The sequence below is a fragment of the Cherax quadricarinatus genome, chromosome 11, assembly GCF_038502225.1.
Source record: "Cherax quadricarinatus isolate ZL_2023a chromosome 11, ASM3850222v1, whole genome shotgun sequence".
Lineage (NCBI taxonomy): Eukaryota > Metazoa > Arthropoda > Malacostraca > Decapoda > Parastacidae > Cherax > Cherax quadricarinatus.
The window spans coordinates 40,144,923-40,433,280 of record NC_091302.1 but is presented as its reverse complement, the minus strand read 5'-3'; the positions used below and the strand labels follow the sequence as shown (position 1 = coordinate 40,433,280).

The 288,358-nt window shown below is 41.7% G+C and overlaps 2 protein-coding genes across 5 annotated transcripts; one reads left to right on the top strand and one right to left on the bottom strand.

Moving 5' to 3' along the window:
• Positions 1 to 8,446: 8,446 nt before the first annotated feature.
• hwt (heavyweight) lies at positions 8,447 to 49,558 on the bottom strand. 3 transcript variants are annotated; one of them, XR_008406864.2, is made up of 10 exons: positions 49,452 to 49,558; positions 37,583 to 37,817; positions 37,328 to 37,438; positions 33,741 to 33,950; positions 30,876 to 32,210; positions 23,548 to 23,656; positions 11,127 to 11,229; positions 10,588 to 10,666; positions 9,947 to 10,066; positions 9,290 to 9,430 (listed from the first exon to the last, which is right to left on the bottom strand). XR_008406864.2 is itself a non-coding variant. In XM_053775155.2 (9 exons), exons 2-9 carry the CDS (start codon positions 37,613 to 37,615, stop codon positions 9,241 to 9,243), a joined length of 2,211 nt encoding a protein of 736 aa, XP_053631130.1. In that variant the 5' UTR covers positions 37,616 to 37,817; positions 49,452 to 49,558; the 3' UTR covers positions 8,447 to 9,240. The 3 variants fall into 3 exon arrangements, 2 of the variants coding, with proteins under 2 accessions (XP_053631130.1, XP_053631131.1); XM_053775155.2 differs by lacking the exon at positions 10,588 to 10,666 and having other exon boundaries at positions 8,447 to 9,430; XM_053775156.2 differs by lacking the exon at positions 10,588 to 10,666 and having other exon boundaries at positions 8,447 to 9,430; positions 33,741 to 33,929.
• Positions 49,559 to 83,052: 33,494 nt separating this feature from the next.
• Positions 83,053 to 201,856, top strand: LOC128687611 (casein kinase I). Of its 2 annotated transcripts, none has more exons than XM_053775158.2 (7): positions 83,053 to 83,505; positions 91,032 to 91,138; positions 133,846 to 134,033; positions 166,631 to 166,808; positions 167,183 to 167,336; positions 173,602 to 173,865; positions 201,083 to 201,856. In XM_053775158.2, exons 1-6 carry the CDS (start codon positions 83,383 to 83,385, stop codon positions 173,839 to 173,841), a joined length of 990 nt encoding a protein of 329 aa, XP_053631133.1. In that variant the 5' UTR covers positions 83,053 to 83,382; the 3' UTR covers positions 173,842 to 173,865; positions 201,083 to 201,856. The 2 variants fall into 2 exon arrangements, with proteins under 2 accessions (XP_053631133.1, XP_053631134.1); XM_053775159.2 differs by having other exon boundaries at positions 83,236 to 83,505; positions 173,602 to 173,855; positions 201,083 to 201,150.
• Positions 201,857 to 288,358: the final 86,502 nt, after the last annotated feature.

The window sequence follows — 288,358 nt, the reverse complement described above, 5'->3', positions numbered from 1 at the left end:
AAATAGGCCATGATTGGCAATGATAAAGATACTTGAAATCCGCAGGTAAGGATTCCTACGGACTAGAGGGGTTAGAAAAGTCCTCATGCGGAGGCAGTGGAAAACGTTCAAGCAGCGAAGGAACGGTGCACTGTGAAGAAAGGAGTTGCGCAGATGGAGGAGAGGAGAGAGAAGGAACAGAGGGTGGATCAGTGTCCATTGATGGTTTGGTCTCTGCAACATATTCAGAGATTGCTTCAAGTGTTTCAGAATTCAGAGACGTCGTATGGGAGACAATATTGGAAATGGTAGGGGGAGGATGAGTAAAGATTGGAACTGTATTGGACTGTACCAAGGTAGGGGGGGCGAAAGGGTGGAGGGAACTGGAGAAGCATGGAAGGGGACAGAAGAGGCAGAAACCTGGGAGGTGGCAGAAGAGGAAGAAACCTGGGAGGGAACAGGGGAGGAAGGTACAGTACGAGGAGGAGGGTGAACCTCTACACTTGTAACAGAGCCAGTGAGAGGGGGAGAACCAGGGACAGAGACAGGGAGGGTAAAATGAGGAGGTGGAAGATGGGTAGGAGGTGTTAACGGACCTTTTTTTGACTTTTGAGAAGTAGAGGGACGATTGGGAGGAGGTGTCATACGAGATCTCGTCGTTACTGAGGCTTGTGAGAAAGAACACGAAGAAGCGAAATCAGACTGAGGCGTTGAAGTAGGGACGTCTGAGCCGAGGACAGCAAAAGGATTAGATACAGGAGTGACTATGGGAGAGGTAACCACAGAGGTGGGTGTAGAAGATGGGATACCAGAAGTGGGGGGACGTTTTGAAACACGGGAATAAGAAACACGTGGGAGTCTCCCTTGGAGGCGGAGATGAGAAACTGCCATGGCATAAGGGAGACCTTCTGTCTCTTTGAGGTAACGGATTTCCCGCTCGTTTAAATAGACTTGACAACGGCGAGAGTACGAAGGGTGAGCCTCATGACAGTTAAGGCAAGAGGGAGATCGATTGCAAGACATATGAGAATGGTCATCGGCACCACAGACTGGGCATTTGGCGATAGATCTGCAATATTTCGCTGGATGGCCAAATCGCCAGCAATTTCTACACTGTTGCGGTGTAGGGATCACCTTTCGGACTTGTAACCGATGTCCTGCTATATAAACTGAGGATGGGAGTTCTTGGCTGTCAAAAGTTAAACGAGCCACATTGCTAGGGTATCGTCTCCGCCCTCGGGCAGGAAGAACGTAAGTGTCTACCTTGAGGATTGGGAGATCTTGGAGTTCCAGCTGTTCAAGAATGTCAGTGCCACATGTCTGGAAATTTTGTTGAACTATGGTATGGGGCAGAATGACGGTACCACTACAAGAATTGAGGGAATGATGTTTTTCAAGAGTGACAGGAACAGTATCGATATGGGAAAGACGAGAGAGCTCATGAGCATGGGTGGCATTCTGTACGGTGATGATGCGCATACCGCTCTTAAGAGCATGAAAAGAAATATCTTTACCAACATGGCATAGGAGTGCCTTGCCAATACTGTGGTCAGAAAGATAGGCAGTAGAGGAAGTCGGTCGTAAAGTGAAGAATTTAGTCCATTGTTCAGTCTGAAACTGAGCGTGGAAAGGTAGTGAAGGACGTGTCGATCGTTTCTGAGAAGAACGAGAAGGTGGAGAAGTATCATCAGCAGGTAATTGTCGTTGGCGTTTAGGCGTGGGACCAGAGTTGGTCCGACGTGGAATGGGTCGGCAATTTGAAAATTGCCGCACCGTAGAGGGAGAGGCCGGAAGCATAGTCAGAGGAGAGCGAAGGTCCGATAAATCGAAGGAGTCAGTCGAGGCCTCAGTACCTGAAGCGGGTGAGGAAACAGCACCGGCAAGAGGTACAGAGGCATGAGGAGTGTCTGAAGAGTGGTCCAAAGACGAGGCGGGGTCAGAACGGGGTGCGGTATCAAGAAGGGGCCCGAGGGTAGGAGGTTCATGGACTAGGGCTGCCATGGTTAGGTTACTTCTTTCTTTTTGTTTTTAAGAAAAAAAAAGAAAGAAGAAAAGAAAATAAAAATAAAAAAAAGAATAAAATAAAGGGGGACCGGGGAGGGATAGTTCCTAGGAGGAATGAAAGGGCCAGAAATCTCCCTCCGCGCCCAAGAGGACCTCAGCACCGCAAGTAGCGCAGATGCAGCATGGAACCCGTGCCATATCCTACCCATCATGCTAGTAAACTAACAATCCGGGATAGCAACCTCACATCTGCCGAGCTACCTCGGTGGACAAAAGAGAGGGTGGCCGGATATCCACCACAAAGCATACCTCCTTCGGCCACCACCCCCGGAATCCGAAAGGTGGCTTCCAGAGATACACCTGTCGCCCGAAACACACCCAAAGCTACTCCGGGATACCGGAGAGGGATCGGGACATCCCCAGGCGATCCAGATTCCACGGCAAACTACCCCACCGCCAAGAACCTTAGCGGAATGGGATGGACCCCGGTATCCTTTCCCCTACCTAGGAACTAGCGCGCCTGTGGGAGAAATCCCAAAGGCCGAAAAGAGGAAGGGCAAAAGGGAGGGGTGGGGAGGAGGAGGAGGAAAGGAAAAAGGGGAGGATGGGATAGGGGAGGGGAGATTGGGGGGTAATTAGGTTCGGTCCGAGGAAGAAGACCGACAGGTCTAATTCCTCAGACCAAGAGCCTCTTCACCACGCCAAGGAGCCCCCCTTGAAGAGGTGCGAGAGCATAATTCCGTAAGTTTTCCATCAAATTTCATACTTTTGGTGTCATTATGATCGGGAAAAGATTCTCTATCTTTTCATAAGAAAAAATTTTTTTTTTTTTTTTTAAATTTGGCCGACCCTGAGAACAAGTCTCTGAGAGGGCCTGTTGACCCTGAAAGGGTTAAATGAGGAGAGGCTGTATTGTAAATTGTTTCCAAAGTAAAATACATATAAAAAAAATGCCTCTTCTGATAAATGTCAAACCCTAAATGCTGGTGTATTTTAAATGGAAGAATTTTTGTACTGATTTTGGGCTGTGGGGATGTCAATTTGCAATTTTATCAATCTTTTTAAAAAACGAAAATATATTATTTTTTTACAGGACTAGAATATTTTTAACAGCATGTAAATGAGAAAATAAACCTGAAAACAATAATCTATTTTTATGGCTCTTTAAAGTTTAACAAAGAGAGACTTATTTTTGGAGCATTTCTTACCAACATTTTTACCTTCTCACAAATTTTTGTTTACTATTACTCGAGAACCTTATTCAATTGGCTTCAAATTTTCAATGCTGGTTTAGTATACCTTGGGCAAGATTCATGGAATTATCTGTATGCATGGGTGCCCTATGTATGCTACAGTTATGCTAAGTTATCTGTGTGATATATATATATATATATATATATATATATATATATATATATATATATATATATATATATATATATATATATATATATATATATATATATATATTGGACTATGTACATGCCATTTTGCCACTTTTAATCTCAAAATGGTATAGCATTATTTTGCATTGTTGCATTATTTGCCTTTATGCTGGTGAGAGGCTCTTGACCCAAGGAACTGGACTTTTCTTCTTCCTGCTTAGACCGAATTTGAATCTCTCTCATTCCACAAGCACTATATGACTCCTACAGGTTTAGTGCTTTTCTCTGATTATAATAAATATATTATTATTACAATCATAGCTAAGCACTAAACCCAGTAATAAATATAACAATAACAATCATGAACAATATCAATCTACAATGGCTGATGCATTGTATGAAATGGATGCAATATTTCATTGGTTTAGGCTGTGTAGGTATGAATCTGGCTGCATTCTGTGCAATAACTGGAAAATGCATCTTCTGCCTAGCTTTAAACTTTTAATGCCAATGTGTTTCCCTCAATGGCAGCATCTCAATTATAATGTGCTAATTTTACTAATCAAATTAGTTTATGAAATGATTTGAGAATGTCTTTGCTGACCAGAAATAAGTCACAGTGTTTGACTATCTGGTTTTCCTAGGTTAAATCAAAATCATGTCCCTATAACATGTGTATGCCCTAACGATCATTGTTAAAATATTGTATGTTATATACACTAGGCTTACATAAAACTTATTTACTTTTCATACTTTCTTAAAAGTTGGTCTGTCTTAGAAATATGTTTGGGTTGATTTTGGCTTGTGTAGGTCCCAATTTTCTTTTCTCGTGTTAGAAATTCAAAAAATTAAGATAAGGTAATGCTTTCCATGTGATAATGTTTGAGTATCATACCCGATTAGCTTCAATCCTTCCATGCTGATAACTTGATAATGCAGCTTTCTGAGCAGCTTTAAACTTAAAGCACTTGTGTATTTAGAATATTCTTTTTGTTAAGTTGGAATTAGATTTTGACTGTATGTTCTAATTTGCCATTTTTATTGAAGAAATTTGGATATTTAGTCTCCATATGATGATTTGTGAATGCCTCTTCTGATTTCCTTCAAATCTTCAATGGTAATATTTAAATGCATTATCAACTTATGCTGAACTCTCCTCTAATCCAACTGAGTGTACTGAGGCACGGGGAAGTGGGGTTATGGAATATGGGCGATACCTTTCTTGGAACGAGCAACGACTGAAATACAGCTAGTTATATATCAGCATTTGACAGGTCTTAAAGACTAACAAAGATCAGTAAATTAAAATAAAATATTCCTCATTTATAAAAATATTACAAAAGTTCATGTCAAACCTATACTCTGGCACTTTGTTGCCTCTAGAAAGTATACCTTAGATCAGACTGGTTTTGAAATGAGCTGAGGTAGGACAACAGCTCTTATAGAAATTCAACAGGGCAGAAATAAAAAAAAAGACAGGGGTGACAATGAAGAAACATCAGACACAAACAGTTACACAAGCAGCTCCAAGTCATTGCAGTCAATAACCAAGCTCTGTTTAACCATGTGAGCCAGCTGCAGCAATCTGATAGGTGGCCTAATTTCCCAAAAATTAACCTAGTTAAGTGTCTCGTGAAATCGTAGTGGTCAGAGAATCGTAAAACTCCAGACCGACGCATTATCCACTGGGCCAGCTGGCTACAGTGGATAATGCATTGGTCTGGAGTTTTATAACTCTCTGACCATAGGTTCAAGCCCCACCCATGGTATGGTTTAGTTAAGTGTCCCCTGTATTTGGCTACTGACAACAATTACTAAGATGTAAACCTCTGAAATCAGAGGTTTATCCACTTAAAAAAAAAAAAAAAAAAAAAAAAAAAAAAAAATAGTAGTATCAATTCTGAAAAAATAATACAACCATTATACAGTATGAAATACAAGACTGCATAGATAAAGCATGTCATTTTTGTTCATTAACTTAAGTAAATGTAAACCTTGTAGCACAATACATCAGTCACCTTGATGAATTATTCCACTGACTAGTGAGCATTCATAACACCTTCGTCCTCCTGTGCAGTACATCAAAAGAGTGAAGGAATTACATTTCATATGTAAACCCTAATATGTACATGAGGTCCTCAGTTTACAAACCAGTCGTATTAGTGGTGCTTCAACTTACAAACGACTTAATTGGATAAACAACAATAATGCAAAAGATGGTTACATTTCACACAAGTTCTTAGTCCAACTCTAACCTTTGTAAAACTTGAATTGGTTTTTAAGCATTCCGTTTGTAAGCGTGGATATTTGTAACTTGTGGCATTTGTAAGTTGGGGGCCTCTTGGATTTCAACAGATTTTAAAAAAGTTACCTCTAATTCACACTAGGTATGGAATGGCATATTCATAATGCTGTACTTTTCCTTGGGCTCACAACTTTGGCACTGAGTTTGGAAGGGACTTCAAAAGTACTTGTATAGTATCCATCTCCATGGTTCACACAACAGACACCTGTTAATTCACCATATCCATGGCTCATAAGCTGGCTTAGCCACCATATAATAGTCTTAATTCTCCTTCAAATATACTACACATCTGTTAATGTAATTTCTACTTCTTTCTGCTTTTTTACTTCACATTTTATGTCCCTTCAAAGGAAAGGGTTCCTTGATGCTGTTAAAGGGCTCTTGATTCAAAAAGTTGGAGCAATCCTCTCTTTCTTGGATCAAAACTCTTTACCTAGTGGTTGAATTCTCCCTGTAAATATAATACTAACATTTTATATGAATTGTACTATTTTGAGCACCTTCTGAATTTAGAGCTTTATTCAGTCCTGTTTAATACAACTAAGATGAATGAAACCAGTCCAGTGCTGGTGATGGAAAGCGGAAATTCATGAAAAAAGGCGACAAAAAGGTGACAGCTCCTTCCCGTCTGAGCTGGTGAAATGAATGCTAGAACAGCATCAGATGGGCTTAAATAAAAATACCAAAATCAGGCTGAACAAGCAGTCACCAGGGAAGCCTCATCACAAGTTGGGCTGTGAGATCAGAAAACCTCTCAAAACTAGACATAGGTAAATTGCAGGTAAAATGAGGTAGCAATTAGAACTAAGAACAATGAATAAGACAAAGTGTTAGAAGAATGGACACTAATGATTCCAACTCAAAGCCAATGAATCTTGGTCTCCTGGAGCTGAAGATATCAAATGGCAAAAAATTAACTGAAACCTCTTAAGTATATGCACTATTAAAAAAATCAGTGCTGTTGAAAGTAGATTTAAGCAGGTAAATTATTAGTTTTCACAGGGAAATCATACAGCATCCAAGAAATGGGAGGTAATCAGGTTAGATCCGAGAAAAGGGACATTTACCTTTGATTTTTACCTGTGGCTACTTTCAAGGCCTCTATGCCCCTGCAACCCACTGACTGCTGGGCTAGCAGCCCATGGGCTGACATAGCCATCACAGATCAGCTGATCCAGTATATTTACAGAAGGAAGCTGTCCAGTTTCTCAAAAATTTCTATCTCATTCTGACAATATTTTTGATATCTTCTGGTAATATGCTGAAAAGTCTTGGGCCATGGGTGTTGACACAATTTTCTCTATTTGTGCCCATGGCCTCCCTGCTCTACACTGGCTTTATTCGTCACTTCCTCCTATAATTTTCATTGAAGTAAGATATTACAAATGTGAAGATTGGAGGTCAAATCCTCAAGTATTTTAAATGTACTGAGTTTCTCTCTCTTCTCCATTCCAAAGAGAACAATCCAAATGCTTTAAGGCATTCTCAATAGTCTAAATATTTCATTGATCTTATATGAACAATTCAGTATACCTCTGTACATTTTCCAGCTCTGCTATCTCTCCTACCTTGAAGGGTTAATCATCCGAATATAAAAATTTGTTTTAAGAAACAGCAGTAAAACCTTAATAGCAGATACCCTTACTTTTACATTCAATGCTTTGAAACTAGTTTTGAGTGTTAGCATTCTGAAGGATCATTTGAATGGTGATGTCCGTACACTTCTAGAAAAACAGTTATAGAATGAATGACGGTGAATGTGTTTATTTCTTTGAGTCACCCTATTTTGGTGAGACAACTGATGTGGTTAAAAGTAAAAATCACTGAAGCTACCAATAAGAGCAGCATAAGAAATGATTTAGTGTCACTGGGAAGGAAGTTGGTGGCTCCAGAAAATGATCTAATTTTTTCCTTATTCTTTTTACCAAATACAATTAACAAACAGCCCAGGAACCTTACACTGTGAAATAACAGGTGTCTACTGTATTATGAAAAAGACTTATTATCAAACACAGCAGAGTTCAGAAAATAGCCATAATCACTTAAAAAAGATACTGTACCTGATACTGATGAGGTTTATAAAACATTAACCTACAGCAAGAGTAAATTCTCCCTTTTTAGTGAGCACTCTCGAGAACTGAACTGTGTCATCTCCTCTCACATATCACTGAAAACTGGTAGATCATTTCATTTATATTGCATAAATTGCATGACAATTTTTATAAAAATACAGTACCAATTTCTGTAAAATACCTATACTTCAGTCAGCTATGCATGAACAATGATTACTAATGTCTAAGATTCTCTGACATTTTACATCCATTAAGTACTTTCTTCACACATTCTAATGAATAAACAATATTTTCAACTATTCTCAAATCATTATAAGATGATCTTCATCAAATTTTTTTCCCACAAATTTTTGTTACTTTTATAAAATCTTTACTATGCTTCTAGCTAGCATGCACAGTCTGACTAAGGTACAGTGTGTTCCTAAAGGCTAGGCCTATTTCAATCCATTTGTCACTACTTCGATAATCTCTAAATTTAAAATTAAGCGCATTTTTGACACTATTCATCCTGCAATTCAAATTTTTACATGGGTAGTGGAGTCGAATTTTTGCCTTTGTTGGCCCGAAGACTATCACTCCATCATACTGTTGGAAACCTGAGAAAACTTTTTGAACAAACATCACATATTATAAAACAAGAAGGGAAATTTTTTACATGCTTTTCCCCTTAATAAAAAAATTTATTATTTAAAAATCTGCAAAAATAATGGAGAAAAATGCAGCAGGCAGCAAAATTTTATGTAGCTTAAAATACATGGAATGTTTACAGGCAAAATACATAGTGTTCTGCAAGACCTTGAGCTACAAAATGTTAATTTAATTCCTAATGTTCACAAAATCCACCAGCTACATCTCCCCATGGCCAGTACTTCAAGAGTGTGCATTATCAGGAGCTCTTACCAGAGGTACTCTTCGGTAGACAATATCCTCACAATTTGTACTAGATTAAACCATACATACTGGCATTGGAATGTTCTTATCTATTAGATAGATGAAGGAATTTTCGATTCTACAGTAATTTTGGTTCTACAAAAAAAATTGGCCCAACCTAGAGCAAAAGCAAGAGTTGTGGTGCAGCAACTGCACAATCTCCTACAACATTTCTGTACAATGATAATGCACGGTATCTACTATAGGGCATTCTATAGAGAGTGAAGATTTGACTAGAAGGAGCCTGAAAACTACTGGAAAAGGTAGAAGTTATCATTGAGTACTTCACTTAAATATGCACTAGAAAGATTATTAAGAATTCTGGAAGATGCACAAGGTTTGGCAAAGGATTGGCAACTAGGTTTCACTGTGAACCCACAACACAATCAGTAACAATCAGACTTAGTTTTAAGCTCGCAACCCATTACCCTCTCATCCACAGATGAAATGTTGATCATAACCGGGAAGTATTCCAAGACTGATCACTGATTATGATGCAGATTCAAAACAAGAATTTCTACATGACTTCAGATGAACCTGACAACAAATTTTTCCTGTAGCTTGACTAAAGGGTTTCATGAATCACAGGTTGCAGCAGGACCATGTGTTCGGCACCCTTGATTGGTAGTCGAAAAATGCTATAGTGCTGGATCATGTGGGGCACCGAAGAAAACTGCTTGGTGCCCCTCCCTAGCATGTACTGGCCGGTCTTACAGTCAAACTGTATTCGAAGATGCATGTATCCACGAGCAGACCTAGGAAGAACAGATAAGTAAATAAATATTCTTTCTATGTGTTTAAATTATTATTATTATTACATTCATAGGGAGCACGAAACCTGTAAGGGTCATACAGTGCTTGCAAGAATGGGAGGCATTCAGGTTCAGTCCAAGAAAGAAGATCAAGAGCCCATCAACAGCATCAAGGAATCTCACTTGAGGGGCTTCATATGTTTAAAGCTTACATAAACACGTTTAAAGCTGCATCCCACTTCACTACTGGCGAGTCCTGCAAAAATCTTATATACGCACAAAGGGATGAACATCTCTCAATGTACATTTATACAAGGTACATATATCTGTACATACACACACAGATTACTTTAATCCTTATGTTAGGGATTAAAGCATTCTTAAAGCACCCTTAAAGCAGGATTAAAGCAGCCTTAATTAACCTCATACAATCAATATGCTGTAAACTTAACAAACCAACCAGTCAAGAATTTTTCAAAAATGTTTTGCTACTTGTACAACTCAATATTAAGAGCTTACTTTAACCCCAGAGAGTATTCATGGCGAGAGACATCAAGAGAGCGCACGAGATAGCTGCCTTCCGAGCATGATCTGAGTGTAGCCTCTGCTTCAGTTCTGCTCAATGCACCATGGTACCAGCTGCAAAACACAGGTTCAGTAATAAACATCTTTTTTAATACTTGCACTCTGATCAGTTCCCTCCATCTCTATTTCTCTTTCATCTATCTATAATTACATAGTTATCTAATCCTTATATGTTATTCCTTCCCAGGTGAATAGGGTAAAAATCACATTGAAAAGCTTCCAATCAATTTGAAGAGCATTAACAAAATTTCTATCAATGGGCTTTAAACACCCTGTACTGTAACGTATATATCTTACTAACATAGCTATCATTCTCCCTATCAAAGTTTATTCTTTAAAATCAACTGGAGGAAAAAATTTCCCATTGCTCCAATAACATAACTTCCAAAGAATGCAAAACTTACTTACTATATTTTCATATATCATTTGTGAAAGAATATGCAGAAGTGGTGAATGAGCTGTCAAGAGAAATTGGTGTTAAAGAAAAAAATTGCCAATAAAGTGCTTGTCGACTGTGTGCAGTGACAGTATATTTTGAGAGAAGAGTCGAGTCTGAATGGAGGCACAAGCCTCACCTGAGAGATCAGCTTAGTGAGCGCAGTGAATAGTGATGAAGGGATGGAGCAGTATGGAAGAGTCTGTTCCTTCCACTCACTGCAGGTGGAGGATACACAAACAGAGCAAAGGATTAAATTGCACCATCTACCTCGTTCCTTGTGGAAAAGGAGGTAGAGATAATAAATATAACAGAAAATGCATGTTAAACAATAAATCTAAATACTGTATATCCTTTGATGCTTTGTTCCTATTAAAAATATATGCTGAAGGGGAATATAATTTTCCTTCAAAATATATTTACACAATAATTATATTTGCCTTGGAAGTAACAAGAAGCAACCATTCATTTCCTCAGATCAAGTCTGATTACCTCCCATTCCCCAGATGCCATAACCCCCAATGGGTTTAGCACTTCCCCGTAAATATTTGATTACATTTACAGCACAAGCAACAAATTTTATAAATATATTACAGTACACCAAAGGAATAATGTGTCACCCTGAGTGAACAAATGAAGCAGAGATACATTACTGCAGACCAGCATGACTTTACTTACCCCTGCTTCATCAGTGGCAGCTTCACATCCACTTTCTCTCCTTTTATGGCCATTGCAGCACATCCCAGATCCAAGGCCAGTCCACTTTTAACTTGGCTACCATCTGCAAAAGCCAATGACACTTACCATCAAAAGTGCACTAACATATACAGTGGAACCCCAGTTTTTGTCTTTAATCTGTTCCAGAAGGTCAGCCGAAAACTGATTTGTACGAAAACTGAGTAATGTTTCCCACAAGAGATAATGTACAGTAGACAGTCATTTAGCACAAGTTTATTTGGCACGATTTGAGTATAGCACGATTGAAGAACTGCGACAAAATTTTATGTAACACGTCATATAATCAATTTAACACGATTCGCGGGAGGGGAAAAATTTTTGAGCGCGCTGTTGCCCGGTCATCCAGGGTGGGTTATACCATTGAGTCAATGGGGGAGGCCTACCGCCATCCCCTCGCCACCCACACCCACCCCCCACCACACTCCCAGCCTCCAGTTCGGTTCATACATGTGTAGGACGAAGATACAGTGGACCCCCGGTTAACGATTTTAATCCGTGCAAGAGGGCTCATCGTTATGCGAAATAATCGTTATGCGAATTAATTTTCCCCATAAGAAATAATGGAAATAAAATTAATCCGTGCAAGACGCCCAAAAGTATGAAAAAAAAATTTTTTTACCACATGAAATGTTAATTTTAATACACACAAACTGAAAAAGGCATGCACAATTACATGACACTTACTTTTATTGAAGATCTGGTGATGATTGATGGGATGGGAGGAGGGGAGAGCATTATCTTCTTACTGTTTAGAAGGGGAATCCCCTTCCATTAGGACTTGAGGTAGCAAGTCCTTTTCTGGGGTTACTTCCCTTCTTCTTTTAATGCCACTAGGACCAGCTTCAGAGTCACTGGACCTCTGTCGCACAACAAATCTGTCCATAGAGCTCTGTACCTCCCGTTTCTTCAAGACTTTCCTAAAATGGGCCATAACATTGTCATTGAAATAGTCACAAGCACGGCTTGCAACAGCTGTGTCAGGGTGATTTTCATCTATAAAGGTTTGCAGTTCAAACCACTCTGCACACATTTCCTTAATCTTTGAAGTAGGCACAATGGATTCCACAACTGGCATAGGCTTCTCAGGGTTAGCCCCAAACCCTTCAAAATCTTTCTTAATTTCCATACTAATTCTCACCCTTTTTACCACAGGGTTGGCACTAGAAGCTTTCTTGGGGCCCATGGTCACTTATTTTCCAGAAACACCACCGAAAACACTGTAATAATACGAAATATTCCGAGTGTATGCTTGGATGTTACCGCGGAGGCTGGCTGGTAAACAATGGGACGGCCGGCACATGTGAGGGCACATTGGACGCGTCTCGGACGAAAATCGGTATGCGGGTTTTTAATCGGTATGCGGGGCAAAAATTTTGCGATAAAAGTAATCGTTATGCGGAAAAATCGCTATGCGATGCCATCGTTATGCGGGGGTCCACTGTACTGGGGAACCTCGCTGTGTTTATTTACATTCATTGTACTACATATTTTCATTGCCATTCGTTAAATCTGCCAAGCAATCATGGCACCCAGTAAGCATACAAGTGTTGCTGAAAGTGACAAGAAAAGGTTTAAGCATTCAAGTCTAGGAATTGCGAAGAAAACTGAGATATCAGACAAGCTTAAGAGTGGATCACGTGTGGTGGATATAGTGAGGGCCTATGGCCTTAAAAAAGCGTCAGTTCGTACAATTAAAAAGAATGAAGCGAATATATGAGCTTGTGTAATGAATAACCCAAGGTGTCATCATCTCATGAAAAGAATGACATGTAGGTCCCAACAAGTAAATAAAACAGAAAACTTATTGCTTGAGTGGATTGAACAAGAGACAAAAAAAGGTGCACCACTTAATTTCATCTTAATTAGGGAAAAGGCCTTACAATTGTTTAAAACAGTGTGTGATAAGAAAGGAAGGTCTGAAAAAGGTGTGTATGTTTAGCACAGGCTGGTTCCACACCTTTAAGTTGCATAATAAGTTACATAATATTAAGTTTTCAGGTGAAAGTGCTTCAGCTAATCATACAGCAGCAAGTAAATTCCCTGCTGAATTGCAGGAAATTATTTCTGAGGGTGGCTATGAGCCACAGCAAGTGTTTAATGCTGATGAGACAAGTGTTTTTTGGAAAAAATGCCAACACGAACTTATATCAGTCAGCAAGAGAAGAGTGCACCAGGCTTCAAGACAGCAAAGGATCGCTTCACCTTGCTCCTTTGCGGTAATGCATCAGGTGATTTCAAGTGTAAACCCATGGTTATTTACTGTTCTAAGAATCCTCGTGCTTTGAAAGGTGTAGATAAAAACACCTTACCAGTAATTTGGAGGTCAAACCAGTCAGCATGGATGACAGAGGAAATATTTATTGACTGATTTAAGCATCACTTTATTCCTGAAGTCAAGTTTTACCTGCACAGCAAGAACCTTGCATTCAAGACTCTTCATTCTTGCTAACTCCTGTACTCATTCACAAGCTTTGCTGGATGTGACCTCACATGTAAAAGTTGTATTTTTACCTCCAAATACATCTTTAATACAACCACTGGATTGGGGAGTTATTAAGTCATTCAAGTGTAACTACACAAAAAAAGTTATGAAAAAACTAGTTGTATCATTGGACTCTGATTCCAACTTGGCAGTACCAAGCTTCTCGAATAAATTTAACATTGCAGATGCTATCAGCTATGCTAGAAGTACATGGAATGAAGTGCCCCAATCAATATTAAATGCAGGCTGGGGAAAGTTATGGCCTTCTGTGGTTAATTCTTTCACTGGTTTTCCCTTGTTTGAGAGTCAGGTTCAGGAAATTGTTCAGTTGGCAAGGAGATTACCAGTTATGTGAACAGTTCCATATTATTGGTAAAGTTGCAGACTTTTTCACTGAAGAGGACCCTGACAAATCTAGAAGCAGTGCTTTGAAACGGGGTCTAGACCAGCTGATGATGCCTTACCATCAGCTGTATAATGTATTGCAGGATAAAAGAGCCCAAAGATCCATTACAGAATTTATGCACACTCCAATACAACCATCGACTTCAGTACCAGAACCTCTACCATCCACCTCTGTTGACAACCAACAACCATCCACCTCAGCCCAGTAGGGCCAAACCATCTATATCCACTCTCTCCACAATCATCCACACACACCACTACCCATAATTTAAGGTAATAAATACTATTATTTCTATTGAATTTGTAGTCTTAAGCAGTAATATATCACGACAATGAACTACAATTACATACTCACTTTTATATTTGTAAGATCTATTGGCCTAAAAAAAAGTTGTTTGGCTTTTTGGGGGCTCCCAGGAATGTAACCCTATTTTTCCCACAAGTTTTTCAGTTCATTTAACATGATTTTACCAAACATGGCATTTTCAGGAATGTAACTACTGTGCTAAATGACAGTCTACTGTAAATCCAATTGATCCGTTCCAGACACCCAAAATTTTTTTTTTTTTTATCATCACACTGGCCGATTCCCACCAAGGCAGGGTGGCCCGAAAAAGAAAAACTTTCACCATCATTCACTCCATCACTGTCTTGCCAGAAGGGTGCTTTACACTACAGTTTTTAAACTGCAACATTAACACCCCTCCTTCAGAGTGCAGGCACTGTACTTCCCATCTCCAGGACTCAAGTCCAGCCTGCCGGTTTCCCTGAACCCCTTCATAAATGTTACTTTGCTCACACTCCAACAGCACGTCAAGTATTAAAAACCATTTGTCTCCATTCACTCCTATCAAACACGCTCACGCATGCCTGCTGGAAGTCAAAGTCCCTCGCTCACAAAACCTCCTTTACCCCCTCCCTCCAACCTTTCCTAGGCTGACCCCTACCCCGCCTTCCTTCCACTACAGACTGATACACTCTTGAAGTCACTCTGTTTCGCTCCATTCTCTCTACATGTCCGAACCACCTCAACAACCCTTCCTCAGCCCTCTGGACAACAGTTTTGGTAATCCTGCACCTCCTCCTAACTTCCAAACTACAAATTCTCTGCATTATATTCACACCACACATTGCCCTCAGACATGACATCTCCACTGCCTCCAGCCTTCTCCTCGCTGCAACATTCATCACCCATGCTTCACACCCATATAAGAACGTTGGTAAAACTATACTCTCATACATTCCTCTCTTTGCCTCCAAGGACAAAGTTCTTTGTCTCCACAGACTCCTAAGTGCACCACTCACTCTTTTCCCCTCATCAATTCTATGATTCACCTCATCTTTCATAGACCCATCCGCTGACACGTCCACTCCCAAATATCTGAATACATTCACCTCCTCCATACTCTCTCCCTCCAATCTGATATTCAATCTTTCATCACCTAATCTTTTTGTTATCCTCATAACCTTACTCTTTCCTGTATTCACCTTTAATTTTCTTCTTTTGCACACCCTACCAAATTCATCCACCAATCTCTGCAACTCCTCTTCAGAATCTCCCAAGAGCAGTGTCATCAGCAAAGAGCAGCTGTGACAACTCCCACTTTGTGTGTGATTCTTTATCTTTTAACTCCACACCTCTTGCCAAGACCCTCGCATTTACTTCTCTTACAACCCCATCTATAAATATATTAAACAACCACGGTGACATCACACATCCTTGTCTAAGGCCTACTTTTACTGGGAAAAAATTTCCCTCTTTCCTACATACTCTAACTTGAGCCTCACTATCCTCGTAAAAACTCTTCACTGCTTTCAGTAACCTACCTCCTACACCATACACTTGCAACATCTGCCACATTGCCCCCCTATCCACCCTGTCATACGCCTTTTCCAAATCCATAAATGCCACAAAGACCTCTTTAGCCTTATCTAAATACTGTTCACTTATATGTTTCACTGTAAACACCTGGTCCACACACCCCCTACCTTTCATAAAGCCTCCTTGTTCATCTGCTATCCTATTTTCCGTCTTACTTTTAATTCTTTCAATAATAACTCTACCATACACTTTACCAGGTATACTCAGCAGACTTATCCCCCTATAATTTTTGCACTCTCTTTTACCCCCTTTGCCTTTATACAAAGGAACTATGCATGCTCTCTGCCAATCCCTAGGTACCTTACCCTCTTCCATACATTTATTAAATAATTGCACCAACCACTCCAAAACTATATCCCCACCTGCTTTTAACATTTCTATCTTTATCCCATCAATCCTGGCTGCCTTACCCCCTTTCATTTTACCTACTGCCTCACGAACTTCCCCCACACTCACAACTGGCTCTTCCTCACTCCTACAAGATGTTATTCCTCCTTGTCCTATACACGAAATCACAGCTTCCCTATCTTCATCAACATTTAACAATTCCTCAAAATATTCCCTCCATCTTCCCAATACCTCTAACTCTCCATTTAATAACTCTCCTCTCCTATTTTTAACTGACAAATCCATTTGTTCTCTAGGCTTCCTTAACTTGTTAATCTCATTCCAAAACTTTTTCTTATTTTCAACAAAATTTGTTGATAACATCTCACCCACTCTCTCATTTGCTCTCTTTTTACATTGCTTCACCACTCTCTTAACCTCTCTCTTTTTCTCCATATACCCAAAAATATTAAAAAAAAAAAAAAATACATTTTATAGAGAATAACTATAGATTTACATACAGAAAACAATGAGAAATAAATATAAATGACTAATGAAATGGATAAATGAACATTTAACATCACTTTTACCTTTACTGAAGACTCTTGCTGTCATATAGAAGAACAAAAAGAGTTAGCCTATTCTTCATAGGCTTGTGTCCTAGCAGTACCTTTTCCTCCTGCACAATGTAGGTCCTCTTTGGTATTTTCTTCCAAAAGAGGCCTGTTTTGTCACAATTGAAGATTTGTTGGGGGAGGAATCCTTCAGCCTCTACGTACTCCTTGAATTCATCAATGAATTCTTCGGCCCCACGTTTGTCCAAACTCGTAGCCTCGCCATGCCTTACCGCACTGCGTATGCCACTTCGCTTCCTGAATCTGTCGAACCAGCCTTTGCTGGCCTTAAATTCACTAACAGCAGCACTCATTCCAGGCATTTTCTTTTCGCCTCCACAACACTATCTCCCACTAAATGTTTTTTGGGTGATCCACACCAACAACAACTCAACATCTTAAATTGTTGGCGATCTCTGTTTCACTAGCAAATTTGCCCCTTTCACAACATCAGCTTACTTGATTTCTATTTTCTCCACCAGGATGGAACTAATCTTTGATTTGGACTTCCCATACATCCTGGCAAGCTCGGCCAAACGTATGCCACTTTCACATTTTTCTATGCATTCTTTCTTGAATTCTATCATGTTTCTCACCTTCTTTACCAAAGGGCTGGCACTCAGAACTTTGGCCCCATGGTGGCTTATTTAGCAGTTGCAAGCACAAAAACAATGGATTATTTAGAAATGTTTCGGATGAACACGCAGAGTAATGCTCACTGAACGAGTAACAAAGGCAGACTGAGTCATGAACGTACGAGCAGCCACATCCCGTGGGCAGGCCAATGCATCTACTATGGACGATTTCCGAGCGGATGTACAAAAACTGGGAAAATTTCGCTGAAAAAAGTGGTTGAAAACTGAATTGTATGATAACCGGACCAGACGAAAACCAGGGTTCCACTGTACTGCACATATGGTACAGCATACATATGTATGAGGGAAACACTAAACCCAAAGGATTGTACAGTGCCTAGGAATGATGAAAGAAAGAAGGAAAAAATAGAGGAAAGGGGGAAAAATGAAAGGCAGGAAATAAGCCGTGATATTCGAATAGCATTTTGACCTGTGAGATCACTCAACTCTCTTGGCAATAAAAAATAACACAAAACATACATAAAAGCATCCAAGGTAAAACTATTAAACAAAAATACAGTAAAACTCACATTAATGAATTTTGTCAATTTTGGACAAAAAATAATTGACCAGACAAATGCTCTAATTATAAAACAAAATGGACAAAAGTCCATAATTTCACATTTTGTCCATAGCGATAATGAGTCCTGTTATCTTTTGAAGTATCAGGCCAAGTTTGCTAACTCTGATGTTTGTACAGTATGGGCCAAAGTAGCCTCATCCAGGGCCTGTATGTTTTCACTGTTCCCTGAGCTGTAGGTCACCCATACATGTTCATTGTTTGTGCTTGGCTCGGTACCAAGCATAATAGAAAACACGTGGTTCTCAGAAATTTACGTCTTCTCAGCCTTCTAAGCCATCTATGTCTTCTCAACCCTCTAAATCTTCTCAGCTATCTAAATTTTTTCACTGAAGTAAATGGCCAGTAAAACACACCCCCTAAAGCAGATATCAGGTAAAACAGACAAAAAAAAACTGGCTGGAAAAAGTCTCAATATTTATGTTTAATGGGATGTTCAATTAAAATAGCCAAGGAGACGACCAAATTTGCTATACTGAATGGCTGTCCAGTCCAGTCATAAGCTCGATAAAATGAACCAACTCTGCTTAGCAGCAAGTCTGTTTGGTCCAGGCTTCATCCAGAACCCATCCACTTTTATTGTGGCGGAAGAGATGAGTTAGGGTCCAACTGGAAATTATGTTCTCTGAGACACAGAGATTGCTTTCTATAAGTGGAGACAGGGCAGGCAGGGCAAGGAAGAACAGCTGGTCAGCCAGCCAGAACTGTTAAAGAATTGTACAGTGAAACCTCGGTTTTCGTGATTAATCCGTTCAAAAAAGTCTCACAAAAACCTAATCATAAGAAAACTGAAGCAATATTTCCCATAAGAAATAATATAAATCCAATTATTCTGTTCCAGATACCCAAAAATATTAACAAAAAATACATTTTATAGAGAATAACTATAGTTTTATATACAGAAAAAATTAGAAATAAATATAAATGACTAATGAAATGGATAAATGAACATTTAACATCATATTTACCTTTATTGCAGACTCTTGTTGGTGTATGGAAGATGGTAAGGAAGGGAGAGGGAGGAGGAGAGGTTATTGTTTGGAAGGGGAATCCCCGTCCATAAGGAATTCAGGTATCAAGGCCCTCTCCTGGGTTACTTCCCTTCTTTGTCTTTTACTGGCACTAGGACCAGCTTGAGAGTCACTGGACCCATTACACAAAAAATCTGTCCAGAAAGGTCTGTTTTTGGCATCTCTTTAAGATTTGTCTAAAATGGGAAAGGCATTGTCAATGAACATGTTGCAGACACGGCTTGCAACAGCTTTGTTAGGGTGACATTTCTCCACAAAACTTTGCAACTCATTCCACTTTACACACATGTCCTTAATCACTGAAGAAGGCACATTCTCCCCTCTCTCTTCATCCTCCTCCTCCTCCTCCTCCTCCTTTGGCCTCATGGTGGCTTATTTAGCAGTCGCACTCAATAAACAAGCACAAAAAACAATGGATTATTACGAAATATTTTGGATGAACGCACGGGGTGATGCTCACTCAACGAGAAACAAAGGCAGATTGAGTCACTAACGCATGGGATGCTTTCTGTGAGTGCTTGATTTTGGGAAATGAGTGGCCAAGTCATGGGCAGGCGAACAAGTTTGGTAAGGACCACTTTCAACTGTATGAAAACCGAGCAGGTGTATGAAAACTGGGACAAAATTTTGACGAAAAAAGTCGTCAAAAACCAAATCGTATGAAAACTAGGGCATACAAAAACCGAGGTTTGACTGTTGATTTAACCCTTTGACTGCCGCAACCCTAAATCCTGAGGTGTCTCCTGGTGTCGAGGGGAAAAAAAAAATAAAAAATTCTCGTGAAATGATAGAGAATCTTTTCCCGATGGTAATAACACCAAAAGAATGAAATTTGATGGAAAACTTACAGAATTACACTCTCGCAAATTTAGCGACCTTGGTGATGTTTACAAATCTGCGATTTCGCCCACTTTGAGCCCTATTTTCGGCTAATTCCATTGTCCCAGTTGACCAAACTCATAGCTATTTCTTTAGAACTCCATTTGTTCTATCGATTGAGTACAAGAAACTGCCCATTTACCAATTTCAACTACCCAATAATGTGGTCAGAAATTTGCAATTTGGCCAATTTCACGCAAATTAAAAAATATGCCAATTTCAAAATGGGGTCCCGAATGAACAATGCAGACATTCCTGGTACTAAAATAACATTTTCTTTGTTCATCAGTCACATCTCCAGGCCCCTCTGATATTACTCTTGCTTTCTATTTTGAATTTTTATTCAAACAAAAAATAGGAGATTTACTGTTATGCAGACTACTGCAATATTGTAATAATTGTATAAATAATGTCAACCCATTCATGACTGCATATTAGAATGGCTAGTTGGACGTTTATTGGACAATGACATTATTTGTTTACTTTTGAACATAGGCAAAAATAAAACATTTCCCCTACTTTGAGCTCCATTTCAAGTTCTTTTCATTGTAAAACCACTCAAAATCACCTCTATTTCTATAATAGGTTTTCTATTCTATCAAATGAGACCAAGAAAACAAGAATACAACCATAAATACTATACGAAAATACACCGCAAATTCGGCATTTTAATCCAAAAACACAGTCGGAGTTTTTTATTCATTATGCACTGCATGCTGCAGGATTTTTTTTATATGGTGCACACTGACCACACAGACCCATTCTCTCACATGTGGGCCTACCAGCTTTCTCCTGCTTGATATGAAGCCACTAGAATTTTTGAGTATATATATGAACATCAAACACTGTGGCTCATAAGACGTATAAATCCGCCATACGAAGCATTTGAACGCAAAAATTTTGCCTCGCCTCACGATAAAAAACTCGCCTTACGTGATTCGTCCGGGACGCGTTCCACATGTGGCCTCAGTGCCAGTGTTCACAAGCCAGCCAGTGTGGTTGCATCTACGCATACATTCGGTATATTTCACATTATCCCAGTGTTTTTAGTGTTTGTAACTGCAAAATAAGTCACAATGGACCCCAAGAAAGCTTCTAGTGGTAAAAAGGGCAAGAATTAGTATGGAATTGAAAAAAGAGATTAAGGAAATGTGTGAAAAGTGAGTTCAACTGCAAACCTTTATGGATGAAAATCACCCTGACACAGCTACTGCAAGCCGTGTTGGCAACCTGTACAATGACAATGTTATGGCCCATTTTAGGAAAGTCTTAAAGGAACGGGAGGTACAGAGCTCTATGGACAGATTTGTTGTACGACAGAGGTCCAGTGACTCTCAAGCTGGTCCTAGTGGCATTAAAAGAAGAAGGGAAGTAACCCCGGAAAAGGACTTGCTACCTAAAGCCCTAATGGAAGGGGATTCCCCTTCTAAACAATAACTTCCACACTCTCCCCTCCTCCCATCCCATCAATCATCACCAGATCTTCAATAAAGGTAAGTGTCATGTATTCTATTCTTAGTAGAGTAGTAATTGCGCATGTCTTCTTCAGTTTGTGTGTATTAAAATTAATATTTCACGTGGTAAAAAAAATTGTTTTTTTCATACTTTGGGGTGTCAGGAACGGATTAATTTGATTTCCATTATTTCTTATGGGGAAAATTAATTTGGCTAACGATAATTTCGGCTTACGATGAGCTCTCAGGACCGGATTAATATCGTAAGGTGGGGGTCCACTGTATATACATTCCTGTTGCAAGTCTTCCGCCGCCTGTATCTGGTACACGAACATTATTCCTCCCGCCTCGGCATGCCTTACCCCCTTCCACTCTCCCTCCCAACACACCCTCCACCATCACTCCATTTAAGATAGACAGACTTACAATATTTTTATTAAGAGAGGGAGGGAAAAAGTGAGGAAGAAAGAGGAATAAAGGGAGAGAGAGGGAGAAAGGGAGAAACAGAGGGAGGGAGGGAGATACATACAGTAGACCCTCATATTACATGGTAGTTATGTTCCTGAAAATGCCGAGTTAGATAAATCTGTGTTATATAAACTGAAGAACTTATGGGAAAAATAGGATTACATTCCAGGGGCCCCCAAAAAACCAAACAACTTTTTTTAAGACATCCAGATCTTACAAAAATAAAAATGATAATGTTTTTGTTGCTTAAGACTACAAATGGTGTATGCCAGTGATGGTGAAGAGAGTGGAAAAGCATAATGTGGCCCTATTGAGCTGAGGTGGATGATTGTTGGTTGTCGGCAGAAGTGGATGGATGAAGTTCTGGTACTAAAGTCAATGGTTGTACTGGAGTGTACATAAATTCTGTAATGGATCTCTGGCTTCTTTTACCCTGCAGTACATTATTCCATAAGTTTGGTACTGCCAGGTTGGAGTCTGGGTCCACTGATGCAACTAGTTTTTTCATTATTTTTGTGTAATTACACTTGAATAACTTAACTCCATGATCCATTAGTTGTATCAAAGATGTTGTATTTGGAGGTAAAAATACAACTTTTACATGTGGGATCACATCCATCAAAGCTTGTGGACGAGTATGGGAATTATCAAGAATGAAGAGAGCCTTGAATGCAAAGTTCTTGCTGTGCAGGTAAAACTTGACTTCAGGAATAAAGTGATGCATAAACCAATCAATAAATATTTCCTCTGTCATCCATGCTGACTGGTTTGACCTCCAAATTACTGGTAAGGTGTTTTTATCTACACCTTTCAAAGCAAGAGGATTCTTAGAGTAGTAAATAACCATGGGCGTACACTTGAAATCACCTAACGCATTACCGCAAAGGAACAAGGTGAAGCGATCCTTTGCTGCCTTGAAGCCCAGTGCAGCTCCATTGAGACGGTGGTCTCACTCACAGCCAGACAGTGGCCTGAGCTAGGGAAATATTCTGCATATGACGCTCCAAATTTTTTCCCCTCCCGCAAACTGAACTGTGTTAAGTTAGTTTTACAAAATGTTGTATAAAATTATGGCGCAATTTTTCAACAGTGTAATAACCAAAATGTGCCAAATAAATCCGTGTAATATGAGGGTTTACTGTACATACAAAAGTTTTCCCTCTTTTTACATTTAGTAATTTGTATAGAAGGGGTTACTAGTCCACTGCTCCTAGCATTTTAGTTGCCTCTTACGACATGCATGGTTTATGAAGGATTCTTCTCCACTTCCCTATGTGAGTGTGTTAGATATGAGTGAATGGAGACGAATGGCTTTTGGGACCTAATGAACTGTTGGAGTGTGAGCAGGGTAATATTTTGTGAAGGGATTTGGGGAAACCGGTTAGTCGGACTTGAGTTCTGGAAGTGGGAAGTACAATGCCTGCACTTTAAAGGAGGGGGTTTAAGATATTGACTGTTTGTATTGATATCTAAACTGTTGTATCTGGGCACCACTGCAAAGACACTGATCATGTGTGAATGACAATGAAAGTGTTTTTTTATTTTGGGTCACCCTGCCTCAGTGGGAGACGGCCAATGTATTGAAAAGAACAAATATCTCTTACCTTTGTTTCTGAGCTTTGGTGTGCCTTGTTCATCACTGCTCTCTGCTGACGACCGAGTGTCCCAGTCACTAGAGTTGGATGAGGAAGTGCCACTGCGAACCTCCAAAATCTGTTGAATCAGAGGTTGTTGCCATTAATATTACTTCAGAGCTACACAAGGTGGTACTCTCCCTTGTAAAAGTAGCAAAAAGATCTAACAGCTTAAAACAAAATAATATGCTATGCCCATGAAAAAGTTCTCTCTTTAAACTCTGTCTGCACATCAGAATATTTGGAAGTAGTTTAACCCATAACAGACCTTAGTCATACAAGACTTTTATAGCCCTTCTGAACATTCAAAAGTAATGTGACAACCTACAGCTGCTAAACCTGTAAGGGTCATACAACACTTGGGGAATGGGAGGTACCTGATCATCTTTGATTCAAGAAAAGGGAAAGGCATCTCCAATTTTTCAAGTCCTTCACCAGCATTAATTAATGCACCCACCCCTTCCCTCCCTTCCCCCTCCCACTACTTGAAGAAACACTCCTGAAAAGATACCAGCTTCATGAGTATGAGTGACAAAGAATACCATACACTGATGTAAACTGTACAGTCATCCCTCTAAATTCATTGGAAGGATATGATCCTAGAGGTCTTGCAAATGTAGAAAACACAAATAATACAAAATTATGTCTACCAAATAAATTCCACTTTAGATTAGGGTTCATTTTGTTTCAGAAACCATATCTCTGTATTTTATTACTCTTATATGGGCGTGAAGCATGGGTTGTAATTGCTGCAGTGAGGAGGCAGTGGAGATGTCCTGTCTAAGGGCAATGTGTGGTGTAAATATTATGCAGAGAATTTGTAGTGTGGAAATTAGGTGGTGTGGAGTTACTAAAAGTATTAGTCAGAGGGCTGAAGAGGGGCTGTTGAGGTGGTTTGATCCTTTAGAGAGAATGAAACAAAGTACAGGTACCATCCGACTTACGACCGAGCTTGGTTCCAACCAACCGGTTGTAAGTCAAAATGGACGTAAGTCAAACCTAGAAAATTGCCGATAGGGATACGTAAAAAATTAAAGCTTAATCTTAATTGGTTTTCACAAAATAGGGAAATAACTTACTTCCGAGATAATAGCCGAAAGCACGTGCATACCCGAGTACTCGGGAAAATTTTTTCTCGAAAAAAATCCCTTTTTTTTCAGTTATGAGCATCTATTACAGTTTGCCCTCGTGATAGATCTGTTTTCTCTCATAAGTGACGAAAGAAGGAATAATAAGTCTTATAGTTGGTCATGTCCACAAAGTATTTATAGGTCCCAGCAATGTTTTAGACATGTTAGAGTGACACTTGATGATCGTGCACTGCCTTGGGTTTGTTTATTTTCACTGTTACATATAAACATGTCTGTGTCTGTCTGTCCATCTGTTTGTGTATCTGTCTGTCTATTTGTCTATCTGTCTAGCTCTGTCTCTTTATCTGTTTCTGCTTATCTGTCTTTCTGTCTGCCTGTATGTCTGTCTGTATGTCTGTCTGTATGTCTGCTCGTCTCTCTTTCTGTCTCAGAACCAACAGAATCAGCGTCATCACGTCTGATTCCTGAACAAATGAAAATGCGTATTACTTGCCAGTCATGCTTATTATGCCTTATATCTACAAGCACAGTATAGCACTTTGTCTGGATTTTTGGGGTTATCCTAGGTAATTTACACTATGTATAATTATTTATTTATACATTTATTTATACACACTCATCTGAGTTTTCTTTTATTTTATCTTAATAGTTCTTGGTCTTATTAATTTTCCTTTTATATCCATGGGGAAGTGGAATAAGAATCTTTCCTCCGTAAGTCATGTGTGTTGTAAAAGTCAACTAAAATCCCGGGAACAATGGGCTAGTAACCCCTTTTCCTGTAAAGATTACTAAAAAGAATAAGAAGAAGAAAATTGTCAAAGTGGGAAGTCTGAATGTGCGTGGATGTTGTGCAGATGATAAGAAAGAGATGATTGTGGATGTTATGAATGAGAAGAAGCTGGATGTCCTGGCTTTAAGTGAAACAAAGCTGAAGGGGGTGGGAGAGTTTCAGTGGAGAGGAATAAATGGGATTAGGTCAGGGGTTTCAAATAGAGTTAGAGCTAAAGAAGGAGTAGCAATAATGTTGAAGGATAAGCTATGGCAGGAAAAGAGGGACTATAAATGTATTAATTCAAGGATTATGTGGAGTAAAATAAAGATTGGATGTGAAAAGTGGGTTATAATAAGCGTGTATGCACCTGGAGAAGAGAGAAGTGTAGAGGAGAGAGAGAGATTTTGGGAAATGTTGAGTGAATGCGTGGGGAGTTTTGAATCAAGTGTGAGAGTAATGGTGGTTGGGGATTTCAATGCTAAAGTGGGTAAAAATGTTATGGAGGGAGTAGTAGGTAAATTTGGGGTGCCAGGGGTAAATGTAAATGGGGAGCCTTTAATTGAGCTGTGTAGAAAGAAATTTGGTAATAAGTAATACATATTTTATGAAAAAGAGGATAAATAAATATACAAGGTATGATGTAGCACGTAATGAAAGTAGTTTATTAGATTATGTATTGGTGGATAAAAGGTTGATGGGTAGGCTCCAGGATGTACATGTTTATAGAGGAGCAACTGATATATCGGATCATTATTTAGTTGTAGCTACAGTTAGAGTAAGAGGTAGATGGGAAAAGAGGAAGGTGGCAACAACAAGTAAGAGGGAGGTGAAAGTGTATAAACTAAGGGAGGAGGAAGTTCGGGTGAGATATAAGCGACTATTGGCAGAAAGGTGGGCTTGTGCAAAGATGAGTAGTGGGGGGTTTGAAGAGGGTTGGAATAGTTTTAAAAATGCAGTATTAGAATGTGGGGCAGAAGTTTGTGGTTATAGGAGGGTGGGGGCAGGAGGAAAGAGGAGTGATTGGTGGAATGATGAAGTAAAGGGTGTGATAAAAGAGAAAAAGGTAGCTTATGAGAGGTTTTTACAAAGCAGAAGTGTTATAAGAAGAGCAGAGTATATGGAGAGTAAAAGAAAGGTAAAGAGAGTGGTGAGAGTGCAAAAGGAGAGCAGATGATAGAGTGGGAGAGGCACTGTCAAGAAATTTTAATGAAAATAAGAAAAAATTTTGGAGTGAGTTAAACAAGTTAAGAAAGCCAAGGGAAAATATGGATTTGTCAGTTAAAAACAGAGTAGGGGAGTTAGTAGATGGGGAGATGGAGGTATTAGGTAGATGTCGAGAATATTTTGAGGAACTTTTAAATGTTAAGGAAGAAACAGAGGCAGTAATTTCATGCACTGGTCAGGGAGGTATACCATCTTTTAGGAGTGAAGAAGAGAAGAATGTAAGTGTGGGGGAGGTATGTGAGGCATTACGTAAAATGAAAGGGGGTAAAGTAGCTGGAACTGATGGGATCATGACAGAAATGTTAAAAGCAGGGGGGATATAGTGTTGGAGTGGTTGGTACTTCTGTTTAATAAATGTATGAAAGAGGGGAAGGTACCTAGGGATTGGCAGAGAGCATGTATAGTCCCTTTATATAAAGGGAAAGGGGACAAAAGAGACTGTAAAAATTATAGAGGAATAAGCTTACTGAGTATACCAGGAAAAGTGTACGGTAGGGTTATAATTGAAAGAATTAGAGGTAAGACAGAATGGAGGATTGCGGATGAGCAAGGAGGTTTCAGAGTGGGTAGGGGATGTGTAGATCAAGTGTTTACATTGAAGCATATATGTGAACAGTATTTAGATAAAGGTAGGGAAGTTTTTATTGCATTTATGGATTTAGAAAAGGCATATGATAGAGTGGATAGAGGAGCAATGTGGCAGATGTTGCAAGTATATGGAATAGGTGGTAAGTTATTAAATGCTGTAAAGAGTTTTTATGAGGATAGTGAGGCTCAGGTTAGGGTGTGTAGAAGAGAGGGAGACTACTTCCCGGTAAAAGTAGGTCTTAGACAGGGATGTGTAATGTCACCATGGTTGTTTAATATATTTATAGATGGGGTTGTAAAGGAAGTAAATGCTAGGGTGTTCAGGAGAGGGGTGGGATTAAATTTTGGGGAATCAAATTCAAAATGGGAATTGACACAGTTACTTTTTGCTGATGATACTGTGCTTATGGGAGATTCTAAAGAAAAATTGCAAAGGTTAGTGGATGAGTTTGGGAATGTGTGTAAAGGTAGAAAGTTGAAAGTGAACATAGAAAAGAGTAAGGTGATGAGGGTGTCAAATGATTTAGATAAAGAAAAATTGGATATCAAATTGGGGAGGAGTAGTATGGAAGAAGTGAATGTTTTCAGATACTTGAGAGTTGACGTGTCGGCGGATGGATTTATGAAGGATGAGGTTAATCATAGAATTGATGAGGGAAAAAAGGTGAGTGGTGCGTTGAGGTATATGTGGAGTCAAAAAACGTTATCTATGGAGGCAAAGAAGGGAATGTATGAAAGTATAGTAGTACCAACACTCTTATATGGGTGTGAAGCTTGGATGGTAAATGCAGCAGCGAGGAGACGGTTGGAGGCAGTGGAGATGTCCTGTTTAAGGGCAATGTGTGGTGTAAATATTATGCAGAAAATTCGGAGTGTGGAAATTAGGAGAAGGTGTGGAGTTAATAAAAGTATTAGTCAGAGGGCAGAAGAGGGGTTGTTGAGGTGGTTTGGTCATTTAGAAAGAATGGATCAAAGTAGAATGACATGGAAAGTATATAAATCTATAGGGGAAGGAAGGCGGGGTAGGGGTTGTCCTCGAAAGGGTTGGAGAGAGGGGGTAAAGGAGGTTTTGTGGGCAAGGGGCTTGGACTTCCAGCAAGCGTGCATGAGCGTGTTAGATAGGAGTGCATGGAGACGAATGGTACTTGGGACCTGACGATCTGTTGGAGTGTGAGCAGGGTAATATTTAGTGAAGGGATTCAGGGAAAGTGGATGGGTCTATGAAAGATGAGGTGAATCATAGAATTGATGAGGGAAAAAGAGTGAGTGGTGCACTTAGGAGTCTGTGGAGACAAAGAACTTTGTCCTTGGAGGCAAAGAGGGGAATGTATGAGAGTATAGTTTTACCAACGCTCTTATATGGGTGTGAAGCGTGGGTGATGAATGTTGCAGCGAGGAGAAGGCTGGAGGCAGTGGAGATGTCATGTCTGAGGGCAATGTGTGGTGTGAATATAATGCAGAGAATTCGTAGTTTGGAAGTTAGGAGGAGGTGCGGGATTACCAAAACTGTTGTCCAGAGGGCTGAGGAAGGGTTGTTGAGGTGGTTCGGACATGTAGAGAGAATGGAGCGAAACAGAATGACTTCAAGAGTGTATCAGTCTGTAGTGGAAGGAAGGCGGGGTAGGGGTCGGCCTAGGAAAGGTTGGAGGGAGGGGGTAAAGGAGGTTTTGTGTGCGAGGGGCTTGGACTTCCAGGAGGCATGCATGAGCGTGTTTGATAGGAGTGAATGGAGACAAATGGTCTTTAATACTTGACGTGCTGTTGGAGTGTGAGCAAAGTAACATTTATGAAGGGATTCAGGGAAACCGGCAGGCCGGACTTGAGTCCTGGAGATGGGAAGTACAGTGCCTGCACTCTGAAGGAGGGGTGTTAATGTTGCAGTTTAAAAACTGTAGTGTAAAGCACCCTTCTGGCAAGACAGTGATGGAGTGAATGATGGTGAAAGTTTTTCTTTTTCGGGCCACCCTGCCTTGGTGGGAATCGGCCAGTGTGATAATAAAAAAAAAAATAATAAAAAATAATTCAGGGAAACCGGTTATTTTCATATAGTCGGACTTGAGTCCTGGAAATGGGAAGTACAATGCCTGCACTTTAAAGGAGGGGTTTGGGATATTGGCAGTTTGGAGGGATATGTTGTGTGTCTTTATATGTGTATGCTTCTGGACTGTTGTATTCTGAGCACCTCTGCAAAAACAGTGATAATGTGCGAGTGTGGTGAACGTGTTGAATGATGATGAAAGTATTTTCTTTTTGGGGATTTTCTTTCTTTTTTTTGGGTCACCCTGCCTCGGTGGGAAACGGCCGACTTGTTGAAAAAAAAAAAAAAAATAATTATTTATGTGTATCTGTGAGATAGAGACAGAGACAGAGATAGGCAGATACAGAGACACACAGATAGATACAGATGGAGATAGAGAAAACCAAAGTCAATCAGCCACCAGGCCAGCCAGCCACCCACCCAGCCTGCCAAAGCAATTATGTGATGGTAGGGTTTACTGTTTTCAGGAGGATTCTCACTAAGACTTCAGAGATGATGAAGCTGCCTTCCTTTTGTTTAATTGTGTTAGAAACAGCGATTAATGCTGAAGAAGAGTCCAATGACAAGCTACCTTTTCTAGAGGTCCTCATTCACAAAGTAGATAACAATCTAAGATTTCAAGTTTACCAAAAACCTACAAATAAAAATGATCTCACACACTTCTTCAGCATTAATCACCATTTCTAACACAAACAAAACGAAGCCATTTTCATCATCTCTGAAGTCTTAGGGAGAATCCTCCTGAAAACAGTAAACCCTGCCATCACATAATTGCTACTACATAAAGGACATACTCAGTTTGAGCCAACAGACCTGCTGCAGTGTTCCTCCTTTCATATGTAATATAGAAGGGACACTGAAACATGCCTTTTCAAATCCATCCATCCATATACACTTGCCCAACCTATTTTTTATGCTACCCAAGCCATAGCTTTTGTAACCTTTCTTTCTCATGTACCAGCTGACTTTTCCACCACATGTATAACTACTACAACTACTTCTACTTGTGTGGGTGAAACGTTGCCAATAAAGGATCTGCTGCTAGATGCACAGTGCTAAGTCGAGTGGTCGTATGTCGCACACGTCATAAGTCAGATGGCGAGTGTAGAATGACTTGGAGACTGTTTAAATCTGTAGGGGAAGGGAGGCAGGTTAAGGGTCGTTCCATATCCATCCCCATTGGCAGTTTGGAGGGACGTCTAAATTGTCATATCTGAGTGCCTCTGCAAAGATAGTGATTATGAGTGATGATGAAAGTGTTGAATGATGATGAAAGTTTTTCTTTCTTTTTGGGTCAGCCTGCCTTGGTGGGAAATGGCCAACGTGTTAAAAAAAATAAATCTGGTTAATACTATTAACATTTGTAGGAAATTATGGCCTCAATAAAGAAAGATTTGAGCATGGGAAAGCCATTCAGCAGCAAAATCATGGACTACTGAATCTATTCATTGATTGCTTTCAATTAAAACAATGGATAATTAAAATCTGCAAATACAAAGACCTACAAATTTGTAGGGACAACAGTACAGTATCTATAAATTTTAGAGGGGCTAATAAATCCATAATGTTATTAATGCACATATACTTGTAATCTGGAGACAGCAGGGTTGACTGTGGGTTGGAAGTTTGGAGGAAGACTTAGTCGTGGGTTTCCTTCGCTTGTGGCACCACTGGAAGAGATTGAAGAGTTGCTGCTCGACAAACTTGTCTTTCCAATCTTTGCTGCAGCCAATCGTCGACGAAGTTTTGGCATGTCAAAGGGTAAGTCACTATAAGGAGCTTCGTGCTTTCTGTTTATGTGAAGACCATACTCAATACTAATACCACTATCTGATCCCTGAACATCTCCTTCTCTGGGAGGGCCAGGAAGAATGTGGTGAAAGTTGCGGAAATCATCTTGGATATTCCTGGGTTGCAAAGGAGTCTTCTGACGTGACATAGCCGAGTGTAATTCTACCAAATCTTGCGGAGAACTTTTCTGGGAAAGGCATCCATTTTCAGATGATGGTTCCTGGGACTTATCAGAAATTGGCGAGAGAATCTGAAACTTTGCGGACTGGATAAGTGACCGGTGGGGAGCACTGAGGTTGAGGGCAGGACGGGATAGGAGGGAGGAATCACTCCCTAAGGACGAACTCTTGTAACTACTCATTGCCGACTCATTGCTCGCTGTGCTCTTGCTACCGTCACTCATGGAGCTACGTAAACTCTCAAGACTAGACATGGTACTTCCCGTCACGACACTTTCAATGCTGGAGTACTTCACGTTCACTCCAGGGGGCATAAAACATGATTTTATATCCCTCTGAGAAGAAATATCAAGAAGCACCTCCATGGAGGCATTGAGGCTGCTGTGACTCTCACAAGGTGGTGTATTTCTACTCAATCCCAGTAGTTCTTTACTTAGGCTTTTCTTTATAGGGAGGGTCAGATCCTTTTGTCTTGGGGGACTAAACCAACTGGAGGGACTTTTATCTGCAATGGGAGTTTTTTTGCAGAATTTAATGGGCAATGGTGCTGTGCCAGGAGGACTTCGCAAATCTAAGGGTCGTAAAGGCAGTTTAGCAGGGATGGCCTGAGATTTACTAAGCTCTGCTCGCTCTTTTAACTTGCTTTTCTTCTTTTTTGAACTTTTTTTCTCCTTCTCTGTTTCTTTAAAATAATCATCACTCTGCATATGAAGGGTATTCAAGTCTGCAGAGAGTTCCTTAGCATTCTGACCTTCTATGTAATCCTCAATGTAGTCATCTTCATCCAAGGAATCAGACCCACGATTAAGAATTTCATCATCACTCTTTGATAATCCAATAGGGCGGACACGGTGCTCGGTTATGTAATGAGTGGATACACTGCGTGCAGGGCGAGGTGCTATGCCACGACCTCGATCGCGACGACCACCTTTCGGAGTATACACACCAACCTGAAAAATATGTGAAATATTCAAGAGCCTTGTGTGCAGATAGAGATATTTTAAACACTCAAGTTAGCACAACTTTAGACTTACAAATCTTTTTTAAGTCAAGCAGTGACTAATACACTGCACTGTAACAAGTAACAATACTCTTATATAATCCAAAAATAAAGAGCGTCTCGTAAGTGATTAAGAAAACCAAAGTTAAGAAGAATACCCATAAGGTTGCACTAAACTTAGTTACGTTTTACCAATCACAGAAAGAAATACATTATACATATATGTCTTTAAAGCATAAAGATTACTGCACAATAAAATATGAAAGTCGCTTGTCAAAAGCCGTCCATTTCTAAACCGAAGCTTCCAAAATTGATTGAAGCCAAACAATATATCATTTCTGAAGTATTTTGAAAGTTATTTACTAGGACTTGCTAATGTGCCCTTCAATATATAAGTACGTACTACAAAACTAGTATACAGTGGACCCCCGCATAACGATGGCATCACATAGCGATTTTTCCGCATACCGATTACTTTTATCGCAAAATTTTTGCCGCGCATACCGATTAAAAACCCGCTTACCGATTTTCGTCCGAGACGCGTCCAATGTGCCCTCACATGTGCCGGCCGTCCCATTGTTTACCAGCCAGCCTCCGCGGTAACATCCAAGCATACACTCGGAATATTTCGTATTATTACAGTGTTTTCGGTGCTGTTTCTGGAAAATAAGTGACCATGGGCCCCAAGAAAGCTTCTAGTGCCAACCCTGTGGTAAAAAGGGTGAGAATTAGTATGGAAATTAAGAAAGATTTTGAAGGGTTTGGGGCTAACCCTGAGAAGCCTATGCCAGTTGTGGAATCCATTGTGCCTACTTCAAAGATTAAGGAAATGTGTGCACAGTGGGTTGAACTGCAAACCTTTATAGATGAAAATCACCCTGACACAGCTGTTGCAAGCCGTGCTGGTGACTATTTCAATGACAATGTTATGGCCCATTTTAGGAAAGTCTTGAAGGAACGGGAGGTACAGAGCTCTATGGACAGATTTGTTGTGCGACAGAGGTCCAGTGACTCTCAAGCTGGTCCTAGTGGCATTAAAAGAAGAAGGGAAGTAACCCCAGAAAAGGACTTGCTACCTCAAGTCCTAATGGAAGGGGATTCCCCTTCTAAACAGTAAGAAGATAATGCTCTCCCCTCCTCCCATCCCATCAATCATCACCAGATCTTCAATAAAAGTAAGTGTCATGTAATTGTGCATGCCTTTTTCAGTTTGTGTGTATTAAAATTAACATTTCATGTGGTAAAAAAAAATTTTTTTCATACTTTTGGGCGTCTTGCACGGATTAATTTTATTTCCATTATTTCTTATGGGGAAAATTCATTCGCATAACGATTATTTCGCATAACGATGAGCCCTCTTGCACGGATTAAAATCGTTAACCGGGGGTCCACTGTAATTATATGATATTGCCCATATTATTAATTCATCTACAAACTATTTCATTTTCCAAATGCTACTGCACAGACAACAAGACATTACCTGGAACTTAGGATCAGAAGAGGTAGAAGCCACAATAGCATTGCCTGGAAGAGTCCTGGCTCTGAAACAACCATTTCCACCACTGTTTCCACTTTGCCGTGAACGCCTCCGCAGATTCAAAAGCTGTAGGATAGGGTGGTTGGCGATGCGATCTATCAGGTCCCCTCCATCCTCGTTTTTCTTCTCCACCTGCCGGAAGCACGACGAAGGCTGAAGCAAGGTTAGTTATGTTTATCTCTTGATATTTAGTGATTGGGAACCTTAGACAACAAACTTAACTTAAAGCCACTGTTTGCTATGATTACCAAAAAATTAAAGCTCAATAAAGTTACAAGAAGCATGCCAAAAGTATTTAAGCACTTGTCCTATTAGTTGTGTTGCATTAATTATCTATCATAAAGATCTTTAACCCTTTTACTGTTGACATCCCCAAAAATTAAAAGCCTGTTGTGTTGCAATTTAAAACAAAAAATTATCTTTTAAAATGGTGAAGAATCTTGCTCTAAAGGTAAATGATACCAAAGATGCAAAATTTGATGTAATACTTATGGAATTACTGTATGTAGGCAAAAACCTGGAAATCAGAGGACTATTTTGCGCCACTTTGTGTTTAAACCACCCAAATTCCTGGTCAGTTTCCACAAAAATAACCAAAAATCGATCATTTCTGCCAATTTGGGGCCTATCTCAGGGCACTTCCATTCTGAAACTGACCAAAATCTTCTCAATGTTGTGGGATGAATATGTGGTGATACAGAGCGAGTCAAATACGGCGGGCTGGCAGCGCCCATGCGCTGCCTGTAGGTGAGGTGGAGAAACACGAGTGTAAATAAAGAGAGCGTGAGGCAGACAGCACACGTATTACCTCCCTAATATGTAAGTTAATAGTTACGTGTTATGCAGGGAGGGGCACTGCACGCCCACTATAAATTTCCGTCCGTACCGTGCACAGTTAATGATATATTAGGACTAGGAGGTACAATGCATATTTACAGTGTCATGTTGTGCATCCTAATTTGTGTATTTTATTTCTTTGCAGCTAGGAGCAATCATTATGTTGTATCTGAATAAAGGATTACCAGCACACACCCGAATGTCTCTTTGACCAAATGTCACTATTATTTTTTTGGGTTTACTCAGTGACATCAAGAAATAGCCAATAAAACCATTAAAATTTCCCTAGAAAATGCCCCAAAATAGCTATTTTATCCCAAACATATGGTCAAAGGCTACCAGTTTCCATTATGCACTGTGTAGGATAGGATTTCTTTTTTTTACTGCACAACTGCACACACCCACCACACTGTCCCATTCTTTAATGTTTAAGCCAAAATTTGCCACTCAGCAAATCTCATGGAACTTTGATTCTCATTTATCTATGTAAGTGACACTGACTCCAGCCACCTAGATCTGTATGAGTGACAGTGAAAGCATTAATATACAAGGTGTGGCATGTCACTTTTTCTATAAAATAAAAAATAAAATAGAAAAATAAAGTTATCACTGAACAGAATGGAGTTTTACTAAACTAGTTAACTCAATACTACACCCAGCATATCAAAAATACTTGTTGCCAAATCAGTGTAGTCATAAATAAAGATAATTCTTCTTTTTAAGGTGCCTTGTGCTGTATCCTATGTAATAATTATAAGATATTAGTAAAATATTGATAAATATATAAATTACATACACAAAATAAACAAATCATTATATAAATTAAGAAAACTCTCTTCAGGGTCATTTTCAATCATCCCAGCGAACAACCTTCACACCATTCCCATATGCAACATTTTGTCTTCACAGTCTGGCTGTATTAAACGCCAAAAACAAATAAACTAAAAATACAATGTGAACTCAAGCACGTTAGTTAGACAAATAGCATATAGACATGAACTATGAGTTAATAAAGTGCAAGCACATCATCCTTACAATGTATGAAGTACTCTCCAAGGATTTTATGATCTTTTAAACACTCAGGTTTATAACTAAATTATAATACACTGTATTTAGTTTCTAACCTACATAAAGCCATGCGAAAACACAGTTTTGTATTGTTAATTTTTTCATGGAGGGAAATGGCAAAGAAGATTCTGGGTGCCAGGGGCTGAAATATCCAATAGGCTTGTGTGAGCACATTAAAGTGAAGTGAATGAAGACAAATGGTTTTTATGGCTTGACGTGCTATAGGAGTGGGAGCAAAGAAACATGTATAAAGGGATTTAGGGAAACCAGTCATCTGGACTAAACTCCTAGAAGTCTGAAGTACCATGCCTGCATGGTACTTCACAAATGTTCACTGGGCATGATACTGGTAGTACTAGAAATTACTTTCTAGCTATACTTGATTAGCATGAAGGAACTATATCAATTTCAACAGTATCGGTTATTTAAGTATGAAATGTTTGACGAGTGATGACTTATTTATATGTTCATAAAATTCGGCAATTTTCCACTCACTTATAACCCTGTCTACTAGAAACATCACAGACTGTATTAAGCAACATAATCTTTTATAAATTGCTATTTGTACCATTTTTCTAATTATCAAAATACAATTGATTAAAGATGGTCAGGCATGGACTTTGCTTTAGATACAGTAGGTAGCATAAATATCAAATATATGTAGATACATTTTTCACTTTGGTTTTACAGACTGCCTGAAGATTTTTCCCCATCCTTCACCCAGTGTTCACCTGATGATTAACCCTACCAGCTTACTTCACCTATAGATTTGCCACCCATTAGATTTGGTTGATTAATTGCATTCCAAACCAAACCCAACCTAAACTGTAGATTACCAAACCTCGACACTACTGCAAAAGACCAGGAATCTTCAGGTGCTCTGGTCTAATATAGGATTTTATTAATTAGAGCCTTTACAAATACTGGAGAGCCATGACAAATTTATTATAAACTGTGATAGTCTAACACAGTATGATAAACATGTACAAAAAAGAATACTGAACAACAGAATAAAAACTGTAAGTGATAACAAAGAAGCAAACCATACCCCGCCCGTGATATGGTTTGTTTGCAATCGTGTCATTACGATTTTGTGAGTCATAACAAAGAAGATTTAATACAATAATAAAAAAAGTAAAATAAGCCAAATAAACAATGATTGGGACTGAGTTGTCTCCCACATCAACTGCAAGTTAAGAAATGATGCTATGGAACAATATGATACTGTACCACTAGACTTGCATACAAGTACGACCACTGAGTGAATAACATGAAGTTATAAATCCTAACAACTTTGCTTTAATAGAATATATGCATGTTACTTTCAATGTCCACAATAGTAAGAGTAACTTTTTTATAAGCTTAGAAATGGAAGATTTTAAAGCAATGAATTAAACTACTCAGAGAAAGATTATGGTGTGAAATGACACACAATAATGGCATCAAATGATTATGACAACACATAGTCTTCAGAGTATAAAAATTTGTATTCACTATGTAGAACAGGTCAAAAAGCAGCTAAGTTAGAATAGCAATCTTGCATACAGTAACTAAAAATATTATGGACATATAGTAATGAATAAAAATGATCCTCTGTAATGTATATTTCATTAACTACAACTTACCTTGCTGTCAAAGGCAGTTTCATATATTTGGCGACGACTCCTCTGCGCCATGGCATACTGGGCTCCAAGACTAAGGCTGGGAACTGGACGGTATGGCAACACAGCAAAAACCTGAAAATTCCCAATCTTTATTACATGGAGGTTTTAGGTACTACACATACAATACAGCAAAGCTACAATATCAAGACACTTTGTATACTATTCAACGAAGTCATATTTGTCACATAATAAATAATAAAACATTTTATCACTTACCAAAGAACTTGCTGCCACAATTTGTCTGGTCATAATGGGAACATCGCTGCTGTTGACCACAAACCCTGGACACAACTAAACAGCCTCGGGTCAACAAAGTTTACCCCAAACCTTGACATGAATCTTTCAAGGACCAGCAGGCATGGTCTCATACACAAACACTCAATATTTCATCAAGAGCACACAACTTGCCTTCAGAGGTCACAGGCCTTGAGTGAGCACTTCACACCTACACCTGTAAAAACAAAGATTATGCATATTTCTGATTATACAGTGCAGCTTGCATTGGTATATATTCAAAATGGACATTGTGATTGTGAATGAAAGTTGTTTTAATGACTACAGAAGCCCACTCTTAATAATCAGGAATGTTCATCTGAGATATAACACTCAGCTGGTTTAGCTATCCTTAATCCTTTCAGGGTCCAGAGTCCAAATTTCAAAGTGTGCACCAGCATCCAAGAATTTTCAAAAAATAATTTTGTTATTTTTTCTTATGAAATGGTAGAGAATCTTTTTCTGAAGGTAATACAGTAAAACAAAAAGTATGAAATTTGGTGGAAAACTGATGAAATTGTGCTCTTGCTAATTTTGATGTGTCAGCGATATTAATGCATCGGCAATTTTGCCGACTTTGACTCCCATTTTAGGCCAATTACATTATTCCAGTCGACCAAATTCTTAGTTATTTCAGCAGTATTATGTACTTCTATTCTATCGACTGAGCACAAGAAATCACCAAATCAACTGTTTCAACTACGAAATAATGTGATTGGAAATTGGTAATTTGGCCAATTTAGTGCAAGTTCAAAATATTCCAATTTCAAAATAGGGTGCAGAATAAACAATGCAGGCATTCCTGGCACTAAACTAACATTTCCTCTGTTCATTAGTTACGTTTTCGGGCTTTACAAATGAATTCCATTTTGATTTTTTATTCACATAGGTAGACATTGGTAGACAGCAACCACCCAGGGAAGTACTACCGTCCTGCCAGATGACTGTGAAACAGAAACCTGTAACTGTTTTGCATGATGGTAGGATTGCTGGTTTCTTTTTCTGTCTCATAAACACGCTAGATAACAGGGATATCTTACTACTCCTACTTACACTTTGGTCACACTTCACAGACACGCACGTGCATATATATATACATACATCTAGGTTTTTCTCCTTTTTCTAAATAGTCTTGTTCCTCTTTATTTCTTCTATTGTCCATGGGGAAGTGGAAAAGAATCTTTCCTCCGTAAACCATGCGTGTCGTATGAGGCGACTAAAATACCAGGAGCAATGGGCTAGTAACCCCTTCTCCTGTAGACATTTACTAAAAAAGAGAAGAAGAAAAACTTTATAAAACTGGGATGCTTAAATGTGCGTGGATGTAGTGCGGATGACAAGAAACAGATGATTGCTGATGTTATGAATGAAAAGAAGTTGGATGTCCTGGCCCTAAGCGAAACAAAGCTGAAGGGGGTAGGGGAGTTTCGGTGGGGGGAAATAAATGGGATTAAATCTGGAGTATCTGAGAGAGTTAGAGCAAAGGAAGGGATAGCAGTAATGTTGAATGATCAGTTATGGAAGGAGAAAAGAGAATATGAATGTGTAAATTCAAGAATTATGTGGATTAAAGTAAAGGTTGGATGCGAGAAGTGGGTCATAATAAGCGTGTATGCACCTGGAGAAGAGAGGAATGCAGAGGAGAGAGAGAGATTTTGGGAGATGTTAAGTGAATGTATAGGAGCCTTTGAACCAAGTGAGAGAGTAATTGTGGTAGGGGACCTGAATGCTAAAGTAGGAGAAACTTTTAGAGAGGGTGTGGTAGGTAAGTTTGGGGTGCCAGGTGTAAATGATAATGGGAGCCCTTTGATTGAACTTTGTATAGAAAGGGGTTTAGTTATAGGTAATACATATTTTAAGAAAAAGAGGATAAATAAGTATACAAGATATGATGTAGGGTGAAATGACAGTAGTTTGTTGGATTATGTATTGGTAGACAAAAGACTGTTGAGTAGACTTCAGGATGTACATGTTTATAGAGGGGCCACAGATATATCAGATCACTTTCTAGTTGTAGCTACACTGAGAGTAAAAGGTAGATGGGATACAAGGAGAATAGAAGCATCAGGGAAGAGAGAGGTGAAGGTTTATAAACTAAAAGAGGAGGCAGTTAGGGTAAGATATAAACAGCTATTGGAGGATAGATGGGCTAATAAGAGCATAGGCAATGGGATCGAAGAGGTATGGGGTAGGTTTAAAAATGTAGCGCTAGAGTGTTCAGCAGAAGTTTGTGGTTACAGGAAAGTGGGTGCGGGAGGGAAGAAGAGCGATTCGTGGAATGATGATGTGAAGAGAGTAGTAAGGGAGAAAAAGTTAGCATATGAGAAGTTTTTACAAAGTAGAAGCGATGCAAGGAGGGAAGAGTATATGGAGAAAAAGAGAGAGGTTAAGAGAGTGGTGAAGCAATGTAAAAAGAGAGCAAATGAGAGAGTGGGTGAGATGTTATCAACAAATTTTGTTGGAAATAAGAAAAAGTTTTGGAGTGAGATTAAGAAGTTAAGAAAGCCTAGAGAACAAATGGATTTGTCAGTTAAAAATAGGAGAGGAGAGTTATTAAATGGAAAGTTAGAGGTATTGGGAAGATGGAGGAATATTTTGAGGAATTGTTAAATGTTGATGAAGATAGAGAAGCTGTGATTTCGGGTATAGGGCAAGGAGGAACAACATCTTGTAGGAGTGAGGAAGAGCCAGTTGTGAGTGTGGGGGAAGTTCGTGAGGCAGTAGGTAAAATGAAAGGGGGTAAGGCAGCCGGGATTGATGGGATAAAGATAGAAATGTTAAAAGCAGGTGGGGATATAGTTTTGGAGTGGTTGGTGCAATTATTTAATAAATGTATGGAAGAGGGTAAGGTACCTAGGGATGGGCAGAGAGCATGCATAGTTCCTTTGTATAAAGGCAAAGGGGATAAAAGAGAGTGCAAAAATTATAGGGGGATAAGTCTGTTGAGTATACCTGGCAAAGTGTATGGTAGAGTTATTATTGAAAGAATTAAGAGTAAGACGGAGAATAGGATAGCAGATGAACAAGGAGGCTTTAGGAAAGGTAGGGGGTGTGTGGACCAGGTGTTTGCAGTGAAACATATAAGTGAACAGTATTTAGATAAGGCTAAAGAGGTTTTTGTGGCATTTATGGATTTGGAAAAGGCGTATGACAGGGTGGATAGGGGGGCAATGTGGCAGATGTTGCAGGTGTATGGTGTAGGAGGTAGGTTACTGAAAGCAGTGAAGAGTTTTTACGAGGATAGTGAGGCTCAAGTTAGAGTATGTAGGAAAGAGGGAAATTATTTCCCAGTAAAAGTAGGCCTTAGACAAGGATGTGTGATGTCACCGTGGTTGTTTAATATATTTATAGATGGGGTTGTAAGAGAAGTAAATGCGAGGGTCTTGACAAGAGGCGTGGAGTTAAAAGATAAAGAATCACACATAAAGTGGGAGTTGTCACAGTTGCTCTTTGCTGATGACACTGTGCTCTTGGGAGATTCTGAAGAGAAGTTGCAGAGATTGGTGGATGAATTTTGGTAGGGTGTGCAAAAGAAGAAAATTGAAAGTGAATACAGGAAAGAGTAAGGTTATGAGGATAACAAAAAGATTAGGTGATGAAAGTTTGGATATCAGATTGGAGGGAGAGAGTATGGAGGAGGTGAATGTATTCAGATATTTGGGAGTGGACGTGTCAGCGGATGGGTCTATGAAAGATGAGGTGAATCATAGAATTGATGAGGGGAAAAGGGTGAGTGGTGCACTTAGGAGTCTGTGGAGACAAAGAACTTTGTCCTTGGAGGCAAAGAGGGGAATGAGAGTATAGTTTTACCAACGCACTTATATGGGTGTGAAGCATGGGTGATGAATGTTGCAGCGAGGAGAAGGCTGGAGGCAGTGGAGATGTCATGTCTGAGAGCAATGTGTGGTGTGAATATAATGCAGAGAATTCGTAGTTTGGAAGTTAGGAGGAGGTGCAGGATTACCAAAACTGTTGTCCAGAGGGCTGAGGAAGGGTTGTTGAGGTGGTTCGGACATGTGGAGAGAATGGAGCGAAACAGAATAACTTCAAGAGTGTATCAGTCTGTAGTGGAAGGAAGGCGGGGTAGAGGTTGGCCTAGGAAGGGTTGGAGGGAGGGGGTAAAGGAGGTTTTGTGTGCGAGGGGCTTGGACTTCCAGCAGGCATGCGTGAGCGTGTTTGATAGGAGTGAATGGAGACAAATGGTTTTTAATACTTGACGTGCTGTTGGAGTGTGAGCAAAGTAACATTTATGAAGGGGTTCAGGGAAACCGGCAGGCCGGACTTGAGTCCTGGAGATGGGAAGTACAGTGCCTGCACTCTGAAGGAGGGGTGTTAATGTTGCAGTTTAAAAACTGTAGTGTAAAGCACCCTTCTGGCAAGACAGTGATGGAGTGAATGATGGTGAAAGTTTTTCTTTTTCGGGCTACCCTGCCTTGGTGGGAATCGGCCAGTGTGATAAAAAAAAAAAAAAAAAAAAAAAATAATAATAATAATGAATTTTTATTCAAACCAAAAAATAGAAGATTTACTGTTATGCAATATTGTAATAATTGTACAAATAATACCACCACATTTGTGAATGTATATCAGACCCACCAGCTGGCGTGTATTAGACATGTGAGGTCATTTGTTTACTCTTGAACATTGGCAAAACTTTAACATTTTTACTAATTTGAGCTCAATTTCAAACCATTTCCAATACTAAAACCAATCAAAGTCATGTCTATTTCTGTAATATATCTTCCATTCTATCAAATGAGACGAAGAAATCACAAATACAACCATAAAAAACATACAAAAAACAATGCAAAGTCGCTGTTTTAATCGAAAATTATGGTCTACGTTTTTTCTCTCATTTTGCACTGTGTGCTGCAGGATTTGTTTTATGTGGTGCACACATACCACATAGATGTATTCTCTCATATCTAGGCCCAAATTTACTTCTCACAGCTTTTCAGAGTGAGCTGAGCTCATGGCTTAGATCTACGGTTTGGACCCTCAATGTAAAGCCGTAGATCTACAGCATGGACCCTTTCAGGGTCCGTGCCATAGAGTTATACAATAGACTGGTTTTCTCCTTTGCTTTATTCCCTGATGGCATTTAGAGCGAAGCACTGCTTGTTGCTGTCATACATAATTAAAGCATCTAGCAGCCAAATTGTTTCAATACAAGACTTTAGTCTCCCATCAAACAGTGAATCAATGAATCATCAACCTCATTACAAGAACACTATAAACATCATAAAGCTAGACTCTTTATAATAATATTAATAATAATAATATCTTTATTTCTACAGGTACATGTACAAAGTATACAGGCCTAGCTGACATCAATGACATGCATGTCATTGACAAATTAGGTCAATTTTGTCCTGGGATATGACCCACACCAGTCGACTAATACTCAGGTACCCATTTTTACTGATGGGTGAACATGGACAACCAGTGTAAGGAAACATGCCTGATGTTTTCACCCTTGCCGGGAATTGAACCCGGACCCTCAGAGTGAAGTGAGAGCTTTGCTACCAGACCACTGGCCACCAATACAGGACTGTACTCTCCCTTCAAATACTATATCAGTGAATAATCAAAACACCATTACTGATGAGAGAATAATGTGAGTTCCAACAGAAAATTCCCTGTCATCTACTGTACTGTATTGTATTGTTGTGGTGCCTAGGCCAGTGTGTGAGTTGCTTTTACCATCTCATCTGGCTGCTAATCAGGAAGCCTCAGCAATTATCATTATAGTCATAGGGAAGCGCTAAACCTGTAAGGATCTCCTATCCTGAGGGGTAGGAGGCAATCAAATTTGATCTTGAGGAAGGGTGGCAAGCTCCAATTCCTTGGATTATGAACCTTTTCCCAGCCTTAAAGTTAGGGAAGTCCAGTGAAAAGAGACCTCAGCAAGACTGGCCTAGAGGGAGCAGTGACCCCATAACCAATGGATAATAATTCTTTCCATTATTTCAACTACAATGCATTTATGTAATATTAATGCAAAACTGTGAACATTTAAACAATGAACTATTTTGGGACATCTGTGAATGTTTTATTTGGGCAGCATGATATACTAACCAGTAATGTGGTTGTACTTAATCATGGAAATCACAATAAGACATGACTGCAAATATACAAAATACCACAGTGAAAAAAATAAACAGAATATCCTGAATGCTGTTATGTGCTTACATACAAATCTTTAGAGGCAGATATGTGTGTAAGCACATGGAAGCATACAGGTTTTCCCTGTTTATTTTTTCACTGTGGAATTTTGTTATATAGGGTATTAGTACTCAATTATACATGTGTATCTTCTGAGCACATCATACAATATACTGTATGTACATAAATTATACAAAATGAATACAACAATCTAAAAAAAAAAAAAGTGCATATAGGATCTGAAAGTAGTTCATTTCTTTTTACTTGCTTAATTCACTAAATGTCCATTCTGATTTTTAAAAGAGGCTCTTCAACAACTAGACAAATACTATATTAAGTAAGTTGTACTGCCTACTCACTGAAGCAAAATGAACATCCATTCAGTGATGAGTCATGCACAAAGTCACATTAAACACTAAAGATTTCTTGCTGCCTTGTACAAAATGAATCTGTACTAGATACAACTATTTACAAGATGTTTGTTTCTCTCCAAGACACAGTGACCAATAACAATAAAACAATATTTAATATGTACTAAAATAAAACTGATCACACCAGCCACCTGCCAATGTCACTTCACATTTGATGGACTGGATTATAATCCTACACTTCTATCCAACAAACTATATACTAGATCAATTGTAAAGCAATCTATAAATGCATTAAACAAATCCAGAGGCATCAGACAGTCTGTTTAAGGCATTATTCCCAAACTGAGCCTTACTCTCTGCAAAACACTTCTTTACAGTTTTTAATTATCTATCACTTATTCCATACACTTTTAACACCTGCTACATTGCTTCTTTCTTATCTCTTCTCTATCCACCTACAATATGCTTTTTTATTTATGGTATACAATACCTTAAATTGTATATCAATGCGTAATATTTGGGTATACTTATTTCTGAAGACATTTTGGTACTGTGACTTTTTCATTCCAATGCAGATATTATATACAGGAGGCAGTGGAGAGGTAATTCTGAGATGTTCAGTCCCTCACTGGAGCCTTTTATGCACACTAAGTTTTTACTCAATTTGAGTAGTATACAGTGGATATCAAGGAGGTACAGTGGACCCTCAGTTATCAGCCACCCCAGATATGGACCAACTTGGTTATTGCCTGGTCTTTTAGCCGAAATTTTATTCCAGTTATTGCCCGTCATTTCGCTTATCGGCCGTATCGGACATGTCCACCCACCGCCCACCAGCCACTCGCGCATTCATGAATCAGTGTGGATGCGTCTCTGGGCGAGTGAGGAAACTTCTGCTCATTCATCCAAACATTTCACTATAATCCATTGTTTTTTGCAGTTTTGGTTCCTTTGGTAAAGAAAGTGAGAAACATGATGGAATTTAAGAAAGAAGTTATTGAAAAATATGAGAGTGGTGTGCGGGTACTGGAACTTACCAGGATGTATGTGAAATCCAAATCAACAATCACTTTCATCCTGGCAAAGAAAGTAGAAATTAAGAAAGCTTATGTTGCGAAAGGAGTAAATGTTCTAACGAAACAAAGGCCACCAATAATGTAAGATATGGAGAAGTTATTGTTCTTGTGGATCACCAAAAAACAATTAGTGGGAGATAGTGTGTGGAGTCGATCATTTGTGAAAAGGCAAGGCAGCTGCATGCGGATCTCATAAAGAAAATGCCTGGAATGAGTGTTACTGTTAGTGAATTAAGACCAGCAAAGGCTGGTTTGAGAGATTTAAGAAGCATAGTGGCATACACAGTGTTGTAAGGCATGGCAAGGCTGCAAGTTCGAGTCAAGGCTGCAAGTTCTGACAAATGTGAAGCTGAAAAATTCGTGCATGAATTCAAGGAGTACATAGAGGCTAAAGGATTCCTCCCCCAACAAGTGTTCAATTGTGAAGAAACAGGCCTCCTTTGGAAGAAAATGCATTACACAGGAGGAAAAGTCGCTGCCAGGACACAAGCCTATGAAAGACAGGCTTACTATTTTGTTCTGTGGTAATGCTAGTGGGGATTTCAAAATGAAGCCTTTACTGATGTATCACTCTGAAAATCCCTAAATGTTCAAGAAAAACAATATTGTCAAGAGTAAATTGTGTGTGATGTGGAAAGCTAATAGTAAAGCATGGGTCACGAGGCAAATTTCCAAAGAATGAGTCCATGATGTGTTTGGCTTGAGTGTGAAAAAAATACCTCCTGGGAAAAAAATTGCCACTCGAGTGCCTCCTGGTACTGGACAATGCTCCTGCTCAACCTCCCAACTTGGAAGACCAACTGTTTAGGGACTTTAGTTTTATAGCAGAAGTTCTTGCCTCCTAACACCACTCCTCTCACCCAGCCCATAGACCAGCAGGTCATTTCTAGCCTCAAAAAAACTCTACATGAAAGCAGTAATTCAAAGGTGCTTTGAAGTGACCTCGGACACTAACTTGACCCTAAGGGAGTTCTGGAGGAATCACTTCAGTATCCTCCACTGCATAAGCCTTATAGGTAAGGCTTGGCAGGGAGTGACTTCCAGAACTTTGAACTCTGCTTGGAGAAATTTGTGGCCAGAATGCATCCTCGACAAGGATTTTGAAGGGTTTGGGGCTGACCATGAGGACCCTACTCCTGTTGTGGAATGTCTTGTGTCTTTGGGGAAGTCCATGGGATTGGAGGTTAGTGGCGAGGATGTGGAAAAGTTGGAGGAGGACCACAGGGAAGAGCTAACCACTGAAGAGCTGCAAGACCTTCATCTGGAACAGCAACAGACTACAGATGAGGAAATTGCTTCAGAGGAGGAGGAAGAGAGAGGGAAGAAGATGCCTTCTTCAGTGATTAAGGACATTTGTGCAAAGTGGAATGAGGTGCAAACTTTTGTGGAGAAATATCACCCTGACCTAGCTGAAACAGTTCATATCTGCAACATGTTCAGTGACAAAACCTTGTCCCACTTCAGGGAAATCTTAGAGATGCCAGAAACAGACCTCTCTGGACAGTTTTTTTGTGCGAGAGGTGTGCAGTGACTCTCAAGCTGGTCCTAGTGGCAGTAAAAGACAAAGAAGGGGCATAACCCCAGAGAGGTCTTTGATACCTAAAGTCCTTATGGAGGGGGATTCCCCTTCCAAACAATAATCAGTCCTCCTCTCTTCCTCCCTTTCTTCTATAAGCCAACAAGAGTCTTCAATAAAGGTATATAATAGTGATTTAAATGTTCCTTTATTTATTTTACTTAGTTCTCATTGTTTTGTGTATGTAAAACTATAATTAATCTTTAAAAAATGTATTTTTTTTTTTTAATATTTTTGGCTGTCTGGAAATATTATTTGGGTTTTCGGCCATTTTGGTTTTAGGTCGAGCTTCTGGAACAGATTACAGCCAATAACCGAGGGTCCACTGTATTTGTATCTTGTGTTATACAAGTAAGTCCAGTTGCAGCTTTCCAGGAAGACTTTCAGAGTTGGGATTACATCTGTATTGACTGCCCTCCATATACAGTATGCACAGCAGTATGAGTGTTTCATATGATGAGCAAGTTTAAATTTTTGAAGAGTGGGGGCATGTATTGACTAGCATATGCTTAAGTGATCATTTGTATGGCAGCTTTTTGTTGAATTACTATTAGCTTTAGGTGGTTTGCTGTAGTAGATCTGCAGGCACAAATACCTGGGTGAGGTAAGCATAAATTAGAATAAGTAATGTTGTTTAAAGCACATTGTAATGGTCTTAAATAGGATGCCTATTGTTTTGAAAACCTTATGTGCTGAATGTAAGCAATTTATTTTTAAATTGTTGTCAATGTACAGACCTAAGAAATTTTCCCTCATTCTGTTTTACAAAGGGTAAATCATTTATCATTTTACCGAGTTGCACATTTGAAACTGTTTCCAAATGTCGCATAATGGATTATACTTAAAGTGAAAAAGGACTTGAGAGTCATGGTAAACAGAAACCTGAAGCCAAGACAGCAGTGTCTCAGCATGTGTAATAAAGTTAACAGATTTCGTTGATTTATACCAAGAAGTCCATCATTAGAAAAGCTTCCTGTAGATTATGCAGCTCAGTTCTGGTCTCTATACTACAGAATAGATATAAATTCACTGGAGAACATACAGTGACTAACAAAATTTATCCACTGTACATGGAATATTTCATACAAAGACTGAGGGCCCTGGCATAGAACGATGGGAGACGTGATTAATGTGTACAAGTGGAAGATCTTCATAAATAAAGATACAAATAGGATACATACTAAGGATATCCACCCAAGAAAGAGCTTGACATAATGGATTCAGACTGGATAAGGCTGTAAGAAAGTAGTGGTTCAGCAATAGTGGTCAATCAGTGGAACAATCTATCAAGTACAGTACTGAAGCTAAAACATTAGGTAGCTACAAAAACACATTAGACAAGTACATGAACAAGAAGGGATGAGTTTTAATTAAACCTACAGGGTTAGGGTTGAAAAAGTAGACACAAATGCAGTATAATGCAGTCCTTTATTGACAATGTTTCAACAACATTGGGCTTTATCAAGTCACAAGCAGATCTACATGAGCAAAGAGTATGCGAGTACGTACGGAGAGCACAGTGACGTAAATGGTCAGGTGAGGAATGTTGACATTGACTACTGAGAAGAAACCCAGGGATGCAGGATCTTGGAATTATCACTCATCTGTATATCCAACAATTTCAACCAGAACAATGGCTTTTACAATATAGCTGAACCTCTCGACAGGAAACTTCATTATCCTACACAGCAACGATCCTACTGGCCCATGCCTGGCAGGTCCTTCTCAAATCACACCTCTTCTCAGCAGTTAACTTCAACATTCCTCACCTAACCCTTCATGTCACTATATATACACTCATGTACACTCAGCTCAGGTAGGTCTGTTTGTGACTTTATAAAGCTCACTGTGGGTGAAACAGTGTCAATAAAGGATTGCATTATACTGCATTTATGTCTAATTTTTCCATCATGCCAGTATTTTATCCCATTTATCTCTAAATGACAGAGGCTGGATAAGAGGAGGACCTTCAAATTATGGGCCTGTGCCTGAGCCAGTAGGCCTGCTACAGTGTTCCTCCATTCTAATGCTCTTATGTAAAATAAACCTAATTTATGTTGTAGAATAACTCATTTTACCAAGTCTGCCCCCCTGGGATATCTCGCTGACGTCGGTAACTTGGAAATTCAGCGACTTCACCGGATACCTTTCACATATTCTGCAAGTGGCAAATGTTTAGCACAAATGAATTTGAATACTCGCTTAATAACAGTTTCTGTAGTTTTCATATCTACCTCAACACCAGTAAACACATCGCCTCTTTTATGTTCTGAGGTAAAAAACTATCACTGTATATTGGGTTTTCAACAAGAACTGTGCAAGAGCTTCTTGATAACAAAGTCAATGAAGTCAGGCGTGGTGACAGCTCTAGGTACTGACCACATTTCAAGCAATCCTCGTATCATGTAAAAGTAAACTAAGGCAAGACTTTTAGATATTAATGCACACGGGGTGGTGAGAGGAAAAATATAATGAGTAATGAAGGTGATGCAGGCTGGCAGGCAGGAAGAGGACGAGGGATCAGCATCACAACACAATCTCCACTATCAAGTTATACTCTCTTATCATGGTTGCTAAGTAGCGTCCAGGTAGCGCTGGGTGCTCCGTGCACACATGTGACTTGCCTGATGCTCCACTGAGGCCTGCAGATCCCTGGTGTCCGTCAGGAACATCCCGTGTGCGTCATCTTCTCTCCGCTACTCACTGACAAATCCAGCGCGCATGTGCGTCGTCTGCTTGTTTACGCATTGATACCGCACGTGTCCTATTTCTCTTCTCTTGGCTTTCTGCAAACATTATCTCACTTTCCTCTCATCTCTATAAGCATTTTTTATAATGTCACACAAGACAAAGTTAAATTTTGTAAATACACCACATATATGTAAATTAGATATCAGTATATTGATTTTAAAATAGTTTAAACACTAACAATACATCACTGCTAAACACATTCGAACAGAATGGGGAAAAGAAAATGGAAAACTTTGGATGAGAAACTTGTTAATGAGAATATAAAAATTAATAATCCCTGGGTTATATTTTGACTTAATGTTACTTCTTATAAACTATTGACTAAAAAAATGTAGAAGATACTAATAAATCTGTAAATAACCATCATCTGCAATGTGATCAATTCTTCGTTCAAAAAATGGTAATAGGCAATTTATTTTGGTCGTACTCTATAACATATATCAAAGATTGCTCGGAATGAAACTCATTTGCTAGGCACTCTTCGCTTTATATGTACATTTCTCCTTGACTTAGAGAAAAATCAAGGATATTATTTTTAGGCCCACTTTGATATACTTTATTACTGCCAAAATTGGTAGACTATTCGGATTGTTAATCGGGAAGGTTAATAGCCCAGGTTAATCCAAACAACCCAATCAATGTGTCTTTTTCCCACACACCATCACAAGAGTAGTTTTGTTGTCATGCTTCATCACATATGGAATGGTTTTCTTGTCATACTCCATCACCCAGGATGATTTTTCCTGCTATACTCCATCATGTAGACTGTTGTTCCTGCCATACTCCTTCACAAAGGATGGCTTTCAGTCATATACAAAATCAAACAGAATATTTTTCCCTGCCCCACTTTATTATGTAGAACTTTTTTCCTGCCAAGGTCCATCACGAGGGGTGGTTTTCTTTTTATTCTCCATCACATAGAATGGGTTCTTAAAACTGGGAAAGAAATCTATGTCATCAAGAACTGGAAATCTTCAGTAACGCAATGGTAATATCACTAAGCATTCTACCATGGGACAAGTAACTCAACAGCTTTCCAGATGGCGCGATTCAGAGATATTCACTGAAGACAGCCATTACACTGCAGAGTTATATGCAGTTTTCGTCGCGGTTATCAGCATTAGCAACTACAAGATAAGATAAGAGTTGTTCGAATTTTAAACCTGGGGGGGGGGGTGAGGATACCTACCTAGGCCAGCCCAAGAAAGTCAGAGCTTCATCGGAGACTGTCTTATTTCCATTGGGGTCCTTTAATTTTGTTCCCCAGGATGAGACCCACAATCATCGTCTAACACCCAGGTATCTACTTGCTGCTAAGTGAAGAGGAACAGCAGGCGTGTGCAGGTTTCACAGCCATACATTCGAATGAATTTGTACAATGATTTTGAATCGTCTAGTACAGTACTATGCTACTAATGTATATTTCACCTAGGTTAACGCTGTTGTGCCTTATCTTCAGCACTCAGCACATTCCATTGCCCTTCCCTTCAGCGCTAGTTGTCTCGTCTTCATCAGACAATGAATCACAGATCCCTCTGTTCGTTCCATAATTGAATAAGAAGTATTTATCTCGATTATTAGCCCATGGAGGATCAATAATCCAGGATAATCCAAGAGAACCAGTGTGATTTATATCCGGTGGAATCTTAGCTCCTTCCCCATGATGTGATTTACAAGAGTCGGCAAACTTTCAGGTATTTATTTACTGTTAGATAATCTATGTGGATTTCTCACATACAGTATGCAACAAATTTCCCGGTTTAACCGTTTTAAGTTTACAGTTTTAAGCAAGAAGAGGTAGGTTATTGAAAACAGTGAAAAGTTTTTACGAGGATAGTAGGGCTCAGGTTAGAGAATGTAGGAGAAAGGGAGATTATTTCCATGTAAAAGTAGGCCTTATACAAGGATGTATAATGTCACCATGGTTGTTTAATATACTTATAGATGGGGTTGTGAGAGAAGTGAATGCGAGGGTCTTGGCAAGAGGTGTGGAGTTAAAAGATAAAAATTCAAACACAAAGTGGGAGTTGTCACAGTCGCTCTTTGCTGATGACACTGTGCTTTTGGGAGATTCTGAAGAGAAGTTGCAAAGGCTGGTGAATGAGTTTAGTAGAGTATGTAAAATAAGAAAATTAAAAGTGAATATAGGAAAGAGTAAGGTTTACCTGGAGAGGGTTTCGGGGGTCAACGCCCCCGCGGCCCGGTCTGAGACCAGGCCTCATGGTGGATCAGGTTCTGATCAACCAGGCTGTAACTGCTGGCCGCACGCAAGCTGACGTACGAACCACAGCCCGGTTGGACAGGTACTGACTTTAGGTGCCTGTCCAGTGCCTTCTTGAAGACAGCCAGGGGTCTATTGGTAATCCCCCTTATGTATGCTAGGAGGCAATTGAACAGTCTTGGGCCCCAGACGCTTACTGTGATGTCTCTCAGTGTACTCGTGGTGCCCCTGCTTTTCATCGGGGGAACGTTGCATCTCCTGCCGTGTCTTTTACTTTCATATGAAGTGATTTTCGTGTGCAGGTTTGGTACCAATCCCTCTAGGACCTTCCAAGTGTATATTATCATGTATCTCTAACGCCTGCATTCGAGGGAATACAGCTCAAGGACCTTCAATCGTTAACAGTAGTTTAGGTGCCTTATCGCACTTATGTGTGCCGTGAAAGTTTTTTGTACACTCTCCAGGTCTGCAATGTCGCCAGCCTTGAAGGGGGCCGTTAGTGTACAGCAGTATTCCAGCCTAGAGAACACAAGCGATTTGAAGAGAATCATCATGGTCTTGGCATCCCTAGTTTTGAAGGTTCTCATTATCCATCCTATCTTTTCCTAGCAGATGAGGTAGGTACATTGTTGTGGTCTTTGAAGGTGAGATCCTCTGACATTATCACTCCCAGGCCCTTCACATTACTTTTCCGCTCTGTTGTTTCGTTAGAATTTGTGGTATATTCTGACACATTTTTAATTTCTTAAATTTTTCCATATCTGAGTAGTTGGAAGGTGGATTATAAAAAGAAAATAGGTAATGCAAGACTGGATATCAGATTGGAGGGAGAGAGTATGGAGGAGGTGAATGTATTCAGATATTTAGGGGTGGACGTGTCAGCAGATGGTTCTATGAAAGATGAGGTGAATCATAGAACTGCCGAGGGAAAAAAGGTGAGTGGTGAACTGAGAAGTCTGCGGAGACAAAGAACTTTGTCCATGGAAGCAAAGAGGGGAATGCATGAGAGCATAATTATACCAATGGTTTTATATGGGTGTGAAGCATGGGTGGTGAATGTCACAACAAGGAAAAGGCTGGAGGCAGTGGAGATGTCGTGTCTGAGGGCAATGTGTGGTGTGAATATAATGCAGAGAATTCGTAGTTTGGAAATTAGGAGGAGGAGCGGGATTACCAAAACTATTATCCAGAGAGAGGGGGTTGAGGAGGGGTTGTTGAGGTGGTTCAGACATGTAGAGATGATGAAACAAAATAGAATGACATCGAGAGTGTATAAATCTGTAGTGGAGGGAAGGCAGGTTAGAGGTCTGCGTAGGAAAGGTTGGAGGGAGGGGGTAAAGGAGGTTTTGTGTGCGAGGGGCTTGGACTTCCAGCAAGCATGTGTGAGCGTGTTAGATAGGAGCGAATGGAGACAAATGATTTTTAGGGCTTGACGTGTTGTTAGAGTGTGAGCAAGGTAATGTTTAGGAAGGGATTCAGGGAAACTGGCAGGCCGGACTTGAGTCCTAGAGATGGGAAGTACAGTGTCTGCACACTGAAGGAGGGGTGTTAATGTTGCAGTTTTATAACTTTAGTGTAAGCGCACCTCTGACAAGACAGTGATGGAGCAAATGATGATGAAAGTTTTTCTTTTTCGGGCCACCCTGCCTTGGTGGGAAACGGCCGATGTGTTAATAAAATAAATAAAAATTATACATACGTACATACATACATACACACATATATATATATATATATATATATATATATATATATATATATATATATATATATATGTATGTATGTATGTATGTATGTATGTATGTATGTATGTATATAAGAGAATTGTATATTTCGGCCCAGTTCATATCTGGTGAAGAGCGTCGAGAAATATATAGATTTCTCTTACCTGTGCTTCAGATTTTTGTTCAAGTGATTTTTCACCTAACAAATCTTTAACACTGTAAATGACGTGCAAGGCCTATCATAGAGTACGCAGCACCAGCATGGAGTCCATGCTGGTTAATCATGGTTAATCATGGCCGGAAATTTGAGCTCTGGCGATTTGCAATAAAACTAGTTACGAAGCTGAGGGGACTGAACCACGAGGAGAGGCTAAAGGAACTAATCTTGACAGCCTCAGAAAAGAGAAGGACCGAGGAAGACATGACTACGACATATAAGATAATAATAATAAGATATAACAGGATGGATTAGAATAGACTGTCCCGTGGCCTGGTGGCTAAAGCTCTCGCTTCACACGGCGAGGAGCTGGGATCGATTCCCAGAGAGGGTAGAAACATTGGGCGTGTTTCTTTATACCAGTTGTCTATGTTCCCCATCAGTGAAGTGGGTACCTGGGAGTTAGTCGGCTGGCGTGGGTCGCATCCTGGGACAAAACTGACCTAATTTACCCGAAATGCTCAGCATGACAAGCGGCTTTCTATATAGTAGTATGTCATTGATGTCAGCTAGGACTGTATTCCATGTACATGTACTTGTAGAAATAAAAATATTATTTATTTATTATATATTTAATTGCAAGACACTGGCGCTAGGTGGCTTAGATTGAGGATAAAACAGATGATTTACAGGTACATTAGTAAATACTTCTTCAGTATCATGGGAGAGGGGGGTAAATAAGCTAGATGAGGAAGTGTGGCGAAAACATGTCACACACACACACACACACACATTCAACTGAGCAACCCAAATCACAACCCATTCACTGTTCCCTCTTCCAGCAACACCCACATCACAAACCTCATCTCAACAGCTGTCCCTTATGGGCATTCTGACCCCACCCCCATCATCACAAACCCCACCTACACCACAGCCCCCCATCGGCCCCCCACCAAGGCTCCCGCTCCCCCAACCCCAATATTCTTGCAGGACCACAGTGATAGAAAAGAAGCTGAAAGTTTGGTACACAAATGCGGACGGAATAACGAATAAACATGAGTGGCACGAAAGAATCAGTGAGAAATCCCCAGACATCATATCAGTCACAGAAACAAAACTCGCTGAGACAATAACAGACACAATTTTCCCACTGGGATAGATACTGAGAAAAGATAGAAGGAGGAGAGGGGGAGGAGGGGTTGCACTGCTCATAAGAAACCGATGGGGATTTGAGGAAATGGAAGGCATGGACGTGATTGGAGAAAGAGACTACATAGTAGGTACAATTCAGTCTGAAGAACATAAAGTAGCCATTGGAGTGATGTATAACCCACCACAGAACTGCAGGAGGCCAAGAGAGGAGTACGAAGAAAACAACAGGGCGATGGTGGACACACTGGCTGAGGCGGCAAGAAGAGCTCACTCGAGCAGAGCAAAGTTACTGGTAATGGGCGATTTCAACCACAAGGAGATCGACTGGGAAAACCTGGAGCCACATGGGGGTCCCGAAACATGGAGAGCCAAGATGATGGATGTGGTACTTGAAAACCTCATGCATCGACATGTCAGGGACACTACCAGAGAGAGAGGGGAGGATGAGACAGCAAGACTGGATCTTGTGTTCACCCTGAGCAGTTTGGACATTGAGGACATCACTTACGAGTGGCCCCTCGGAGCTAGCGATCACGTGGTTCTGAGTTTTGATTATATAGTAGAGTTACAAGTGGAGAAGGAAACAGGAACTGAATGGGAAAAGCCAAACTACAAAAGGGGGGACTACACAGGTATGAGGAACTTCCTGCAGGAGATTCAGTGGGACAGAGACCTGGTAGGAAAATCAGTAAACGAGATGATGGAATATGTAGCAACAAAGTGCAAGGAGGCAGAGGAAAGGTTTGTTCCCAAGGGAAACAGAAATAATAGGAAGACCAAAGCGAGTCCTTGGTTTACCCGAAGGTGTAGGGAGGCAAAAACTAAGTGCACCAGAGAATGGAAAAGGTACAGGAGGCAAAGGACCCAGGAAAATAAGGAGATTAGTAGAAGAGCCAGAAACGAGTACGCACAGATAAGGAGGGAGGCCCAGCGACAGTACAAAAACGACATAGCATCGAAAGTCAAGTCTGACCCGAAACTGCTGTATAGCCACATTAGGAGGAAGACAACAGTCAAAGACCAGGTGATAAGGCTGAGGAAAGAAGGTGGAGAACTCACAAGAAACGATCAAGAGGTATGTGAGGAGCTCAACATGAGATTTAAGGAAGTATTTACAGTGGAGACAGGAAGGCCTCGCATGGGCCAGTAGGCCTTCTGCAGTGTTCCTTCGTTCTTATGTTCTTATGTTCTTATCTCCCCGTGGGTCCTTGGAGAGGGAGCGGATGTGTTGTGTGTGCCACTTACCACAATCTTCAACACGTCCCTGGAAACTGGGCAACTACCTGAGGTATGGAAGACGGCAAATGAAGTTCCCATTTTTAAAAAAGGAGACAGAAAAGAGGCACTAAACTATAGACCTGTGTCACTGACGTGTATAGTATGCAAAGTTATGGAGAAGATTATCAGGAGAGTGGTGGAGCACCTGGAACGGAACAAGAGTATAAACGCCAACCAGCATGGATTCATGGAAGGCAAATCCTGTGTCACAAACCTTCTGGAGTTTTATGATAAAGTAACAGAAGTAAGACACGAGAGAGAGGGGTGGGTTGATTGCATCTTCTTGGACTGCAAGAAGGCCTTTGACACAGTTCCTCACAAGAGATTAGTGCAGAAGCTAGAGGATCAGGCTCATATAACAAGAAGGGCACTGCAATGGATCAGAGAATACCTGACAGGGAGGCAACAACGAGTAATGGTACGTAATGATGTATCACAATGGGCACCTGTGACGAGCGGGGTCCCACAGGGGTCGGTCCTAGGACCAGTGCTATTTTTGGTATATGTGAACGACATGATGGAAGAGTTAGACTCAGAAGTGTCCCTGTTCGCAGACGATGTGAAGTTAATGAGGAGAATTAAATCAGATGAGGACCGGGCAGGACTTCAAAGAGACCTGGACAGACTGGACACCTGGTCCAGCAACTGGCTTCTCGAATTTAATCCCGCCAAATGCAAAGTCATGAAGATAGGGGAAAGGCAAAGAAGACCGCAGACAGAGTATAGGCTAGGTGGCCAAAGACTGCAAACCTCGCTCAAGGAGAAAGATCTTGGAGTGAGTATAACACCGAGCATGTCTCCGGAAACACACATCAACCAGGTAACTGCTGCAGCATATGGGCGGCTGGCAAACCTGAGAACAGCGTTCCGATACCTTAATAAGGAATCGTTCAAGACACTGTACACCGTGTACGTCAGGCCCATACTGGAGTATGCAGCACCTGTTTGGAGCCCGCACTTGATAAAGCACGTCAAAAAAATAGAGAAAGTGCAAAGGTTTGCGACAAGGTTAGTTCCAAAGCTAAGGGGAATGTCTTATGAAGAAAGGCTAAGGGAAATCGGCCTGACGACACTAGAGGACAGGAGGGTCAGGGAAGACATGATAACGACATATAAAATACTGCGCAGAATAGACGAGGTGGACAAAGACGGGATGTTCCAGAGATGGGACACAGACACAAGAGGTCACAATTGGAAGTTGAAGACTCAGATGAATCAAAGGGATGTTAGGAAGTATTTCTTCAATCATAGAGTAGTCAGGCCATGGAATAGCCTAGAAAGTGATGTGGTGGAGGCAGGAACCATACATAGTTTTAAGGCGAGGTATGATAGAGCTCATGGGGCAGGGAGAGAGAGGACCTAGTAGCAATCAGCGAAGAGGCGGGGCCAGGAGCGGTGACTCGACCCCTGCAACCACAAATAGGTGAGTACACATACACACACACGTGGGTGTGGGATGTTTACATCAAGGGTAGAGGTGTCGAAGGTTAGTATAAGTGTGAAGTGGCATATGTACTCACCTATATGTGGTTGCAGGGGTCGATTCACAGCTCCTGGCCCCGCCTCTTTGCTGGTAGCTCATAGTTGGTGTAATACGTCAGGTTAAGTTTGAAAGTCACGAAGACAGCTTGCATTATAAATGTGACTTTCGGAGAGAATGCACGCAGAGTGAGTGAGTGTATCAAGGTGCTGAAGATGTTGAAAGAGATGTCAGTGTGCACTCTTTTATATCTGACATTCATTTAATAGCTTATTTTACTATCAGCACCACCTAGTTAGTTTAACATCTTTTTTATGTACCCGATACCCATCCTGTGGCGGATGGGGTAAATCAAAAGGTTACAGAGGCACGTAATGGGTCCAGGAACTGGATCGCCAAGTTTTGATAGCTAAACAAGTTACATAAACAATGAACTATTTACGTGTTTATATCCGGTCACAATCGCAGTGAGTTATTTATGTAGGCATTAATTAGGTCACACACACACAGGTCGAGGGACCTCGACCTGATAACACTGATAATGATAATGACATATAAAATATTGAGAGGAATCGACAAGGTGAATAGAGACAGGATGTTCCAGAGATGGAACACAGCAACAAGGGGTCACAATTAGAAGTTGAAGACTCAGATGAGTTACAGGGATGTTAGGAAGTATTTCTTCAGCCATAGAGTTGTCAGGAAGTGGAACAATCTGGAGAGTGATGTAGCGGAAGCAGGATCCATACATAGTTTCAAGAAGAGATACAATAAAGCTCATGGAGCAGGAAAGAGTGGACCTAGTAGCAACCAACAAATACGAAGGAGGGGAGATTACAAGAAACCACGAAAAAGTATATGAAGAGCTAAACACGAGATTCAAAGAAGTATTTTCTGTGGAGACAGACTACAGTAAACCGGACAAACTACATACAACAGATGAAGTAAAGAGGCTGCTAAGTAAACTAGATTCCTCAAAGGCGGTGGGACCGCACATCTCTCGATGGGTCCTAGAAGAGGGAGCAGAGGCGCTGTGTGTGCCACTAACAACAATCTTCAACACATCTATCGAAACAAGGCAATTACTGACGTGTGGAAAGAAGCAAATGCTGTCCCTTTCTTTAAGAAAGCAGACAGGCAGGTAGCATTAAACTACAGGCCAGTGTCACTGACATATACAGAATGCAAACTCATGAAAAAGCTTGTCAGGAAGAGACTGGTGGAGCGCCTAGAAAGGAATGAACTTATACACGATAACCAGCACGGCTTCAGAGAGGGAAAATCCTGTCACAAACCTACTGGAATTTTACTAGGTGACAGAAGTAAAACAGGAGAGAGAGAAGGGTGGGTAGACTGTAGTTTCTTGGACTGTAAGAAATGTTTCAGCTCAGTTCCTCACAAGAGGTTAGTGCAAAAGCTAGAGAAGGTAGGAATAACAAGAAAGGCACAGCAATGGATTAGAAATACCTGTCAGGAAGGAAACAACGAGCAATATTACGTGGCGAGGAGTCAGAGTGGGCGCCTGTGATGAGCGGGGTTCCACAAGGGTCAGTCCTAGGGCAGGTGATGTTTCTGGTAGGTGAATGACTTGATGGAAGGGATAGATTCAGAGTGTCCCTATTTGCAGACGACGTGAAGCTAATGCAGAGAATTCAAGTGGATGAGGATCAGGTAGAACTATAAAGGGATCTGGGCAGGCTGCACTCCTGGTCCAACAACTGGCTCCTGGAGTTTAACACCACCAAGTGCAAAGTCGTGAAGATTGGGGAAGGTCAAAGAAGACCACAGGCAGTATAGGCAAGGGGGGCCAAAGACTGCAAACCTCATTCAAGGAAAAGGAACTTAGGGTGAGTATAATACCGAGCACATCTCCTGAGGTGCACATCAACCAAATAACTGCTGCAGCATATGGGCGCCTGGCAAACCTAAGAATAACGTTTTGACACCTCAGTAAGGAATCGTTCAAGACTCTGTACACTATGTACATCAGATGCATATTGGAGCGTTCAGCACCAGTATGAAACCCACACAATCCTACAAGAAACCCATATAATCCTATAAGAATCAAGAACCCAGCAGAGCTAGGTGTTGTACCATGATCTGAGGATATACAATGGTGTGGGTGCTTCAAAGGGCTAAAACAACACAGGTTCGAATCCTCGGCTAGTTGCAGTGTTGTTACTGATTAAATACCACTTGTTCGTGGTTACAATACTATATATACTGCTCTTGGAGGCTAGTACACCAAATGGGGAGGAGGATGAAATTAGCTCTGAAGCACCCACACCACCGTATGTTCTCGGATCACGGTACAAAACCTAGCTCTGTTGGGTGTGTGATTCTTGTAGGATTGTATGATCCCGTGGGTTAGAGCGTCGTGGAATTTCGCTCATATGAGGCGGGCTAAAACAACACGGGTTCGAATCCTCGGCTAGTCGCAGTGTTGTTATTGATGAAATACCATTTTCTCGTGGTTACAATAATATATATAATATATATATATATATATATATATATATATATATATATATATATATATATATATATATATATATATATATATATATATATATATATATATATATATATTATATCACCATGTTTGTTTAGTATTAAATTATTGTAAACAAATCTAAAATGTATATAGTTGGGTTGGGCTAAAATAAATTGTTCTTGTTATAATAAGGTTAGGTAAGTTTTCTAAGATTCTTTTGCTGCAAAATTAAAAATTTTTACATTAACATTAATAAAAAATATATATCTTTAAACGTATAAGAGGAAATTTTAAAAAGGACTTAATTTTAAATGAGTTCTTGCTAATTGACCAGTTTTACATATTCGGCACGACATATATATATATATATATATATATATATATATATATATATATATATATATATATATATATATATATATATATATATATATATATATATATATCATCAAACGATTGTTTGACTTTGTATCAATCAGTGTTATTACACAATAAGCCAAACATTCTTTGTCAATGTTATTAAGGCACTTCTGAAGTAACTAACCTCTTATATACGGCCGAGGTTGTACGGTTTATATGTACAACCTTGTACATGACAAAGAAAACCTTGACAAGTTATTTTATTTATTATTATACGCAAATTTAATTCGTTATTTCTTTTTTAAGAATTTATTCCGATATTTTTGTAAATATTATATATAAATTTATTTAGCTCTTTCTACATTATTTCTTTCCATCTATTGTCTGATATAGATTTATTCAGTAATTTGTGGTAATGTTTTTATTTGGTGGTATTAATATATTAGTTGATGTGTATATATATAGCATGCATTAGAGTGGCACTATTCAGCGCACAGATATAGCTGTGTTTTCATTACGTCTAGCTTCTCTTATTCCGCTGACACCAGCAATTTGCATTTATATTGGACCGAAATGTTTCTCCCAGCATTTTGCTACGACAAACACTCTATGTGTGTGGTGGCTTGATGCTGCAAGTAGGTGAGAGCTCTATATGATAGATGATCAAACTCTATATGTGTGGTGTTGTGGTTTGATGCTGCAAGCAGGAGCTGAGAACTGCATAGCAGTTCGTTCATAAAGGTATTCCCGCACCTTCCTCGAGGTTCTGGAGAATATGAGGTCCATTGTAATGTTCTTACAACTCTGCTGACGTAATAAGGATTGCTTCAACATGAAACTCAGTGCGTCTTCGAGAACTGGTTAGAAACAAGGCATCGCTGGGTAAGTGACAAGGGGATGGACAAGGGACTTGAAAATCCAACAGGCATATGTGAGCATGTTTGATAGAAGTGGAGGCAAATGGTTTATGGGACCTAATGAGGCGTTGGGGTGTGAGCAAGGTAACATTTTGTGAAGGGATTTAGGAAAACTGGTTAGCCAGACTTGAGTCCTGGAGGTGGGAAGTACAGTTCCTGCACTGTTTACATTGAAGCATATAAGTGAACAATATTTAAATAAAGGTAGGAAAGTTTTCGTTACATTTATGGATTTAGAAAAGGCATATGATAGTGTGAATAGGGGAGCAACGTGTCAGAAGTTGCAAGTGTATGTATCATGTGGGAGTTCGAACACGTGGATTGGGTAAAGTAATACTCACGTAGGCTGGTAGTACGTATAATTACAGATAATGTGGGGAGCGCCCTTACAGCCGTACCTATCTCTCTGCTCTCTCTCGTATAACTGACTGGCCGCCCACAGTACCCATAAGTGAGGGGGTCTTTGAATACTGCTGTGGTCAGCACAATATGAATAGACAGTGACTCAGGCAGAGACGGTTGGTAGTGAGTCAACTACTGGTACACTGGTTACTGGTAACTGGTTACTACTACTGAGATATGGAATAGGTAGTAAGTTACTAAATACTGTAATCCCACCCATTTCCCAACACCCTAGCATTTACTTCTTTTACAATCCCATCTATGAATATGTTAAACAACCATAATGACAATACACATCCCTGTCTAAGGCCTACTTTTACTGAAAAGTAATCTCCCAGTCTCCTACATATCCTAACCTGAGCCTCACTATCCTTATAAAAAGTCTTTTTATAATAATAATAATAATAATAATAATAATAATAATAATAATAATAATAATATCTTTATTTCTACAAGTACACGTATAAGGTATGCAGGTCTAGCTGACAAAAGACTAGGCAGACGATGTAACATCCTCCAATGATGACATCGTGCTAGTTGCAGGGGCGCCACTAGCACGATAAGAGACAACATAAGTGTGAGGGAGCCCAAGACTGTTCAACTGCCTCCCAGCATATATAAGGGGGATTACCAATAGACCCCTGGCTGTCTTCAAGAAGGCGCTGGACAGGCACCTAAAGTCGGTACCTGACCAGCCGGGCTGTGTTCGTACGTCGGGTTGCGTGAGGCCAACAGTAACAGCCTGGTTGATCAGGCCCTGATCCACCATGAGGCCTGGTCACAGACCGGGCAGCGGGGGCTATGACCCACGAAGCCCTAGACCAGGTAAACATCAATGACATACTACTATATAGAAAGTCCCTTGTTATGCAAAGCATTTCGGCAAATTTGGTAAATTTTTGTCCCAGGATGCGACCCACACCAGTCGACTAACACCCAAGTACTCATTTTACTGATGGGTTAACTTGGAAAGTAGGTGCCTGAGGAAACACGTACGGCAGGAAACATTAGGGCGTGTTTCTTCAAGGCACCTAATGTCCATGTTAACCCGTCAGTAAAATGGATACCTGGGTGTTAGTCGACTAGTGTGGGTCGCATCCTGGGGTAAAAGTTGACCTAATTTGCCTGAAATGCTCTGCATAATAAGCGGCTTTCTATATAGTAGTATATTGTTGATGTAAGTTAGGACTGACTATCTTACCTGGAGTTTACCTGGAAAGGGTTTCGGGGGTCAACGCCCCCGCGGCCCGGTCTGAGACCAGGCCTCGTGGTGGATCAGGGTCTGATCTACCAGGTTGTTACTGCTGGCCGCACGCAAACTGACGTACGAACCACAGCCCGGTTGGTCAGGTACTGACTTTAGGTGCCTGTCCAGTGCCTTCTTGAAGACAGCCAGAGGTCTATTGGTAATCCCCCTTATGTATGCTGGGAGGCTGTTGAACAGTCTTGGGCCCCGGACACATATTGTGTTGTCTCTCAGTGTACTCGTGGCGCCCCTGCTTTTCATTGGGAGAATGTTGCATCTCCTGCCGAGTCTTTTGCTTTCACAGGGAGTGATTTTCGTGTGCAAGTTTGGTACTAATTCCTCTAGGGTTTTCCAAGTGTACATTATCATGCACACTTGGAAAATCTGTATTCCCTGCGCTCCAGGGAATACAGATCAAGGGTCTTCAACTGTTCCCAGTAATTTAGGTGCCTTATCGTATTTAAGTGTGCCGTGAAAGTTCTTTATACACTCTCCAGGTTAGCAATTTTGCCTGCCATGAAGGGGGCCGTTAGTGTACAGCAGTATTCCAGCCTAGAGAGAACAAGCGATTTGAAGACAATCATCATGGGCTTGGCATCCCTAGTTTTGAAGGTTCTCATTATCCATCGTATCATTTTCCTAGCAGATGTGATAGATACATTGTTGTGGTCTTTCAAAGCGAGATCCTCTGACATTTTCACTCTCAGGTCCTTCACATTACTTTTTCGCTCCATTGTATGGTTCAAATTTGTCGTACACCCTGATACAGTTTTAATTTCTTCAAGTTTTCCGTATCTGAGTAGTTGCCACTAGTGTAAGTAGGTCGTCGTCCAAAGGTTGGACAAGCGTTGAAGTCTTTGTACCAAGATCCCATGATGTTGCAGTGTCTGACAGATGTGATAAATGGTTTTGAAAACCGACAAGTTGAAGAATTGAGACACTTATGTCAGACACTGCAACATCATGAGATCTTGGTACCGGGTGGCCCGGTGGCCTGGTGGCTAAAGTCTCGCTTCACACACGGAGGGCCCGGGTTCGATTCCCGGCGGGTGGAAACATTCGACACGTTTCCTTACACCTGTTGTCCTGTTCACCTAGCAGCAAATAGGTACCTGGGTGTTAGTCGACTGGTGTGGGTCGCATCCTGGGGGACAAGATTAAGGACCCCAATGGAAATAAGTTAGACAGTCCTCGATGACGCACTGACTTTCTTGGGTTATCCTGGGTGGCTAACCCTCCGGGGTTAAAAATCCGAGCGAAATCTTATCTTATCTTACACTAGTGGCAGGTCCCACTGTGATCCCGCCTCCTCCTGCTTCGACTCATCTGACTGCAGTATATAAGCCACCTCTCTGGCCCTATGCTGCACTTCCTATAAGAGTGATGGACTGAGCACATCGAATCCAGGTTGAGGGACTGATTACCGCAAACTCCTCCTCTCCTTACCCATTTCTTCTTTGTACTGGACTGATGAAGCCACTGTGTGGTGAAACGTTTCTTCAATAAAGATTCCCATGTGTTGCATAAGTGTCTCAATTCTTCCTTGCTGACCATAAAACAAATCAGTCTCTCCCTTGCATCATGTTTGTCCATTAATTTCGCTTGTGTGATACTGGGAAGATTGTCATAGCTAGATGTAGCAGCCCAAGCACTGACTCATTCGCCCTATGTAAGGGATGAGGGTGCGCGATCTGACCAGTTCTGGTACCCTTAATTCTGTTTATGTCCCTCTATGCTGGGCTAAGTGGGGAGTGAGCATTGAGACCAATGACAATTTTTTCCCAGTCTGTTTGCCGAAGCTGTGATACGCTCTCTGGTAGCAGCAAGGGCGGTCTGAAAGAGCTTCAGCTTTACAGGGGTATGATATTTTCTATAGGCTAGGCCTAGTCTGCGAGCAGTACGTTTCAATGTTCGAAGTTTAGGATCATTGTAATAGGTATGGTTTTTATAGGAGGTATGATTATTATGGAAGTTAGTTGAGTTTAGAGTACCAGGAGGTTTCAGTGGCGGCTCTAAGTAGTTATAAATATTGCTCAAAAGGTCGTTGTTAAAGGTCTCAACAGAGGAACAGTCATAGGAATTATACCAGTCAGTCACATGTGCGAGAAAGTCATCATGCTGATTAGGGGGAGCATTAAAACGTTTCCGTTTGAATATCCCACCAGGGAGGATAGCACTACCAATATCTAGAGGTTAGCCTTGGGAAATGATCTGATGATATATCTGTTACAATGGAAGACTCGCAGCTGGCAAAAGTAATGTTTAAGCCCAGACTCAGATCAAGGACGCCTCCATAGATATGTGTGGGTTCAAGGTCACTTACAATTTGCACATTAGCATGACTATTTAAGAGTGACAACAGCTGTTTACCATTACGATTACCAAACTGTGAGTTTCCAGTGCTTTTGTGTCTTGCATTATAATCGCCAATAATAAGAGTAGGTTCAGACTGAGCACAAGTTGGGAACTCCAGGTAATTAAAATTATCAGCAGGAGCATACAAGTTAAATATGTTAAGAGCAGAGTTCCCAATATAAATCTTAACGCCATGGTATTGAGGCCCCTCTGTTTTATTTTGTGCAACAAACTGATGGGGAAGCGATTTTTTAATATATATAAAACACAAGAGTTTATAGATTTGATATTATATGTAACAAATGAAGGTAATTTAGGGGACGGGGATTTTTCAGGGACTCTGCAGTCTTGTAGACACACAATATCAATGGATTCAGTAGTTTATGATGAAGGTCAGGAAATCTTTTATTAAGTGACGCAATATTCCAACTTAAAATACATAGTTTATACGAGTTTGGTTCTATTATAAAAGTCTAAGGATAGAATTAAATTTATCAGCATAATGAAAGAACTTACAAAATAGCAAGCAAACATAATCAATATCATCAGTAAGCTATTTGCTCTTTGGAGTGACATTTAAATTGTCATATCTGCGTGCCTCTGCAAAGACAGTGATTATGTGTGAGTGAATGACGGTGAAAGTGTTTTTCTTTCTTGGGTCACCCTGCCTCGGTGGGAGACAGCCAGCGTGTGTTGAATAAAAGAAAAAGGTGGGAAACGGCTGATGTGTTATATATATATATATATATATATATATATATATATATATATATATATATATATATATATATATATATATATATATATATATATATATATATATATATATATATATATATATTATGCATGCATCAGCCTGATACATGCAGAGGATGAGATGAAAAGCTGTAAGCCTTCTCCCTGAAAGCTGGCTGCCTTGGATCAAAGTCTAGTGCAAGTTGGACTCCAATGTATTGTCCAGTGTGGGTAGATTGGTAAAGCACTGCGTACCTTGTTCCAAGGTTCGAGTCTCCTTCAACCAGAGATCAGTGTTTGTGTATATTTCGCCTGCTCTTGCGAATTCCTTGGAATTCCTTGGATATATATATATATATATATATATATATATATATATATATATATATATATATATATATATATATATATATATATATATATATAATACATCCATGAAGCACGTGGTTTTTAAGCAAATAACATATTGCAATCAGCCGGGGATTGAACCAAAGATATTTAACCACCTCCCGGGATGCTAAATTAATTTCTCGATGCCTTAACCCACTATGCCACCATGCAATATGTATAACATGTCATCTACCCTCCAACAACAAACATTCATTGATCCATCATGTATTACATGATTTGAGTTTTCATGATCTAGAAAATAATTTCATTGCAGTTTGTAAGTTAGCCCCACCTGATCAATATGTTTTCACATTTATGTTTTTCAATTGGATACCAAATTAATAAAAAACTGGAGCCAATCAAGCGAAACCGACGATATAAATCAGCACCACAAACTTACGCTAAAATCGGCATAATATCAATGGCCAGAAAATGAGTGTTGACCTGTGTTAGTCTTGTTCTTCACCGTACTCTGCTTAAAAAAAAAAAAAAGGCAGTACAAATCGCCCAGAACAAAATAGCGAGATTCATCCTGGACCTGGGTCTTAGAGAGCATGTAGACCAGCATATAACTGGATATGCTGAATGTTAAAGACAGTAAAGCAAAAGAAGTAAAATCATGCTTATAAAATTGCTCACAAGCAGTGTCCAGAATACCAAGTTTGAGAAGGTTAGGAACCAGAGCCAGTATGGGGAAGTGAACACAACTTTATAGTACCTCATACAGCTTTTATTGTACACCAGTGAAGGAGTATATGTCAGAGCCTATCCTAGTATGAGCCAGTTCAGGAAGAGAGTTAAAAGTTTTCTAATGAATTTAGCTACAGCTCTAAAGGGAGGAGAGTGATTTCTTGTCTAGTTAACATTCGTGTACCCATAATTGTAAGCTGAGCCCCTCTTTAATGTTTATGTGAATAATTCAGTTTACTTCTCTCTATTGCATGCCCATTTATCGTAATTGATTTTCACATAGTTAAGTTACTTTGCTGTTTTAACTTTAAAGGTTATAATTATGTAACTTGCCATTACTGTGGCCAGATCTACCTGGAGTTCATTACCTTTGTAACTAGTTCAGCTATCAAAACTTTGGGGTCCAGTTCCTGGACCCATTATGTGCCTCTGTAATCTTTTGACTACCACCCACATGATGGGAATGAGGTGCAAAATAAACTCATTAATCGTAACTAACTAACTAACTTACTGCTAGGCTTTAAATAATAAGAAATTACAATAATCCAAGTGGAAATAAGTAATTTTGACTGACTTTTGGGGGGGGTTATCCTAAGTAATTTACACATATGTTAAACTATGTATGATAATCGTACTGATGTGTACCTACACCTAAATAAACTTACCTAACTCAATTAGTTTCAGCAACTTGAAACCCTGGTCAAGTTTATTCTGCCCCGCTGTGTACTACACTAGCAGGTGACACATGTTCAGCCACCTGTAAGTAGGTAAGTATATTCAAGTACAGGTGCACATAAATGCAGTTAGATAAAATATCATACATAGTAGCGTATGTGTAGATAACCTAGGATACACACTGCACAAATAACCCACACCCAGGATAACTGAAAAAGTCAGTGATCTATTTCCATTGGAGTCCTTGAGTCCAACTATATAACTTTTTATTGTTGTTTTTTGTATTGGATAGAAAAAAAGCTGGTGGGCAAAACGTCTCCCAATTAATTATTGCAACTGTGTCGTCATTCCACGAAATAATGTGCCTGTCTATGGCCTACTTGCTCCAATTTATTTATTTAGCTTTCGGGCCGTGTGGTTGTGCTGCGCACACGCTCCTGGTAGAGAGGCCTTCCTGCGCAGTTTGATTTTCTCAAGATGGCGCAGAATACAAGAAGGCGTGTCAACACTGTGTGCTTTGATTTAATGCGGGGTGTCGTTACACCTCAGTCCGCACAGGTGATTCTACCTATGATTATTCACGACACATACGGCATTGCTGATCAGGATCTGTGCGGAGTATCGCTCAATGGGGCTCACTGGATATTTGTCAAGCTACGATCAACGGCAGTGTATGAACACCTGGTGAAGTATCAAGATGGCTGTGTGGACGTTAACTCGGCAATACGAGTTCGTCTCATTGATGTGTCGAGACACTACACCTGGGTGAAGGTACGTAATGTGCCTTTTGAAGCTGACGAGGCAGACCACCTGTAAATGGCCATAGTTCTTCTTGGAGCGAGGAGGTGGAGAGAGAGTTCCCGACGGTGGGGTCGAGCCCATCAATGCCTGTAGGCTCTATGGTCTCCGCTTTGGTAGAAGGGGAGACCAAGTTGAGTGAGGAGGAACAAGCGGAGGATGTGGCTTTAGTGCAGTTGACGGACAGGTTTTTGGAGATGAGGAGAGCTGGGGATGATGTACGGTCGGTGGAAGGACCAGAGGAGAGCGATGACGAGAGGAGAGGCAGTCAGCTGACTGCGGGTGCCGCTTCTATGGGAGTGGTGACAGTGGTCGAGGTGGCGGCGGAGGTACATTGTGAGGCATCTCCCGACCAGAACATGGATGCAGAGAGTGTTCGGCGAAAGAGGGCGGCAATGCACTCTGATTCCGATGATGTCTTGACCCTGGCGCAGAGACCGGGGAAGAAACCGTGGGCTGACATGGCGAGTGGAGGTGCCACAGGTGTGTCCGGTCAGGTGTTCGACCGGGGGGGGGGGATCGCGCTTACAGTGGAGAGCAAGGTGTGAAAAGTAGGAAGGCTGGTAATGCACCTATGAGAGGAGTTCCAGGGCAGTGTGTAAAACCCTTCACGAAGGTTTCAGGTGTATGACTGTAAATGTAAATGGGATGTGTACGAATGTGAAGCGTTTGCACCTCCAGGGGTTTTTGAGGCGTTATGCCATAGATATTGTGTTTGTGCAGGAGCATAATTTTAAGGTTGGTCGGGATTTGAATGTGGCTGGATATCATGTGTTTGTGGCACATTCGGAACGTTTGAAGGGTGGGGTTGGCATCCTGATTCAGGAGACGAGCCCGTTTGTTGTAATTAGATGTGAGGGAGGGGAGGAGGGTAGGGTACTCCGGGTAGATGGATGGTGGAGGGGTGAGCGACTGGCTGTGGTTTGTGTGTATGCACCGGCGGAGCATGATGTATGGGTGAAGAATGAGTTTGTGCGTGATGTTTTGATTTATTATTTGCGATCTCTTCCCTCGATAACAATCGTAGGCGGTGATTGGAATTGTGTAGTACGTAGAAAAGATGTAGAGCCACGGGGAGCAGGGTGTTTTTTGGTTAGCCTAAGGGATCTTTTGATGGGCGTGGGGTTAAGGGATGTTATTGGTGGTGGGGACCTGATGGTTGAGCATACGTTTCATAGACAGGGATACACGGCCAGGCTAGATAGGTTATATGTGACGAGAAGTGTGCGGGTGATGTGTGTGCGTATGGTAGATGCTGTATACACAGATCATAGAGCTGTTTATGCGGACTTGACTTGGACCAACTTGCCCAAGAGGTATCCAGGGTATTGGAAGTTAAATGTGAGACTTCTTGGGGTGGAGGAGACGGGGTTAGATTTTGGGACAACGTGGGAGGATTTGTGGGGAGAGGGTAGGGATGTGGGTGACTTACTGGGGTGGTGGGATGGGATAGCTAAGGAGAGGATCCGGCAGCTTTACGCGCGATGGGGAAAGTACCAGGGTTGGATGACATACAGGTTGCAGCAGTATTTCGAGGGTAGGTTGCAAGGTTGTTATGAGAGGGGCATGCAGGCAGGGCAGTATCCCATGGAGGAAATCGAGTTGTTAAAAGGGAGGATTCAAGATTTGCAGAATGACAGATTTGATGCGGTGAGAGTGCAGGGTGGATTTGAGGAGATGGTGTGGGGTGATCGCCCATCGGCCTGTGTGTTACGGGGACAGAGGCAGCGCCGTATGGCTATGGAAATTGATAGGCTGGTGGTACATGAGGACTTAGGTGGATATAAGGCGGGACAGGAGTTAAGAACAACGGAGGCGATGAGTGATTATGTGGATAGGTGGTTTGGAAGAAATTTACTGAGTGCAGGGGTGGATGTGAGGGCTTTCGGGGGGTTGGGGAGAATGTATCTTGTGTGCTAAGTGGCAGTGATTGCATGGCATTGGGGGGATATTGAAGAAGGGGAGGTGTGGAGGGCTTTACAGGGGATGGCACGAGGTAAGGCACCAGGTTTGGATGGCTTGCCCTGCGAGTTTTATGTGAACCATTGGAGTGTGTTGAAGTCCTTCTTAGTAGAACTAATGAATACGATGAAAAGGGAGAGGAGGATGGGCAGGTTGCAAGGAACTGCAGTTGTGGTTTTAGTGCCAAAAGGTGAGCGACAAGACACGGTGCGGGACTTTAGGATAATATCATTGTTGTGTGCTGATTATAAGATTTTTGCAAAATTTTTAGGAAATAGGTTGAAGTGTGTGGTGGATAGAGTGGTTGCGAGAGGACAGTATGGTGTGTCTGGGAGGACGATGTATGACGGGCATAGTATTATAAAGAATTTTGTGGAAGGGTCGGGAGGGGAGCAGGGGGGGTGTCTTAGTGTTAGATTGGCAGGCAGCGTATGATAGTGTAGAACGTGAGGTGTTGTGGTACATATTAAGGAGGCAGGGTTTTGGGGAGGAGGTGGTGCATTGGGCAGAGACATTGTATAAAGGTGTGGGAGTGTGTGTACAGGTAAATGGGAAGTTGGGGGAGTGGGTATCCATGGGTCGGGGTATTTGGCAGGGTTGTCCCCTGTCTCAATTGTTGTTTGCCTGTTTAACAGACCCTTTCTATAGAGCGGTGGGAGTGTATATGGAGGTGGATTGGGGAGTAGGAAGTGGAGAGCAGGGAATAATAGGGTACGTGGATGACACGACAATACTCGTGCGAACGCTGAGGAGTTTATGTGGGGTAGAAGATGTTATTGATAATTTCGCGGGGGTTACCAGTTTAAGAGTTAATGTGGAGAAATCATAATTACTGGTCTTAGGAGATTGGGTGGGAAGAGAGAGTTGGGATGGAATGTACGTTGGAATATGGTGGACAGGATAAAAGTGTGTGGGATAGTGTATATGGGTAGTGCGAGTGAGGCGAGGATGGTTAATTCTGGACTTGTTGTGGAATGAGTGGTGGGGCGCTTGGATGGGTTGAGACCAACTCATTTGACAGTACATCAGCGTGTGATTGTTGTGAATGTGTTGTTATACAGTAAAGTCTGGCACGTGGCAGCAGTATATCCATTAGCAGGTCCAGATGTTACAAGGCTGTTAAGGAGGGTTTTCCATTTTCTTTGGGGTTCCAGGTGTGAATGGTTGAGTAGGAGTGTGGTTACCCTACTAGTCAACAGAGGAGGATTGGGGTTGATTGATTTACGGTTAAGAGTCAAGTGTATTTATTTAAAGTGGGGGTTACGCCGTGTGTGGGGACAAGCGGGGAGGGGCGTGAATGACTTACCTGAAGAGGTGCAAATGTGGTGGGGAGGGTCGGAGATGAGGATGTGTGAAGATGTGTTGCGGGCATTGCTGCATGTCCGGGACCCTAATAAAGTTTGGGTGGGTGTTTTAGAGCGTGCTGTAGGGGCGAAGGTAGTCGCGAAGGCTGAGAGTATCTACCCTATGTATGCGTGGGAGGATATATGGGAGAGGTTATGGTTGATGCGCTGCGACCAATGTGCGAGAGGTATTTTTCCGTTTTCTCCATGGTATACTGCCGTCGGGTGCTGCACTTAAGGAAATAGGGTTGATGGTGGAGGGCGCGTGTTGGGTGTGCGGGGATGAGGAGACAGCATTTCATGTAGTGTATTTTTGTGATAATTTAGGGAGTATCAGGGAATGGATGGGTAAGGTTCTGAGGACAGTGGGAGGGGGTGGGATATCAGTATTGAGGGCATTAAGTTTGGCGATGCGAGGGGAATGGGGATTGGGAGGTGCGCAAAAGGGTGTTGGCGGCGACCATTTATAGAATGTTGTGTTGTAATCGGGGAATATATGGAAGTCGCTGGGACCAGGCTTTTTCAGCAGGGTATCGTAGTATGAGTGTGAGAGCATTGTTAGCGTTGTGAAAGGGGGGGGGAGTTGAAGTTCAGGGGATGGAACGGGCTCGTCTCTGGGGTTGGGTATGCACAAGGGCTGTGTTGCTGTGTGTATCAGTGTAATGTGTGGTTGTGGTGAATGTGGTTGTGTGAGAGGATGTGGTGGTGCAGTTATATAATGTGTTATAGCTGTCTTATGTCAGAGTCTGCTGCCTTCTTTCTTTGTTGACGTCCTTGATTTACCTTTAGGCTTGGCCCTGGCAAACGGGGTTTTATGTGTTTGTACCGAGTATTTTATTGCTATATTATATAATGTGTATAGCCTGTAGATGAGCGCGGAATGCTTATGGCTTTTCTAGTTTTGTGGCTGACTCGTAAGACTTGTGGTAAGGCGAGTATGTGTGACTGTAGGGAACTTATGTACTGGAGGGTTAGTTGAGTAAGAGTATATACATGTACTTTGTTTTATCATGAGATTGTGATGTAGGTCCTTTCATTTATTGATTATTTGTGCAAGTTGTGAGTAACCGATATATTTATCGTAATATTCTTCTTATTGTATTGTGCATTGACAATATGTCAATATCAGGCCAATATCAAACTTACCATTGCTATCCAAAATCTTTGAGAAACTCGTGCACAGGAGACTATATTCATTTATAACAGCACAAATCATACTCAACCCCTGCCAATTTGGATTTAGGAAAAATAAAAGCACTAATGATGCAATCATAAAAATGCTAGATCTGCTTTACACAGCATTGGAAAATAAGGAATATCCACTAGGAATTTTTATTGACCTAAGAAAAGCTTTTGACACAGTAGACCACGACATCCTACTCCACAAACTTGACCATTACGGTATAAGAGGCCATGCGCTTGCTTATTTCAAATCTTACCTTACTAATAGGTATCAGTATGTTACCATTAAAGACACAGCATCAACAACACGGCCACTTGATACTGGAGTTCCGCAGTGAAGTGTCCTTGGTCCCCTGCTCTTCCTCATATACATCAATGATCCTCCAAACGTATCCCAACACCTGAAACCCATTCTCTTTGCTGACGACACGACTTATGTCGTCTCTCACCCTAATCTTGCCACCCTCAACACCATTGTTAACGAGGAGTTGATCAAAATATCGACTTGGATGACAGCCAATAAACTTACGCTTAACACTGACAAAACCTACTATATTATGTTTGGTAGCAGAGCAGGAGATGCACAAATTAACATTAAGATCGACAACACTCTAATTACCAGACATAATGAGGGCAAATTCCTAGGCCTATACCTTAACAACAACCTGAATTTCAGCACCCATATCCAACACATAACCAAAAAAGTATCCAAAACAGTTGGGATCCTCTCCAAGATACGATACTACGTGCCGCAAAATGCCCTTCTCACACTATACCACTCACTTATTTATCCATACCTCACCTATGCTATTTGTGCTTGGGGATCAACTGCAGCAACACACCTAAAGCCAATAATAACCCAACAAAAAGCTGCAGTAAGAATAATCACTAAATCCCATCCCTGGCAACACACCCCCCCCACTCTTCATAGATCTAAACTTACTCCCTGTTCAGTACATCCACACTTACTACTGTGCAATCTACATCTACAGGACCTTAAACTCAAATATCAACCTTGACCTAAAACGCTTTCTTGATAGTTGTGACAGAACCCACAGGCATAACACCAGACACAAACATCTCTACGACATTCCCCATGTCCGACTAAACCTTTACAAAAATTCAATGTATGTCAAAGGCCCTAAAATCTGGAACACCCTACCTGAGAACTCTAGAACTGCAGACACATTCATCACCTCCAAAACTACCATTAGAAAACATCTTATCTCCCTGATAAACCCCATCAACTAACTACACGAATACCACCTGGTGGTTCACACTTACACTCACTCACCCATTTGACCATAAACAGAAATATTAATCTCAATCTTAAAATAATGAATCCTATGATACTCCAATACTGAAACTATGTACTGTGCCAAAACAAAAGCATTCACATTGCTAAACTCACAAAATAGTATTTAGTCACTTAGCCATAATACCAACTTACCTCCTATTTTGTAATATTTTAAAATAAAGAAATAAACTAAGTCTGCCCGAAATGCCTAGCCATGCTAGGCGTTCTAGTAGTACACTCTGTAATCGTTATTTAACTACATGTAAACCACACAACAACCAAATTCTGTAAATTCAACATTGTAATCTTTATAGAGTTAGTTAGTTAGTTAAAGATTAGCCGGTATTCTCCCGGCCCGGGCCTTGTCCAAGTGGTGGCCCGGCCTTGGCTCCCTCTTTAGGGAGTGTCTGAGACCTAAGTCTCCCATGGGAGGAGGCACAAGTACCTCCTCATCTTTGGGACCAACTGTCCCCAGGCCTAGCCACAAGCTAGGCCTCTCTGGTCTGCCATCCCCACCCCAAGGGGGCTAATGGGAATGACAGTCTTATGAGCTAAAGGCTCGGGCTCAGGCACCTACCCTACCCTAGAAGGGTTAGCCTAGAGTTTACCTGGAGAGAGTTCCGGGGGTCAACGCCCCCGCGGCCCGGTCTGTGACCAGGCCTCCTGGTGGATCAGAGCCTGATCAACCAGGCTGTTGCTGCTGGCTGCACGCAAACCAACGTACGAGCCACAGCCCGGCTGATCCGGAACTGACTTTAGGTGCTTGTCCAGTGCCAGCTTGAAGACTGCCAGGGGTCTGTTGGTAATCCCCCTTATGTGTGCTGGGAGGCAGTTGAACAGTCTCGGGCCCCTGACACTTATTGTATGGTCTCTTAACGTGCTAGTGACACCCCTGCTTTTCATTGGGGGGATGGTGCATCGTCTGCCAAGTCTTTTGCTTTCGTAGTGAGTGATTTTCGTGTGCAAGTTCGGTACTAGTCCCTCTAGGATTTTCCAGGTGTATATAATCATGTATCTCTCCCTCCTGCGTTCCAGGGAATACAGGTTTAGGAACCTCAAGCGCTCCCAATAATTGAGGTGTTTTATCTCCGTTATGCGCGCCGTGAAAGTTCTCTGTACATTTTCTAGGTCGGCAATTTCACCTGCCTTGAAAGGTGCTGTTAGTGTGCAGCAATATTCCAGCCTAGATAGAACAAGTGACCTGAAGAGTGTCATCATGGGCTTGGCCTCCCTAGTTTTGAAGGTTCTCATTATCCATCCTGTCATTTTTCTAGCAGATGCGATTGATACAATGTTATGGTCCTTGAAGGTGAGATCCTCCGACATGATCACTCCCAGGTCTTTGACGTTGGTGTTTCGCTCTATTTTGTGGCCAGAATTTGTTTTGTACTCTGATGAAGATTTAATTTCCTCATGTTTACCATATCTGAGTAATTGAAATTTCTCATCGTTGAACTTCATATTGTTTTCTGCAGCCCACTGAAAGATTTGGTTGATGTCCGCCTGGAGCTTTGCAGTGTCTGCAATGGAAGACACTGTCATGCAGATTCGGGTGTCATCTGCAAAGGAAGACACGGTGCTGTGGCATGGTGTCGATGCTTTATAGAGAATAAACTTTGAATTGAATTGAATTGAATGTCACAGTAATATTATGTAAATAGTGTATACCTGAAGGGATTATGGCTTTAATTGTGACAGGGGTCACCTACATGTTATGTCCTTGTTGTTGTTCTTTTGTACATAGGATTAAGATGACCCATCTTTCTTAATGTTCTGTTCTGTCATAAGCGATATTTTCTAGTGTATTTGTGTAACCTCTTTGTGTCTGTTAATATTGTGTTTGCTATTTTGCTATTGTACGTCCTGAGGGATTGTGATTCATAATGTATTTATATTAAATGTATATCAACCCTTGTTTAAGGGGTTTTATGATAAGCTATGTATTGTATTTTAAATAAAATATAAAAAAAATATTTATTTATTTATTTATTAATTTGAACATGATACATAGAAGCACAAAGAAATACAGTGGTTAAGTGTAACATGCCAAAGCCCCTTGTATGCAGAGCATTATGGGCAGGCTTAAAATTAACTTAAAATTAACTAAGCAATGATATATTCAGTGGTGTAGAAAGACACGTAAGCAAACACTATAACATATTTATTAGAAAACGTTTCGGTCCTGGGACCTTGATCACTTCTAACAGAGGTAGAAAGACATTATATATATAGGCGGAGAGTGAGATGTGACGCACGTGACCTGAGGAATGTCATAAGAACATAAGAATGGAGGAACACTGTAGAAGGCCTACTGGCCCATGCGAGGCAGGTCCTTATCAAAACAACCTCTGCCTATGATGAGGACGGGTAGACGATGAAATCATGTGACTCCTGTGTTGTTGGGTTGGTGCTGCTTAAGTATCATGTATGCCAATGTTTTTGAAATTTTGTAGTTTCCAGTGTTGCGTTCTATAGTGTCGGTGACGGTGATTAGTGAGGCTTCTAGGCACCGTCGGCGTCTGAGGTCTGGTTCGGTGAGAACGAGTTGTGCCTCGTTCCAGTTCATCAAATGCCCCGTGGAGTCTCTGTGGAGGACACAGGCGTACCTTACATCGTCTCTGTTAGAGGCATTTCGATGCTCATTCAGGCGGACTGCAAGATGTAAAGTAAAAGGACACAAGTGCAACTAATGTGACATTTATTGTGGCAACGTTTCGCTCTCCAGGAGCTTGATAAAGCTCCTGGAGAGCGAAACGTTGCCACAATAAATGTCACATTAGTTGCACTTGTGTCCTTTTACTTTACATATTGTCGGTAATTCTACCAACTTTATTACGGACTGCAAGATCTCTGCCTGTCTCGCCTACATATTGAGACGTCTCGGATAGAAAATCAATATATCATCAACGTATCTTAGCCAGGTAACGGTGTTGGGAATGAGGGTGCTGAATTTTCTATCCGAGACGTCTCAATATCCAGGCCCTTCTCAACAAGATCAATGCAGTTGAACCATCAATAAAGTTTACACTTGAACTCGAAAATGATGGCAAACTTCCTTTCCTCGATGTTCTACTGTGCAGATCTCCCGACAGTGACAAACTTCTCTTCAAAGTGTATAGAAAACCTACCAACAAGGACGATCTTATACACTTTTATTCACACCAAGATACCCGCACTAAGAGAGGAGTCCTCATTGGCTTCTTCTTGAGAGCTCTTCGCATCTCCAGCCCTTGTTTTCTAGAAGAAGAATGCACTTACATAACACAAGCCTTTACACGTCTTCAGTTCCCATCTTTCTTCATCCGAGATTGCAGACTCAAGGCACAAGCTATCCTCAACAAACCGCCCATGGAACAGCCCCCTAAACAGTTCATAGTACTCCCATGTGGCGATGTTGCCACGAATACTCGCCGGGCACTTGCTATGAGTAACATCAACGTTTCCACCATAAACACATCCTCTATCAAAGACCTCACTACTAAACGCAGCCCCACGCCTCTAACTTCTACAGCAGGCGTCTACACTATCCCCTGTGGGTTCTGTCCCAAGAAATATGTAGGCGAGACAGGCAGAGATCTTGCAGTCCGCCTGAATGAGCATCGAAATGCCTCTAACAGAGACGATGTAAGGTACGCCTGTGTCCTCCACAGAGACTCCACGGGGCATTTGATGAACTGGAACGAGGCACAACTCGTTCTCACCGAACCAGACCTCAGACGCCGACGGTGCCTAGAAGCCTCACTAATCACCGTCACCGACACTATAGAACGCAACACTGGAAACTACAAAATTTCAAAAACATTGGCATACATGATACTTAAGCAGCACCAACCCAACAACACAGGAGTCACATGATTTCATCGTCTACCCGTCCTCATCATAGGCAGAGGTTGTTTTGATAAGGACCTGCCTCGCATGGGCCAGTAGGCCTTCTACAGTGTTCCTCCATTCTTATGTTCTTATGACATTCCTCAGGTCACGTGCGTCACATCTCACTCTCCGCCTATATATATAATGTCTTTCTACCTCTGTATGTTAGAAGTGATCAAGGTCCAAGGACAGAAACGTTTTCTAATAAATATGTTATAGTGTTTGCTTACGTGTCTTTCTAAACCAACTTGTCGGTATTTATTACCAAGGTTTATACCATATTCAGTGGTAAACATTACTGTAAACAGATAACAATTAAGCACAAATGAGTATTTCAAAGACAGGTCATATGGTCATTTACTGTGTTAAGAACATAAGAACGAAGGAACACTGCAGAAGGCCTACTGGCCCATGCGAGGCAGGTCCAAGTCTCCTACCGGCTTAAGCCAATGCACCCAACCTAGTCAGGTCAGGTCACATTGACTTAAGGGAGGAACACGGCAACCGACCTGGTAGCACAAGCTATCAGGTCTAACTCACACCCACCCACATCTACTCATGTATTTATCCAACCTATTTTTAAAGCTACACAACGTTCTGGCCTCTATAACGGTACTTGGGAGTTTGTTCCACTCATCCACAACTCTATTACCAAACCAGTACTTTCCTATATCCTTCCTGAATCTGAATTTTTCCAACTTAAAACCATTGCTGCGAGTCCTGTCTAGGCTAGATATTTTCAGCACACTATTTACATCCCCTTTATTTATTCCTGTCTTCCATTTATACACCTCAATCATATCCCCCCTAATTCTACGTCTTTCTAGAGAGTGCAGTTTCAGGGCCTTCAGTCTATCCTCATAGGGAAGGTTTCTGATACATGGGATCAACTTTGTCATCCTCCTTTGTACATTTTCCAGAGAATTTATATCCATTCTGTAATACGGTGACCAAAACTGTGCAGCATAATCTAAATGAGGCCTAACCAAGGATGTATAGAGTTGAAGAACAACCTGAGGACTCCTATTATTTATGCTTCTTGATATGAAGCCAAGGATTCTATTAGCTTTATTGCGAACACTTATGCACTGTTGTCTTGGTTTCAGATTACTGCTAACCAGAACTCCTAAATCTTTTTCGCAATCCGTAATATTAAGATCTACATTATTTAGTTTATATGTGGCATGGTTATTGTCCTGTCCAACATTTAGAACTTTGCATTTGTCTATATTAAACTGCATCTGCCACTTCTCCGACCACTGCATCAGTCTATTCAAATCTTCCTGGAGTGCTCTAATGTCCTCGTCAGAATGAATTCGACGGCCTATTTTGGTGTCATCGGCAAACTTGCCGATGTCGCTCTTTATGCCCTCATCTATGTCGTTTATGTAGATTGTGAACAGCAGGGGGCCCAACACTGACCCCTGTGGAACACCGCTCGTGACGCTTCCCCACTCTGATTTCTCCCCATTTATGCAAACTCTCTGCTGCCTATTTGTCAACCATGCCTCTATCCAGGAAAAAATTTCTCCTCCTATTCCATGTGCTTTAATTTTCCTCAATAGTCTCTGATGTGGGACCCTGTCAAAAGCCTTACTGAAGTCCATATACACAATATCATATTCATTACCATGATCTACCTCCTCAAATACCTTAGTGAAAAAAGTTAATAAATTCGTAAGGCAGGAACGCCCCTTTGTAAAACCATGCTGAGATTCGTTGATTAATTTATGCTTTTCAAGGTGGCTACGAACTGCCTCGGCAATTATTGATTCCATAAATTTTCCCACTATGGAGGTTAGGCTTATTGGTCTATAGTTCGAAGCTAAGGACCTGTCACCTGTTTTGAAAATAGGTATCACATTTGCCATTTTCCACTTATCTGGCACCATGCCAGTTTGTAGTGATATGTTGAAAAGATTAGCCAAAGGTGTGCTAAGCTCCTCTTTACATTCCTTTAGAACCCTTGCATACAGTTCATCAGGGCCTGGGGATTTGTTAGGTTTTAATTTATCTATTTGCCTAAGGACCATGTCACTTGTGACCCTAATAGTGCACAGTTTATTATCGTCCTGTTCTACATAATTTATCATTACTGGAATATCGCTGGTATCCTCCTGTGTAAAAACTGAGAGGAAGTATGTGTTAAAAATTCTACACATTTCCTTATCACTGTCAGTGAGCTGACCCGAGGAACTTTTGAGTGGGCCTAGCTTGTCCCTGATCTTACTTCTGTATACCTGAAAGAATCCTTTTGGGTTAGTCTTCGATTCTCTTGCAACTTTAACCTCATAATCTCTTTTTGCTTTTCTAATTCCCTTTTTTATTTCTCTCTTTAACTGAATATATCGATTTCTCAATTGCCCCTCTCCTCTTTTGATTTGCCTATATATGCCTCTCTTTTGACCAATCATATATTTTAATCTATTGTTCATCCATTTAGGATCATTTTTGTTTGATCTGATTTCCCTATTTGGAACATAATTTGACTGAGCAGCTAGAATTATGCCCTGGAAAGCATCATATCGGCAACCATCACCACCTACCTGACCCTTAGTCAGGTCATTCCAGTTCAGCCCACCTAAGTAATTTTTCAGTCCTATGAAATCAGCCAAGCGAAAGTCAGGGACGGAGACTTGATTGCCATTATTAGGGGAATTCCATGATATATTAAAACTGAGTGATTTGTGATCACTTTCCCCAAGCTCATCATTAACCTCAAGATTATTAATTAGTGTTTCCCTACTGGCAAGAACCAAATCAAGGAGGTTATTTCCCCTAGTTGGCTCTGTCACAAACTGTTTTAAAAAACAATCCTGGATCGTATCAAGAAAGTCACCTGACTCTAAACTTCCTGTCAAATTGCTCCAGTCAATCTGTCTATAGTTGAAATCTCCCATTAGCACAACATTTTCGTATGTAGATGCCTTACGAATTTCGTCCCATAGAAGTTTACTGCACTCCTTATCAAGATTTGGGGCCCTGTAAATCACACCCAAAATTAGTTTTTCTCGGCCCTCGAGAAGCTGTAACCAAACAGATTCAGTGGCTGACGCTTCTAATTTAATATCTTGTCTAACACAACAATTTAAATTGTCTCTGACATACATCCCTACTCCACCACCTTTTCTGTTGACCCTGTCAGTGTGGAATAATTTATAGCCTTGTATGTGACATTCAGAGGGCATCACTCTATCTTTCAGATTGAGCCAGGTCTCTGTTATAACAATAATATCTATGTTTCCTGCACTTGCAATTAATCTTAGCTCATCTATCTTATTTCTTACACTCCTGCTATTAGTATAGTAAACCTTAAGGGAGCTAGTCCCTTGCTGCCCTCTGCTGTCCCCCTTTGTTTGCTGACCTGATCTATTGTCTTTATTTATAACTTCATGCTGAATGCCTTTTATACGTTTACTGTTTCCAACCCAAGTGTTGCAACCTGCTTGTTTCCCACACACACCCATACCTCTATCTTCCATCAGTTTAAAATCATAGGCATTTCACCAATGGCCTTCTCAATCGAGTCTGCAAGTGCTACCACCCCAGCCCCAGAGAGATGTACCCCATCCCTTGCATACATATCATGTTTGCCATAAAAGTTGTTCCAGTTGTCAATGAATGGGATTGCAAGTTCCTTGCAGTATCTGTTGCTGAGCATTCAGTAGAATGGAGTATTCATCATCGTATTTTATCATTGCTTAGTTAATCTTAAGTTAATTTTAAGCCAGCCCGTAATGCTATGCATATAAGTGGCTTTGGCATGCTACTCTTACCTGTATTTTTTTTGTACCTCTGTATGTATGCTCAAATTACTAAATAAATAAATAAATAAATTCTGTTAGGTAATGTAATTAAAAATAACAAAGTTTGATTGGGTCACAGGTTAAACATTTATGAGATACAATTATTCAGTATTTATTTAGTTGTGGGTAAGTGATTTTTAAGAAGAGACTTGAATTTATAAACAGACATTGTTTCTTTTATATTCACAGGTAATTAAAACCAGTTTGTTTAAAGAGGAGTCAGAACAGTATTTAACTTTATTAGCAAAGTGGCTGTCACAAATTAAACATTCTGAGGACACATTATACTCTGATTAGTCATGACATTCATATTTATACCATTATATGAAATGTTATGTTACGCCAGATGACTAAACTTGCTGACGTAATATGCACCATGTTGCGACACTTTTCAGTGAGCGGGCAAATAAACATCTAAAAGTGGTTTTTCAACATATATATGAGAGCTTGTGAAGTATATGTTAGGTACGGTGTGATGGAGAAGAGGTTGCTGGATGGAGGTGCTGAGGCAGTTACAGGGAGAGCAGCCATGCGCACACATTATGTCCAGAGAAATTCGCCGAACACTGCATTACACACTGCAAGGTGAGTCATTTAATAACCTTTTGCAGTGCCTTTTTGGCGTATCCCACACCTATTATATAGAGTTGATGAAAATAGAATATCAATTTCTTCTCTCCTGCATTTTCGTTTCTAGTAAATATGCGCGTGTGGAGGTATAAAATTAATTTATATATGCCCTACTAAATTTAAATGTGGCGCCTCTAGAGAAGAAAGCGAACACAGTAAGGCTTTGTGTTTTCATTGCGACTAAGGCATCAAGATCCTCTTAATGAAGGATCAGAATGTGTTAATGGCGCCACCGCCGCCACCAGCTGACGCTCAGGGAGTCTGATCCTCCTACACAAGGGCTGCCTCGCCGTTCGTCGCCATTTTCCTTATACTTTCGGAGAGAGAGAACCAGCACTTGTACCAACCAAATACAGCCATGTCTCATTGATTTCGCGCATTTCTCGGAGACACGATCCACCACAGAGCCCGCGCTGGCACACTCCGCGCGGGTAATACACAATAACGGCCAGATAAAGAGAGAAAAGTGGTGGGGAACAAAGTAAACAGTGAATATTTTGGTTGGGTTTGCTGGCCTGCGGAGAAACGATCAGTTCATCTTGGACGTGAAAGGAGTTGGTCTTCCCAATGAGAAACTACGGAGTTATTTAGCCTTCTAGCCTTGCAATTGGAAAAAAAAATTCCTTATCCTTAAGACACCATGTCGTCTGCGATTATAGGCTGCAGAGAGTTTGTGGTGGGTGGAAAGTACCGTCTGGTGCGGAAAATAGGGAGTGGAAGCTTCGGTGATATTTACCTGGGGATCAACATCACTAATGGAGAGGTATGTGTTTTCTGTAATGTTGGGGGTGGGGGGTGTTTGTGACCACCGCCCGTGCTGCAGGTGGGTGTCGTGGGTGGCGGTGGGCGTAGTGGGCGGACATATGGGGAACTTAGAAACGGAAGATGGAGGAAGAAATGGCCGTGTGTGGGGCGCGGACCTTGAAGCTTGTTTCATCACAAGGACCCTTTTTTCCCCTCACTCCTCCCAGGGCCCACAAGACTGCTTTTTCTGCCGGCCCTGAGACTGAGGCGACTCCTGTGCCCCCCCACAATGCCCATTGTCACCCGACATCTCCACTTTCCACTGCAGGAGACTTAATGGCATCCAAATGGACTCGATTCTTGCTTCATATTTTTCACTTTCTGCACAGTTGTACTAATTTTTATCTGTTTTGCATTATTTGTAAATATTAGTTGGAAGCAGTTAATCTTTCTAGCATTTATTGTTTTCCATTTTTTTTAAATGTATGCCTACAGTATTTCTATAGAACCATTATACAAATTTATGCTGCTGACTGAAGAATCATTTGTAAATTTTCTGAATAAACCTTATCTTAAATATATGCAGGTAGCGGTTTAGCTAAAATAAAACCTTTAGTACCAAATAAAACTCAACTTCGTGCACAGAAACATTGAAGCTTCATTCACACAATATTAAGTACACTTTATTTAGGTTATGTTCTTCAAGGTATTTACATAACCATTATGAATGTATAAATTATGTATTATGAATAAGTAGAAATGGCACTGATTTGGTGACAATTTTAGATGTAGTTGTCAAGTAATGTCATTGAATATAAAGCACTGCAGCAGGCCTACTGGTCCATGCTAGGCAGGTACAAGTCTCACCTAAAGAAAGGAAGGATGGATCACTGCTGCATGCCTACTAGTTCAAGCTAGTAAGGTTCAACTCTCACCCACTCATTTATTCATCTAACCTATTTTTAAAACCACTATTTTAGTTTGTGATGTTACTCAAGAGTTTGTTCCACTCATCCTCAACTCTTATTACCCAACCAGTGCTTTCCTATATCCTTTCCAACTTTAACCCATTGTTGCTAGTCCTGTCTTGGTTAGATATTTTTAGAACTTTATTTAATCCCCTTTATTCCTTTTTCCATTTGTACACCTTAATCATATCATCCCTAATTCTGTCTTTTTAGAGTGCAGATTCAATGCCCTCGGTCTGTTCACACAAGAAAGGTTTCTGATAAGTACATGGAATCAACTTGGTCATCTTTCTTTGTACATTTTTAGCATATTTATTTCCATTTTGTAATGTGGTGACCAAAACTGAGTCATAATGTAAAAGTTTATATATATTGAGTTGAAGAATAACCGAGGACTCCTGATTGAAGCTGTTGAATATACAGTATCTTGTTTGATGGCTTGGTGTCAGGTGAACACTTCAAAATTCACCATTGACAAGCTCTCCAGGCAGTAGGTTTGGTTACTTATCAAATTACTATATAACAACCACCAGTTTCAACATAATTGGAGTTGGTTAGTGCTTACCAATATTGTTAATGAATTTTTATGAGACGGCTTTATAAATAGGAAAATACTGGAGACTTCTGACCAATCATTGACTTGGGAACACTGGTGACATCTCTTGCATTCGTGACATGACATGCTGTCAAATATGGTAAACAAAGACATTGTGCATAGCAAACCACTAGATGTTTTTCTCCTAAGTAAAACTTTATCAAGTCAGTCATTGATTTAATAAATCATTTCATAGAATGAACTGTACTACAGTATAAGGGTTTGTTAAAACTGTATAGATCTTGCATATCAGTACCATAGGATAAAGAAATGGCTCCATGATACTGTATATTAATGTTCATAAACCTGAAACAGCATAGTGTTTAGTGTTTGTTATTGCTTTTTTCTCTCTGTGTAGACACATTTGTGAGCAAGTGCACATTTGTATTCATGCATCTGTTTGTGCACACTAGTTTGTGTACATTTGCATATTTTTGTGCATGTGTTCACGTGTTTGTGTGTGCAAGTTTGTCCATGAGTGTGCGTTACCAGTTGTCAAATGCACTTGTTGGTAGACACTTGTTCAGACATGTGTGTGTGTGTTTGTGTGTGTTTGTGTGTGTTTGTGTGTTTGTGTGTGTTTGTGTGTGTTTGTGTGTGTGTGTTTGTGTGTGTTTGTGTGTGTTTGTGTGTGTTTGTGTGTGTTTGTGTGTTTGTGTGTGTTTGTGTGTGTTTGTGTGTGTGTGTGTTTGTGTGTGTTTGTGTGTGTGTTTGTGTGTGTGTTTGTGTGTTTGTGTGTGTTTGTGTGTTTGTGTGTTTGTGTGTTTGTGTGTGTTTGTGTGTGTTTGTGTGTGTTTGTGTGTGTTTGTGTGTGTTTGTGTGTGTTTGTGTGTGTTTGTGTGTGTTTGTGTGTGTTTGTGTGTGTGTGTGTTTGTGTGTGTGTGTGTTTGTGTGTGTGTGTGTTTGTGTGTGTGTGTGTTTGTGTGTGTGTGTTTGTGTGTGTGTGTGTTTGTGTGTGTGTGTGTTTGTGTGTGTGTGTGTTTGTGTGTGTGTGTGTTTGTGTGTGTGTGTGTGTTTGTGTGTGTGTGTGTTTGTGTGTGTGTTTGTGTGTGTGTTTGTGTGTGTTTGTGTGTGTGTTTGTGTGTGTGTGTTTGTGTGTGTGTGTTTGTGTGTGTGTGTTTGTGTGTGTTTGTGTGTGTTTGTGTGTGTTTGTGTGTGTTTGTGTGTGTTTGTGTGTGTTTGTGTGTGTGTGTGTGTGTGTGTGTGTGTGTTTGTGTGTGTTTGTGTATGTGTGTTTGTGTGTGTTTACCATTTTGTCCTAGGCACATGTCGATTAGACACTAGGCCTGTTGTGTGTGCATGTGTGTGTGTTTGTGTTGGCGTGTCTGTGTGTGCGTGTTGGCGTGTGTGTGTGTGTGTGTGTGTGTGTGTGTGTGTGTGTGTGTGTGCATGTGTTGGTGTTGGTTACCATTTGGTCCTAGGCACATGTCGATTAGACACTAGGCCTGTAGTATATGCGTGTGTATGCGTGTGCGCGTGTTTGTGTGTGTGTGCATGCACATGTGTTACCATTTTGTCCTAGGCACATGTTGATTAGATACTAGGCTTGTTGTATATGCATGTGTGTGCGCGCACGAGTGTGCAGTTGTACTTACCTAATTGTACTCGCCTAATTGTGGTTGCAGAGGTCGAGAGACTGCTCCTGGCCCCGCCTCTTCACTGACCGCTACTGGGTCTTCCTCCCTGCTCCATGAGCTTTATCATACCTCATCTGAAAACTATGTGTGGTTCCTGCCTCCACTACATCACTTAACAGACTATTCCACTTCCTAACAGCTCTGTGATTGAAGAAATACTTCCTAGCATCCCTCTGGCTCATCTGAGTCATCAACTTCCAATTGTGACCCCTTGTTTCTGTGTCTCATTTCTGGAACATCCTGTCACTGTCCACCTTATCTACTCCACGCAGTATTTTGCATGTCGTTATCATGTCACCCCTGACCCTCCTGTTCTCTAGTGTCATCAGGCTGGTTTCCCTTAACCTTTCTTCATAGGACATTCTCCTTAGCTCTGGAACCAGCTTTGTTGCAAACCTATGCACTTTCTCTAATTTCATGATATGTTTGACCAGGTGTGGGTTCCAAACTGGTGCTGCGTACTCCAGTATGAGCCTGACGTACAGTGTATAGTCTTGAACGATTCCTTACTGAGATCTTGGAATGCTATTTTCAGGTTTGCCAGGTGCCCATATGCCGCAGCAGTTATTTGGTTAACCCTTTGACTGTTTTGGTCATATATACACGTCTTACGAACCACCGTGTTTGACTTGTATATACAGTGGTCCCTCAATAATCGTCCATAATCCGTTCCTGGAAGTGGGACTGTTATTGAAATAGACAATTTTCAAATCAATTTTAACCATAAGAAATAATGAAAAATGCAATTAATCCGTTCCCGACACCCAGAAGTATTAAAACAAAAAATTTTTTTACATGAAATATAGATGTAGTACATAAACAATACAGTAGCACATGATGAATGAAACATTAACAGAATAACACTTACCTTTATTGGCAATTCTTCTTTGTATATGGAAGACTTGAGGAGACAGATTGGATTATTTACTGTTTGGAAGGGGAATCCCCTTCCATCAACACCTCAGGTACCAGTTGCTTTTCTGGGGTTACTTCTCTTCTCTGTTTCTTAATGCCACAAGGACCACCTTGAAAGTCACTGGAGTCCTGTCTCGCAAAAAAAAACTGTCTAGAGAACTCTGTTTCTGGCGTCTCTTTAAAACTTCCCTAAAATGGGCCAAGACTGTCACTGTACAAGTTGCCGATATGGCTAGCAACATCCTTCTCAGGGTGATGTTTCTCCATAAATCTTTCCATCCTTCCCCACATTTCAAAAATCTCCTTAATTTCTAAAGAATGCACCTTCTACCATCTCTCTGCCTCCTCCTCTGCAGCAAGATTCTGAGCTGCAATCTGTTGCTCTTCCTGCTGAAGCTCTTGCAGCTCCTCAGTGGTTAGCTCTTGGTTGTGGTCCTCCACCAACTCTTCCACATCCTCCAAACTCACATCCAACCCTGTGGAACTCCCCAGTGCAACAATAGTTCACAACTGACATAGGCTCATCAGGGGCTGCCGCAAACCCTTCAAAATCCCTCTTGTGGACATAGTCTGGCCACAATTTTCTCAAAGCAGAGTTCAAAGTCCTGGTAGTCACTCCCTCCTAAGCCTTACCTATAAGGCTTACGCAATGGAGAATACTGAAGTGTTCTTTCCAAAAATCTCTTAGGGTCAAGTGAGTGTCTAAGGTCACATTAAAGCACCTTTCAAACATTGCTTTGGTGTAGAGTTTTTTAAAGTTTGAAATGACTTGCTGGTCCATGGGCTGGAGGAGAGGAGTGGTATTCGGGGGCAAGAACCTTACTGTGATGAACCCAAACTCCTTCAGAATTAGGTCATCCAAGTTTAGAGGATGAGCAGGTGCATTGTCCATTACTAGGAGGCACTTGAGATCCAATTTCTTTTCCAGGAGGTAGTTCTTCACACTTGGGCCAAACACTTCATTGAACCACTCGACGAAAATGTCCCTTGTGACCCATGCCTTACTATTAGATCTCCAAAACACACACAATTTACTCTTCATAACATTGGGATTTTCAGAATGGTACACTAGTAACGGCTTCACTTTGAAATCCCCACTAGCATTAGCACAGAACATGAGCATCAGCCTGTCTTTCATAGGCTTGTGTCCTGGCAGTGCCTTTTCTTCCTGAGTAATGTAGGTTCTCTTTGGCATTTTCTTCCTAAAGAGGCCTGTTTCGTCACAATTGAACACTTGTTCAGGTTTCAGTCCTTCAGTCTCTATGTACTCCTTGAATTCCTGCGCATATTTTTCAGCCGCTTTGTTGTCAGAACTGGCAGCCTCGCCATGCCTTACCACACTGTGTATGCCAGTACGCTTCTTAAATTTCTCAAACCAACCTTTGCTGGCCTTAAATTCACTCACATCACCACTAGTTGCAGGCAATTTCTTTACCAAATCGTCATGCAACTGCCTAGCCTTTTCACAAATAAGTGACGTCATAAGACTATCTCCTGCTAATTGTTTCTCGTTTATCCACACCAATAATAACTTCTCAACATCGAGTACTGGTGATCTCATTTTTGTCAGCATATTTTCCCCCTTTGCAACAACAGCGTCCTTGATTTCCTTTTTCTTGGCTATGATGGATGATATGGTTGTACGGGATTTGTTATACATCCTGGCCAGTTTGCCCACACGTACGCCACTATCATATTGTTCAATGATGTTTTTCTTAAATTCAATCATATTTCTTACCTTCTTTACCAAAGGCTTGGCACTAGGAGCTTTCTTTGGAGCCATGGTAGCTTATTTAGCACTTGCTAGCCCTAAAATAAATGGAATATTATGAAATATTTCGTTGGAGCAAGTGAGGGGACCGTCGCTCACTGGTAAACAATGGCACACTGGCTGGGAAGGGAAGGGCCAGGCGGCTCAGAGTGAGTACGCGTCCTGGACGAAGGACTATTAGCGAGTTAACAGACCATTTGCGAGGCAATGTTTAGACGAAATAACAGGACTATTTCCGAAATGGACGACTTTCAGGCCGGACGATTATTAAGGGACCACTGTACTCAAAAATTCTAGCGGCTTCAGATCAAACAGGAGAAAGCTGGTAGGCCCACATGTGAGAGAATGGGTCTGTGTGGTCAGTGTGCACCATATAAAAAAGATCCTGCAGCACACAGTGCATGATGAGAAAAAAAAACTCCGACCGGTTTTTTTGGATTAAAGCGCCGACTTTGTGGTGTATTTTTGTATAGTATTTGTGGTTGTAATGACGCCAAAAGAACAAAATTTGATGGAAAACTGATGGAATTATGCTCTCGTGAAGTTAGCGACCTCGGCAATATTTATGAATCGACAATTTCGCCCACTTTGTGCCCTAATTTCGGCTAATGCCATTGTTCCAGTTGACCAAATTCATAGCTTTCTTTAGAACTTCATTTTTTCTATCGATTGTGTACAACTGCCCATTTACTGATTTTAACTACCCAATAACATTGTCAGGGATTTGCAGTTTGGCCAGTTTCACGAAAATTAAAAAATATGACATTTTCAAAATAGGGTCCAGAATGAACGATGCAGACATTCCTGGCTCTAAAATAATATTTTCTTTGTTTATCAGTCATGTCTCCAGGCCCCTCTGATATTACACTTGCTTTCTATTTTGAATTTTTATTCAAACAAAAAATAGAAGATTTACTGTTATGCAGACTACTGCAATATTGTAATAATTGCATAAATAATATCAACCCATTCATGACTGCATATTAGAATGGCTACTTGGACATTTATTGGAAAATGACATTTGTTTACTTTTGAACATCGGCAAAAATCAAACATTTCCCCTACTTTGAGCTCCATTTCAAGGTTCTTTTCATACCAAAACCAATCAAAATCACATCTATTTCTATAATATGTTTTCCATTCTATCAAATGAGACCAAGAAAACGAGAATACAACCATAAATACTATATGAAAATAGACCACAAATTCGGCATTTTAATTAAAAAAAAACGGTTGGAGTTTTTTTTTTTTCATTATGCACTGCGTGCTGCAGGATTTTTTTTATATAGTGAACACTGATCACACAGACCCATTCTCTCACATGTGGGCCTATCAGCTTTCTCCTGCTTGATTTGAAGCCGCTAGAATATAGTATATAGACGTCAAAAATGGTGGCTCCTGTTCGTATATATACAACCAAAACAGTCAAAAGGTTAATGTACAATACTCCAGGATAAATAAATAAAAAAAGTTTTTTCATTAATTGGCAACTGATGGTAAGGTTAAATTGAGGTATGCTACTCTTTGTGATGTAAATAGTTCTAAGATAATCTTGAAGACTAGTCTCACTCTTAATTGGTAGTTACTGTATTGTAAACAGTTCGTGTTATTTGTTCACCTTCACAATTTTTTTTGTTAGTAATAACTTGTCTTATGCAGGAGGTGGCTATTAAACTGGAAGCCATGAAGGCACGGCATCCTCAGCTCCTATATGAAAGCAAAGTCTACAAGATCCTCCAAGGTGGTGTTGGTATCCCACACATCAGGTCAGTCTTCTGTAACATTTGGGCTTCTCCTTGTAGGTATTGCTGCCTTGATGCTGGTGAAGGGCTCTTAATCCAGTGAATTGGAGGTAGTGTGTTCTCCCCTTCTTTGGATTAAGCTTGATTACCTCCCATTCTCCAGGATCCTTTTAGTGCTTCCTGTTAATGTAATAACAAGTGTAGGTGTCCATGATGCTTCTTATACTGCAGTTCTTGTGGTTGAAACAGTATTTTTGAAATGCCTAAGTAAATGTTTTGTTGGGGGTAGGGGTTATATTTGCCTATCCTCTTTAATTGTTGGAGTTATATTTTTATAAAATGAGGTTAAAATAATGTGTGAAAATGAATGAAGATCATTTAGCATATAGTGTGGGACAACACTGTTCTTAAGACAGATGAAAATGCCTACTTCCTTTAACCCTTTCAGGGTCGAGAGGCCCTCTCCTAAACTTGTTCTCAGGATCGAAAATTTTTCAGAAAAAAAAAAATTATTTTTTCTTATGAAAAGATAGAGAATCTTTTCCCAATCATAATGACAGCAAAAGTATGAAATTTGATGGAAAGCCTATAGAATTATGCTCTCGCGAAGTTAGCGGTCTTGACGATGTTTACGCATCGGTGATTTCGCCCACTTTGAGCCCTATTTTCGGTCAATTCCAGTGTACTAGTCGACAAAAGTCATAACTGTTTTGCTAGAACTCCATTTTTTCTATTGAATGAGTACAAGAAACCACCCATTTACCGATTTCAACTATCCAATAAAATGGTCAGAAATTAGCAATTTTGCCAATTTCACACAAATTTCAAAAGATGCCAATTTCCAAATAGGGTCCAGAATACAAAAGAAAAACATTCCTGGCACTAAAATAACATTTCCTCTGTTCATTAGTCATGTCCCCAGGCTCCTTTTAAATTTCTTTTGCTTTCCACTTTGAATTTTAATTCTCACAAAAAATAGAAGATTTACTGTTATGCAGACTACTGCATTAGTGTAGAAATGGTATAAATTATATCAGCGCACTTGTGAAAGAATATTAGACTCATCAGTTGATGTGTATTGGACGTGTGGCATGATTTGTTTACTTTTGAACTTTGGCAAAAATTGAACATTTCTGCTACTTTGAGCTCAATTTCAAGGTACTTTTCATTGTGAAACCAATCAAAATCATCTCAATTTCTGTAATATGTCTTCCATTCTATAAAATGAGACCAGGAAAACTAGAATACAACCATAAATACCATACGAAAATACAGTGCAAAGTCGCTGTTTTAAACGAAAAACAGTTTTTATCCTTATGCGCTGTGTGCTGCAGAATTTTTTATTATGCACACTGACCACATAGACCCATTCTTCATATGTAGGCCTACCAGCTTTCTCTCGCTAGATTTCAAGGTGCTAGAATTTAGGCGTACTAGTACGTCAATAACCATGGTGCATAAGGCGTACTAGTACGTCGGAAACCCTGAAAGGGTTAATGTATTTTAGAAAGTAAATAAGGTATTACATGGGCAGGAACGAGGGGCTGCCTAGTGGCAATTTTTGCATCTTGCCATAGACTCCAACAAAAGTATACAGGTACTGAAAACAGGAATAATAAGCCCCATTCTTGCCACACATTTTTTTTTAAGGATTCAGGGTAAAACAAAAATTCAGATACCATTCATGCCTGTCAGTGCAAACTCTTAACTTTACACTTTTGAAAATATCAGCCAGAATCATGTGAGTATGAATGCAGGCCTCCTGCTTGTATTTTGCTGTACACTGTATGTGATGCCATGCATAGTTGTTTGTTGACAGATGTGTGAAATTTATTTGCATGTACATTGTGAAGTTGAGGTTATAGTACAGGTTGACTATCACTAATCTGGCAATCAATAATCTGGTTCCATCAGTAATTCAGCACTAATTTCGGCAAGCATAATGTCAAACATCCGGGGTCGCCACACCAACCTGCCGCTATTGTTTGGTGGCGCTGCTTGCTGCATAAGTCATTCCAATTTCTTTTTCTCCATTTATTGTTATGACCTGCTCACTTTTAGCCTTGCCCATGGTTCCAACGAATGAAAGAAATGCTTCATGTGTAAAGCACATGCACTGTTCATTGTCTATAAAAGATAAGGTGGCTTTGAAGCCACTGTTGGTCACCATGAGCTGAGCTCAGCTCAGATCCTTCAACACGCATTGCATAATGAGAAAAAATGTGTAAAGCAGCGACTGTGCGGTGTGGTTTGTATGTTTGTATTCTCGTTTTTTGATCTCATTTGGTAGATTAGAAGATATATTACAGAAATATATATAATTTTGATTGGTTTCACGCAAGAATACTTTAAAATTGAGCTCAAAGTAGCAGAAATGTTCGATTTTTGCCGATGTTAAAGTAAACAAACAAAAAAAAAATCACTGTCCAATGTGTGTGTAACTGACTGGTCTAATACACAGTCATGAATGGGTTGACATTATTTATATAACTGATACAATAATGCCATATGTGCATAACAATAAATCAATTTTTTGTGAATAAAAATTCAAAATGGAAAGCAAGCATATAAGAGGGGCCTGGAGATGTGACTAATGAACAGAAAATGTTATTTTTAGTGCTAGGAGTGTCTATATTGTTTATTCTGGACCCTATTTTGAAATTGACATCTTTTGAAATTTGTGTGAAATTGGCAGTTACCAATTTCTGACCACTTTCTTGGGTAATTGAAATAGGTAAATGGGAGGTTTCTTGTACTCAGTTGACAGAATAGAAGGAATTCTAGCAAAATAGCCAAGTTTAGTAGACTGGAACAATGGAATGGGCCAAAAAAATAGTGTGTAAAGTGGGTGAAATCGCCGACGCGTAAATATCGCCGTTGGGTTAAGTGTATTCTAACCTAACCACTCTGTATTTTGGCAAAATCACTAACCTGGAACCCTACAGGTCCCGATCTTGCCAGATTAGTGATGGTCAACCTGTACTTTGTTTTATACAGTATTTATTTATTTATTTATTTAATGTCTTTGCAAACAGTACATTGAGATTGTGTATATACAATAGTGGGATGCAAAGCAAAGAGAGCCATTATGGGCCAACTTAACATTATTGGCTTAAATTCTACTTAATACTGAGAAGCAATGATGTAATTATATTCCTGTCAACAATTGATAAAAGGTTCAAAGTAATTGTTGAAATTATGATGTGGGAATATATAAGTGAGTATATGTGTACTGAGTATTTAGCATTTAGTCTAGGGTGATTATGTGGCTTTTGAGAAGAGTCTTAAATTGATTTTCAGACCTGATTACTTTAGTTTCTTCTGGTAATGAATTCCATATTTTGGGGCCCTTTTTGTGCATAGAGTTTTTACACAGTGTGATATGGACAGGAGGTACATCAAAAAGAGATCTTTGTCTTGTGTTATGGTCATGTGTCCTGTTTAGGTTGGTGAGGAGAAGTTTGAGTGGAGGGTTTATATTTGCGTGTATTGTTCTCTGTATGTAGTAGGCACATGAATAAGTATGGATGTTCTTAATGGTGAGCAGATTCAGACTTTTGAAAATTGGTGGAGTATGCTGGTGAGAGTGGTAATTTGTTATTCTGACTGCTGCCTTTTGCTGGGTTATTAGAGGTCATAGGTGATTGGCTGTTGTTGATCCCCATGCATAAATTCCATATGTGAGATAAGGGTATATGAGTGAATGGTACAGTGCCAGGAGAGCTGATTGTGGAATGTAGTACCTTATCTTTGATAGTATGCGTGCAGTCTTAGAGATTTTCTTGGTGATTTGTTGTACGTGTGTCTGGAACTTAAGGCTACTGTCAAGGTGGATACCTAGGAATTTTCCCTCTGTAATTCTTGTGACTGATGATCTGTTTAGCGTTATGTTAATTGGATCATTTGCAGCTTTGTTTCCAAACTGAATGAAATAGGTTTTATCAGTATTCAGGGTAAGTTTATTAGTAATCATCCAGGCTGATATTTTCTGCAATTCGGCATTGACTGTGTTTGCTAGTATGACTGGGTTTGGGTAGGAGAAGACGTATGTAGTGTCATCTGCAAATAATATGGGTTTGAGTAGCTGTGATGTATTCGGTAGATCATTGATGTAGATGAGAAAGAGGAGTGGTCCAAGGACCACTGGGACTCTTACTGTGATTGGTTGGGTGGAAGAGTTTGCACCATTTGCATACACATATTGAGTTCTGTTACTAAGGTATGACTAAGTAGTTGAGGGAGTGGCCTATGATACCATAGTGCATTAATTTGGAGTACAGCAGTTCATGGTCGACTGTATCGAAAGCTTTACGTAAATGAATGAAAATTCCCAGTGGGACTTCTTTTTGAGTGCTGTATATATTAGTTCTAGCATGTGTATGATAGCATCATTTGTGTTTTATTATTCCTGAATCCAAACTGACAAGGGTTTAATATGTTGTGTGAAACGAGGTAGGAATAGATCCATCTATGAATTAATTTTTCAAAGATTTTAGAGAGCATTGGTAAGTTAGATATTGGTCTGTAGTTATTCAAGTCAGTTTGGTCACCTCCTTTATGGATCAGAGTGACCCTCGCTATTTTGAGAATTGTTGGGAAGGTAGATGATTCAATGGATTTGTTAACGAGAGTTGCAATAATTGGTGACAATACTTGAGAAGCTTTTTTGTACATAAAAGCAGGCAAGTTGTTTATGTCTCCTACCTTGTTTTTTACTCTTTCAGGGTTTCAGCCGTACTAGTACGGCTTACGTGCCAGGGATTTTGATGTACTAGAACGCCTAAATTCTAGCGCCTTCAAATCTAGTGAGAGAAAGCTGGTAAGCCTACACATGAAAGAATGGGTCTATGTGGTCAGTGTGCGCAGTATAAAAAAATCCTGCAGCACACAGTGCGAAATGAGAAAAAAAAATTGACCTGGATCTGGAGTTTACCTGGAGAGAGTTCCGGGGGTCAATGCCCCAGCGGCCCGTTCTGTGACCAGGCCTCGTGGTGGATCAGAGCATGATCAACCAGGCTGTTACTGCTGGCTGCACGCAAACCAATGTACGAGCCACAGCCCGGCTGGTCAGGAACCGACTTTAGGTGCTTGTCCAGTGCCTGCTTGAAGACTGCCAGGGGTCTATTGGTAATCCCCCTTATGTATGCTGGGAGGCAGTTGAACAGTCTTGGGCCCCTGACACTTATTGTATGGTCTCTAAACGTACTTTGACCATGTTTTTGGATTAAAACAGCGAATTTGCACTGTATTTTCATATGGTATTTATCATTGTATTCTAGTTTTCTTGGTCTCATTTTATAGAATGGAAGACATATTATAGAAATTGAGATGATTTTGACTGGTTTTACAAAGAAAAGTACCTTGAAATTGAGCTCAAAATAGCAGAAATGTTTGATTTTTACCAAAGTTCAAAAGTAAACAAATCATGCTATGCGTCCAATACACGTCAACTGGTGAGTCTAATATTCTTTCACAAGTGCGCTGATATTATTTATACCATTTTAACACCAATGCAGTAGTCTGCATAACAGTAATTCTTCTATTTTTTTTGTGAGAATAAATATTCAAAGTGGAAAGCAAAAGAATGTAAGAGGGTCATGGGGACGTGACTAATGAACAGTGGAAATGTTATTTTAGTGCCAGGAATGTCTTTCTTGTTTATTCTGGACCCTATTCGGAAATTGGCATCTTTTGAAATTTGTGTGTAATTGGCAGAATTGCTAAATTCTGACCACTGTATTGAATAGTTGAAATCGGTAAATGGGTGGTTTCTTGTACTCATTCGATAGAAAAAATGGAGTTCTAGCGAAATAGTTATGATTTTTGTCGACAAGTACACTGGAATTGGCCGAAAATATGGCTCAAAGTGGACAAAATCGCCGATGCGTAAATATTGTCGAGACTGCTAATTTCGCGAGAGCATAATTCCGTAAGTTTTCCATCAAATTTCATACTTTTGGTGTCATTATGATCGGGGAAAGATTCTCTATCTTTCCACAAGAAAAATATTTTTTTTTTTTTTTTGAAATTTGGCCAACCCTGAGAACAAGTCTCTGAGAGGGCCTGTCGACCCTGAAAGGGTTAAGGGCGTTGATGATAAGCGAGACTTCTAGTGGGGTGGTGGGAGCTGGGAATAGTGTATTTGGGTAGGTACCTGTGAGGTAGTCTGATGGATGGGTGTTTGAGCTTGGTATTTTGTTTGCTAGATTTTTTCCTATGGTGGAGAAGAAAACATTGAGTCTGCTGTTTCAGCTGGTGTGGGTAGGGGTTCATCTGATTTTGTTAGTTTGATTGTTTTGTTTTTGGATAACTTTTTAGTTCCAAGAATTTCAGATAGAGTCTTCCAGGTTTTTTCATATCACCTTTGATGTTATGTAATCTATTTTCATAATACAATTTTTTAGATCTTCTTATCAGGCTGGTAAGAGCTGACAAGTAACGTTTCGACTGTTCTCTAGTTATTTGACCCATTCTATACTGTCTTTTATATTTATGCTTTGTGTTAATGGATTTAAGGATGCTGGATGTTAGCACCAGGGACTATTCAGTCTCTTTGCTGTGATGTGTTTAGATTTTTGGGGGGAATGTTTGCTGTAGAGGCATTGGGCTTCTTTTAGAAAATTATTTATACATTCATTCATATCTGTTTATGTGTCGAGCTCATTTTGCCAATCGATGTTATTCATAGCTGCTATAAAGTTGTTAACTGCTGTCTCGTTATGTAGTCTGAAGGTTACTTTAGTAATGTCTTGTGGTAGTTTGCCCAGATTAGTCATGAGAAAGGTTGGGTAGTGGTCTGTAGTGTTGTCTGTGATTATGCCTGATTTTAAAGGGGATATGGTGTTTGTCCAGATGTGGTCTATTAAGGAGATACTTGTCTTGGTGATGCTTGTAGGTTTAGATATTGTTGGTAGCAACAAGCAATTGCTCATAGTGTTTGTGAATTCGGTTACTTGTGGGTCCTGGTCGTGTAGTATGTTTATGTTGAAATCTCCTGTTAGTAGCATGTGGTCTTTATTCATGTGTGCATCAGTATTCATGTTTCCTAGTTTTTCACTAAAGTGGTAAATGTTTGACTATGGTACTCTGTAGATATTTATAACTGTGAGGAGTTTTTGCAGGTCTTTTGATTTAAATTTGGCTATGATATAGTCTCCATGTTCATCCTTTGTGAAAGATTTATTGATACATTCGAGTTGATTTGAGTAGTATATAGCTGTTCCTCCCCCTTGCTGGTCTGTTCTACAGTTGTGTATGGCCATGTAGCCAGTAATGGCATGGACATCTGTAATATCAAGCTTAACTAGCACCTTGATTATTTTAATAAATGTGAATATATGAACTAAGGTAGTTATATAAAGCTAAAATAAAGGAGAAAATATATATGGGACTAAATTGAGTAATGGTGAACAAAGTTCAGTGGACAGATAGTTGCTAAGATTATTGATTTGGGAGTAAGATCTGATTTGTAATGTATAATAAGTAGATACTTTCCATGACCTATGGTGCATAAAATAAAGACATCTTGTGTGAAACATAGGGATTCATTCTAAGACTGCAAATTTCATGTTTTTATATATAAAAAAAAAAAAAACTTAATCATAATCCCTATACAGTACAAAATGGGGGGAAAACACTATTAGTTTTCAGATGGTCATATAACAAAAGTTAAATGTGGTTCGTTGAGATAAAATTTATTTCGAAATTCAAGCCTAATTATAAAATAATTTATTTCTTTGCTAAAGTTACAATGTGTTACATATAATTTGATTGGAGCAAAGAAAGCCACTATCGTGCCGAGGCATTTCGGGCACACTTAACTTAATACTTATACTACAACTTTAGACAAGTGAAGAGTGGTAGAATATAAAGAGTCAGTATTTCACTCTTATTATTAACCCTTTGAGGGTCGACAGGCCCTCTCCAAGACTCGTTCTCAGGGTCGGTCAAATTTAAAAAAAAAATTATTTTTTCTTATGAAAAGATAGAGAATCTTTTCCCGATCATATTGACACCAAAAGTATGAAATTTGATGGAAAACTTACGGAATTATGCTCTCGCGAAGTTAGCTGTCTCGATGTTTACGCATCAGCAATTTTGTCCACTTTGAGCCCTATTTTTGGCCAATTTCAGTGTACTAGTCAACAGAAATCATAACTATTTCTCTAGAAATCTATTTTTTCTATTGAATGAGTGCAAGAAACCACCCATTCACTGATTTCAACTATCCAATACAGTGGTCAGAATTTTGCAATTTTGCGAATTTCACACAAATTTCAAAAGATGCCAATTTCCAAATAGGGTCCAGAATAAACAAGACAGACATTCCTGGCACTAAAATAACATTTCCTCTGTTGGTTAGTCACATCCCCAGGCCCCTCTTATATTTCTTTGGCTTTCCACTTTCAGTTTTTATTCTTACAAAAAATAGAAGATTTACTGTTATGCAGACAGCTGCATTAGTGTAGAAATGGTATAAATAATATCAGCGCACTTGTGAAAGAATAGTAGACTCGCCAGTTGACGTGTATTGGATGCTTGGCATGATTTGTTTACTTTTAAACTTCGGTAAAAATCGAACATTTCTGCTACTTTGAGCTCAATTTCAACGTACTTTTCATTGTAAAACCAGTCAAAATCATCTCAATTTCTGTAATATGTCTTCCATTCTATAAAATGAGACCAAGAAAGCTGGAATACAACAATAAATACCATACGAAAATACAGTGCAAAGTCGCTGTTTTATTCCAAAAACACGGTCAGTTTTTTTTTTCTCATCATGCACTGTGTGCTGCAGGATTTTTTTTATACTGCACACACTGACCACATAAACCCATTCTTTCATATGTATGCCTACCAGCTTTCTCCCACTAGATTTGAGGGCGCTAGAATTTAGGCGTACTAGTACGTCAAAAACCCTGGGTCGTAAGCTGTACTAGTACGGCCGAAACCCTCAAAGGGTTAATATAAGGTAGCACAGTTTGATACAATCATACATTTTTAGGTTCGTAATTAAGTTCATTTACTCTATTATTAATATAAGGTAGTGTAGTTAGTGGTACAAACATGCATTTATAAGTTTGTAATTATCGCTTAATAGTTAAGGGATAATAAAATATTTGGGGGAGTTGCTTTGAATTTGGTTATGGTTTAACATGGTGTGGGTATGTTTGTTATTGAGAGATGAGATGATTTTTGAGTATGGTCCTAAACTGATTTGTGGGCAGGGGACCTCTTGCTGTTTCAGGCAAAGAGTTCCAGATCTATGGGCTCTTTATGTGCATTGCATTTTTGCAAAGCGAGACTGACTCGAAGGACGTCAGTGTTTTGTGCCTCGTGTTATGCCTATGTATTCGGTTGAAGCTGTTTAGAAGTTTGAGTGGTGGGTTGATGTTGGAGTTCAATGTTCTGTATATGTAGTAGGCACAGTAATAAGTGTATAATATGTATATTAGTCAAGTTCGTGTTTTTGAAGAGAGGTGGGGTGTGATATCTGGCGCTCGAGTTTGTGATCATCCGCACTGCTGCTCTTTGTTGTGTTATTAAAAGTTTGAGGCGATTGGCCGTGGTAGATCCCCAAGCACAGACCATAGGTGAGGTAAGGGTATATTAGAGAGTGATATAAGGTAAGGAGGGCCCTTTGGGGTACATGGTGTAGTATCTTGGAAAGGATACCTACTGTTTTGGAATCACATTTGTTGTATGGTGGATGTGGGTATGAAATTTAAGATTACAGTCAAGCTGGATATTTGATGCTCTTTTTCCAAAAAGCATGAAGTAGGTTTTGTCTATATTGAGAGTAAGTTTGTTGGTTGTCATCCAGTTTGATATTTTATGTAACTCGCTGTTGACGGTGTTACTAAGTATAGCTGGGTTTGGGTGGGAGAAGACATAAGGGGTGTCATCTGCGAATAGAACTGGTTTAAGGAGTCATGATGCACTTGGGAGGTCATTGATGTAAACAAAGAGTAGAGGACCTAGGACACTTCCCTGTGGCACTCCAACAACTACAGACTGAGTATTGGAGGCCATACCATATGTGTATACATACCGGTATCTGCGATTAAGATAAGATTTTAGGTAGTTAAGCAAGTGTCCTATGACCCTGTAATGCTCTAATGTTAGGTGCAAGATATTGTGATCTACTGTATCAAATACATTCTGTAGGTCTATGAAGAGCCCCAGAGGATGTTAATTTTTGCCAATTGCTGTATATAGTAATTCGAGCATCTGAATAACTGCATCTTTCGTGGTTTTTTTTTTTGGGTCTAAACCCAAACTGGCAGGGGTTCAGTATGTTATGGGATAGGTAGGAGTAGATTTGTTTGTATTATTTTTTAAAAGATTTTTGAGAGCAAAGGCAAGTTAGATATTGGTCTGTAGTTATTTAGTTGTGTAGGATCACCTCTGTGGATCGGGGTGACCCTTGGTCTTGAGTATGGATGGGAATGTAGAAGATTCAACTGATTTGTTAAATAGTGTTGCAATAATGGGGGACAGCACATGAATTGCTTTTTATACATGATTGTTGGCAAGTTATTTAGGTCTCCTGCCTTGGTTTTTAATGATTTAGTTATTAGCAAGACAGTAGGATTTATAGGTGCTCTATATAAAGTATTTAGGTAATTACCAATGAAGTAGTCTTGTGTCTAAGTATTTGTGTTAGGGATTTTTTTAATATCTCTGGTTCTAGACGGTTTTCTAGAGCTCAAAATTTCGGAGAGAGTTTTCCAGGTCTTTTTCATATGTACCTTTTATTTCATTTAATCTATTTACACAATACATTTGTTTGGACTTGCATATTAGATTAGTAAATACTAAGGTGTATCGTTTAGTTAGTTTTTGTAATTAGGCCATGTCTGAATTGTATTGCATGTGTTTTTTATCGATGGATTTAAGTATACTATTTGTAAGCCAGGGGCTGTTTAGTCTTTCTTGAGATTTGCTTTGTTTTCATTGGACAATGTTTATTGTAGAGGTTATGGGTTTTGTGTAGGTATATTTTGACACTCATTAACCCTTTCAAGGTCCAAAGGCAAAATCTGAAGGGGTGCCCCAGTGTCCAAGAAATTTTGAAAAAAAAAAAAAAAAAAAAAAAAATACAGAATTAAAGATTATATTTTTGTGAAGGTAATAAAAAAAAATCTGATCACTACTTACTGAGATACAGAGGTGAGAAGTTGAGCCAAAATGACCGGGTAGCGGCAATATCAGCGATTTCCACAAAATCGCATTTCTTTATTTTACGTTTTTTATAATTTTTCTTTTCTAATTTTTTTCTTTTCTAGTAACATTTTTGGACTGTGAGACCAATACTGTATATAATGTATGTATATATATACACTCGCTGTATTGAACACAATAACTGCACTAAAGTTATTATAATATTGTTTACCACTATTGTTTAGTACAATAAACTAATGTTCTATTATATATTTACGTATGTACAGTCACTGGACATGTTTTTAGAACTGCTGCATCTTGTGGAAGTTCTTGAAACAAGGTATCATGCACAGAGGTACCTTACATTCCTCACACATAAAGCGAGTGTCTTTGCATCTTTGTTGCCATCGTTTTGTTTGTGCACAGACAACACATCTCTTATGAGCAAATTTCTTCTTAGTTGCAGGAAGCTGTATTATGAAGTGATCACCTTCCCTCCTCAAAGGCTTGAGTATTTCCTGACGAGTTCGAGGATGGTTTTGTATAGCAGGTGTTGTTACCTGGTATTTCATTATAAGTTGTCAGACAAGACAAACAAAATTCACCATACGGTGTTCTGTTGCCTGTCTTCATTTGGTACACATTATATGCATTGAGCATTGAAATGTCCATGAGATGGAAGAAAAGTTTCATGTACCACTTGTAACTCTTACGAACACAATCAACAAAGCCTATTTGCATGTCACATTTGCCAACCAAACGCATGTTTTGTGTATAGTCAATCACTGTCACTGGTTTTCGAATACGTTCATTAGTCACTATCAACTTTGCCACTGTCTTGCATTTTGTTAGAGTGAATGGTTGTCAACTGTGTGACATCTCGTTTGTCATGCCACCATAATGCCATGATGTCATTGGCAGTAAACACCTGCACCTCACCACTATGAGTGCCTGTGTTGAACCTGGGCATATGTTTACGATTAGAACGCACTGACACACACATCTGACATGTTCACTCTCAAGAAATCACTGAGTAAAGGGCTTGTGTACCAGTTATCAGTATATAATGTATGCCCCTTACCAAGATAAGGTGCCATCATGTTTCTCACCAGGTGATATCCAATAACATCCTGGTATCTTTCGGTGTTTTACTTCCCGTGTATACAATAATATCCATTACCAGGCCACTGTCACAATCAGAGAGTACAAACAGTTTTATACCAAAGCATTTCCTCTTGCTAGGTATATACTGCTTGAATGACACTCTACCTTTGAACAAAATCAAAGACTCTTCAATTACAAGATTCTTGAATGGATAAAAGTACATGTTGAACTTTTGTTTCAGATACATAAAAACATTTCTAATCTAGTATAACCTGTCACTTCTGTCAGGCCTGGTTTTGTCAGAGAATTGCAACATGCATAACAGTAAGATAAACCTGTTTACTGGGATTTCACTGGAGGCTGGGGTACAAATTAGCCAATCTGTGGACCAGTATGATTTTGTTATGCTTACAGACATGAGGCATAAGCATTGTTGCAAAAAGCAAATACATTTCAGCAACGGTTATCTTTCCACCGGTGTAGTCTTGACTGTGGTGATATGATCGTATTTGCCATGATGTACTCAAAATACTTACCTTTGATATACCTTTGAAGAATTTCGAGAGGATATCTACTCTCTGAGCCCGACCATGGGCCAGGCTTCGTCTGGTGCTCGCCTGGTCAACCAGGCTGTTGTTGCTGGAGTCCCACTGCCCCACATATCCATCACAGCCTGGTTGATCTGGCACCTGGTGAAGATACTTGTCTAGTTTCCTCTTGAAGGCTTCAACACTTGTTCCAGCATGTTTCTGATATCTTTTGGTAAGTTGAAAAGTCTGGGACCCCAGATGTTGATACAGTGTTCCCTTATTGTCCCTACTCCACCCCTGCTCCTCACTGGGTTTATTTTACACTTCCTCCCATATCTCTCACTCCAGTATGTTATGGCAGTGTGCAGATTTGGGACCAAGCCCTTGAGTACCTTCCAGTTATATATTATCATGTACCTCTCTCTCCTCTGCTCCAATGAGTACATATTCAAGACTTGCAGGTGTTCCCAGTAGTTTAGGTGCTTTACTGGCTCAATGTGAGCCGTAAACGATCTCTGTATTTGTTCCAGCTCTGATATTTCTCCTGCCCTGAACGGGGCCGTCAGCACCAAGCAATATTCTAAGTGAGGGAGCACTAGTGATTTGAAGTGTCACCATTGGCATTGTTTCCCATGTGATCTTTGTCTTGTTATGGTCTTTAACCCTTTGACTGTCGCAACCCCCAATCCTGAGGTGTCTCCTGGTGTCGCAAAATTTAAAAAAAAAAATGATTTTTTCTTATGAAATGATAGAGAATCTTTTCCCGATTGTAAAGACACCAAAAAAACGAAATTTGATGGAAAACTGACGGAATTACGCTCTCGCAAATTTAGCGACCTCGGCGATATTTACAAATCGGTGATTTTGCCCACTTTGAGCCCTATTTTCGGCTAATTCCATTATTCCAGTCAACCAAACTCATAGCTATTTCTTCAGAACTCCATTTTTTCCATCGATTGAGTACAAGAAACTGCTCATTTACCAATTTTAACTACCCAATAACATGGTCAGAAATTTGCAATTTGGCCAATTTCACGAAAATTAAAAAATATGACAATTTCAAAATAAGGACCAGAATGAACAATGCAGACATTCCTGGTTCTAAAATAACATTTTCTTTGTTCATCAGTCACATCTCCAGGCCCCTCTGATATTACTCTTGCTTTTTATTTTGAAATTTTATTCAAGCAAAAAATAGAAGATTTACTGTTATGCAGACTACTGCAATACTGTAATAATTGTAAAAATTACATCAACCCATTCATGACTGCATATTAGAATGGCTATTTGGACATTTATTGGACAATGACATAATTTGTTTACTTTTGAACATCGGCAAAAATCAAACATTTCCCGTACTTTGTGCTCCATTTCCAGGTTCTTTTTATAGTAAAATTAATCAAAATCACCTCTATTTCTATAATATAGTTTCCATTCTATCAAATGAGACCAAGAAAATGAGAATACAACCACAAATACTATACGAAAATTGACCACAAAGTCTGCATTTTAATTAAAAAAAAAAGGTCGGAGTTCTTTTTTTCTCATTATGCACTGTGTGGTCCAGGATTTTTTTATGGTGCACACTGACCACACAGACCCATTCACTCACATGTGGGCCTACCAGCTTTCTCCTTCCTGATTTGAAGCCGCTAGAATTTGAGTATATATACGTCAAACACGGTACCTCGTAAACGTATATATACGGCCGCGACAGTCAAAGGGTTAAAAGAAAGGTCCACTGACATAATTATTCCTAGGTCTTTTACGTGTTACTTACATTCTATTTGGTGACCCTCTTGAGTTTTGTATACATATAGTGCTCCTTTTGAGTTGTTCATTCTTTCCATACCCAGGCAGCTGGAACTTATCACCATTGAACGTCATGTTGTTTTCCACTGCCCACTGGAAAACCCTGTTTGTCTTCCTGTACTTTTTCAGTGTCCTCTACCGTACTGACTTTCATGCTTATTTTAGTGTCATCTGCAAATGATACAAAAGTGTGCCGGGTATTTTTGTCTGTCTGCTATGAGGATGAGGAACAGCAGAGGTGCCAGGACAGTGCCTTGGGGCACTGAGCTTTTGACCTCGCTGATGCTGGATCTTGCCCTGTTCACTACTTCTTTTTGTGTTCTGTGTGTTAGGAAACTGAAAATCCATCTGCCTACCTTCCCCGTAATGCCCATGGCCTTCATTTTGTGCGCTATCACTCCATGATTGCATTTGTCAAACGCCTTTGCAAAGTCTGTGTAAATCACATCTGCGTTTTGGTCGTCTTCCAGTGCCTCCGTAATTCTGTCATAATGGTTCGGCAGCTGTCAGACATGATCACCCTGGTTTAAAACCATGCTGGTTCGGGTTATGTTGGTTGTGCTGGTCCATGAAATTTGTAACCTGCCGTCTCATCACTCTTTTGAAGATTTTTTATGATGCGAGAGGTTAGGGCTACTGGTCTGTAATTTTTAGGTCGTGCTCTACTACCTCCCTTGTGCAGAGGAGCTATGTCTACACTCTTTAAGGCCTCCGGTATTTCACTTAGATCTAAACTCTTTCTCCAAAGAATACTGAGGGCTCGTGCTAGTGGTACTTTGCACTTCTTTATAAACAGAGCATTCCATGAATCTGGTCCAGGTGCTGAGCGAGTGGGCATGTTTTCCATTTCTTTTTCGAAATCTATGGGATTTATACCAATGTCAGTTAGTTGGTCTGTGCAGCCTTCTGGAGTGAAAAATATTTCTTAATTTTCTACCTTGCTGTCATTTAGTGGGTTGCTGAACACTGACTCGTACTGTTCTTTTAGGATTTCTCATTTCCTGTTCGTCAGTATACGAGTCTCCTCTCAGTAGTGGTCCAATTCTACAGGTAATTCTGAGCTTGGATTTTGCGTAGGAATAGAAATATTTTGGGTTTCTTGCGATATCCTGTATGACCTTTTGTTCCCTTTGTACTTCTGTGACCAGGAGGCCTGGTCACAGACCGGGCCGCGGGGGCGTTGACCCCCGGAACTCTCTCCAGGTAAACTCCAGGTATGACATCCTAAGTTTTTGCTCTAATTCAGTGGTGTCTCTGCTAAGTCTATCTTTCCTCTGTTGTAGCATATTTGTGTTTTTAAGCAGTTCAGTAACCCGTTTTCTTTTGTACCATCTCCTATGCGATCTCTATATCTGATCTTCCTCTGGGTTTCCTCAATGGTACATGTTTCATACATACTTTGTATGCTTCTGTATTCAGCTTCTCTAGGCACGGGTGGGGATTTAGGGTGCTCATGTCTGATTCCCAGGGTATGTCTGATACCTCTTGGTTTATTTTTTTCCAGTTAATTCAATGGTTGTTAAAATTAAACTTAACTGAACATCCCGTCTCTAACTTTAGCGATGCAGTTTCCTACCTGAGTAAATACTAGTTTGAACCTCTATATTATGATCAGAGTAAATAGTTTTGGAAACTGTTACATCTCTGATCAGTTCCTTATTGTTTGTGAATATCAAATCCAGAGTATTTTTGTTTCTAGTGGGATAAATTACCTGTTGGTTTAAAGAGTACTTTTCACAAAACCTTGTTATTTCCCTGGTATGTACCTGTTGAGCCAGAGTGCTTCCCGGGGATATTTCTGGTATAACATTACGTTACTTTACCTGACAGTAGGTTTCCATAAAGGGCTGGTCAAAGAATAGTTCAAAGAATTCCAGTTCATTTGCAGCATTTCCAGAGAACAAGTTGGTAGAATTCCACTTTGAAGAGTCATCGAACTGGTAGGGCTTGGGAACAAAATTGGGATTTTGCTGCCAATCCCAGATACGGTTTGCTGGTGGATACTGGATATCATAAGCTGGCTGTGGTGGCGTGGTGGCTGACACTCCGCTTTGTCCTTGAGCTGAGGAGTCAGTGGCGTGGGTCCCAGCCTGGACTGGAGAGTCATGTATGGTTGTGGCACTACCATCACCACTAAACCATCACCACCAATACCATCACCTACTGATGCCTGTGGTCTATCTATGCCAACTGTAGCCACATCATCCTCACTTTCCCGTGGTGTAGGGCCACGGGATGTACTCTTGGATGTACTCCATCCCCTGGGCACTGCATAGGGAACACTACCTGAGCGCTTGCGGCAGCGTATATACCGACACTTCACTGGTGAATGATTCCTCACTGTCACTACTTGAATGATCGTCAAGAGCAATAAAATCACAATCCACATCACTATCATCATTACTGAAGTCTGAGGCCTGGCCATGCGAAAATATTAGTTTTCTTTTGCGATGAAGTACAACTGAATATGTCTGAGACGTGCTCACACCAGAGGTAGAAGGTTGAGGATCGTCAGGATTTTCTGCACTGTTTTCGATATCCTGGTCATTCTTTTCGGTCACTAATTGATCAAAGCCATAGAATTCATCTTCATTTCCACTTCCATCAATGTCAGAACTATCAGATAGGAAGAGGAGAGTCCTAATTTGCCTTGGAGTGAGAGCTGCCTTGAGATGAGGCATGGTGAATAAAGATAACTGAGGCGGCGTTCCCACAAGGCCATGCGGGCGCCTAGAATTTTTGTTTACAGTGCACACACACCACACAGACCCGTTCTCGCAGATGTAGGCCTACCAGCCTTCTCGTGCTAAATTTGACGCCGCTAGAATTTTGGCATAGATCTACGGTTTGGACCCTCAATGTATAGCCGTAGATCTACGGCATGGACCCTGAAAGGGTTAATATCGTGGCTGTCTGCAAACTTGCCCAGCCAGTCAGTGTTAGGTAGAGCAATACCATCATGTACAGTGGAACCTCAAAAATCGAACTTAATCTGTTCCAGGAGCTAGTTCTAAATTCGAAAAGTCTGAAATTCGAAGCAATATTTCCCGTAAGAAATAATGGAAATACAATTAATCCGTTCCAGACACCCAAAAATACTCACACAAAAAATACATTTTATAGAGATTACAGTTTTACATACAACAAATACTATAGTTTTTAATTATGTATAGTAATACATATAAAATAACATTTTTACTTACCTTTATTGAAGATTGGTGATGGCATCTGGAAGATAGGGAGGAGGAGAGAGGGAGTTGGGGTTAGTGTTTGGAAGGAGAATCCCCCACCATGAGGACTTCAGGTAAAGCCCTCTCTGGGGTTACTTCCCTTCTGTCTTTTAATGCCACTAGGACCAGCTTGAGTCACTGGACCCCTGTCTCACAAAATAACTGTCCACAGTCCTCTGTTTCTGGTGCCTCTTTAACATTTCCCTAAAATGGGACATGGTTCTGTCACTGAACTTGTTGCAAAGATGGCTTGTTTCAGCTTGCTCAGGGTGGTACTTCTGCAAAAACATTTGGACATCATTCCACTTGGCACAAATCTCCTTAATCTTTGAAGAAGGCACCTCATCCACTCCCTATATTAACACTTTTTGCAACTTCAGCTTCCTAGATTTGCTCTTTCTTTGACAGGATAGAACCGATGGTCGACTTGTTTTTCCCATACATCCTGGCAAGCTCAACAAGTCTTGCACCACTCTCATACTTCTGTATTATTTCCTTCTATACATCTATGGTGTTTCTCACTTTCTTTACCACAGGGGTACCACTAGCAAGTCTCTTTGGGCCCATGGCAGCTTATTTCACAGTCCCACAAGCACTTAACACAACGAAATAATCCTAAAATGCGTGAATGAGAGCGCAGGTTAGTGTTCACTCAAGCATAAACAAAGCTAGACTGCTCACGGTGCCTGCGCGGGGACGCGGAGAGAGCGGGCCGGCAGACAGGTCCCGTACCTGGCGGTCCGAAAATAGGGGAGCGTTTGATAATAGGGACACAGTTTGTCCGAAAAAATAGTCCTATTTTTGAAACGTTCGATGTGTGATGCGTTCGATTTTTGAGGTTCCACTGTAGTTGGAAAGAGATCTTAGTAGTTTCCTGAGGCAGTCTACCTAAGTTGGTTATGAGAAAAGTTTGGTAGTGGTCCATAGTGTTGTCTGTGATCATGCCTTTTTTTTTTGTGGGGATGTAGTATTTTTCCGGATATGATAAAGTAGTGAGGTGCTTGTCTGTGACTTGTTGGTTTGGTTATAGATGGTAGTAGCAAGCAGCTGCTCAGTGTTTGTGAAATCAGCTACTTGGGGGTCTGCTGCTTGAATGAGGTTAATATTCAAGTCACCAGCAAGTAGCAGATGGTGTTTATTCATCTCTGAGTTATCGTGTTTCTTAACCCTTTCACTGTTGGTCCCGTAATGTTACAGCTTGCAAGCCAGTGAGAGTCCCGTAATACTACTACAAAATTCTAGCGCCTTCATATCTGGTGGGAAAAAGCTGGTAGTCCTACATGTGAGGGAATGGGTCTGTGTGCAGTACAAAAATAATCCTGCAGAACGCAGTGCATAATGACAAAAAAAAAAAAATCCGACAGTTTTTAGTTTAAAACACCGAATTTGTGGTGCATTTTCATGTGGTATTTCTGGATGTATTCTCGTTTCCTTGGTCTCATTTGATAGAATGGAAAATGTATTACAGAAATAGAGATGATTTTTAATGGTTTTTGGACTAAATGTACCTTGAAATTGAGCTCAAATAGCGGACATGTTTGACTTGCCGATGTTCAGGTAAACAAATCATGCCACATGTCCAATACACGCCAACTGGTGGGTCTAATATGCTTTCACAAATGTGCTGATATTATTTATACCATTTTTTTCAATAATGCAGTAGTCTGCATAACAGTGTATCTTCTATTTTTTTGTGTGAATAAAAATTCAAAATGGAAAGCAAGCGTAATATAAGAGGGGCCTGGAGGCGTGACTAATGAACAGAGAAAATGTTATTTTTAGTGCTTGGAATGTCTGCATTGTTTATTCTGGCCTCTGGTAGGTCTACCGGCTTTCTTCCACCAGATTTGAAGGCGCTAGAATTTTGGTGTATAAATGCAGGACTGACACTGGCTCTCAATTCGTACATATACAAAACTGTCCATGGGGAAGTGGAAAAGAATCTTTCCTCCGTAAGCCATGCGTGTCGTATGAGGCGACTAAAATGCCGGGAGCAATGGGCTAGTAACCCCTTCTCCTGTAGACATTTACTAAAAAAGAGAAGAAGAAAATCTTTATAAAACTGGGATGCTTAAATGTGCGTGGATGTAGTGCGGATGACAAGAAACAGATGATTGCTGATGTTATGAATGAAAAGAAGTTGGATGTCCTGGCCCTAAGCAAAACAAAGCTGAAAGGGGTAGGAGAGTTTCAGTGGGGGGAAATAAATGGGATTAAATCTGGAGTATCTGAGAGAGTTAGAGCAAAGGAATGGGTAGCAGTAATGTTAAATGATCAGTTATGGAAGGAGAAAAGAGAATATGAATGTGTAAATTCAAGAATTATGTGGATTAAAGTAAAGGTTGGATGCGAGAAGTGGGTCATAATAAGCGTGTATGCACCTGGAGAAGAGAGGAATGCAGAGGAGAGAGATTGATTTTGGGAGATGTTAAGTGAATGTATAGGAGCCTTTGAACCAAGTGAGAGAGTAGTTGTGGTAGGGGACCTGAATGCTAAAGTAGGAGAAACTTTTAGAGAGGGTGTGGTAGGTAAGTTTGGGGTGCCAGGTGTAAATGATAATGGGAGCCCTTTGATTGAACTTTGTATAGAAAGGGGTTTAGTTATAGGTAATACATATTTTAAGAAAAAGAGGATAAATAAGTATACAAGATATGATGTAGGGCGAAATGACAGTAGTTTGTTGGATTATGTATTGGTAGATAAAAGACTGTTGAGTAGACTTCAGGATGTACATGTTTATAGAGGGGCCACAGATATATCAGATCACTTTCTAGTTGTAGCTACACTGAGTGTAAAAGGTAGATGGGATACAAGGAGAATAGAAGCATCAGAGAAGAGAGAGGTGAAGGTTTATAAACTAAAAGAGGAGGCAGTTAGGGTAAGATATAAACAGCTATTGGAGGATAGATGGGCTAACGAGAGCATAGGCAATGGGGTCGAAAAGGTATGGGGTAGGTTTAAAAATGTAGCGTTAGAGTGTTCAGCAGAAGTTTGTGGTTACAGGAAAGTGGGTGCAGGAGGGAAGAGGAGCGATTGGTGGAATGATGTAAAGAGAGTAGTAAGGGAGAAAAAGTTAGCATATGAGAAGTTTTTACAAAGTAGAAGTGATGCAAGGAGGGAAGAGTATATGGAGAAAAAGAGAGAGGTTAAGAGAGTGGTGAAGCAATGTAAAAAGAGAGCAAATGAGAGAGTGGGTGAGATGTTATCAACAAATTTTGTTGAAAATAAGAAAAAGTTTTGGAGTGAGATTAAAAAGTTAAGAAAGCCTAGAGAACAAATGGATTTGTCAGTTAAAAATAGGAGAGGAGAGTTATTAAATGGAGAGTTAGAGGTATTGGGAAGATGGAGGGAATATTTTGAGGAATTGTTAAATGTTGATGAAGATAGGGAAGCTGCGATTTCGTGTATAGGGCAAGGAGGAATAACATCTTGTAGGAGTGAGGAAGAGCCAGTTGTGAGTGTGGGGGAAGTTCATGAGGCAGTAGGTAAAATGAAAGGGGGTAAGGCAGCCAGGATTGATGGGATAAAGATAGAAATGTTAAAAGCAGGTGGGGATATAGTTTTGGAGTGGTTGGTGCAATTATTTAATAAATGTATGGAAGAGGGTAAGGTACCTAGGGATTGGCAGAGAGCATGCATAGTTCCTTTGTATAAAGGCAAAGGGGATAAAAGAGAGTGCAAAAATTATAGGGGGATAAGTCTGTTGAGTATACCTGGTAAAGTGTATGGTAGTTATAATTGAAAGAATTAAGAATAAGAGAGAGAATAGGATAGCAGATGAACAAGGAGGCTTTAGGAAAGGTAGGGGGTGTGTGGACCAGGTGTTTACAGTGAAACATATAAGTGAACAGTATTTAGATAAGGCTAAAGAGGTCTTTGTGGCATTTATGGATTTGGAAAAGGCGTATGACAGGGTGGATAGGGGGGCAATGTGGCAGATGTTGCAAGTGTATGGTGTAGGAGGTAGGTTACTGAAAGCAGTGAAGAGTTTTTACGAGGATAGTGAGGCTCAAGTTAGAGTATGTAGGAAAGAGGGAAATTTTTTCCCAGTAAAAGTAGGCCTTAGACAAGGATGTGTGATGTCACCGTGGTTGTTTAATATATTTATAGATGGGGTTGTAAGAGAAGTAAATGCGAGGGTCTTGGCAAGAGGCGTGGAGTTAAAAGATAAAGAATCACACACAAAGTGGGAGTTGTCACAGCTGCTCTTTGCTGATGACACTGTGCTCTTGGGAGATTCTGAAGAGAAGTTGCAGAGATTGGTGGATGAATTTCGTAGGGTGTGCAAAAGAAGAAAATTAAAGATGAATACAGGAAAGAGTAAGGTTATGAGGATAAAAGGATTAGGTGATGAAAGATTGGATATCAGATTGGAGGGAGAGAGTATGGAGGAGGTGAACGTATTCAGATATTTGGGAGTGGACGTGTCAGCGGATGGGTCTATGAAAGATGAGGTGAATCATAGAATTGATGAGGGAAAAAGTGAATGGTGCACTTAGGAGTCTGTGGAGACAAAGAACTTTGTCCTTGGAGGCAAAGAGGGGAATGTATGAGAGTATAGTTTTACCAACGCTCTTATATGGGTGTGAAGCGTGGGTGATGAATGTTGCAGCGAGGAGAAGGCTGGAGGCAGTGGAGATGTCATGTCTGAGGGCAATGTGTGGTGTGAATATAATGCAGAGTATTCGTAGTTTGGAAGTTAGGAGGAGGTGCGGGATTACCAAAACTATTGTCCAGAGGGCTGAGGAAGGGTTGTTGAGGTGGTTCGGACATGTAGAGAGAATGGAGCGAAACAGAATGACTTCAAGAGTGTATCAGTCTGTAGTGGAAGGAAGGCTGGGTAGGGGTCGGCCTAGGAAAGGTTGGAGGGAGGGGGTAAAGGAGGTTTTGTGTGCGAGGGGCTTGGACTTCCAGCAGGCATGCGTGAGCGTGTTTGATAGGAGTGAATGGAGACAAATGATTTTTAATACTTGACGTGCTGTTGGAGTGTGAGCAAAGTAACATTTATGAAGGGATTCAGGGAAACCGGCAGGCCGGACTTGAGTCCTGGAGATGGGAAGTACAGTGCCTGCACTCTGAAGGAGGGGTGTTAATGTTGCAGTTTAAAAACTGTAGTGTAAAGCACCCTTCTGGCAAGACAGTGATGGAGTGAATGATGGTGAAAGTTTTTCTTTTTCGGGCCACCCTGCCTTGGTGGGAATCGGCCAGTGTGATAATAAAAAAAAAAAAAAAAAACTGACCCTGAAAGAGTTAACTGCTGGCTTTATTGTAAATGGACACACAATTTTGGCATAAAAACTTTAGTTTAACAATTGAGTAATTGGAGAAAAGTTCCATATTTTTATTTCCTTGGCAGCTTCATCCATAGTTATCAACGTTGAAGATGATTCGTGATTGTGTATGTTGTTACATACTGGGTCAGAAAATTTGACTGTGGGAGCAGTCTTGTAATAGGGATCTTCAGTATAGCAGATCAGTTAATTTTTCATCAATAATACAAAGATTTTATTTTAAATGTTTGATACTTCACCTGTTGTTTATCCAGATCAGTTATTGCATGCGTGGCATTGTTCCTCGTGTGAGATAGTATCTGGTAGAGAATCAGGGAGTACCGCTGATGTTATTAAGCTTTAACTGCTTTAATAATGTAAAGTATAAATCCCAACAATTTATTATAGAAACATTACCTCACTGCATTTCCCACTTATTGTAGAATAACGTAATATGTAATTAACAGATTATTAATTTTATTTTTTTATTATTCATAATTTATTATATTAAATACTAAACTCTCCAGGTAAACTCCAGGTATAGGACATTCATTGCGAGATGTGGTAGAGGCTTGATCCTCCATCTGCTGAGCATGAGACACTTTATTCCTATTTGAGCAGACACTCGCTCGCTCTGACACTCACACTTGTATATATGTATAATATGTATTGTTCATTAAATCTTATTTTAACCATTGTGTGTTCTTATTAAAGTGTTGCCAATATTTTGTGTTGTCATGATCATAGTTTCATTTCCAGATGTTTTGAGAATACTGTACCTTTTCATGGCTGTGAAGCATTCACTGCTCATGTTTCTAAACTAAATCTTGGAAATTGAGCCATGTAATCTTTTGCTGGTATTTTGGTATCCATGTAGGAAGAAGGGAGGGGAAGTCTTGCTGTGACAGAGCCACAATAAACTAACTATAAAACCTGCTAGATGGTTTCCAAATACTGTGTGGTGTGGTGGTCTGCCCCTTAAGTTTTTTTTATCTAAATTTTTAACACTTTTTTAGTGCTTTCTGTATCCAGTTAAGATACTGTACTGTAATACCTTAAATGCTGCATGTGAATGTGAATTCTTTAGCAGCAGCAGTAACTGCTGCTGCTGCCACCACTACCATCACCCCTGCCATCACTGCTGCTTCTACTGTGGGGTGTATTTATCATCTTTATATGCACTGGTCGCTGTTGCCCAGCGGTGAGAGTAGCCACTCTCATTGCTGAGGTCCAGGTAACAAACCCTGGAGATTAACATAAAAATTTTTTTTAGACGGGTCATCGCAAGATTGAGACCCGTGCCAGGACTACGGTCTTGGCGAACATTATACGTACATATATCTTTATATGTTATGTATGGTGTTTATTATATAATTTTGAAAAAATATCATAGATGGATTAATGAAAATGTGTATATTGTAATATACGACATTTAACCCCTTGACTGTTTCGGTCGTATATATGTGTCTTACGAGCCACCGTGTTTGACGTATCTATATGCATAAATTCTAGTGGCTTCAGATCAAGCGGGAGAGGGCTGGTAGGCCTACATGAAAGAGAATGGGTGAGAGTGGTGGGTGTGCACCCTGTGAAAAAAATCTGGGACTCAGTGGTGCATTGTGGGAATACCATCTTGGTAGTCCATTTTCACCATGCCTCACGGTAAGAAGTACCTCACTCCTCTGCGGATTCGAGGTCTTTTGTTCCCAAGTGATAGCTCTAACAGCAATGGAAGTCAGTGAAAGTGAATTCCATGGTTTTCAAGCGGGTGTGACTGAAAACAGTGCCCAGGATAACGTAATTTGTGATGAAAACCCAGATGACCCATGACCTTCCACCTCTGATGCTGGGCCGGCTCGTTCACGTTCACCTGTACCAGGATGAAAGAGGAAACTATCTGCCCATGTACAGAACTCAGATGTGAGCAGTGATAGTGATTTCTAAGCTATGGAAAGCAGTTCTAGTTGCGACAGTGAGGGTGAATATTCCCCAGTGAAGCGGCAGTATATACAACGTAGCATGTCGTCTGGTAGTGTCATATGCTGTTCTAAGGGGAAGGAGTAAATCTCGGAGCACATCCCATGGCCCTACACCACGAACTGATAGTGAAGATGACTATATTGTTATGATGTGTATGAATGTGAGTGAGGCAGCAGGTGGTGGTGGTGATAGTGATGGTGGCACGAGTCATGTGGCACCAGCAGCGGGCCATGCTACTACTGATGCTGCTGACTCTGCACAATCACAACCAGCCTCGCCCAACCCCACCCAACCCCACACTCCCACAACATCCACAACCTGCACAACCACGTTCCAATACCCAGAACCCACCGGCTGACCGCATCTGGGATTGGCAGCAAGGCGACGAGTTTGTTCCCAGTCCCCATGACTTCGATGAAACACAGTAGAATACAGCCATCATGTACACTTAGTTAATGCCAGTTCAGTGGCATTGTTCCAGAGGTTAATGATGAGCTTGGGAAAAGTGATCACAAATCACTCAGTTTTAATATATCATGGAATTCCCCTAATAATGGCAATCAAGTCTGTCCCTGACTTTTGCATGGCTGATTTCATAGGACTGAAAAATTACTTAGGTGGGCTGAACTGGAATGATCTGACTAAGGATCAGGTAGGTGGTGATGGTTGCTGATATGATGCTTTCCAGGGCATAGTTCTAGCTGCTCAGTCAAATTATGTTCCAAATAAGGAAATCAGATCAAACAAAAATGATCCTAAATGGATGAACAATAGATTAAAATATCTGATTGGTCAAAAGAGAGGCATATAGAGGCAAATCAAAAGAGGAGAGAGGCAATTAAGAAATCGATATATTCAGTTAAAGAGAGAAATAAAAAAGGGAATTAGAAAAGCAAAAAGAGATTATGAGGTTAAAGTTGCAAGAGAATTGAAGACTAACCCAAAAGGATTCTTTCAGATATACAGAAGTAAGATCAGGGACAAGATAGGCCCACTCAAAAGTTCCTCGGGTCAGCTCACTGACAGTGATAGGGAAATGTGTAGAATTTTTAACACATACTTCCTCTGTTTTTACACAGGAGGATACCAGCGATATTCCAGAAATGATAAATTATGTAGAACAGGATGATGATAAACTGTGCACGATTAGGGTCACAAGTGACATGGTCCTTAGGCAAATAGATAAATTAAAACCTAACAAATTCCCAGGCCCTGATGAACTGTATGCAAGGGTTCTAAAGGAATGTGAAGAGGAGCTTAGCAAACCTTTGACTAATCTTTTCAACTTATCACTACAAACTGGCATGGTGCCAGATAAGTGGAAAATGGCAAATGTGATACCTATTTTCAAAGCAGGTGACAGGTCCTTAGCTTCGAACTATAGACCAATAAGCCTAACCTCCATAGTGGGAAAATTTATGGAATCAATAATTGCCGAGGCAGTTCGTAGCCACCTTGAAAAGCATAAATTAATAAACGAATCTCAGCATGGTTTTACAAAGGGGCGTTCCTGCCTTACGAATTTATTAACTTTTTTCACTAAGGTATTTGAGGAGGTAGATTATGGTAATGAATATGATATTGTGCATATGGACTTCAGTAAGGCTTTTGACAGGGTCCCACATCAGACTATTGAGGAAAATTAAGGCACATGGAATAGGAGAAATTTTTTCCTGGATAGAGGCATGGTTGACAAATAAGCAGCAGAGTTTGCATAAATGGGGAGAAATCAGAGTGGGGAAGTGTCACGAGCGGTGTTCCACAGGGGTCAGTGTTAGGTCCCCTGCTGTTCACAATCTACATAAACGACATAGATGAGGGCATAAAGAGCGACATCAGCAAGTTTGCCGATGACACCAAAATAGGCCGTCGAATTCATTCTGACGAGGACATTAGAGCACTCCAGGAAGATTTGAATAGACTGATGAAGTGGTCAGAGAAGTGGCAGATGCAGTTTAATATAGACAAATGCAAAGTTCTAAATGTTGGACAGGACAATAACCATGCCACATATAAACTAAATAATGTAGATTTTAATATTACGGATTGCGAAAAAGATTTAGGAGTTCTGGTTAGCAGTAATCTGAAACCAAGACAACAGTGCATAAGTGTTCGCAATAAAGCTAATAGAATCCTTGGCTTCATATCAAGAAGTATAAATAATAGTCCTCAGGTTGTTCTTCAACTCTATACATCCTTGGTTAGGCCTCATTTAATTATGCTGCACAGTTTTGGTCACCGTATTACAGAATGGATATAAATGCTCTGGAAAATGTACAAAGGAGGATGACAAAGTTGATCCAATGTATCAGAAACCTTCCCTATGAGGATAGACTAAGGGCCCTGAATCTGCACTCTCTAGAAAGATGTAGAATTAGGGGGGATATGATTGAGGTGTATAAATGGAAGACAGGAATAAATAAAGGGGATGTAAATAGTGTGGTGAAAATATCTAGCCTAGACAGGACTCGCAGCAATGGTTTTAAGTTGGAAAAATTCAGATTCAGGAAGGATATAGGAAAGTACTGGTTTGGTAATAGAGTTGTGGATGAGTGGAATAAACTCCCAAGTACAGTTATAGAGACCAGAACGTTGTGTAGCTTTAAAAATAGGTTGGATAAATACACGAGTGGATGTGGGTGGGTGTGAGTTGGACCTGATAGCTTGTGCTACCAGGTCGGTTGCCGTGTTCCTCCCTTAAGTCAATGTGACCTGACCTGACTAGGTTGGGTGCATTGGCTTAAGCCAGTAGGTGATTTGGACCTGCCTCGCATGGGCCAGTAGGCATGCTGCAGTGTTCCTTCGTTCTTATGTTCTTCGATGAACCCCTGATGGACATTGTCAGGGAAAGCTACACATACTATGAGTACACCATGGCAAACAATTCTTTCACCGAGATCACTCCTACACCAGTGGAAGGACACAACTGTGGCAGAGATGTATCTGTTCTTTGCCACAATAATGCTTATGCCACATATGTATAAGCACAGTGTCAACACTTGCTGGTCGACAGACAGCCTGATTTCAACCCCAGCTTTCAGTGACATTATACCAGTGAATAGATTTGTGCTACTTTTACGTATGCTACACTTTTCAGACAAAACAGGGCCTGACAGAAGCGACAGGTTATATAAGATCAGAAATGTGTTTATGTACCTGAAACTAAAGTGCTGTATGTATTTTTATTCCTTCAGGAAGCTTGTTATTGATGAGTCTTTGATTATGTTCAAAGGAACTCTCTCATTCAAGCAATACATACCAAGCAAGAGGAAATGCTTTGGTATAAAGTTACTTGTACTGTGTGATTGCAAAAGTGGTCTGGTTTTGGATATAATTGTGTACACTGGCAGTAAAACATGGCAAGATACCAGGAAGTTACTGGGTATCTCTGGTAATGTGGTTAGAACAGTGATAGAACCATATCTTGGTAAGGGGCATATTTTATATACTGACAATTGGTACACGAGCCCTTTACTCAGTGATATCTTGCGAGTGAACATGACAGATGTGTGGGGCACATAGCGTGGAAATCGTAAGCATATGCCTAGGTTCGATGCTGGCACTCGTAGAGGTGATGTTCAGGTGTTTGCTGCCAGTGACATCATGACATTTCGGTGGCATGACAAACGTGATGTCACACTGTTGACATCAGTTCACCGACACAAAAGGGTAGACACTGGCAAGCAGAATAGAGAGACCAATGAACCCATTGTAAAACCTGCAGCTGTGATGGATTACAACCTCAATATGTGCTTAGTGGACAAATGTGACATGCAGATTGGGTTTGTTGATCGTGTTCGCAAGAGTTATAAGTGGTAAATAAAACTCTTTTTCGATCTTCTTGACATTTCCATGCTGAATGCTTATAATATGTATAAGTTGAAGACCAACAACAAACTCAAATATGGTGAATTTTGTTTGTCAGTCATCAGACAGATAATCAAGTACCAAGGAACAACACTTGCAATAGACCAGCGCCCACAAAATTATCAATACATGCCCTCTCGTCTGAGGCCTGGTGATCACTGCCCCATACCACTGCCTGCTACTGCTCTCAAGAAAAGTGCACAGAAGGAGTTTTGTCTGTGGACATACCACAAAACGCCCACAACAACGCAGACACTCGTTTTGTGTGTGAGGCGTGTAAAACACCATTGTGCTTATACCTTTGTTTCCAAGAATTCCACAAGCTGCAGCAGTTCTAGAAAAGTGTCCAGTGATTGTACATATGTATATATATTATAGAACAATTGTAATAAAAAATTTTTATATTTGTGTAAACAAGTTTTATAAACATGATACTAGTGTTTTTGCTATAATTGTTACATTCAATGAGTGTATATATGAACATTGCACCATACTTTGGTCTCACAGGCCACAGAAGTTATGTGAAGAAATAAAATAGTGAAAAAAACAAGAAACCTTCAAATAAAAGTAAAACAAAGTTTACCGGGTGAGCGGCCGTCACTGCTGTTGCCATACGCGGCTCATTTTCTGCAAACTTCACGCCTCTATATCTCGGTAAGTACTGATGGCAAAAATTTTTTTGGGACTAAGACAATCAGAAAAATAATCTTAACATTTTTCATAAGAAAATTTTTTTTTTTTTTAATATTTTGCGACTCCAGGAGACACTTGAGGATTGGGGCTTGCAACAGTCACAGGGTTAATGAGACTTCTTGATTATCATTATTATTACTAATATGGCATCTCAAGACATAAGACACACTTACTGATTTTAATGTGTACCTGCATGCCAGCACAGTGTGTAAATTTATTTAGGTACAGATATACAAAAGTATAATTATCAGAGTACAGTGGACCCCCGCCTTACGAATGCATCGCGTTATGTTAAATCCGCCATACGAAGCATTTGAACGCAAAAATTTTGCCTCGCCTCACGATAAACTCGCCTTACGATAAACTTGCCTTACGTGATTTGTCCGGGAGGCATCCCACGTGTGGCCTCAATACCAGTGTTTACAAGCCAGCCAGTGCGGTCGCATCTACGCATGCTTTCGGTACATTTCACATTATCCCAGTGTTTTTCGTGCTTGTAACTGCAAAATAAGTCACCATGAACCCCAAGAAAGCTTCTAGTGCCATCCCTGTGGTAAAAGGGGTGAGAATTAGTATGGAATTGAAAAAAGAGATTAAGGAAATGTGTGCAAAGTGGGTTGAACTGCAAACCTTTACGGATGAAAATCACCCTGACACAGCTACTGCAAGCCGTGTTGGCAACCTGTACAATGACAATCTTATGGCCCATTTTAGTCTTAAAGGAACGGGAGGTACAGAGCTCTGTGGACTGATTTGTTGTGCGACAGAGGTCCAGTGACTCTCAAGCTGGTCCTAGTGGCATTAAGAGAAGGGAAGTAATCCCCGGAAAAGGACTTGCTACCTCAAGTCCTAATGGAAGGGGATTCCCCTTCTAAACAATAACTTCCACACACACTCCTCCCATCCCATCAGTCATCACCAGATCTTCAGTAAAGGCAAGTGTCATGTATTCTATTCTTAGTAGAGTAGTAATTCTTCAGTTGTGTGTATTAAAATTAATATTTCGTGTGGTAAATTTTTTTTTTCATACTTTGGGGTGTCAGAAACGGATTAATTTGATTTCCATTATTTCTTATGGGGAAAATTAATTCGGCTAACGATAATTCCGGCTTACGATGAGCTCTCAGGAATGGATTAATATCGTAAGGCGGGGGTCCACTGTATATATAAAATGTGAAATAACTTTTTGAAAACACTTGAAATTTTGGAGTTTCCAGACATAATGGAGAGATGTGCTTACTGAGCTCGTGGAGAATGTAAACAAGTTGGGTGGGGCGCGGTGACCGTATTAGAAAGTCAGGTGGGGGGAGCTGTATAGCAAGTTTTGGTCATAATTTGAAATGTCCGTATTAGCGAAACCGTAAAGCGGGGCCCTACTGTACAATTTTGACTGCTTTCTTGATGGAAAGTAGCTTTAAATTGAGCTCAAAGTAACAGGAATGTTGAACATTAAAATGGTATAAAATACCGAGAGATTGTTAGGTAAGACACATATGCAACAGTTAGGTTGCATATGTGTCTTACCTAACAATCTGTCGGTATTTTATACCATTTTAATGTTCATTCTGTCAGACACTGCAACACAAGGGTATCTTGGTACAGACCATCAACTTCGAAAACCTCTACTAGTGAGAACGGCTGGGTTTGAGAGGGACCTGCCCTCCCAAAGCAACCTACGTCTCACCTCCTGGCACTATATAACGCCCCATTCTGTCACTTCAACTTCATATTGTTTCAGACAACGGAACAATGCTCTTCTCCAGACTGAGGGACTGACCACCTCAAAACTTTAAGGGTGATGGACTGATTACATCGTCTTCAAGTATCTGCTGCTTCTATCAACTTTTCTGTACTCGACTGAAGAAGCCTACTGTGTAGGCGAAACGTTTCGAAATAAAGATACCTAACTGTTGCATATGTGTCTTACCTAACAACAGGAATGTTCAATTTTTGCCCATGTTCAATACTAAACAAATGACACTGTAATCTAACCTGACCACTCTAATCCTGCAAAATCACTAATCCGGCATCCTATAGGTCCTGATGATGTTGGATTAGTGGTGGTCAGCCTGTCGCAACAATTTTGGCTGCAAGTAGCAACAACCTACTCCCACAACCTGGCCCAGGGCCAGGCTGTGGGAGTAAGAAAACTCTTGAAACCCTTTAACTGTTTTAGGGTTTCGGCCGTACTAGTAAGACTTGCGCACCAGGGCTTTTGACGTACTAGTATGCCTAAATTCTAGTGCCCTCGAATCTAGTGAGAGAAAGCTGGCAGGCCTACATATGAAAGAATGGGTCTATGTGGTCAGTGTGCGCAGTATAAAAAAATCCTGCAGCACACAGTGCGTAATGAGAGAAAAAAACTTTGACCGTGTTTTTGGATTAAAACGGCGACTTTGCACTGTATTTTCTTATGGTATTTGTTGTATTCTAGTTTTCCTGGTCTCATTTTATAGAATGGAAGACATATTACAGAAATTGAGATGATTTTGACTGGTTTTACAATGAAAAGTACCTTGAAATTGAGCTCAAAGTAGCAGAAATGTTCGATTTTTACCAAAGTTCAAAAGTAAACAAATCATGCCAAGCGTCCAATACATGTCAACTGGTGAGTCTAATATTCTTTCACAAGTGCGCTGATATTATTTATACCATTTCTACACTAATGCAGTAGTCTGCATAACAGTAAATCTTCTATTTTTTGTAAGAATAAAAATTAAAAGTGGAAAGCCAAAGAAATATAAGAGGAGCCTGGGGATGTGACTAACGAACAGAGAACTTGTTATTTTAGTGCCAGGAATGTTTTTCTTGTTTAGTCTAGACCCTCTTTGGAAATTGACATCTTTTGAAATTTGTGTGAAATTGGCAGAATTGCTAAATTCTGACAACTTTATTGGATAGTTGAAATCGGTAAATGGGTGGTTTCTTGCACTTATTCGATAGAAAAAATGTTCTAGCAAAATAGTTATGATTTTTGTTGACTAGTACACTGGAATTGGCCGAAAATAGGGCTCAAATTGGGCAAAATCGCCGATGCGTAAACATCGTTGAGACTGCTAACTTCGCGAGAGCGTAATTCCGTAAGTTTTCCATCAAATTTCATACTTTTGGTGTCATTATGATTGGGAAAAGATTCTCCATCTTTTAATAAAAAAAAAAATTTTCTTTTTTAAAATTGGTGACCCTGAGAACAAGTCTCGGAGAGGGCCTGGAGACCCTGAAAGGATTAAAGGTATGCTTCATGAGTTACGCCACAGCACAAATTTGAAGTTTATGGCTGCTGATTTTTTAAATAATTATTTTCTGTATTACTCTTTTCAAGGATTTTTTCTTATTTTGTAACTCGGCATACTTAAAATCAAAACCACAACTGTGTTACCTTTGATTTAGTGCTATCTAAATCCCATAACCTTTTACCTCTTCCCCTCACCTTTTTCCTGCTTTCCTACTGTCCTCTTTCCCCTCCTCTTTTCCTCTCTCCCCCTCTTTTCCCCTTTCTACCCCCATCCCTCCCCCTCTTCGACACAAGACATGGTCCTTTGTGTGGAGCATCTCCCTGACACAACTGGTAACGAACAAAATATTGATGCATCAGATTTGTTCCACAGCATGGGTAGCTTGCTGGATACAAACTAATGAATAAGATCTCAGTATAGCAGATTTAATCCATTGAATCAAACATTTCTTTGGGCAAATATTTTTTCAGTTACAGTATATCCAAATTATTACATAGGAATCCATTATGTTTACATTATACTTTAGAAATGTAAACAGTATTTGCACTGATCATTAGGTTCATTATTTTTTATTTATATTTGGGTCATTGTGATGTAGACTGCATGACACCTCTTCAGAGAGTTGTGGCATCTTATAACCTCATAAGTTAGACATGTGGGTATACTGAATGTACATGTACCCGTGGACATACCTTATGTATGTAATGTGCAAGGGGAAGAGGGGGGTCACCTACTTACAAATGAGTTGCATTCATGGTTTTCAGCTTGAATAAGTTTTGTTTAAAAAAAACAGTAGTACAGAAGTTGTTTATTTTTTACCTTGGTCTTATAATGTTTTACATTTGTAAAACATTTAAAATACTTATTTGTAATGACATACTGTTTGAACATGGTGATTGCCTGTATGTATGTGGGTGTGAATGTGTGGTATACTGGTTTGTTGTATACATAAGCAATGAATGAGTGCAGGTGCTACCTACCGTTGACCCACATGTTAGCCTCAGCCTCCATCATGGCCACTCATTGAGCTGCTATTACCCTGCTCTTCACTGAATTCAGAAAGCTTTCATCCTCAAGCTACTGCATTTTGGATGTTCTTTCATTGATTTAAAGCCATGAGAATTGTGAATACCTGCTTTTAGTTTATTTATATATATTGCTTAGGGTAGCTTGTTTATTTATAGTTATTAATGACTAACTAGATTTCTAACAGTTGTTCATTCTTCTAAAAATTGCATATTTGTAAATTTAGAAATGAGAATGAAGTGCAATGAAGACTTCTTTGCCCAGTGGAGAGAATATACCATGCCACATTAATCTTACTGGATAGTTGGAAAGTTGTAGGTTGGGGGGGAGTTACCTATTTGTGCATACAGGAGAAGAGCTATGCTTGTGTGTGTGTGTGTGTGTGTGTGTGTGCGCGCGTGTGTGCGTGTGTGCTCGCCTATTTGTGATTGCAAGGGTTGAGTCATAGCTCCTGGTCCTGCCTCTTTACTGATTGCTACTGGGTCCTCTCTCTCCCTGCTCCACGAGCTTTTTCAAACTTTGTCTTAAAAATATATATGGTTCCCGCCTCCACTACGTCACTTTCTAGGCTGTTCCACTGCCTGATGACTCTGTGACTGAAGAAATACTTCCTAACATCCCCTTGACTCAGATGAGTCTTCAACTTCCAATTGTGATTCCTTGTTACTGTGTCCCATCTCTGGAACATCCTGTATTTGTCCACCTTGTCTATTCCACGCAGTATTTTATGTCGTTATGTCTCCCCTGACCCTCCTGTCCTTCAGTGTCGTCAGGCCAATTTCCCTTAACCTTTCTTCGTAGGACAATCCCCTTGGCTCTGGGACTAATCTTGTTTCAAACCTTTGCACTTTCTCTAATTTCTTGACGTGCTTGGTCAGGTGTGGATTCCAAACTGGTGCTCCATACTCCAGTATGGGCCCGACGTAAATGGCGTGCAGAATCTTGAAAGATTCCTTACTGAGGTATCGGAATGCTATCATTGGGTTTTCCAGACGCTCGTACGCTGCAGCAGTTGTCTGATTGATGTGTGCCTCAGGAGATGTGCTCGGTATTATACTTGCCCTAAGATCTTTTTCCTTGAGTGAGGTTTGCAGTCTTTAGCCACCTAGACTATACCATGTCTGCGGTCTTTGTGCTTCCCCAATCTTCATGACTTTACATTTGGCAGGGTAAAATTCAAGGAGCCAGTTGCTGGATCTGGCTTGTAGCCTGTCCAGGTCTCTTTGTAGTCCTGTCTGATCCTCGACCGATTTGATTCTCCTCATTAACTTCGTATCTGCAAACAAGGACACTTCTGAGTCTACCCCTTCTGTTATGTCATTCACATGTACCAAAAATAGCACAGGTCCTAGGACTGACCCCTGTGGAACCCCACTTGTCACAGGTGCCCACTCTGACACCTCGCCATGTACCATGACTCGTTGTTGCCTCCCTGTCAGGTATTCTCTGATCCATTGCAGTGCCTTTCCTGTTATGTGTGCCTGATTCTCTAGCTTTTGCAGTAACCTCTTGTGAGGAACTGCATCTAGAGGCTTTCTTGCAGTCCAAGAAAATGCAGTCTATCCACCCCTCTCTTTTGTCTTCTGTCACCTTATAAAACTCCAGTAGGTTTGTGACACAGGATTTTCCTTCCCTGAAACTGTGCTGGTTGTCGATTATACACTTGTTTCTTTCCAGGTGCTCCACCACTCTCCTGATGATGATCTCCATGACTTTGCCTACTATACACGTTAGTGGCACAGGTCTGTAGTTTAACGCCTCGTGTCTGTCTCCTTTTTTAAAAATTGGGACTACATTTGCCATATTCCATACCTCGGGGAGTTGCCCAGTTTCAGTGGATATGTTGAAGATCTTTGTTCGTGGCACACAGTATCTCTGCTCCCTCTCTAAGGATCCACGGAGAGATGTCTGGTCCCACCGTCTTTGAGGTATCAAGTTCACATACCAGCTTCTTCACCTCTGTTATGTGCACTTCATCCAGCACTTGATGTACCTCCCTGTTCTGATTTCCTGGAGTCCTACCGGTTTCCACTGAAAATACTTCTTTAAATCTCGTGGTGAGCTCCTCGCTTACATCTCGGTCGTTTCTTGTGAACTCGGCATCATCCTTCCCTAGTCTGATTACCTGGTCCTTGACTGTTGTTTTCCTCCTGATGTGGCTATACAACAACTTTGGGTCAAACTTGACTTTCGATGCTATGTCATTTTCGTATTATCGCTGAGCCTCTTATCTGTGCATATTAGTTCCTTTCTCTTCGGCTGATCTTTATTTTCCTGGGTTCTTTGTCTTCTGTACCTTTTCCATTCTCTAGTATGCCTAGTTTTTGCCTCTCTACATCATTGGGTGAACCAATGACTCTTTCTGGTCGCAAAATAGTTAGGATTTTTGTCGACTAGTACACTGGAATTGGCTGAAAATAGGGCTCAAAGTGGACAAAATCGCCGATGCATAAACATCGTCGAGACTGCTAACTTCGCGAGAGCATAATTCCGTAAGTTTTCCATCAAATTTCATACTTTTGGTGTCATTATGATCGGAAAAAGATTCTCTATCTTTTAAGAAAAATAATTTTTTTTTTTTTGAAATTTGGGCGACCCTGAGAACAAGTCTGGGAGAGGGCCTGGGGACCCTGAAAGGGTAAAGTGTATTCTAACCTAACCACTCTGTAATCCGTCAAACTCGCTAATCCGGCACACTGCAGGTCCCAATGATGCCGGATTAGTGATGGCCGACCTGTACCAGTAATTGGAAGAAGCCTAGTAAAAATCTATAAAGCAGACCAGAAAGGGGAATGGGGTGTAGGGACCCTACCCTTCTCAGGCAAAATTGCCAAAAATTGAATATTTCTGCTAATTAGAGACCTGCTTCACTTACAGGTCTTCCATTCTATCAATTGATCCTAAGAAACAGTTGTTTCCTAAGATCAGTTTGAACTCCCCAAGGTTGCTCTTTTAAAGCAAACAGATTTGTTTGCCCCATCATGCACTGTATGGGGGGCAGGATTTTTGTTTATACGGCACACACTCCACACAGACCCATTTTCTCATGTCTAGGCCAAAATTTATCATTTGCAGTACATTTGAGGGTGCTGTGCTTAAAATGTGGATCAGTGTGAGTGACGTTGGCATCACTATCTTAGATCTTCATAAGAGGCATTGAAGGTGTTCGAGGCACAATTATGTTAAGAGGCAGGTAATTTTTTTTATGAATGCGGTAGTTGGTAGACAGCACAGCAACAATCCAGAGAGGTTCTGTCATTTGAGTGCAAAACAGAAGCTTTTAAACCTTTACACTGGCAAGTCCTGCTGATGTTTTCAGACCACCAATCTTAAAATTCCCCACAGGGTCCAAGAATTAAAAAAAAAAAAAAAAAAAAATATTGTGAAATGGTAGAAAATCTTTTTCTGAAGGTAATAAAACAAAAAGTACGAAATTTGATAAAAAAATTGACAAAAAGAACTCTTTTGCGAATTTTGCTGTCGGCAATATTTACACATCGGCTCTTTTGAGTCCTATTTTCGGCCAATTACGTTGTTCCATTAGACCAAATTCTTGGGTATTTTACTGTGCTCCATTTTATCTATTGAGTACAAGAAATTGCCCAGTCAACTATTTCAACTGCCCAATAAAGTGATAGGAAATTGGTAATTTGGCCAATTTCACACAATTCAGAATAGTATTCCAATTTCAAAGTAGGGTTTGGAATAAATAATGCAGGCATTCCTGGCACTAAAATAACATTTCTTCTGTTTATTAATTATCTTTGTAGGCTTTACAGATGAATTCCATTTTGATATTCACACCAAAAAATAGAAGATTTACTGTTATACAATATTGTAATAATTGTATAAATACTAATGTCAGTGCATTCGTGAATGCTCATTATACCCACCAGCTACATGTATTGAATGCGTGATGTGATTTGTTTACCTTTGAATATCAGCAAAAATTGAACATTTCCGCTATGTTGAGCTCAATTTCAAGCTATTTTCAGTACAAAAACCAGTCAAAATTATCTTTCTGTCTTTCAAATGAGACCAAGAAACCGCAAATACAGCCATAGAAACCATATGAAAATACACCACAAAGTTGCTGTTTTAATCCAAAAACATGGTTTTTGTTTTTCCTCATTATGCACTGCTTGCTGTAGTTTTTTTTTTTTTTTATTTTGTGCACTTACCACATTGATGTATTCTCTCTTATTGAGGCCCAAGTTTACTACTCGCAGCTTATCTGAGTAAGCTGAGCTTATGTTGTAGTGCTACAGCTTGGACCCTGGCTTCAAAGCCATAGAATTGGGGGACGGACCCTCAAAGGGTTAAGTATTGCAAACTTGCACTTGCATTCATTACATACTACATTCCTGTACTTTTTAATAGTTTTTATCCTTTTAAGAAATTTTGTTCTTGTTCAATTTAGGTGGTTTTGTATGTGAACAGGCCATAGGAGCAATGGCCTCAGGAGCTATTAAGATATAATATTAACAGCAGTTGCATTGCATGAAGTGAGGGTTGAGGATTCATATTGCCAGCTTAATTTTGTGTGAATTTGATGTGTGTCTTAAATTGTATAAGGTTTTAAAATTAGGCAAAAACAAGTGTTTACCAACTGTTTCGGTACTGCAGTATTTGTTCAATACAGTGGTACCCAGAGTTTTGAACTGCTCCCAACTTGAACAATTATGTAAGTGTATTTCTGTAAGTGTGTTTGTAAGTGTATTTTTCGTAGTCTGAAATGGACTAATCTAATTTACATTATTCCTTATGGGAACAGATTCATTCGGTATTGGCACTCTAACAGCATTCTGGAATGAAATAAGTTCGAAACTAGGGGTACCACTGTATTTTCTTAACTAAATTGGATACACAAGTGTGCTGCTACCCTATTCTGTATGATAATTAGTTTGAACAAAAGCTAGTTATGGTTCCTTGTCATATGCCATCACATAGGGACCTTTTCAGGTTTAGTGCTTTGATTATACAGTGGACCCCCGCATAACGATGGCATCGCATAGCGATTTTTCCGCATAACGATTACTTTTATCGCAAAATTTTTGCCGCGCATACCGATTAAAAACCCGCATACCGATTTTCGTCCGAGACGCGTCCAATGTGCCCTCAGCCAGCCTCACATGTGCCGCTCCGTCCCATTGTTTACCAGCCAGCCTCCGCGGTAACATCCAAGCATACACTCGGAATATTTCGTATTATTACAGTATTTTCGGTGCTGTTTCTGGAAAATAAGTGACCATGGGCCCCAAGAAAGCTTCTAGTGCCAACCCTGTGGTAAAAAGGGTGAGAATTAGTATGGAAATTAAGAAAGATTTTGAAGGGTTTGGGGCTAACCCTGAGAAGCCTATGCCAGTTGTGGAATCCATTGTGCCTACTTCAAAGATTAAGGAAATGTGTGCAGAGTGGGTTGAACTGCAAACCTTTATAGATGAAAATCACCCTGACACAGCTGTTGCAAGCCGTGCTTGTGACTATTTCAATGACAATGTTATGGCCCATTTTAGGAAAGTCTTGAAGGAACGGGAGGTACAGAGCTCTATGGACAGATTTGTTGTGCGACAGAGGTCCAGTGACTCTCAAGCTGGTCCTAGTGGCATTAAAAGAAGAAGGGAAGTAACCCCAGAAAAGGACTTGCTACCTCAAGTCCTAATGGAAGGGGATTCCCCTTCTAAACAGTAAGAAGATAATGCTCTCCCCTCCTCCCATCCCATCAATCATCACCAGATCTTCAATAAAAGTAAGTGTCATGTAATTGTGCATGCCTTTTTCAGTTTGTGTGTATTAAAATTAACATTTCATGTGGTAAAAAAAAATTTTTTTCATACTTTTGGGCGTCTTGCACGGATTAATTTTATTTCCATTATTTCTTATGGGGAAAATTCATTCGCATAACGATTATTTCGCATAACGATGAGCCCTCTTGCACGGATTAAAATCGTTAACCGGGGGTCCACTGTATTATCTATCATGCAGGATGGATAGTCTCCAGGTATAAAAGTTATGTCTGCATTTGACTGACAAAGCTTGCTGTGTAAGAGAAATGTTCCACCAATAAAGACTTCAAAGTGGGTTACATGTCTTGTTCATCAGATGGGTATATTGTACCATATTTAGAACAGAAAAACACTGGCTATCTCTTAGCAATGGGTCGAGCTGCATCCATGTGATCACCCATCAAGTTACTAGCCAGCCTAACGTTTTCTCATGCTCATTTATTCCATACTGATTGCTTTAATCATGTTATAGTTTTGGAAATCTAAAGTTCTCTTGTCATTTGATAGTTTTGTAAATTCTTTAAATATTTTGTTGGGTTTGCAATTTAAGATTAATGTAATTGTATAATTGGTGACAGCAGTAACTCTCAATTACCCTGATGCAGTTTATTTATATTTAGTTTATTTCTCACTTTTGTGCGATATCAACCAAGCTGTGATGGATATGTGGGTTGGTGGACCACCAGCAGCAACAGCCTGGTTGACCAGGCATGCACCAAGCTTGGCCTGTGGCCAGGCTCCAGGAGTAGAAAATCTCTTGGAACTAATCAAAGTTATATCGAAGGTATACTTTAAATAATTCAACATATACAGTGGAACCTCCACTTGCGAGCGCATCCATGTGCTCGCTCTTCCAAATACGAGCAGTCAATCTTTTGCCTCCATGTGAGAGCGAAATTTCCATGAGCGAGCAGGCCTTAAAGGAGGTTCCTTGGCGCTTGTGAAGGGCTCTTGCTCTTGATCTAGGGAATTGGATCTCATTTGTTTGTTAGGCTATCTTGTTGAAACTTGGGCAATGTACGATGGAAAGATGTTTCTTAACGTACACCAAAAATGAAAGAAATCGGACCATAAATAATGGAGTTTACTTCTTGGTAATTAGCTGCCCCTTAGCGGTATTTTCGTATGGTTTTCATGGTTTTATCCTCGTTTTTTTTTAGTCTTATTTGATAGCATGGAAGATTTGTTACAGAAATAGATATGAGTTTGAGTGGTTTCATGACGAGAAGTACCGTGAAAATGAGCTCAAAGTAGCAGAAATGTTCTATTTTTGCCGATGTTAACCCTTTCAGGGTTTCCCACGTACTAGTACGGCTTACGCACCAGGGTTATTGACATACTAGTATGCCTAAATTCTAGTGCCTTCAAATCTATTAAGAGAAAGCTGATAGGCCTACATATGAAAGAATGGGTCTGTGTGGTCGTTGTGCGCAGTATAAAAAAAAATCCTGCAGCACAGTGCATAATGAGAGGAAAAAAAACTTTGACCGTGTTTTTGGTTTAAAACAGCGACTTTGCACTGTATTTTTGTATGGTATTTATGGTTGTATTCTAGTTTTCCTGGTCTCATTTTATAGAATGGAAGACATATTACAGAAATTGAGGTGATTTTGATTGGTTTCACAATGAAAAGTACCTTGAAATTGAACTCAAAGAAGCAGAAATGTTTGATTTTTGCCAAAATTCAAAAGCAAACAAATCATGCCATGTGTCCAATACACATCAACTGGTGAGTCTAATATTCTTTCACAAGTACACTGATATTATTTATACCATTTCTACACTAATGCAGTAGTCTGCATAACAGTAAATCTTCTATTTTTTGTGTGAATAAAAATTCCAAATTTTTCGATTCCCACCAAGGCAGGGTGGCCTGAAAAAGAAACTTTCACCATTCACTCCATCACTGTCTTGCCAGAAGGGTGCTTTACACTACAGTTTTTAAACTGCAAATTCCAAATTACACCTAGTATTTATATTGTAATAACGATAATAATACTGCATATAATAATAGTATAATATAATAATACACAAATAACCCGCACATAGAAGAGAGGAGCTTACGACGTCGTTTCGGTCCGACTTTGACCATTTACAAAGTCACATTGTGACTTTGTAAATGTGTGACTTTGTAAATGGTCCAAGTCGGACCAAAACGTAGTCGTAAGCTCCTCTCTTCTATGTGCGGGTTATCTGTGTATTGTTCCAGTCACGGTATTGTGCAGTTTTTTGTTATTAATAATAATAATATACGTATAATACATGTATAATAACGTACTATATAATTATAATAATAGATGGCTTCAAAAGGCTGTCACTAGATGGCAGTGTTTACCACAACAATGCTGGAGCGGTTATGGCCCTCTCCACCTGTCACATAATAGCACATTTTATTCATTCTAGAGTATATATCAGGTTTCTATTTCATTTATATTGTTTATTATGTCATAATAGATGAATTGTGATAAATAAACCCAAGAGTTGATAGTGAAATATTCAGGGAGTATTTTGTCCTGTCTCCAGACACTCTCGTCGGCCACTGATGCCGCCACATATATAATGGCATATTTTATTCATTCTAGAGTATATATCGGGTTTCTGTTATTTGTATTGTTTATTATGTCAGATGAATTGTGATGGATAAATAAGCTGTAGTTGATATTAGGGAAATAATTGAAGTATTTTATGGTGCCTGGAATTCCACTGGAACAAATTAATTGGATTTCAGTTAATTTAAATAAGGAAAATTGACTCTGCAAACGAGCAAATGCAGATGCGAGCAAGGTCACGGGACGGATTAAACTCGTTAGTGGAGGCTCCACTGTATTGGTAATTTTATGAATTTTTACTAAATTTTAGCCATTGTGAAGTATGAATTCTTGGTCCCCATGTATTAATCTTGTTTGTTTATTTTCTGCAACTTCCTAAACCTGAGGGTCAAAAGTGCAAGGAGTGGCAAAGGCTCTTATGTCTGCTAATCATGAGGCACACTTCATATACAAATTGTTTAACCACTGGCATATTGTTTTTGTAGATGGTTTGGTCAAGAACAGCAGTACAACATTTTGGTAATGGATTTACTGGGGCCTTCCTTAGAAGATCTCTTCAACTTCTGCAGTCGTCGCTTCACTATGAAAACCGTTCTCATGCTTGCAGACCAGATGATTGGTCGCATAGAGTTTATACATAACAAGAACTTCATTCACAGAGATATAAAGCCAGGTGAGTTGTTGAGATTATAATAGGGAGTAATTGTCATTTTAGTGCACCATTTTTAATTGTATTTGATTATTGATGGGCAGTCATAATGGTTAATCAAATTAAAGTACGTATAATCACTAAGACTAACTGGTATAAGACTACCAACATGGATGTTATACCTTCCCAATGTTCTTTACCTACCTACAAACCCATTGCTAGAAGTGATGTTTTTTCCAGAATAGACTACTTGAAATTATGGTATGTTTAAATTTTTTTGTGCAGGTTCTATTCATGGTTGATATTCTGACAGCTATTTAGACTGTGTACCCTATAGGAGGCCTGGTCACAGACCGGGCCGCGGGGGCGTTGACCCCCGGAACTCTCTCCAGGTAAACTCCAGGTATAAACTTTACCTTGTAAAACTGTGTAAAAGGGCTTTCTTGTATAAAAACATTTATGCAAAATCCACTTATGAGCTGATAAGACAGTGAAAGTTTATTAGGAAATTTTTTTTTAAGATGCACTAAGCCTAAATAGCTGTCAGGATATTAACCATGAATAAAACTGGCATAAAAAAAATTAAATATGCAATGATGTGTGATATGCAAAGACCAGTTTCACGTAGCTTGTGCAAGTATAAATACTAGCAATGGGTTTGTAGGTTAAGTAAAGAATTTTGGGAAAGTATAATATATTGAATAATTTTTTTTAGATGAATGGTTCAGAGAACCGACATGTTGATAAATTAGACACATGTGCAACTCTTGGGTATCTTTATTGAGGAAACGTTTCGCCACACAGTGGCTTCATCAGTCCATACGTAGGAGAAACTTGAACAGGAGGAGAATGAGGTAATCAGTCCCTCAACCTTGAGTCGATGTGTTCAGTCCATCAATCTTGAATAGAATATGGCATATCAGTGGAGAAGCAGCTTATAAACCGTTTGGCAGGAGAGGTGCAGCAGTCATAGGTCGTGTCACATTTGTTCAATGTGGAAGTAGGTCGTGCCCAAGAATTAGGCAACCATACGGTTTATAAGCTGCTTCTCCACTGATATGCCGTATTCTATTCAAGATTGATGGACTGAACACATCGACTCAAGGTTGAGGGACTGATTACCTCATTCTCCTCCTGTTCTTCAAGTTTCTCCTACGTATGGACTGATGAAGCCACTGTGTGGCGAAACGTTTCCTCAATAAAGATACCCAAGAGTTGCACATGTGTCTAATTTATCAATTTTTTTTAGCAAACCAGCTATCTCCCATAGAGGTAGGGTGACCTAAAGAAAAACGTTAACCATTGCTCATTCAATTACCGTCTTGCCAGAAGCATGTTGAGATCACAGTTCACATGACTCCCCCAAACAGCAACATTCCCACCAAATGTCTGTAAAGTGAGAAAGGGAAGTAAAGACATTACATAGCAAGTGAAAGTATAGAAACGTGCAGATTATTAGCACTGGTGAGGCAGTGATGCAAAATACTGGTACACAAAAAATTTATTCAGAGCAAAGATAGTTCATATAAACACAAATGCCACAGAAAAGACAAAGGCAGTGAAATATGATGGTAGTGATGGGATGGTACCAAAATCTTTGCCACGATTGATACTCAAGTTTTAGTCGGATACCTATACAATGGACCCCCGCCTTACGAACGCATCGCATTACGTTAAATCCACCATACGAAGCATTTGAACGCAAAAATTTTGCCTCGGCTCACAATAAAACACTTGCCTTGCGTGATTCGTTTAGGACGCATCCCACGTGTGTTTTATATATACTGGAATACTTAGTATTAACTTTTTCAGTGGCTATCATGTAGAACTGCACCAACTGCACCAATAAGGTCAGGCTCCCTCAGGTAGTTTTACATCATGAGCTCGGCACACTCAGATGTGCTGTAAGCAGTAAATATTGTCCTAGATATTAGAGAATGGGTCTGTGCGGTGAGTGTGCATAGTATAAAAAAAATCCTGCCCTATGCAGTGCAAGATGAGGAGGTTCTTCAATCTGACTTTCATCACTTTTTATATCGAGGTTCTGAGATATTTAACTCTTTCAGGGTCTGTGCCATACATCTACGGCTTTACGTTCAGGGTCCTAACCGTAGATCTACGCCATGAGCTCAGCTCACTAATAAGCTGTGAGTGGTAAATTTGGGCCTAGATATGAGAGAATACATCTATGTGGTATGTGTGCACTACATAAAACAAATCCTGCAGCACACAGTGTATAACGAGAGAAAAACTGAGACCGTGATTTTTTATTAAAACAGCGAATTTGCAGTGTTTTTTCGTATGTTTTTTATAGTTGTATTTGCGATTTCTTGGTCTCATTTGATAGAATGGAAGATATATTACAGAAATAGAGATGATTTTGATTGGTTTTAGCACTGGAAATGGCTTGAAACTGAGCTCAAGGTAGCGGAAATGTTAAATTTTTGATGTTCAAGAGTGAACAAACGACCTCATATGTCTAATACACGCCAGCTGGTGGGTCTAATATACATTCACATATGTGGTGATGATATTTATACAATTATTACAATATTGCATAACAGTAAATCTTCTATAAAATTTTTGGTTTGAATAAAAATTCATTGTGAATAAAAAATCAAAATGGAATTAATTTGTAAAGCCTCAAAACGTAACTGATAAACAGAGGAAATGTTAGTTTAGTGCCAGGAATGTCTGCATTGTTTATTCTGGACCCTATTTTGAAATTGGAATATTTTGAACTGTGTTAACCCTTTGACTGTTTCAGGGCCCTCTCTGAAACTGTCATTCTATGTCGCCAAATATTCGAAAAAAAAAAAAATTATTTTTTCTTATGAAAATGTTAGGAATATTTTTACTAGTGTTTTAAGCCTAAAAAAAAATTTTTGCCATCAGTACTTACCGAGATATAGAGCCGCAAAGTTTGCAGAAATCGACGTGCGTATGGCAACAGCGGCGACTGCCGCCCACCCGGTATTCTTTTATTTACTCTAATTCAAAGGTTTCTTGCATTTTTCAATATTTTTCTTTTCCAGGTAACTTATGTGGCCTGTGAGACCAATGTAAGGTGCATTGTTCAAATATACACTCATTATTTACAACACAATAACAGAACAAACTTTATCACTATTAGTTTGTGTATACACTTTGTTTACACAAACAAACAATACAAAACAATGTTTATTACTATTGTTCCATAATATATATACATATGTACAGTCACTAAGCACGTTCCTAGAACTGCTGCAGCTTGTGGAACTCTTTGAAACATGGGTATATGCAGAGGGGCACTTCACACTCCTCACACATAAAACGAGTGTCTCTGCGTGTTTGTGGGCGTTTTGTGGTATGCATACATACATAACACCTCTTCTGAGCATTTTTCTTGGCAGTAGTAGGAGGCAGTTGTATGGGGTAGTGATCACCAGGCCTCAAACGAGATGACGTCTGTGGGCGCTGGTCTATTGCAGGAGTTGCTCCTTTGTACTTTGCAATTATTTGTCTGATTACTGACAGGCAAAATTCACCATATTTTGGTGTTTTGTTGGTCTTCAACTTGTATATGTTATAAGCATTTAGCATAGAGATATCAACAAGATGGAAAAAAAGTTTGATATACCACTTATAACTCTTGCGTACACAGTCTGCAAACCCAATCTGCATGTCACATTTGTCCACTAAGCGCATATTGAGGTTGTAGTCCATGACAGCTGCAGGCTTTAGAATGGGTTCATTGGTCTCTCTGTTGTCCCTGCCACTGGGTACCATTTCGTTTGTGTGAACTGATGTCAACAATGTGACATCACGTTTGTCATGCCACCGAAATGCCATGATGTCATTGGCAGCAAAGGCTTGCACCTCACCTCTGCGAGTGCCAGCGTCGAACCTTGGCATATGTTTGCGATTACCACGCACTGTGCCACACACGTCTGTCAAGTTCACTCGCAAGAAATCACTGAGTAAGGGGCTTGTGTACCAGTTATCAGTAAATAACATATGCCCCTTACCAAGATATGGTTCCATCGTTGTTCGAACCACATCACCAGAGATACCCAATAACTTCATGGTATCTCTCAAAGTATTACTGCCAGTGTACACAATAATATCTAAAACAAGACCACTTCTGCAATCACACAGTACAAATAGCTTTATACCAAAGCGTTTCCTCTTGCTTGGTATATATTGCTTGAATGAGAGTCTTCCTTTGAATAAAATCAAGGACTCATCAATAACAAGCTTCCTGAAGGGATAAAAATACATGCAGCACTTTTGTTTCAGGTACATAAACACATTTCTTATCTTATATAACCTGTCGCTTCTGTCAGGCCTGGTTTTGTCTGAAAAGTGTAACATACGCAACAGTATCAGGAAACGATTGACACCTATAATGTCACTAAAACCTGGAGTTGAAATCAGGCGATCTGTTGTCCAGTATGTGGTGACAGTGTGCTTATACACATGTGGCATAAGCATTATTGTGGCAAAAAACAGGTACATCTCTGCCACAGTTGTCTCCTTCCACTTGTGTAGCCGTGATTTTGGTGAGAGAATTGTATTTGCCATGGTGTATTCACAGTATGTGTTGGTTTCCCTGACAATGATGTCCATCAGGGGTTCATCGAAGAATAACTCAAAGCAGTCCAGTTCACTGGCATTGTTCCCAAGTGGACAAGATGGCTTTATTCCACTTTGTGTTTCATCAAAGTCATGGGGACTGGGAACAAACTCGTCACCGTCCTGCCAATCCCAGATGCGGTCTGCTGGTGGGGTCTGGATATTGTACCGTGGTTGTGGCTGTGCAGGTTGTGGTGGTGCAGGTTGTGGCAGTGTGGGGTAGGGTGAGGCTGGTTGTTCTGCTGAGTCAGCCGCGTGGCTAGTAGCGTGGCCCGGTGATGGTGCCACATGGGCCGTGCCACCCTCACTATCACCACCACTGCCTCCTCCCTCACTGTCACCATTCATACCCATCGTTACAATATCGTCATCTTCACTATCAGGTCGTGGTGTTGGGCCACGGGATGTGCTCCCAGAGTTTCTCCTTTCCCTTGGAACAACATATGAAACACTACCAGACCGCATGCTACGTCGTACATACTGGCGCTTCACTGGGGAATATTCACTCTCACTGTCACTAGAACTGCTTTCAATGACCTTGAAATCACTATCACTATCACTATCACTGCTATCATCAGGGTGTTGTACACGACCAAATAGTTTCCTCTTTCGTCCTGGTACAGGCGAAGGTGAATGTGAACAAGCCGGCACAGCACCAGAGGTCGAAGGTTGTGGGTCATCTGGGTTTTCGTCACTATTTACGTTATCCTGGGCACTTTTTTCGGTAACACTCACTTGAAAACCCTTGAATTCACTGTCACTGACATTTTCATCGCTGTTAGAGCTATCACTTGGGAACAAAAGACCTCCAATCCGCCGAGGAGTGAGGAACTTCTTACCGAGAGGCATGGTGAAAATGGACTGACAACATGGCGTTCCCACAATGCACCGCTAGGTCCCAGATTTTTTTCACAGGGTGCACACCGACCACTGAGACCCATTCTCTCCCGTGTAGGCCTACCAGGCCTTTGGCGCGCGATTTGAAGCCGCTAGAATTTGTGCGTATAAATACGTCAGAAACATTGGCTCGTAAGACGTATTTATACGTCGGAAACAGTCAAAGGGTTAAATTGGCCAAATTACCAATTTCCGATCACTTTATTTTGTAGTTGAAACAGTTGACTGGGCAATTTATTGTGCTCAATCGATAGAATAGAAGTAATACTAGTGAAATAGCTAAGAATTTGGTTGACTGGAATAATGTAATTGGCCTAAAGTGGGAGTCAAAGTCGGCAAAATCGCCGATTCGTAAATACCGCTGACACAACAAAATTCGCGAGAGCATAATTTCGTAAATTTTTCCATCAAATTTTGTATTTTTTGTTTTATTACCTTCAGAAAAAGATTCTCTACCATTTCATAAGAAAAAATAAGATTTTTTTTTTTTTTTTTTTTTAAATTCTTGGACCCTGGTGCGCACTTTGAAATTTGGCTTCTGGACCCTGAAAGGGTTAAGGAAAGATGCGAGAAGGAAACATCTAGCATTGTGGGCCTTCATTGATTGGTTTATTTACCATAACAATGCCCCTGTTCACGTGGCACATTGTTGAGTGTTTAGGCCATAAACATGGCAGTCATCCCCACCCTTCCTGCTTCCTAGATCTAGCTTCTCCACTTCCTTGTGACTTTTCTTACCAAAAATAGAAATGGTATTCAAAGGGCAGTGATTTAACAGTGTGGAGGAGATTTGATCAAAATTGCAGGCATTGTTATATGCCACTAGGAAAGAATATTTCCAAAAATGTTTGAAGTGGTAGAGGCGCTGTGCAGTGTGTAGCTTCCCAGTTGTCTCAAGGGAGACAACTGCACCTAGGTGATTAGGTAAGCATGCATATCTATCTATCTATCTATCTCTCTCTCTCTCCATGGGGAAGTGGAATAAGAATCTTTCCTCCGTAAGCCATGCGTGTTGTAAAAGTCAACTAAAAATGCCGGGAACAATGGGCTAGTAACCCCTTTTCCTGTAATTACTAAAAAGAATAAGAAGAAAATTGTCAAAGTGGGAAGTCTGAATGTGCGTGGATGTTGTGCAAATGATACGAAAGAGATGATTGTGGATGTTATGAATGAGAAGAAGCTGGATGTTCTGGCTTTAAGTGAAACTAAGCTGAAGGGGATGGGAGAGTTTCAGTGGAGAGGAATAAATGGGATTAGGTCAGGGGTTACAAATAGTCAGAGCTAAAGGAGTAGCAATAATGTTGAAGGGTAAGTTATGGCAGGAAAAGAGGGACTATAAATGTATTAATTCAAGGATTATGTGGAGTAAAATAGTACTTGGGAGTTGACGTGTCGGCGGATGGATTTATGAAGGATGAGGTTAATCATAGAATTGATGAGGGGAAAAAAGGTGAGTGGTGCGTTGAGGTATATGTGGAGTCAAAAAACGTTATCTATGGAGGCAAAGAAGGGAATGTATGAAAGTATAGTAGTACCAACACTCTTATATGGGTGTGAAGCTTGGGTGGTAAATGCAGCAGCGAGGAGACGGTTGGAGGCAGTGGAGATGTCCTGTTTAAGGGCAATGTGTGGTGTAAATATTATGCAGAAAATTCGGTGTGTGGAAATTAGGAAAAGGTGTGGAGTTAATAAAAGTATTAGTCAGAGGGCAGAAGAGGGGTTGTTGAGGTGGTTTGGTCATTTAGAGAGAATGGATCAAAGTAGATGACATGGAAAGCATATAAATCTATAGGGGAAGGAAGGCGGGGTAGGGGTCGTCCTCGAAAGGGTTGGAGAGAGGTGGGTAAAGGTTTTGTGGGCAAAGGGCTTGGACTTCCAGCAAGCGTGCGTGAGCGTGTTAGATAGGAGTGAATGGAGACGAATGGTACTTGGGACCTGACGATCTGTTGGAGTGTGAGCAGGGTAATATTTAGTGAAGGGATTCAGGGAAACATGGTGAAAACCACGCTTAGCATCCAACTGGGAGCACAAAGAGATACAGACAATACTTCAGAGGAACTTGGCTTACTTCTTACTGTGTGGCTTACTTCTCTCTCTCAGCTGGGTTAGAAGCTGGGTTGGCCGACTGGCTTAACCCACGAGAATGGCTGACTGGAAGACGTGTAACGATGCACACAGCACGGAGGAGCAGGTGGATGACAGGAGACAGGCTGGATGATAGGCTAACTGGCATTCACTTCCACAGTCTGGCTTACTGACTGGCTTAATTGCAAAATCCGGGTCAACCCCTCGGAGATTGAAGCAATTAGCACACGAACTAAGCCAGGAAGCTTGAAAAAACGGCTGCAACAGGCTTGCAGGCTGGAGGTTGTGAGGTTGTGAGGGGAGCGAGTAGCTGGTGGGTGAGACGGTTCACCTTTGACCCGCCGGCTACTCACAAACAGTCTTCTAACGTCTTGAATTACCCGTAAAAACTTAAATCCACGCTCCACACCGGTGCCACCATTTATCATGTGGGAGTTCGAACACGTGGATAGGGTAAAGTAATACTCACGTAGGCTGGTAGTACGTATAATTACAGATAATGTGGGGAGCGCCCAAACAGCCTGCCTATCTCCTTGCTCACTCTCGTATAACTGACTGGCCGCCCACAGTACCCATATGTGAGGGGGTCTTTGAATACTGCTGTGGTCAGCACAATATGAATACAGACAGTGACTCAGGCAGAGACAGTTGGTAGTGAGTCATCTACTGGTACACTGGTTACTGGTAACTGGTTACTACTACTGAGATATATGTGTATGCTTCTAAACTGTTGTATTCTGAGCACCTCTGCAAAAACAGTGATAATGTGCGAGTGTGGTGAAAGTGTTGAATGATGATGAAAGTATTTTCTTTTTGGGGATTTTCTTTCTTTTTTGGGTCACCATGCCTCGGTGGGAGACGGCCGACTTGTTGAAAAAAAAAAAAAACTACTAGTACTGCTAGTACTAGTACTGCTACTACTAGTACTGCTATTACCACCACCACCTGCCTATATATACCCATCCTGCTCTTCTTTTCGTTAGTGTGGCTTTGTAAATGGTCCAAGTCTGACTGAAACGTCGTCGTAAGCTCCTCTCTTCTATATGCGAGTTACTTGTGTTTTGTTCCAGTCATGGTGTTGTGCCTTTTTGTTATTTATCAGCCATTATTTCTCTCATCGGCTGTATAGGACGCTTATTGGCCGGCGATGCTTGCGCATTCCTGAATCAGTGTAACTGTGCAGCTGGCCGAGTGAGGAAGCGTCTGCTCGTTCATCCAAACATTTCGCTATAAATCAGTTTTTTTCTTTATTTATTAAGTGCAACTACTATATAAGTAAGCATGGCCCCAAAGAAAGTTCCTAGTAAAGTTCCTGTGGTAAAGAAACACTATGGAATTTAAGAGAGAAGTGATTGAAAAATTTGAGTGGTTTGAGTGTGTTGGAACTTGCCAGGATGTATGGGGAAAACAAATCTACCATCACTCCCATCCTGGCAGAGAAAGAACAAATCAAGGAAGCTGATGTTGAGAAAGGAGTATACATGTATGTGATAACGAAATAAAGGTCACCAGTAATGGAAGAAATGGAAAAGTTATTATTGTTGTGGATCAGGGAAAAACAATTAGTGGGAGGTAGTGTTGTGGAGTCATTGATTTTGAGAAGGCATAGCAGTTGTATGCGGATCTTGTAAATAAAATACCTGGAACAATTGCTGCTGTTAGTGAATTTAGGGCCAGCAAATGCTGGTTTGAGAGATTTAATAAGCATAGTGGCATACAGTGTGGTAAGGCATGGAGAGGCTGCAAGTTCTAATAAATGTGCAGCTGAAAAATTTGTGCAAGATTTCAAGGAGTGCGTAGAGGCTAAAGGATTCCTCCCTCAACAAGTGTTCAGATGTCACAAAACAGGCCTGTTTTGGAAGAAAATGCCAAAGAGGACCTACATTATGCAGGAGGAAAAAGTTCTGCCTGGACACAAGCCTATGAAAGACAGACTTACTCTTTTGTTCTGTGCTAATGCTACTGGGGATTTCAAAGTGAAGCCTGTACTGGTGTATCACTGAAAATCCCAGTGTTAAAAAAAAAAAATAATTCAAGAGTAAATTGTGTGTGGTGTGGAGGGCTAACAATATTGCATGGGTCACAAGGTAAATTTTCAAAGAGTGGGTGAATGATGTGTTTGGCCCAAGTGTTAAACAATGCCTCCTGGAACATAAATTGCCACTCAAGTGCCTCCTGGTACTGGACAATGCTCCTGTTCATCCTCCAAACTTGGTAGACCTATTGTGTGTGGATTTCCATTTCATCACAGTAAAGTTCTTGCCTCCTAACACCACCACCACTCATCCAGCCCATGGACCAGTAGGTCATTTCTAACTTTAAAAAACTATACACCAAAGTAGTGTTTCAAAGGTGCTTTGAAGTGACCTGAGTTCTGGAGGAATCACTTCAGTATCCTCCATTGCATAAACTTTATAGGTAAGGCTGGGTAGTCAAAATGTGTCCAAGAGAGGAATTCTGAAGGGTTTGGGGCTGACCCTGAGGACCCTATGCCTGTTGTGGAATCCATTGTATCTCTGGGCAAGTCCATGGGGTTGGAGGTTAGTGGTGAAGATGTGGAAGAGTTGGTGGTGGATCACAGGGAAGAGCTAACCACTGAAGAGCTGCAAGAGCTTTATCTGGAAGAGTGACAGACCATAGCTCAGGAACTTGCTCCAGAAGAGGAGGAAGAGAGAGTGAATGAGGTGCCTTCTTCAGAGATTAAGGAGATTTGTGCAATGTGGACTAGTGTGCAAGCTTTTGCTGGGATATATCACCTTGACCAAGCTGAAACAAGTTATATCTGCAACAGGTTCAATGACAGAACCTTGTCCCACTTCAGGGAAATCTTAGAGATGCCAGAAACAGAGCACTGGACAGATATTTTGTGTGACAGGGGTCCAGTGACTAAAGCTGTTCCTAGTGGCATTAAAAGACAAGGAAGAGAGGTAACCCCAGATAGGGCTTTGATATCTGAAGTCCTTATGGAGGGGGATTCCCCTTCCAAACAATAAACACTTCTCCCTCTCTGCTCCTCCCTATCTTCCATTAGCCAACAACAGTCTTTAATACAGGTATGTAATACTGATTTAATTTTTCATGTATTTTATTTAGTTCTCATTGTTTTGTGTATGTAAAACTATAATTAACCTCTTAATTTTTTTTTTTTATATTTTTGGGTGTCTGGAACGGATTAATTGTATTTACATTCATTCTTAGGGGAATAATTATTTCGGTTATTGGCCATTTCGGTTTTAGGCCGGCCTTCTGGAATGGATTACGGCCGAAAACTGAGGGTTCACTGTACTAGGTATTAACCCTTTGAGGGTCGACAGGCCCTCTCCGAAACTCGTTCTCAGGGTCGGCCAAATTTAAAAAAAAAAAAAAATTATTTTCTCTTATGAAAAGATAGAGAATCTTTTCCCGATCATAACGACACCAAAAGTTTGAAATTTGATAGAAAACTTACGGAATTATGCTCTCGCAAAGTTAGTGGTCTCGGCGATGTTTACGGATCGGCGATTTTGCCCACTTTGAGCCCCATTTTCGGCCAATTTCACTGTACTAGTCGACAAAAAACATGAATATTTCGCTAGAACTCTATTTTTTCTATCGAATGGGTGCAAGAAACCACCCATTTATAAATTCAACTATCCAGTACAGTGGTCAGAATTTAGCAATTTTGCCAATTTCACACAAATTTCAAAAGATGCCAATTTCGGAATAGGGTCCAGAATAAACAAGAAAGACATTCCTGGCACTAAAATGACATTTCCTCTAGTCATTAGTCACGTCTCAAGGCCCCTCTTATATTCTTTTGCTTTCCACTTTGAATTTTTATTCTCACAAAAAATATAAGATTTACTGTTATGCAGACTACTGCATTAGTGTAAAAAATGGTATAAATATTATTGGTGCACTTGTGAAAGAATATTAGACTCACCAGTTGACGTGTATTGCACGCTTGGCACGATTTGTTTACTTTTGAAGTTTGGTAAAAATCGAACATTTCTGCTACTTTGAGCTCAATTTCAAGGCACCTTTCATTGTAAAACCAGTCAAAATCATCTCAATTTCAGTAATATGTCTTCCATTCTATAAAATGAGACCAAGAAAACTAGAATACAACAATAAATACCATACGAAAATACACTGCAAAGTCGCTGATTTATTAAAAAAAAATGGAAAAAGTTTTTTTTTTTCTCATTATGCACTGTGTGCTGCAGGATTTTTTTTAGACTGTGCACACTGACCACATAGACCCATTCTTTCATATGAAGGCCTACCAGCTTTCTCCCACTAGATTTGAGGTCGCTAGAATTTATGAGTACTAGTACGTCAAAAACCCCTACGCGTAAGACGTACTAGTACGACGAAAACCCTCAAAGGGTTAAACGAGAAGAATCTGGCAGTTGCTCTGTATGTGAACCACTGCCACCAACTACAGAGGAATTCATGGAACAGGTAGCTAGATGACTTGAAAGCATTGAAAATCTTGAGCTAAATATTTTCCTTCGAGATTTCAACCATTTCAAGTCTTAAATGGAAGATGCTGATCTATGCATTGGGTAGGGGGGGGGGGGGGCTGGTACTGCTGTTTAGTGAGGAGAAAATAATTAGTCTTCTAGACCACATAATGGTTGAAATGAAGCCAGAATCATCAGGGAAGTAGCAGATCTGTACTTCCTTACCTTAATACTATTGCTATGTTGAAAGTTGCCCATGTTTTCCCTTATTTTATAATAGAAATAACTGATATTGCCTTATTTTATTAGTGATTTAAACCCTAAAGAATGTGTGACATGTTTGGCCACTTGGCTTGTCATGGCAGAGCATCAGTGAAGATGTTTACTGAACCTCTGCTAAAACTGTTTAAAACTTCTTTCACTCTTATTGTTATCAGTGACCAACATGTTCAATAACTGTAGAAATAAAGCTGGATTAGATAAATCACTAATTAGTGCAAATACGTATGTATAATACAGGGTTATCTTCAGGGTTAGTCTGAAAAATTCTACCGAACTTTCATCTGGTCTTGAAAATATGCTGAATACAGGTCCTCCATGACAAATCCGGCATCATTGGGACCTGTAGTATGCCGGATTACTGAATTTGCCGGATTACAGTGGTTAGGTTAGAATACACTTAATAAAATTAACCAACTTGACTTGCACAAAGTTCATTGAACATCGGCAAAAATCTAACATTTCTGCTACTTTGAGCTCAATTTCAAGGTACTTTTCGTCACGAAAACAATCAAAATCATGTCAATTTCTGTAATATATCTTCCATTCTATCAAATGAATAAAAAAAATGAGAATACAACCATAAAAACCATACGAAAATACAGTGGAACCTCTGCTTGCGAGTTGAATCCGTTCCATGGCCTTGCTCGCAACTGGATTTGCTCGTTTGCAGAGTCAATTTTCCTCATTTAAATTAATTGAAATGCAATTAATCCATTCCAGTGGAATTCTGTACTTCAATAATTTCGCTAATATCAACTCTACGGCTTATTTATCTATCTCACTTCATCTAATATGACATAATAAACAATATAAATAACATAGAAACCTGATATATACTCTAAAATGAATAAAATGTCATTCATGTAGTGATATGGGCGGTGTCGGCGGTGGACAAGAGTTTGTCAGGACACCGGGCAAAATACTTCATGAATAATTTCGCTGATACAGTGGAACCTCAAATATCGAACTTTCTTCGATCCAGAAGGCTGTTCGAGTGCCTTTACCGAATGAATTTATTCCCATCAGGAATAATGTAAATTAGATTAGTCCATTTCAGACCCTCAAAAATACACTTATAAAAGCACTTACAAAAATACACTTATATAATTGGTTGTGTTGGGAGCAGTTCGATTTTTGAGGTTCCACTGTATCATCTATACGGCTTATTTATCTATCTATCACAGTTCATTTAGTATGCCATAACAAAAAATATGAATAACATAGAAACATGATATATACTCTAGAATGAATAAAATGTCATTCATGTAGTGGTATGGGAGTGTCGGCGATGGACGCGAGTTTGTCTGGAGACAGGGCAAAATTCTTCATGAATAATTTCGCTAATATCATCTATACTGCTTATTTATCTATCAGTTCATCTAGTATGACATAACAAACAATATGAATAACATAGAAACATGATATATACTCTAGAATGAATAAAATATTATGTAACAGGTGGAGGCAGCCACAACCGCTCCCTCTTTGTTGTGGCAAACACTGCCATCTAGTGACGGCCTTTTGAAGCCGTCTATTATAATTATTATATGTAGTACATTATTATTATGTATGTATTATTATTATTATTATTATTATTATTATACATATTATATTATTATTATTGTATTATACTATTATTATTATTATTATTATTGTATTATACTATTATTTATTATTACAGTGGAACCTCAAATATTGAACTTTCTTCAGTCCAGAAGGCTGATCGAGTGCCTTTACCGAATGAATTTATTCCCATCAGGAATAATGTAAATTAGATTAGTCCATTTCAGACTCTCGAAAATAAGCTTATAAAAGCACTTACAAAAACACGCTTACATAATTGGTTGTGTTGGGAGCAGTTCGATTTTTGAGGTTCCACTGTATATGTAATGTTATTATTCGTATTATTATTATACATGTTATTATTATCATTATTATTATTATATAAATTATTTGTAATTTTTATTCACACAAAAAATATAAGATTTACTGTTATTCCTTATTGCAATAATTGTATAAATGTCAACCCATTCATGACTGCATATTGGAATGGACAGTGACGTCATTTATTTACACTGAAACAGCCAAGCAATGGACCATTTCTCCTAGGTTGAGCTCAATTTCAAGGCAGTTTTTGTCATGAAAGCAATCAAAATCTTACCTATTTCTGTAATATATCTTCCATTCTATTAAAGGAGACCAAAAAAATGAGAATACAACCATAAAAACCATACGAAAATACCGCTAAGGGGTGGCTAATTGTTGAGAAGTTAACTCCATTATTTATGCCTAGATATCTTTCATTATTATTTATTATTATTATTATTATCATTATTATCATCATTATTATCATTATTATATAAATTGTAATTTTTATTCACACAAAAAATAAAAGATTTACTGTGACATCATTTGTTTACACTGAAATAGCCAAGCAATGGACCATTTCTCCTAGGTTGAGCTCTATTTCAAGGTACTTTTCGTCGTGAAAGCAATCAGTCATATCTATTTCTGTAATACATCTTCCATTTTATGAAATGAGACCAAAAAAAACGAGAATACAACCATAAAAACCATTCGAAATTACCACTAAGGGGTGGCTAATTGCTGAGAAGTGAACTCCATTATTTATGCTTAGATTGTTTTCATTTTTGGTGTACGTTAAGAAGCATCTTTCCATCATGCATTGCCCAAGGTTCAATAAGATAGTCCAACAAACAAATGAGATACAATTCCCGAGATCAAGAGCAAGAGCCCCTCACCAGTGTCAAGGAACCTACCTTGAGGTCTGCTCGCTTGTGGAAATTTTGCTCGCGTATGGAAGCAAAAAATCGACCCATCAACTGCTTGTATTTGGAAAAACTCGCACGTGGACATGCTCGCAAGTAGAGGTTCCACTGTATACTGCAAAGAGGCAGCTAATGGCTGAGAAGTGAGCTCCCTTATTTATCGTCCGTCTTTTTTTATTTTTGTTGTATGTTAAGAAGCATCTTTCCATCATACATTGCCCAAGTTTCAATGAGATAGCCCAACAAACAACCGAGAAAAAAGAAATATTTACCAAAAATCATATATGGCAAGCCCAAGCCAGGTACTGGAAATAAGTCACTTTGTCTGACTTTTCTGGGTTATCCTAGGTTCTCTATACACTGCTATGTATGATAATCTATGTAACTGTATTTGTGTATACCTGAATAAACTTATTTACTTCTAGTCTGTCAATTGAGTACAAGAAACTGCCCATTCACTTGCTTCAACTACCCAATAAAGTGGTCAGAAATTGGCAGTTTGGCCAATTTCACACAAATTTCAACAATGCCAATTTCAAAATAGGGTCCAAAATAAACAATGCAGACATTCCTGGCACTAGAATAACATTTTCTCTGTTCATTAGTCACAGCTACAGGCCCCTCTTATATTACTTTTGCTTACCATTTGGAATTTTTATTCACAAAAAAATAAAAGATTTACTGTTATGCAGACAAATGCATTATTGTAATTGTATAAATAATGTTAACCCATTCTTGACTGCATATTGGAATTTGGACTGGCAGGCAGACAGGTATTGGATGGTGACGTCATTTGTTTACTCTTGAGCTTCGCTAAAGAATAGAACATTTTTGCTACTGTGAGCGCAATTTCAAGGTACTTTTCATCATAAAAGCAATCAAAATCATATCTATTTCTGTAATATATCTTTCATTCTATCAAATGAGACAGAGAAATGAGAATATAACCATACAAAAATATACCGCTAAGCGGCCGCTAATGGCTGAGAAGTGAACTCCGCTATTTATGGTTTGATTTCTTTCATTTTTGGTGTACGTTAAGAAATATCTTTCCATCATACATTGCCCAAGTTTGAATAGGATAACCCAACAAACAACTGAGAAAATAATAATAAAAATAATATCTTTATTTACTACACGTACATGTACAAGGTATACAGGCCTAGCTGACATCAGTGACATACTACTACAGTGGAACCTCAAAATTCGAACGTATCACATATCGAACGTTTCAAAAATAGAACCCTTTTTTTGAACCAACTTTGTCCCTATTATCGAACGTGCCCCTATTTTCGGACCGCCTGGTACCGGACCTGTCCGCCAGCCCACTCTATCCGCGTCCCTGCGCAGGCGCCGTGAGCCAGTCTGGCCTTGTTTATGCTTGAGCGAACACTAACCTGAGCTCTCATTCAAACATTTTACGATTATTTCATTGTGTTTAGTGCTTGTGGGACTGAAGTAAGCTACCATGGGCCCAAAGAAACTTGCTAGTGGTACCCCTGTGGTAAAGAAAGTGAGAAACACCATAGATGTGAAGAAGGAAATAATACAGAAGTGGAATGATGTCCAAATGTTTGTGGAGAAGTACCACCCTGAGCAAGCTGAAACAAGCCATCTTTGCAACACGTTCAGTGACAGAACCATGTCCCATTTTAGGGAAATCTTAGAGGCACCAAAAACAGAGGCCTGTGGACAGTTTTGTGAGACAGGAGTCCAGTGACTCTCAAGCTGATCCTAGTGGCATTAAAAGACAGAGAAGGGAAGTAATCCCAGAGAGGTCTTTACCTGAAGTCCTCATGGAGGGGGATTCTCCTTCCAAACACTAACCCCAACTCCCTCTCTCCTCCTCCCTATCTTCCAGATGCCATCACCAATCTTCAATAAAGGTAATTAAAAATGTTATTTTATATTTATATACATAATTGAACACTATAGTATTTGTTGTGTGTATGTAGAACTGTAATTAATCTCTATAAATTGTATTTTTTGTGTGAATATTTTTGGGTTTCTGGAACGGATTAATTGTATTTCCATTATTTCTTATGGGAAATATTGCTTCTATTTTCAGACTTTTCGAATTTAGAACTAGCTCCTGGAACGGATTAAGTTCGAAATTTGAGGTTCCACTGTATATAGAAAGCCGCTTGTACTGATGGGTGAACATAAACAACAGGTGTAAAGAAACACGCCTTATGTTTCTACCCTGGCTGGGAATTGAATATTTACCAAAAATCATATATATGGCTAACCCAAGCTGGTACTAAAAATAAGCCATGTTGACTTTTTTGGGTTATCCTAGGTTCTCTACACATATGCTGCTATGTGTGATAATCTATATAGAGAAAATAACTTCTGTTTCAGGTTTATGGTGCAGTACGAGTGTATATCACAGTTAGCCCTGTGCTATACTCCGTTTTCTCTAATATAAGCCTTCAAGACAGGGATAGGAGAATGGTATTTGTATACCATATCCTCTTCATACATTCATTGAACTGCTCGGTATTACACCAAATATTATTTATTCTGGAGTATTTAACATGTTTTATGTTATTTATATTGTTTATTATGTCATATTAGATCAGTTGTAATAGGCAAATAAGCTGTAGTGTTGATCTTTCTTTCAACACACCGGCCATATCCCACCAAGGCAGGGTGGCCCAAAAAGAAAAACGAAAGTTTCTCTTTTTAAATTTAGTAATTTATACAGGAGAAGGGGTTACTAGCCCCTTGCTCCCGGCATTTTAGTCGCCTCTTACAACACGCATGGCTTAAGGAGGAAGAATTCTGTTCACTTCCCCATGGAGATGAGAGGAAATAAACAAGAACTAGAAAGAAAATAGAAGAATACCCAGAGGGGTGTGTGTATATATATATGCTTGCACATGTATGTGTAGTGTGACCTAAGTGCAAGTAGAAGTAGCAAGACATACCTGAGATCTTGCATGTTTATGAGACAGACAAGACACCAGCAATCATACCATCATGTAAAACAATTACAGGTTTTCGTTGTACACTCACTTGGCAGGACGGTATTACCTCCCTGGGCTGTTGCTGTTTATCAACCTACTACCTAGGTGTAGTGTTGATATTAGCGTAATAATAAAGCATATTCTCCTGCTCCGTGAGACGGAGTTCATGGCAACCGACAGTGGCTTCAAAGCCACCTTATCTTTAATGGATAATGTACTGTGTAGGTGCTTTACATAATGAGAAGCATTTCTTTTATTAATTGGAACCATGGCTAGGGCTAAAAGTAAGCAGGTTAAAACAATAAATGGAGAAAAAGAAATTGGAATGACTTGTGCAGCAAGTAGTGCCACCAAACAGTACCAGCAGGTTGGTGTGGTGATCCTGGAAATTTGAAATTATGCTAGCCAAAATTAGTGCCTAATAACTGAAGGAACCGAATAACTGATTGCCGGATTTGTGATGGGGGACCTGTACTATTGTCTTCAATTTTTTTATGCAGGTGTTTTACGTAAATTAATCATTAATAAGTTGTATAAAATTTTGAAAGCATTGATAATATAATGCTTAGCAACAGTGGTGAGAAGCTTGGAGGCATCATTTGTGGCCTGGCAAACATCATGATTGAGGGCATTAACTAAATTTCTCACTGTTTAAGTTTTAGGTTTACAACACATTTTGTAAAATTTTTAGTGTGCTATTATATATAGGATGCACTTTTTCAGTTCTGTTTACATGACATTGCATTTTCTGATGCCATTTTATAAGAGGGTTTACTATGTAAGATTTTAAGTTTAAATGTGCTTGCACAAGTAAACTGTATACTGTGATACAGCTGTGTAAATATTTTAGTTTTTACCTTCCCCCGTTCCTTAGGAGGGTTTGGCAAAACCATTAATAAAGCTGTGTAAGAGACTTAGTTTTACTGCAGTTTCATAGGGCAGGAGGACACATTTATGTTTTTAAGTGAAAAAACCTAAGGGGTAGGAGAGTTTCAGTGGAGAGAAATAAATGGGATTAGGTCAGGGGTTTCTAATAGAGCTAAGGAAGGAATAGCAGTAATGTTGACAGATCAGTTATGGCAAGAAAAGAGGGAATATAATTGTATAAATTCAAGGATTATTGTGGAGTAAAATAAGTGTGAGATGTGAAAAGTGGGTTATAGTAAATGTTTATGCACCTGGAGAGAAGTGCTGAGGAGAGAGAGAGATATTGGGGGTTGTTGAGCGAGTGCATGGGAGTTTTGAACCAAGTGGGAGTACTTGTGCTGGGGGGACCTAAATGCTAAAATGGGTAAAACTGTTGTGGAGGGAGTAGTCAGTAAGTTTGGGTGCAAGGGTAAAATTTAATTATGTATACAAAGAGGTTTGGTAAGAAGTAATACATACTCTAAGAACAAAAGGATAAATAAGTATACAAGATATGATGTAGCACATAATGAAAGTGTTTTGTTAGATTATGTATTGGTGGATAAAACGTTGATGGGCAGACTTGATGTGCAAGTTCATAGAGGGGGCAACAGATATATCAGATCATTATTTAGTTATAGTTAGAGTAAGAGGTAGGTTGAGCAAAAGGAAAACAGCAACATCAAGTAAGAGAAAGGTGAAAGTTTATAAACTAAGGGAGGAGGAAGTTAGTGGGATGAAGCAGCTGTTGGTAGAAAGATGGGCCAATGAGAGTGTAGGTAGTATGGGGTTGAAGAGGGGTGGGATAGATTTAAAAAGGGAGTGTTAGAATGCAGAGCAGAGGTTTGTGGTTATAGGCTGGGTGCAAGAGGAAAGTGGAGTGATTGGTGGAAGGATGAGATAAACGGTGTGATAAGAGAAAAAGGAATGGAATCAGTAAGACATCCTATTGGGGCAAGTGTTCCACAAGGAAGCATGCTGGGACCATTGTTATGGAATGTCTACTTCAGTGACCTCCTTAATCTCATCCCAGAATCCCATGCATATGCAGACGACTGTACACTGACATTCACTTTCCAAGAGAAGAAATGCCAGCTGCTCTAAGCTACATCAATCACTAGCTAAGAACTATATTAGCTTGGGGAAATAGATGGCAAGTAACATTTGCACCTGAGAAAATGCAAATGATGGTCTCTAGGCACCATGATAATGCTGGTGCAGTAGTAGTAAGGATGAATGGGAGGGTGTTGGTACCCGGAGAAGTTGATATCCTTGGGGTGAAATTTGACTCCAAACTGACCATGAAGAACCATGTTGTAAATCTTGCAAACAAGGCAGCCAGGCAGCTTAAAGCACTTTGCCGTATCTCGCATCTGCTTGACAGTAGGGGTTGCAAGATTCTGTACGAGGCACAAGTACGCTCACACCTTGAGTATGCTCCACTTTCTTGGTTTGCCTGCCCCCCCCCCCCATCCTCTCAATCTGCGACTGCTTGACAGAGTAGAGAACAGAACAGAGCAAGACGTCTCTTCTCTCGCCTGGACCCATCCTGGATAAATCTGTCATTTCATCAGAGCCTTCAACACAGGAGGGATGTGGGTACCCTTACTGTTATGTACAAGGCCAATATTGTCAAAGTACCACACTTGGTTCCACTTTGAGGACAGTGTGAAACAAGCTTTTATGCCACAAGACGGGCAGAAAGCAGCAACTTCACTCTGGCTGTACCCTTCTCCAGAACATCACTCCATCTGAGATCATATATACCCAGGATGACTCGAGTATGGAACACATTCGTACAGCATAATGTCAACAAGATAGTCATTTGATCAAATGAAAAGCTGGCCCACAGATGGCTCCAACTTCATCCTGTTCCCTACTTGTATGTCTCATAACAATAAAAATGCTTTCAAATGAGCTGATGTAGGGAACAGCTCTTAACTTGCCAATAAAGTTAGGAATCCTTAACCTGTAAATAGCTAGTCAATAAAGCTAGGGATACTTAACCTTGTCAAACCCTGTGTAAAAAAAAAAAAAAAAAAAAAAAAAAAAAAAAAAAAAAATGCAGAGCAGAAGTGATACAAGATGGGTGGAGTATGTAGAGGAAATGAGAGGTGGGGAGGGAGTGCCAAAGGAGAGCAAATGGTAGTGGGTGAGGCACTGTCAACATATTTTGCTGAGAATTAGAGAAAATTTTGGAGCGAAACAAATAGGTTAGGAAAGCCTAGGGAATGAATGGATTTGACAGTTAAAAACAGAAGAGGGGAGTTAGTAGATGGGGAGTTATAGGTATTGGGAAGATGGCGGGAATATTTTGAGGAACTGTTAAATGTTGTTGGAGAGGGAGGCAGTAATTTCATGCATTGGCCAGGGAGATGTAACATTTTTAAGGAATGTAGAAGAGCCAGATGCGAGTGTGGGGGAGGTGCATGAGGCATAAGGTAGAATGAAAGGTGGTAAAGCAGCTGAAACTGATGGGATCATGACAGATATTAAAAGCAGGGGGTGATATATGTAGTGTTGGAGTGGTTGGTACTTTTGTTCAATAAATGCTTGAAAGAGAGGAAGGTACCTAGGGACTGGCAATGTATAATTCCTTTATATAAGGGAAAAGGGGAGAAGAGATTGTAAAAATTATAGGGGAAATAAGTTTACTGAGTATACCAGTTGAAGTATATGGAAGGGTTATTATTGAAATAATTAGAGGTAAGACAGAGAGCAGGAATGCAGATGAACAAGGAGGCTTGAGAATGGGTAAGGGATGTGTAGATCAAGTGGTTTAAAAAAAGTTAGGTATGTTTTAATTGCATTTATGGATTTAGAAAAGGCATATGATAGGGTGGATAGGGGAGCAATGTGGCAGATGTTGCAAGTACTACAGTGGACCCCCAGTTTATGATATTATTTCATTCCAGAAGTATGTTCAGGTGCCAGTACTGACCGAATTTGTTCCCATAAGGAATATTGTGAATTAGATTAGTCCATTTCAGACCCCCCAAACATACACATACATATGCACTTGCATAAATACACTTACATAATTGGTCGCATTGGGAGCTGATCGTAAACCGGGGGTCCACTGTATATGGAATAGGTAGTAAGCTAATAAATGCTGTAAAGAGTTTTTATGAGGATAGTGAGGCTCAGGTTAGGGTGTGTAGGAGAGAGGGAGATTACTTACCAGTAAAAAGTAGGCTTTAGACAGGGGTTTGTAATGTCATCAAGGTTGTGTAACATATTTGTAGATGGAGCTGTAAGAAAGAGTAAATTAGGGTGTTAGGGAGAGGGGTGGGATTAAATTATCCGGAATCAAATACAAAAATGGGAGTTGTCAGTTACTTTTTGCTGATATACTGTGCTTTTGGGAGATTCTAAAGAGCAGTTGCAAAGGTTTGTGGAAGAGTTTGAGGGTGTGTAAAGAAAGTTGAAAGTGAACATAGATAAGAGTAAGATGATGAAGGCACCAAGCAAGTTAGGTAAAGAAAAATTGGATCTTGCATTGGAGAACTTTATTTTTTCCAACAAACCAGCCATATTCCACCTGGGCAGGGTATACCTGGAGAGGGTTTTGGGGATCAACGCCCCCGCGGCCTGGTCTGTGACCAGGACTCATGGTGGATCAGGGCCTGATCAGCCAGGTTGTTACTGTCGACCACACGCAACCCGACATACGAACCACAGCCCAGCTGGTCAGGTACTGACTTTAGGTGCCTGTCCAGTGCCTTCATGAAGACAGCCAGGGGTCTATTGGTAATCCCCCTTGTGTATGCTGGGAGGCAGTTGAACAGTCTTGGGGCCCCCTCATGCTTATTGTGTTCTCTTATTGTGCTAGTGGTATCCCTGCTTTTCATTGGGGGGAGGTTACATTGTCTGCTGAGTCTTTTGCTTTCATAGTGATTTTTGTGTGCAAGTTTGGTACTAATCCCTCTAGGCTTTTTTCAAGTATATATAATAGTGTATCTCTCCCACCAGCATTCTAGGGAGTACAGGTTGAGGAACTTCGAGTATTCCCAATAATTGAGGTGTTTTATCATAGTTATGTGTGCCATGAAGGTTCTCAATACATTTTCTAGGTCAGCAATTTCACCTGCCTTGAAAGGTGCTGTTAGTGTGCAGCAGTTTTCCAGCCTTGATAGAACAAGTGACCTGAAGAGTGTCATCTTGGGCTTGGCATCCCTAGTTTTGAAGGTTCTCATTATCCATCCTGTCATTTTTCTAGCAGATATGATTAATACAATGTTGTGGTCTTTGAAGGTGAGATCCTCTTGACATTATCACTCCCAGGTCTTTAACAAGTTTTTCATTCTATTGTGTGGTTGGAATTTGCTTTATACTCCGATATAGTTTTAATTTCCTCAGGTTTTCCATATCGGAGTAGTTTCAATTTCTCATCATGGACCTTCATGTTTTTTGCGGCCCATTTAAAGATTTGGTTGATGTCCACCTAGTGTCTTGCAGTGTCTTCAATGGAGGACACTGTCACACAAATTTGGGTGTCATCTGCAAATGAAGACAGTGCTGTGGCTTACATCCCTGGCTGTCAGATATGAGGATGAGGAACTGGATGGGAGAGAGTACTGTGCCTTGTGGAACAGAGCTTTTCACCGTAGCTGCCTCGGACTTTACTCTGTTGACTACTACTGTGTTCTGTTTGTTAGGAAATTATAGATCCATCTACCAACTTTTCCTGTTATTCCTTTATCACGCATTTTGTGCAATATTACACCATGGTCACATTTGTCAAAGGATTTTGCGAAAGTCTGTGTATACTACATCTGCATTTTGTCTTAGAGCATCCGGGACCTTGTCATAGTGGTCCAGTAGTTGGGACAGGCAGGAGCAACCTGCTCTAAACCCATGTTGCCCTGGGTTTTGTAACTGATGGGTATCTAGATAGGTGGCGATCTTTCTTTTTAGAACCCTTTAAATGATTTTTATGATATGGGATGTTAGCACTATCGGATTGTAGTTCTTTGCTGTTGCTTTACTGCCCCCTTTGTGGAGTGGGGCTGTGTCTTGTTTTTAGCAGCTGTGGGACAACCCATGTGTCCATGTGACCTCTCCATAGGATGTTAAAAGCACATGATAGGGGCTTCTTGCAGTTCTTGATGAACACTGAGTTCCACGAGTCTGGGCCTGGGGCAGAGTGCATGGGCATGTCATTTATCGCTTTTTCAAAGTCATTTGGCGTCAAGATAATATTAGATAAATTTGAGTCTACCAAATTCTGTCCCCCTCCCCCTCATAAAATGTTCATTTAGGTCTTCAATAGTCTGGTTAGCGGTTTGCTAAAAACAGTGTCATATTGGGACTTCAGTAGCTCACTCATTTCCTTGCTGTCATCTGTGTAGGACCCATCTCGTCTAAGTAGGGGCCCAATATTGGATGTTGTTCTCGACTTTGATTTAGCATAAGAAAAGAAATATTTTGGGTTTCTTTCAATTTCATTTATGGCTTTCAGTTCTTCCTGCATTTCTTGACTTGTAAGATTCCTTTAGCTTTAGTTGGATGTTTGCCATTTCTGACCAGTGCCTCCCTACGTAGTACAGATATATTGGCCTCTTTTAGCCGCTCTGTTATTCTTTGCCTTCGCCTGTATAGGGAGCACCTTTCTCTTTCTAGTTTACGTCTTCTTTATCTTTTCCTTAAAGGAATGTGCCTTGAGCATACCTCGAGTGCCAAAGAGTTAATTTGTTCTAGACAGAGGTTTGGGTCCATGTTGCTTAGGCTATCTTCCCAGTTTATATCATTTAGAACCTGGTTTACTTGGTCGCACCTTATGTTTTCGTTATTGAAGTTGAATTTAGTGAAGTCTCCCTTGTGACTGATCACATTTTGTTGGTCTGGGGCCCTGCACTTACATGTTTGATCTGAGTACAGTGGACCCCCGCCCAATGGCGGCATCAAGTAATGGCAAATTTGTCTAATGGCGATCTTTGGCGTAAAAAAAAAAAAGGCTCTACCAACAGCGAAAAACTGTCTAACGGCCTTCAGTCCCAGCCACTCCAAGACTTGGTGTGCCATTGTTTGCAAGCCGTTGTGGTCAATTCCACATGTACCTGCGATATATTTTGTATTGTTCCAGTGTTTTTAGTGCTTGTAACTGCTAAATAAGCCACCATGGGTCCCAAGAAAGCTTCTAGTGCCAAGCCTGTGGTAAAAAGTGTGAGAATTACGATGGAATTGAAGAAAAAGATCGTTGAAAAATTTGAAGGTAGAGTGCGTATGTCCGAGTTGGAAAGGCTATACAACAGATCCCATTCAACCATCAGTAGTACCCTGGATCTGCAAGAGCCTCAGGTGCAACAGCAACAGATCACATCTTGGGAATGTTCTTCAGAGCAGGAGGAAGAGAGACGGAGGACGATGACTGATCAAGGATTAGGGAAATGTGTACAATGTTTACAAAGGTGCAAGCATTTATCAAGGAATTTTATCCTGTCACAGCTGCTGCAAGCCGTATTGGCAACATGTACAATGACACACTCGTGTCCCATTTTAAGGAAATCCTGAGGGCACGTGAGAAACAGAGCTCTCTAGACAGATTTTTGGTGCAACAGGGGTCCAGTGACTCTCAGGCTGGTCCTAGTGGCATTAAAAAACCAAGAAGGGACGTAACCCCACCAAAGGACTTAGTACCTGGAGTCTTTATGGAAAGGGATTCCCCTTCCAAACAATAGAACACCTGTATCATCTGCCCTCCTACCGTCTCATCACTCATCAACAACTCCACAATAAAGGTAAGTGGCATTTAATTGTTTATTTTGCATGTCCCATTCATTTTTGTGTAGGGAAATGTATATTTCAGGTAAAAAAAAATTTGTTTAATACTTTTGGGTGTCTGGAACGGATTAATTCTATTTCCATTATTTCTCATGGGGAAAATTAATTTGACTAACGGCAAATTCAACTAACGGCTTGCTCTCTGGAACGGATTAATGGCGTTGGTCGAGGGTCCACTGTATATTGTTTTTGATAGGGTAATGTTTCGTATCAGATAATCATTGTTAGTGAAGATGAGGTCCAGTGTATTCTCCAATCTTGTTGGCTTTATTATTTGCTGGTTTAAGGTCAATTTGTTGCAGAGATTTAACCCTTTGACTGTTTCAGTTGTGTATATACGTCTTACAAGCCACCGTTTTTGACGTATATATACTCAAATTCTAGCGGCTTCAAATCAAGCAGGAGAAAGCTGGTAGGCCCACATGTGAGAGAATGGGTCTGTGTGTTCAGTGTGCACCATATAAAAAAAAAAAATCCTGCATCATGCAGTGCATAATGAGAAAAAAAAAAAACTCCGACTTTTTTTTTTAATTAAAATGCCGACTTTGTGGTCTATTTTTGTATGAAATTTTTAGTTGTATTCTCGTTTTCTTGGTCTCGTTTGATAGAATGGAAAACATGTTATAGGAATAGAGGTGATTTTGATTGGTTTTACTATGAAAAGAACCTTGAAATGGACCTCAAAGTAGGGGAAATGTTTGATTTTTGCCAATGTTCAAAAGTAAACAAATGATGTCATTTTCCAGTAAATGTCCAAGTAGCCATTCTAATATGCAGTCATGAATGGGTTGAAATTATTTATACAATTATTACAATATTGCAGTAGTCTGCATAACAGTAAATATTTTATTTTTGTTTGAATAAAAATTCAAAATAGAAAGCAAGAGTAATATCAGAGGGGCCTGGAGACGTGACTGATGAACATAGAAAATGTTATTTTAGATCCAGGAATGTCTGCACTGTTCATTCTGGACCCTGTTTTGAAATTATATTTTTAAATTTTCTTGAAATTGGCTAAGTTGCAAATTTCTGACCACGTTTTTGGGTAGTTGAAATTGGTAAATGGGCAGTTTCTTGTACTCAGTCGATTGAAAAAAAAATGGAGTTCTAAAGAAATAGCTAAGAGTTTAGTAGACTGGAACAATGGAATTAGCCGAAACTAGGGCTCAAAGTGGGCAAAATTGCCAATTTGTAAATATCACTGAGGTCGCTAACTTTGAGAGCATAACTCCGTCAGTTTTCCATCAAATTTCGTTCTTTTGATGTCATTACAATCGGGCAAAGATTCTCTATAATTTCACAAGAATTTTTTTTTTTTTTTTAAATTTTGCGACACCAGGAGACACCTCAGGATTTGGGGTTGTGACAGTCAAGGGGTTAAAAGTGTGTGTGTGTGTGTGTGTGTGTCTGTACTCGGTTGAGGTTGCAGGGGTAGAGTCCAAGCTCCTGGTCCCGCGTGTCGTGCGTGTGTCGTGCGCATGTCGTGTGCGCGTGTCGTGTGCGCGTGTCGTGTGCGCGCGTGTCGCGTGTGTTTTCATCTGAGCTGCCTCTTGGGGTTGTCTCTGCTACAGCATTATTTGCTACATTCCTCCATTTTAGGTGCCTTAGGTTGAAATCTCCCAGGAGCAAGATGTTGGGAGCAGGGGATATAAGATTTTCCAGGCAGTGATCAATTTTCAAAAGCTGTTCCTGGAATTGTTGGGAAGTTGCATTCGGAGGCTTGTATGCAACCACAGTAACCAGGTTTCGGTTCTCGATCTTTCTGCCAAAATTTCAACTACATCCACTAATAACCTGCACATAGAAGAGAGGAGCTTACGATGACGTTTTGGTCCGACTTGGACCATTTACAAAGTCACAGTAACAAAAAGGAGAGCAGGATGGGTATATGTATGTATGTAGGTAGGAGGTGGTAGTAGTAGTGGAGGTGGAAGGAAGTAGTAGTGGGGAGGTAGCAAGAGGAGGAGGGGCCAGTCAAATACTAAGAAAGAGGAGCACTGCGAGGGAGCTAGGTGCCCACAGAGGGTAAGGGCAAGAACACCGAGGGGGGGGGAAATAAATAAAGAAAGAAGGAACAAATACACAGGGCAGAAGAAAGACAACCCACAGGAGAAAAAAAGGAAAGAGGAAACGGGAAGAGGGAGAAAAAGATAAAAGGAGGAATCAGGTTAGGTCATGAGTGTTCTGAAGTTTGGAGCATTTTACAATGTAGTGGGAGAGGAAGGCATCTACCTAGCTCCCTTGCAGTGCTCCTCTTTCTTAGTAAGTATTTGACTGGCCCCTTACTGCTGCTGCTGCTGCTGCTGCTGCTGCTGCTGCTGCTGCTGCTGCTGCTGCTGCTGCTGCTGCTGCTGCTGCTGCTGCTGCTGCTGCTGCTGCTGCTGCTGCTGCTGCTGCTGCTGCTGCTGCTGCTGCTGCTGCTGCTGCTGCTGCTGCTGCTGCTGCTGCTGCTGCTGCTGCTGCTGCTGCTGCTGCTGCTGCTGCTGCTGCTGCTGCTGCTGCTGCTGCTGCTGCTGCTGCTGCTGCTGCTGCTGCTGCTGCTGCTGCTGCTGCTGCTGCTGCTGCTGCTGCTGCTGCTGCTGCTGCTGCTGCTGCTGCTGCTGCTGCTGCTGCTGCTGCTGCTGCTGCTGCTGCAGCTGCTGCTGCTGCTGCTGCTGCTGCTGCTGCTGCTGCTGCTGCTGCTGCTGCTGCTGCTGCTGCTGCTGCTGCTGCTGCTGCTGCTGCTGCTGCTGCTGCTGCTGCTGCTGCTGCTGCTGCTGCTGCTGCTGCTGCTGCTGCTGCTGCTGCTGCTGCTGCTGCTGCTGCTGCTGCTGCTGCTGCTGCTGCTGCTGCTGCTGCTGCTGCTGCTGCTGCTGCTGCTGCTGCTGCTGCTGGCTGCTGCTGCTGCTGCTGCTGCTCTTCTTTTCTTCTTCTTCTTCTTCTTCTTCTTCTTCTTCTTCTTCTTCTTCTTCTTCTTCTTCTTCTTCTTCTTCTTCTTCTTCTTCTTCTTCTTCTTCTTCTTCTTCTTCTTCTTCTTCTTCTTCTTCTTCTTCTTCTTCTTCTTCTTCTTCTTCTTCTTCTTCTTCTTCTTCTTCTTCTTCTTCTTCTTCTTCTTCTTCTTCTTCTTCTTCTTCTTCTTCTTCTTCTTCTTCTTCTTCTTCTTCTTCTTCTTCTTCTTCAGTGAGACTTTGTAAATGGTCCAAGTCTGACCGAAACGTCGTTGTGAGCTCCTCTCTTCTATGTGCGGGTCATATGTGTATCATTCCAGTCACGGTATTGGGTCTTGTTTTTTTGTTATTCAACTACATCATTTGAGGCATTTAGTAGTTCTGAGCATATTGGTGACTGGCCCAAAAAGAAAAAAGTTTCTCTATATAAATATAGTAATATACAGGAGAAGGGGTTAGTAGCCCCTCATTCCCAGCATTTTAGTTGCCTTTTACGACACGCATGGCTTACGGAGGAAGAATTCTGTTCCACCTGCCCATGGAAATAAGCAGAAATGAACAAGAACTAGTAAGAAAATAGAAGAAAACCCAGAGGGGTGTGTGTATATATGTGCTTGTACATGCATGTGTAGTAGTGTGAGCTAAGTGTAAGTAGGAATAGCAAGACTTGCTTGAAATCTTTTTGTTTGAGACAGAAAAAAGGCACCAGCAATCCATCCATGTAAAACAATTACAGGTTTCCATTTCACACTCGTTTGGTAGGATGGTAGTACCACCCTGAGTGGTTGCTGTCTGCCAACCCACTACCTAGTGTATTTTTTTTTTTTTCCCAACAAGTCGGCCGTCTCCCACCGAGGCAGGGTGACCCAAAAAAGAAAGAAAATCCCCAAAAAGAAAATACTTTCATCATTCAACACTTTCACCACACTCACACATTATCACTGCTTTTGCAGAGGTGCTCAGAATACAACAGTTTAGAAGCATATACGTATAGAGATACACAACATATCCCTCCAAACTGCCAATATCCCAAACCCCTCCTTTAAAGTGCAGGCATTGTACTTCCCATTTCCAGGACTCAAGTCCGACTATATGAAAATAACCGGTTTCCCTGAATCCCTTCACTAAATATTACCCTGCTCACACTCCAACAGATCGTCAGGTCCCAAGTATCATTCGTCTCCATTCACTCCTATCTAACACGCTCATGCACGCTTGCTGGAAGTCCAAGCCCCTCACCCACAAAACCTCCTTTACCCCCTCTTTCCAACCCTTTCGAGGACGACCCCTACCCCTCTTTCCTTCCCCTATAGATTTATATGCTTTCCATGTCATTCTACTTTGATCCATTCTCTCTAAATGACCAAACCACCTCAACAACCTCTCTTCTGCCCTCTGACTAATGCTTTTATTAACTCCACACCTTTTCCTAATTTCCACACTCCGAATTTTCTGCATAATATTTACACCACACATTGCCCTTAGACAATACATCTCCACTGCCTCCAACCGTCTCCTCGCTGCTGCATTTACCACCCAAGCTTCACATCCATATAAGAGTGTTGGTACTACTATACTTTCATACATTCCCTTCTTTGCCTCCATAGATAACGTTTTTTGACTCCACATATACCTCAACGCACCACTCACCTTTTTTCCCTCATCAATTCTATGATTAACCTCATCGTTCATAAATCCATCCGCCGACACGTCAACTCCCAAGTATCTGAAAACATTCACTTCTTCCATACTCCTCCTCCCCAATTTGATATCCAATTTTTCTTTATCTAAATCATTTGATACCCTCATCACCTTACTCTTTTCTATGTTCACTTTCAACTTTCTACCTTTACACACATTCTCAAACTCATCCACTAACCTTTGCAATTTTTCTTTAGAATCTCCCATAAGCACAGTATCATCAGCAAAAAGTAACTGTGTTAATTCCCATTTTGAATTTGATTCCCCATAATTTAATCCCACCCCTCTCCCGAACACCCTAGCATTTACTTCTTTTACAACCCCATCTATAAATATATTAAACAACCATGGTGACATTACACATCCCTGTCTAAGACCTACTTTTACCGGGAAGTATTCTCCCTCTCTTCTACACACCCTAACCTGAGCCTCACTATCCTCATAAAAGCTCTTTACAGCATTTAGTAACTTACCACCTATTCCATATACTTGCAACATCTGCCACATTGCTCCTCTATCCACTCTATCATATGCCTTTTCTAAATCCATAAATGCAATAAAAACTTCCCTACCTTTATCTAAATACTGTTCACATATATGCTTCAATGTAAACACTTGATCTACACATCCCCTACCCACTCTGAAGCCTCCTTGCTCGTCCGCAATTCTACATTCTGTCTTACCTCTAATTCTTTCAATTATAACCCTACCGTATACTTTTCCTGGTATACTCAGTAAACTTATTCCTCTATAATTTTTACAATCTCTTTTGTCCCCTTTCCCTTTATATAAAGGGACTATACATGCTCACCGCCAATCCCTAGGTACCTTCCCCACTTTCATACATTTATTAAACAAAAGTACCAACCACTCCAACACTATATCCCCCCCTGCTTTTAACATTTCTGTCATGATCCCATCAGTTCCAGCTGCTTTACCCCCTTTCATTCTACGTAATGCCTCACGTACCTCCACCACACTTACATTCTGCTCTTCTTCACTCCTAAAAGATGGTATACCTCCCTGGCCAGTGCATGAAATTACCGCCTCCCTTTCTTCCTTAACATTTAAAAGTTCCTCAAAATATTCTCGCCATCTACCTAATACCTCCCTCTCCCCATCTACTAACTCCCCTACTCTGTTTTTAACTGACAAATCCATACTTTCCCTAGGCTTTCTTAACTTGTTTAACTCACTCCAAATTTTTTTCTTATTTTCATTAAAATTTTTTGACAGTGCCTCTCCCTATCATCTGCTCTCCTTTTGCACTCTCTCACCACTCTCTTTACCTTTCTTTTACTCTCCATATACTCTGCTCTTCTTATAACACTTCTGCTTTGTAAAAACCTCTCGTAAGCTACATTTTTCTCTTTTATCACACCCTTTACTTCATCATTCCACCAATCACTCCTCTTTCCTCCTGCCCCCACCCTCCTATAACCACAAACTTCTGCCCCACATTCTAATACTGCATTTTTAAAACTATTCCAACCCTCTTCAACCCCCCCCCCCCCACTACTCATCTTTGCACTAGCCCACCTTTCTGCCAATAGTCGCTTATATCTCGCCCGAACTTCCTCCTCCCTTAGTTTATACACTTTCACCTCCCTCTTTCTTGTTGTTGCCACCTTCCTCTTTTCCCATCTACCTCTTACTCTAACTGTAGCTACAACTAAATAATGATCCGATATATCAGTTGCCCCTCTATAAACATGTACATCCTGGAGCCTACCCATCAACCTTTTATCCACCAATACCTAATCTAACAAACTACTTTCATTACGTGCTACATCATATCTTGTATATTTATTTATCCTCTTTTTCATAAAATATGTATTACTTATTACCAAATTTCTTTCTACACATAGCTCAATTAAAGGCTCCCCATTTACATTTACCCCTGGCACCCCAAATTTACCTACTACTCCCTCCATAACATTTTTACCCACTTTAGCATTGAAATCCCCAACCACCATTACTCTCACACTTGATTCAAAACTCCCCACGCATTTATATTATGCAAATATTGAGTGAAAAGTAGTAATCTGAGGTGTTAAATCAGAGTATTTAATGTATACTGATTAGTGGGTAAGAGCATTGAGTTTTAATGCTGGTGTTCAGTAAAAAAAAAAAAAAATTACTGTTTAGGATAGCTGAATTGATAGACTTATGTTCACTCGAATTAATTTAGATGTATGTCTATAACTATTTCTGTATTTGCAGACAACTTTCTTATGGGCATTGGTCGTCATTGCAACAAATTATTCCTGATTGATTTTGGATTGGCCAAGAAATACAGAGATAATCGGTCCCGTGCACACATACCTTACCGGGAGGACAAAAACCTGACAGGGACCGCTCGTTACGCCTCTATTAATGCTCACTTGGGTATTGAGCAGAGGTAAATTATAAGAGACTTGAATGAAGTTTTGGCCTTGTACATGCTGTCTTCATGTAAATGTGATATCTTGAGTAAAAATATTTCCAGACTTAATGCTTAGAACTATTTGAATTGATGCAACATTTTTCTGTGCATCTTTTAAAACTTCTTTGTTCTACATTTACACAGTTTGCTACCTAAAATGCAAAGCTGCTTCTACTAGAGGAGTTGTTAATTTTAGCACAAGTATAAACTTTAAAAGAATTGGAAATGTTATTAGATCAATAGGTTAACAAGTATGTTTCTATAATAATAAAAAAATCTTATTAGATCAGAGTTGTGTGTGTGTGTGTGTTTTTGTAAATATTGAAATGGTGATTACTACTATCTAACAGCCGACGAGATGACATGGAGAGCTTGGGATATGTTCTGATGTACTTCAACCGGGGATCTCTTCCCTGGCAAGGTCTTAAAGCTGCCACCAAGAAGCAGAAGTATGAGAAAATCAGTGAGAAAAAGATGTCGACTCCTGTTGAATCACTCTGCAAGGTTAGCACTGTTTAATTTTTTTAATTTGTGCATACAAACAGGTGCACCTTCTCTGCATTAATTTTATACAGTAGGATGTTGATTGTTGATACTCTGGCATTCCAAATACTGGAAATAATTAAAACCAAAAATATTTCAAACACTGTAAAAAATGACATATCCTGAGGTGCATCAACTTTAACAGGTAGTGTGTAGTGATTGCAAATACAGTTGACCCTTGAGTAATGTTGGAGTTATTTCTGAACGGTTGGGTTGTATTGAAATTGGTGCTAACTGAAGTGAAGCACACATGGGAAAAATTGGTTTATGTTCCTTTTGAGTCTCCCCCCTCCTTTCCTCAAAAAAAAAAAAAAAAAAAAAAAAGTTTGCTCTTGATTGTTGATATGCTAGTGTGTAGAGGGGGTTAATGTGATCCTTTATAATACCTCTTGTCTGTTGCCCCTATTCACCTAGTAGTAATTAGGTTCCTAGGTCTTGGCTAACTGTTGTGGACTTCAAATTTGGGGAAAAGGATTAGACCCCATTGGAAATAAGCCAGTCATGAGACTGGCTTTGTTATCCCAGGTTACTAACCCTCCAGGGTAGCAATCCATTTAAAATTACCATTGACGATTACCTGTTTGAATATTGGTAGAATTAGCCACCTTGGAGTAAAAGTGGCTCTGTACATTTTATTTTTACTACAATCATCTCCCATCAAGGTAGGTGACCCAAAAAGAAAATATTCATCATTCTTTCTATTGCTGTCTCCAGAAGTGTGCTGACCTCACAATTCAGATTACTCAGACTGCAACATCACTCCTTTTTTCAGACTGCAAGCACTTTCTCACTTCCAGGACCAAAGTCCAGCTGACTGGTTTCCCTGAAAGTTACCTTGCTCACTTTCCAACAGCATGTACATTGAAAACCACTTGTCTTCATTCACTCCTATCTAACTTATTCTCACAAGCCTCTTTTGCTCCCTCCCTCCAGTCTCTCCTGATATGATCCTCTACCCATCCTATTAACCACCCCAGATTTATACCCTCTTTGCCACCCTATTCTATCTCCTTCCCCTATACTTGCCAGACTACCACAACCCCTCCTCATCCCTCTGATTTATACTCCCTGGAGACCCTCTTTTATTTCTACACTTGAATTCCGAAGAGGTATGGGGTAGGTTTAAAAATGTAGTGTTAGTGTTCAGCAGAAGTTTGTGGTTACAGGAAAGTGGGTGCGGGAGGGAAGAGGAGCGATTGGTGGAATGATGATGTAAAGAGAGTAGTAAGGGAGAAAAAGTTAGCATATGAGAAGTTTTTACAAAGTAGAAGTGATGCAAGGAGGGAAAAGTATATGGAGAAAAAGAGAGAGGTTAAGAGAGTGGTGAAGCAATGTAAAAAGAGAACAAATGAGAGAGTGGGTGAGATGTTATCAACAAATTTTGTTGAAAATAAGAAAAAGTTTTGGAGTGAGATTAATAAGTTAAGGAAGCCTAGAGAACAAATGGATTTGTCAGTTAAAAATAGGAGAGGAGAGTTATTAAATGGAGAGTTAGAGGTATTGGGAAGATAGAGGGAATATTTTGAGGAATTGTTAAATGTTGATGAAGATAGGGAAGCTGTGATTTCGTGTATAGGGCAAGGAGGAATAACATCTTGTAGGAGTGAGGAAGAGCCAGTTGTGAGTGTGGGGGAAGTTCGTGAGGCAGTAGGTAAAATGAAAGGGGGTAAGGCAGCCGGGATTGATGGGATAAAGATAGAAATGTTAAAAGCAGGTGGGGATATAGTTTTGGAGTGGTTGGTGCAATTATTTAATAAATGTATGGAAGAGGGTAAGGTACCTAGGGATTGGCAGAGAGCATGCATAGTTCCTTTGTATAAAGTCAAAGGGGACAAAAGAGAGTGCAAAAATTTTAGGGGGATAAGTCTGTTGAGTATACCTGGTAAAGTGTATGGTAGTAATTATTGAAAGAATTAAAAGTAAGACGGAGAATAGGATAGGAGATGAACAAGGTTGCTTTAGGAAAGGTAGGGTGTGTGTGGACCAGGTGTTTACAGTGAAACATATAAGTGAACAGTATTTAGATAAGGGTAAAGAGGTCTTTGTGGCATTTATGGATTTGGAAAAGGTGTATGACAGGGTGGATAGGGGGGCAATGTGGCAGATGTTGCAGGTGTACACAAATAACCCGCACATAAAAGAGAGAAGCTTACGACGACGTTTCGGTCCGACTTGGACCATTGACAAAGTCACACTAACAGAGGTGGAGCAGGACGGCTATATATAGGCAGGAAGAGCTGGAGGTAGTAGTAGTAGTGGTAGTAGTAGTACAAGAATTGTATATAATACCGACAGGATGAAATGACACATGCACAACACCCGGGCATCCCCACCGTAGACGTTTCGCCATCCAGCCAGCCACTGGATGGCGAAACGTCTACGGTGGGGATGCCCGGGTGTTGTGCATGTGTCATTTCATCCTGTCGGTATTATATACAATTCTTGTACTACTACTATTACTACCTCCACCTCTTCCTGCCTATATATAGCCGTCCTGCTATACCTCTGTTAGTGTGACTTTGTCAATGGTCCAAGTCGGACCGAAACGTCGTCGTAAGCTTCTCTCTTTTATGTGCGGGTTATTTGTGTATCGTTCCAGTCACGGTATTGTGCCTTTTTGTTATTTATTTTTGCAGGTGTATGGTGTAGGAGGTAGGTTACTGAAAGCAGTGAAGAGTTTTTACGAGGATAGTGAGGCTCAAGTTAGAGTACATAGGAAAGAGGGAAATTATTTCCCAGTAAAAGTAGGCCTTAGACAAGGATGTGTGATGTCACCATGGTTGTTTAATATATTTATAGATGGGGGTTGTAAGAGAAGTAAATGCGAGGGTCTTGACAAGAGGCGTGGAGTTAAAAGATAAAGAATCACACATAAAGTGGGAGTTGTCACAGTTGCTCTTTGCTGATGACACTGTGCTCTTGGGAGATTCTGAAGAGAAGTTGCAGAAATTGGTGGATGAATTTGGTAGGGTGTGCAAAAGAAGAAAATTAAAAGTGAATACAGGAAAGAGTAAGGTTATGAGGATAACAAAAATATTAGGTGATGAAAGATTGGATATCAGATTGGAGGGAGAGAGTATGGAGGAGGTGAATGTATTCAGATATTTAGGAGTGGACGTGTCAGCGGATGGGTCTATGAAGGATGAGGTGAATCATAGAATTGATGAGGGGAAAAGGGTGAGTGGTGCACTTAGGAGTCTGTGGAGACAAAGAACTTTGTCCTTGGAGGCAAAGAGGGGAATGTATGAGAGTATAGTTTTACCAACACTCTTTCTTATATGGGTGTGAAGCATGGGTGATGAATGTTGCAGCGAGGAGAAGCCTGGAGGCATTGGAGATGTCATGTCTGAGGGCAATGTGTGGTGTGAGTATAATGCAGAGAATTCGTAGTTTGGAAGTTAGGAGGAGGTGCGGGATTACCAAAACTGTTGTCCAGAGGGCTGAGGAAGGGTTGTTGAGGTGGTTCGGACATGTAGAGAGAATGGAGCGAAACAGAGTGACTTCAAGAGTGTATCAGTCTGTAGTGGAAGGAAGGCGGGGTAGGGGTCGGCCTAGGAAAGGTTGGAGGGAGGGGGTAAAGGAGGTTTTGTGTGCGAGGGGCTTGGACTTCCAGCAGGCATGCGTGAGCGTGTTTGATAGGAGTGAATGGAGACAAATGGATTTTAATACTTGACGTGCTGTTGGAGTGTGAGCAAAGTAACATTTATGAAGGGGTTCAAGGAAACCGGCAGGCCGGACTTGAGTCCTGGAGATGGGAAGTACAGTGCCTGCACTCTGAAGGAGGGGTGTTAATGTTGCAGTTTAAAAACTGTAGTGTAAAGCACCCTTCTGGCAAGACAGTGATGGAGTGAATGATGGTGAAAGTTTTTCTTTTTCGGGCCACCCTGCCTTGGTGGGAATAGGCCAGTGTGATAATAATAAAAATAGTTACACACACTACACATGGCTTTAAAGCATGACTTCTCTGTTGCTTCTAGCTGCTTCCTCACTTCATTCAAAACCTATGCCTCACATCAACACGAGTGTTGATACCACCTACTTTTTCTTTTTCCCTTATCACCTTCCTTTTTCCTGCAGTCACTTTTAATTTCCTTCTTTTACATACCCTCTCAAATTTGTCCACCAACATTGTCTTCAGAACCCACCAAAAGAACTATTCAGCAAAGATCAAATGTGATAACTCCCACTTGATATCAGATCCTACATTTATTAATTCTTCATTCCATTTCAACACAAATATTCACCTCACAACCCCATCAATAAATATGTTAAATAACTGTAGTGACATCATGCTTCCCTGTCTGTATTACTGGGAAAGTGTCTCCCTCCTAAATACTCTAACCTGAGCCTTTCTCATATCACTTAGCTGCATTTAGTAACCTGCCTCTTATTTCATGCATTTGCAAAGTCAGTCACATGGCTACCTTATCCACCCTATCATGTGCCTTTTCTAAATCAATAAATGCAATACAGCTCCGTAGCCTTGTCTAAGTACTACTCACATGCTTCAGTGTGGACACTTGTCTTCACATCCCCCACTCTTCCTAAATGCTCCCTGCTCTTCTGCGGTCCTACTTTGTCTTAACCCTTTCACTGTTGGTCCCATAATATTATGGCTTGCAAGCCAGTGTCGGTCCTGTAATACTACGACAAAATTCTAGCGGCTTCCAATCTTGTGGGAGATAGCTGGTAGGCCTACATACGAGAGAATGGGTCTTGAGTGGTCAGTGTGCACAGTATAATAAGGATCCTGCAGCACGCTGTGCATAATGACAAAAAACTGCGTGTTTTTGGTTTAAAACCGCAACTTTACGATGTATTTTTTGTATGGTATTTATGATTGTATTCTCGTTTTTTTATCTCGCTTGATAGAATGGAAGATGTATTACAAAAATAGACGATTTTGAATGGTTTACAGACGAGAAGTACCTTGAAATTGAGCTCAAAGTAGCGGAAATGTTTTGTTTTTGCCAATGTTAGAGTAAACAAATTACATCACGCATCCAATACACGTGTGGGTCTAATATGCTTTCACAAACATGCTGATATTATTTATGCCATTTTTATAATAATGCAGTAGTCTGCATAACAGTGAATCTTCTCTTTTTTGTGAATAAAATTTCAAAATAGCAAGCATAATATAAGAGGGGCCTGGAGATGTAACTGATGAACAGAGAAAATGTTATTGTAGTGCTAGGAATGTTTGCATTGTTAATTCTTGACCCTGTCTTGAAATTGGCCTTCCTTGGATTTTGTATACAGTTGGCCAAATTTCAAATTTCTGATCGCTTTATTGGGTAGTTGAAATAGGTAAATGGGCAGTTTTTTGTAATGAATCAATAGAACAAAAGGAGTTCTAGTGAAATAGCTATGAGTTTGGTCAACTGGAACAATGAAATTGGCCCAAAATACGGCTCAAATTGGATGAAGTCTCTGATGCATAAATATCGCCTAGACCGCTAGCTTTACGAGAGTGTAATTCCATAAGTTTTCTATCAAATTTCATACTTTTGGTTTTATTACCATCAGGAAAAGATTACCATTTCAAGAGTTTTTTTTAAGTTCATCGCTGAGAGCAGGTTTGTAAGCAGGGGTCTCTACAGTGAGAAGCCCTTGTGGCTTAGCGCTTCTTTTTGATTATAATAATAATAATCTACAGTGAGAGGGTCAAGGTGTATTCACTGTACAGTGGTACCCCCAGTTTTGTACAACTCCCAACTCGAACAATTATTTAAGTGTATTATTGTAAGTGCTTTAAGTGCTTTTGTAAGTGTAATTTTGGGGGTCTGAATCAGACTACTCTAACTTACATTTATTCCTTTTGGAAACAAATTCGTTTGGTAACGACACTCGAACAGCCTTCTAGCCTTCTGGGAAGAGTTATGGCCGAAACTCGGGGTACCACTAACTGTTTAATTGCTCCTTTTTCCCTTATATAAGGGAATTATGCATGCATTCTGTACATGTACATAAAAGAGGAGAAAGTGAAGGGTTACTTACAGGATGAATATCTTTGTGGTATTGGGTTATGCCATTACTGTATCCAGTCTCTTATAAAAGACATGGAGCAGCTCTGATAGTCTGTATAAGGCTACCCTGAGGCTTTTCTGGAGGAATTCTCTAGAGAAAGTCAGAATATCATTGTGACCAATTTTTCAGGGATAAAATGTAATTCTTTAACAGTACTAACAAATAACTATATTGTTAATGGTTTTAAATTTTCCAGGGTTTCCCAGCAGAGTTTGCAATGTACCTAAACTATTGCCGGGGGTTGAGGTTTGATGAAGCGCCAGACTACATGTACCTGCGTCAACTCTTCCGGATCCTGTTTCGCACTCTACACCACCAGTATGACTACACTTTTGATTGGACCATGCTTAAGCAAAAGGCTGCATCTACTGCAGCAGCAGTATCGGGAACCACTCCTCAACCTGCAACAACTCAGGGTACACAGAAACAGCTCTGAGGTCTTGAATGAAGGTGATTAAAGGTTTGTGACATTTTCTTTAGCCATTGCAATTGTGTAATGTGTGTTGGATATATGCAGAAAATCAATGGGGGCACTGTCAAGAAATTTTAATGAAAATAAAAAAAAATTTGGAGTGAGTTAAACAAGTTAAGAAAGCCTTGGGAACAAATGGATTTGTCAGTTAAAAACAGAGTAGGAGAGTAAGTAGATGGGGAGATGGAGGTATTGGGTAGATGGTGAGAATACTCTGAGGAACTTTTAAATGTCGACGAAGAAAGGGAGGCGGTAATTTCATGCACTGGCCAGGGAGGTATACTATCTTTTAGGAGTGAACAAGAGCAGGATGTAAGTGTGGGGGAGGTGCGTGAGGCATTATGTAGAATGAAAGGGGGTAAAGCAGCTGAAACTGATGGGATCATGACAAATGCTAAAAGTGGGGGGGGGGGGGGGGGGATAGTGTTGGAGTGGTGGTTATTTTTGTTTAATAAATGTATGAAAGAGGGGAAGTCACCTAGGGATTGGCAGAGAGCATGTATAGTTCCTTTATATAAAGGGAAGGGGGACAGAAGAGGTTGTAAAAATTATAGAGGAATTAGTTTACTGAGTATGCCAGGAAAAGTGTATGGTAGGGTTATTATTGAAAGAATTAGAGGTAAGACAGAATGTAGGATTGTAGATGAGCAAGGAGGTTTCAGAGTGGGTAGGGGATGTGTAGATCAAGTGTTTACATTGAAGCATATATGTGAACAGTATTTAGATAAAGGTAGGGAAGTTTTTATTGCATTTATGGATTTAGAAAAGGCATATGATAGTGGATAGGGGAGCAATGTGGCAGATGTTGCAAGTATATAGAATAGGTGGTAAGTTACTAAATGCTGTAAAGAGCTTTTATGAGGATAGTGAAGCTCAGGTTAGGGTGTGTAAAAGAGAGGGAGACTACTTTCCAGTAAGAGTAGGTCTTACACAGGGATGTGTAATGTCACCATGGTTGTTTAATATATTTATAGATGGGGTTGTAAAAGAAGTAAATGCTAGGGTGTTAGGGAGAGGGGTGGGTTTAAATTATGGGGAATCAAATACGAAATGGGAAGTGAGTTATTTTTTGCTGATACTGTGCTTATGGGAGATTCTAAAGAAAAATTGCAGAGGTTAGTGGAGGAGTTTGGGAGTGTGTGTGAAGGTAGAAAGTTGAAAGTGAACATAGAAAAGAGTAAAGTGTTGAGGGTATCAAATGATTTAGATAAAGAAAAATTGGATATCAAATTGGGGAGGAGGAGTATGGAAGAAGTGAATGTTTTCAGATATTTGGGAGTTGATGTATCAGCAGTTGGATTTATGAAGGATGAGGTGAATCATAGAATTGATTAGGGAAAAAAGGTGAGTGGTGCATTGAGGAGACAAAAAATGTTATCTATGGAGGCAAAGAAGGGAATGTATGAAAGGATAGTGGTACGAACACTCTTGTATGGGTGTGAAGCTTGGGTTGTAAATGCTGCAGCGAGGAGGCGGTTGGAGGCAGTGGAGATGTCCTGTCTAAGGGCAATGTGTGGTGTAAATATTATGCAGAAAATTTGGAGTGTGGAAATTAGGAGAAGGTGTAGAGTTAATAAAGGTATTAGTCAGAGGGCTGAAGAGGGGTTGTTGAGGTGGTTTTGTAATTTAGAAAGAATGAATCAAAGTAGAATGACATGAAGAGCGTATAAATCTGTTGGGGAAGGAAGGCGGGGTAGGGGTTGTCCTCGAAAGGGTTGGAGGGAGGGGGTAAAGGTTGTTTTGTGGGCGAGGGGTTTGGACTTCCAGCAAGCGTGCGTGAGCGTGTTAGATAGGAGTGAATGGAGACGAATGGTGTTTGGGACCTGACGAGCTGTTGGAGTGTGAGCAGGATAATATTTAGTGAAGGGATTCAGGGAAACCGGTTATTTTATATAGCTGGACTTGAGTCCTGGAAATGGGATGTACAGTGCCTGCACTTAAAAGGAGGGGTTTGGGATATTGGCAGTTTGAAGGGATATGTTGTGTATCTTTATACATATATACAGTGGACCCTCGGCTAACGATATTAATCCGTTCTTGAAAGCTCATCGTTAGCTGAATTATTTTTTTCCCCCCCAACAAGTCGGCCGTCTCCCACCGAGGCAGGGTGACAAAAAAAGAAAGTGCTTTCATCATTCAACACTTTCACCTCACTCACACACAATCACTGTTTTTGCAGAGGTGCTCAGAACACAACAGTTTAGAAGCATATACATATAAAGATACACAACATATCCCTCCAAACTGCTAATATCCCAAAACCCCTCCTTTAGAGTGCAGACATTGTACTTCCCATTTCCAGTACTCAAGTCCGGCTATATAAAAATAACCGGTTTGCCTGAATCCCTTCACTAAATATTACCCTGCTCACACTCCAACAGATCGTCAGGTCCCAAATACCATTCGTCTCCATTCACTCCTATTGAACACGCTCGTGCACGCCTGCTGGAAGTCCAAGCCCCTCGCCCACAAAACCTCCCTTACCCCTTCCTTCCAACCTTTTCGAGGACGACCCCTACCCCACCTTCCTTTTCCTACAGATTTAAATGCTCTCCATGTCATTCTACTTTGATCCATTCTCTCTAAATGGCCAAACCACCTCAACAACCCCTCTTCAGCCCTCTGACTAATACTTTTATTAACTACACACCTTCTCCTAATTTCCACACTCCGAATTTTCTGCATAATATTTACACCACACATTGCCCTTAGACAGGACATCTCCACTGCCTCCAACTGCCTCCTCGCTGCTGCATTCACAACCCAAGCTTCTCACCCATATAAGAGTGTTGGTACTACTATACTTTCATACATTCCCTTCTTTGCCTCCATAGATAACCGTTTTTGACTCCCACATATACCTCAACGCACCACTCACCTTTTTTTTCCTTCACCAATTCTATGATTAACCTCATCCTTCATAAATCCATCTGCCGACACGTCAACTCCCAAGTATCTGAAAACATTTTCTTCCATACTCCTCTTCCCCAATTTGTTATCCAATTTTTCTTTATCTAAATCATTTGATACCCTCATCACCTTTCTCTTTTCGATGTTCACTTTCAACTTTCTACCTTTACACTCACTCCCAAACTCATCCACTAACCTTTGCAATTTTTCTTTAGAATCTACCATAAGCACAGTATCATCAGCAAAAAGTAACTGTGTCAATCACCATTTTGTATTTGATTCCCCATAATTTAATCCCACCCCTCTCCCGAACACCCTAGCATTTACTTCGTTTACGACCCCATCTATAAATATATTAAACAACCATGGTGACATTACACATACCTGTCTAAGACCTACTTTTACCGGGAAGTAGTCTCCCTCTTATACACACCCTAACCTGAGCCTCGCTATGGTAAACTTGCACAATGTTCTGGCATGCAGGTACACATTAAAATCACCAAGAGTGTCTTATTAGTCTTGAAGATGCCATATTAATGACGATGATAATAATAACACAATAATAATCACTAAGGAGCATTAAATATCGTATAAAACGTTAATATAGACATTTTGCTTAATCCATCTAAATACACCCCACAGCAGAATAAATTAACAAATATGAGATGTTGTAGCCAGGCAACTTGTAGGACTTGTGGTAGTGTTCATCTGGTTTGTTTACATTATGTGTGGGTGGGGTTGGGAGTGCTGCCCTTCCTGACTACCCATATTTCCCAACCTGACTCTATACAAATAAAACTCGCCTCTCACCCTACATTAAGACTACAAATATTTTAAGGTAATTAATGAGTGTACTATATATGCATTTTATCACTCTAGGGAGCTTAATGTCGTAGTAGGTGTAAGTGGCCAGGCAGGATGCCATACCTTCCACACGACTTTCTACAAATAAATACTTTTCAACTCTCAGCCTCCATTAAGACTACAAATATTTTAAGGTAAGTAATGCATGTACTGGATATGCATTTTATCGCTCTAGGGAGCTGTAAGCATCGTAGTATAGTATGTGTGGGTGGGGTGGCCAGGAGGGCTACTATACCTGACTTCTTCGAGTAAGTACTACTCACCTTTTGCCCTACATTAAGACTACAAATATTTTGAGGTAAATAATGAGTGTACTGTGTGTGTATTTTATTTTTTAATACCTAGTTCTATTGCTAACTTAATATGTTAGTGTAAACTTGTTATCTGGCATTCATATGCATTTATAAATGGAGAAAATGGGATTCTGCTTTCCGGCAAAGTCTGCTTTCCGGCAGTAGCCTGGAACTTAACCTGCCGAATAAGTGGGGCCCTACTGTACATTTTTATAGAAAGGCAACGGATATATCAGATCATTATTTATTTGTAGCTACAGTTAGAGTAAGAGGTAGATGGGACATACGGAAAATGGCATCAGCAAGTAAGAGATGTGAAAGTGTATAAACTAAGGGAGGAGGAAGTTAGGGTGAGATAACCAACTATTGGCAGAAAGATGGGCTAATGCAAGTGGGGGAGGGGGGGAGGGGGTAGAAGAGGGTTGGAAGTTTTCAAATTGCATTATTAGAATATGGGGCAGAAGTTTGTGGCTATAGGAGGGTGGGTGCAGGAGGAAAGAGGAGTGATTGGTGGAATGAAGTAAAGGGTGTGATAAAAGAGAAAGGCAGCTTATGAGAGGTTTTTACAAAGCAGAAGTTATAAGAAGAGCAGAGTATATGGAGAGTAAAAGAAAGGTGAAGAGAGTGGTGAGAGTGCAAAAGGAGAGCAGATGATAGTGGGAGAGGCACTGTCAAGAAATTTTAATGACAAGACAGTGATGGAGTGAATGATGGTGAAAGTTTTTCTTTTTCGGGCCACCCTGCCTTGGTGGGAATCGGCCGGTGTGATAATAAAATATAAAAAAAAAGAAAAAAATTTGGAGTGAGTTAAACAAGTTAAGAAAGCCTAGGGAAAGTATGGATTTGTCAGTTAAAAACAGAGTAGGGGAGTTAGTAGATGGGGAGATGGAGGTATTAGGTAGATGGCGAGAATATTTTGAGGAACTTTTAAATGTTGAGGAAGAAAGAGAGGCGGTAATTTCATGCACTGGTCAGGGAGGTATGCCATCTTTTAGGAGTGAAGAGGAGCAGAATGTAAGTGTGGGGGAGGTACGTGAGGCATTACGTAGAATGAAAGGGGGTAAAGCAGCTGGAACTGATGGGATCATGACAGAAATGTTAAAAGCAGGGGGGGATATAGTGTTCGAGTTATCTAATGATATAAGGAGCTCATGAAGTGCTTCCCTGTGATGGATTATCTTAGCTGCAACTTTATAACACAGCCCAAGAGGGCAGTCTTGATCTTTGGACAGAAGTCCCTGAGGTAGGACTTCTGAACCTTCCTCCTGTAGCTCCAGGCTTGTATCCACATGTACCACAGGATTATGGATATCCTTCAATTTTCTGAAATTTTCAACCTGGCTGCAACAAAATTCTTCTGGAATGCAATCTATGTGGCAGTAGTTCGAACAAGTAGGCTCCTTACATCTAAGAAGAATTTTGTCCCTTGTGGTATACCCACAAACACTGCAGTAGCTACTGGGACAATAACCAGATAGCGTAGATGTTCTTGCTATTTTGCGAAGTCATCCCAGAGGAGGCTTGTAGGTTTGCAATGAAGTTCACAGGAGAGAGAGTGGGTGGTGGTATCGTGGGTGGGGTGGAGTATCGTGGGTGGGGGTGTTTATAGCGGGGTGGGTAGTGAGGGCAGGCAGTGGGCCGACGAGCTGGAAGTGTTGCCTTCTCACTATCACTTAATAAACACTGTTTATGCTATCCACTTTTCCACTAAAGGAAGATGTTACACAAATCACTATGTTGCATTGTACCAGTCACGTTGTTATAAAGCACCCAGATGCTAGTACATAGCACAAAAGACATATAATATTATTAGATGATCACTGTGAAGGCAATAGTGACGTCACTCCTAGGCCTGACACTGTCCCCTCACTCACACCATATCTTCACCATACCACACTTAAATATCACTGATATTACTGATATTCACTTATATTCACTTATTTATTTTATTATCACACTGGCCGATTCCCACCAAGGCAGGGTGGCCCGAAAAAGAAAAACTCACCATCATTCACTCCATCACTGTCTTGCCAGAAGGGTGCTTTACACTACAGTTTTTAAACTGCAACATTAACACCCCTCCTTCAGAGTGCAGGCACTGTACTTCCCATCTCCAGGACTCAAGTCCGGCCTGCCGGTTTCCCTGAACCCCTTCATAAATGTTACTTTGCTCACACTCCAACAGCACGTCAAGTATTAGAAACCATTTGTCTCCATTCACTCCTATCAAACACGCTCACGCATGCCTGCTGGAAGTCCAAGCCCCTTGCACACAAAACCTCCTTTACCCCCTCCCTCCAACCTTTCCTAGGCCGACCCCTACCCCTCCTTCCTTCCACTACAGACTGATACACTCTTGAAGTTATTCTGTTTCGCTCCATTCTCTCCACATGTCCGAACCACCTCAACAACCCTTCCTCAGCCCTCTGGACAACAGTTTTGGTAATCCCGCACCTCCTCCTAACTTCCAAACTACGAATTCTCTGCATTATATTCACACCACACATTGCTCTCAGACATGACATCTCCACTGCCTCCAGCCTTCTCCTCGCTGCAACATTCATCACCCATGCTTCACACCCATATAAGAGCGTTGGTAAAACTATACTCTCATACATTCCCCTCTTTGCCTCTTATATTCACTTATATTTTTTCTCTTTCTATCTCTCTCTCTCTTTTTTCTCCAGGTGCATAAACACTTATTATAACTCACTTTTTACATCCAACTCTTATTTTACACCACATAATCCTTGCATTTATACATTTATATTCCCTCTTTTCCTGCCATAACTTATCCTTCAATATTATTGCTACTCCTTTAGCTCTAACTCCATTGAAACCCCTGACCTTATACCATTTATTTCTCCCCACTGAAACACTCCTACCCCCTTCAGCTTTGTTTCACTTAATGCCAGGACATCCAGCTTCTCATTCATAACATCCACAATCATCTCTCTCTAATCATTCGCACAACATCCACGCACACTCAAACATCCCACTTAGACAGTTTTATTTTTAGTAAGCTATGCAGGAAAAGGGGTTACTAGCCATTGTTCCCGGCATTTAAGTTGATTTTTACAACACGCATGGCTTAGAGGAAGGATTCTTATTCCACTTCCCCGTGAATAGGAAAGGAAAAGCAACAAGAACAACAGCTATTAAGATAAAATCAAAGAAAATCGGATGAGTGTGTTTACGTAAATGTGTACATGCATGTGTAGTATGACTTAAGTGTAAGAAGTAGCAAGATGTAACTTCTGAAATTTAAGTGTACGGACATTGTTGTGATTTAAAAAATAGAAGCAAATTTTGTGGTTATAATGAAACGAAAATTTTTTCCATCAGTACTTGCGAGATTAAGTTGGTCGTTGACTTACTGTTGGCAAGATTGGCGATTACAGCATGCTCTGTTTTCTTTATTATTTTTATTTTCTTTTTTATTAACACAGCTGATTCCCACCAAAGCAGGGTTGCCCGAAAAAGAAACTTTCATTATCATTCACTACATTACTGTCTTGCCAGAGGGGTGCTTTACACTACAGTTATAAAGCTGCAACATTAACACCCCTTCTTCAGAGTGCAGACACTGTACTTTCCATCTCCAGGACTTTAGTCTGGCCTGCTGGTTTCCCTGAATCCCTTCATAAATGTTACTTTGCTCACACTCCAACAGCACGTCAAGTATTAAAAACTGTCTCCATTCACTCCTATCAAATATGCTCACCCATGCTTGCTGGAAGTCCGAGCCCCTCGCACACAAAACCTCCTTTACCCCCTCCCTCCAACCTTTCCTAGGCCGACCCCTACTCCGCCTTCCCTCCACTACAGATTTATACACTGTCGAAGTCATTCTGTTTTGTTCCATTCTCTCCACATGTCCGAACCACCTCAACCCCTCCTCAGCCCTGTGGATAATAGTTTTGGTAATCTCACACCTTCTCGTAATTTCCAAACTACGAATTCTCTGCATTACATTCACACCACACATCGCCCTCAGACATGACATCTCCACTGTCTCCAGCCTTCTCGGTGCAACATTCATCACCCATGCTTCACACCCATATGAGTGTTGGTATAACTATACTCTCATACATTCCCCTCTTTGCTTCCATGGACAAAGTTCTTTTGTCTCCATAGATTCCTAAGTGCATCACTAACCATTTTTCCCCTTTTTCCCCTCATCCTTCATAGACCCATCTGCTGACACATCCACTCCTAAATATCTGAATACAGTGGACCCCCGCATAGCGATTTTAATCCGTGCAAGAGGGCTCATTGTTATGCAAAATGATCGGTATGCGAATGAGTTTTCCCCATAAGAAATAATGGAAATCAAATTAATCCGTGCAAGACACCCAAAAGTATGAAAGAAAAAAATTTACCACATGAAATATACATTTTCCTACACACAGAGAAGGATACATGCACAATAGTAGAGTAGTACATGCACAATATATATTGTGCATGTACTACTCTACTAAATGAAGAATAAATGACACTTACCTTTATTGAAGATGCAGCAATGACTGATGAGGCACTGTGTCCTGGGAGTGCCTTTTCCTCCTGAGTACTGTAGGCCCTGTTTGGCATTTTCTTCCAGAACAGGCCTTATCACACTGTGTATGCCACTACGATTCTTAAATCTCTCAAACCAACCTTTGCTGGCTTTAAATTCACCAATATGAGCACTAGTTCCAGGCATTTTTCCCTGTTCACCTGGGTGTTAGTCGACTGGTGTGGGTTGCATCCTGGGAGACAAGATTAAGGACCCCAATGGAAATAAGTTAGACAGTCTTCGATGACACTGACTTTTTTGGGTTATCCTGGGTGGAAAATCCTCTGGGGTTAATTGTTTCTTGGTATTCTCAATAAGCCACACCAACAACGGTGCTACAGCAGCAGCAGCAGCAGCAGCAGCTGACAGTGCTACAGCAGCAGCAGCAGCTGACAGTGCTACAGCAGCAGCAGACGATGCTACAGCAGCAGCAGATGATGCTACAGCAGCAGCAGCAGCAGACGATGCTACAGCAGCAGCAGCAGCTGACGGTGGTGCAGCAGCAGCTGACAGTGCTACAGCAGCAGCAGACGATGCTACAGCAGCAGCAGACGATGCTACAGCAGCAGCAGACGGTACTACAGCAGCAGCAGCAGCTGACAGTGCTACAGCAGCAGCAGACGATGCTACAGCAGCAGCAGACGATGCTATAGCAGCAGCAGCAGCTGACAGTGCTACAGCAGCAGCAGACGATGCTACAGCAGCAGCAGACGATGCTACAGCAGCAGCAGACGATGCTACAGCAGCAGCAGACGATGCTACAGCAGCAGCAGACGATGCTACAGCAGCAGCAGACGATGCTACAGCAGCAGCAGACGATGCTACAGCAGCAGCAGACGATGCTACAGCAGCTGCAGACGATGCTACAGCAGCAGCAGACGATGCTACAGCAGCAGCAGACGATGCTACAGCAGCAGCAGACGGTGGTACAGCAGCAGCAGACGGTGGTACAGCAGCAGCAGACGATGCTACAGCAGCAGCAGACGATGCTACAGCAGCAGCAGACGATGCTACAGCAGCAGCAGACGGTGCTACAGCAGCAGCAGACGGTGGTACAGCAGCAGCAGACGATGCTACAGCAGCAGCAGCAGCAGCTGACGGTGGTACAGCAGCAGCAACAGCAGCTGGCAGTGCTACAGCAGCAGCAGACGATGCTGCAGCAGCAGCAGACGATGCTGCAGCAGCAGCAGACGATGCTGCAGCAGCAGCAGACGATGCTACAGCAGCAGCAGACGATGCTGCAGCAGCAGCAGACGATGCTACAGCAGCAGCAGATGGTGGTACAGCAGCAGCAGCAGCTGAGTGCTACAGCAGCAGCAGACGATGCTACAGCAGCAGCAGACGATGCTACAGCAGCAGCAGACGATGCTACAGCAGCAGCAGACGATGCTACAGCAGCAGCAGACGATGCTACAGCAGCAGCAGACGATGCTACAGCAGCAGCAGACGATGCTACAGCAGCAGCAGACGGTGCTACAGCAGCAGCAGCTGACAGTGCTACAGCAGCAGCAGCAGACGATGCTACAGCAGCAGCAGACGATGCTACAGCAGCAGCAGCTGACGGTGGTACAGCAGCAGCAGCAGCAGCTGACAGTGCTACAGCAGCAGCAGACGATGCTACAGCAGCAGCAGACGATGCTACAGCAGCAGCAGACGATGCTACAGCAGCAGCAGACGATGCTACAGCAGCAGCAGACGATGCTACAGCAGCAGCAGACGGTACTACAGCAGCAGCAGCTGACAGTGCTACAGCAGCAGCAGACGATGCTACAGCAGCAGCAGACGATGCTACAGCAGCAGCAGACGATGCTACAGCAGCAGCAGACGATGCTACAGCAGCAGCAGACGATGCTATAGCAGCAGCAGACAGTACTACAGCAGCAGCAGACAGTACTACAACAGCAGCAGCTGACGGTGGTACAACAGCAGCAGCAGCTGACGGTGGTACAACAGCAGCAGCAGCAGCTGACGGTGGTACAACAGCAGCAGCAGCAGCTGACGGTGGTACAACAGCAGCAGCAGCAGCTGACAGTGCTACAGCAGCAGCAGACGATTCTACAGCAGCAGCAGACGATGCTATAGCAGCAGCAGACGGTACTACAGCAGCAGCAGACAGTACTACAACAGCAGCAGCAACAGCTGACGGTGGTACAACAGCAGCAGCAGCAACAGCTGACAGTGCTACAGCAGCAGCAGATGCTACAGCAGCAGCAGATGGTACTACAGCAGCAGCAGCAGCAGCAGCTGACGGTGGTACAGCAGCAGCAGCAGCTGTACCACCAATAGTAGCGATGGTTGATTGGGGTTTATTATACAACCTGGCCAGCTCGGAGACGCGCACTCCACTTTCATACTTATCAATGATCTTTTTCTTCATCTCTATAGTAATTCTCACCCTTATTGCTGTAGGGTTGGCACTAGAAGCTTTCTTGGGGCCCATGGTCACTTATTTTGCAGATAAAATCACCAAAAACACTGTAATAATACGAAATGTTCCGATTGTATGCTTGGATGTTACCGCGGAGGCTGGCTGGTAAACAATGCCACCGGCGGCACATGTGAGGCTGGCTAAGGGCGCACATTGGACGTGTCTCGGACGAACAGCGGTGAGCGGGTTTTTGAGCGGTATGCGAGGCAAAATTTTTGCGATAAAAGCGAGCGGTATGCGGATTAAACGTTATGTGATGCCAACGGTATGCGGGGGTCCACTGTACATTCACCTCTTCCATACTCTCCCTCCAATCTGATATCCAAACTTTTGTCACCTAATCTTTTTGTTATCCTCATCGCCTTACTCTTTCCTATATTCACTTTTAATTTTCTTTTACATTTTTTTTTTTTACCAAGTCTGTCATTTCCCACCGAGGCAGGGTGACCCAAAAAGAAAGAAAATTCCCCAAAAGAAAATACTTTCATCATTGAACACTTACACCTCACTCACACATAATCACTGTTTTTTCAGAGGTGCTCAGAATACAACAGTTTAGAAGTATATACGTATAAAGATACACAACATATCCCTCCAAACTGCCAATATCCCAAACCCCTCCTTTAGTGCAGGCATTGTACTTATTTTACATACCCTACCAAATTCATTCACCAACCTCTGCAACTTCTTTTCAGAATCTCCCAAAAGCACAGTGTCATCAGCAAAGAGCAACTGTGACAACTCCCACTTTGTGTTAGATTCTTTTTCTTTTAACTCCACACCTCTTGCCAAGACCCTTGCATTCACTTCTCTTACAACCCCATCTATAAATATATTAACCATGGTGACATCACACATCCTTGTCTAAGGCCTACTTTTACTGGGAAATAATCTCCCTCTCTCCTACATTCTCTAGCCTGAGCCTATCCTCATAACTCTTCACTGCTTTAAGTAACCTACCTCCTATACCATACACCTGCAGCATCTGCCACATTATGCCCCTATCCACCCTGTCATTTGCCTTTTCCAAATCCATAAATGCCACAAAAATCTCTCTAACAATAATATTTAGATAAGGGTAATTTTTTTTTTTTAACAAGTCGGCTGTCTCAGACCGAGGCAGGGAGACCCAAAAAGAAAGAAAATCCCCAAAAAGAAAATACTTTCATCATCATTCAACATTTTCACCTCACTCACACATAATCACTGTTTTTGCAGAGGTGCTCAGAATGCAACAGTTTAGAAGTACATGTATATACATAAAATACACAATATATCCCTCCAAACTGCCAGTATCCCAAACCTTTTCTTTGGAGTGCAGGCATTGTAGTTCCCATTTCCAGGACTCGAGTCTGGCTATATAAAATAACTGGTTTCTCTGAATCCCTTCACTAAATATTGCCCTGCTCACACTCCAACAGCTCGTCAGGTCCCAAATACCATTCGTCTCCATTCACTCCTATCTAACACGCTTGCTGGAAGTCCAAACCCCTTGCCCACAACACCACCTTTACCCCATCCCTCCAACCTTTTCGAGGACGACCCCTACCCCGCCTTCCTTCCCCTACAGATTTATACGCTCTCCATGTCATTCTACTTTGATCCATTCTCTAAATGACCAAACCACCTCAACAAACACTCTTCAGCCCTCTGACTAATACTTTTATTAACTCCACACCTCCTAATTCCCACACTCCGAATTTTCTGCATAATATTTACACCACACATTGCTCTTAGACAGGACATCTCCACTGCCTCCAACTGCCTCCTCGCTGCAGCATTTACAACCCAAGCTTCACACCCATATAAGAGTGTTGGTACTCCTATACTTTCATATATTTCCTTCTTTGCTTCCATAGACCACATTTTTTGCCTCCACATATACCTCAATGCACCACTCACCTTTTTTCCTTTATCAGTTCTATGATTAACCTCATCCTTCATAAATCCATCCGCTGACACGTCAGCTCCCAAATACAGTGGACCCCCGCCTAACGATGAGCTCCCAACTCGACCAATTATGTAAGTGTATTTTGGTAAGTGCTTTTGTAGGTGTATTTTTGGGGGTCTGAAACGGACTAATCTAATTCACAATATTTCTTATGGGAACAAATTCGGTCTATAACGGCACCCAAACAGACTTCTGGATTAAAATAATATCGTTAGGTGGGGGTCCACTGTATCTGAAAACATTCACTTCTTCCATACTACTCCTCCCCAATTTGATATCCAATTTTTTTCTCTAAACCATTTGATACTCTCATTACCTTACTCTTTTCTATGTTCCCTTTCAACTTTCTACCTTGACACACACTCCCAAATTCATTCACTAACCTTTGCAGTTTTTCTTTAGAATCTCCCATAAGCACAGTATCATCAGCAAAAAGTAACTGTGTCACTTCCCATTTTGTATTTAATTCCCCATAATTTAATCCCACTCCTCTCCCGAACACCCTTGCATTTACTTCTCTTACAACCCCATCTATAAATGTATTAACCATGGTGACATTACATCCCTGTCTAAGACCTACTTTTACTGGGAAGTAGTCTCCCTCTCTTCTACACACCCTAACCTGAGCCTCACTATCCTCATATAAACTCTTTACAGCATTTAGTAACTTACCACCTATTCCATATACAGTGGACCCTCGACTAATGCTATTAATCCGTTCCTGAGAGCTCATCGTTAGTCAAAATTATCGTTAGTCAAGTTAATTTTCCCCATAAGAAATAATGGAAATCAAATTAATCCGTGTAGACACCCCAAAGTATGAAAAAAAATTGTTTTTACCACATGAAATATTAATTTTAATACACACAAACTGAAGAAGACATGCACAGTTACATGACACTTGCCTTTATTGAAGATCTGGTGATGATTGATGGGATGGGAGGAGTGGAGAGTGTTGGTCTTAGTGTTTAGAAGGGGAATCCCCTTCCATTAGGACTTGAGGTGGCAAGTCCTTTTCCAGGGTTACTTCCCTTCCCTTTAAATCTCTCAAACCAACCTTTGCTGGCCTTAAAATTCACTCGCATCACCACTAGTTGCTGGCATTTTTTTTAATTAAATTAAATCGTCATGCAACTTCCTAGCCTTTTCACATATGATCGCTTGAGAGATGCTATCTCCTGCTATCTGTTTTTCGTTTATCCACACCAATAACAGTCTCTCAACACCTTTGAGTACTTGCGATCTCAGTTTCGAAAACATAGTTGCACCTTGGGCAAGAACAGCTTCCTTGATTGCCGTTTTCTTGGCCACAATAGTAGCGATGGTTAATTGGGGTTTTGTGTACAACCTGGCCAGCTCGGAGACACGCACTCCACTTTCATACTTAGCAATGATCTCTTTCTTCATATCCATAGTAATTCTCACCCTTTTTGCTGTAGGGTTGGCACTAGAAGCTTTCTTGGGGCCCATGGTGACTTATTTTGCAGGTGCAATCACTAAAAAGGCTGTGATAATATGAAATGTTCCGATTGTATGCTTGGAAGCGACCGCGGTGGCTGGCTGGCTTGTAAACACTTGCAAGAAGTGGACGCGTCTCAGATGGAACGAATAGTGTTGGTCGAGTTTTTTAGCGCTAGTCGAGGCAAAAATTTTGCGTTAAAATGTATCGCTAGTCGGATTTCTAGTTAATCGATGCCATTGTTTGTCGAGGGTCCACTGTACTTGCAACATCTGCCACATTGCTTCCCTATCCACTATCATATGCCTTTTCTAAATCCATAAATGCAATAAAAACTTCCTTACCTTTATTTAAATACTGCTCACATATATGCTTCAATGTAAACACTTGATCTACACATCCCCTACCCACTCTAAAACCTCCTTGCTCATCCACAATTCTACATTCTGTCTTGCCTCTAATTCTTTCAATAATAACCCTACCGTACACTTTTTCCTGGTATACTCAGTAAACTTCTATAATTTTTACAATCTCTCTTGTTCCCCTTCCCTTTATATAAAGGGACTATACATGCTCTCCTCCAATCCCTAGGTACCTTCCCCTCTTTCATACATTTATTAAACAAAACTACCAACCACTTCAACACTATATCTCCCCCTGCTTTTAAAATTTCTGTCACAATTCCATCAGTTCCAGCTGCTTTACCCCCTTTCATTCTATGTTATGCCTCACGTACCTCCCCCACACTTACATTCTGCTCTTCTTCACTCCTAAAAGATGGTATACCTCCCTGGCCAGTGTATGAAATTACCGCCTCCCTTTCTTCCTCAACATTTAAGTTCCTCAAAATATTCTCGCCATCTACCTAATACCTTCCTCTCCCCTTCTACTAACTCCCCTACCCTGTTTTTAACTGACAAATCCATATGTTCCCTAGGCTTTCTTAACTTGTTTAACTCGCTGCAAAATTTTTTCTTATTTTTGTTAAAATTTCTTGACAGTGCCTCTCCCACTCTATCATCTGCTCTCTTTTTGCACACTCATCACTCTCTTCACCTTTCTTTTACTCTCCATATACTCTGCTCTACTTATAACACTTCTGCTTTGTAAAAACCTCTCATAAGCTAACTTTTTCTCTTTAATCACACCCTTTACTTCATCATTCTACCAATCACTCCTCTTTCCTCCTGCCTCCACCCTCCTATAACCACAAACTTCTGCCCCATATTCTAATACTGCATTTTTAAAACTTGTCCAACCCTCTTCAACCCCCCCCCCCCCTCCCTCTACTCATGTTTGCACTAACCCACCTTTCTGCCAATAGTCGCTTATATCTCGCCCGAACTTCCTCCTCCCTTAGTTTATACACTTTCACTTCCCTCCTACTTATTGTTGCCACCTTCCTCTTGTCCCATCTACCTCTTACTATAACTGTAGCTACAACTAAATAATGATCCGATATATCAGTTGCCCCTCTATAAACATGTACATCCTGGAGCCTACCCATTAACCTTTTATCCACCAATACATAATCTAACAAACTACTTTCATTACATGCTACATCATACCTTGTATATTTATTCATCCTCTTTTTCATAAAATATGTATTACTTATTACCAAATCTCTTTCTACACATAGCTCAATTAAAGGCTCCCCATTTACATTTACCCCTGGCATCCCAAATTTACCTACTACTCCCTCCACAACATTTTTACCCACTTTAGCATTGAAATCCCCAACCACAAGTACTCTCACACTTGGTTCAAAACTCCCCACGCATTTACTCAGCATTTCCCAAAATCTCTCATACATTTATTAAACAAAAATACCAAACTCTCCAACACTGTACCCCCCTGCTTTTAACATTTCTGTCATGATCCCGTCAGTTCCAGCTGCTTTGCCACCTTTCATTCTATGTAATGCCTCCCGTACCTCCCCCACACTCACATCCTGCTCTTGTTCACTCCTAAAAGATGGTATACCTCCCTGGCCAGTGCATGAAATTACTGCCTCCCTTTCTTTGTCGATATTTAAAAGTTCCTCAAAATATTCTCGCCATCTACCCAAAACCTCCATCTCCTCATCTACTGACTCCCCTACTGTTTTTAACTGACAAATCCATTTGTTCCCTAGGCTTTCTTAACTTGTTTAACTCGCTCCAAATTTTTTTTCTTACTTTCATTGAAATTTCTTGACAGTACCTCCCCCTCTCTATCATCCACTCTCCTTTTGCACTCTCTCACCACTCTTCACTTTTCTTTTACTCTCCATATACTCTACTCTTCTTATAATTATAATTATTATTATTTACACTTTTTTCCTGGGGATTATCTAATTTTTTAAAATTTACAGCAGTTGTAGCCCACAACACCCAAATCATTCACAGTGTACAGTGGAATCTTGGTTTTCATGATTAATCTGTTCTAAAAAGTCTGATGAAAACCGAATTATACAAAAACTGACGCAATATTTCCCATAAATGTAAATCCAATTAATCCATTCTAGACACCCAAAAATATTAACAAAAAATACATTTTATAGAGAATAACAATAGTTTTACCTACGGAAAACAATGAGAAATAAATATAAATGACTAATGAAATTGATAAATGATCATTTAATATATACCTTTGTTGAAGACACTTGTTGGCGTATGGGAGACGGCGAGGAGGGAATAGGGAGGAGGAGAAGGTATTGTTTGGAAGGGGAAGCCCCTTCCAGAAAGACTTCAGGTATCAAGGCCCTGTCTGGTGTTAGTTCCCTTCTTTGTCTTTTACTGGCACTAGGACCAGCTTGAGTCACTGTACCCATTGCACAAAAAGCCTGTCCAAAGAGGTCTGTTTCTGGCATCTCTTTAAGATTTGCCTAGAATGGGACAAGGCATTGTCATTTAACATGTTGCAGACACGGCTTGCAGCAGCTCTGTTAGGGTGATATTTCTCCACAAAACTTGGCACACATGTCCTTAATCACTGAAGGAGGCACATTCTCCTCTCTCTTCCTCCTCCTCTGAAGCAGTTCCCTCATCTGCGGTCTGTTGCTACTCCAGTTGAAAGTCTTGCAGCTCTTTAGTGGTTAGCTCTTCCCTGTGGTCGTCCACCAACTCTGCCACACCCTGGCCGCTGACATCCAACCCTATGGACTTCCCGAAAGACACAATAGATTCCACAGTAGGCATAGGGTCATCAGGGTCAGCCTCAAACCCTTCAAAATCCTTTTTGAGGACACATTCTGGAAACAATAAACAAGCACAAAAAACGATGTATTACGAAATGTTTCAGATGAACGCATGGGGTGATGCTCACTCAACGAGAAACAAAGGCAGACTGAGTCACGAACTCATGGTATGCTTTGTGTGGGCGCTTGGGGGGGGGGGGTTAGTCACACTGACATGTTTGGTATGGACCATTTTCAGCTCTATGAAGACCGAGCAGATGTACGAAAACTGGGACAAAATTTTGACGAAAAAAGTTGTCGAAAACCGAATCCTACGAAAACTGGGGCAAAGGAAAAACTGAGGTTCTACTGTATGTATGACTAGCTATTGTATACAACAATACCCACACTTAAGTGTCAGCATATTGTTTAACCAGTGATACACAATGTAAACATACGTCCAGCTGCTTCACTTTTTTAACGTTCACGTATATACAGGCACTGATAGTGTTCCATGGACTGGAACAGTTCTAGGAAGTCCCTGAACACAGTGTTTTACACTCCCTACTTACAAAATACAAGTTCCTGTGCTTTACTGGGTGCCTTGTTGAGTGTAACGAGAATTGTAGTCTGAAAGTTATCACCATATTTCAAATGAGAGGGTATTTATTTGGTGATCAGTACGATGGTGCAGGTGTGACCTAATATTTCTATATTTATCTGATGACATAAATAGGCATTTGGCACTCCGGCAGCAGTCTTGATCAGGTCCATATTGATGCATTCAGGATTACATTGTCAAGATAAGAGTTGCAACTTTTCCAGTCAAACCCAATCTGCATGTTACATTTGTTCACTAAATGCATGTTGGTGGTGTCATAGCATCTGGTCTCGGTGGGTTCAGTGTCTCCCATTTCGTTCTGGTGGATTGATGTGAGCAAGGTCATATCGTTTGTCCTGCCACTGAAATACTGTATCATTGGCATGAAACTCCTGCACCACACCGGTACCAATGCATGCTGAACCTGAGCATGTTTACATGCTTCACACACTGTACCTCTTCAAGGGGGGCTCCTTGGCGTGGTGAAGAGGCTCTTGGTCTGAGGAATTAGACCTGTCGGTCTCCTTCCTTAGACCGAACCTAATTACCCCCCAATCCCCCGTTCCCTATCCCCATCCTCCCCTTTTTCCTTTCCTCCTCCTCCTCCCCACCCCTCCCTTTTGCCCTTCCTTTTTGGCCTTTGGGATTATTATTATTATTATTTTTTTCCCCCCACAGGCACGCTAGTTCCTAGGTAGGGGAAAGGGTACCGGGGTCCATCCCATTCCGTTGAGGTTCTTGGCGGTGGCTTAGTTTGCCGTGGAATTTGGATTGCCTGGGGATGTCCTGATCCCTCTCCGGTATCACGGAAGGTGGCTTTGGGTGTCTCTGGAAGCCACCTTTCGGATTCCGGGGGTGGTGGCCGAAGGAGGTATGCTTTGTGGCGGATTTCCGGCCGCCCTCTCTTGTCCACCAAGGTAGCTCGGCAGATGTGAGGTAGCTATCCCGGATTGCTGGTTTACTGGCATGATGGGTAGGGTATGGCACGGGTTCCATGCTGCATCTGCGCTACTTGCGGTGCTGAGGTCCTCTTGGGCGCGGAGGGAGATTTCTGGCCCTTTCATTCCTCCTAGGAATTATCCCTCCCCGGTCCCCCCCCCCCTTTTTTTTATTCTTTTTTTTTATTTTTATTTTCTTTTTTTTTTTTTTCTTAAAAACAAAAAGAAAGAAGTAACCCAACCTTGGCAGCCCTAGTCCATGAACCTGGTACCCCCAGGCCCCTTCTTGATGCCGCACCCTGTTCTGACCCCGCCTCGTCTCTGGACCACTCTTCGGACACTCCTCATGCCTCTGTACCTCTTGCCGGTGCTGTTTCCTCACCCACTTCAGGTACTGAGGCCTCGACTGACTCCTTCGATTTATCTGACCTTCGCCCTCCTCTGACTATGCTTCCGGCCTCTCCCTCTACGGTGCAGCAATTTTCGAATCGCCGGCCCATTCCACGTCGGACCACCTCTGGTCCCACGCCTAAATGCCAACGACAATTACCTGCTGATGATACTTCTCCACCTTCTCGTTCTTCTCAGAAATGATCGACACGTCCTTCACTACCTTTCCACGCTCAGTTTCAGACTGCACAATGGACTAAATTCTTCACTTTACGACTGACTTCCTCTACTGCCTATCTTTCTGACCACAGTATTGGCAAGGCACTCCTACGCCATGTTGGTAAAGATATTTCTTTTCATGCTCTTAAGAGCGGTACGCGCATCATCACCGTACAGAATGCTACCCAGGCTCATGAGCTTTCTCGTCTTTCCCATATCGATACTGTTCCTGTCACTATTGAAAAACATCATTCCCTCAATTCTTGTAGTGGTACTGTCATTCTGCCCCATACCATAGTTCAACAAAATTTCCAGATATGTGGCACTGACATTCTTGAACAGCTGGAACTCCAAGATCTCCCAATCCTCAAGGTTGACACTTACGTTCTTCCCGCCCGCGGGAGGAGACGATACCCTAGCAATGTGGCTCGTTTAACTTTTGACAGCCGTGAACTCCCATCCTCAGTTTATGTAGCAGGACATCGGTTACAAGTTCAAAAGGTGTTCCCTACACTGCAACAGTGTAGAAATTGCTGGCGATTTGGCCATCCAGCGAAATATTGCAGGTCTATCGCCGAATGCCCGGTCTGTGGTGCCGATGACCATTCTAATATGTCTTGCAATCGACCTCCCTCTTGCCTTAATTGTCATGAGGCTCACCCTTCGTACTCTCGCCGTTGTCAAGTCTACTTAAACGAGCGGGAAATCCGTTACCTCAAAGAGGCAGAAGGTCTCCCTTATGCCATGGCAGTTTCTCATCTCCGCCTCCAAGGGAGACTACCTCGTGTTTCTTATTTCCGTGTTTCAAAACGTCCCCCCCCACTTCTGGGATCCTATCTTCTGCAACCACCTCTGTGGTTACCTTTTCCATAGTCACTCCTGTATCTAATTCTTTTGCTGTCCTAGGCTCAGACGTCCCTACTTCAACGCCTCAGTCTGATCTCGCTTCTTCGTGTTCTCCCTCACAAGCCTCAGTAGCGACGAGATCTCATATGACACCTCCTCCTAATCGTTCCTCTACTTCTCAAAAGTCAAAAAAGGTCCGTTAACACCTCCTACCCATCTTCTACCTCCTCATTTTACCTTCCCTGTCTCTGTACCTGGTTCTTCCCCTCTCACTGGCTCTGTTACAAGTGTAGAGGTTCACCCTCCTCCTCATACTGTACCTTCCTCCCCTGTTCCCTCCCAAGTTTCTTCCTCTTCTGCCACCTCCCAGGTTTCTGCCTCTTCTGTCCCCTTCCACGCTTCTCCAGTTCCCTCTACCCTTTTGCCCCCCCCCCTACCTTGGTACAGTCCATTACAGTTCCAATCTTTCCTCATCCTCCCCCTACCATTTTGAATATTGTCTCCCATACGATGACTCCGAATTCCGAAACACTTGAAGCAATCTCTGAATATATTGCAGAGACCAAACCATCAATGGACACTGATCCACCCTCCGTTATTTCTCTCTCCTCTGCTCCATCTGCGCAACTCCTTTCTTCACAGCGCACCATTCCTTCGCTGCTTGAACGTTTTCCACTGCCTCCGCATGTGGACTTTTCTAACCCCTCTAGTCCGTAGGAACCCTTACCTGCGGATTGCAGGTATCTTTATCATTGCCAATCATGGCCTATTTACAGTGGAATATACGCGGCCTCAGGGGTAATCGGGGTGAGCTTCAGATGTTACTCTCCCAGTTTTCCCCTGTTGGTGTTTGCTTACAGGAACCAAAATTACACTCTGCTGTTATCTCTCCCATCTCAGGCTATAATTTATTGTATTCTTCAGATCCTTTACCTGATGGGACCTTTAATGAAAGTGCCCTTCTTCTACGCACTGATATTCCGTACCATCAGCTATTTGTTCGTACTTCGCTGCATTACACAGCAGCCCGTATCCACTTGCATAGGTGGTATACGCTCTGTTCTTTATATCTCTCTCCTTCTCGGGCATTATCTATTCCGGATATTGCCTTTCTTGTTACGTCATTACCGCCACCAATTCTGTTACTTGGTGATTTTAATGCCGACCATTTCCTCTGGGGGGGGGGTCTCGCTGTGATTCCCGTGGCATTCAGATAGAGGCTTTTCTTGCCACCCACCCCCTCCATGTTTTAAATACAGGTACTCAAGCCCATTTTGATCCTCGGACTCACACACTCTTGCATCGATCTCTGTCTGCTCTTCCTCCGCCGCATTAGACTTCACTTGGTCTGTTCTCCCGGACTTACATGACAGTGATCATTTCCCAATCATTCTTACTTCCCCTCCATATTCACCACCTCTTCGCATCCCACGCTGGCAATTTGATCAGGCAAATTGGAACCTTTACTCACACCTAACTGTTTTTAGAGAGGTTCCTTCTTCGTCCTCCATCGATGAGCTTTTACACCTCTTCTCGTCCTCTGTTTTAACCGCAGCTTCTAATTGTATACCCCAAACTTCGGGCAGGCATTCTCAGAAATGCGTGCCTTGGTGGTCTCCTGCTTGTGCTCGTGCAGTACGTTTGAAACGCGCTGCATGGGGCAGGTACCGGTACAATAGAACCACAGAGTTCTTGATTTTAAGCAGAAGCGTGCGATCGCTCGCCGTGTCATCCGTGACGCTAAACGCACTTACTGGAAAGATTGTCTCCACCATCACCTCTGCTTCCTCTGAGTGCAGTCTGGAAAAAAGTACGAAAACTGAGTGGTAAATATTCTCCTGTTCTACGGGTTGCCGGTGTTGATATAGCAAACCCACTAGATGTTGCCAATGAAATTGGCAGTCATCTGGTCCTTATTTCTCAGGGACTCCATCTATGCCCCTCATTTCTTTCCTCAAAGTCTGCCAGAGAGTTAGCACCCTTGGACTTTTCTTCTCTCAGAGAAGAACAGTATAATGTGCCTTTTACACTTCAAGAACTGGAGGCAACACTCTCAGCTGGCAGCTGCCCGACGATCATATTCGTATGCTACAACATTTACATCAGTCAGCCCTTGGCAGCTACATAATTGGTCCAGGGACTGGACTCCAAAGTTTTGATAGCTGGGCCTGACGACATTCATATTCGTATGCTACAACATTTACATCAGTCAGCCCTTGCAGTCCTATTACGCCTTTACAATCTTATTTGGTCACAAGGAGTTGTTCCACAGCTGTGCAAATCCGCCATTGTTCTCCCTTTCCGCAAACCAGGCACTACGGGACATGAAGCCTCCCACTATCGTTCCGTTTCACTTACCAGTGCAGTTTGCAAAGTGATGGAACGCCTAGTAAATAGACGTTTAGTGTGGTATTTAGAGACACACAACAGTCTCTCCACTCGTCAATATGGCTTTCGTAAGGGACGTTGTACCATAGACCCCTTACTATGCTTGGATACGTATGTTCGTAATGCCTTTGCGAATAACCACTCGGTTATTGCCATATTTTTTGACCTTGAGAAGGCATATGACACAACTTGGAGGTATAATATTTTAGCCCAAGCCCACTCCTTAGGCTTCGAGGCAATCTATCATCCTTCCTTAAGAACTTTTTAACTGACAGGCATTTCCCTGTTCGGGTTAATAATGTGCTCTCCCCGGACTTTATCCAAGCTGAAGGTGTCCCCCAGGGATGTGTTCTGAGCACAACACTTTTTCTCCTTGCTATTAATGATTTGGCCTCTAGTCTTCCATCAAATATTTGGTCATCGCTCTATGTTGATGACTTCGCTATTGCCTGTGCAGGCGCTGACTGTCACCTCATTACAGTTTCTCTCCAGCATGCAGTCGACAGTGTTTCCAATTGGGCCACCACACATGGGTTTAAATTTTCCAGCACTAAAACCCACCAAATTACTTTCACTAGACGCTCTGTCGTCTCCGATCATCCTTTGTACCTCTATGGCTCCCGTATCCCTGAACGTGATAGTCAAGTTTCTGGGCCTCCTCTTTGACCGTAGGTTATCTTGGAAACCTCACATTACCTCTCTGACGGCAACCTGTCACAGCCGGCTGAACCTTCTTAAAACCCTTGCTCATCTTTCATGGGGAGCTGATCGTCGAACCCTCCTTCGCCTACATTCCACCCTTATTTTATCGAAACTTGATTATGGTGACCAGATCTATTCAGCGGCATCTCCTGCTACTCTCTCTAGCCTTAACCCCATTCATCACCAAGGATTACGTTTATGCCTTGGTGCTTTTCGCTCTTCTCCTGTCGAGAGCCTCTATGCCGAAGTGAACGTTCCATCCTTATCCGATCGCCGTGATGCCCATTGCCTTCACTACTATGTACGCTCTCATGCTCTCTGCAATCCTTCCATTTATAGAATGGTCACTGATATTAGTAGACATTCTTTATTTGTTCACCGCCCCTGTTTACTCCGTCCCTTCTCTCTTCGCCTTCATTCGCTCTTGTCTTCTCTTCAATTACCACCTTTCTATGTTCATGTAGCATCTCACTTTTCCCTACCCCCCTGGGAAGTTCCAGCTGTTCAAGTCTGTTCTTTCTCTCTCCCTTGCTCAAAAGCCCAACTGTCTCCGGTCGCTTCCCGCTCTCTTTTTCTTGACCACTTTCACTCTTTCTCATGCCATTGCTGTGTACACAGATGGCTCTAAGTCTTCTGACGGCGTAGGATTCGCAGCAGTGTTTCCGGACAGCGTCGTACAAGGGCATTTACTATCTTCGGCTAGTATTTTTACTGCTGAATTGTATGCCATCCTTGCAGCACTTACCCGTATTGCGTCTATGCCTGTGTCATTTGTGGTTATCTCAGACTCCCTTAGTGCTTTACAGGCTATACAGAAATTTGATACACCTCACCCCTTAGTCCTCCGTATTCAACTTTGGCTACGCCGCATCTTTACCAAGAATAAAGATATTTTTTTTGTTGGGTCCCTGGTCATGTTGACGTACAGGGCAATGAACAGGCAGACACTGCTGTGCGGTCAGCAGTACATGACCTACCAGTTTCATATAGAGGTATTCCATTTACGGACTATTTTGCTGCAATATCTTCCCACCTTCACACCCGTTGGCAACAACGTTGGTCTACTATGCTCGGCAACAAACTTCAATCTATTAAACCAAGTATAGGTTACTGGCCGTCTTCTTATCATCAGTGTCGAGGTTGGGAGACTACTCTCTCCTGTCTTCGCATTGGCCATACTCGTCTTACTCATGGATATCTCATGGAGAGGCGCCCTGCTCCTCTCTGTGAGAATTGCCAAGCTCCATTATCAGTCGGCCACATTCTGTTGGACTGCCCACTTTATCAACGAGCACTCAGAATTTACCTCCGTCGTCGTCTTCGCTCCGCTGCTCTCTTTACCTTCCCTTCTCACTGATGGACCCACCTTTCATCCGGACTCTCTCATTGACTTTTTGACAACTGACTGACTGACTTCACAAATTCTGATACCTTCAGCCCTTTCTACTTCAGTCTCTTGCTACTCTCTACCCCCTTACTATCCCCTGCCCCGATGTTTTCTGTAACCTACTGATCATCCCTCCTCCCTTCTGCCATCCAATACCCTCGCTTCCTTCCCTACCCTGCAGCGCTATATAGCCCTTGTAGCTTAGCGCTTCTTTTTTATTATAATAATAATTCACACACTGTACTGCTCATGTCTGTCATGCTCACCTACAGGAAGCCAGTCAGTAAAGGGCTTGTGTACCAATTATCAAGTGTATAATGTATGACCTCTGCAAAGAGTGATAGCGTGAATGATGGTGAAAGTTTTTTTTTCTCTCCAAGGTCACCTTTTCTTGGTGGGAGACAGCGAGTGTGTTAAAATATGGTTACATAATTTTTCTCACTGCATTATTAGAAATTTTCAATAACTTTCTTGACTGTGGCGAAGAAGACGTGCAACTAAGCCACATTGTCTTTACGCTTGTTTGCCATTGTATACCCGAAGTATGTTGGTTTTCCATCACTATCATTTGCATCAGGGGTTTATCAAAATGGTTTAGTACTATTCCCGAGGGTAAAACTGGGCTGGATTCCACTGTCTCATTAAAATGATGGGGATTGGGCACAAACAGCACATTTGCCTTCCAATCCCACAAGCAGTCTGGTGTTGCTGGCTATTTACAGATGGTTGTGGTAGTGGCTGTATGTGGGTGGTGGACATGTCCTGGGGTTGAGGTGTGGGACATGGCTCCCAGCTGGGGCTGGTATAGTACTGCTTGCCTCTGTTCCACCAGCCACTGCCACATGTATTGCCAGCATTGCTTGCAGCCCACTGCCCATTCCAGTTGAAGCACCATCTTCACTGTGACTGGTGTTGGGTCTTGTGTTGTACTGTGCATCTTGGGATAGTAAAAAGAACATGACTAGATGACATGTGTTGCCACATAAATTGACTCTTCGCATGTAAATAATCATCATCACTATCACTAGATTGATCATTGATTGCTAGGAAATCAATGTTCACATCACTATCATTACTACTCGCATCTGTGCCCAAACCATAGGAGAATACAGTGGACCCCCGCTTAACGATCACCTCCCAATGCGACCAGTTATGTAAGTGTATTTATGTAAGTGCGTTTGTACGTGTATGTTTGGGGGTCTGAAATGGACTAATCTACTTCACAATATTCCCTATGGGAACAAATTCGGTCAGTACTGGCACCTGAACATACTTCTGGAATGAAAAAATATCGTTATCCGGGGGTCCACTGTATAAGCTTTCGCTTACGGCATGAACATGTCCTGTACTTGGCAAGACTAGAGGCTGATGGCTGTGGGTCATCAGGGTTTTCAGCACAGTTTCCAGCATCCTGGTTGTCACTTTTTGGTCACTATAGGTTCAAGCCTATAGAATTCATCCTCGGTTCTATAATCCTCATTGCTGGAGCTGCCACTGAGGAATACAGTGAATTCACCTGGGAGTGAGAGCCTTGCATCCGTGTGGTATGGTGAGCAGTAGTATACTAAGATGACATTTCCACAATACATTGCGATGGTCTCGATTTATTTTTATCTGCTCAGACTGACTGCAGACCCATAATCTCATGGCCAGGCCTGGAAAATTTGAGGCTGGTGTGAATTTATGCATAAATCTGTAAGAAACACTGGTGTCAATAACTTAGATCTACTTGAGTGAAAGTGTTAATTGTGAGCAATTATACAAATTTTATGCATGTATTAGGTAAGAAGACAAGTGCAGCTATTGCAATATTTTATTCTGGCAACGTTTCGGACAAAGCTCCTGGAGAGCGAAATGTTAGCACAATAAAATGTCGCATTAGTTGCATTTGTCCTTTTACCCACATTGTACTAATGTGTGGCAAAATATTTTACCTTATTCCTTTTGAAATTTTCTTATACTTCGTACTGTGCAAACAATGATTTAGTATGTTTTTTTTATGTAGTTAATGTAATTTGAATAGCTTTTTTTTATTAGCTGTGCCTTAAGCCTTTCTGCCAAGTAGTCTTGTAAGGTAAATGCTAAGTCCTACTCTTATTTCCTTTATCTCCTTTCAGGAAGCCACTAAAGTAATGATAGTGAATATACTGGATAAATTTATTGAAAGAAACAAGCCTAAGGTGATCCCCTTTCTTTTTGCTGCAAGAGAACAAAGAAATGGAGGACATTTGCTTGATTTAATGGCCCGAAGCAGCGATGGTGCAATGAGCGTCATTAACAGTGAGCAACAGAGAAATGCTGGCTCGTCTGTGTTGCCCTGATCATCGCTGCTGTTGTTGCTTGTTGGCCACTAGTGCTGCAGGCAATGGCCTTAGCTGTGGGCATGATAGTATTCTTCTGACTTGTTCAAGAATGATTTATTTGAATTTGTGTAATTCTAAATGATGTCTGATGAATGTAGTAGAATGATTCCTCATAGGTGAAGGGAAGATTTGCTTGTGTAATCTTCCGTGTGCTAATCTTGGAGATTACAAAAAAAGCCTGTGGATGTATTGGTTGTTTCTGATTTTTAATATAATGACATAGAAAGCAAGCTGAAAATAAACTTTGAACATGAAAGGGTCTATCTAGCTCCGTAGTTTTTCTCTGCACGACCAGAAGTTCGTGTTGAATTAATTTCATGTCATTTACATTTAGCCATATCAAAACCATAACATAGAAAGTTCAATACATGGCTACTGAGTTGATCCTGAGTGGAGTAACAAAACCTGACCCAACCAAAAAAAAAAAAAATGAATAAGGTGTAAAATTACAAAAAAAAAAAAAAACTACATAGGCAAGGGTTTATTTTAGTAGTGCTTATTTCTCATTTTATGTTTTTAAAGAAGGGAGCTTCTTTGTATGTAGAGAAAGTGAATCAGATGAAGGATGAATGGTAGCATTAGACAATAGAGAGAAGCACACACTGACTGGGGTAAATTTCGGCGTGATAGCTCGAAATCCACAGTGTTGAACTTAAATATTCTGTATTGACTGCTTCACCTTAGCAGTTATTTGTCATGAGTTTGTAATTATGCCAAGGAATTGATATGATTTTGTTGCCATTGCAACTGCATATTAGTTCAGACTTGTAATACAGGAAAATTCTGCAATGTTGTATCCTGTAAGTCCTTTCAAAGAGGATTGTTATTTTCATTTTGTATTTTCTTGATTGAGTTAATTTTGTTTGTATAGCACTCAAGTGTTTAAGCTGAACATAACCCATGTAACTTCTTGTATAACATTTGCTTATATTGTTAAGGTGAGTGTGCAACTGAGTGTACTTGTTGATACTGTGTCTGGCAAGTGTGTTTATGGCTACTTCTCAACTCTTTTCTCGTCAGTGTAATGTAATAAAAACTGATTGACATCAGGTAAATAGGATTTATTAATTCCACTTTATAACACAAAACTGGAAGCTAATATAGGATGGAAGGATATAATTTCTTTTATCTTTTTGAACTTATTCCTTCCCTTTGTAAAGCTAGACATTTTATTGATCTATGAACCACATACACCATATACATTTTTGTAATGTGTGCATATGTCAAGTGTTTGTCAATGTTTCCCATGACAATTATCCTCATCTGATTGCCATGTGGATACAGAATAAAGATTTGGCAAAGAGCAGCAAAAATTTGAGGCGTTTTGCATCTCGCAGGGCTTTCGTGAAGGAGCCAATTGTGGGTTGAAAACTGGAAACTTGAAATGCTTTAAGGCTTGTTTACAAAATACACCCTCATATACATTGAACCTTAAAGCAAGTGTTTGTTAGATTCTTTTTACATTTTTATTAGTCTCTATGGACTGCACCGGGACATGGATAATCATGCTTCAATTTTAAATATTGTAAATCTTCTAGTTATTTTATGTAAAGTGTCTAGATTGGACTTGACTACCATGCCTCGGTGACTTAAGAATGGAGCAGAAAATGCGACTTCGCAGGATTATTGTTCTGCATTCAGCATGGATGACCTCTGTGTAATTCTCATTATGTCCAGTGGAATATTTTTTTGGGTCACTGAAAGTTCAGAGGAAGAAACCAAAGGGGTTTCAAGATAAGATTTGAGAAGTTTCTTCTCTCATTTTTCATACATTTTGTTGGTGACCCTGAAGGTGTGTTGTGATGAAAGCTCCTTGGGTGGAACTTTCAGAAGACCACTTTTAGGGAAATATTTGGGGAACAAAGTGTCATTTAAAATTCTTTTAGTGACAACTGTCAGTTTTACTTTTTTTTCTATCAGTTATCAAAATGAAAAATCATATAAAGTTCATTTATAGTTGTGCATTTTAGACCTCATGGTTATTATGATATCACGTGTGCATATAGTATTAATATGAGAAGTGGTTACTGCAGAAGTTAAACCATTCATGGACAGATATGTATGGATTACATAACCATTTAAAGACTACGTAATGAAAATAATTTAGAATGGTTTGTTAATCTGACAATTTCTGGTAAATGTTTGTCAGGAACGAATAGTGGTGAATTATTTTTGAGACTATAATAATTTAAGAAATCAAATGCCTAACAAATAAATATTATCAAAGTAAATGACTAAATGTTGGTCATAATTTTCTATAATAGTTTGTGTTTTATGATAGATTTTGTAATTTGTGTCCAGAGCTGTTAATGATAGTTGTTTGTTTTATGAAAGATTTTGTAATTGATGATTGCATATTTACCTATTTGTATCCAGGTGTGTGTAATTCTCTATTTTGTGATTATCTAAGTTTGCAGGGCATGAGCTCTAGCTCCTTGGTGTACGTGCTTGTGTGAGTGCACGAGCCTGTGCTTGTGCTTGAATATTTGATTTGTTTGGGGTTCCTATTTTCTGGCCCTCCTCTTACACAGTGACTAATATCACTGGTTTCTGGGCTCCTGAATCCTATTATTGCTACCCCAAAACATGGAGGGTTTACCATTACCACTTCCACATCACTCATTCTATTTCTGTACTACCCTGCAATTCTAAAAGTACTACCAATATCCCTGTGGATTATTGTTGCATTTAAAAAGTGTATGTGTGTATCTATCCTGTCAGTTACCTAAAATATATTACACCATTTTGTTAAAGGCACAATATGCAGTTTGACATTTTGTTGTTTTTTCCTGGTGGATGAAACTTCATAAAATGCCATAAACTGAACATTGTCTTGTTAACATACTTGTTGGTATATAATGCAATTGATATACTATACATCATTTTTCCTTTAATATATATATTTTTTCTTTTCCTCCCAAGTTGTTGGGTTTATTTCAGGAGTTTCTCACATTATTGATCCATTCAGATTAGTGGTCAGTTTGATAATATTTTCAAGCTGTTGAATGAGATTGGTCATGTGGAAATTCCACACTTTGTACTGTGTATTCTAAGGGGGGGGGGAGGGCATGGCATGTACAAACTTCTAAAGATACTCTGTTCTTAAAGGCTACTCTGAGAGTTACTAGTCTAGCATATTCAGTCTGTCAAATTGTACAGTTTAAGTGCTCCTCGGTGATATATTTGATATTCACTTCCAGAGACTGTCATTCTTGTTACTGTCCTCCAGCATGTACTCAGTCTACAGTCTTAATTCTCCCTATGTTATATGATCTTGCACTTGCTCAGATTGTAATTTTAGCTGCTGCTTTGACTGCCTTTGCAATGTAAGTGTTGCCAACATACACAAAGATTTGACACCCTTTAGCAAATCATTTACCTGTATTAGGAATAGTAGTAGCAGCTCTAAACTGATCTTTAACAATTGCAACACTTCCCTTGTACTGTCACCTGAATTGAGCCTGAATACCTTCCATCCCTCCCCCCACATGCGTTGTATAATCCTACGGGTTTAGCGCTCCCCCATGATTATAATAATCTTGTACTGCCAGTTTGCAGATATACTAGAGCCATTGCAGTGTTATTACCTTTCACTCATGCTTACTCTTCTGGCTTGTGGATCAGTGTGATGGGGAAACAATGTCAAGTGATTTCTTAGTCCAGGGAGATGCTGTCTACCCATTCCTGTCTTTGCTATATATCTAACAACTCTAGTAAATTCATCAAACTGAATCTTCAGTTCCTGGATAAATTGTGTGTGTGTGCATGCGTAACTGAAGAAATATTACCTAACATACTTATGGCACTTTATTTTTAACTTTAAGCTGTGCCCTTGTATAACTGTTTCCCACTTTTGAAACAATCTATCCCTGTTCACCCTATCAATTCCTCTTGGTATTTTGTACATCGTCCAGGTCCTTATGTACGTTATCCTAGTCCTTTTTGTTTGTATATTATGTAGCTTCAGGAGCAGAGTTATGCTCATGGTGTACCATTTTCAGTATGTGTCAAAATTGTTAATTTTATGCTCAAAGCAAGTCCTGAATGATATTTCCTTGCACAAGTGATACCAGAATGTCCTATGGTCTTAAAATGACTGTATTATAGACACTGACCCCCCACCCCCACCGCTAAGTCCCTGTGGTGACCCACAGTAAGTCAAATTGAAAGGTGTTCATTTTTTTTTAAACTGTGATTCATTATTCATCGTTATTTTCAGTCACGTGAAGCTGTAGAGCATTGCATAGAAGTGTAGTCTAATAAAAACAGAAAATTAATTACTATTAATTTACCTTTGAATAATTTTTCATAAGTCATTTTTTATAGATTCAGTGCTGTATAAACAAGCATAATTTTATTCATTTTATGTACTCTTTATTTACCTCTTCAAGGGGGGCTCCTTGGCGTGGTGAAGAGGCTCTTGGTCTGAGGAATTAGCCCTTTCGGTCTTCTTCCTCAGACCGAACCTAATTACCCCCCATTCTCCCCTCCCCTATCCCATCCTCCCCATCCTCCCCTTTTTCCATTCCTCCTCCTCCTCCTCACCCCTCCCTTTTGCCCTTCCTCTTTTTGGCCTTTGGGATTTCTCCCACAGGCGCGCTAGTTCCTAGGTAGGGGAAAGGATACCGGAGTCCATCCCATTCCGTTGAGGTTCTTGGCAGTGGCATAGTTTGCCGTGCAATCTGGATCGCCTGGGGATGTCCCGATCCCTCTCCGGTATCCCGGAGTAGCTTTGGGTGTCTTTCGGGTGACGGGTGTATCTCTGGAAGCCACCTTTCGGATTCCGGGGGTGGTGGCCGAAGGAGGTATGCTTTGTGGCGGATATCCGGCCGCCCTCTCTTTTGTCCACCGAGGTACTCGGCAGATGTGAGGTTGCTATCCCGGATTGTTAGTTTACTAGCATGATGGGTAGGGTATGGCACGGGTTCCATGCTGCATCTGCGCTACTTGCGGTGCTAAGGTCCTCTTGGGCGCGGAGGGAGATTTCTGGCCCTTTCATTCCTCCTAGGAACTATCCCTCCCCGGTCCCCCCCTTTTTTATTCTTTTTTTTTTATTTTTATTTTCTTCTTTCTTTTTTTTCTTAAAAACAAAAAGAAAGAAGTAACCTAACCATGGCAGCCCTAGTCCATGAACCTACTACCCCCGGGCCCCTTCTTGATACCGCACCCCGTTCTGACCCCGCCTCGTCTTTGGACCACTCTTCAGACACTCCTCATGCCTCTGTACCTATTGCCGGTGCTGTTTCCTCACCCGCTTCAGGTACTGAGGCCTCGACTGACTCCTTCGATTTATCGGACCTTCGCTCTCCTCTGACTATGCTTCCGGCCTCTCCCTCTACTGTGCGGCAATTTTCAAATCGCCGACCCGTTCCACGTCGGACCAACTCTGGTCCCATGCTTAAACGCCAACGACAATTACCTGCTGATGATACTTCTCCACCTTCTCGTTCTTCTCAGAAATGATCGACACGTCCTTCACTACCTTTCCACGCTCAGTTTCAGACTGAACAATGGACTAAATTCTTCACTTTATGACCGACTTCCTCTACTGCCTATCTTTCTGACCACAGTATTGGCAAGGCACTCCTACGCCATGTTGGTAAAGATATTTCTTTTCATGCTCTTAAGAGCGGTACGCGCATCATTACCGTACAGAATGCTACCCAGGCTCATGAGCTCTCTCGTCTTTCCCATATCGATACTGTTCCTGTCACTCTTGAAAAACATCATTCCCTCAATTCTTGTAGTGGTACCGTCATTCTGCCCCATACCATAGTTCAACAAAATTTCCAGACATGTGGCACTGACATTCTTGAACAGCTGGAACTCCAAGATCTGCCAATCCTCAAGGTAGACACTTTCGTTCTTCCTGCTCGCGGGCAGAGACGATGCCCTAGCAATGTGGCTCTTTTAACTTTTGACAGCCGAGAACTCCCATCCTCAGTTTATATAGCAGGACATCGGTTACAAGTTCGAAAGGTGATCCCTACACCACAACAGTGTAGAAATTGCTGGTGATTTGGCCATCCAGCGAAATATTGCAGATCTATCGCCGAATGCCCAGTCTGTGGTGCCGATGACCATTCTAATACATCTTGCAATCGATCTCCCTCTTGCCTTAACTGTCATGAGGCTCACCTTTCGTACTTTTGCCGTTGTCAAGTCTATTTAAACGAGCGGGAAATCCGTTACCTCAGAGACAGAAGGTCTCCCTTATGCCATGGCAGTTTCTCATCTCCGCCTCCAAGGGAGACTCCCACATGTTTCTTATTCCAGTGTTTCAAAACGTCCCCCCACTTCTGGTATCCCATCTTCTACACCCACCTCTGTGGTTACCTCTCCCATAGTCACTCCTGTATCTAATCCTTTTGCTGTCCTCGGCTCAGACGTCCCTACTTCAACGCCTCAGTCTAATCTCGCTTCTTCGTGTTCTTTTTCACAAGCCTCAGTATCGACGAGACCTCATACGACACCTCCTCCCAATCGTCCCTCTACTTCCCAAAAGTCAAAAAAGGTCCGTTAACACCTCCTACCCATCTTCCACCTCCTCATTTTACCCTCCCTGTCTCTGTCCCTGGTTCTCCCCCTCACTGGCTCAGTTACAAGTGTAGAGGTTCACCCTCCTCCTCGTACTGTACCTTCCTCCCCTGTTCCCTCCCAAGTTTCTTCCTCTTCTGCCACCTCCCAGGTTCCTGCCTCTTCTGTCCCCTGCCACGCTTCTCCAGTTCCCTCCACCCTTTCGCCCCCCCCTACCTTGGTACAGTCCAATACAGTTCCAATCTTTACTCATCCTCCCCCTACGATTTCCAATATTGTCTCCCATACGACGTCTCTGAATTCCGAAACACTTGAAGCAATCTCTGAATATATTGCAGAGACCAAACCATCAATGGACACTGATCCACCTTCCGCTCTTTCTCTCTCCTCTGCTCCATCTGCACAACTCCTTTCTTCACAGTGCACCGTTCCTTCGCTGCTTGAACGTTTTCCACTGCCTCCGCATGTGGACTTTTCTAACCCCTCTAGTCCGTAGGAACCCTTACCTGCGGATTTCTAGTATCTTTATCATTGCCAATCATGGCCTATTTACAGTGGAATATATGCGGCCTCAGGGGTAATCGGGGTGAGCTTCAGATGTTACTCTCCCAGTTTGCCCCTGTTGGTGTTTGCTTACAGGAACCAAAATTACACTCTGCTGTTATTTCTCCCATCTCAGGCTATAATTTATTGTATTCTTCAGATCCTTTTCCTGATGGGACCTTTAATGAAAGTGCCCTTCTTCTACGCACTGATATTCCGTACCATCAGCTATTTGTTCATACTTCGCTGCATTACACAGCAGCCCGTATCCACTTACATAGGTGGTATACACTCTGTTCTTTATATCTCTCTCCTTCTCGGGCATTATCTATTCCAGATATTGCCTTTCTTGTTTCGTCATTACCGCCACCGATTCTGTTACTTGGTGATTTTAATGCCCACCATTTCCTCTGGGGGGGGGGTGTCTCGCTGTGATTCCCGTGGAATTCAGTTAGAGGCTTTTCTTGCTACCCACCCCCTCTGTTTTAAATACAGGTACTCACAGCCATTTTGATCCTCGGACTCATACTCACTCTTGCATCGATCTCTCAGTCTGCTCTTCCTCCGCCGCATTAGACTTCACTTGGTCTGTTCTCCCGGACTTACACGATAGCGATCATTTCCCAATCATTCTTACTTCCCCTTCATATTCGCCACCTCTTCGCACCCCACGCTGGCAATTTAATCGGGCAAATTGGAACCTTTACTCACACCTAACTGTTTTTAAAGAGGTTCCTTCTTCGTCCTCCATCGATGAGCTTTTACAGCTCTTCTCATCCTCCGTTATCACCGTAGCTTCTCATTCTATACCCCAAACTTTGGGCAGGCATTCTCAGAAATGCGTGCCTTGGTGGTCTCTTGCTTGTGCTCGTGCAGTACGTTTGAAACACTGCATGGGGCAGGTACCGGTACAATAGAACCACAGAGAGACTCCTTGATTTTAAACAGAAGCGTGTGATCGCTCGCCGTGTCATCCGTGACGCTAAACGCACTTGCTGGCGAGATTGTCTCCACCATCACCTCTGCTTCCTCTATGAGTGCAGTCTGGAAAAAAGTACGAAAACTGAGTGGTAAATATTCTCCTGACCCGGCTCCTGTTCTGCGGGTTGCCGGTGTTGATATAGCAAACCCACTAGATGTTGCCAATGAAATTGGCAATCATCTGGTCCGTATTTCTCAGGGACTCCATCTATGCCCCTCATTTCTTTCCTCAAAGTCTGCCAGAGAGTTAGCACCCTTGGACTTATCTTCTCTCAGAGAAGAACAGTATAATGTGCCTTTTACACTTCAAGAACTGGAGGCAACGCTCTCAGCTTGTCGATCATCGGCAGCTGGGCCCGACGACATTCATATTCGTATGCTACAACATTTACATCAGTCAGCCCTTGCAGTCCTATTATGCCTTTACAATCTTATTTGGTCACAAGGAGTTCTTCCACAGCTGTGGAAATCCGCCATTGTTCTCCCTTTCCGCAAACCAGGCACTACGGGACATGAAACCTCCCACTATCGTCCCATTGCTCTTACCAGTGCAGTTTGCAAAGTAATGGAACGCCTAGTAAATAGACGTTTAGTGTGGTATTTAGAGACACACAACAGTCTCTCCACTCGTCAATATGGCTTTCGTAAGGGACGTTCTACCATAGACCCCTTACTATGCTTGGATACGTATGTTCGTAATGCCTTTGCGAATAACCACTCAGTTATTGCCATATTTTTTGACCTTGAGAAGGCATATGACACAACTTGGAGGTATAATATTTTAGCCCAAGCCCACTCCTTAGGCCTTCGAGGCAATCTACCATCCTTCCTTAAGAACTTTTTAACTGACAGGCATTTCCGTGTTCGGGTTAATAATGTGCTCTCCCCGGACTTATCCAAGCTGAAGGTGTCCCCCAGGGATGTGTTCTGAGCACAACACTTTTTCTCCTTGCTATTAATGATTTGGCCTCTAGTCTTCCATCAAATATTTGGTCATCACTCTATGTTGATGACTTCGCTATTGCCTGTGCAGGCGCTGACTGTCACCTCATTACAGTTTCTCTCCAACATGCAGTCGACCGTGTTTCCAATTGGGCCACCACACGTGGGTTTAAATTTTCCAGCACTAAAACCCACCAAATTACTTTCACTAGACGCTCTGTCATCTCCGATCATCCTTTGTACCTCTATGGCTCCCGTATCCCTGAACGTGATACAGTCAAGTTTCTGGGCCTCCTCTTTGATCGTAGGTTATCCTGGAAACCTCACGTTACCTCTCTGAAGGCAACTTGTCACAGCCGGCTGAACCTTCTTAAAACCCTTGCTCATCTTTCATGGGGAGCTGATCGTCGAACCCTCCTTCGCCTACATTCCACCCTTATTTTATCGAAACTTGATTATGGTGACCAGATCTACTCAGTGGCATTTCCTGCTACTCTCTCTAGCCTTAACCCCATTCATCACCAAGGATTACGTTTATGCGTTGGTGCTTTTCGCTCTTCCCGTGTTGAGAGCCTCTATGCAGAAGCGAACGTTCCATCCTTATCCGATCGCCATGATGCCCATTGCCTGCGCTACTATGTACGCTCTCATGATCTCCGCAATCCTTCCATTTATAGAATGGTCACTGATATTAGTAGACATTCTTTATTTGTTCGCCGCCCCTGTTTACTCCGTCCCTTCTCTCTTCGCCTTCATTCGCTCGTCTTCTCTTCAACTACCACCTTTCTATGTATATGTAGCATCTCACTTTTCCCTACCCCCCTGGGAAGTTCCAGCTGTTCGAGTCTGTTCTTTCTCCCTCCCTTGCTCGAAAGCCCAACTGTCTATGGTCGCTTCCCACTCTTTTTCTTGACCACTTTCACTCTCATTCTCATGCCATTGCTGTGTACACAGATGGCTCTAAGTCTTCTGACGGCGTAGGATTCGCAGCAGTGTTTCCGGACAGCGTCGTACAAGGGCATTTACTATCTTCGGCTAGTATTTTTACTGCTGAATTATATGCCATCCTTACAGCACTTATCCGTATTGCATCTATGCCTGTGTCATCATTTGTGGTTGTCTCAGACTCCCTTAGTGCTTTACAGGCTATACAAAAATTTGATACACCTCACCCCTTAGTCCTCCGTATCCAACTTTGGCTACGCCGCATCTTTACCAAACATAAAGATATTGTTTTTTGTTGGGTCCCTGGTCATGTTGACGTACAGGGCAATGAACAGGCAGACACTGCTGTGCGGTCAGCAGTACATGACCTACCAGTTTCTTATAGAGGTATTCCATTTACGGACTATTTTGCTGCAATATCTTCCCACCTTCACACCCGTTGGCAACAACGTTGGTCTACTATGCTCGGCAACAAACTTCAATCTATTAAACCGAGTATAGGTTACTGGCCGTCTTCTTATCACCAGTATCGAGGTTGGGAGACTACTCTCTCCCGTCTTCGCATTGGCCATACTCGTCTTACTCATGGATATCTCATGGAGAGGCGTCTTGCTCCTCTGTGAGAATTGCCAAGCTCCATTATCAGTCAGCCACATTCTGTTGGACTGCCCACTTTATCAACGAGCACGCAGAATTTACCTCTGTCGTCGTCTTCGCTCCGCTGCTCTCTCTTTACCTTCCCTTCTCGCTGATGGACCCTCCTTTCATCCAGACTCTCTCATTGACTTTTTGACAACAACTGACTTACTTCACAAATTCTGATACCTTCAGCCCTTTCTACTTCAATCTCTTGCTACCCTCTACCCCCATACTATCCCCTGCCCCACTGTTTTCTGTAACCTGCTGATCATCCCTCCTCCCTTCTGCCATCCAATACCCTCGCTTCCTTCCCTACCCTGCAGCGCTGTATTGCCCTTGTGGCTTAGCGCTTTTTTGATTATAATAATAATCCAACCGTCCTTTCTTTTGTCCGCCGAGATAGCTTGGTAGATGTGAGGCTGCTATCCCAGAGCGCTTGTTTACTGGCATGAAGGGTAGGGTATGGCACTGGTTCCACGCTGCATCTTCACTGCCAGTGGGCTCGAGGCCCTCTCAGATGAGGGGAGGAGCTTTCGGCCCTCTCAGATGAGGGGAGGAGCTTTCGGCCCCTCCATGCCTCCTAGTGACTGTCCCTCCGCTGTCCCTCTTTTTTTTTTTTTTTCTTAAAATAACAAGAAAGGAGATATGGAAGATGCATCTATTATTATGGAATCTTCACCTAGTGTAACCCTTTGTCCTCCCAGGCTCCATTCTGATCCCACACCCTGTTCTGACCCGACTTTGTTATTGGACCATTATCTTGACTCTTCTTATACCCCTGTACCTTCTGCCAGTGATGCTTTGTCACTTCAGGTGCTGCGGCATCACCCATTTCAGTTCATAACGCTGTTTCTAGCACGACTTTCACAGTGCGTCCGGCTTCCCTCAATATGGTGCGATAGTTCTTGGATCGCCCACCTCCCTCAGGTCAGACTGCCCATGGTTCTACTCCTTAGCATGCAAAACAACCTACTGATGACAGTTCATCAATGACCGCTCAAAAGCAACCCACACGACACTCGCTACCTTTGAATACTGGACTAATGAGTATGCAATGACCAAAATTCTTTTCTTTACAAACAACATCTCGCTGATTATCTCCTCTTCAAGGGGAGCTCCTTGGCGTGGTCAATCTCCAGTTCCCTGAATTAAGCCTGAATGCCTTCCATCCCCCCATAGGCGCTGTATAATCCTACGGGTTTAGTGCTTCCCCCTTGATTATAATAATTGGCGTGGTCAAGAGGCTCTTGGTCTGAGGAATTAGGCCTGATGGTCTCCTTCCTCAGACCAAACCTAATTACCCCCCAATCCCCCTTTCCCTATCCCATCCTCCCTACCCTCCCTTTTCCCTTTCCTCCTCCCTCCCTTATTCCCTTCCTCTTTTTGGCCTGTAGGATTCTTCCCACAGGCATGCTGGTTCTTAGGTAGGGGGAAGGGTACCGGGATCCATCCCATTCCATTGAGGTTCTTGGAGGTGGCGTAGTTTGCCGTGGAATCTGGATCACCTGGAGATGTCTCGATCCCTCTCCGGTATCCCGGGGGGTGGCTTTGGGTGTCTTTTGGGCGACTGGTATATCTCTGGAAGCCGCCTTTCGGATTCTGGGGGTGGTGGCCGAAGGAGGTATGCTTTATGGCGGATATCCAGCCGCCCTCTTGTCCACCGAGGTAGCTTGGCATATGAGGTTGCTATCCCAGATTGCTGGTTTACTGGCATGAAGGGTAGGGTATGGCACGGGTTCCATGCTGCATCTGCGCTACTTGCGGTTCCGAGGTCCTCTTGGGCGTGGAGGGAGATTTCCGGCCCTTTCATTCCTCCTAGGAACTATTCCTCCTCACTCCCCCTCCCCCCTTTTTTATTCTTTTTTATTTTATTTTTTCTTAAAAACAAAAAGACAAGAAGTAACCTAACCATGGAGATCCCAATCCATGAACCACCTCCCCCCAGGCCCCTTCTTGATACCGCACCCCATTCTGATCCTGCCTCGTTTTTTGACCACTCTTCGGACACCCCTGATGCCCCTGTACCTCTTGCTGGTGCTGTTTCCTCACCCACTTCAGGTACCGGGGCTTCGACTGACTGCTTCGATTTGTCTGACCTCCACTCTCCTTTGACTATGCTTCCGGCCTCTCCCTCTACGATGTGGCAGTTTTCGAATCGCCAGCCCATTTCACGTCAGACCAACTCCAGTCCCACTCCAGATGGCGACCCAGCTCCACTAGCCAATATGGCTTCCGTAAGGGCCGTTCTACCATAGACCCCTTACTACGCTTGGATACGTATGTTCGTAATGCCTTTGCGAATAACCACTCGGTTATTGCCATATTTTTTGACCTTGAGAAGGCATATGACACAACTTGGAGGTATAATATTTTGGCCCAAGCCCACTCCTTAGGCCTCTGAGGCAATCTACCATCCTTAAGAACTTTTTAACTGACAGACATTTCCGTGTTCGGGTTAATAATGTGCTCTCCCCGGACTTTGGCCAAGCTGAAGGTGTCCCCCAGGGATGTGTTCTGAGCACAACACCTTTTCTCCTTGCTGTAAATGATCTGGCCTCGAGTCTTCCATCCAATATTTGGTCATCCCTCTATGTTGATGACTTTGCCATTGCTTGTGCAAGTGCTGACTGTCACCTCATTACAGTTTCTCTCCAGCATGCGGTTGACTGTGTTTCCAATTGGGCCACCACACATGGGTTTAAATTTTCCAGTACCAAAACTCATCAAATTACTTTCACTAGACCCTCTGTCATCTCCGATCATCCTTTGTACCTTTATGGCTCCTGTATCCCTGAACGTGATAGTCAGGTTTCTAGGCCTTCTCTTTGACCATAGGTTATCCTGGAAACCTCGCATTACCTCTCTGAAGGCAACTTGTCACAGCCGGCTGAACCTTCTTAAAACCCTTGCTCATCTTTCCTGGGGAGCTGATCGTCGAACTCTCCTTCGCCTACATTCAGCCCTCATTTTGTCGAAACTCGATTATGGTGACCAGATCTATTCAGCGGCCTCTCCTGCTACTCTCTCCAGCCTTAACCCCATCCATCACCAAGGATTTCGCTCTTCCCCCATTGAGAGTCTTGATGTCCGTCAAGTTGTTCCCACTCCCCAACGGTGTTGTAATTGCTGGCGTTTTGGACATCCCGTTAAACACTGCAGATCTGTGGCAGAATGCCCAGTCTGTGGTGCAGCAGGTCATTCCAATATGTCGTGCAGTCTTCCCCCATCTTGTCTTAATTGCAAGGAGCCTCATCCTTCCTTTTCATGCCGTTGCCAGGTTTATTGTAATGAATGAGAGATCTGTCATCTTAAGGAGCGTGAGGGCCTCACTTACACTATGGCGGTCTCTCGACTCCACCTTCAAGGTAAACTCCCTCATGTCCTGTATGCTGGGGTAGCCCGAAGACCTCCAAAATAGACTCCTCCTGCCTCTCGATTCCTCTGCGTCTGTGTCTTCTGGTTGCCCCAGTTTCTAATTCTTTTGCAGTTTTATCCTCTGACACTCCTACTGCCACACCACTTCCTCCTCCTCCTCCATCTTGCTCGCTTGCTTCTGAATCTAGGCAATCTATGAAACCTTGCAGACCTGCACTTTCTTCTCGTCCATCACCTGCACAAAATGTATCTCCTACTTCGGAGTCTCGTTCTCGCCCTCCTTCCAGCTCTCACATGAAGGTAGAGGTTCACCCTCCCCCTTGTGTAGTCCCCCTTCTCCTGTTCCCCCCATCTTCTGCCATACTTACCCTCCAGCCTCCTTCCTCTCCTGTTACACTGCAAGCCTCTTCTACCCCAGCTGATACATCTCCAGGTTCATACTCCCTGCCCCCCCCCTCAGACTTCTTTGGTTAACTGTAGTTCCTCCGCTTCCCGCTCTCTTTTTCTTGACCACTTCTGCTCATTCTCATGCCATCGCAGTGTACACAGATGCCTCTAAGTCTTCTGATGGTGTCGGATTCACAGCAGTGTTTCCGGACAGTGTCGTGGGAGGACATTTACTATCCTCGGCTAGCATTTTTACAGCTGAATTGTATGCCATTCTTGCAGTACTTATCCGTATTGCATCTATACCTGTGTCATAATTTGTGGTTGTCTCAGACTCCTTTAGTGCTCTACAGGCTATACGAAAATTTGATACACCTCACCCCCTAGTCCTCCGTATCCAACTTTGGCTACACTGTATCTCTACCAAGCGTAAAGATAGTTTTTTGTTGGGTCCCTGGTCATGTTGATGTACAGGGCAATGAACAGGCTGACATTGCTGCGCGGTCAGCAGTACATGACCTACCAGTTTCATATAGAGGTGTTCCATTTACGAACTACAGTGGACCCTCAACCAGCGATATTAATCCGTTCCTGAGAGCTCATCGTTAGTCAGAATTATCGTTAGTCAAGTTAATTTTTCCCATAAGAAATAATGGAAATCAAATTAATCCGTGCAAGACACCCAAAAGTATTGAAAAAAAAAAATTTACCTCATGAAATATTAATTTTAATACACACAAACTGAAGATTACATGCACAGTTACATGACACTTACCTTTATTGAAGATCTGGTGATGATTGATGGGATGGGAGGAGGGGAGAGGTGTTAGTGTTTAGAAGGGGTATCCCTTTCCATTAGCACTTGAGGCAGCAAGTCTTTTTCTGGGGTTACTTCCCTTGTTCTTTTAATGCCACTAGGGCCAGCTTCAGAGTCACTGGACTTCTGTCGCACAACATATCTGTCCATAGAGGCCTGTACCTCTCGTTCCTTTATGACTTTCCTAAAGTGGTTCACAACAGTGTCAGTGTAATAGTCACCAGCACGGCTTGCAGTAGCTGTGTCAGGGTGATTTTCATCAAAAAAGGTTTGCACTTCAAGCCACTTTGCACACATTTCCTTTATCTTAGAAGTAGGCAACTTCTTCAATTTCTCTCTCCCCTCCTCCGAAGCAGTTTCCTCGGGTGTGCCCTCTTGCTGTTGAAGATGATCTAGCAGCTCATCAGTGGTTAGTTCTTCACTGTCCTCCACCACCAACTCTTCCACATCCTCCCCACTAACCTCCAACCCCAAGGACTTCCCCAATGCCACAATGGATTCCTCAACTGGCATAGGATTCTCAGGGTTAGCCTCAAACCCTTCAAAATCCCTTTTGTCTACACATTCTGGCCACAGTTTTTTCCAAGCAGAGTTCAATGTCCTCTTAGTCACTTCCTCCCAAGCCTTACCTATAATGTTTACACAATTGAGGATGGTAAAATGATATTTCCAAAACTCTCTTAGAGTCAGTTGAGTTTCTGAGGTCACTACAAAGCACCTTTCAAACATAGCTTTTGTGTACAGTTTCTTGAAGTTGGAAATAACCTGCTGGTCCATGGGCTGCAGGAGAGGAGTGGTATTAGGAGGCAAAAACTTCACCTTAATGAAGCTCATGTCCCTAAAAAGTCGCTCTGCCAAGTCTGAAGGCTGACCAGGAGCATTGTCTAATACCAGGAGGCACTTAAGGTCTAATTTCTTTTCAGTTAGGTAATTTTTCACATTGGGGGCAAATGCATGATGTAACCAGTCATAGAAAAAGTCTCTAGTGACCCATGCCTTACTGTTTGCCCTCCACAGCACACACAAATTAGCCTTGAGGACATTGTTTTTCCTGAACACTCTGGGAGTTTCAGAGTGATACACCAATAAAGGCTTCACTTTGCAATCACCACTAGCATTGGCACACATCAACAGAGTAAGCCTGTCTTTCATAGGCTTATGTCCTGGGAGTGCCTTTTCCTCCTGAGTAATGTACGTCCTGCTTGGCATTTTCTTCCAAAACAGGCCTGTTTCGTCACAATTAAACACTTGTTCAGGTTTCAGTCCTTCACTGTCTATGTACTCCTTGAAGTCCTGCACATATTTTTCAGCCGATTTGTGGTCCGAACTGGCAGCCTCACCATGCCTTATCACTATGAATGCCACTACGCTTCTTAAATCTCTCAAACCAACCTTTGCTGGCCTTAAATTCACTCGCATCATAGTTGCTGGCATTTTTCTAATTAAATCGTCATGCAACTTCCTAGCCTTTTCACATATGATCGCTTGAGAGATGCTGTCTCCTGCTATCTGTTTCTCGTTTATCCACACCAATAAAAGTCTCTCAACATCTTCTATCACTTGCGATCTCAGTTTCAAAAACATAGTTGCACCTTTGGCAAGAACAGCTTCCTTGATTGCCGTTTTCTTGCCCACAATAGTAGCGATGGTTGATTGGGGTTTATTGTACAACCTGACCAGCTCAGAGATACGCACTCCACTTTCATATTTATCAATGATCTCTTTCTTCATCTCCATAGTAATTCTCACCCTTTTTGCTGTAGGGTTGGCACTAGAAGCTTTCTTGGGGCCCATGGTGACTTATTTTGCAGGTGCAATCACTAAAAAGGCTGTGATAATATGAAATGTTCCAGTTGTATGTTTGGAAGCGACCGCGGTGGCTGGCTGGCTTGTAAACACTGGCACCAAAGGGACAAGTGAGGCGCGCTCAGGCCAAAGTGGACGCGTATGGTACGGAACGAATAGCGCTGGTCGGGTTTTTAACGCTAGTCGAGGCAAAATTTTTGCGTTAAAATGTATCGCTAGTCATATTTATCGTTAATTGATGTCATCATTGGCCGAGGGTCCACTGTATATTGTTGTAATAGCTACCCACCTTCACACCTGTTGGCAACAACGTTGGCCTAATCTACTCGGTAACGAACTTCATTCTATTAAACCGAGTATAGGTTACTGGCCGTCTTCTTGTCATCAGTGTCGAGGTTGGGAGACTACTCTCTCCCGTCTTCGCATTGGCCACACACTTCTTACTCATGGGTATCTTATGGAGAGGTACCCTGTTCCTCTCTGAGAGACATGTCAGGTTCCAGTATTGGTTAGCCACATTCTGTTAGACTGCCCTCTCCATCAACGAGTATGCAGAATTTACCTCCGTCGTCATCTCTGCTCTACTCTCTATTTACCTTCCCTACTTGCTGATGGACCCTCCTTTAATCGTGACTCTCTCATTGACTTCTTGACAACAACTGACTCCACAAACACTGATGATGATATCTTTCGCACTCCCCTCAGCCCTTTCTACCTCAATCTCTTGCTATCCTCTACCCCTGTACTATCCACTGCCCCGCTGTTCTCCGTACCCTACTAATTATCCCTCTCCCTTTTGCCACCTGATACCCCTGCTTCCTTCCAGCCCTGCAGTGCTGTATAGCCCTTGTGGTTTAGTGCTTCTTTTTGATTATAATAATGTAGTTCCTCCGACCTTTTCTTGTAATGCCTCTCCTGTCTCTGACATCATGGCATCGTCGGCTTCCTTAACGTTAGATGCTAGACGTTAGATGCTGTTTCCAGCTATATTGCAGAGACAACAATTCTGATGGACACCGGGACTCCCTCTACCCATTCTATTTCATGACCCTCGCAACAATCTATTCCTCCGCAACATTCACATTCTTCCATTTACATGCTTACCGTTACCCCCACATGTTGACTTTACAGATCCTTATAACCCATAGGCTTTATAGTTTCTTATTGCCAATTTTTTTTCTGTACATAATGTCTTTTTTACAATGGAATATTCATGGCCTTAGGGGGCAATCATTGTCCCAGTTGTCCCCAGTATGTGTTTTGTTGCAAGAACCCAAAATTTGTTCTGCTGTCATTTGCCCCGTTTCGGGCTACATGCTATTATATTCTTCAGATCCTTTACCTGACGAATCTTTTAATGAAAGCGCACTTCTTGTGTGCTTTGATATACCGTATCTTTCTCCTGCATTGATCTTTCCATCTGTTCCTCACCCATTGCACTTGATTTCATGTGGTCTGTTCTTCCAGAGTTACATGATAGTGATCATTTTCCTATCCTCCTTACTTCCGCTACATATACCTGACCGTTTCATAACCATCATCAGCAATTTGCTCGAGCAGATTGGGAATTATACTCCCGTGTTACCACCTGTTGTGAGGACCCCCTTTTGTCGTATGTTGATGAACTGGCGCACCAATTTTCGACCTTAGTCTTGACTGCAGCAACTCGTTCTATCCTCCATACCTCAGGTAGGCATTCTCAGGCATACGTACCTTGGTGATTTCCTACGTGCGCCCACGCAGTGCATTTAAAACTTGCTGCATGGGGCCGTTATTGATATAACTGTACCGTGGAGCGTCTTGGATTTTAAGCAGGCAAGGGCAGCTGCTCGCCACATCACATGCGACGCTAAACATGCTTGTTTGCAAGACTACGTGTCTTCCATTACCTCGTCTTCCCCCATGTGCGTGATTTAAAAAAAGGTGTGGAAATTGTGTGGTAAGTACGCTCCGGACCCAGCTCCCATTTTGCGGGTTGCTGGAGTTGATGTTGCAGAACCTTTAGAAGCTGCCACAGAAATTGTGAACTATCTTGTCTGTATCTTCCGAGGGCTTCCCCTCTGTCCCTCATTTCTTGCGTCTAAACCTACCAGAGAGCAATTGCCCTTCGGTTTCTCCTCCAATGGATTGGGGCTGTATAACGTACCTTTTACTCTTCTAGAGTTGGAGTTCACGCTTTCCATGTGCCAGCCGTTGGCACCAGGACCTGACGATAATCTGCATCGGTGTGCTACACCATCTCCATTCTATGGCCCTTCCTGTTCTTTTACATCTTTTCAACCTAATTTGGGAGCAAGGGGTTCTTCCACAACACTGGAAATCGGCTATTGTACTACCATTTCGCAAACTTGGCGCCTCAAGGCTTGACACCTCTCACTATCGTCCCATTGCCCTGATGAGTGTGGTCTGCAAGGTGATGGAACAATTGGTGAATAGACGTCTGATGGGGTCCTTAGACACATAATAGCCTTTCCCCTCGCCAATATGGCTTTCACAAAGGCCGCTCTACTTTAGACCCCCTGCTCCACTTCGATACATATATTCGAAATGCCGTTGTTAACAACCACTCTGTCCTAGTGGTCTTTTTCGATTTAGAGAAGGCATACGACACCACTTGGAGGTATAACATTCTAGCCCAAACCACTCCTTAGGCCTCCACGGTAATCTACCAAACTTCATTGCTGCTTTCTTGTCTGATAGACATTTTCGGGTCGGTATTGGCACCTTGCTTTCCTCAGACTGTACAAGCCGAAGGAGTCCCACAAGGTTGTGTCCTCGGTACTGCTATTTTTCTCATCTATAAATGACCTTTTCTTCCTTTGTCTATAAATGACCTTTTCTTCCTTTGCATATTTGGTCATCACTTCGTTGATGACTTCGCTATAGCTTACACGGGCACTGACTGTCGACTGGTAGCAGCCTCCCTTCATGTAGTGATAGACAGTATCCTATTGGACCACTTCTCGTGGCTTTAAATTTTCCAGTACGAAAACCTGATTCATTACCTTCACTAGATGCCAGCTTATACCGGATACTCCCTTGTACTTACACGGTTCATGTATTCAGACATGTGATATGATCAGGTTTCTGGGCCTGCTCTTTGACCACTGGTTGACGTGGAAACCTCACATTTCTTTGTCAGACAACTTGCCATGGTTGGCTAAACCTCCTTAAGGTTCTTGCACGTCGTTCATGGGGAGCAGATCGTAGCACTCTCCTCTGTTTGCATTTCACCCTAGTCTTGTCCAAGCTAGATTATTGTGACCAGATCTATTCTGCGCCTTCTCCCGCAACTCTAAGTTAGATCCTGTTCATCACCAAGGTCTCCACCTGTGCCTTGGTGCCTTTCGTTCGTCCCCTGTTGAGAGCCTCTATACAGAGGCAAATTTTCCATCCTTGTCTGATTGCCGTGATGTTCATTGCCTTTGCTATTATGTTCGATCCCACGACCTCTACAGTCCTTCCGTATATAGGATAGTCACTGATGTTAGTAAACATTATTTATTCGTCGCTCCTGTTTACTCCGTCCCTTTTCTCTCCGCCTTCATTCATTCTCATCTTCTCTTCAGTTACCACCTCTCTATGTTCATGTAGCCTCTTGCTTTTCCCTGCCCCCTTGGGAAGTTCCAGCTGTTTGTGTCTGTTCTTTCCCACTGCCATGCGCGAAAGCCCAGCTACCTATGGTGGCTTCCCGCTCTCTTTTTCTTGAACACTTACGCTCTCATTCTCGTGCTATCGCAGTGTACATCGATGGTTCTAAGTCTTCTGATCCCGTCGGATTTGCAGCAGTGTTTCCAGACAATGTCGTGCGAGGGCATTTATTACCCTTGGCTAGCATTTGTATGGCTGAATTGTTTGCCATTCTTGTAGCACCTATCTGTATTGCATCTATGCCTGTCATCATTTATGGTCGTTTCAGACTCCCTTAGTGCTTTACAGGCTGTACAGAAATTTGATACACATCACCCCCTAGTTCTTCGTATCCAACTTTGGTTACACCGTATCTCTAGCAAACACGGAGATATTGTTTTTTGCTGGGTCCCTGGTCATGTTGATGTACAGGGCAATGAATAGGCAGACACTGCTGCGCGGTCAGCAGTACATGACCTCCCATCTTTGTACCTGTTGGCAACAACGTTGCTCTGATCTGCTCCATAACAAGCTTCATTCTATTAAGCCGAGTACATATAGGTTTCTGGCCATTGTCTTGTCATCAGTGTCGAGGTTGGGAGACTACTCTCTCCCGTCTTCACATCGGCCACACTCTTCTTACTCACGGATATCTCATGGAGAGGCGTCCTGTTTCTCTCTGAGAATTGTTATGTTCCAGTTTCTGTTAGCCACATTCTGTTGGACTGCCCACTGTATCAACGAGCACTCAGAATTTACTTTCAACATCGTCTCTGCTCTGCTGCTCTTTCCTTACCTTCCCTTCTTGGTGACGGACCCTCCTTTAATCCAGACTCTCTCATTGCCTTTTTGACAGCAACTGATTTACTACACAAACTCTGATGATGTGTCTAGCACTCTTCTCAGCCCTTTCCACCTTAATCTCTAGCTACCCTCTACCCCTGCACTATCCACTACCCCACAACAATTCATAACTTAATAATCACCCCTTTCCCTCTTACTATCCATTACCCCTGCATCCTTCCCTGCCCTGCTGTGCTATATAACCCTTGTGGTTTAGCACTTCTTTCTGATTATAATAGTCTTTATTTATCTGTAAATTTCAGTGCATTAACGATACTCCACAAATTACTAATCTATTTTTTTGTGAACATGCAGCCCTTTGAATATTGCACCAACCACCCCATGGGTTTGTTGCTTATGGGTGATTCTAAAGAATAGTTGCAAAGGTTAGTGGATGAGTTTGGGAGGGTGTGTAAAGGTAGAAAGTTGAAAGTGAACATAGATAAGAGTAAGGTGATGAGGGTATCAAATGATTTAGATAAAGAAAATTGGATATCACATTGGAGAGGAGGATTATGGAAGAAGTGAATGTTTTCAGATACTATATGGAATTGATATGCCAGCAGATGGGTTTATGAAGGATGAGGTTAACCATCGAGTAGATGGGAAAAAAGGCGAGTGGTGCATTGAGGTATGTGTGGAGACAGAAAACGTTACGAGTGGAGGCAAAGAAGGGAATGTATGAAAGTACAGTGGTACCAACACTTATATGGTTGTAAAGCTTGGGTTGTAAATGCTGCAGCGAGGTGGTGGTTGGAGGCAGTGGAGATGTCCTGCCTAAGGGCAATGTGTGGTGTAAATATTATGAAGAGAATTCGAAGTGTGGAAATTAGGAGGTGTTTAGTTGAAAGTATTAGAGTGCTGAAAGAGGGGTTGTTGAGGTGGTTTAGTCATTTAGAGAGAATGGATCAAAGTAGACATGGAGAGCGTATAAATCTGTAGGGGAAGGAAGGCGGGGTAGGGGTCATCCTTGAAAAGGTTGGAGGGAGGGGGTAAAGGAGGTTTTGTGGATGAGGAGCTTGGACTTACAGCAAGTGTGCATGAGCGTGTTAGAAAGGAGTAAATGGAGATGAGTGATGAGCTGTTGGAGTGTGAGCAGGGTAATATTTAGTGAAGGGATTCAGGGAAACCGGTTATTTTTATATAGCCAGACTTTTCTGGAAATGGGAAATACAATGCCTGCACTTTAAAGGAAGGGTTTGGGATATAGGCAGTTTGGAGGGATGTGTAATAAGACAGTATATATATAATTGGGGCCCTGATTTTATATTCTATAGGGAGTTTATTATATTTCAGGTCACTTTTTATATTGTATCTTTATATTTGCTTCTAAACTATTGTATCTAGGCACCTCTGCAAAAGCGGTGATTATGCACGAGTGAGGTGAAAGTGTTGAATGATGGAAGTATTTTCGTTTTGGAGATTTTCTTTCATTTTGGGTCACCCTGCCTAGGTGGGAGACGACCAACTTGTTAAAAAAAAAATCATATACTAGCCACTTTTGTAATTCAGAATTAATTTTTGCTCTAAAACTTTACTTAATGATGCGCTGAGGGGGCTGTGATTATGGGTTTAGCATTTCTCTAATGAATATTTAAATAATGCCGTATTGAATAATCCCTATGGGTTTAGGGCTTTAATAAAGTGTGTATAGCCCCTCCTCACTTAGCGATGTACTCGTTTACTGATGCCTTGGACTTACGACGGGCTCTTTGACCAACATTTAAACCTAAATGATGTATATTAGAGCTGATTTCCTCTATTCTGTATTCCAATATACAGTACACTACTGTATAAACATTTTAAAATATTCCAAAAATGTTATAAATGGTGAAAATGGGACATAAAAACAATATCAAACATGGCTGAAACAAACCCACTACCATTATAGTATGCTCCTCACTTAGCGACAAATTCATTTACCGATGTGGTCTTGGGAACGGAACTCCATCGTTAAGTAAGGAGAGTCTGTGTGTGTGTGTGTGTGTGTACTCACCTAGTTGTACTCACCTAGTTGAGGTTGCAGGGGCCGAGTCCAAGCTCCTGGCCCTGCCTCTTCACTGGTCGCTACTAGGTCACTCTCCCTAAACCATGAGCTTTATCGTACCTCTGCTTAAAGCTATGTATGGATCCTGCCTCCACTACATCACTTCCCAAACTATTCCACTTCCTGACTACTCTGTGGCTGAAGAAATACTTACTAACATCCCTTTGATTCATCTGTGTCTTCAGCTTCCAACTGTGTCCCCGTGTTGCTGTGTCCAGTCTCTGGAACATCCTGTCTTTGTCCACCTTGTCAATTCCTCTCAGTATTTTGTAAGTCGTTATCATGTCCTCCCTATCTCTCCTGTCCTCCAGTGTCGTCAGGTTGATTTCCCTTAACCTCTCCTCATAGGACATACCTCTTAACTCTGGGACCAGTCTTGTTGCAAACCTTTGCACTTTCACTAGTTTCTTTACATGCTTGGCTAGGTGTGGGTTCCAAACTGGTGCCGCATACTCCAATATGGGCCTAACGTACACGGTGTACAGGGTCCTGAACGATTCCTTATTAAGATGTCGGAATGCTGTTCTGAGGTTTGCCAGTCGCCCATATGCTGCAGCAGTTATTTGGTTGATGTGCGCTTCAGGAGATGTGCCTGGTGTTATACTCACCCCAAGATCTTTTTCCTTGAGTGATGTTTGTAGTCTCTGGCCCCCTAGACTGTACTCCATCTGCGGTCTTCTTTGCCCTTCCCCAATCCTCATGACTTTGCACTTGGTGGGATTGAACTCCAGGAGCCAGTTGCTGGACCAGGTCTGCAGCCTATCCAGATCCCTTTGTAGTTCTGCCTGGTCTTCGATCGAATGAACTCTTCTCATCAACTTCATGTCATCTGCAAACAGGGACACCTCGGAGTTTATTTCTTCCGTCATGTCGTTCACAAATACCAGAAACAGCACTGGTCCTAGGACTGACCCCTGTGGGACCCCGCTGGTCACAGGTGCCCACTCTGACACCTCGCCACGTACCATTACTCGCTGCTGTCTTCCTGACAAGTATTCCCTGATCCATTGCAGTGCCTTCCCTGTTATCCCTGCTTGGTCCTCCAGTTTTTGCACTAATCTCTTGTGTGGTACTGTGTCAAACGCCTTCTTGCAGTCCAAGAAAATGCAATCCACCCACCCCTCTCTCTCTTGTCTTACTGCTGTCACCATGTCATAGAACTCCAGTAGGTTTGTGACACAGGATTTCCCATCTCTGAAACCATGTTGTCTGCTGGTGATGAGATCATTCCTTTCTAGATGTTCCACCATTCTTCTCCTGACAATCTTTTCCATGATTTTGCATGCTATACATGTCAGTGACACTGGTCTGTAGTTTAGTGCTTCATGTCTGTCTCCTTTTTTAAAGATTGGGACCACATTTGCTGTCTTCCATGCCTCAGGCAATCTCCCTGTGTGTGTGTGTGTGTGTGTGTGTGTGTGTGTGTGTGTGTGTGTGTGTGTGTGTGTGTGTGTGTGTGTGTGTGTGTGTGTGTGTGTGTGTGTGTGTGTATGTATGTATGTATGTATGTACTCGCTTATTTGTGGTTGCAGGGTTGAGTCATATCTCCTGACCCCACCTCTTCACTAATTGCTACTAGGTCCCCTCTCCCTGCTCCATGAGCTTTATCGAACCTAGTCTTAAAACTATGTATGGTTCCTGCCTCCACTGTCACTTTCTAGGCTATTCCACTTCCTGACAACTCGGACTGAAGAAATACTTGCTAACATCCCTTTGACTGATAGGAGTCTTCAACTTCCAATTGTGACCCCTTGTTTCTGTGTCCCATCTCTGGAACATCCTGTGTTTGTCCACCTTGTCAATTCCTCCCAGTATTTTATATGTCGTTATCATGTCTCCCCCTGACCCTCCTATCCTCTAGTGTCATCAGGCCGATCTTCCTTAACCTTAACCTTTTCTTCGTAGGACAATCCCCTTAGCTCTGGGACTAGTCTTGTTGTAGACCTTTGCAGTTTCTCTAATTACTTGAGGTGCTTGACCAGGTGTGGATTCCAAACTGGTGCTGCATACTCCAATATGGGCCTGACGAATATGGTGTACGGAGTCTTGAGGTATCAGAGCACTATTCTCAGGTTTGCCAGACACCTGTATGCTGCAGCAGTTATCTGATTGATGTGCACCTCAGGAGATGTGCTTGGTATTATACTCGCCCCAAGATATTTTTCCTTGAGCGAGGTTTGCAGTCTTTGACCACCTAGACTATACTGTGTCTGCAGTCTTGGCCCTTCCCCGATCTTCATGATTTTGCATTTGGCGGGGTTAAATTCGAGGAGCCAGTTGCTGAACTAGGCTTGTAGCCTGTCCAGGTCTGTAGTCCTGCCTGATCCTCAACCGATTTAATTCTCATTAGCTTCACATCATCTGTAAACAGGGACACTTTTGAGTATCCCTTCTGTTGTGTCAATCACGTATACCAAAAACAGCACAGGTCCTAGGACTGACCCCTGTGGAACCCCGCTTGTCACAGCCGCCCACCCTGACACCTCTTCATGTACCATAACTCGTTGTTGCCTCCCCTCAAGGAAGGTTCCTTGATGTTGGTGAGGGGCTCTTGATTTAGGGAATTGGATCTGTGCTCCAGTTCCTTGAATTAAGCCTGAATGCCTTCCACATCCCCCCCAGGTGCTGTATAATCCTCCGGGTTTAGCGCTTCCCCCTTGATTATAATAATCGTTGTTGCCTCCCTGTCAGATATTCTCTGATCCATTGCAGTGCCTTTCCTGTCATACGTGCCTGATTCTCTAGCTTTTGCATTAACCTCTTGTGAGGAACTGTGTCAAAGGCCTTCTTGCAGTCCAAGAAAATGAAATCTATCCACCCCTCTCTCTCATATCTTCTGTTTACCTTGTCATAAAACTCCAGTAGGTTTGTGACAGGATTTTCCTTCCCTGAAACTGTGCTAGTTGTCATAAGCCTGTGTCTTTCTAGGTGCTCCACCCCTCTCCTCCTCATGATCTTCAAGACTTTGCATACTATACACATCTGTGACACAGGTCTGTAGTTTAATACTTTGTGTCGGTCTCCTTTCTTAAAAATTGGGACTACATTTGCCATCTTCCATACCTCAGGTAGTTGCCCAGTTTCAATGGATGTGTTGAAGATTTTTGTTAGTGGCACACACAGCATCTCGGCTCCCTCTCTAAGGACCCTCAGAGAGATGTCTTGTCCCATCGCCTTTGAGGTAGCAAGTTCACATAGCTTCTTCACCTCCTAGGTTGTGTGTATTTCATCCAACACTGTGTGTGTGTGCACACAAAAAGTTGACAAGAGTGGTGAGAGACTGCAAATGATAGAATAGGAGAGGCACTGTCAAGAAATTTTGCTGAGAATAAGAAAAAATTTTGAAGTGAGATAAGAGAGAGAGATAAGATTTCGTTCGGATTTTTAACCCCGGAGGGTTAGCCACCCAGGATAACCCAAGAAAGTCAGTGCGTCATCAAGGACTGTCTAACTTATTTCCATTGGGGTCCTTAATATTGTCCCCCAGGATGCGACCCACACCAGTCGACTAACACCCAGGTACCTATTTGCTGCTAGGTGAACAGGACAATAGGTGTAAGGAAACGTGTCGGAATTTCCACCCGCCGGGAATCGAACCCGGGCCCTCCATGTGTGAAGCGGGAGCTTTAGCCACCAGACCACCGGGCCACTGATAAACAAGTTAAGAAAGCCAAGGGAACAAATGGATTTGTCAGTTAAAAACAGAGTAGGGTAGTAGATGGGAGGGGGGGGACTGGAGGTATTGGGAAGATGGTGGGAATATTTTGAGTAACTTTTAAATGTCAATGAAGAAGGAGAGGCAGTCATTTCATGCACCGGCCAGGGAGGTATAACATCTAGGAGTGAAAAAGAGCAAGATGCGAGTAGGGGAAGAGGTGCGTGAGGCATTATGTAGAATGAAAGGGTGTAAAGCAGCTGGAACCGACGGGATCATGATGAATGTTGAAAGCAGGGAGGGATAGTGTTGGAGTGGTTGGCATTTTTGTTTGATATATGAGAGAAGGGAAGTTACCTAGGGATTGGCAGTGTGTGTATAGTTCCTTTATATAAAGGGAAGAGGGTAAAACTTGTAGGGGAATAAGTTTACTGAGTATACCAAGTAAAGTGCATGGTAGGGTTATTAGTGAAAGAATTAGGAGTAAGGCAACAGCATTGCAGATGAGCAAGGGGGCTTTAGAATGGGTAGAGGATGTGTAGATCATTGAAACATATATGTGAACTATTTAGATAAAGGTAGGGAAGTTTTCATTGCATTTATGGATTTAGAAAAGACATATGATGGTGGATAGGGGAACAATGTGGCAAATGTTCCAAGTGTGTGGAATAGCTAGTAAGTTACTAAATGCTGTAAAGAGTTATGAGGATAGTGAGGCTCAGGTTAGGGAGTGTAGGAGAGAGGGAGATTACTTCCCAGTAAAAGCAGGTCTTAGGCAGGGATGTGTAATGTCACCATGGTAGTTTAACATTTATAGATGGGGTTGTGAAAGAAGTAAATGTTAAGGTGCTGGGGAGAGGGGTGGGATTACATTATGGGGAATCAAATACAAAATGGGAGTTGAGAGTTACTTTTTGCTGATGATACTGTGCTTTTGAGGGATTCTCAAGAAAAGTTACAAAGGTTAGTGGACGAATTTGGGAGGGTGTGTAAAGGTAGAAAGTTGACAGTGAACATAGATAAGAGTAAGGTGGTGATATCAAACGATTTAAAGGAAAATTGGATATCACATTGTAGGGAGGGAGTATGGAAGAAGTGAATTTTTTTCAGATATTTGGGAGTCGACTTGTCAGTGGATGGGTTTGTGAAGGATGAAGTTAACCATACAATTGATGAAGGAAAAAAGGTGCATTGAGGTATCTATGGACAAAAAACTATCCATGGAAGCAAAGCAGGTAATGTATGAGAGTATAGTGGTACCAACACACATGGGCGTGAAGCATGGGTTGTAAATGTTGCAGCGAGGAGGCGGCTGGAGGCAGTGGGGATGTCCTGTCTAAGGGCAATGTGTGGTGTAAATATTATGCAGAGAATTCATAGTGTGAAAATTAGGAGGTGTGGAGTTACTAAAAGTATTAGTCAGGGCTGAAGAGTGGCTGTTGAGGTGATTTGGTAATTTAGAGAGACTGAAATAATAGAATGACTTGGAGTGTATAAATCTGTAGGGGAAGGAAGGCGGTGTAGGGGTCGTCCCTGAAAAGGTTGGAGGGAGGGGGTAAAGGAGGTTTTGTGGGCGAGGGGCTTTGACTTCCAGCAAGCATGTGTGAGCGTGTTAGTGAATGGAGACGAATGGTTATGGGACCTGATGTGCTGTTGGTGTGATCAGGGTAATAGTTTGTGAAGGAATTCAGGGAAACCGGTTAGGCGGACTCAAGTCCTGGAAATGGGAAGTACAATGCCTGCACTTTAAAGGAGGGGTTTGAGATATTGGCAGTTTGGAAGCTGACTTTTAAACTGTCGTATCTGAGCGCCTGTGCAAAGACAGTGATTATATATGAGTGAGGTGAAAGTGATGAATGATGAAAGTTATTTTCTTTTTGGTGATTTTCTTCTTTTTTGGGTCACCCTGCCTTGGTGGGAGACGACCGACGTGTTGAAAAAAATATAAATATATGCTGTATGATCCTTGTAGGCTTAGCACTTTTTTTTATTATATATACATACATACACACACATACAGGTCGGCCATCAGTAATCTGGCACTAATTTCGGTTAGCATAATTTCCAATTTCCGGGGTCACCACACCAACCTGCCACTACTGTTTGGCGGTGCTGCTTGCTGCATAAGATTCCAGTTGATTTTTGTCCATTTATTGTTATAATTTGCTCACTTTTTATCCCTAGCCATGGTTCCAACAAATAAAAGAAATGCCTCACGTTATGTGAAGCACATACTCCGTACTACCATGAGCTCGGCTCACTCGGATAAGTAAGTAAGTGGCCCGGTGGCCTGGTGGCTAAAGCTCCCGCTTCACACACGGAGGGCCCGGGTTCGATTCCCGGCGGGTGGAAACATTCGACACGTTTCCTTACACCTGTTGTCCTGTTCACCTAGCAGCAAATAGGTACCTGGGTGTTAGTCGACTGGCGTGGGTCGCATCCTGGGGGACAAGATTAAGGACCCCAATGGAAATAAGTTAGACAGTCCTCGATGACGCACTGACTTTCTTGGGTTATCCTGGGTGGCTAACCCTCCGGGGTTAAAAATCCGAACGAAATCTTATCTTATCTTATCTCTTATTCAGGTATTCACAAATACAGTTATATAGAATTATCATACATAGCAGCATATGTGTAGAGAACCTAGGATAACCCAAAAAAGTCAGACAGAGTGACTTATTTCCATTGGGGTCCTTTTTTTCCATTGTGCCCGGTAAACTTGGGCCTACATATGAGAGACTAGCCCTGTGTGGTAAGTGTGCACTATATATATACAAAAATCTTGCAGCATGCAGTGCATAATGAGAAAAACCGACCGTATGTTCCAGGTGTTTTTGGTGTGAAACAGCGAATTTGTGGTGCATTTTCGTATGGTTTTTATAGTTGTATTCTCTTTTTTTTGGTTTCATTTGATAGAATGGAATATATATTACAGAAATAGATATGATTTTGATTGGTTTCACGACGGAAAGTACCTTGAAACTGAGCTCAAAATAGCGGAAATGTTCGATTTTTGCCGCTGTTCAAGAGTAAATAAATGACGTCACTGTCCAGTACGTGACTAACTGGCCTGTCCAACATGCAGTCACGAATAGGTTGCCATTATTTACACTATTACTATATTACAATAATGCAGTAGTCTGCATAACAATCAATCATCTATTTTTTTGTGTGAATAAATATTCAAAATGGAAAGCAAGCGTAATATAAGAGGGGCCTGGAGATTGGGGAAGGGGGGGGGGGGTATCTTTTATTTGTCTTTCAGGTGATGGATGTATCTCTGGAGGTTGCTTCTCGAATTCCGGGGGGTGGTGGCCGAAGGAGGTATGCTTTGTGGCGGATATCTGGCCGCCTTCTCTTTTGTCCACCAAGGTGGCTCGGTAGATGTGAGGTTACTATCCCAGATTGCTGGTTTACTGGCACGAAGGGTAGAATATAACATGGGCTTCATGCTGCATCTGCACTTCTTGCAGTGCTGGGGTCCTCTTGGGCGGGGAGGGGGATTTATGGCTCTTTCATTCCTCCTAGGAGCTATCCCTCCACGTTTTCCCCCCACCCTTTTTATTAAAAAAAAAAGTGACATATCCATGGAGTCCCCAATCCATGAACCAGCTCCTCCCGGGCCCCTTTCTGATACCGCATCCTACCTCGTTATCTGACCACTCTTCGGACATTTCTAATGCCCTTGTACCTCCTGCTGGCGCCGTTTCGCTACCCGCTCCAGGTACCGGGGTTCCACCTGACTTCTTTGATACATCTGACCTCAGCACTTCTTTGGCCATGTTTTCGGCTTTTACCTCTAAGGTGCGACGATTTTTGAATAGTCCACCTGTTCCATGTTGGACCACCTCTGGTGCCACACCTAAACGACCAAAACCATTAATTAAAATTAAAATTCTCTATTTCTCTATTGATATTACAATGTGGGGTTTACATATAAAATATTATTGCATATTATAAATTATTTATTACAAAGAAGGCCACTAGTATGCCTAGGCATTTCGGGCAGACTAATACTATTTCTTACTCCTTGATGATACTACTACGCTTACTTCTCACTCTGCCCAGAAAAGACCGGCACGACACTCGCTACCTTTACACTCTGTTTCAAAATACGCAAAGGACTAAGTTTTTTTTACTTTGCAACTTCTACTATCTTTCCGATCATAGTATCATGCTCTCAAGAGTGGTGCACGCATTGTCACAGTATAGAATGCTAGGCAAGATCGCAATCTTTCTTTCCTGACAACCATAGATGCTATTCCTGTAACAACTGCCAAACATAATTCTCTCAATTCTTGTAGTGGTACTGTTATTCTACCTCATACCATTATCAAGCATAATTTCCAGACACGTGGTGATGACATTCTGGAACAACTTGACCCCTCGAGGAAGGTTCCTTGATGCTGGTGAGGGGCTCTTGATCTAGGGAATTGGATCTGTGCTCCAGTTCCCCGAATTAAGCCTGAATACCTTCCACATCCCCCCCCCCTCACAGGCGCTGTATAATCTTACGGGTTTAGCGGTTCCCCCTTGATTATTATTATAATAATGGAACAGCTTGAGCTTCAAGACCTCCCGATCCTTAGAGTAGATACACATGTATTACCTGTCCACAGGCAGAGACGCTACCCCTGCAATGTAGCTCGCTTAACTTTTGACTGCCTGGAGCTTTCGTCATCGGTTTATGTCGCAGGACACCATTTACAAGTTCGAAAGGCGATCCCTACACCATAGCAGTGTACAAATTGCTGGCGTTTTGGGCATCCAGCAAAATAATAACAAACAGACAAATGAATAAGCACCACCTTCTCTTAGCTGGAGACTTCAACATCAACCTTGGCTTACTAGATGATCAGCCTGTAACTGATTTCATCAACAATATGAACAACACACTTCTCATACCAACAATAACTAAACCAACCAGGCTCACTGAGACTAGTGCAACCATAATAGACCACATATGGACCAATATACTAGCCCCCCTTAAATCAGGGATAATCACAGATAGCACTACAGACCACTACCCTACCTTCCTCCTGACAAACATTAGTAAACCACCACTTGAATACAACAAAGTCTCATTTAGACTCCATGATGAGGCCTCAATAAGGAAGTTCACAGCTGACCTAGAGACTGTTGACTGGCCTACAGAATTCTCCAAGGCCAATGGTATTGATGACTGGACAGACATTTTTCTTAACAAATTACTTAGACTATACAACAAACATTGTCCTATAAAAACAAAACAGATCACAAACAAATGGCTTGGTTGCCCATGGCTAACCAGTACCATTCTGAAATCCATTGACAAGAAACACCAATATGAAAAGCAATATAGACAGGGCTTAATACACAAAGATATTCTTAAACACTATTCATCAGTTCTCACCAAAGTAATAAAGAAAGCCAAACAACTATACTACTCCAGTAGATTCACAGACACTAGAGGAGATATAAAAAAGACCTGGAAAACACTCTCTCAGATTCTAGGGACCCACAAACTGAAAAAAACCAAGAATATTGTCCTAACTAAACCTAATGAAACACCACTACATCCCACTGACACAGCTAACAAGATAAACGACTTCTTCTCAACCATAGGATCTAATCTCGCCAATAAAATCCCACATACCAATGTCCATGCCAGGGACTGCCTAGATGGGAATTTCCCAAATTCCTTGTATCTTGCACCAACTGAGCCCTCGGAAGTCACCGAGATTATAAAGTCACTTAAAAATAACTCAGGGAATCTGTCTCATGTCCCACCATTACTGTACAAGCGAGCGGCCCATATCCTTTTGCATGCTATTTCATTACTTTTTAACAAGTCACTAGAAACTAGCACCTTCCCGAAACTACTCAAGATGGCAAGGGTTACACCAATACATAAAGGTGGTGACCCTACAGACTTAAACAACTATAGGCCAATATCAAACTTACCATTGCTATCCAAAATCTTTGAGAAACTCGTGCACAGGAGACTATATTAATTTATAACAGCACAAAACATACTCACCCCCTGCCAATTTGGATTCAGGAAAAATAAAAGCACTAATGATGCAATCATAAAAATGCTAGATCTGCTTTACACAGCATTGGAAAATAAGGAATATCCACTAGGAATTTTTATTGACCTAAGAAAAGCTTTTGACACAGTAGACCATGACATCCTACTCCACAAACTTGACCATTACGGTATAAGAGGCCATGCGCTTGCTTATTTCAAGTCTTACCTTACTAATAGGTATCAGTACGTCACCATTAAAGACACAGCATCAACAACACGGCCACTTGATACTGGAGTTCCGCAGGGAAGTGTCCTTGGTCCCCTGCTCTTCCTCATATACATCAATGATCTTCCAAACGTATCCCAACACCTGAAACCCATTCTCTTTGCTGACGACACGACTTATGTCATCTCTCACCCTAATCTTGCCACCCTCAACACCATTGTTAACGAGGAGCTGATCAAAATATCGACTTGGATGACAGCCAATAAACTTACGCTTAACACTGACAAAACCTACTATATTATGTTTGGTAGCAGAGCAGGAGATGCACAAATTAACATTAAGATCGACAACACTCTAATTACCAGACATAATGAGGGCAAATTCCTAGGCCTATACCTTGACAACAACCTGAATTTCAGCACCCATATCCAACACATAACCAAAAAAGTATCCAAAACGGTTGGGATCCTCTCCAAGATACGATACTACGTGCCGCAAAATGCCCTTCTCACACTATACCACTCACTTATTTATCCATACCTCACCTATGCTATTTGTGCTTGGGGATCAACTGCAGCAACACACCTAAAGCCAATAATAATCCAACAAAAAGCTGCAATAAGAATAATCACTAAATCCCATCCCTGGCAACACCCCCCCCCCACTCTTCATAGATCTAAACTTACTCCCTGTTCAGTACATCCACACTTACTACTGTGCAATCTACATCTACAGCACCTTAAACTCCAATATCAACCTTGACCTAAAATGCTTTCTTGATAGTTGTGACAGAACCCACAGGCATAACACCAGACACAAACATCTCTACGACATTCCCCGTGTCTGACTAAACCTTTACAAAAATTCAATGTATGTCAAAGGCCCTAAAATCTGGAACACCCTACCTGAGAACTCTAGAACTGCAGACACATTCATCACCTTTAAAACTACCATTAGAAAATATCTTATCTCCCTGATACACCCCATCAACTAACTCCACGAATACCACCTAGTGGTTCACACTTACACTCACTCACCCATTTGACCATAAACAGAAATATTAATCTCAATCTTAAAATAATGAATCCTATGATACTCCAATACTGAAACTATGTACTGTGCCAAAACAAAAGCATTCACATTGCTGAACTCACAAACTAGTATTTAGTCACTTAGCCATAATACCAACTTACCTCATAATTTGTAATATTTTAAAATAAAGAATTAAACTAAGTCTGCCCGAAATGCCTAGCCATGCTAGGCGTTCTAGTGGTACACTCTGTAATCATTATTTAACTACATGTAAACCACACAATAACCAAATTCTGTAAATTCAACATTGTAATCCTTTGAATTTGAATATTGCAGGTTCATGGCTGAATGCCCAGTCTGTGGTGCAAACGACCAAACCAATACTTCTTGTTGTCTACCTCCCTCTTGCCTTAATTGTAGTGAAGCTCACCCATCTTATTCTCGTCGTTGCCAAGTTTACTTAAATGAACGAGAAATCCATTGTCTCAGTCAGAAGACTTTTTTTTATGCCATGGCAGCCTCTCGTCTACGCCTCCAGGGAAGACTTCCTCGTATTTCTTATTCTTAAGTTACTAAACGGTCTCCGACCTCTGGGGTCCCAACTTTTGCAGCCTCCTCTGTCACAGTCACTCCTGTCTCTAATTCTTTTGCAGTCTTGGCCTCCGAGGTCCCTACCTCGTCACCACCTGTTCTTACCTCTTCATCTCTCGTTCACAAGTTTCTATGACTATAAGACCTCTCACAACAACTGCCCATCGCCTCTCTACTTCGAAGTCCAAAAAATCCCCATTGTTGAAATCTCCTTTAACCCCTCCTTCACTTATTCTACCTGGACATTTTTCCTTTCCAGTCTCTGTACCTGGTTCTTTACTTCTTCCTAGCTCTGTTACGAGTGTGGAGGTTCATCCTCCTCCTCGTACAGTACCTTCCTCTCCTGCCCCCTACCAGGTTTCTTCCTCTCCTGTCCCCTCCCAAGCTGCTGCTTAAGTTCCCTCTAAATCTTTCGTTCACCCCCCTTCCCTACTTTGGTAAATTTCATCGGTGCCCCAATCTTTACTCACCCTCCTCCTCTTATCTCCAGTATCGTCCTACATACAACGTTATTGTCCTCTGAAACACTTGAAGCTATCTCCAAATATATTGAGAAGACTAAACCTTTAATGGACACCGATCCACCTCCTACCGCCCCTCTTCACTCTTCTCCACCTGTACAACTCCTTTCTTCTCAGTGTTCCAACCCTTCGCTGCTTGTTCGTTTTCCGCTGCCTCCACATGTGGACTTTTCTAACCCTTCTAGTCCATAGATATCTCTACCTTCAGATTTCTTGTATTCTTCTCTTCGCAAATCATGGCTTCTTTTCAGTGGAATATCCGAGGCCTCGGAGGTAACCGGGGTGAGCTTCAGGTGTTGCTCTCCCAGTTTTCTCCTGTTTGTGTTAGTTTACAAGAACCCAAATTACACTCCACTATTATCCATCCCATCTTGGGCTATGTTTTATTATATTCATCGGATCTTTTTCCCTATGGAACTTTTAATGAAAGTGCCCTCCTTATAAGCATCGGTATACCATACCATCAGCTCTTGGTTCATACTTTGCTGCATTACACTGGAGCACGCATCTACTTGAATAAGTGGTATACAATTTGTTCTTTGTATCTCTCCTTCTCGGGCATTATCTATCCTAGATGTTACATTTCTGGCATCTTCCTTACCGCCACTCCTGTTACTTGGTGATTTTAATGCTCACAATTATCTCTGGGGGGAGGGGGGTCTCACTGTGACTCTTGTGGCATTCAGTTAGAGGCTTTTCTCACTTCTCTCTGACCCTCGTACTCATTCTCTTCTTCATTAGTTGCACTAGACTTTTAGTGCAGCTGTCATGCAAGTCCTCCCAGCTTACATGACAGCGGTCATTTTCCAATCCTCCTTCCTTCTCATTTGTATTCACCACCTCCTCGCAGCCCACGCTGGGAATTTGACTGAGTGAATTGGGACCTTTACTCGTGTCAAACTTCCTCCATTGATGAGCTGTTACATCTTTTCCCGACCCCAATTTTAACTGTAGCTTCACGTTCTATTCCCTATACCTTGGACAGGCATTCTCAGAAGTGTGTGCCTTGGTGGTTTCCTGCTTGTACTCGTGCAGTACAATTGAAATGCGCTGCGTGGGGCAGATATCAGAAAATAGAACCACAGAGCGCCTCCTTGATTTTAAGCAGACTAGAGCAGTCACCCGCCGTGTCATCTGTGAAGCTAAATGCACTTGCTGGCGGGATTGTGTGTGTACCGCCACTTCGGCTTCCTCTGTGAATGCAATCTGGAAAAAAGTATGGAAACTGAGTAGCAAATACTCTCCAGACCCGGCTCCCGTTCTTCAGGTTGCCAGTGTCGCTATAGCAAACCCTCTTGATGTTTACCTGGAGTTTACCTGGAGAGAGTTCCGGGGGTCAACGCCCCCGCGGCCCGGTGAAATTGCCACTGAAATTGGTACTCATCTTGTTCGTATCTCTCAGGAGTTCCATCTATGCCCCTTGTTTCTTTTCTCAAAGTCTGCCAGAGAGTTTGAGCCCTTAGACTTTTCTTCTAGTAGGGAAGAGTCTTATAATGTACCTTTTGCACTTCTGGAACTGGAGTCAACACTCTCTGCTTGCCGATCGTCGGCAGCTGGGCCTGACAGCATTCATATTCATAAGCTCCAGCATTTACATCAGTCAGCCCTTGCTGTCTTCTTACGCCTATTTAATCTTATTTGGTCGCAAGGAGTTCTTCCACAGCTGTGGAAATCTGCCATTGTTCTCCCTCTCTGTAAACCAGGTACTACGTGAAATGATGCCTCCCATTATCGTCATATTGCTCTTATCAGTGCAGTTTGCAAGGTGATGGAACGTCTGGTAAATAGATGTTTGATGTGGTATTTAGAGAGACACAATAGCCTCTCCACTAGTCAATGACTTTCGTAAGGGCCGTTCTACTATTGACCCCTTACTTCGTAATGCCTTCGCCAATAACCACTCAGCTATCACCATCCTTTTTGATCTTGAGAAAGCATATGACACAACTTGGAGATATAACATCTTGACCCAGGCCCACTCCTTAGGCCTCCAAGGCAATCTACCATTTTTCCTTCGGAACTTATCTGAGAGAGATTTCCGTGTTTGCGTTAATAATATGCTTTCCCTGGACTTTGTCTTGAAGGTGTCCCCCAGGGATGTGTCCTGAGCACCACACATTTTTCTGCTAACTCTAAATGATCTGGCATCTATTCTTCCATCTAATATTTGGTCATTACTCTATGATGATGACTTTCCTATAGCTTGTGCAGGTGCTGACTGTCGTCTCATCGCAGTTTCCCTCCGGTATGCGGTCAGCCGTGTTTCCAATTGGGCCACTACTCATGAATTTAAATTTTCTAGTACTTAAACATGCCAAATTACTTTCACTAGACGTTCAATCGTCCCTGCTAATCCATTGTACCTATATGGCTCGCGTATCCCAGAACGTGATACTGTCAGGTTTCTCGGCCTTCTGTTTGACCGTTTGTTATCCTGGAAACCTCACATGACCTTGAAGGCAACTTGTCATAGCCGGCTGAGCCTCCTTAAAACCCTCGCTCATCTTTCATGGGGGAATGACTAGCACTCTCCTTTGACTGCATTCTGCCCTAATTTTATAAAAACTAGATTATGGCGACCAAATATATTCAGCCGTCTCAGTGCTTTTTGCTCTTCACCTGTTGAGAGCTGCTATGCAGAGGCAAATATTCCATCCTCGACCTATCGCCAAGATGCTCACTGCCTCCGCTATTTTGTTCGCTCTCATTACCCTTGCAATCCTTTCATATATAAGTTAGTAATGGATATTATTAGAAGTTCCTTATTTGTTCATAGCCCCTGTTTACTCCGTCCCTTTTCTCTTCCTCTACATTTGCTCTTGTCTTCTTTTCAGTTGCCGCCTTTCTATGTTCAAGTAGCATCTAACTTTTCCCTTCCTCCTTGGGAAGTTTCGACGGTTCGTGTCTGTTCTTCCCCACTGTCATGCACGAAAACCCAAATACGCTGTCTTTTTCTTAATCACTTCTGGTCTCATTTCCATGTCATCGCAGTGTACAACAATGGTTCCAAGTCTTCTGATGGTGTCGGGTTTACAGCAGTGTTTCCGTACAATGTCATGCGAGGGCATTTATTAGCCTCAGCTAGCATTTTTACAGCTGAATTGTATGCAATTCTTGTAGCACCTATCCGCATTGCAGCTATGCCTTTATCGCCACTGTGGTAGTTTTAGACTCCCTTAGTACTTTGCAGGCTACAAGAAAATTTGATTCACCTCATCCCCTGGTTCTTTGTATCCAACTTGGGTCCCGGTCATGTTGATGTACAGAGCAATGAACAGGCAGACACTGCTGCACAGTCAGCAGTATGTGACCTTCCAGATTCATATAGAGGTGCTCCATTCACAGACTGTTTTGCTGTAATTTCTGCCCATCTTCACAACCGTTGGCAACAACGTTGGTCTGATCTGCTCTATAACAAACTTCATTCTGTTAAGCCGAGTATAGGTTTCTGGCTGTCTTCTCGTCATCGGTGTCGAGGTTGGGAGACTACTCTCTCCTGTCTTTGCATCGGCCACACTCGTCTTACTCACGGGTATCTCATGGAGAGGCGTTCTGTTCCTCTCTGTGAGAATTGTCAAGTTCCAGTATCTGTTAGCCACATTCTGTCGGACTTCCCACTCTATCAACGAGCACGCAGAATTTACCTTCAACGTCGTCTCCGCTCTGCTGCCCTTTCCTTACCTTCCCTTCTTGGTGACAGACCCTCCTTTAATCCAGACTTTCTCATTGCCTTTTTGACAGCAACTGATTTATTACACAAACTGATGATGTGTCTGGCACTCTTCTCAGCCCTTTCCACCTTAATCTTTAGCTACCCTCTACCCCTGCACTATCCACTGCCCTGCAACACTTCATAACCTAATAATCACCCCTTTCCCTCTTCCTACCCATTACCCCTGCATCCTTCCCTGCCCTGCTGCGCTGTATAACCCTTGTGATTTAGCGTTTCTTTCTGATTATAATAATAACACGATAATGAAAATAATATGCGATACTATATTAACCTTTAGGATACCTATTGTGTTCTACACATTGAAACAAAGTGTCTGAAGTCAAAAATTATTTAATAACGCCGAAATATCAGCTTGAAACTGAAGTAAGAAGTGCGACAGGAATACGGGGAGAGTCCTGTTAATTAAGAGAGCCCTAGACCAGTGGACGAGCCACCCACCTCTTGGACCTTGGCAGAACCAAAACAGTAACGTCAATTGAAGACGTTTTGAACAAACACTTTTATAATATGTACTAGATACAACACAGACCTTAACTGTACAGGGGCTGGCAGTGACCACTGAAAGACAACAATATAAGGACTGGCTGTGACTACTGGAAGCCTACTGCACAGAGGCTGGTTGTGACCACTGGAAGCCTACTGTACAAGGGGTGGTTGTTACCACTGGAAGCCTTCTGTACAGGAGCTGGTAGTGACCACTGGAAGCCTACTGTCCAGTGGCTGGTTGTGACCACTGAAAGCCTACTGTCCAGGGGCTGGTTGTGACCACTGGTGCAACGTGGGGGTTCTAGGAGATAAAGGTAGTGTAGTAAGAACAAGGAACAACAACAGATACTCGAGTGAGGGTACTAGCCGCGACAGAAGCGTCTTTCTGCAGACGGCATGTGACATCAACAAGAGATGGCATTACTAGCTGCAAGTACTCGTTTTCTGACAAGGCGTCCCCTGTAGAGGAACTGCTACTCGAACTAGCAGGCACTGCAGGAATAGGCTGAGCACTCAAGGCAGTCTGAGCGTCCTCGGACACCTGAGGTTACTGAACACTATCTTGCATATCTGAAGGTGTAGGTGGAACACAGATGGGAGTGACAGAGTTACCAGTGCCTGATCGCCTGGGTACGCTACTGGAAAGTGCACCGGCCTGGAAGGAATTGACCCGAACTTTATACTCTGCAGCAGTATGGCAGCTCCGGATCCAAGCTGATAACCCCAAAATGGTACAGTCAAGTCATCAGTTTGGGCTTGCCATCGGTAAGGGTCGAGTACAATACGTAAGACTCTCACGGAAGCAAAGCCTAGTAGAAAATCAGGGAAACTAATCTGATCGACAACGAGGAAGGAAGCAGTAATTCTCGACCTTGGATAGAAAAGGTGAGGTAAGTTTGACCTCGGACACGCAGGTGGGAACCAGCTACTCCACTAAGGGAGGTTACGGTAGTTGGTTCTACGAGGAGAATATGTCGTAACCTCTTACCCTTTAACAAACTAGACCTGATGATATTAGCTTGTGCACCAGAGTCCATGAACACATGGACGGGCTCCCGATGAACAGAGGCTTGCACTTAAGGGACCTATCGTTGCAATGGAAGTAATGTGCAAACAAAAGGGAAAGTCGTCCTCAGAGAAGGTTTGTTCTACGTTATCCCCAAAATTATCATCGTCAGAGACGGTTGAAGCAACATCATCAACAAGATTGTCGTTCTCGAGACTACTTAAGGCACCAAAGGAATTACGAACAGGGATGGCGTACTCGTTATCACCTACCGTCACCACGGGACGGGTTGACTGGGGCGCTCGAATTCCCCCGCGCTGTATAGCCCTTGTGGCTTAGCGCTTCTTTTTGATAATAATAATAATAATAATAATAATCGAATTCCCCCGAATTGGAAGAATGAGCCTGGTTCCGGTTAGTTCGTGACGTCAGATAAGATAAAATAAGATTTCGTTCGGATTTTTAACCCCGGAGGGTTAGCCACCCAGGATAACCCAAGAAAGTCAGTGAGTCATCGAGGACTGTCTAACTTATTTCCATTGTGGTCCTCAATCTTGTCCCCCAGGATGCGACCCACACCAGTCGACTAACACCCAGGTACCTATTTGCTGCTAGGTGAACAGGACAACAGGTGTAAGGAAACGTGTCGAAATGTTTCCACCCGCCGGGAATCAAACCCGGGCCCTCCGTGTGTGAAGCGGGAGCTTTAGCCACCAGGCCACCGGGCCACAACGTCACACATGCTAGCCCCTAGGCCTACCCCCTAGTACCATCTATATAAAATATATAGATGGCACTAACTACGATACTCAGATATGCTACACAAACATATACAGGGGATCAGAAACTATGCTGATACTGGAAGCCTTCTGTACAGGGGCTGGTTGTGACCACTGGAAGCCTACTGTCCAGGGGCTGGTTGTTACCACTGGAAGCCTACTGTCCAGGGCCTGGTTGTGACCACTGGAAGCCTACTGTCCAGCGGCTGGTTGTGATCACTGGAAACCTGTACAGAGGCTGGTTGTGACCACTGGAAACCTACTGTACAAGGGCTGGTTATGACCACTGGAAGCCTACTGTCCAGGGGCTGGTTGTGACGACTGGAAGCCCACTGTCCAGGGGCTGGTTGTGACCACTGGAACCCTACAGTACAGGGTCTGGTTATTACCACTGGAAGCCTTCTGTAGAGGGGCTGGTTGTGACCACTGGAAGCCTTCTGTACAAGGGCTGGTTGTGACCACTGGAAGCCTACTGTACAGGGGCTGGTTGTGACCACTGGAACCCTACAGTACAGGGACTGGTTGTGACCACTGGAAGCCTACAATACAGGGGCTGGTTATGACCAATGGAAACCTACAATATAGGGGCTGGTTATGATCACTGGAAGCTTACAATACAGGGGCTAGTTATGATCACTGGAAGCCTACAATACAGGGGCTGGTTATGACCACTAGAAGCCTACCATACATGGGCTGGTTATGACAACTGGAAGCCTAACATAAGCTCAATAACCAGGCATAAAGACCTGTTGATTCTGGTTCATAATGTTCACACAGGTAGTGGTAGCATGAACAGTATTGTTGGTATCAGTATAAGTAGTAATAGTAGTAGCAACAGTAGTTGTAGTGTTTCGTATTACATGTAGAATATTTTTTAATTGTATCAAGGTGTCTGTTTTCACTCCACTGGTTCAAACTAGCGGTGTGGCCGGAGGATAGGGAGAGAGCCTTCTGCTACTCTCCCTCTCCCTCTTTCTCACACATATCGGCATTCATCAACATATTATTGCCTAACTCCATAACAATGTGTTTGGACGTGTTTCGATGTGTTTTGCCTTAATAATAATAATAATAATAATAATAATAATAATAATAATAATAATAATAATAATAATAATAATAACTTTATTTACTACAAGTACATGTACAAGGTATACAGTCCTAGCTGACATCAGTGACATACTAATATATATTAAGATCTTTGTTATGCTGAACATTTTGGGGAAATTAGGTCAGTGTCCCAGGATGCGACCCACACCAGTCGACTAACACCCAGGTACCATTTTACTGATGAGTGAACATAGACAACAAATGTAAAGAAACACGCCAAATGCTTCTACCCTGGCTAGGAATCGAACCCAGACGTTCGCCATATGAAGCGAGACTTTAGCTACCAGGCCACCAGAGCCTCTCTTCTCTCTAAACAAGACCTGTTGCTTCCTATCATATATGTCGTGCCGAATAGGTAAAACTTGCGATTTTGGCTTAAATAGCAACGCTCTTCTTGCCGAACAAATCGAGCGAAAATTTGTTTATGCAATAATATCGTAAAAATCGTTCTGAACCTAACGAAAAAAAATATTTCATTGTGTTTGTTTATTATGAAATTATTGTAAAATTATCTAAAATACATTTAGTTGGATTAGACTAAATTAAATTGCGCTTGTTATTATAAGGTTAGGTAAGTTTTCTAAGGTTCTTTTGGTAAAAAATTATTAATTTTTACATTAACGTAAATGAAAAAAATATATCTTTAAACGTATAAGAGAAAATTAAGAGAGGACTTAATTTTAAATGAGTTCTTGCTGATTGACTAGTTTTACCTATTCGGCACGATATATATATATATATATATATACATATACATATATATATATATATATATATATATATATATATATATATATATATATATATATATACATATACATATACATACATATATATATATATATATATATATATATATATATATATATATATATATATATATATATATATATATATATATATATATATATATATTCTACTTACACTTAGGTCACACTACACATACATGTACAAGCACATATATATGTATATATGTGTATATGTATGTATATATATATGTATATATATATATGTATAATATATGTATGTATGTATATATATGTATACGTATATATGTATATACGTATATGTATGTATATATATGTGTATGTATGTATGTGTATATGTGTATATATATGTATATATGTGTGTATGTATATATGTATATACATATATATATATATATATATATATATATATATATATATATATATATATATATATATATATATATATATATATATATATATATATATATGTATGTATATACTGTACGTATATATATGTGTATGTGCAGTATATATATATATATATATATATATATATATATATATATATATATATATATATATATATATATATATATATATATATATATATACAAACTTCTAGGTTTTTCTCCTTTTTCTAAGTAGCTCTTGTTCTTCTTTATTTCTTCTATTGTCCATGGGGAAGTGGAAAAGAATCTTTCCTCCGTAAGCCATGCGTGTCGTATGAGGCGACTAAAATGCCGTGAGCAATGGGCTAGTAACCCCTTCTCCTGTAGACAGTTACTAAAAAAGAGAAGAAGAAAAACTTTATAAAACTGGGATGCTTGAATGTGCGTGGATGTAGTGCGGATGACAAGAAACAGATGATTGCTGATGTTATGAATGAAAAGAAGTTGGATGTCCTGGCCCTAAGCGAAACAAAGCTGAAGGGGGTAGGGGAGTTTCGGTGGGGGGAAATAAATGGGATTAAATCTGGAGTATCTGAGAGAGTTAGAGCAAAGGAAGGGGTAGCAGTAATGTTGAATGATCAGTTATGGAAGGAGAAAAGAGAATATGAATGTGTAAATTCAAGAATTATGTGGATTAAAGTAAAGGTTGGATGCGAGAAGTGGGTCATAATAAGCGTGTATGCACCTGGAGAAGAGAGGAATGCAGAGGAGAGAGAGAGATTTTGGGAGATGTTAAGTGAATGTATAGGAGCCTTTGAACCAAGTGAGAGAGTAATTGTGGTAGGGGACCTGAATGCTAAAGTAGGAGAGACTTTTAGAGAGGGTGTGGTAGGTAAGTTTGGGGTGCCAGGTGTAAATGATAATGGGAGCCCTTTGATTGAACTTTGTATAGAAAGGGGTTTAGTTATAGGTAATACATATTTTAAGAAAAAGAGGATAAATAAGTATACACGATATGATGTAGGGCGAAATGACAGTAGTTTGTTGGATTATGTATTGGTAGATAAAAGACTGTTGAGTAGACTTCAGGATGTACATGTTTATAGAGGGGCCACAGATATATCAGATCACTTTCTAGGTGTAGCTACACTGAGAGTAAAAGGTAGATGGGATACAAGGAGAATAGAAGCATCAGGGAAGAGAGAGGTGAAGGATTATAAACTAATTACCTGGAGTTTACCTCCAGGTAAACTCCAGGTAAAAGAGGAGGCAGTTAGGGAAAGATATAAACAGGTTTTGGAGGATAGATGGGCTAATGAGAGCATAGGCAATGGGGTCGAAGAGGTATGGGGTAGGTTTAAAAATGTAGTGTTAGAGTGTTCAGCAGAAGTTTGTGGTTACAGGAAAGTGGGTGCGGGAGGGAAGAGGAGCGATTGCTGGAATGATGATGTAAAGAGAGTAGTAAGGGAGAAAAAGTTAGCATATGAGAAGTTTTTACAAAGTAGAAGTGATGCAAGGAGGGAAGAGTATATGGAGAAAAAGAGAGAAGTTAAGAGAGTGGTGAAGCAATGTAAAAAGAGAGCAAATGAGAGAGTGGGTGAGATGTTATCAACAAATTTTGTTGAAAATAAGAAAAAGTTTTGGAGTGAGATTAACAAGTTAAGGAAGCCTAGAGAACAAATGGATTTGTCAGTTAAAAATAGGAGAGGAGAGTTATTAAATGGAGAGTTAGAGGTATTGGGAAGATGGAGGGAATATTTTGAGGAATTGTTAAATGTTGATGAAGATAGGGAAGCTGTGATTTCGTGTATAGGGCAAGGAGGAATAACATCTTGTAGGAGTGAGGAAGAGCCAGTTGTGAGTGTGGGGGAAGTTCGTGAGGCAGTAGGTAAAATGAAAGGGGGTAAGGCAGCCGGGATTGATGGGATATAGAAATGTTAAAAGCAGGTGGGGATATAGTTTTGGAGTGGTTGGTGCAATTATTTAATAAATGTATGGAAGAGGGTAAGGTACCTAGGGATTGGCAAAGAGCATGCATAGTTCCTTTAATAAAGGCAAAGGGGACAAAAGAAAGTGCAAAAATTATAGGGGGATAAGTCTGTTGAGTATACCTGGTTAAGTGTATGGTAGAGTTATTATTGAAAGAATTAAGAGTAAGACGGAGAATAGGATAGCAGATGAACAAGGAGGCTTTAGGAAAGGTAGGGGGTGTGTAGACCAGGTGTTTACAGTGAAACATATAAGTGAACAGTATTTAGATAAGGCTAAAGAGGTCTTTGTGGCATTTATGGTTTTGGAAAAGGCGTATGACAGGGTGGATAGGGGGGCAATGTGGCAGATGTTGCAGGTGTATGGTGTAGGAGGTAGGTTACTGAAAGCAGTGAAGAGTTTTTACGAGGATAGTGAGGCTCAAGTTATAGTATGTAGGAAAGAGGGAAATTATTTCCCAGTAAAAGTAGGCCTTAGACAAGGATGTGTGATGTCACCGTGGTTGTTTAATATATTTATAGATGGGGTTGTAAGAGAAGTAAATGCGAGGGTCTTGACAAGAGGCGTGGAGTTAAAAGATAAAGAATCACACATAAAGTGGGAGTTGTCACAGTTGCTCTTTGCTGATGACACTGTGCTCTTGGGAGATTCTGAAGAGAAGTTGCAGAGATTGGTGGATGAATTTGGTAGGGTGTGCAAAAGAAGAAAATCAAAAGTGAATACAGGAAAGAGTAAGGCTATGAGGATAACAAAAAGATTAGGTGATGAAAGATTGGATATCAGATTGGAGGGAGAGAGAATGGAGGAGGTGAATGTATTCAGATATTTGGGAGTGGACGTGTCAGCGGATGGGTCTATGAAAGATGAGGTGAATCATAGAATTGATGAGGGGAAAAGGGTGAGCGGTGCACTTAGGAGTCTGTGGAGACAAACAACTTTGTCCTTGGAGGCAAAGAGGGGAATGTATGAGAGTATAGTTTTACCAACACTCTTATATGGGTATGAAGCATGGGTGATGAATGTTGCAGCGAGGAGAAGGCTGGAGGCAGTGGAGATGTCATGTCTGAGGGCAATGTGTGGTGTGAATATAATGCAGAGAATTCGTAGTTTGGAAGTTAGGAGGAGGTGCGGGATTACCAAAACTGTTGTCCAGAGGGCTGAGGAAGGGTTGTTGAGGTGGTTCGGACATGTAGAGAGAATGGAGCGAAACAGAATGACTTCAAGAGTGTATCAGTCTGTAGTGGAAGGAAGGCGGGGTAGGGGTCGGTCTAGGAAAGGTTGGAGGGAGGGGGTAAAGGAGGTTTTGTGTGCGAGGGGCTTGGACTTCCAGCAGGCGTGCGTGAGCGTGTTTGATAGGAGTGAATGGAGACGAGTGGTTTTTAATACTTGACGTGCTGTTGGAGTGTGAGCAAAGTAACATTTATGAAGGGGTTCAAGGAAACCGGCAGGCCGGACTTGAGTACTGGAGATGGGAAGTACAGTGCCTGCACTCTGAAGGAGGGGTGTTAATGTTGCAGTTTAAAAACTGTAGTGTAAAGCACCCTTGTGGCAAGACAGTGATGGAGTGAATGATGGTGAAAGTTTTTCTTTTTCGGGCCACCCTGCCTTGGTGGGAACCGGCCAGTGTGATAATATATATATATATATATATATATATATATATATATATATATATATATATATATATATATATATATATATATATATATATATATATATATATTTATATATATTTTATCACACTGGCCGATTCCCACCAAGGCAGGGTGGCCCGAAAAAGAAAAACTTTCACCATCATTCACTCCATCACTGTCTTGCCACAAGGGTGCTTTACACTACAGTTTTTAAACTGCAACATTAACACCCCTCCTTCAGAGTGCAGGCACTGTACTTCCCATCTCCAGGACTCAAGTCCGGCCTGCCGGTTTCCCTGAACCCCTTCATACCTGGAGTTTACCTGGAGAGAGTTCCGGGGGTCAACGCCCCCGCGGCCCGGTCTGTGACCAGGCCTCCTGGTGGATCAGAGCCTAATCAACCAGGCTGTTGCTGCTGGCTGCACGCAAACCAACGTACGAGCCACAGCCCGGCTGATCAGGAACTGACTTTAGGTGCCTGTCCAGTGCCAGCTTGAAGACTGCCAGGGGTCTGTTGGTAATCCCCCTTATGTGTGCTGGGAGGCAATTGAACAGTCTCGGGCCCCAGACACTTATTGTATTGTCTCTTAACGTGCTAGTGACACCCCTGCTTTTCATTGGGGGGATGGTGCATCGTCTGCCAAGTCTTTTGCTTTCGTAGTGAGTGATTTTCGTGTGCAAGTTCGGTACTAGTCCCTCTAGGATTTTCCAGGTGTATATAATCATGTATCTCTCCCTCCTGCGTTCCAGGGAATACAGGTTTAGGAACCTCAAGCGCTCCCAATAATTGAGGTGTTTTATCTCCGTTATGCGCGCCGTGAAAGTTCTCTGTACATTTTCTAGGTCGGCAATTTCACCTGCCTTGAAAGGTGCTGTTAGTGTGCAGCAATATTCCAGCCTAGATAGAACAAGTGACCTGAAGAGTGTCATCATGGGCTTGGCCTCCCTAGTTTTGAAGGTTCTCATTATCCATCCTGTCATTTTTCTAGCAGATGCGATTGATACAATGTTATGGTCCTTGAAGGTGAGATCCTCCGACATGATCACTCCCAGGTCTTTGACGTTGGTGTTTCGCTCTATTTTGTGGCCAGAATTTGTTTTGTACTCTGATGAAGATTTAATTTCCTCATGTTTACCATATCTGAGTAATTGAAATTTCTCATCGTTGAACTTCATATTGTTTTCTGCAGCCCACTGAAAGATTTGGTTGATGTCCGCCTGGAGCTTTGCAGTGTCTGCAATGGAAGACACTGTCATGCAGATTCGGGTGTCATCTGCAAAGGAAGACACGGTGCTGTGGCTGACATCCTTGTCTACATCGGATATGAGGATGAGGAACAAGATGGGAGCGAGTACTGTGCCTTGTGGAACAGAGCTTTTCACCGTAGCTGCCTCGGACTTTACTCTGTTGACGACTACTCTCTGTGTTCTGTTAGTGAGGAAATTATAGATCCATCGACCGACTTTTCCTGTTATTCCTTTAGCGCGCATTTTGTGCGCTATTACGCCATGGTCACACTTGTCGAAGGCTTTTGCAAAGTCTGTATATATTACATCTGCATTCTTTTTGTCTTCTAGTGCATTTAGGACCTTGTCGTAGTGATCCAATAGTTGAGACAGACAGGAGCGACCTGTTCTAAACCCATGTTGCCCTGGGTTGTGTAACTGATGGGTTTCTAGATGGGTGGTGATCTTGCTTCTTAGGACCCTTTCAAAGATTTTTATGATATGGGATGTTAGTGCTATTGGTCTGTAGTTCTTTGCTGTTGCTTTACTGCCCCCTTTGTGGAGTGGGGCTATGTCTGTTGTTTTTAGTAACTGTGGGACGACCCCCGTGTCCATGCTCCCTCTCCATAGGATGGAAAAGGCTCGTGATAGGGGCTTCTTGCAGTTCTTGATGAACACAGAGTTCCATGAGTCTGGCCCTGGGGCAGAGTGCATGGGCATGTCATTTATCGCCTGTTCGAAGTCATTTGGCGTCAGGATAACATCGGATAGGCTTGTGTTAATCAAATTTTGTGGCTCTCTCATAAAAAATTCATTTTGATCTTCGACTCTCAGTCTGGTTAGCGGCTTGCTAAAAACTGAGTCATATTGGGACTTGAGTAGCTCACTCATTTCCTTGCTGTCATCTGTGTAGGACCCATCTTGTTTAAGTAGGGGCCCAATACTGGACGTTGTTCTCGATTTTGATTTGGCATAGGAGAAGAAATACTTTGGGTTTCTTTCGATTTCATTTATGGCTTTTAGTTCTTCCCGCGATTCCTGACTCCTAAAGGATCTTTTAGCTTAAGTTCGATGCTTGCTATTTCTCTGACCAGTGTCTCCCTACGCATTTCAGATATATTGACCTCTTTTAGCCGCTCTGTTATTCTTTTCCGTCGCCTGTAAAGGGAGCGCCTGTCTCTTTCTATTTTACATCTACTCCTCCTTTTTCTTAGAGGAATAAGCCTTGTGCATACATCGAGTGCCACCGAGTTAATCTGTTCTAGGCATAAGTTGGGGTCTGTGTTGCTTAGTATATCTTCCCAGCTTATATCGGTTAGGACTTGGTTTACTTGGTCCCACTTTATGTTTTTGTTATTGAAGTTGAATTTGGTGAATGCTCCCTCGTGACTAATCTCATTATGTCGGTCTGGGGCTCCGCGCATACATGACTGAACCTCAATTATGTTGTGATCTGAGTATATTGTTTTTGATATGGTGACATTTCTTATCAGATCATCATTGTTAGTGAAGATGAGGTCTAGTGTATTCTCCAGTCTAGTAGGCTCTATTATTTGCTGGTTTAAATTGAATTTTGTGCAGAGATTTAAAAGCTCGTGTGAGTGTGAGCTTTCATCAGAGCTGCCTCCTGGTGTTATTACTGCAACAATATTATTTGCTATATTCCTCCATTTTAGGTGCCTTAAGTTGAAATCCCCCAGGAGCAAGATGTTGGGTGCAGGAGCTGGAAGATTTTCCAGACAGTGGTCAATTTTTAACAGCTGTTCCTGGAATTGCTGGGATGTTGCATCCGGAGGCTTGTAGACTACCACAATGACTAGGTTTTGGTTCTCGACCTTTACTGCTAAAACTTCCACTACATCATTTGAGGCATTTAGCAGTTCTGTGCAAACAAGTGACTCTGCAATGTACAGGCCAACCCCCCCACTTTTGCCTGTTCACTCTGTCACATCTGTATAGGTTGTAACCTGGGATCCATATTTCGTTGTCCAAGTGATCCTTTATGTGGGTCTCAGTGAAAGCCGCGAACATTGCCTTTGCCTCTGCAAGCAGTCCACGGATGAAAGGTATTTTGTTGTTTGTTGCTGGCTTTAGACCCTGTATATTTGCAAAGAAGAATGTTATCGGACTGGTGGTATTGTTGGTACTGGGGGGGGATTTTTTTTCCGGCATTAGTATCTGTATCTGTTGGTTTGGAGTGGAGGCCATCGACTGTGGTTCCACTCCAGGAATGACTGGATTTGGTGTACGATTTCTGCCATTTCCTGCCAGTTTTTTTTCCTTCCTGGCACTAAAAAACCTCTCCCTCTTGAGTGGCTGTGGCTACCCAGGTTTTCCCATGGCCTGGATGTTTTGTATCTATTTGTCGCCTTTAGATGGTATGCCTGGCAATTTAAGTTATAGCACAGTCTTTCCTGTACTGAAGAGGTACACAGTTCAGGGTGAAAAAGCTTACAGGAAGGGAGTTTGCATTTTCCTGTTGTCATATGGGCATGGCATTTTCTAGGGTGGTCATAGTTGCACGTCCCATCTGTTTTTCCAGATTTCCCATGCCAGCAGATACCAAGTGCATAGTATGTGCACAGGCTTGGTTTCCGTTTGCCTTGGGTTTCTGTGACTGTATTCCCTGTTGGTGCATGTTTCCCTGTCTTACTTCTATCCTCCCTAGCACCAACAATGGAGCTCCCACCAGTTGTTTTTGGTAATATATCCTCACTATTGCTAGTGGAGTCCTCTTGTTTGCTATTTCCTGCGGTATTTCTAGTTTGCAATATTGGTTTTATCTTATCTTTTACTACACTTGTTTCCCTACTATGGCTCCTGTCCCCTATGAGGTCATTTATATGTATTCCTTCCTGCGTATAATTCCCGACTACCTGGACAAAATCTCCAGCTTCACCATTACTGTCTCCCAGGACAGCATCTCCAGCTTCACCATTACTGTCTCCCAGGACAGCATCTCCAGCTTCACCATTACTGTCTCCCAGGACAGCACCTCCAGCTTCACCATTACTGTCTCCCAGGACAGCACCTCCAGCTTCACCATTACTGTCTCCCAGGACAGCACTATCAGCCCCACATTTACTGACTACCAGGACATCATCTCCAGCCTTACAGTTTCTGACTACATGGCCAGTATGTTGTAGAAAGCTTCCAGGTTTTCTATGAAAGCAGCTTTGATGTTGACCTCTTTTAATACCCTTGTGATTTTAGTCCACAGATTTATCTCATTTGGGCATACTCAAAAACACTTCCCTGTTTTAATACTGCTTGTAGCTAGTTCTTGGATATCTGCACAAGGGGCGTGACACCAATTTCCACTAAAATGACAATTTATGCATGTGGAAGCCCGTTTGTTTGACTGACCACAGACTACACACAGCTTCATAATGATTTGAATGGTTGATTTACTGCAATTCTACTAGCAGCCTCTTGAATATTCTATTAATAACCTCCTTAAATGAAGCTCTAGCTATTTGTATTTCTGTTTCTAACTGTTTTTGTATATTGGACAGCTTACCGTGCACGTTCCTGGTATATATTTAATGTTTGTGTTTATAAGGGCGCCTACAACCCCATCCGTTTACAGTCTGCTTTATTGTCCAACGAAACCGTTTGAAACCAGTCAAGGGTTCGGACCAGTCAAGGGTTCGGACCAGTCGATCTGATCTGATCAGTGGGTCACTTATTTAAACCATACTGGTCGGTGATTTGAGCTAACACATGAAGGATCTACTGGAAATTATCTACCTGAGTAATCTGTGATTTGATTGATACAAAAGTATAACTTGCGTGTTGAAGAGCCGGTGACTGCTGGCAACTCCTACAATGACGAACGGTCGACCTCCACCCTTGTTTATCAATCGCTGTATCTAGCTTTTCTATTTTTTTTTCCGTCTCCACCACAATAAATGCTATATTATCACTATAGTTGACTGGTGCAAATTTTGGAGGAAGGACGCTTTTTCTGTAGTAATAATTGCTTCTCGTTGTGTATATTGCGACCGCTGGTAACTACAGGTTATATGAAATTCACAGTATATGTCTGGTATTTCAAGAAAAAAGAAACTAATGAAAGTCACTCCACTCCACTAAGTACCATTATAATACTGGTTAGTTGCTACTACAACACTGTATTCTGCTATTCACTGGTATCACTAGATTATATGATCTGGATCTGGAGATCTGGATCTGGATCTGCGAGTACACTAGCAGGCCAGGAAGATTATTAAAAACAGTTGACCTGTGGTAAGTTTCTGGCGACTTCTGGCACCTGCCTCTATAGGCTTATCACTTCATTTACAAATTCACCTGTTTTCAAATGACACTTTAGCCTTTATCATCAATATACTAGGGAGCCACTGTAGTATACACTATACACTATGTATACTCAATGTTATCAGGGAGACTTTCTTTCCTCTGACACGAAAAGTTCAATTATTATTATTTTTTTCACACGGGACAGGCCTATGATTCCCCTCTGGGAGTAAACTCTGCTAGGTAGTGCACACTACTTCTCCTTTTTTGACTCAGTATATAATGTTTTCCGCCCAAGATTGGTTCCAGGCGCTAGAGGGGTGTATCGTATAGAATTGATGACACAAATTAAAGTTCTAGCACGTAAGAGCGACCGTGAAAACACCAGAAAACCCGGAGCACAACGAGGCACGCTGACACTGTCACACTGTCCACACCATATGTTACTTTGCTCACACTCCAACAGCACGTCAAGTATTAAAAACCATTTGTCTCCATTCACTCCTATCAAACACGCTCACGCTGGAAGTCCAAGCCCCTCGCACACAACAAGTCGGCCGTCTCCCACCGAGGCGGGGTGACCCAAAAAAGAAAGAAAATCCCCAAAAAGAAAATGCTTTCATCATCATTCAACACTTTCACCTCACTCACACATAATCACTGATTTTGCAGAGTTGCTCAGAACACAACAGTTCAGAAGCATATACATATAAAGATACACAACATATCCCTCCAAACTGCCAATATCCCAAACCCCTCCTTTAGAGTGAAGGCATTGTTCTTCCCATTTCCAGGACTCAAGTCCGACTATATGAAAATAATCGGTTTCCCTGAATCCCTTCACTAAATATTACCCAGCTCACACTCCAACAGATCGTCAGGTCCCAAGTACCATTCGTCTCCATTCACTCCTATCTAACACGCTCACGCACGCTTGCTGGAAGTCCAAGCCCCTTGCCCACAAAACCTCCTTTACCCCCTCTCTCCAACCCTTTCTAGGACGACCCCTACCCCGCCTTCCTTCCCCTATAGATTTATATGCTTTCCATGTCATTCTACTTTGATCCATTCTCTCTACATGACCAAACCACCTCAACACCCCCTCTTCAGCCCTCTAACTAATACTTTTCTTAACTCCACACCTTTTCCTAATTTCCACACTCCGAATTTTCTGCATAATATTTACACCACACATTGCCCTTAGACAGGACATCTCCACTGCCTCCAACCGTCTCCTCGCTGCTGCATTCACCACCCAAGCTTCACACCCATATAAGAGTGTTCATGTACAAATACAATAATCGCGAACGAGCGACAAAAGATGCAAAATAACTGCAGGGGCTAAATTAAGAGTTCCTGCTTCCTACTTATACTTGCAAACTAATAGCTATCTCAAGACTTTTTTCGGGTAAATGACGGGTGAAAAAGGGGTTATTAACCTGTAATGGTCCAGAACAGTCAAGTATAAGTACTAACTTCCGGGTGGGTCCTTCCTATTCTTCCCTAGCATACGACCTTCAATAATTGACTAGCTCCTAGGTATATATTTACTAGTAAGTGAACATAGTCATCAAATGACGGGAGACTTGCTCAAGTAACTCTCTTCACGTCAGCATCGATTCAGAGGTCCAGTCGGTTGTGATCTTGCTCTAATACTCAGTTATAAGTTGAGGTGAAAGAGAAAGCAAGTGAAGGAATAAGTGAAGGCGTGTCCTAACTTTATGTTAAGTTTGTTTTAAACTTGTCAGGAGAAAGTTTTGCCATCTTAGGGAAGGTCACTGGTCAGCCTGGCAAGTTAAAAACTTCCGTTAATATCGTTTACCCAGGATAAAAGTAAGCTCTGAGTGTATATATACTGAAACATGTATCCTTCCCTGTGTACATGCACTGTTGCTTTCAGTGTAATAGTAATAGCAGTAATAGTATCAAGAGCAGTAGCAGTAATAGTATCAAGAGCAGTAGCAGTAATAGTATCGACAGCAGTAGCGGTAATAGTATCAACAGGAGTAGAAATCATAGTAACAACAGCAGCAGCCGTAATAGTATCAACAGCAGTAGCAGTATTAGTATCAACAGTAGTAGCAGTAATAGTTTCAATAGCAGTAGCGGTAATAGTATCAACAGTAGTAGCAGTAATAGTATCAACAGCAGTAGAAGTAATAGTATCAACAGTAGTAGCAGTAATAGTATCAACAGCAGTAGCAGTAATAGTATCAACAGTAGTAGCAGTAATAGTATCAACAGCAGTAGCAGTAATAGTATCAACAGCAGTAGCAGTAATAGTATCAACAGTAGTAGCAGTAATAGTATCAACAGTAGTAGCAGCAATAGTATCAACAGTAGTAGCAGTAATAGTTTCAATAGCAGTAGCGGTAATAGTATCAACAGTAGTAGCAGTAATAGCATCAGCAGTAGTAGCAGTAATAGCATCAGCAGTAGTAGCAGTAATAGCATCAGCAGTAGTAGCAGTAATAGCATCAGCAGTAGTAGCAGTAATAGCATCAGCAGTAGTAGCAGTAATAGCATCAGTAGTAGTAGCAGTAATAGTATCAACAGCAGTAGCAGTAATAGTATCAACAGTAGTAGCAGTAATAGTATCAACAGCAGTAGCAGTAATAGTATCAACAGTAGTAGCAGTAATAGTATCAACAGCAGTAGCAGTAATAGTGTCAACAGTAGTAGCAGTAATAGTTTCAATAGCAGTAGCGGTAATAGTATCAACAGTAGTAGCAGTAATAGTATCAACAGTAGTAGCAGTAATAGTATCAACAGCAGTAGCAGTAATAGTATCAACAGTAGTAGCAGTAATAGTATCAACAGCAGTAGCAGTAATAGTATCAACAGCAGTAGCAGTAATAGTATCAACAGCAGTAGCAGTAATAGTTTCAATAGCAGTAGCAGTAATAGTATGAACAGTAGTAGCAGTAATAGTATCAACAGCAGTAGCAGTAATAGTATCAACAGTAGTAGCAGTAATAGTTTCAATAGCAGTAGCGGTAATAGTATCAACAGTAGTAGCAGTAATAGTATCAACAGTAGTAGCAGTAATAGTATCAACAGCAGTAGCAGTAATAGTATCAACAGTAGTAGCAGTAATAGTTTCAATAGCAGTAGCGGTAATAGTATCAACAGTAGTAGCAGTAATAGTATCAACAGTAGTAGCAGTAATAGTATCAACAGTAGTAGCAGTAATAGTTTCAATAGCAGTAGCGGTAATAGTAGCAAGATAGTCAGTATTAATGGTAATTAATTGATAATTTTGCAATAACAATCATTTAAAGAATTATTTCTCTCCGTCTACAAGCCTTGAGGATGTTATGCTGGTTGTTGTGTTTAGCGATGGGGGGGGGTGTCAGGGGGAGGGTAGGTATGGGGTTATAGTTTGGAGGGGCAGTAATTGTGACAGGGGGAGTCATTGAGGGACGGGGTGTCTAGATGGGTGGGGGACGAGTTAAGGAGGGAGGGGGAGGAGGAGTCAACTACCTGGAGGGTATTCCGGGGATCAACGCCCCCGCGGCCCGGTCCATGACCAGGCCTCCCGGTGGATCAGGGCTTGATCAACGAAGCTGTTACTGCTGGCCGCACGCAATCCAACGTACGAACCACAGCCCGGTTGATCCGGCACTGACTTTAGGTATCTGTCCAGTTCCCTCTTGAAGACAACCAGGGGTCTACCGGTAATGCTCCTTATTGCTAGTGGGAGGCTGTTGAACAGTCTTGGGCCCCGGATACTTATTGCTTTTTCTCTTAGTGTACCAGTGACGCCCCTACTTTTCACTGGGGGTATGTTGCATCGCCTGCCAAGTCTTTTGCTTTCGTATGGAGTGATTTTTGTGTGCATATTAGGGACCAGTCCCTCCAGAATCTTCCAGGTGTAGATTATGATGTATTTGTCTCGCCTGCACTCCAGTGAGTACAAGTCAAGTGCTTCCAGGCGCTCCCAGTAGTTAAGGTGTTTTATGGACCTTATACGTGCAGTAAAGGTTCTCTGTACATTCTCTAGAAGGGGAGGGGGAATCAAGGAGGGAGGGGGACTCAAGGGGGAGGGGGAGTCAAGGGGAAGGGGGAGTCATGGAGGGAGGGGGAGTCAAGGGGAAGGGCAGTCAAGGGGGAGCGGGAGTCATGGGGGAGGGGGAGTCAAGAGGGAGGGGGAGTCAAGGGGGAGGGGGAGTCAAGGAGGGAGGGGGAGTCAAGGGGGAGGGGGAGTCAAGGGGGAGGTGGAGTCAAGGAGGGAGGGGGAGTCAAGGTGGAGGGGGAGTCAAGGAGGAAGGAGAATTTTTTTTTGTGTCTAATTTCTCGTCGAGTCAGGATCAGTTTCATTATTTTGTTGAGACAGGGAATGTAGGGAGAGGGGAGAGGGGAGGGGGAGGGGGAGAGGGAGAGGGAAGAAGGGGGATGGAGGTGAGAAGAGGATGAAAAGGGATCGAAGAATAGGGAGACAATTGCACGAAGGGAGATTAGGACACGGAGAGCAAATTGAGGGGCCCCCGATTAGATAGGAAGAGCAAATTGGGGCCCCCAATAGACAGGAAGAGAATATTGGGGGTCCCCGAATAGATAGGAAGAGCAAATTGGGGAGCCCCGAATAAACAGGAAGAGCTAATTGGGAGGATCCCCATTTAGAGCAAATTAAGGGGCCCCTGAATAGACAGGAAAAGCAAATTGGGAGGGCCCCAAGTAGAGCAAATTGGGGGCCCCCAGACAGGAACAGCAAATTGGGAAGGCCCCTGTTTAAACAAATTGAGGGCCCCTGAATAAACAGGAAGAGCAAATCTTCCATTTCCCCAGTCTTTATATGGCTCCTACAAGTTTAGCGCTTTCCCATGATAAAAAAATAAATAAAGGTCACATAGCGAACTGGGCTATTTCACATGGTTTGACGTCTTCTGTTTTTGAAAGATGATAACCTATTGGTCGCTTTATCTTTCCACAACCTATTTATACATGCATGGCGACCATATCCCAGCATGTGCTGTAGTTAAACTTCTAGGTCTTTTCTTCGTCAAATATCATGGCAGTCCTACATTACTTTGACTTTTTTTTTGGATTATCCTAGGTAATTCACACTATGTGTAATAATTGTATATATATGTACCTGTGCCTAAATAAACTTACTTAACTTCCTCAGAACCACTCGTCTTGAGTGAACCAACTTGTAACTTCAGCCGGTTTTACAGCAGCCCAAATTCTGTCCGAACTAGGCTACGAGGCCAAAATATATAACTTGGCCTTCTCAGCCAGTCTCGGTGGCAGTCGTCATCAAGGATTAAGTTTATGTCTGGGTGTCATTTGGTCTTTTCTGGTTGACAGTTTCTTTAAAAAAAGCTTAACATCCTTTGTTTGCTTCTCCGCTTCCTCGACCAAAGGCCAACATATCTGCAACAAATCCGAATCTATTCTATCTTTAAATATTAGCGGCTCCCAGAGGGAGGCTGACGGACCCCCAAAATTCCATCGACGTCCTCAAACCCAAATCAAAATATGAACCTTCCTTTGAGTAAAGCGCATCACTTTTGGAAGTGTGAAACATAAAAAAGTGTAATTTCCGGTTATTGCGTGGAAACTAATAATTTCCAATTTTTCATTTATTAAAAACTGTCAGTGTAAAACTTAATTAGTCGAAAGCAATACTGAATATCTTCATCGGTTTGAAGAAATTCAAAACATGCATTTCACTAAGGGAAAAAAATGTCAGCTTGCAAGATTGAAGCTGGTCAAAAGAAGCTTCCTAAAGTTATGGTGCAGAAATCATTGTCTAATTTTAGTACATTATTTGACAAAAAATGCACTTACACATCTCGGTGACAGCCAGTCCCTTCCGTTGTTCCTCTGGGTATGCTACACCACAGATGAAAATTTAAAGGTGATCACAGTAGGTGTTCTCAACTTATGGATAAAAACGCTAGAGGAAAGGAGAAAATAAAAGAGAAGACAACCACTGTAGGTATCCCTTTCGGGGGATACCTAATAACACATGGGTGCCACAACCTTCCACACACACGCGTTGTATCCCAGGCAAAGGCGATAAGTGGGTCAGTGGGGTGTGTGTGTGTGTGTGAGTGGATGGGTGGGTGGGTGGGTCTTCTCCCATCCCCCTCTCACCCTCTCTTTCCCTTCATCTTTATCACCCCTCGCTGGCCACACCCTAAGAGAGGGAGGACGGAGAGGGAACAAAGGATTCTCCGAGAGGTGGAGGAATTGAAATGAGACAGATGGGATGTCTGCAAACCTGGAAATGATAGACGCTAAGACAAACAATATATATATATATATATATATATATATATATATATATATATATATATATATATATATATATATATATAAATCTTAACCAGGTTTCTCCTATCTCTTAACAGAAGATTACTGGAACTCTAAAGTTGTTACAGTGATCTCTCTATCTCTCTCTCTTTCTTTCTTCTCTCTCTCTCTCTCTCTCTCTCTCTCTCTATATATATATATATATATATATATATATATATATATATATATATATATATATATATATATATATATATATATATAAATATATATAAATATATATATATATATATATATATATATATATATATATATATATATATATATATATATATATATATATATATATATGTTGTTGGGGATAGCCAGATTAGGTACATGGATAGGGCATTCTGCTTGAAGGATAGGAGTAGGAGGCAGAGAGTGTGTTTTCCTGGGGCTGGGATGAAGGATATTGTTAGCCGTCTGGATGACATTATGAGAGGTAATGGGAGCAATCCTATTATCTGTCTCAGTGCTGGAGGCAACGATGTTGGCAGACGTAGGAGTGAGGATCTGATTAGCAGGTATAGGTCAGCAATAGAAATAATTAGGAGGAAGGGTGGGAACCCTGTCATATGTGGTATTTTGCCAAGGAGAGGAGTTGGAAATGAATGGTTGTCCAAGGCAATTGGTGTCAATTGCTGGCTGGACAAATACTGTAAGGAAAATGCGGTAACATTAATTGACAACTGGGACCTCTTCTATGACAAAAATGACATGTATGCCAGGGATGGGGTTCACTTATCTAGGTTTGGGGTGGGGGCACTGGCAACTGCAGTGGAGGGAGCTGTTAGGACTTTAAACTAGGAATAGTTAGTGGTATGGGTTTTGGCGGGAAAACAGTGAAGTCCCAGTGTAGTAATATGAGTACTAGGAGAACTAATAATAGGCATAATGAGGTGGATATTGGAAAGTCAGTGACACTAGGCGACAAGGACAGTAATAGGTTTAGTGGAATAACAGAAAGGAGCAGGAAGGGTAAAGAGAAGGGAGGGTCCTTAAATATATGTTACACAAATAGTCGTAGTGCTAGGAATAAGATGGACGAGTTGAGACTAGTTGCTAGTGCTATAACATTGATGTATTTGCCTTAACTGAGACGTGGTTCAATATGAAAAATCGGGACATGCCTGCAGAATGTCACATACAGGGTTTTAAACTGTTCCAAGTAGACAGAAGTATCGGGAAGGGGGGTGGGGTAGCACTGTATGTCCGAGATCGCTTGAACTGTTGCATAAAAACGGGTATTAAGTCTGAAGTAATACACACAGAGTCTGTTTGGATAGAATTTTCAGAGGGACATAAAAAATTGATTTTAGGTATGATATACCGTCCTCCAAACTTAGATAGGGACCAAGGGAGACTACTATGGGAGGATTATTATTATTATTATAATCAAAAAAGAAGCGCTAAGCCACACTATGGGAGGAAATTGTTAAGGACACAATGCACGATAATGTAGTAATTTTAGGAGACTTTAACTTTAGTCATGTTGATTGGAATTTCTTGACTGGGAATTTAGAATTAAACGACTTCTAGTATGGGCCAACAGGCCTGCTGCAATGTTCCTCCTTTCTTTTGTTCTTATGTTCTTAAGTATTTCAGGATTGTTTTTTGAAGCAGTTTGTGATACAGCCTACAAGGGGAAATAACCTTCTTGACTTGCTCTTGGCAAACAAGGAAACTCTTGTTAATAATTTAGAAATTACAGAGGAACTCGGCACAAGCGATCACAAATCAATTACCTTTAGCATTGAATGGAAGTATGACAGTAGGGATAATTCAGTACTGGTCCCAGATTTTCGCTTAGCAGATTACGATGGGCTTAGAGAGCACTTATCATCTGTGGACTGGGGTAACGAAGAGAGCTACCAGTATGACAGCTTTCTTAACACAACACATGCTGCCCAAAGGACATTTATCCCATATAAGGAAATTAGATCGAATAGAAATGACCCCAACTGGATGAATAATAGGCTCAGATATCTTTTAGGACAGAAAAAAAGAATTTATAGGCGCATCAAAAGAGGTGAGGGTTATCTTATGAATCAGTATATTGACATTAAGAGGGACGTTAAAAAGGGGATAAGAAAAGCTAAACGGGACTATGAAATTAAAGTTGCTAGGGATTCGAAAACTAACCCAAAAAGTTTTTTCCAGGTTTATAGAACAAAAGTTAGAGATAAGATAGGTCCCCTTAAAAATAACTCTGGGCATCTCACTGACAAGGACAATGAAATGTGCTCTATTCTTAATAATTATTTTCTCTCGGTTTTCACTCAGGAAGACACAAACAATATCCCAGTAATTAATTTTTATAGTGGGCCTGATGATGATAAATTATGCAATATCACAGACACTACCGAATTGGTTATCAAACAAATAGACCGGTTAAAGCAAAATAAATCCCCGGGCCCTGATGAACTTTTTTCAAGGGTTCTTAAAAGAGTGTAAAATGGAACTTTGTGAACCATTGACTAATATTTTTAATATTTCTCTTCAAACAGGTGTAGTGTCTGATATGTGGAAGATGGCTAATGTAATTCCTATTTTTAAAACAGGGGACAAGTCGTTACCGTCAAAGTACCGCCCAATAAGCCTGACCTCAATTGTAGGCAAGTTACTAGAGTCAATTATAGCTGATAATATAAGAAGCCATCTGGATAAGCACAGCTTGATTAATGATACACAACATGGATTCACGAGGGGCCGTTCCTGCCTAACTAATTTATTAACCTTCTTCAGTAAAGCTTTTGAGGCCGTTGATCATGATAAAGAATTCGATATTGTTTATATAGATTTTAGTAAGGCTTTTGATAGAGTACCGCATCAGAGACTGTCAAAAAAAGTGGCAGCTCATGGCATTGGGGGAAAAGTGCTGTCATGGATCGAGTCATGGCTCATTAATAGGAAGCAGAGAGTATGCTTAAATGGGGTTCAATCCGAGTGGGGATCTGTAACAAGTGGCGTACCGCAGGGATCAGTCTTAGGCCCGTTGTTGTTTATAATATATATCAATGACCTTGATGAGGGTATTACTAGCGATATGAGCAAATTCGCCGATGACACAAAGATAGGTAGGATAATTGATTCAAACGTAGATGTTAGGGAACTTCAGGAGGATTTAGACAAACTCTATTCTTGGTCAGAAAAGTGGCAGATGCAGATCAATGTAGATAAATGCAAGGTTCTGAAGCTCGGGAGTGTCCATAACCCTAGCACTTGTAAGTTAATTAATATAGAATTTAGCCATACAGATTGCGAAAAGGACTTGGGGGTCATGGTGAGCAGCAACCTTAAACCAAGACAGCAATGCCTAAGCGTACGTAATAAGCCAAATAGATTATTGGGATTTATATCAAGAAGTGTAAGCAACAGAAGTTCAGAGGTTATACTACAGCTTTATACATCATTAGTAAGGCCTCACCTTGATTATGCAGCTCAGTTCTGGTCTCCATATTACAGAATGGATATAAATTCGTTAGAAAACATTCAGCGTAGAATGACTAAATTAATACATAGCATTAGAAATCTTCCTTATGAAGAAAGATTGAAGATTCTTAAATTACATTCACTTGTTAGACGAAGCATGAGGGGAGACATGATCGAAGTGTATAAGTGGAAGAAGGGTATTAATAAAGGGGATATTAATAGGGTCTTGAGGATGTCTCTCCAAGAGAGAACCCGCAGTAATGGATTTAAATTAGACAAGCTTAGATTTAGAAAGGACATAGGAAAGTATTGGTTTGGAAATAGGGTAGTTTATGAGTGGAACACTCTACCTAGTTGGGTTATTGAGGCTAGGACTTTGGGTAGTTTCAAATTAAGGTTGGATAAATATATGAGTGAGAGGGGTTGGATTTGAGTGGGACTTGCAAATTAGTGGATGGAGTTATCAGAGTTTATTTCTTGGGTAGCATTGAAAATTGGGTTGGGCAGATGTTTTGTTAGTGGGATGGATTGTAAAGGACCTGCCTAGTATGGGCCAACAGGCCTGCTGCAGTGATCCTCCTTTCTTATGTTCTTATTTTCTTATGACCTAATAATCATCCCTCTCCCTCTTGCTACCCAATACCCCTGCATCCTTCCCTGCCCGGCGGCGCTGTATGACCCTTACAGGCTTAGGGCTTCTTTTTTTATAATAATAATAACAGCCTTACGGGGCTAAATTAAGAGTTCCTGCTTCCTACTTATACTTGCAAACTAATAGCTATCTCAAGACTTTTTTCGGGTAAATGACGGGTGAAAAAGGGGTTATTAACCTGTAATGGTCCAGAACAGTCAAGTATAAGTACTAACTTCCGGGTGGGTCCTTCCTATTCTTCCCTAGCATACGACCTTCAATAATTGACTAGCTCCTAGGTATATATTTACTAGTAAGTGAACATAGTCATCAAATGACGGGAGACTTGCTCAAGTAACTCTCTTCACGTCAGCATCGATTCAGAGGTCCAGTCGGTTGTGATCTTGCTCTAATACTCAGTTATAAGTTGAGGTGAAAGAGAAAGCAAGTGAAGGAATAAGTGAAGGCGTGTCCTAACTTTATGTTAAGTTTGTTTTAAACGTGTCAGGAGAAAGTTTTGCCATCTTAGGGAAGGTCACTGGTCAGCCTGGCAAGTTAAAAACTTCCGTTAATATCGTTTACCCAGGATAAAAGTAAGCTTTGAGTGTATATATACTGAAACATGTATCCTTCCCTGTGTACATGCACTGTTGCTTTCAGTGTGCACACACCAGAAGAGAATATATACGAAGGATATATACATTAAAATGCATACAAAAATGGTAAATTCTGGAAATGAGTGATCCTTCACATGTGTGTCAGGCGCTGGTCTGCCGACACTCCCGCTGTGCTGGCCTGAACGACACTCCCACTGTGCTGGTCTGAACTACACTCCCGTCGTGTTTGTTTGAATGACATTCCCGCTGTGCTGGTCTTAACGACACTCCCGCTGTGCTGGTCTGAACGACACTCCCGCTGTGCTGGCCTGAACGACACTCCCGCTGTGCTGGCCTGAACGACATTCCCGCTGTGATAATGCTTGCTTCACCACAATAACAATAAGAGTCTTGGAGCAGGAGTGGCGACACAGCGGGGTCACCCTTGATTTTTACTGCCTGGATGACGCCTCATGCACTGAGACTGCTGTTACACTGCTTGAACTTGTGTTGGAGCAGCTGCTGTTGCTATTATTTTTGGCGTCTGTTTGTGCACACAGGACACATACACTGAGAGGTGTAGTTCTCTCAGTGTATATATGCTGAGAGTTAACTTTGACTCTCATTTTAGGGATCAAAGTATTCTTGTCTAGTGGAGAAAAATTTACATAACTCTTGTGTAGCCGATAGGCTTAAAAACCACTGTTAACTAGTTATCCTACTGCTGCTGCTCCACATCAATTGATTTGTGCTGGAATATTATTTTATTATATTAGTTGAAGGCTGCAAGCAATGTTTCATAGCTAGTGACTGATATTTTGACATTTAATGTTATCATTAATTATCCTCCCTGTTATTGTGTCAAGTCTCACAGTACTCAGTTCTTCTCGGTCACCCATGAAGGGACAACTAAACAGGAACAAGTGTTTTCTTCATGTACTGGCTTAGTGTACAAGCAATTTTTTCAGTTTAATATCTTTATTATGCACCCCATACCCATCCTGTGGTCGGTAGTCAAAAGATTACAGAGGCACATAATGGGTCCAGGGACTGGACCCCAAAGTTTTGATAACTAAACAAAAACAGTAGTAATGGACTACTTACGTGTTCATATCTGGTTACAATCGTAATAGCAGAGGTATATATTCATGTTAGGAAACTTGTCTACTATGGAGGTGTTGGTGTTATCGAAGGAGTTCTGGCCCGCCTGGTCAACCATTGTACTTAAAGAGGAGGCAGTCTGAGAAAACACCAGCTGGGTACTCAGTCTTTATCAGGAAACAGAGAAGTGATGAAGATAATCTTCTGAGGTGGAGCAACCATCGTGTTATTGCAAGGACTCCAGTGGAAATAAGTCACTTTGTTTGACACTAGAGTAACGGGCAGAGGGATGGCACATATAAGGTATTGGCACATATTATACACTACATAAGTATTATACCAATGACACATGTGCCTAAATAAACTTGCTGGTGATTGTACAGCTGCATATATCTCACTGTCATCACGCCTTTCAACTAGCACGTCTTTGCTCCTCACGGTGCTCAGGAGAAAGTTTTTATTAACATTAGCATTGTATATATATATATATATATATATATATATATATATATATATATATATATATATATATATATATATATATATATATATATATAATATATATATATATATATATATATATATATATATATATATATATATATATATATATATATATATATATATATATATAATAGAGATCTTATTAAAATTAAACTGTATTAATTTCATTGTTGGTTGTTATTATTATTATTATTATTATTAGTATTATTATTATTATTAGTATTATTATTATTATATACTAGTTTACTCCAGAGGGAAGCTAAAAACTTTACTTTGTCCACTGACAATGTAGTTTTTTCCAGGATCCGACTTCAAAACTAGAGAACCAGAGAACCTTCAAAACTAGGGACGCCAAGACCATGATTCTTTTCAAATCGCTTGTTCTCTCTAGGCTGGAATACTGCTGTGTACTAACGACCCCCTTCAAGGCTGGCGACATCGCAGACCAGGAGAGTGTACAAAGAACTTTCACAGCACACTTAAGTACGATAAGGCACCTAAATTACTGGGAACGGTTCAAGTCCCTTGATTTGTATTCCCTAGAACGCAGGCGAGAGAGATACATGATAATATACACCTGGAAAATCCTAGAGGGATTAGTACCAAACTTGCACACGATAATCACTCCCTATGAAAGCAAAAGACTCGGCAGGAGATGCAACATTCCCGTAATGAAAAGCAGGGGCGCCACGAGTACGCTGAGAGACAACGTAATAAGTGTTAGGGGCCCAAGACTGTTCAACTTTCTTCCAGCATACATAAGGGAGGTTACCAATAGACCTCTGGCTGTCATCAAGCAGGCACTGGACAGGCACCTAAAGTCAGTACCTGACCAGCCGGGCTGTGGTTCGTACGTCAGTTTGTGTACGACCAGCAGTAACAGCCTGGTTGATCAGACCCTGATCCACCACGAGGCCTGGTCTCAGACCGAGCCGGGGGGGCGTTGACCCCCGAAGCCCTCTCCAGGTATACCCTTGAGGACTGTAGTTGAAGGTCAGGCAGTCATCCATGATAACGAGTAGATTATATTAAGCAATACACGAGTCATTTTCAGAACATCTGTGAATGAATATAGAGGATTGTCGTCTTGTGAAGACTAAATTATCCTATATCATAACTCAGTCAAACTGAGCTTTGGCAAAGTATCCAGCGAGGAGTTAATAGGTGTGCACATTAAAGGTTCCTACTGCAGTAAGATAATACTATATTTTGTTCGGATTTTTTACCCTGGAGAGGGTTAGCCACCCAGGATAACTCAAGAAAGTCAGTGCATCATCCAGGACTGTCTGTCTTATTTCATTTAGGGTCCTTCAGTCTTGTCTTTTCCAGGATGCGGCCCACACCAGTCGACTAACATCCAGGTACCTACTTACTGCTAGGTGAACAGGTGCACCAGGTGTAAAGAAACATCCCAAGTGTTTCCATCCATGCCGGGGAGTGAACCACGGACACTCAGTGTGTGAGGCGAGAGCGTTGCCAACCGAGACACGGGACACCATAGGCTGATTTATAGTTGTGGGTGTACACACTAGAGGTCCCTGCTAGTGTCAGATGCTGTAAGTTGCAATAAAAGTGTGTCTAGGAAACTTAAACACCTGAAACATCTGCAAGCATTACATGGAAGACAAACATCAATAAACCTCAGAGTTTTCACAATTTTCTTGAGTTTATTAGTTAAAAGTGAACATTGTGCTGAGTTATGTGTGACGGCAGTGAATGATCACTCACACTGTGACCTGCCTCTTAGACCACTGCTGACACGCACGCACACGCACGCACACACACACACACACACACACACACACACACACACACACACACACACACACACACACACACACACACACACACACAAACACACACCGAGCACGTCACCGGAGGCACACAACCAAATAACTGCTGCAGCATACGGGCGCCTGGCAAACCTGAGAATAGCGTTCCGATACCTTAATAAGGAATCGTTCAAGACACTGTACACTGTGTATGTTAGGCCCATACTGGAGTATGCAGCACCAGTCTGGAACCCACACCTGGTCAAGCACGTCAAGAAGTTAGAGAAAGTACAAAGGTTTGCAACAAGGCTAGTTCCAGAGCTCAGGGGAATGTCGTACGAGGAAAGGTTGAGGGAAATCAGACTGACGACACTGGAGGACAGAAGGGTCAGGGGAGACATGATAACGACATACAAGATACTGCGGGGAATAGACAAGGTGGGGACACAGGGACACAGGGAGAGGGGACACAGGGACAAGGGGTCACAACTGGAAGCTGAAGACTCAGACGAGTCACAGGGACGTTAGGAAGTATTTCTTCAGTCATAGAGTTGTCAGGAAGTGGAATAGCCTAGCAAGTGAAGTAGTGGAGGCAGGAACCATACGTAGTTTTAAGAAGAGGTATGATACAGCTCAGGAAGCAGAGAGAGAGAGGACCTAGTAGCGATCAGTGAAGAGGTGGGGCCAGGAGCTGAGTCTCGACCCCTGCAACCAGAATTAGGTGAGTACGATTAGGTGAGTACACAACATCTACAGTGGAGACAGGAAGGACTCTGGGAAGACAGAACAGAGGGGAACATCAACAGGGAATATACCAACAAGTGTTGGATGACAAACACACAACTAAAGAGGAGATGAAGAAGCTGCTAAGTGACCTTGATACCTCAAAGGCGATGGGACAGGACAACACCTTCTCGTAGGTCCTTAGAGAGGGAGCAGATACACTTTGTGTGCCACTAACCACAATCTTCAACACATCCTTTGAAACTGGGCAACTACCTGAGATATGGAAGACGGCAAATGAAGTTTCCATTTTTAAAAAAAAGGAGAGGGAAAAGAGGCACTGGAACTATTAACTGACGTACAAGATATAGAGGTAGATTCCATCCTTCTTTTCCATCCTTCTTTCTCGTGCATCCTTTCCTCTCCCTCCCACTTTTCCATTTTCCCTCTTCTTCCTCACACTTCTTTCATCCCTACTTCTCCTCTTTCCATTCTTCACCCCTTTTTTTCTCTCTCTCTCTCCCTCTCCCGCTTCCCTACCTCTCCATACCTTACACTGACCCCAATTCGGGTCAAGAGAGTGGACTGGTGCGAGGAGGTGGGGAGGTGGGAGGGGGAGAGTAAGGGGTAGGGGTAAGTCAGAGAGGAAGGGGGTTGGCATCATTTCCCCTTGATTTACATAGGGTATGACTGCCAAGGGGGAGTTTGTCCTTCCTACGCACAGACAAGTAGGTCAGACAGACCCCGCTAGACCACGGTCTACCAGACCGTGAGAGAGAGAGAGAGAGAGAGAGAGAGAGAGAGAGAGAGAGAGAGAGAGAGAGAGAGAGAGAGAGAGAGAGAGAGAGAGAGAGAGAGAGAGAGAGAGATGATTGCAAGGGACCGACGGATGGGACAGGGGCACTCTGCTTCCTGGTGAGTGCTTGTTGCACGACCACCACGCTGGCGATTGCAGGTTGCATGTAAGTGGTGGTGGTGATGCAAGTGGTGGTGGTGCAGATGGTGGTGGTGGTGCAAGTGGTGGTGATGGTACAAGTGGTGGTGCAAGTGGTGGTGGTGACACAAGTGGTGGTGGTGGTGCAAGTGGTGGTGGTGGTACAAGTGGTGGTGGTAATGCAAGTGGTGGTGGTGGTGGTGGTGGTGCAAGTGATGGTGGCGATGCAAGTGGTGGTGGTGGTGCAAGTGATGGAGGTGGTGCAAGTGGTGGTGGTGCAAGTGGTGGTGGTGGTGCAAGTGGTGGTGGTGGTGCAAGTGGTGGTGGTGCAAGTGATGGTGGTGGTACAAATGGTGGTGGTGCAAGTGGTGGTGGTGGTGATGTAAGTGGTGGTGGTACAAGTGGTGGTGGTGGTGCAAGTGGTGGTGGCGGTGCAAGTGATGGTGGTGGTGCAAGTGGTAGTGCAAGTGGTGGTGGTGATGCAGCTGGTGGTGGTGCAAGTGGTGGTGGTGCAAGTGGTGTTGATGGTGCAAGTGGTGGTGGTGGTGCAAGTGATGGTAGTGGCGCAAGTGGTGGTGGTGCAAGTGGTGGTGGTGCAAGTGTTGATGGTGGTGCAAGTGGTGGTGGTGCCAGTGATGGTGGTGGTTCAAGTGGTGGTGGTGGTGGTGAGGCAAGTGGTGGTGGTGGTGGTGGTGAGGCAAGTGGTGGTGGTGGTGGTGGTGGTGTAAGTGATGGTGTCAGCATAGTTGCTGATCCCTGTATTCCCAGTATTATATAGCATAGCATATTAGTATCATCCATGTGCTTTAGATACGAGATCCCTTGTAGGCCTGTGGCTTTGTGTGACGTCACGGGATGCACATGTGGAGGCTCATACCTCTGCCCCGGCCTCACTCGGCGGCAGACCAACCAGGCGAAGACAGGCAAGGCACTGGGCTCCATCCCTCATCTCAGTCTGACAATATAGTTACCATCCTACAAGTGTGTCTAACTTCAACCTACGATATCTCCATTAAAGAACCCTAACGATAATGGTGGTGCAAGTGATGGTGGTGCAAGTGGTGGTGGTGCAAGTGGTGGTGGTGCAAGTGGTGGTGGTGCAAGTGGTGGTGGTGCAAGTGGTGGTGGTGCAAGTGGTGGTGATGGTGCAAGTGGTGCTGGTGAGGCAATTGGTGGTGGCGGTGCAAGTGGTGGTGGTGGTGCAAGTGGTGGTGCAAGTGCTGATGGTGGTGCCAGTGGTGGTGCAAGTGGTGGTGGTGCAAGTGGTGGTGGTGCAAGTGGTGGTAATGGTGCAAGTGGTGCTGGTGAGGCAACTGGTGGTGGCGGTGCAAGTGGTGGTGGTGGTGCAAGTGGTGGTGGTAGTGCAAGTGGTGGTGCAAGTGCTGATGGTGGTGCCAGTGGTGGTGCAAGTGGTGGTGGTGGTGCAAGTGGTGATGGTGTTGCAAGTGGTGGTGGTGGTGCAAGTGGTGGTGGTGGTGCAAGTGGTGATGGTGGCGCCAGTGGTGGTGGTGGAAGTGGTGGTGGTGGTGGAAGTGGTGATGGTGGTGCCAGTGGTGGTGGTGGTGCAAGTGGTGGTGGTGCAAGTGGTAGTGGTGCAAGTGGTGGTGGTGCAAGTGGTGGTGGTGCAAGTGGTAGTGGTGCAAGTGGTGGTGGTGCAAGTGGTGGTGGTGCAAGTGGTAGTGGTGCAAGTGGTAGTGGTGCAAGTGGTGGTGGTGCAAGTGGTAGTGGTGCAAGTGGTGGTGGTGCAAGTGGTGGTGGTGCAAGTGGTGGTGGTGCAAGTGGTGGTGGTGCAAGTGGTGGTGGTGCAAGTGGTGGTGGTGCAAGTGGTGGTGGTGGTGCAAGTGGTAGTGGTGCAAGTGGTGGTGGTGCAAGTGGTGGTGGTGCAAGTGGTGGTGGTGCAAGTGGTAGTGGTGCAAGTGGTGGTGGTGCAAGTGGTGGTGGTGCAAGTGGTGGTGGTGCAAGTGGTGGTGGTGCAAGTGGTAGTGGTGCAAGTGGTGGTGGTGCAAGTGGTGGTGGTGCAAGTGGTGGTGGTGCAAGTGGTAGTGGTGCAAGTGGTGGTGGTGCAAGTGGTGGTGGTGCAAGTGGTAGTGGTGCAAGTGGTGGTGGTGCAAGTGGTGGTGGTGCAAGTGGTGGTGGTGCAAGTGGTGGTGGTGCAAGTGGTAGTGGTGCAAGTGGTGGTGGTGCAAGTGGTGGTGGTGCAAGTGGTGGTGGTGGTGCAAGTGGTGGTGGTGCAAGTGGTGGTGGTGGTGCAAGTGGTGGTGGTGCAAGTGGTGGTGGTGCAAGTGGTGGTGGTGCAAGTGGTTGTGGTGCAAGTGGTGGTGGTGCAAGTGGTGGTGGTGCAAGTGGTGGTGGTGCAAGTGGTGGTGGTGCAAGTGGTGGTGGTGCAAGTGGTGGTGGTGCAAGTGGTGGTGGTGCAAGTGGTGGTGGTGCATGTGGTTGTGGTGCATGTGGTGGTGGTGGTGCAAGTGGTGGTGGTGCAAGTGGTGGTGGTGCAAGTGGTGGTGGTGCAAGTGGTGGTGGTGCAAGTGGTGGTGGTGCAAGTGGTAGTGGTGCAAGTGGTGGTGGTGCAAGTGGTGGTGGTGCAAGTGGTGGTGGTGATGCAAGTGGTGGTGGTGGTGCAAGTGGTGGTGGTGCAAGTGGTGGTGGTGCAAGTGGTGGTGGTGCAAGTGGTGGTGGTGCAAGTGGTGGTGGTGCAAGTGGTGGTGGTGGTGCAAGTGGTGGTGGTGCAAGTGGTGGTGGTGCAAGTGGTGGTGGTGCAAGTGGTGGTGGTGGTGCAAGTGGTGGTGGTGCAAGTGGTGGTGGTGCAAGTGGTAGTGGTGCAAGTGGTGGTGGTGCAAGTGGTGGTGGTGCAAGTGGTGGTGGTGGTGAGTGAAGCAGAGAGTAAATTGAGGATGTTGAAAGGATTGCTCAAAAATTAATTGCATTTTTCTCCTTTTTCGTGTTTTCTTCTTCTTCTTCTGCTAAAGATCTCCTATTACACTATCCTCTCTGATTTTCCCTCTACATCTTACCGTTATTCCCTCCCTCCCATATCCCTCTACACAAGGAGGGGCTAAACATCGTACTACAGTACCACATAACAAGCTCTCAACGCTACAAGGTTTCGCCCAGTGTAGAAGGTAAGGTTGTCTCAGTGAGAGCTTGTGTGTAAACGCTTACATCTCACACAAAGAGAGGGAGAGTGTCAGTGAGGGATCCATCCTTCTTATCCTCCATCTATCTTTTCCCCTTCTCCTCATCTCTGTTTTTCTTCTCTTCCTCCTCCATCTCCTCTCTCCTTCACTGCATTCCTTTCAGCATATGGGCCCCCATTCTTCCTCTCTCTTACTTTACTCCTCTTCCCTCTCACTTCTGTTTCTCCCTCCTTCTTTCTCCCTCCCTCCTGGGTGAATGCTGCCTCCATCCCTACAGGGATTCCTTCTCTTTGATGTCATTGATGGCGCTGATGGGATTCATACAGCAGGAGGCTGTATCCTCAGAGAATGTATCTCCTCGTGTATCTTTCCGCTTCTGTGTTCGCCCCTCTCCAGCTCTCAGATACTCTTCTCCAACACAGATACTCTTCTCTAACACAGAGATACTCTTCTCCAACATCAACTTGTTAAGACGCACCCTCAGACAATATATTGCTTCATAATTATAAAATTAACATTACTTAAGCTGGAGAAGTAGAAAGAAGAGGAGGAGGAATAAGAGGAGGAGAAGGAGGAGGAGGAGCATGTGGAGGAGGAGGAGGAGGAGGAAGAGGAGGTGGAGGAGGAGGAGGAGGAGGAAGAGGAGGTGGAGGAAGAGGAGGTGGAGGAAGAGGAAGAGGAGGAAGAGGAGGAGGAGGAAGAGGAGTAGGAAGAGGAGGAGGAGGAAGAGGAGGAAGAGGAGGAGGAAGAGGAGGAAGAGGAGGAGGAGGAGGAGGAGCAGGAAGGGGAGGAAGAGGAGGAGCAGGAAGAGAAGGAGGAAGAGGAGGAGGAGGAGGAAGAGGAGGAGTAGGAGGAGGAGGAGGATGAAGAGGAGGAGGAGGAGGAGAAGGAAGAGGAGGAAGAAGAGGAGGAGGAGGATGTGGAAGAGAAGGAGGAGGTGGAAGAGGAGGGCAAGAAGGAGATGAAAAAGTAGGATGAGAGGAGTAGAAAGAGGAAGAGGAAGTGGTGGATGTGGATGGGGAAGACAGAGGTGGAAGAGGAAGAGTGTGGCATGCAAAGAGTACGTAACCTTTATTCGGCGAAGATACACACCCTCGTTGATAGGCTATCTCCCCCAACCAGCGAACCAGGTGACTGAGGGTTGACGATGGGGCCCCGTCGTTGAACCAGTACCCAGGTTCCAGCCAATGAGAAGATGGTTTTGGCAATCGCAGAGGTTATGTGGGTACCACTCTCCTGTCTGCCCTTGTCATTCCCATTCCAGAGCTGGTTGAAGCACGGTCTGCTCTCTAGTGGCTTCTATTCTGCCTTGCTTACCGTGGAGTGCACTAATACCTATCACTGTACATAGTGTATATAGTGTACATACTTCTGTTCTAAATTGGTGAGGGATAATACAAGTCAAAAGTTTTCTGCTGTGTTTATTTTGCTCCCTTTACACCCAGGATAACAGGACATTTGGACTCCTGGGTTGTAATAACAACGAAGAGGAGAAAGAGAAGGATTATATACATGATCTTGATTAAATGCTAATTTATTCTTTAATTAAAATTCTTTTAAATTTAATTAAAAATCTCAATTATCACTGAATGGCATTACACACACACACACACACACACACACACACACGGACAGACATACACACACGCATGCACATACAACAGGCCTAGTGTCTAATCGACATGTGCCTAGGACAAAATGGTAACTAACACACATAATTAAAAATGTCACTGTCCACCCTCCCACTCTCTATCCCTCTTCCCCCTACCTTCCTCCCCCTCTGCCTCCCTACAACAAACATCCCCCTCCACACACACACACATACTTACTCCCGAAAATGCATAAGCTCTTCTTTCTGTGTTCAAAAAAAAAATATATTGGTTACCAAAGAGCAGGATGAAGAACCAGGTGACTGGCAGATGAACCTGTGAGGGAAAATTGGGAGGCAGAGCTCATGAAAAGGGAGAAAAAGTGGGGAAGGAAGCTAGAAGAGCTCGGCAAGAAAATGGAGGAGAGGATAGCTACTGAGAACAGGAAATGGGAGCTACAAGCCGTAGCAGCAGAAGCTAAGATACAGACCTTAGAAGAGGAACTAAAATATCTGAAACAGCCTAGGGAACCAAAGGACAGTACAGCTATGACATCAGGAACTGCTACATCAGTCACAGATGAGAGGTTCGTAGTGAGCAAAGGAGCTATACTGTATGCAATGGCCCTATCAGACCCATTTGGGGCCTGGAAAAAGATGAAGTGCACATCAAGAACAAATGAGGGGACTTAAGACAATGAAGAAACTAAGCTATATGCAGAGAGACTAGCAGATAACTGCAGTGCCCAGGAACAGCTGAGCAGGAAAAAAGACAGACCACTGAGCACAGGGACATCAGCTAGGGAAGAGATTGATGGAAGGACTGCTTCAATGGCAGGAACTAAATTGTCTCAGGAGATGCAAAGGGAAATACAGTGGGAGGATAAGAGGGAGTGGTCAGTTTTTGTCTACTGGCTCCAGGAAGTTGAAGGGGAAACTTATGATGCAAGAAGACAGGAGGAGAAAAAAGCGAATGAAAATATCATGAAAGCGATAGAAGAGGACGACATGACCCCCAGAGAATTGGGTGGTTTGCCAGAGAAAAAAAAGGCCAGCCAAAGTGATTTTCAAGGCACAATCAGGTCATAACAGGATCCTGCAGGAGAAAGCACAACTAAGGGACACATCAGATTACCAGAGTACCTCGAATGAGACAGAACACAAGAAGAAAGAAAGCTCCTGAAAGAGAGGGTACAAAGATGCAAAGAGGAATGAGAGGTTATGATGGAGATGAACAGGAGAACCCAGACCCGGATGAAAGAGCAAACACAACTTCCTCCAGAACCACCCACAGAAGGAATCCAACCATGGCAACCCCAATGCAACTGAACAATCTAGACCAGAACCCACACACTGTACCCTCCACCCCAACCCCCTCATCATAAACCACACCCCTACAGCAAACCCTCATAGGCCCTCTGCCCCGACCCCATTATCACAAACCCCACCCCCAAAGCAACCCCCCATAGGCCTTCAAAAGGGCTCTCACTCCCCCAACCCCAACATTCTCCCCAGACCACAGTTTTAGAAAAGAAGGTTTGGTATACGAACATGGATGGAATAATGAATAAATGTGAAGAGTAGCATGAAATAATCAGGGAGATGTCCCCAGACCTCATAACAGTCACAGAAACAAAACTCACTGGGATGATAACAGATGCAATCTTCCCACCAGGATATCAGTTCCTGAGAAAAGATAGAAGGAGCAAAGGGGCAGGAAGGGTTGTACTGCTCATTAAAAACTGATGGGGATTTGAGGAAATGGAATGAATGGACAATATTAGAGATAGGGATTACATAGGTAACATTCAGTCTGGGGGGACATAAAGCAGTCATTGTAGTGATGTATAACCCGGCGCAAAACTGCAGGAGATCAAGAAAGGAATATTAAGAGAGCAACAGAACAATGGTGGACACACTAGCTGATGTGGCCAGAAGAGCTCACTAGAGAAGAGCAAAGTTATGGGTGATTTCAACCACAGGGAGACTGGGAAAGCCTGGAGCCACATGGGGGCCGCAAAACATGGAGAGCCAAAATGATGGACATGGTACTGGAAAATCTCATGCATCAACATGTTATGGACACTAGCAGAGAGAGAGGGGAGGATGAACCAGCAAGACTGGACCTCGTGTTCATCCTGAGTTGCTCGGACATTGAGGCCATCACATATGAAAGGTCCCTTGGAGCTAGTGATCACGTGGTTCTGAGCTTTGAGTACACAGTTGAGTTAGAAGAGGAGAGGGCAACAGGAGTAGAATGGGAAAAGCCAAACTATAAAGGGGGGAATACACAGGTATGAGGAACTTCCTTCAGGAGGTTCAGTGGGAAAGAGAATTGGTAGGAAAGTCAGTAAACGAAATGATGGACTACATAACAAGAAAATGCAAGGAAGCAGAGGAAAGGTTTGTTCCCAAGGGCAACGGAAATAATGGGAAGACCAGAACGAGCACTCGGTTTAGCCGAAGGTGTAGGGAGGCAAAAACTCAGTGCACTAGAGAATGGAAAAAATACAGACAAATAAAGAGATTAGTCAAAGAGCCAGAAACGAGTATGCACAGATAAGGAGGGAGGCCCAGTGACAGTACGAAAATAACAGCATTGCGAAAGTCAAGTCCGACCTGAAGCTGTTGTAAAGCCACATCAGGAGGAAGACAACAGTCAAGGACCAGGTAATCAGGCTGAGGAAAGAAGGTGGGGAGCTCACAAGAAATGACCAAGAAGTATGTGAGGAGCTCAACACGAGATTTAAGGAAGCATTTACAGTGGAGACAGAAAGGACTCTGGGAAGACAGAACAGAGGGGGACACCAACAAGGGATATACCAAGTGCCGGATGAAATACACACAACCGAGAGGAGGTGAAGAAGCTGCTAAATGACCCTGATACCTCAAAGGAGGTGGAACTGGACATCTCTCCGTGGGTCCTTAGAGGGAGCTGAGACGCTGTGTGTACCACTAACCACAATTTTCAACACATCCAATGAAACTGGGCAACTAACTGAGGTATGGAAGACGGCAAATGTAGTTCCCATTTTCAAGAAAGGAGACAGAAACGAGGCACTAAACTATAGATCAGTGTCACTGACATGTATAGTATACAAAGTAATAGAGAAGATTATCAGGAGGAGAGTGGTGGAGCACCTAGAACGGAATCAGCTCATAAACGACAACCAGCAAGGATTCATGGAAGGTAAATCCTGTGTCACTAATCTACTGGAGTTTTATGACAAGGTAACGGAAGACACGAGAGAGAGAGGGGTGGGTAGATTGCATTTTCTTGGACTGCAAGAAGGCCTTCGACACAGTTCCTCACAAGAGATTGGTGCAAAAGCTAGAGGATCAGACACGTATAACAGGAAGGGCGCTGCAGTGGATCAGAGAATACCTAGCAGGGAGGCAACAACGAATCATGGTACGTGATGAAGTATTACAGTGGGCGTCTGTGACGAGCGGGGTTCCACAGGGGTCAGTCCTAGGACCAGTGCTATTTTTGGTATATGTGAATGACATGATGAAAGGGTTAGACTCAGAAGTGTCCTGTTTGCAGATGATGTGAAGTTAATAAGGAGAGTTAAATCTAATGAGGATCAAGCAGGACTTCAAAGAGACCTGGACAGGTTGGACGCGTGGTCCAGCAACTGGTTTCTTGAATTTAACCCCGCCAAATGCAAAGTCATGAAGATTGAGGAAGGGCAAAGATCTCAGTAGTACCAGTTACCAGTAACCAGTGTCAGTAGTAGTGACTCACTACCGACCGCCTGTGTGAATCACTTGTTATTCACTGTTACAGCTGACCCTAGCATGTTCTGAACGCCGCTCACCCTCTAAGAATCATCTCCTGAATCGCTAAAGAACTATTAGGAATGACCACAGGGTCAGCAGTACCCTGAGAGGTCTGAGTGACGCCATACACTAAAGTATCACTTGAAGGTATGTGAGACATAATGGCAAAGAAGTTGCACAAAAACAAATAAGGCAAAAATAATGAATAATAAAAATGATACAAATGCTAAAATTTAAATAAAAGAGATGTAACTAATTCTGCAGAAGTAATAACAAAATGTACAAGATACACTGCAAGAGGAAGGACAACTCACCGTAAGGGACTGCTGGCCAAGAAAAAGAAACACATTGAAATTTATAAGAAAGTAAAAATGTTACTATTAGGCTGAATTAAATGCAAAATGAGCTGTGTGTACTCTTACTGCAATGAAGAAATTTACTAATAAAATTGTAAATCAGTGTAAAAAGTATAAAATAAAATCACTAAATTGTATGCAAAGAGAGATAACTGGGAAATTTAAAATATTTTCTAAGAGTGCGTAAGCAAAATTAAAATATAATGCAAAGACAACATCAGGAAAAATAATAAAACGAAAAACAAGACTTAAACAATAATGAACTGAGAATAATAATGCATAAAAATATCAATAAAAAAAATAATTCACTGCAGAACAAGTGCAATAAAATAAGGCGCATAAGTAATCAATGCAGCAATAAAAGTTACACTGGGAAAATGTAAGTTAAATAATAAAAATAAAAATATGAAGAAAGACTGAACACTTTAACTCTAAATTATAAATTAAACAAAACAATTTACTCAAACAGAGTAAAGACAACACTTTACGTTTAAAAGAAATTAAAATTACACTAGGAGTGAATTTGTGCAAAGAAATATGAATAAAAATGACACAAGATACAAAACTGGAAGTGTAACACTTACAAGTGGCGGGGCACAACACTTACAAGTGGCGGGGCACAACACTTACAAGTGGCGGGGCACAACACTTACAAGTGGCGGGGCACACAACACTTACAAGTGGCGGGGCACACAACACTTACAAGTGGCGAGGCACAACACTTACAAGTGGAGAGGCACAACACTTACAAGTGGCGGGGCACACAACACTTACAAGTGGCGGGGCACACAACACTTACAAGTGGCGAGGCACAACACTTACAAGTGGCGGGGCACAACACTTACAAGTGGCGGGGCACACAACACTTACAAGTGGCGGGGCACACAACACTTACAAGTGGCGAGGCACAACACTTACAAGTGGCGGGGCACACAACACTTACAAGTGGCGGGGCACACAACACTTACAAGTGGCGGGGCACAACACTTACAAGTGGCAGAGCACACAACACTTACAAGTGGCGGGGCACACAACACTTACAAGTGGCGGGGCACACAACACTTACAAGTGGCGGGGCACACAACACTTACAAGTGGCGGGGCACACAACACTTACAAGTGGCGGGGCACACAACACTTACAAGTGGCGGGGCACAACACTTACAAGTGGCGAGGCACAACACTTACAAGTGGCGGGGCACACAACACTTACAAGTGGCGGGGCACACAACACTTACAAGTGGCGGGGCACAACACTTACAAGTGGCGAGGCACAACACTTACAAGTGGCGGGGCACACAACACTTACAAGTGGCGGGGCACAACACTTACAAGTGGCGAGGCACAACACTTACAAGTGGCGGGGCACACAACACTTACAAGTGGCGGGGCACAACACTTACAAGTGGCGGGGCACACAACACTTACAAGTGGCGGGGCACACAACACTTACAAGTGGCGAGGCACAACACTTACAAGTGGCGGGGCACACAACACTTACAAGTGGCGGGGCACACAACACTTACAAGTGGCGGGGCACACAACACTTACAAGTGGCGGGGCACACAACACTTACAAGTGGCGGGGCACAACACTTACAAGTGGCGGGGCACAACACTTACAAGTGGCGGGGCACACAACACTTACAAGTGGCGGGGCACACAACACTTACAAGTGGCGGGGCACACAACACTTACAAGTGGCGGGGCACACAACACTTACAAGTGGCGGGGCACAACACTTACAAGTGGCGGGGCACACAACACTTACAAGTGGCGGGGCACACAACACTTACAGGTGGCGGGGCACAACACTTACAAGTGGCGGGGCACAACACTTACAAGTGGCGGGGCACACAACTCTTACAAGTGGCGGGGCACACAACACTTACAAGTGGCGGGGCACACAACACTTACAAGTGGCGGGGCACACAACACTTACAAGGGGCGGGGCACACAACACTTACAAGTGGCGGGGCACACAACACTTACAAGTGGCGGGGCACACAACACTTACAAGTGGCGGGGCACACAACACTTACAAGTGGCGGGGCACACAACACTTACAAGTGGCGGGGCACAACACTTACAAGTGGCGGGGCACACAACACTTACAAGTGGCGGGGCACACAACACTTACAAGTGGCGGGGCACACAACACTTACAAGTGGCGGGGCACACAACACTTACAAGTGGCGGAGCACACAACACTTACAAGTGGCGGGGCACACAACACTTACAAGTGGCGGGGCACACAACACTTACAAGTGGCGGGGCACACAACACTTACAAGTGGCGGGGCACACAACACTTATAAGTGGCGGGGCACACAACACTTACAAGTGGCGGGGCACAACACTTACAAGTGGCGGGGCACACAACACTTACAAGTGGCGGGGCACATAACACTTACAAGTGGCGGGGCACAACACTTACAAGTGGCGGGGCACAACACTTACAAGTGGCGGGGCACACAACACTTACAAGTGGCGGGGCACACAACACTTACAAGTGGCGGGGCACACAACACTTACAAGTGGCGGGGCACACAACACTTACAAGTGGCGGGGCACACAACACTTACAAGTGGCGGGGCACACAACACTTACAAGTGGCGGGGCACACAACACTTACAAGTGGCGGGGCACACAACACTTACAAGTGGCGGGGCACAACACTTACAAGTGGCGGGGCACACAACGCTTACAAGTGGCGGGGCACACAACACTTACAAGTGGCGGGACACACAACACTTACAAGTGGCGAGGCACACAACACTTACAAGTGGCGGGACACACAACACTTACAAGTGGCGGGGCACACAACACTTACAAGTGGCGGGGCACACACAACACTTACAAGTGGCGGGGCACACAACACTTACAAGTGGCAGGGCACACACAACACTTACAAGTGGCGGGGCACACACAACACTTACAAGTGGCGGGGCACACACAACACTTACAAGTGGCAGGGCACACACAACACTTACAAGTGGCGGGGCACACACAACACTTACAAGTGGCGGGGCACACACAACACTTACAAGTGGCGGGGCACACACAACACTTACAAGTGGCGGGGCACACACAACACTTACAAGTGGCGGGGCACACAACACTTACAAGTGGCGGGGCACACACAACACTTACAAGTGGCGGGGCACACACAACACTTACAAGTGGCGGGGCACACACAACACTTACAAGTGGCGGGGCACACAACACTTACAAGTGGCGGGGCACACACAACACTTACAAGTGGCGGGGCACACAACACTTACAAGTGGCGGGGCACACACAACACTTACAAGTGGCGGGGCACACACAACACTTACAAGTGGCGGGGCACACAACACTTACAAGTGGCGGGGCACACACAACACTTACAAGTGGCGGGGCACACACAACAAGGATTATTCACTTCACTTAATGATAATTGCTCTTGCAACAAAATCTTGCTTTGACAGATACAAGGATACACTCGGTGGGCATAAACATAATGGTACAAGAATGAGACACTGCTTGACAGAAAAAAATGGTACACACAGAAATAAATGGGCAATTTAGTATACTGGGGTGAATATTACTACATGAATTGCAATAATGACAAATACTGGAGAACACAATGCTGAAAGAACACAAGGTAAAAAAAATGAATGAATTACTTCACACGGAGTGAATTACTGGGGTAAGGAACAAAATACTGCACACAAATAAAGAATAAACTTGTACACTAGGAAATAATACTACAGGCAGAGAGTAGCATAAATAAAACACAGATAAAAATATAAAAATGAAACACGAAAGATGAACGATAACACTGAAAAATAATGCAAAAATAATGAGTCAAAGAAAACACTGAAAACACATGACTTAGAGTATACAAGAAATTCACTGTAAATGTCTCACACACGCAAATGTCTTTAAATGCAAAGAAAAACGTCTCTAAACAGAAAATTATCACTGAAGACTGGAAGCGGTAGTGTTGGGTGGAGAACGGTGAGGGAGCCACGGCTCTTAGCGGGACACCACTGGAAGAAACTCGAAGAAATGAGCATAACTTGGAGACTCACACACTTAGTCTTTAACGGTGGCACTCAGGTGAAACACAGGTGAAATACAGGTGAAGTACAGCTCTTGACCCAGTGTGTGAGTGGTAGAAAGGTGAAGAACACCACAGGTAGTTTAGTGGTGGGTGAGTGGTGGGTGGTGATAGTGGCGGGGTGGTAGTACGGAACACCCTGGCTCAACTCGCGGGCGCTCACTGGCACACTCACCATTCAGGAGAAAACCCAGGTGGCTTAAATTAAGCCACAATATGCCACAGGGATGGTGAAGACCACTCTTACCATCATCCAACTGGGAGCACAAAGCGATATTGGAGACAAGACTTCAGAGGAACTTGCGTGGCTTGAGTCTCTCTCAGCTGGGTTAGGAAGCTGGATGTCGTGCTGGCTTAACCCACGAGAATGGCTGACTGGAAGACGTGTAACGATGCACACAACATGAAGGAGCAGGTGGATGACAGGAGGAAGGCTGGATGATAGACTAAGGAAGGTTACAAACTGGCGCTCTCTCCCACAGACTGGCTTACTGGCTGGCTTAATTGCAAAATCCGGATCAACCCCTTGGAGATTGAAGCAATTAGCACACGAACTAAGCCAAGAAGCTTGAGAGGCGGCTGCAACTGGCTTGCAGGCTGGGGGGACTGAGGCGGGTGAGGGAAGAAGCCTGTTGGAGATGACGGGTAGCCTGGGGGACGCCGGCACCATTCACACGCAGCTTAAACTCCTGATATCTGCGGAAATACCCGTAAATCCACGCCCACAACGCTGCAACCAATTTTGTCCTGTGGGTTCCGAAACGTGGAATTGGGTAAGGATACTCACGTAGGCAATAATGGAGTATATTGAAATGGAATGCATGGGAAGCGCCAAGCCTAACCTTCACCTCCGCTCCCTATCCTTCGACTGACTCACGAGATGATTCCTAGAGGGTGAGCGGCATTCAAAACATGCTAGGGTCAGCTGTAACAGTGAATAACAAGTGATTCACACAGACGGTTGGTAGTGAGTCACTACTACTGACACTGGTAACTGGTACTACTGAGAAAGAAGACCGCAGACAGAGTATAGGCTAGTTGGCCAAAGACTGCAAACCTCACTCAAGGAAAAATATCTTGGTGTGAGTATAATACCGAGCACATCTGAAGCATACATCAACCAGATAACTGCTGCAGCATATGAGCGCCTGGCAAACCTGAGAATAGCATTTCGATACCTCAGTAAGGAATCGTTCAAGACTCTGTACACCATGTATGTCAGGCCCATACTGGAGTATGCAGTACCAGTTTGGAACCCACACCTGGTCAAGCACTTCAAGAAATTAGAGAAAGTGCAAAGGTTTGCAACAAGGCTAGTTCTAGAGCTAAGGATAATGTCATACGAAGGAAGGTTAAGGGAAATCGTCCTGAGGACGCTAGAGGACAGGAGGGTTAGGGGAGACATGATAACGATTTACAAAATACTTAGAGGAATAGATAAGGTGAACAGAGACATGATGTTCCAGAGATGGAATACAGAAACAAGAGGTCACAATTTTAAGTTGAAGACTGAGATGAGTCAAAGAGATGTTAGGAAGTATTTCTTTAGTCAAAGTGTTGTCAGGGAGTGGGATAGTCTGGTAAGTGATGTAGTGGAGGCAGGAACCATACATAGTTTTAAAACAAGGTATGATAAAACTCATGGAGCAGGGAGAGAGAGGACCTAGTAGTGATCAGTGAAGAGGTGGGGTCAGGAGCTAGGTCTCTACCCCTGCAACCACAAATAGGTGAGTGCAAATAGGCGAGTACAAATAGGGGAGTACACACACACACGCGCGCATGTACAACAGGCCTAGTGTCTAATCGATATGTGCCTAGGACAAAATGGTAACTAACACACACACTCGCACGCGTGCACTGGGACTGACCTCCTGTGGAACGAGCGATGGTTCAGCACGGATCAGTACAAGGACCGCTACTGTTCCTACAAGAGGGGATCGAGTCCCGTGTATATGTTTACGGATGATGTAAAGCTGATGAGAAGAACAAGAAGAGGAGAAGACAGTGATAAACGTCAGGACCTCCACATACTACATATGTGATCGAACAAGTGGCTGCACGAGTTCGATCCAAACAGATGCAAGAAAATGTGAATTGAAACACAGTATAGCCAGAAAGAATCTACAAGTATTAAAGAACAAAAAAGGACCCGGGGGTAAATATTTCACCAAGCATATCACCAGCAGTACATACAAACTGAATAACATTAAGTTTAGCAAACCCCAGTGACATAACATCCAGTCACATAACATCTATGGTGACATGATATCCATGGCGACATAACATCCATGATGACATAACATCTACTTTCAGAAACTTGAATAAAGAATCCTTCAGTCTTTCATATACAACGTACGTAGGGCCAATCGTCGAGTATACTGCCCCAACATGGAGCCCACTCCTGGTAAACCATGTGACGAAGCTGGAAAAGATGCCAAGGATTGTTACCAGACTAGCACCAGAACTGAGAGAGATATGGAGAGACTGAAAGAACTAAAGGAGGAGAGACATGATTACGACATGCAAAATCCTATGAAAACTGCAACAATAATGATAATAACAACAGCAACAACAACAATAACAGCAACAACAACAACAATAACAACAATAATAATAATAATAATAATAATAATAATAATAATAATAATAATAATAATAATAATAATAATAATAATAATAATAATAATGATAAGAAGAATAAGAAAAAAAGAAAAAGAAAAAGAAAAAGAAAAAAGAAGAATTAGTTTTGTTAGTGGGATGGGTTGTAAAGGACCTGCCTAGTATGGGCCAACAGGCCTGCTGCAGTGATCCTCCTTTCTTATGCTCTTAAATGAAGAAGTAGAAGAGGAAGAAGAAAAAGATTATAAATAAAATATAATTAGGGTGGCAGTAGATATAAGAGGGAGGGAGGGACGGAGGAAGGGAGTATGTGAAGGAATGGAGTGAGAGAGAGACCGGGAGAAAGAAGTAGAGCGAGTGAGGGAGGAACATAGGTAGACTAGCTAGGTAGGTTTAAGTGAGACATTAAAACTTTTATTGCACTGTAAAGCCAACTCTCACTGATGTATTTATACTGGAGAAACACTCGTATAATCTCTCTCTTTTTCTCCCTTTATATATATTTATATATATATATATATATATATGTCGTGCCGAATAGGCAGAACTTGCGATCTTGGCTTAAATAGCAACGATCATCTTGCCATATAGGACAAGTGAAAATTTGTATATGCAATAATTTCGCCAAAACCATTCTGAACCTAACGAAAAAAAATATATTTGATTGTGTTTGTTTAGTACTAAGTTACTGTAAACGAATTTAAAATATATTTAGTTGGGTTAGGCTAAAATAAATTGTTCTTGTTATAATAAGGTTAGGTAAGTTTTCTAAGATTCTTTTGGTGCAAAATTAAAAATTTTTACATTAACATTAATGAAAAAAATATATCTTTAAACGTATAAGAGAAAATTTCAGAAAGGACTTAATTTTAAATGAGTTCTTGCTAATTGACCAGTTTTACATATTCGGCACGACATATATATATATATATATATATATATATATATATATATATATGCAATAAGATCACAGTAAACAGGTGATTTCAAAATATGCAAAACAACCACTCTGAAAGAATAGAGAAATTCCAAGCGCTGTCGTGACTACTCACATTATCAAGGAACTATTCTTTCAGAGTGGTTGTTTTGCATATATATATATATATATATATATATATATATATATATATATATATATATATATATATATATATATATATATATATATATATATATATATATATATATATATATATATATATATATATATATATATATATATATATATATATATATATATATATATATATATATATATATATATCATTTAGCAAACAGGATACCTCTGGTGGTCCAGTGGATAGAGTGATGTGTACTTTGTTCGGTTCACACAGGGTTTGGTGTGCAGAACAATCAATGTGAAAAAATAATGGAATTCCAAGCGCTTTTGGATCAAAGTACACAGTACTTTACTCACCGTACCACGCTGGCCCAGTACCTTGGCGCCCAGTTAACGCTAGACGTTGTGGTCCAAGGCAGCCAGCCTTCAGGCAGGTGGTTTTAAGCTTTCCATCTCATCCCCTGCATGCATCGACTGACGAGAGATTTTTAGTGTTTAGAATTCGCAGAACAAGCGAAATATTCACAAACACTAATCTCAGGTGGAAGATATTGGACCAGTGTGGTACGGTGGTAGAGCACTGTGTACTTTGTGCCAAGGTTCGTGGGTTCCAATCTCCTTCCACCTGAGATCAGAGTTTATATATTTAAGGTAACAAGAGAAGTTCTAACCACTTCTTTAGTTATCTCCTGGTTATCTCTTGGTTATATTCTGGTTATCTCCTGGTTATTTTTTGGTAATCTCTTGGTTATCTTCTGGTTATGTCCTGGTTATCTCTTGGATATCACCTGGTTATCTCCTGGTTATCTCTTAATTATCTCCTGGTTATCTCTTAGTTGTCTCCTGGTTATCTTTTTTTTATCTCCTGGTTATGTTTTGGTTATCTCCTGGTTATTTCCTGTGTTTGGTTATCTCCTGGTTATCTTTTGGTTATCTCCTGGTTATATTTTGGTTATCTCCTGGTTAACTTTTGGTTATCTCCTGTTATCTTTTGGTTATCTCATGGTTATCTCTTTATCTCCTGGTTATCTCATGGTTATCACCTGATTATCTTATAGTAATTTCCTGGTTATCTTTTAGTAATTTCCTGGTTATCTCCTGATTATTTCTTGGTTATCTCCTGTTTATCTCTTGGTTATCTCCTGGTTATCTGTTATGTTTGTACAATACTACAGCCTCTGTAAAATTTGTAATTAATTTTGTGTGGAGTGAGATGTAGAAAGAAAAGCAGAAGGCTCTTTCCTCACCGATGCCTCCAAGCCAGGAACACCCTACACACACACACACACACACACACACACACACACACACACACACACACACACACACACACACACACACACTCACACACATACAACAGGCCTAGTGTCTAATCGACATGTGCCTATGACAAAATGGTAACTAACTAACACACACACACACACACACACACACACATATACTACAGGCCTAGTGTCTAATCGACATGTGCCTATGATAAAATGGTAACTAACACACACACACACA

Excerpts from the sequence above, each read along its gene's own strand:
- hwt (XM_053775155.2), bottom strand. The coding sequence starts at position 37,615 with ATGACCAGACAAATTGTGGCAGCAAGTTCTTTG. Across the intron at positions 23,657-30,875 it reads CTGCTGTCTCCAGATTACAA|ATTTTGGAGGTTCGCAGTGG; the intron begins GTATATGTGCAT and ends CTGATTCAACAG. Across the intron at positions 10,067-11,126 it reads CTGCCACTGATGAAGCAGGG|CTGGTACCATGGTGCATTGA; the intron begins GTAAGTAAAGTC and ends TGTGTTTTGCAG.
- LOC128687611 (XM_053775158.2), top strand. The coding sequence starts at position 83,383 with ATGTCGTCTGCGATTATAGGCTGCAGAGAGTTTGTGGTGGGTGGAAAG. Across the intron at positions 83,506-91,031 it reads TCAACATCACTAATGGAGAG|GAGGTGGCTATTAAACTGGA; the intron begins GTATGTGTTTTC and ends TGTCTTATGCAG. Across the intron at positions 91,139-133,845 it reads GTTGGTATCCCACACATCAG|ATGGTTTGGTCAAGAACAGC; the intron begins GTCAGTCTTCTG and ends TTGTTTTTGTAG.